Source organism: Manis pentadactyla, chromosome 2 (assembly GCF_030020395.1).
Source record: "Manis pentadactyla isolate mManPen7 chromosome 2, mManPen7.hap1, whole genome shotgun sequence".
Taxonomy (NCBI): domain Eukaryota; kingdom Metazoa; phylum Chordata; class Mammalia; order Pholidota; family Manidae; genus Manis; species Manis pentadactyla.
This window is the reverse complement of record NC_080020.1, coordinates 100,675,989-100,964,346: the sequence shown is the minus strand read 5'-3', so window position 1 is coordinate 100,964,346 and position 288,358 is coordinate 100,675,989. Positions and strand designations below refer to the sequence as shown.

At 41.4% G+C, this 288,358-nt stretch overlaps 1 protein-coding gene, 1 long non-coding RNA gene and 1 pseudogene across 11 annotated transcripts in view; 2 read left to right on the top strand and 1 right to left on the bottom strand.

The window, feature by feature from the left end:
- The window catches only part of SNX18 (sorting nexin 18), a 120,784-nt gene extending 2,911 nt beyond the window's left edge, over positions 1-117,873 (top strand). Inside the window, exons 2-6 of one of the 10 annotated variants that reach the window (XM_036900365.2) lie at positions 60,861-60,940; positions 61,430-61,532; positions 99,550-99,901; positions 104,395-104,669; positions 116,742-117,873. In XM_036900365.2, coding sequence (XP_036756260.2) covers positions 60,861-60,940; positions 61,430-61,532; positions 99,550-99,611 — 245 coding nt within the window. In that variant the 3' untranslated portion in view covers positions 99,612-99,901; positions 104,395-104,669; positions 116,742-117,873. Of the gene's footprint in view, positions 1-9,780; positions 9,933-17,622; positions 20,253-60,860; positions 61,211-61,429; positions 61,533-64,355; positions 66,730-67,874; positions 68,069-73,940; positions 74,035-99,549; positions 99,902-104,394; positions 104,675-116,741 lie in introns of those variants that run through there. The other 9 variants (XM_036900364.2, XR_005027721.2, XR_005027720.2 and 6 more) reach the window with 9 other exon arrangements.
- Positions 117,874-128,386: 10,513 nt separating this feature from the next.
- LOC130681731 (uncharacterized) lies at positions 128,387-218,234 on the top strand. The gene is made up of 3 exons (XR_008994997.1): positions 128,387-128,573; positions 216,641-216,799; positions 217,907-218,234. It is a non-coding gene; the product is annotated as an uncharacterized LOC130681731 (long non-coding RNA).
- Positions 218,235-219,171: 937 nt separating this feature from the next.
- On the bottom strand, positions 219,172-284,271 carry LOC118919952 (chondroitin sulfate proteoglycan 4-like; annotated as a pseudogene).
- Between the last annotated feature and the right edge of the window lie 4,087 nt (positions 284,272-288,358).

The following is a 288,358-nucleotide window of genomic DNA, read 5'->3' as shown; positions in this document are numbered from 1 at the left end:
CAGTAACGGACAACCCTGATCTTTGACATACTCTTCCTTGCGTGGAATTAAATATGTTTTTCTTGATTCTTTCTGTTCCTGGAAGCACAACGAAATAAGTCTATTCCTCATCAACGAGTCAGCCCTTGAGACCTTTGGAGACAGCAGTCTAGTTTCCTTCCCCTTGGCTGCTCTCCTTCCCCTTCCAAGTGTGTGACTAGTCTTCTGACTCAACAAGGAGAAAGGGGGTCCTTCGGACATCTTGAATGTGTTGTCGCCCTTCCAAAATGCAGTACTCTGACATAGCTGCAGTATTAATTTTAGTAAAGAATAGTAACTTCCTTGGCAATTTACATTTTATCAATACAGTCTAAGATTGAATTAGCTATTTGAGTAAGCATGTCGCTGTTGGCCTATAGTGAACCTGCACCTACTTTTCCTGTGCCTTTTTTTTTTGTTGCATAAATTAGTATGAATCCTGGACTGGTGCTGGTGGAAGTGAGTAATTCTTTGAGCTTCTAATTTAAATTTACATTTAAATTCCATTGTGTTACATCAGTTTGGACCCATGCTGGCTGCCTTTTTACATATTTCTGTCAGTTTATGCAAATTTTTGGTAAATAGTTGAAAGGGTAGAGCCAAGGGTAGACACCCACAGCCAAATACAGGTGACTGGCTGCTAGGAGCTGGCATCAGTTCATTCACTGGTTTTACTGTCCTTCATACCACCCACAGGGCCTTGTCAAGTGACCTGCTGTTGAAATTATTTATTAGAAAAGGTATGTTGTTTGTTCTAAGGGCTACTTTGAGTTTACAGCAGTCCTCTATGTAATCTATTAAACTAGGCAGTTTTTTAATTTTATTTTTAATCTTAGAACTAAAATTGTCCTCTATTGCTTGGGGTTTGAGAAACTTTCTTCATTAAAACTAGTACCATTTTATGCTGTTTAAACAGATTCAAGGACACTAAACACAGTCTGTAGGAACTTCGGAAAGAACACCAGTTGATGTCAATATAGTTTGTTTCTGCTGTAGCATTGGTGTGAAATGTGAAGGAGAGCCTGTGTCCCTAGATGACATGTCTTTAGAACGTAGTGCCATTTAAAGCTGTAGTGTGCAGTGCATTAGGATAAAAGTATTTGCTTGCAACCAGTGTTTATCGTGGGTGCTAATGTTGGCAATTTTTAGGAATACAGATGAGATGAATATCATAATCCAGACTACAGCTTTCTGAACACAATCTGGATGTTCAGAACTTGTGGTTGTAAAGAGCAGCTCAACCCCACCCTTCTACCCCTTAACTACACAGTTGTTATTGGAATGAATCTTTTTTAATATGAGCACTTGAGAATTTTGTTTACAGTTTTTTCCTCCAAGGTCTCAAAGCATAATGACATCAAAGGTCTTAACTGACTTTTGAAAGGGGAACCAAAAAAAAAGATAAAATAAAAATCTTGAAGCAATTTAAAGAATCTTTTAATGTAAGAGTGTGGTCTAAAGTTTATATTTAAATTTAGGGAGAAATTTGAAAATTCAAAATAATTTTTTCAACTCTTAGGTTCTCATTGTTTACAGTAAGAGAAAAGCAGTTTCAGTACTTCTACATTTTACATGTTCTAATCGGAGGTCTACATTCAGATGAGACAAAATGATTAGGAAGTGCATTTTAATTACTAAAGCAGTATAGAAGGGGAGTTAATTAGTTTTTTTCCCTTAATTCTGGAAACATTAGACTCCTCTGAGCTTTTTTTCTTATGCGGGCAGAAGACTGCTGTGGTCAGCTTTTCCGGTGTTCTAGACCTGTGCTTTTCTATGCTGGGTCTGTGAGCCACATGTTGCTATTTAAATTTAAGTGAATTACAGTTAAATACAATTTAAAATGAAGTTCCTCAGTCACACTATGTTTGAAATGCTTTATAGCTAGCAGCTACCCTACTGGACACAGAGATACAGACATTTCTCTCACTGCTAAAGGTTCAGTTGGATGGTGCTATGCTAGACAGTTGGCCTTACTTTAACTGTTAATCCTGTCATAAGTTTCTCCAACAAATGATGAGCTTTTCACATATTCTCCAGATAGTGTTCTTTTTACTTGGTTGTCTCATGGCATCTGCTCCTTTTCATAGAGCCTTAAGAAAGAAAAACTAGGAGGAGAAGCAGGCCCTGCTCAACCCCCTCTTTACAGATATTCATAGTTGCTCAACTAGTGAGCAATATTTCTGCCATGTGAGGACCTCCATCTGCTTTGCAGTCTGCCTATATGTCCCATTCAGAAAACACAACTGGTCTCAAAATGGTCATCTGACACTGGTGAGGAACCAGCCTATCAGACAGAGGGTGGAAAACTCAGATACTCTTAAATGTGGTGGACTGGCATTTTTCTGACTATACTTAGTACTGAAACCATTGCTTAAACTTAATAATGGTTTTAGTCTCAGTACTTGCTGCAAAAGTGAAGAGAACCATATGGTTCCTTTAGACAGGAGAGAATTCTAGAATTCTAATTTTTTTCATCAACTAATGGAGTCTTAGATAAACAGACCTATTTCAGTTAATGGAGTTCAGTGTAAGAAGAAGGCAGTTTGCTGTAGTCTGCAATACTTTCTGTGAGAACTCAGATTCTGTTTGAATTTTATTCATATTTTGCTTTGTCTTAATAAGATCACTTAAATTGGTCTGGATTTTCTTTTCTTGAAATGGTAATGTTTTATCTTCTCCCTTTATCATTCCTGCCTGCAGTATGCCTTTATAATGCTGATGTTGGTGAGTTTGAGGTAGGGAATAGAATATATTTCACAGTCAGTTTCTTAGCACATTGTTCTGTTTCCAAAGGTATGATTAATCTCTAATATTTAATAAAGCTTAATCTGGATGGCAGCAAGTCATGGTGGTTTAAAAGCTTCAGGCTTATCTTGGGAAATATTGCAGAAGGGAAAGACTAAATGTTAGCTGAATGGAAATGTTGGTTTCATCTTTGTTTATGAATATGGATTAGATAGCTGGAGGGAGTCACCTAAGGGGAAATTTCTTTATTCCAGAGAAAAGTTATAAAATCATGTAAAAGTGATTTGTTGGTAAAATACAGTCTGTGTGTGTGAAGCAAGGAGGCAGAACTAGGCAAACAGGCAGACAGTCCTGTTCTCTGGGTCTGCTTCATTGCCCTGTGTAAATGCTCCAGATGGAGCCTTCTTTTCAAGACAAAAAGCCCCTGGACCTCAGGAATGGTACACCGGTGGTGTGCCTATGCATCTTTCCGGGTAGAACTTCAACACTGTTACTCCTTTCACCACATGTAGGGTCAGTCTCAAGTCCCTCAGACATTAATTAAAGATAGGCGGAGTCCCGGCAGGGCACACAAAGTAAGGTTTAGCCACAGTGAGCCCTTCTTTCTCTGCTCCCCATTCTCCAGTGGCTAAAAACAGCCTGGAGAGGTGGTGCCAGGAACAGAGAAAAGGTCTAATAACCGGGCTGTTTACAAGCTCATCCTTATCTTGAAACCTCTGTGTTAGAAAAAGAGGTCATTTATCTCTTTTATTTTAGCCCCATCTTCATTGAACCCATTTCTGTTCTCCCCTACTTCCACCCCCATCATTTTGTTAGGGAAACTTCATTTCTAGCCTTAACTCTTGGCCCAATCTGCGTTTTCTTAGTGAAAAAAAAGTTGTCTTTGGGGCTTTTGAAATAGATGACTGGGTTCCTTGCTTAAAGTATCAATGTGACCCTGTCGTGGACAGTCTTGGTCATGAAGCTAGGTAGGGGTAGTGCTCATGGCACCCCATCATTGGCATCTCAGACTTCTGTTCTGAGCTATGAAGATCTCCTCAAAATCACACAGGGAAGCCCAGTCTGGTACGCTGATTGCACCGTCAGCAGGGAGGCAGGGATTTGCACTCCCACTCACATTATTCTGGAAACTTTGGACTCAGTTGGACTTTCCTCTTTATTCAGAAATGTCATCTGCACAGGTTCCTGTCTAGTCATCTTAGGATTTCCAGAAATAATGGTGGAACCCAAACAACTGAGAAGTTCTGTGAGGAGAAGGGGGTGTCAGTTCCTTTACAAACATGACACTTCTCTTAAACTACATTCCTTTTCTCCAGGCTGAATAAAAATCTGCTATATTGTCTCACAGTATTTTAAGATCAAAGTTTAACATCAAGTTAGATTTAATTTGCCATCTATGAAGCTCGGTGAACTAAATGATTGTCACAAATAAAATGGCACAGTAATGCTTAGCTTGGTCTGTACCATTTGTTATCCTACATTATAGAGCACAGACTACATTCGGGTCTGCAGGAGGGATGGACAGGACCCTGATCCTCACTGAGTTCTTTGACTAGTGGCAAAGAGGCCACATGCCGGGTTGCTGAGAGCCCTGGAAGGGGTATGCAGAGGAGATGGGGCTGGCCTGAGTCTCACAAGGGAGCTGAATCAGCTCTACCAAAAAGAGGGGATCAGGCCAAGTCGAGAGCCCCCTTTGCAGTCTCATGGTGGTAGGCCAGCACAGGAGCTGGGGGACCAGCTGGGGATGTGGGGGAGCCTTGGACAGGTTCTGTTAACCTCTATAAGCCTCAGTTTTCTTTTTTTAATTTTTTAATTTTGGTATCATTAATCTACAATTACATAAGGAACATTATGTTTACTAGACTCCCCCCATCACCAAGTCCCCCCCACATACCCCAATGCAGTCACTGTCCGTCAGCTTAGTGAGATGCTGTAGATTCACTACTTGTCTTCTCTGTGTTGTACAACTCTCCCTGTGCACCCCCTACATTATGTCGGTTAATAGTAATGCCCTCTTTTTTTTTTCCCCTATCCCTCCTTTCCCACCCATCCTCCCCAGTCCCTTTTCCTTTGGTAACTGTTAGTCCATTCTTGGGTTCTGTGAGTCTGCTGTAAGCCTCAGTTTTCTTGTTGGCAAAGTGGGAACACTTTCTCATAAGGTTGTCGTGAGGATTAAATGTTACAGTTCTTTGAAGCTACTTACTAAATGCTTAATTTTGAAAAGTAGAAACATACTTTCAAAATTCACAGGGCAATTTCAAAGACAATTTCAAAGACAATTCTGTAATGGTATCATCCCTCCCAGTAGCCTATCACAACCAGAATTGCAGGTATAAACAGTAAAGTATAGAAGTATCAAGTATAAAAACTCAAGGAGCTTTCGGTCTATTTTAATAAAACTGTCCTGTATTACACACCAAAAGAAATGGTAACAGAAGTGTTGGCGTGATTTGGAGTCGCCAGTTTATTGTTGTTCACATGAAAAAGTTCATACAGATCGTCTCCTATCAGCTACTCCCTTTTTCCAAATTACTTTTGTGTCCTTGCACAAATCACTCTGACTTTTCTGAGCCTCAGTTCCTTCATCTGTAAATATGAAGTTTGTGATTTCCTAGGTATTGTTTTATTGGTTGGCTTTTTTCTTAAAAGCATGATTCCTACATTGAAAATAAAATCTCCTAAGTGTGTAGTGAACATCTAGACACTGTTCCAGGTTAGTTTCAATGTGTTTTATCTACTTGTGTGACTTTGTAATTTGGGAGCATGAAAATCCTTTATCACTTGATGTGAAAGAAAATTCATGCACATTTAGTTCAGATCAGCAAACAGGCATGGAGGGCTTACCTCCTCCCTAACCACTGTCTTCCTACCTGTATTACGTAAATAATATATAAAATTTCTATATCATAAGAGGAGAGCTGAAATCATTAGATTTATTTATAGGATCCTCTGAAAGGTAAATGCTATTTTATTCAACAAGTACTTGAGTGCCCATAATAGATCAGGCACTATTAAAGATGCTAGGGTTGCACCTGTAGTATCATTGCCTTCGTTGAGCTTGCATTCTAGTAGGGTGGAGAGACAATGAAACCAAACACAGGAAGTAAACTGTATGTTGGAGTATAGTGTGTGTTAGAGAAAAAAATTAAAGTGGAGCAGGGCAAGTAGGCATGGGGAGGCAGAATGAAGTATTGAAAAGGATAACCAGAGGCTTCATTGGGAAGGTGGGGTTTAAGGGAGGCCTGGAGGAGGGGAGGGAGTTAGCCAAACAGGTGTGTTGGGGGAGAGCATTTGAGGCAGAGAATACAGCTAGAACAAGGGTGTTTGGTAAGCATGTGCCTGGCAGGCTGAGGAACAGTAAGGGGGCCAGGTGATTGGAGCTAAGAGGATCTAAGTAGGAGATGAGGCCACAGAAGGTCCAATTTGTTGGGCTTTGTAGGTCGTTGTTAGGACTTGGAGTAAAAGCCTGAGTGAGATGGGAGCCATTGCAGGATTCTGAGCCAAGGAAGGACGTGCAGCTGGGCCTTTTACCAGTCTGACTATGGTTGCTGTGCTGAGAATAGCATAGGGAGTGGGGAGGATGTCAAAGGTAGGAGCAGAGAGCCAGCAGGAGACTTACTGCAATAATCATCCAGGTAAGAGATGATGAAGGTCTGGATCAGGGTGAGGACAATGGAGACAGTGAGGAGTGGTCACACTCTAAATATATTGTAAAGGTAGAATCAACAGGTTTTTCTAAGAGATTAGTTGTGGCACATGAGAGGAAGAGGAGTCATCAAGAGTGACTGACTGTAGTTTTTGACCTGACCAAAGTAAGAATGGAGTTTCCATCAACTGAGATGAGGCAATTGAGTGGAACAGGGGTGGGGATGGGCAATCAGGACTTGAGTTAAATGCTTTTAGATTGATGGGCTCCTGCATTTGTTTCCACCTCTCCCTGACCCATGCATAGACAGTCAAGCCTCAGATTGAGTTCCTTTCCTGGCTATACCCCACCTGGAGCCCCATCCTTTTCCAGTTAATCATCATGGATAGAATGCTAGCTGACGTGCCAAAGATTATACCCTAGGCAGTTACTGTTTGGTGTGTAAGGGGTCATGTTTTGACATTCCTCTAATGTGTAGCTCCACTACTTCATACATGCATAGAAGTGCTTGATGAATGCTTGTTGAATTAATGAAGTTGGCTCTCAGTGCTTCTTGGTTGATTTTGAAATAGATGTCTTCAATGGTCTTTGGAATGTTTTTATTTTTGTACGATGATAGATAACAGTTTAAAAGTATACAGGAAATAAAGATAGGATCAGGATATATTTCCTGGGGTTTAAAAGTCTTAGACTCACATATCTATGAAATGACTTTCCAAAATTTACTGGGAAGGGGATAGGGAGTTCAAAAATACTTCATGTGCCAGGAAAATTAATATTATTATGTACCTGTGATTTCACTTTGTATTTATTCTTGGTGTTTAAACTTGTATGTATATACTTCTTTCCTCTTCAATTAATCTTTTTACTGGGGTCCCTTTTGTGTAATTCAAAGCATAAGCTCCAGAGAGAATGCATTCACCTTCTTGAATGACATGGCTACACGAAGCACTGAGTTTAGGTGTTGAGCAGTAGGTACCTGCCCTCATGGAGACACAGCTCCATAAGGGAGGTAGGATGTGGGTGTACAGAACTGAAATAGAAGGTAGGTTTAACTTAGTGCCTATCCTAAGAGTCCATGGAAATCCAGAGGTTGGAGAATCACTGTGTTAGAGGCTTAAGTGGGTAGTGTTTGGTTTTCCCCTTCGAAAGATGATTATATTTTGACTTTTGGAGAAACATAGATGGAAACTGCATCCTTGATCTTGGAAATGCTTTAGGATAGTTTGATAAGCAAATAGTAGCTGATGGACTGCATGCAGGTGATACATAGAGGCATGGGCATGAGCCACGGTCTGAAATAAGACAGAGAAGGGGGTAATCAACTATGGGGGAGGTGGATTAGGAGAGTTCAGGGGTGGCTTCTCCTAGTCTCAGTCCAAGAGTTTGGGAAAGCAGTTAGAAATTTGCCTACAGGTAGAGCAGGGGAAGGGCATTCAGGGCAGAGGGAATCATATGTAAAAACAGCAGGGACTAACTCCTAGCTGCCTGTCAGAATCGGCTTTGGGATGGTTATAGCTGTAAACTGGGCCTCAACTTGGATACTTTGAATCAGGATTTCAGAGACATGTGGCCAGCATGTCGGGAACATGTGGCCTAGAATTGAATCAGGATGTCAGGGACATGTGCCTAGATGTTAAATCAGGATGTTGGGAATGTGTGGCCCAGATGTTGGTGTCTTAAAAACATTCTTATGATTTTTATGTGCTTCTGGGGTTACAATTGCTGTTGGAGGTGGTGGAGGGGGCACATCGTGGAAGATCACACAGGATATTGACGTGCTCGGGCGCTCACTTCTGATGGACAGGTCCTGGTGACAGGTGTAAAGGGTGGCTGGGGGTGAGGTGAAATGGAGGTTCAAAGTGATTCCAGCAAGACATGATGAAATCCTAAACTGAGGCAGCGTCCATGGGGTGAGGAAGAGGATAAACAGAGGGGCTGTTTGCCTACAGGAGTTGGTAAGGGACAGGGAGGAGTAGAAAGTGACCTGCAGACTAGAGTCTGGAGAGTCCAGTGGAGATGCTTGGAGGTGGAGCAGGGGCCTGCAAACTACAGCCTTCAGGCCAGACTACCCAGTGCCTGTTTATAATACTTAAGCTAAAAATGGTTTTTACTTAAGTGACTCCATTTTTCATGGTCATATAAGCTTTGAATTTGCCTGGACCTGTGAAGTGTCAAATATTTGCTAACTGACCCTTAAAGAAGATGTTTGCTGACCCTTGACTAGAGGTCAAGCAGGTTAGGGAGTTGGAGAATGAGTAGTAATAGCAATTGCTACTGTTTTTGAGTATTTAATAGGTGAGCTAGTAGTCTGGCCAATTACATTTGACATGACACAGTTTGACAAATACACAATTTGACATTGCGTCAAATTCCATTCAGGGTGTGTGACAGCAGAGTGGCTGTGAGCGTGGGTGGACTCCACAACCAGACAGCCTTCAGGTCCCACCAGCTTCACTGTAACCTTGGGCCATGGACTTACCTTCTCTCAGCCTCAGGTTCCTCATGTGTAACATGGAGTAACCATTTTGTATGGCACTATTTTGAAGCATTAATTATTAGCTTTGGCATTAGTTTCTTAGGGCTGCTGTAACAGATTACCACAAACTGGGTAGCTTAAAAAACAGACATTTATTCTCACAGTTCTAGAGGTTAGAAGTTCAAAATGCAGGTGTTCGCAGGGCCACACTTCTTCTGAAAGCTCCTTCCAAACATCCCTCCAGGTCTCTCCAGCTTTGGTGGTTGCTGCAGTCTTTGCTGTGCCTTGGCCTTCAGATACGTTACCACAGTCTCTGCCTCCATCTTCACCTGGCGTGCTCCTCATGTGTCTCTGTCTTCTCCTAAGGATGCTGGGCCTATTGGAGTCTGGTATAACCTCATCTAATCTAAGTACGTGTGTAAAGCCCATTTCCATATAAGGTCACAGTCACAGGTTCCACTTGGATGCAAATTTTTGGGGGGATACTGTTCCATCCAGTACAGCCATTAACTCCCCCAAAGGGTTATCTACATTTGGTACACTTAAAAATGGAGGCTCAGAGACATTAACTGAATTCCACGATCACACAACTAAATAAGGAGAGCCAGGATTTGAGTTCATTTTTTGCCTTGACCTGAGAGCAGTGTTTATGCTACCATCAGTCAGTCATATGCCTGCTAGAAAACAGAATTTTATTCTGTAGAAGGTCAACAGCCCTTAAAGGTTTGAAACTGAAGAGTGACATCCGAATCGGATAAAAATAACATCTTGAGGGATTATCATGTACCTGGCATGATGCTTCACAGTTTATATTCATTATATCCATTTAAACCTCTTAGGAGATAGGGAGGTAAACCCTCTCATCATGCCCATTTTCCAGACAGGTGGTGAGCCACCGAAATTTACTTGAGAGCTCTTGGAGGAATCCCATGCCGGTGTGCAGCCTGACCTGGGGCAGGGCTTCAGGAAGCTCCCGCCGGCTCAGTGAGGGATGAGGAAGCCGTCAGAGGAGAACAGGCCCTGGCTGGCTTTGGAAAGGAGCAGGTGAAATCGAGACATCTGCTAGTGGAGGGCTTGGGGAGGGCTCGCTTTCTTGAGGTGTCTAGCGTTACGTTTTAGGTTTTAAGTTTGGGTGAGAGAAAGTAGTGATGCCAGGAATAGAAATACGCAGGTTAAGAAGAGGAGCAGAACTAGAGGGAAAGATAAAAAATGCAGCTGAAGGGAACCTTCAAATCCTATTTTCTAGGCCTTTATTGTATTTAGTTATATTGACATTTGTGATTTTCACAGAGGCTGCCTATTGTTTGCAGTGAGATACCTTTCATTAAATACTACTAGATATCAGCATGGGCAATCTAAGTTTTCATGTTTTATGACATGTTATTTCACGTCTGTTTTAAAATGATGTATGTCTAAGTGCTTTGTTTTGTCTTCAGTTGGTTATTTATGATCTAGTTTGAGGAAGTCCAGATGCGGCCAGAGTAAAGACTCTTAGCCACTGGAAGCCAGGTCCCTGCCAGCATGAGGCAACAGGAAAGGCAAAGGGCTGGCAACTTGAAAACATACCTAATGCTGCTCTGTTTGTACAGACCAGTAGTCGTGCACAAATATATCAGGTAACAAAAGAATTAAGACAAAAGGAATATGAACTGCAGACCTCTGGCATCAATTGTGTTCTCCAAATTTAAACCATTATATGGATTTTATTTTACAAAATCAGTTTTTTTAAAGTTTTATTGTATATTTGTGGTTATCAGGGATTTTTTTCTACCTCATTTTATTAAGATTCTGTGGGTATAAAATCTTTAAGAAATGATTCATGCTTTTTCTTTACTATTCTCAAATTGGGAGTCTTTATACTTTCTTGGCTATAGGCATATCAACATTTTCACCATTACAGCTTCTCTTGAATCTATCACCCGACTAACTTTATCACATATTTAACATTCATTATAAAGCTGAAACACAAGAACCTTTATACATATGTAAAATTTCCCAGCAATGAACAGCCTCTTTTACTAAATAAGCCACAAGAGAGACAATCATGTGATTTCCCTCTTCATTTTTGGAACAAGGTGAGCTGTATGCATGTAGGTATATAGTGAATAAAAGTAACCAAATGTTTTAAGATGCAGTATACTCAAGTGAATGCTTCCATTCATACTAAATGTCATCCTGCCCTTACACATTTGGTGGTGGCTGAATGAAGCTATAAGGGAATTAGGAAATAAGAAGGCTTTTACCTGGAACAAACTACTACTTTTTGTATGTTAGGACCAAACCAAGCTGAGAGAACTGAATTCTTTAAATGATTAATTTTTTCATTATCACACAACGAGGTTTTTCTTTTTTCTTTTTACAAGTTATTATCCTTGTCCCAACCCCCTTTCTTCCTCTTTAAAATGACTCAAAAGTTCTCTTTGCCATTTATATTTACAAATTGAAGTCAAATGTTAAATTAATTTTTATCTTTGAATTTTCGTAGTTCTTGGCTTTCTGGGACATTTAGGCCCTTCAGAAAATTGCTTTCTCTGACTTGAGTTCTGTATTATTCTTTGCACCGTTCAGAGTTTATTAATGTGGTCCAAACCTGGAGCCCCCTTAGTATTCCTTGACACAGGAGTAGAAGGCTGAGGGCCTGCAGGCAGTCCGTGGGTTGCTTCTCCCTGAGATGAAGCTCCTGAGAAGGCTTGATGCCATGCTGCTGGTGTGCACTGGGTATTGGCGCTGACCCATGGGACTTTGAGATCTCCATGGATAAAGTCCCCATCAGGCCAAGTTACATAGGAACTGCCTGAGTTGGGAAGCCAGGCAGACCCAGGTCCACATGCACGCAGACATCTTGAGTAGAGTTATTTACCTTCCCTAGCTTCCCTTTCCACTTCTAAAAATGTGAATGATAATTCCTTTTCTTTCAGGCTTAAAGAGAAGAAAATGAGGTGTGCAAAGAGCAGAGCACAGGGTGGATGGCCATCCTCCTTCTTTCTGTTAGGTAGATGTTGGCTTTTGTTTGTTGAGATGTTTTATTGAAAACAAAATCAAAAAGCTAATTATGGAGCAGGGAGGGGAAAAAGTAATCAACAAGTGGGAGGGTGGAGCCCAGAGGAGAGAGGAAGAAGTTAACAAGGAGTTCCCGGGATGGAGAGGGTGTGGGTACTGGTGATGGGGGGATAAGAGTGAAATAGGGCACGTTGACCAAATTAGCATTTTCTTTCAACATTTTACATGTGCAAGGGAAAAGAGAAAAACAGGCCTTGTCTAGTCTTAGGCACTTTCTGCTCAGCTGTCCCTTTGCCCTGTGTGGCCTGTCTCCTATTCTGTCCCTCGCATCATAGCTTCGGTTTTCTGGGGCAAGGCCCTGGGAAAACAGAAAATCTAGTTAATGTTTTTGGCACACTTGTGATTTCAAAATTAAATAAAGTGCTTGCTCTTTTCTTAAAGGGAGAAAATGTAGCCTTTGGATTCCTGTTGCTTAGTGACTGGGCCTTTTGTATAATTGGTCTTAGCAGGGACAAAACATACTGAGAATAAGAGATTTGGTCGAGAAAAGAAAAGCAAAGTTCAGGTGCAGAAAACTGGACGCTGTTGGGTTGGAGGTGTTTGGTGAGCCAGCTCGCTCTGTGGGGCCTGACGAGGTGGGAGAGGAGCACGCAGAGGGAAAGTTGAAAGGAGGCCAGGCAGCTTCTTCAGTTGAGTTTTGGGGTGTCCTTGCTTAAAATGCCTGAGACAGTTCAGAGTCTCATTTCACTGGGTCAGAAGTTGCCAGGAAAGTAATTTCTCAGAAACAATACAATTGAGTGCAGTATGGCTGCATTTGCTGGTGTGCTTCGTTCTGCTCACACCTGAGGTCTTGCTATGTGCTTATTGACTCAGTTAAGACCAGAGCTTCACTATTCTCATTTCCAGAAAAAACAAAATGACATTGAAATGCTTCTTAAACAGTTTTTACCAATGGAAATAATTTGGTGTAAATAATGTGATGTTTTGGAGAATGGTGCTGATTTCCTGGATCATAATTCACCTATAAAATACATTTTTGAGCCTTTTAAGTTTATATAATATTAATTTTGTGTTCCTTCCGGACGTGTGTCGTGTAACTCCTCTGCAATCGAGTACCCATGGATTATGACCCCGGATGTAGTTATTTCATGCTTTGCTCTTTCCAGCCTGAGCATCCGTTAAAGCTATGCAAGGTGGCTTATGTTGGTAAGAAGCAAAGAGTATGGTGGTGTTGGTGGGGGGTTGTGAAGTTAGGACATGAGTTCTGTGTAGCTGGGTTTGATTATGGTAAAGCAGGGCCAAGTACCTTTCTTTGAGCCTGGGCAATTGCGGTAAGTATACAGTGAACCTTGTTAAGAATTCTTCGTGTATAGAGTCAGCTAAGAATGCCAAAGTCCAGGAGGTTTTGTTAATAACAGGTCCTCAAGCAAAGGCAAAATACTATTTTCCTTTTACCGCTCCAATGGAAATGGAACGACTCTTTTCAACAGCGCAGCAGGGGCCGTGCACACATCACATGGAAAGTGGCGGGGCTGGCAGGCACATAGGCATGGTGGGTTCTTTGCCGTGAATTAGCTCTGGGACTTTGGACAGGTTACTTAGCCTCTTATTTGTCAGATTAAGAAAAGTGTACCAAAAACTCTTCTAAGGCCCTTTCTGCTATAAAAAAAAAATCTGGAAACCATCTTTGCCCTTCTCCCCTGGAAATCTGCCTTCGACTTCTGGAGTGGGTATCTTGTCAAGACTGGAGTGATGAGAAGGAAGTCCTCAGGATTCCAGCTTCTCCTTTTGGAATAAAGTCTTAGGCTTATTAGTCCTGAGTGAACTTTCTGTCCTGTGGAGAAATTCTAATATTTTTCCCAGATATTTTAATAATTAAACTGAGTGTGCAACTGAAAGTTCATTCTCAACCTATAAGCCTTTTTAGAAGGGGTTATTTCTGTGTTCCTTTCTGTCTCCTTTCACAGAGATCCCCTGAGGAAGACGGAGCTGGAATGTGTTGGCCTCAGCCTAGTTTCCTGGAGGGCAGCTGGGTTTATTTTGCCTATTTGGGAGTAATGTATGTGACTGGCACAGACTGCCTCCCCTCCAAGAATACCTTTTTCCTGTACTTCAAGTAATTGTCAGTATTTTCAGTAACGTAGCCTGGGGGAGTCTGCATTATTTCATGTGTTACCTTCTTTCAAGTTGTATTTTCTTCTGAACTAGAAATGTTACGACTCTGTTGGGTTATTTAATGAAGAAGAATATACTCATACAGCTCTGTTGTACAGCCTCTTCTTACTTCATCTCAGAATTTCATAGTTGCTTGCATTTTTTCATAATAAAAATCTACCTAAACCCATATATTATTCCACATGCAACTATTTAATGTCTGTTGATCCAAGAAACAATTTCATAGTTTATATACTTACATTCCCATTCTAAAATGTGTTTCCCCCTGACCACTCCTAATTCTTTTCTTTTAAAACTGTTGCCCTACCCACGAGTATTGTGGGGGTTTTTTCTTTAATCCAATAGTGAACACTTTTCACCTTGGACTTTATTGTATAATTTCTTTCCCTCATTTCCCTTTTCTGTTTTGAAAGCAATGTGGCAATAAGTTGTTTATGAAGGGACGAGGCTAGCAGGGGGCCGACTCCTCCTAAATTAGCCACTTAGAAAGTAGAGGTTTTGAAAACTTTTGCCTGTTTTTGTATTGGTTTCATGATTTTAAAAAAAGTGTATTCCCTTTGTTCTTTAGATTCTGAGCAACATTTTTAGGTTTTATTTACACTCCTCTTGGGTTTGGTAAAAAAAAAAATGCAGTACAGCTGAGAGAATGCTTAAAAGATGCTGTAATGGTTTGTTACACACAACAGCCCTGCAGCTGGTCACATTGTACCTCTGCAGTTGTTTCATAAGCAGCTACAACTCTGATCCCTAAAGTTGTCCTAGAAGTAGCAAGTCAGTAGTGATCTGTCTGCCCCAATAGTTTTTTTTTCCTTCAACCTCTCACTCCTGAGAGGTCAAACCTGATTGAAAATTTGGCTATCTCTGCCTTTCTTGTGATATTTAACATTTTAAATATGAAAGTATGTGAGGTGTAGAAATGGGTTCAGATCATTTCCTGTTTGAGAATTGTCAAATCAACTGTGGGATCACAGCTGTTTGTGACAAAAAAACGAATTCTGTTTCTGTTAATAATGTTATTTCACTTATGTATAGACAGTGTTTGTTACATCATTTCTTTGGAAAAATATGTTCTCACTTTCATCTTGCGAGAGCCCAGAGTTTAGAAGTGCAGTGGGTGGAGGGACTGTGGAGGGAAGCCTAAGCTTACGGGAACTCCGAAATTAGCCCTGTTGGTCAGTGTTCAAGCTCCCCTGTTTGAAAGATGTCACTTCTTTTCCGTTAACTCCCAGGCAGCAAGCCAGTCAATTAACTTCCATAGTTTGGTTATTGAATAATTTGACTTTATCGTTCTCATAACAAAGAAAACACACCAAACCCTGTTTGTTAAAATGTGTATGGAAAAACTAACGAGTATTGTGAGATGGATATTTGAAAACAAAATGGTTTTCTTCTTAAAGGAAATAATATTTTTTAAAACTTTGCAAAATGTTTTACAACAGACAACTTCCCCTTTTTTTAGCTTAGGATGTTGAAGGCCCCTGAGGTGGTCATCCTGAACTTTTCACAGCCAGCTGCTGTGCTCTTGTAGAAGCAACAGGGCTGCTGTCTCAGTGCAGGATATATTCAGGAACTCATAACCATTTTCTGAAAAGTATATTGCTATCAGTTTTTTTTGTTAATCTTTCTTCTGAATGAATGTGGGTCTGGGAGAAAAATCAATGTAGCTACATTTCAATTAGCAACCTCTTTTAACTGAAATGTAGCTACATTGATTTTCTCCCCAGAAACCCATCTCCTCCTATCTCCCTGCTTCTGCAATCCTGATGTATTATGGTAGTGATTTGAATTGCATGCAGTGAGTTAAACTGAAATTCCAAGTGGAAGTAGCTTTTGGATGTTTATTCTCCTCAGTGGTTTGTGCTGTCCTTCCTACTTTGTAAAATAAATTTTTACAAATGCATCGAAGCAAACAGAGATAAAGGTCATATATTCCTAAAGGGATTATATGTTACTATTTTTGGTGGTAGTTGTTGATTTATATCCTCTTCCAATAAGATCTAAGTAGACAGAGAGAGAGAGAGGGAAAATGAAGGAGAGAAGGACCCTCTTCCCCCTATGTAAGTTTGGGCTTAGATTTTCAAAATAGTGAAATGTATGCTGCTTTTTCAGTGTTTGTTTTGTAGCATCCAAATTGCATTGCTACGGAGATAAGAAATGCTTTTTAAAAAGGAACATGGTTCCCATTTTAGGGGGTTCAAATTATTTTTTGAGGTAAAAAGACTCACATGTCTACAACAGTTAAGGACCTAAACAAACAGTATGTGAAAGTATTAAACAGCATACTATAAATGTACGAACTCTGGTAGAATACTGAATGCTGTGTGTCATCAGGGAGAATTATGTCTGCACAAAATTGCACCCATGAATTTAGAGCAAATTTAACAGCCTCTCAGCTAGAGCCCTTCCCTGGGATTTATCCTCCATTGAGAGACTTACCTTACTGATAGCAATATACTTAAAAAAAAAGTCCTACAGGTTCCTGAATGTATCCTGCATTGAAGAGACAGCAGCCCAGTTCCTTCTATGAGAGTACCACAGCTGGCTGTGAACAGTTTAGTGGGATGATAACCCCAAGGGCCTTCAACATCCTAAGCAAAAGTGGCAGGGGCAAGGGCTTGCTGTGGCCAATTCTTAACTGCCTAGACTTTATCTCCCAGCACCCTGCTCACCTAGACCAACTTTGTTTTTTTACCCATTCAGGCTCCAGTTTCTTTTCTAAATATTTGTAGTGTTTGCTTTGAAATCAGTTTTTTACTCAGATCCCATCTCCACCTCTTAACTGGGGTTACCTGGTAACTCTGAGGCTCAAGGAGGTTGAGTAGCTTTCTCAATTTCCTTGTGAAAATAGGAGTGATTCTTACTTCACAGGACCAGTATGCTCAGGTATGGGTCTTCTGATAGAATATGGAGTCAGAACAGGCATGCAGGCAGTATTCACCCTTAACAGCCAACAAGACATTGGGCTTGGCCAGCCAGCCCCAGTGAGGGCAGCCTGCAGTTAGACTGCCAGCATTGCTAAACCCCTTTCACGATGTGACAAGATTTCTAAAACACAACCCGTGTTGATGCTAACATGCTGAGAGTCTAGTTTTGGCATCTTAGACATCAATTTTTGAAAAGACTTTCTGAAGAAGTGGGTTTGCATCCTCTGTGGGGTACTGTTTTTGTAGATAACTCATAATATGTGTATATGTAATGGTGTCACCTCTTTTAAGAATGTAAAACTAGAGTTTTTTGGTTTGTCTTTTTAGGGACAATTTCTTGCAGCTTATTATCTGTTATGTATTGTATCTCTACTTGGAACAGATGAAAATACTGTTACATATTTGGTCAATGGCAAACACTAGTCTTGATAAGTGAAATTGTAACAATGGAGGTGTTTTCAGAAACTTACTGGATTCCTTCCTTTTCAAGAAGAAATTGTAGTCATTCCTTTGAATTCCAAAGGACTTTAAGTAGCTTAGGCAAGCATTTATAACGAATGCTAGATGTTTACTGTGTAGCTCTGCCATTGGAATACATGCATTTTTTTAATCGAAAAATTTTTTTTTAACTACAGGAGCTCTTACCAAAGTAAAAGAGAGTAGGCGGCATGTGGAAGAAGGGAAGATGGAGGTCCAAAAGGCTGATGGCATTCAAGATCGCTGTAACACTATTTCTTTTGCCACTTTGGCTGAAATTCATCACTTCCATCAGATTCGAGTAAGAGACTTTAAATCACAGATGCAGCATTTCTTACAACAACAAATAATATTTTTTCAAAAAGTGACACAGAAATTGGAAGAAGCTCTTCACAAATATGATAGTGTTTAATGATTGGACATTGGGTCGTGCACTTTTCTCAGTTCAAGGATAATTTCTACAGCAGAATAAAAACTGCTATCAAAGAGCTATTGCCAACTATCAGTGGTGGTACAAGGATGGTTTTGTATTCAACTGAAGCTCAGCTGAATATATAATTATGTAGGAAAGAAACAGTTAATATGGTTATATAACAGAAACAGTACCACACATTGTAACTAAATTATACTATGTATGCCTACACTACCATTGTAACTTTTGGAATAATGATTATACTATTTGCCTTATTGCTTTTTGAAGTATGGGTATTTTAGTGCATACTTTGTAGACCTCAAAACCCATGAAGGGTCTCAAAGAAGCTGGCTGAATAAAAGCCTGCTGTGGATGCCTTTTTACTCTCATAGATTGGGATTACCTAAATTCAACCTGTTCTCTGTTTACAAACTCCAACTAGAGCAGCTATGCGACTTTGTGCCTTTAGACTCTTGGTTTCTCATTTCTCCCCCCCTCCCCCCTTTTTAAGTAACCACAACTTTTCTGACTGAAAGAGTGAAAGGCAAGTGCATATAACAAAAAACTGCTGGTAACCCTCATATTGGCGCAGGGGCAGGGAGTGGATGGAGGGGAGGATCAGCTGTCATCAGCTGCACAGCAAGTTTAGTCTCCTGGTCTGTACAGGTGCACACAGTGGAGGGAGACCTGATGCTCATCTTTGGGTAGGAAGTCCTTTAGGGAAGAAATGGTGCCACTCTGTTCCCTTATGCTATAGAAGCATAGCCTCTTCACTCAAGTGTCCTGGAAGCTTGGCGTGGAGTTTAAAGAACATGTCTTACAACACAGAGAAGGAGTCTGATCAGCTGGGGACACAAGCACAGAATCAGTGACACACACTCGTTTTTAGTTCTTAGGAGGGTTATACTTTTTGTTTTTTTTTTAGCTTGAAGATTTTCTTTTAATTGTGTGTTTTTTTTTAAATGGATCTACACTGTTAACTGAGACTCCACTGTGATTCACTCGTTTACTTAATCAAAAACTTTCAGGGATGTCTGTAAAATTCAGTGTTATATGTGATGAAAAGTAGTGTTGGTTGATCTACAGAGGGACCAGAAATAATTTCTATTAATCCAAATGCTGAAGGAAAAAAGTAATTGTTTTTTTTTAATAAGTATTGGTAAGCCCCCAGGACATTTAAACTTAAAAGTTATTTTAAATATATTCTTTTATTTTATAAAGGAAATACAAATGACTGATATATACCAAAAAGATTCAAAAGCAGCTAATTTTAAAAGCACAAAGAGATTCTGGCTCAAAATGTCAAAATCTCAATTTTTTTTATAGTTGCTGAGCTAATGTGATTTTTGAGTTTATAAGATTTAAAAATTGTCACTAAAAGGTTAAAGTATTTACTGTTCTTATGAAGTCAAACTTTTGCTGCCTCAGAAATCCCTGGGTATTGAAATGGTAACACAGAAGTAAAGAGATCACTGAAATATTGGTGAGTCACATTGATGAAAGAAAAGGGTCAATGTGCAGGTAGTCATGAAAAGAAAAGATTATTGAAATAATTACTCAATAGCACATTTACTCTAAAAAGTAATCTCATATGGGTTGAATTTTTAAGATCAGAGTATAATTTTGATCATAATTTTGTACTTTAGGTAACTTACAGTCAAATACAACATCATGTGGCTTTGTCTCTACTGCAGATATGCGAACTGTAACCAAATATATTGTTCTCCAAAAAGTAACTTTCTCTTGTTGGTTGCAAAATACAGTTCTATAAACAAAACTGATACATGTTCTATAAATGAAACCCATATATATAAATGTTAATGTTATTGCAGAAGTTTGGAGATTATAATTATAGCATATAAATTAAGTTTGAGTTTGCATTTGACAAACACTATGCTTTTCAAATGATTTGAAAATCAGTTTTATTTCTCTTTTGATTTCTTTTTTTTTTTTTTTTTAAGTAAAATCACTAAACTTGTGCAATGGCAGCATAGAAATTATCTGAGGTGTCTTGTGTGATTGTGCTTTAACTGGGGAGGACATAACTTAAATTATAAAAACTAAAGATTAAAGTATAAGGAAGTTTAAGTTAATGCCGCCTTCTTAGAACTTTTGTTCTTCAGAACTACATAATCTTCTAATGCCACTGATTCATAAGGGGTTTAAAATTAATTCTGGGCGGTAGGACACCAGAATTATTAGTGTTCATTTTCATCTAAGATCTTTATTTCTCTAACGTTCTTGGTCCTATTGAAACATTTCAGTATACAAAAATACTGTAATGTTAATACCCAAGAGAAAAGCCATCATAATGTGTATGCTGGTCATTATGATCAGTGTGGTACAGTTTTTAAAAATAAACTATCATGCCCTTCATGCCATTATTTGTCTTTATTTCATTATAATTTTGATATATAATGTGCTTGTAACATGAGGGTGTCCACTTAAGCCTAGTTTTCCTATTTTGATTACAGATGGCGTTGTTTATGTACTGTAATTATGATGCAGTGAGACTGGTTTAACAACTGTGCATTGTAACCCCATAACTCTTCTAGGCTGTTGTATTTGAAGGTAAAGTTTAAACCCAGAACAAGGCAACACATTTGAAAGTGAAACAAACATAAGTCAGTGTGCATTGGCTTGAAGAGAGTACTAATTGGGATTTTCTTGGGCCTCGCTGATACAGTTGTCTGACATTTGTTCATAAAAATACAGCAGATTCTTAAATGCCGATTTTTAATTGTCTTAAATTTTGCTGCTATTCTCATAATTAAGGACTTAAAAATGTTTTAGTCCAGTCAAGCATGTAAAATTTATATATGAAGCTTTAAATGTCATTTTCTACTAAGTTCATTGCCATACCAGTTTGTTCCACGTATGTCTTCATTTCATCAGAATTCAATACCATGCCTGCTATCTTTAAATCCATAAACATTACCCAATTTTCTCATTTCCAGCCTTATCTTTGGCTAACAGAATAACTAAAATAGGGTATTATTTATTTATAGACTAAAAATGTTGACTATTTTATTTCCTTCAAAATGTTATTAGTGCAGATCAGCCATGTTTATCTTTTATAAAATAAACAAAGCTTGTTTTATTTCTCAGTTTCAATGGAATATTATAATTATTTTTTCTCCACTAGTCAAGGAGGCATTTATTTAATGTGAAAGACTTAAACAGAAAAATAGAAGACTATTCCCTGTCCTAAGTTTCCATCTGCAGTTGCCATAAAAATTGTTCATAAAACTCTATAGCTAGTTTGATTGATTTAAAACCTTAAGCCATTCAGGTAATCTAAGTATCTGCTTACATTAGTAACTTCAGTGATATTAAGCTTATAGCAATAAATTGTGAGATGTTTGAAATAGTAGCTACTATGAGTCCCACGTGACACACAGTAGGTGCTTAAGTAAAGCACTTCACACACTTTCTCTGTTGGAAAGGAACATTCCTCATACAGATTTGCTTGCAATCTTTGTAAAATGATGTAAAGGGCTCCCTCTAATTTCAGGAAGTTTTAAAGAAATTAATTTCTTTAAGCTCCGTGATTGATTTTGAAATCTATTAATGCAGTGAAATTAAGAATATTATTTGGGAAAGTGACATAGGGAAATTGCATAGTGTGTATAGAATCTGAGTTTTGTGTCAGAGCAGTGTTTCCGGTATCCCAGTGAGTTAAGTGCTGAACTGTTAGAGCTTGTTTTATTAGTACTTGTTAGTGTCCCTAATTTTTGTTAAAACACTAAAATTCTGAGATTATTTTTTTTGAAGACAGAGCTGCAAAGCCAGTCCTAGCATTACTCACTAATTTGCATTCTGATAGAATGTCTGGAGGGAGGATAGGGAGGTGTTTGAGTTAGGTAGTCCTGTGAATGAATGTCTTCTGTTTAGAATGTCACTCTTGGTTGCCAGAAACAGGCCAGCTCAAGCCAGTCTACCCCAAAATATAAAAGTCACAGATGGGCACAGGGACCTGGTGAATCCCACACGGGGCCAAAGTCCCTTCTGGAACTACGCTTGTCTTCTATGTGGGGCTTTGTAATCTGTCGGCATCTTTTCATGATGGGTCTGTTTCATTCATCATTCTTTTTTCTTCTTTCTGTGGCTTGCCTTTCTCAGCATCTTCCAGTATACCTAAAATGGCCAAGCCATCTTTCATTCACAGGTTTCCTGACCCAAACTAGAGAAATCAGCTGTGGCCTGGAGGTGGGGAGGAAAGGGTATGAGAAGGAGAGGTTCTCTTAAATTGTGTGTGAGGGAAGAAAATGGTTATACCTCTTAATATGGACTTTCTGTGGTAGTCCTCACAATGAACCTGGAGATCCCATCTCCTGTCCATAGATGAGTTAATAGGATCAGAGAGGTCCAGTATCTGTTACTAAAAATTACCCACAAACTAAGTTACGGAGCTGAAATTCAATTGGGATCTGGCTAGACCCTATGCTTTTTAAACTGGGTTACACTGGATGCCTTTTCAGAAGCCCCTAACACCTTTCCTGGGTTCTAGATTTCCCACTGCTGGATTGACAGGGATTCTGTCATTCTTGGGCATGGAGCTTGGAGGCACAAAGGGAATCTGAGAATCTGTTCTTTGCATTCACTTCTATTGGGGAAGATGGGAGTCTGTGGTCCTGTCTCCACGTTCCCTGCTGTTTTATGTGCCACTGTGCTCTGTCTTAACGGGGAAGCAGGCAAGCTGTGACATTTTGATAGTGATACAAAGTGAGAGAAGGTAAAGAGTCAAAACTCAGTGGTTTCCCCTTCTTTCCAACTCCCTCCTCCAATAAAAGCAGGTGTCAGTTGCCTTAAGGATGGCCTTGGCACAGCAACGAACTAATATCAAGTCAGACGTTTAATTCCAGTCAGAGTCAGAGTTAGCCATAACAAATTCCCCTTGGTCACAGGTAGAAGCAATGGAATGTCCCATGCAGTAAGCTCTGGTAAGTCTGAGAAGAGGTGGCAGAGTACAGGTGGGTGCTGTGCTAGGGCTCTTGGGGCAGGAGCTTGGGGAAAACCTGGGCATCTGCCTCTATCCCTGGCCTCTGAGCTGGGGAGCAGTTAATCTGGGATCGGGTCATGGCTACCGCTTTTCTAGGCATCATGACTTCCTCTTACTTGGCCCTGATCCCTGGATGTCCCAATCCATCATACCTGTGGCAGAGATGGAGCTTTCAAAAGTGCCACAGTGGCCTGCTTGCTTTAAAGGACAGTCCAACTTACTTGGGTGAACTTGTACCCACAGTCTGCCAAGGGTAAGGCTAATTCTCCCTGTCCTGTGAAGCTATCTTCAAAGGGGCTCATAAACACGTGAGATGTGGTATTCCATTGCTATGCTCCAGCCAGCCTATCTGGAAATGATTTCTAAGTCTGAAGTGGCCAGATGCATCAGACCTTATTTTTCTAGGGGTTTAAATTTTCAGTCACTGCAGGAAATGACACTCAGGACTTAGTAACTGCTGAGTTGTTGGACTTCTCTGCAAGCACAGCAGGGAAGCTGACTCAGCAAATCAGGGAGAAAGGCAATGTCTTGGACAGGGGTCATCTTCTAGCTATTCAGGCAACTCACCAACTCCTCTGAGCCTGTTTCTGCAATTGTATGATAGGCCTACTTAGATTTTACTGAATTATCAAAAGTATTAGCTTAATCAGTATGTAAAGTCCTTAACCGTTTTGCAGTACTCCTCTAATGTGGGAAGTGATAAAAATTCCAGAAGTAGATACTTAATAAAGCAATGTTCCCAAGTATTGTGGGATCTTAAGCTAGTCACTTAATCTCTCTGATCCAGTTTTCTCTCTGTAATGGTATACAGTATCCCATTCACAGAAGTCCTGTGAAAATTCGATGATGAATGAAAAGTCCTGAGGTCAGTGCATGAGAGAGTAAGAACAGTAAAGATCCTCTGTGATTATGTGAGCAGGGATGACATGATGGATCTAAGTAATCAGAACTTTGTATCAACTGTGCTGCAGAACAGGAATCCACACTTGGGTCCCAGTCAGGCACAGTTCCTGCTTTCAGCATGGTTCTTTCAGCCTTCCGCCTGTTCTGGCCAGCTCTCTGCAGTCCAGCCCAGCCTCAGGTCCAACCCCTGTCCAGGTGCCTGCCTCCAGAACCCTAGCACAGCATCCTCGCATATTCTGCTTAGAAACCTAATCCTCCATCACTTTTCAGACTCACCAAATTCCTCCTGCTGGGGTGGGGAGGGGCTCAGCTCTCCAGAGGTAACCCCTTTTCAGTAAGGCTCCCTACTTGGGCCTGAAAAGCTAAGTACCAATATTTTTAGGAAGTTGTCCTGTAGCTCTTAGCAGAATTATCTTAATAGCTCAGAATTCAGTTTTTGCTCACTAAATGAATAATGATTTTATTGATGTCTGCTGTTTTCACACCTTAAAAGTATGCACTTGAGACCTAGGATGAAGAGGGGCAGCACACTCCGTGTTCCAGGTCTCAGCCCCTGACCACATGCCACTCGTGCCACACATTTCTAACTGATGGTCAATGCAGTCACTCTACACAGCTGAATTAAAGGCCTCTAAGTGGCTTTTGGTGTAACCATGCCCTGAATCAAATCAAATACTGGTGTGGACCAAGTTTGGTCAGACAACTTGATGATTCTGCTTTTGTTCAACCTAACAGTTTTGGAAAATGCAAAATGTTAGTTTTTGATTCAAAGTGGTTCCCTTGGGGAGAAAAATCTTTTTAAGAAATCAGAGTACAGTTTAGGATTTAGTATATTAGGTTAATCTTAAAAGAGACATTCCAGTATATCTGTTGGTGCTTAGAGTCTGTGGTTTTGAGCACTTTTTTTTTTTTTAATCACTTGACCCATTTATGAACTTCTTTGTGAGTCAATTGGAGTAGCTAGGTGCCAGCTATATATTCAGTACAAGGCTGCAACTGTGTGAGACCAAGTCCGTGAGCCAGTGTTCTTTATATGACTCAAAATACCTATGGGGAAAGCAAAACCTGTAATGCCAGAGAAAAGGGGCTTTCTTGACAAATGGTGCTTTTTGATGGCCCCTATTCTAGAATCCACGGAAAGACCTTTTAGGTCCTCATGCTGACAGGTAATCTCATGATAAACTGCACAATTGTCTAACAGATTAAAAACCATTCATTTTTTAAAAAGACAAGGACGTTCTTTACCAATATATCATTTTCCTAAGAAAAGTTAAATAAAAAAAAAGGGCAGAACAATATCTTATATGCTATCCTTTGAGTAAAAGAGGAAATAAATGCTTGTTTATATATGCATAAATTATTTCTGGAATAGATGCAAATAATTGGTAATAAGTAACTGTTTTGGGGTCTGGGAACTGGATGGCTGGGGTGGGAGGGAGATTTTGCATACGTTTTTATATCTTCTCAATTTTTATTTCTATTTTAAAAATAAAAATTAAATTAGAAATAATTATAGAAAAAATGAAGCTGATAGGGGAACTAGCAAAAACAAAAACAGAAACAAAAGACATGAAAAGGAGGATAGAGTATGTCCTGTGCCAGTCCTTCTGAGACCTGGAAACAAATTGTACAAGCATAGAAAAACAGTCTTGTATGGACAATGGACTCACAATAATGGATCATATCAATATTCATTGTGTTGTTCCTTGTTGAAATTCAAGGACATTAGCAAATGTACTGTTATGAGACCATGTAGACTGTAGAGAGAGATGTGACCAAACCATCATCTCTCTGTTGTTTGCTTGGTTCATGCTACTCTTTCGTCTTCCTCCCTGTCCTGTGAAGCCTTTGACGATGCTCCAGTCCCAGTGTCTCGTCCCTTCTCTACACTTCTATCACTTCTGCGATTGCATTTAGCAACTGAGTGGGACCTATAGATCCTCAGCTGAGATGATTCCTTTTTCCAACCACTTATATATTTATTGTGTTCTAGGTAGTAATATGTTAATAGGTACTATTACCTGTCATTGCGTTAGTTTATCCTCTGAACTTTAAAAGAACCATTTACAACGAAGGTAACAGGCTTATAGACATTCCTGTAAAGGTCACACAGCCGCAAGAAAGCAGAGCTGGGATTTGAACGTAGGCCTCCTGGCTCCAGCATCACCTGCCTCCACGGCCGGCGTTTTTAAGCACGTTGCAGTGTCCCGGCGAACGCCGGGCAAAGCGCGCGAGCTGAAGAAGCGTGGTGTGGTCCACCTTGAGGAGCAGGCTTCCTGCCTCTCGCCTCCGAGATCCCAGCAGAGAGCCCGCACAGGCGGGAAACGCAGGAGAGCTGTGGCTGGGAGACCGGAGACCCCTGCGACGCACCGTGACGCGACGCCGCGCCTGCAGAGAGCAGTGAAGCGCCGAAGCGTCCGTCCTCGTCCCCCTGTTTTCACGCCGGCGGTGGCGCCGAGCAGCTGCGGGCCCGCTTCCGGGCAGCAGCTGCGCCTCCGAACCCAAGCGTGCGTGGCGTGGCCCTGGGCTGCTCGGCGCACCCCACCGGCCGCGGGAAGACGGCCGTCGTTCTGCCCGGGGAAGCCCTCTGGGCCGGCTTGCTGCCGTTTGTTCTTCCTAAACGCAACTGGCAGCGTGTGAAAGGGAAACACAAGCTGAGCCCCAGGAGCCGTGAGGAAGGCTGGCCTCTGAGCGGTGGCCGAGGGCTCACAGGCCAAGACCAGGAACTGCACCATCGGAGCTGGCTGGAGTCTGAAGCCCTAAATGAGATGAAAAAGTACTTGCCAGGCTGGCTCTTTTACCCCTTCAATTACAAAAACTTCGAACGGACCAGACTACACATCTTCTGACCAGCGTATTCTCTCCTGCTTGAAAATCATTGTCATCATCATCACAAGGCTGCTGTGAAAAAGGTAGATACCCCAACATCAACTCACATTTGAGTCATTTAGCTTCAAAAACTTGATGAAGCCACCAGCATGGAACCTGGATGCTTGGATTGATTAATTCATTTGTCAATAAATATTTCTTGAATGCCTGTTTTCAGTGGAGTGGAGGCTGAGGACAGTCAGGTTTAGTTGCCTGATGGACACCATGTCCCCAGAATGGAGCTTGGTAAGCATAGGAACAGCGCTCTCCTTTGTTTTCTAGGCCTCTGTGGCTGATCCCTGCCCCTTTGATTGATAACTTCTTACTTTACAGTTTAACAATCTGTCTTGCTCTGATTTAAGAGCTATTCGTTATGCTTAGGATGTTTCTTCCAATCTGTTTGGTATTAATTTTATAATTCAGCTTTCAGAGAAACACTTAATTTAAGTTCGTGGGGGCCACTTCATCACTGTTCCCAGGTATAATGGCATGACTAGAGGTCTGTCACAGAGAATTGACTTCCAAGGTTCTGGATGCACACATCTGTATTTCAGCAGAAGATTGGCCATCCTGGTTATGGTTTGAGAATCTTGTCTCTCTCAGTACTATGTCTGCCTGGTCACTATAGTGCTTACCTCTGACCAGTGCTGGTATCTCAGGGTTGAGTGCCCTGCAGTTGCCTCTCCACCCATCCTGGGGACCTCAAAACCAGGTCAGGACGCTGCCACCTGACATTTGCAAACTGAATTGGCAAACTTTACCAGACTGTTCACAATTCTTTTGGATTCCTTCCTACTCTCTAATGTGCAAACAGTTGATCCATTGCTCCTCATGGTTGGGCCTTCACTGTGCTCTGTGGTCTACCTTCTGTCTAGGGTGCCTCTGCTGTACCACTCTCTGTCCTTGGTGAGCCTGTTTATTGAACCTCCCTTTTGCTCCCATTTGTTCATCTATTTTTTTTTAACCTTTGGCTTTTTAACAAGTACCTGCAAATTAGTTGATAAAACTAAAGGATTCCTTTCTCAGGCTCTCCTGCTTTCAGTTATGGAGTTTTTTGACCTTGTCTGGCCATTAGCATCACCCAGGGAACTTTAAAAAATATTAAGATGTGTGGGTCTCACTCTAGATCAATTGAATCAGAATCTACATAGTGGGGTGCAGGCTTCGGTATGCTTTAAAAGCTTCCCAGATGATTCAACGCATAACTTTGCTTTCTTTCTTAAAGTCCGTATAAACAGGGCCTAGCACTGGCAGCCTGCTTAGGCTTCTCATTCACTAAGGTGCCCAAAAGTTCTCTCTAAATAAGGTCATAGAGAGAGTCAGAATCAGTGAAGGGATTCAAAGAAGAAAGCATTCATTATATAAATTTAAATCTCTGTTTCATTACCAGAACACATAGCCTGTAATGAACTATGAATTAATATGGTTTTAGCCTGTAATCCATTCTGAATAGCACAATTTTATTTCATATGTGTTAAAAGCACAGATCTGTTAAATATAAATGATTAAAATATATCACAAATGTTTTTCATTCTTTAATGTATGGGGGCTTTAAAGAAAAGTGGCTCTAGCCCACCTGGAGTACAGCTGGGGGCTTCTCTGGGGAGAAGACCTGGCCTGAAGGAAAGGGGTCCCAGAGCCGGGTCTCCCTTTTCTGGCTCTGAGACTGGGCAGATCCCTTAATCCCCTCCTGCAAAGAAGGTTTTATGATTCTATTACCAAAGTGGGGAAACTAAGATTCAGAGAACATGAAGAAGCTAATTATTTAAAAGTACTGGTGTAGTGTATTAGAGTTTACTGGCCTTCTCATGTGCCACCCCACCCATGCACCATTACTGGACATCATGCCAGCTAGCCTTTTGTAAGCCGTTTCCTCCTCCAATATGACCTTCCCAGTCTTCATTGCCTGGTGGAATCCCACTCCTCCTTTGGAGACTAGGCTCAGGCGGTTCCTCCCAGCGGCTGTCCTCGTCCTGCCTTCCCATCCTGACATGGCTAGGTGGCCCTGCCTGTGCTCCAAAGGTACCCATGCTTCCCTTTGCCTTCATGTTTCCTGCACTTAGAATTCTCTTGCCTGCCTCTCCTCTTCCTTCTCTACTCTGTCAGCTTCTTTTTTCTGTATTTTCTAGTGTTTACACAGTGCTTGGCATATTTATTGGTTTATGGTAAGAATGAAATAAGACTGGGTGACTTAAAAGTACTCCATTCTCAGTGTTGTGTTATATTTGCTGTGCATTTAAAAACGATTTATTAACTGGAATTTCTTTGCTATTGTTTTCCCTTTCTTCCATTTTAAATTGATTGGTAATCTCACCAACAGCAGAAAGAGAGGTTACCTCCAGCAATTTTTTGGTGAAAGCCTAAAATCTTCAACATCCATGATAATGACATGATATTTTATCAGGCTTTTGTTTGTGGTTGCTTACAATTTTCTTGTCACAAATGATGCTGCAGTAAACATGTTTACTGCACAAACATCTTTTGTTGCTGTAACAAATTATTATGAATTTAGTGCCTTAAGGCAACACAAATTTATTACCTTACAGTTCTGGTGGAAAGAAATCCAAAATAGATTTCACTGAGCTAAAGCCAGGGTATCAGCAGGGCTGCATTCTTCTCTGGAATCCTTCTTCTTACCTTTTCCAGCTTCTAACAGCTGGTGCATGCCTTGGTTCCTGGCTCCCTTCCATTTTCAAAGCCAGCAAACGTTTGTTGAGTCTTTCCCACACCATTGAATCACTGCTACACTGACTCTTCTGCCTTCTTCGTTCACAAACGATCCCTGGGATTACATTGAAAACACCTGGAATAATACAGGAGCATCATATAGTAAGGTCAGCTGATTAGCAACCTTAATTCTATCTGCAAATTTTATTATCCCCTGTTGTGACATGACATATTCACAGGTTCTCAGGTTTTGAAGATTAGGGTGTAGGCATCTTTGGGAAATGCCATTATTCAGTTGACCACAGTCATATATCTTTGAACATTTGTATGATTATGTGGAATAAATTAAGTAGAATGAATTTGCACAGTTGGAGGGATAATGCATAAAAATGTTTAACTGCCATCTTAATGGTTTAGCTTTCCACCAGCACTGTATTTGAGCTCCTGTTACCCTCACTCTGACCAGTCCTGAATATTTTAATGTTTGAAATCTTTGGTAATCCGTCTGTTAAAAATCAATTGGTACTCCAGAATTTGAAGAATAAACAAATCTGACATGTGCATTGATATTAAGAAGCTAATGGATACAGAAATGTCTGTGATCTAAAAACTGATTGAGTTTGCCTTTCAAAAGACTCCTGCAGTGTTTTTCATTGGCTTTATCTTTGAAACTGTGTTTTGCTTAAGATGATATTTAAATAATTTTGCATTCTCTACCATCAGTTGATGAGTAAAAATGCACAGAATCAATGATAAGGAAAATACCATATGGTAACCATTCATAATAAATCTGAATCCATTTGATTTATTAATTTATTACTTACTCCATTAGTGTTTATTATACTCTTAAGGCATGCCAAGCACCAACCTGACCAGTAATTTACAAAGCAGTAAAAAGGAGAAGACACAAGTGCTAGTACATGGTGGATGATTGGAGAATTGACTATACTCGTGTAAAACCCATGCATCACAACTTATATGATCTAACTTATTATAATGGATCACTCTTATTTTGGAAAACCTTGTGTTTTTACGTAGATGTTGGATAATCCTTCAATACAGCCATATAACATACTGTTGCCAATATTTTTGTCTGAGTGTAAAAATTTGTCACATCTCAAAAAGTAAGCTAACACGTTGATTATCTGAAATGAGCCAGTCACAAGAAAGACAAAGTCCACTTATATGAGATACCTAGAGTAGTTATATTCACAGAGACAGAAAGTAGAATGGTGGTTGCCCAGGGCTGGAGAGAGGGTAAAACGGGAATCGTTTAATGGGTATAGAGTTTCAGTTTTACAAGATGAAAACAGTTCTGGAAGTCAGTTTCACAACAATGGGAATGTATTTAATACACTAAACTGTACACTTAAAAATGATTGCAATTGTACATTTTATGTTAGGTATCACAATTTTTAAAAAGAGTCTAAAAAATAATTGGTCATCTACTACAGCAGTCACTGGGAAAGGTTAACTGCAAACACTTACTGAGTGACAGCTGTGTCAAGCATGTCCATGCACCATCTCCTTTAATAGTCCCAACAACCCTATGTAGTAGGTGTTAACTGACCTAATTTGCAGGTGAAAAGACTAACTAATTTGCCTAGAGAAACACACTGGGATTTGATCCCAATTTATCTTTCTTCTGTGTCCTCATGCCTGATAATTTAGGGTGGATGATGAATAGATGACAGTGATTTACACTGTGAACACCACCTCAAATATTCTCTAAGGTAGAAATGTCCTTATTAAAAATGACACAAGGATACTATTACTTAACTAGAATAAACAATTCCTAGAAACATTCACTGGCTTCTCCAGCTAAGGTTTATCTTAATAATTAAGATTTTAACTTCCTTTTTTCCTTCCTTCTTCCTCCTTCCCTCCCTCCTTTCTCAGTCTTTTTCTCTTTCAGTATTGGAGAAATGTCTACATCACAGTCACACAGAGCACTACAACCCATAATGAAGTAACTTAAAATTAAATTTGCCCCTGACCATACCATTCTTCCATTCAGAGAAGGCTGAGAAGGATCTGTAGGGGACAGAGGACATGCCCAGCCCATTTCTCCTCTGACACGGCCCCTCGATGACATCACATAAAAAGTCATTTCCTGCTTGGTCCTTATCTCTAAAGCTGATTAAATTAATAGCCCTACTTCCTTTACTTGTGTTTGATGGAATTTGGGAATAAAAGTAAAATCACTTCCTATCAGAGTTTATACGTAAGTCCCTTAAAGTTCATGTACTTGGATGCTTTCTTCGCCAAAGGAGGTTTGTTTGATGTAGCAAAGGAACAAGCCATAAAATACGCCATGCTGAAATTCAGTGAGCTCCATGGCTTACCTACCACCCACGTTCTGGTGAAAATATTTCCAAAACTGCTGAGGATTTGAAAGGAGCAGAACCTGACTTACACTAGCATGGAGGTTTTAAAATTAATTTAGAAGGGTGGTTTTTGTTATAAACTAAATCACCTCATATGGCTCTTTGAAGATGTCCTTGGGAGTACGGGGCATTGAAAAGAGCACTGTATTCATATTCTCATTTTGGCAAGAGAATCTGGAACCACTTATCCCAAAGGAACGCCATGGCAGCAAGTGACAAAGCATGTATGTAAAAATGTAAACTGTCAAGCATGTTCCTTCAGGATCCTATCCCATAAGGAGAGATAGTTGCACCCAAATTTGTGCTCCTCGTGAAGGGCCTAGGGTGGAAGTTGAGTAGCCACTACCAAAGGGGTGATCTCTGAGCGGTTTACATTTAAGCAGCTATAGATGTCCATGTTTAGATGACTCAGTGATCAACAGTCAAAACAGTAAGTCAACCTTCCCCGAAAACCAATTGTCTCCTTTACTCCTTTTTATTATCATAAAATGTTCTTTGTCCCCCACAAGTTGATTTATCCACTGTCAGATGCTGAAATAGGGTGCTTTTTATGCAACAGGTGAGGGGTGACATTTGTTGTGTAGAATTAATGGCCTTGAGAATAAAAATACTTAGGGTCTTTTCACTCTTGACTTTTAAATAGAGCTTGTGTGTCCTTATTATTCCCCTTATCAACAGGAAGCAGAATTACAGCAGACAGAACCTGTTGCAAGGCAGCAAGTTTTAAAATTTAATTTTGTCATGAGACCGTGATTATTTTGGGAAGGTTAATATCCAGCCTGGATTTTTCTAAAATGAGGTTTTTTGTTTTTCTGGTGATAAAATTAATCCATGTTAAGTAATATCTGATAAGTATAGGAAAGTATTATAAAAACAATCGTTGCCATTTACTGAGTACTTTGACTTTACCGAACTTCCTGCTAAGTGCTTGGCCTCCGTGATCTCATTCAATCCTCAGAGTGCCCTGTGGGGTAGACACTAATATCTCCCTTTACTGACAAAGGTGCTCAGGCACCAACACTGGGGTAACTGGCCAGAGGGCCACAGTAGGATTTAAATCTAGCACATCTAACCCCAGAGCCTGCCTTCTGAATGACTATAGATTCTTTGGTGTTTGTTTCTGGTTTGTCTTCTAAAAACATTGTAAATGTACAGGCAGAAAAATGTAGTCTTACATTTAACTATTCTTTATACCATGTAAGGAGAATGCAGTGGTTATGAGGACCAGTAAGAAAAGGGACCATTGGCTCCCCACTGCCTTTTGGATGCGAGCTCCACCTGACACTCCAACTTTGTGATCCATGTAGAGGTAGCTGTTATCCTGGCAGGCTCGTTTGGCCTCTCAGGAGGCTCCTTAAGACCCCTAACTCTTTGAGACAGTTTCCCCCATGATTTTGTATGCATCTGATTCTTTATATTTCCCTTTCTGAATGGCATAGCTTGAGTAATTCCCCTCTTCTACAGCTGAACCTTGACTGATAGGACATACATATTATATGAGTATGTGATTTTTATAATTGGAATCAGATACAGATTTATAAACTGCTTTTTCCAACTTAATTTTCTCATAGTCATTTAACACATTTTAAAGTCTTGTTGACTAGTTGTATAACATTCCTTCATGTAAATGTAGCATCATTTATTTTCTATTCATTTATTAATGAACATTTAGATTCTTTCTAGGTTTTTACTTTTATAAATGAGCACTTCATTGAGGCAGTGTATTTGTTTTCTACTACTGCTACTATATCAGATTACTTTAGACAGGGTGGCTTAAAACAACAAAAACTCACTATCTTGCAGTTTTGGAGGCCAGAAGTCTGAAATGAGTCTCACTGGGCTAAAATCAAGGAGTGGCAGGGCTGCATTTATCCCAGAGGCTCTAGGAGGAGATCCATTTTCTTGCCTTTTCCAGCTTCTTGAAGCTGCCCAAATTCCTTGGCTCATGGCCCCTTCCATCTTCAAAGCTGGCAATGGCTGCCTAAATCCCTTTCACACCACAGTACTCTGACACTTATTTTACCATCTCCTTTTTCCATTTAAGGACCCTAGTGGTTACACTGGATCTACTTGGATAATCCAGGATAATCTTTCCATCCAAAATCATCTGATTAGCAGCCTCAGTCTCATCTGCAACTTGATTTCCTTCTGCCATGTGACATAACATATTCACAGGTTTTGGGATTAGGTGTAGGGGACTGTTTGTGGGGACCACTATTCTGCCTGCCATGCACAGTAATTCTGCTTCTAGGAGTCCATCCTGCAGAAAGAATCAGAGATGAGGACAACAGAACTTTTTAAGGCATCTGACATGTAGCAACTTATATCCAATTTGCAAATTTAGAAAGTTCCCATTTCATTCTCACCACACCATTGCAATCATGGAATATTATTGTTCCTCAATATCTTGTGACATAGAAGCTTATTAGTAAGTACAATACTTGCATGTGATAGAAAATTCAGAGCACAAAGGAGTACACAGTAGCAAGTGAGTCTCCTGCTTGCCTGTGTCCTCCAGTCTCCCACAAAGGCTACCACTGATGCCAGTTTTGTATGTATCATTGTAGGGATATTCTGCACATATATAATCACATGGATGAGTGTGTCCCTCCTTGTTACACAATTGGTAGTATAGTAGTCACACTCTTCTGATCTCTTCATAGATCTTTGAAATAGGATTGGTGTGGGTAAACAAAATATACTATCTCTGATCTAGAAGTTCTTTATGTTCTAAAATAGCCACAATTAATTATAATTTATTTAATTATTACTTTATTTTAGTGAATGATGGCCCATATAGAAACCTTGAGTGCATAAGGATTCTACTTTTTTGTAGATGCAAAGTTTCAAGATGTAAAGGCATATTGAAACAAATTCAATCCCAAAAAAGACATAGGTGACTCTGTCACTAGATCTTCATATTTTGTTTATGCTGCGAAGATGGATGATGTGCTCTGTAATAAGATACCAGTAGCTGTTTCTAGCTGAGAAACTCACAGTGTTATAGATCAAAATGCAAAGTAAAGCAGATTTCACTGCTATGAGTTCATATTTTCATAAAGAATTGTACTGTCACCACATCTAATAACCACTTTCTGAAACTCTCCATAGCATTCCCCCACTGTGTTCTGGAAGAGAATAGTTGTAATGGTGAAAAAAATGTATTATCAAAGAATTCAACCCACTTTCTTAAATTCAAATAATAATCAGTTATATATAAAACACAGAGAAAAAATATCATTCATAGTACTAAGAAAAATTGAATACATAAGGATAAATATTAAACACCTATATAAAATTAGCTATGAAATTTTATGAGAATATTAAAATGGGTGAATAAATGGACAGATAAAAATTTTTTAAGTGGAATTTATTAATAATTTATAACTTTCCCCTAGTCTCTATATTTAATATAGCACAATGAAAACTCCAGTAAATTTTTTTTTTTTTTAATAATTATTTTTTATTGAAGGGTAGTTGACACACAGTATTACATTACATGAGTTTCAAGTGTACAACACAGTGGTAGAACATTTATATACATAATTCTAGGTTCCAGCTATCACCCTACCAGGCTGTTACAATATCTTGACTATATTCCTTATGCTATACATTACATCCCGGTTACTAATTTATTTTACCATTGGAAGTCTGTCCTTTTTTTTTTTTTTTTTTTTTTTTTTTTTGTGAGGGCATCTCTCATATTTATTGATCAAATGGTTGTTAACGACAATAAAATTCTGTATAGGGGAGTCAATGCTCAATGCACAATCATTAATCCACCCCAAGCCTAATTTTCGTCAGTCTCCAATCTTCTGAGGCATAACAAACAAGTTTTTACATGGAGAACAAATTCTTACATAGTGAATAAGTTACATAGTGAACAGTACAAGGGCAGTCATCACAGAAACTTTCGGTTTTGCTCATGCATTATGAACTCTAAACAGTCAGTTCAAATATGAATACTCATTTGGTTTTTATACTTGATTTATATGTGGATACCACATTTCTCTCTTTATTATTATTATTTTTAATAAAATGCTGAAGTGGTAGGTAGATACAAGATAAAGGTAGAAAACATAGTTTAGTGTTGTAAGAGAGCACATGTAGATGATCAGGTGTGTGCCTGTAGACTATGTGTTAATCCAAGCTAGACCAGGGCAATAAAACATCCACGTATGCAGAACATTTCTCTCAGAACGGGGGGGTGAGGTTCTAAGCCTCACCTCTGTTGATCCCCAATTTCTCACCTGATGGCCCCCCTGCGACTGTGCCTGTCTTAGGTTGTTCCTCCCTTGAGGAATCTTACCCGTCTCTGGCTAACCAGTCATCTTCCGGGGCCATACAGGGAAATGTGAAGTTGGTAAGTGAGAGAGAAGCCTTATTGTTTGAAAAAGTTAGCTTTTTACTTCTTTGCATATTTATGCCCTGTGGCTTCTATGCCCAGCATTTGTCTTGAGGTATCTTTACCACTTGGAAGAATTATGATACTCGGTAAATTTGATATGAGGCACGAATTCTATTTAAGGGTTGTAATTAGGAAGGAAGAAGAAAAGCTATAGAAGTAGCAGGCGGAAGAAAACATGGGAAGATTGATTATTTCTTTGATATATCTTCTTGTAGAGTAACTTCAGCATGTACAGGTTTTAAGCTACTACTTAAATTGCACACACACATTAACATAATAGGAGTATAGTTACATAACCAAAGCATACCTGTAATTACCAGCCATCTCCAGTGAAACCAAGAAAACCAGTTAGGCACCTTAGGCATTTGTGAATGATTTGTGAAATCTATGATATGGTGGATATTGTCCAACTGAACTTGAACAGTCTGAGAGAAATCAGACAAATTAAAACAACCCATTCCTGGGGATTGTTCACATGCCATATGTTCTTTTAACAGTAAATAGTTTGTAGTTGTAAGACTTTGGAGCGCTACAATTTGCACTTCTCCAAATTCTTGGTTGAGTTCCAACAGTATAGATCCAGTCCAATTTTGTTGTTTTACTGTATGCACAGGCCAGCTTAGATATCTCCTTCCTCATTCCCATGGCAAGTCCAGGAACTGGTGGGATGAGTGCATCTACAGCTGTAGCAGTGCGTGGATCTTTGTTGGGATTTTTTGATGATCATCTTCTGGCATGAGTCTTCCAGAGAGTGCAGATGTTGGAAGTTCTTTTTCATATCATATCTTAGTTCATTTTCGGGGTAGCCCAATTAGGCTTTGATCCTCTGTATAAACACAAACAGACCCTTTGCCTACACTTTTATATGCCCTTTATACCCTTGTGTAGAACTCGTTGGAGGTTACCACACAGAAACTGCCCTTTTTTTTTTTTTTTCTATCACTAATCTACACTTACATGACGAATATTATGTTTACTAGGCTCTCCCCTATAAACCCCTTTACAGTCACTGTCCATCAGCATAGCAAAATGTTGTAGAATCACTACTTGCCTTCTCTGTGTTGTACAGCCCTCCCTTTTCTCCTACCCCCCCATGCATGTTAATCTTAATACTCCCCTACTTCTCCCCCCCTTATCCCTCCCTACCCACCCATCCTCCCCAGTCCCTTTCCCTTTGGTACCTGTTAGTCCATTCTTGAGTTCTGTGATTCTGCTGCTGTTTTGTTCCTTCAGTTTTTCCTTTGTTCTTATATTCCACAGATAAGTGAAATCATTTGGTATTTCTCTTTCTCCGCTTGGCTTGTTTCACTGAGCATAATACCCTCCAGCTCCATCCATGTTGCTGCAAATGATTGGGTTTGCCCTTTTCTTATGGCTGAGTAGTATTCCATTGTGTATATGTACCACATCTTCTTTATCCATTCATCTATTGATGGACATTTAGGTTGCTTCCAATTCTTGGCTATTGTAAATAGTGCTGCAATAAACATAGGGGTGCATCTGTCTTTCTCAAACTTGATTGCTGCGTTCTTAGGGTAAATTCCTAGGAGTGCAATTCCTGGGTCAAATGGTAAGTCTGTTTTGAGCATTTTGATGTACCTCCATACTGCTTTCCACAATGGTTGAACTAACTTACATTCCCACCAGCAGTGTAGGAGGGTTCCCCTTTCTCCACAGCCTCGCCAACATTTGTTGTTGTTTGTCTTTTGGATGGCAGCCATCCTTACTGGTGTGAGGTGATACCTCATTGTAGTTTTAATTTGCATTTCTCTGATAATTAGCGATGTGGAGCATCTTTTCATGTGTCTGTTGGCCATCTGTATTTCTTTTTTGGAGAACTGTCTGTTCAGTTCCTCTGCCCATTTTTTAATTGGGTTATTTGTTTTTTGTTTGTTAAGGCGTGAGAGCTCCTTATATATTCTGGACGTCAAGCCTTTATCGGATGTGTCATTTTCAAATATATTCTCCCATACTGTAGGGATCCTTCTTGTTCTATTGATGGTGTCTTTTGCTGTACAGAAGCTTTTCAGCTTAATATAGTCCCACTTACTCATTTTTGCTGTTGTTTTCCTTGCCCGGGGAGATATGTTCAAGAAGAGGTCACTCATGTTTATGTCTAAGAGGTTTGTGCCTATGTTTTCTTCCAAGAGTTTAATGGTTTCATGGCTTACATTCAGGTCTTTGATCCATTTTGAGTTTACTTTTGTATATGGGGTTAGACAATGGTCCAGTTTCATTCTCCTACATGTAGCTGTCCAGTTTTGCCAGCACCACCTGTTGAAGAGACTGTCATTTTGCCATTGTATGTCCATGGCTCCTTTATCAAATATTAATTGACCACATATGTCTGGGTTAATGTCTGGATTCTCTAGTCTGTTCCATTGGTCTGTGGCTCTTCTCTTGTGCCAGTACCAAATTGTCTTGATTACTATGGCTTTATAGTAGAGCTTGAAGTTGGGGAGTGAGATCCCCCCTACTTTATTCTTCTTTCTCAGGATTGCTTTGGCTATTCGGGGTCTTTGGTGTTTCCATATGAATTTTTGAATTATTTGTTCCAGTTCATTGAAGAATGTTGCTGGTTGTTTCATAGGGATTGCATCAAATCTGTATATTGCTTTGGGCAGGATGGCCATTTTAACGATATTAATTCTTCCTAGCCACGAGCATGGGATGAGTTTCCATCTGTTAGTGTCCCCTTTAATTTCTCTTAAGAGTGACTTGTAGTTTTCAGAGTATAAGTCTTTCACTTCTTTGGTTAGGTTTATTCCTAGGTATTTTATTTTTTTTGATGCAATTGTGAATGGAGTTGTTTTCCTGATTTCTCTTTCTGTTGGTTCATTGTTAGTATATAGGAAAGCCACAGATTTCTGTGTGTTGATTTTGTATCCTGCAACTTTGCTGTATTCCGTTATCAGTTCTAGTAGTTTTGGGGTGGAGTCTTTAGGGTTTTTTATGTACAGTATCATGTCATCTGCAAATAGTGACAGTTTAACTTCTTCTTTACCAATCTGGATTCCTTGTATTTCTTTATTTTGTCTGATTGCCATAGCTAGGACCTCCAGTACTATGTTAAATAACAGTGGAGAGAGTGGGCATCCCTGTCTAGTTCCCGATCTCAGAGGAAATGCTTTCAGCTTCTCGCTGTTCAATATAATGTTGGCTGTGGGTTTATCATAGATGGCCTTTATTATGTTGAGGTACTTGCCCTCTATTCCCATTTTGCTGAGAGTTTTTATCATGAATGGATGTTGAACTTTGTCAAATGCTTTTTCAGCATCTATGGAGATGATCATGTGGTTTTTGTCTTTCTTTTTGTTGATGTGGTGGATGATGTTGATGGACTTTCAAATGTTGTACCATCCTTGCATCCCTGGGATGAATCCCACTTGGTCATGGTGTATGATCCTTTTGATGTATTTTTGAATTCGGTTTGCTAATATTTTGTTGAGTATTTTTGCATCTACGTTCATCAGGGATATTGGTCTGTAGTTTTCTTTTTTGGTGGGGTCTTTGCCTGGTTTTGGTATTAGGGTGATGTTAGCTTCATAGAATGAGTTTGGGAGTATCCCCTCCTCCTCTATTTTTTGGAAAACTTTAAGGAGAATGGGTATTATGTCTTCCCTGTATGTCTGATAAAATTCCGAGGTAAATCCATCTGGCCCGGGGGTTTTGTTCTTTGGTAGTTTTTTGATTACCTCTTCAATTTCGTTGCTGGCAATTGGTCTGTTTAGATTTTCTGTTTCTTCCTGGGTCAATCTTGGAAGGTTATATTTTTCTAGGAAGTTGTCCATTTCTCCTAGGTTTCCCAGCTTGTTAGCATATAGGTTTTCATAGTATTCTCCAATAATTCTTTGCATTTCCGTGGGGTCCGTCGTGATTTTTCCTTTCTCGTTTCTGATACTGTTGATTTGTGTTGACTCTCTTTTCTTCTTAATAAGTCTGGCTAGAGGCTTATCTATTTTGTTTATTTTCTCGAAGAACCAGCTCTTGGTTTCATTGATTTTTGCTATTGTTTTATTCTTCTCAATTTTATTTATTTCTTCTCTGATCTTTATTATGTCCCTCCTTCTGCTGACCTTAGGCCTCATCTGTTCTTCTTTTTCCAATTTCGATAATTGTGACATTAGACCATTCATTTGGGATTGCTCTTCCTTTTTTAAATATGCTTGGATTGCTATATACTTTCCTCTTAAGACTGCTTTTGCTGTGTCCCACAGAAGTTGGGGCTTAGTGTTGTTGTTGTCATTTGTTTCCATATATTGCTGGATCTCCATTTTGATTTGGTCATTGATCCATTGATTATTTAGGAGCGTGTTGTTAAGCCTCCATGTGTTTGTGAGCCTCTTTGCTTTCTTTGTACAGTTTATTTCTAGTTTTATGTCTTTGTGGTCTGAAAAGTTGGTTGGTAGGATTTCAATCTTTTGGAATTTTCTGAGGCTCTTTTTGTGGCCTAGTATGTGGTCTATTCTGGAGAATGTTCCATGTGCACTTGAGAAGAATGTATATCCTGTTGCTTTTGGATGTAGAGTTCTATAGATGTCTATTAGGTCCATCTGCTCTACTGTGTTGTTCAGTGCTTCCGTGTCCTTACTTATTTTCTGCCCAGTGGATCTATCCTTTGGGGTGAGTGGTGTGTTGAAGTCTCCTAGAATAAATGCATTGCAGTCTATATCCCCCTTTAGTTCTGTTAGTATTTGTTTCACATATGCTGGTCCTCCTGTGTTGGGTGCATATATATTTAGAATGGTTATATCCTCTTGTTTGACTGAGCCCTTTATCATTATGTAGTGTCCTTCTTTATCTCTTGTTACTTTCTTTGTTTTGAAGTCTATTTTGTCTGATATTAGTACTGCAACCCCTGCTTTCTTCTCACTGTTGTTTGCTTGAAATATGTTTTTCCATCCCTTGACTTTTAGTCTGTACATGTCTTTGGGTTTGAGGTGAGTTTCTTGTAAGCAGCATATAGATGGGTCTTGCTTTTTTATCCATTCTGTTACTCTGTGTCTTTTGATTGGTGCATTCAACCCATTAACATTTAGGGTGACTATTGAAAGATATGTACTTATTGCCATTGCAGGCTTTAAATTCGTGGTTACCAAAGGTTCAAGGTTAGCGTCTTTAGTATCTTACTGCCTAACTTAACTCGCTTATTGAGCTGTTATATACACTGTCTGGAGATTCTTTTCTTCTCTCCCTTCTTGTTCCTCCTCCTCGATTCTTCATATGTTGGGTGTTTTGTGCTGTGCTCCTTCTAGGAGTGCTCCCATCTAGAGCAGTCCCTGTAAGATGTTCTGTAGAGGTGGTTTGTGGAAAGCAAATTCCCTCAGCTTTTGTTTGTCTGGGAATTGTTTAATCCCACCGTCATATTTGAATGATAGTCGTGCTGGATACAGTATCCTTGGTTCAAGGCCCTTCTGTTTCATTGTATTAAATATATCATGCCATTCTCTTCTGGCCTGTAGGGTTTCTGTTGAGAAATCTGACGTTAGCCTGATGGGTTTCCCTTTATAGGTGACCTTTTTCTCTCTAGCTGCCTTTAACACTCTTTCCTTGTCCTTGATCTTTGCCATTTTAATTATTATGTGTCTTGGTGTTGCCCTTCTTGGATCCTTTCTGTTGGGGGTTCTGTGTATTTCCGTGGTCTGTTCGATTACTTCCTCCCCCAGTGTGGGGAAGTTTTCAGCAATTATTTCTTCTAAGATACTTTCCATCTCTTTTCCTCTCTCTTCTTCTTCTGGGACCCCTATAATACAGATATTTTTCCTTTTGGATTGGTCACACAGTTCTCTTAATATTGTTTCATTCCTGGAGATCCTTTTGTCTCTCTCTATGTCAGCTTCTATGCGTTCCTGTTCTCTGATTTCAATTCCATCAATGGCCTCTTGCATTCTATCCATTCTGCTTATAAACCCTTCCAGAGTTTGTTTCATTTCTGCGATCTCCTTTCTGGCATCTGTGATCTCTTTCCGGACTTCATCCCATTTTTCTTGCGTATTTCTCTGCATCTCTGTCAGCATGTTTATGATTCTTATTTTGAATTCTTTGTCAGGAAGACTGGTTAGGTCTGTCTCCTTCTCTGGTGTTGTCTCTGTGATCTTTGTCTGCCTGTAGCTTTGCCTTTTCATGGTGATAGGAATAGTCTGCAGAACTGGGACGAGTGACGGCTGGAAGGACTTCCTTTCTTGTTGGTTTGTGGCCCTCCTCTCCTGGGAGAACAGCGGCCTCTAGTGGCTAGTGCTGCGCAGATGCGCGCAGACAGGGTTTCTGCTTCCTGCCCGGCTGCTATGGAGTTAATCTCCGCTGTTGCTGTGGGCGTGGCCTGGCTCGGGCAGCTACTCCAAAATGGTGGAGTCGCGTTGGAGCAGGAGCTGCTGGGAGGCTATTTATCTCCGTAAGGGGCCTCCCTGCTCCCTGCAGCCCAGGGGTTAGGGTGCCCAGAGATCCCGGATTCCCTACCTCTGGATTAAGTGACCCGCCCTGCCCCTTTAAGACTTCCAAAAAGCACCCGCCAAAACAAAACAACGACCACAAAAAAAAAAAACAGAAAAAAAATTTTTTTTAATTAAAAAAAAAAAAAATTTTTTTTAATTAAAAAAAAAAAGGTGGTCGTTCGTTTTTCTTTATTCTCCGGTGCCAGCCTCAGGCCTCTGCTCACCGGTCTTTCTGCCCTGTTTCCCTAGTATTGGGGTCCCTGTCCCTTTAAGACTTCCAAAAAGCACTCGCCAAAACAAAGCAGCAAAAAAGCAAAAAAGCAAAAAAAAATGGTCGCGCGCTTTTCTTATGTCCTCTGTCGCCCAGCCTCCAGTGCCTGCTCACTGTTCTTGCTGCCCTGTTTTCCTAGTATCGAGCGCCCTGCACTCTGGCCCGGATGGCTGGGGCTGGGTGTTCGGCAGTCCTGGGCTCCGTCTCCCTCCCGCTCTGCCTATTCTTCTCCCGCCGGGAGCTGGGGTGAGGGGCGCTCGGTTCCCGCCGGGCCGGGGCTTGTATCTTACCCCCTTCGCGAGGCGCTGGGTTCTCTCAGGTGTGGATGTGGTCTGGATATTGTCCTGTGTCCTCTGATCTTTATTCTAGGAAGGGTTGTCTTTGTTATATTTTCATAGATATATGTTGTTTTGGGAGGAGATTTCCGCTGCTCTACTCACGCCGCCATCTTCCGCCCCTCTCTCCAGTAAATTTTTTAAGGAAATTATTTAAATGGCATAAACTTTATCTAGTAATTTAAGTGTGGTATTCTGGAGGAGAGGAGTACAAAATGGATTTAACTTTTGCCTTCCAATATTAAGCCATATTATAAAGTTAAAATAATTAAAATAGTATGATTCAGAGGCAGAACTGAAGATATCAGTGGAAGAGGCTATGAAGCCTAGAAAGGATTTTAATTTATATGGGAACATAGTTGATGCAAAAGAAGGTCCTCAAACCTTTGCAGAAAAGATATAATTATTCATAAATAAATTGGGACCAATTTGCCTTCTGTTGAAAACAAATTATAATTCATACATTAGAAATCCTTATAGATCAGATTTATTTACAAAACATAAAACCATAAACATTGAAGAGGAAAATTTGCCAGAATGTTTTTATAATCTTGGGAAAAGAAAGAAAGCATGAAATGATAAAGGAACTTTCTAAGCATAAAATGATGGAAGAAGTCACAAAGGAAAAGTTTGAATGCCTTGTGTGTCCAAAAACTAAAAATTTATGTACATTAAAACCACTGTATACAAATATAACAAACTTGAAAAAAGTTTTTACAAAATATTATTTAAAAATATTTATTTTTTATTTGTGAATGACTTCCATATTTTTAAAAAATGGCAACTCAAAAAGATAATTGGGAAAGGATGTATATGACAACTCTACAGAAGAAGAAATACAAAAGATGAGTAAATGATAAAATATGCTAATTTTCAATAAAAAAATTAAAGAAATATCTACTAAAACAATGAATTTTTAACCTGTTAAAATTATAAATTTTGTCAGTAACAAATTTTGATGATGATGTCAAGATATAAACAAAATCATACATTGTCAATGGGAATGTAAATTGAAAGAATGTTTTTGGAGGGCAATTTCCAGAATATCAATGCACATTTAAATTTACATACCCACTTGCAAATTTGCATGTGTGTTTTTATAGGTGAACTTGCCAAAAATGGAGTTGTTGGAACAAAGCTATTTATAAATGATGTTAATTTTCACATGGTTTCTCATTTCAAAGCAGTTAGTGATTAGAATGATGGCACAAAATAACTGGAATTCTAGAAAACAGTTTTTTAAAAAGAGGCAGAATAGCTATTTTCATGTTTATAAACATATTATATGTTTATTTTTCCATGATATTATTCTGTAACCTACCTGAGCTCAGATACTGTCAGTGACTTTGCTACAGACTGCACAAGTAGTTGAACCTCTGTGAGTCTCCATTTTCTCACCAGTAAAGGTAGGATACAAAATGTATCTCAAGATATTGTTTGGAGTAAATGAGATCATGACCCTAAAGCAGTTAGTACAGGTCACCTTGATTGCTTCTGCTTTTGCTTAGACTGGTGTGGACAGTGTGGATCCAGCAGGCTGGGTGCAGTAAACATTGGGGCCTTATTCCAGAGTTTGTTTTTTCTACCCTATTAATAAAGAGATTTCATAATACGGTGACATAAAGAATACAGAAGTTTGTTCTTCATGTAGTGGTCCAGAGTAGGTTGGTGGAGGTTTTCTCTGCTCCGTGTGGTCATTCAGGAATCCAAGACTCCTTCTACCTCTGTTGTGAGGTGTTGTCTACAACTGGAGGTTGAAGTTGAGTCCCAGTGCATAGGAAGGGGAAACTGTGGAGGAGTATGTTTGCAATGTTTAGAGGTTCGGCTGGAATTGGTACACTTCCTCTCACCTTCCATTACTAACCCAGGCATCTGGTCACTCCTAGCTGCAGGGAGAACTGGAAACAGAGGTGTTATTCCTGGTCTCCCAGCTGGGGATTCATTATTGTGGGGAAAGGAAAGAATCAGTGTTGGTGGACAGCCAGAGAGCTCTATGACCCCTGGTCTTGCCAACAGGGATATAAATATTCTAAGTCCATTAGCTACTCCTGTCTCCACTTTAGGGAAGGTCTTACCATTGGCCGTAGGGCCAGAAACCACTGAAGCTCTTTGACTAAGCCTCATATTCCCTATCAGGACTTGCATGGACTTAGCCAAATTTTGCTTCTCTAGTTCTTCTCTTATCTAGGATTTGACAACATGCTCTGCCTCACCCCACACTTTTTAAAAAGTATTTATCAATTGGGCTATTACAATCAAATTTTACTGGCTGGGGAACAAAGGTGAGGTGGCCTTTAAGCAGAGGCATGGATTTTAGACTGAGTGGCTGGGGGTACCGTGGTCTTCAGGGGTTGTGTGTGAGGACAAAGAGTGATATTTTTCTCGCCCAGGAAAGGTTGGTTAGGGGTGGAGTGGCAAGGATCCTGCCAGAGCTGTATATGAAGGGAAGGCCAGTGAGAGGGTATCATACAAATTTTAAAGTAGCCAGGTTTGGGGCCTTCCCCAGTGCCAAACTGCCTTGCCCGGGAATTGAAGATGTTTCATTTTGTCCTTACAAAACCCTAGGGCATTGTGATGGGAAGAACAGAAGGAAGGAGCTGGAAGGATTTGCCTTGCTTTGCACTGCACTTGTTACTTTCTTTAGAAACCAGAGCCTCATAAGTAGTTAGCTCTAAACCACCAGAGTATCTGTTCATGGGCAAGTGGGTACAGATAAGATCCCAAATTTAACAGGAGTGGTTATTGGCTGTAAATGGCATGTTGAAGCTCTGGAGGTTATTCAGAAAGTATCTCAGAACATCTCAGCACCCACTTTCCGCCTGGTCTCTTGGAACTTCCTTCACCCCTATGGAGGCCACTGGGTGCCGACTGTGCATGAGATCCTGGGCATAGAATGTTCTGTGGAGGTATGAAGTTGCTGCTGGAGGGGAATGTGGGTCCCTGGGCTTGGGAACTTCTCCTCTGTGTAATGAGTGCCTTCTTCCTGATGCACTATTTGCTTTTTAAGTTTCCTTAGAAACCATGAATATAATACTTAACTCACCCTTGACTCCATTCTAACACTTCTTGTGGAAATCACAGGACTGTTCTTTTCAGCTGTGGCCATTTGCTTCTCCCTGCCTTCCTTTGGTTTCTAAAGTGCAGCCATTCAAGAGGGCCAAGGACTCTTTGGTTATGCCAAGATTTGCATTCGTGCTCTTGGCACAACATGCTGTTAACCTCTGAATACTGTGTCTCTGAAGGAAAAGGATGTATTCCCATGACAGACCTTATGTAGGAAACTTTGTTAGGGGTAGCAGAAATGACATCAGCAATACACGGGTGCAGTACAGTGGTGGTGTGGGCACCCTGTGCCAAGCTGTGAGGATACACAAACTGTCCCTTCCCCTGCCAGGGAAAGGAAGCCACAGCACCCAGCCTCCATGTCCTAGGCCTGCAGTGGACACTCCCTGCTTCTCCCCTCCCCAAGCTTCCCAATGACCACTGCCCTCCCACATTCTGAAGAAGGTCTGGTTGAGCTCTGGGTCCGGCCAACAGAAGGAGGACAGTGCCTGGCAAAGTGCTGAACCTCCTTTGGAGTTGCTGGTGTTTCCATATGACCCAGCCCTGAAGAGACTGGACTCAGCCCTGGGAGTCCCAGAGGAGTTAGGCAAAACAAGCTTTGTGATTATGGTTATAGAACAGAGGCCTCAATCATCATCAGGAGCCATTCATTACTTGTGGCTGGACACAGAATCACCATATTTCAGTAGTGCCTTTTTTTCTAAATGAAAACAGTTTTCTTTTTCCTGATTAAGTAATATGAATGCATTGTAAAGAATTCAGAAAATCCAGAAAGGTGTAGAGAAGAGGGTAACCTCACCCACCCCCAATAATCTCTGTTAACAGTTTGGGGGCAAACCTAGGCTCTTTCTGTGCATCATATACATTCATTCTTTTTTTAAAATGTGACTGTACTATTCATGAGGCTTGATAAGCCATATGATCTATTGCCACACAAAGCCAACCTAAAACTTAAGAGGTATAACCCAGCAACCATTTTATTATAGCTTATGAATTCTCTGGGTGAGGAGTTTGGACAGCAGACAGCAAGAGGGCTTATCTCTGTTCCACAGAGTCTGAGGCCTTGGCCGGGAAAACTCAAGTAGCTGGAGATAACTGGAATGTCTGGGGTCTGGAAATATCTGAAGGCTTTTTTCTTTACTCATAGAGCTAGCACTTGGGTTCGGTTCATTGCATTCTGGGAGCTGAGTTGGGATTGTTGACTGGAGTACCTGCATGTGGCCTTTCCATGTGGCTTGGGCTTCCTTACAGTTTGGTGGCCTCAGGGGAGTTGGACTTCTTATATGGTGGCTCAAGGCTCTAAGAGCAAACAAGGTAGGAGTTGTGTGGTCTTCTATGATCTAGCCTTGGAAGTCATATAAGGTCATTTCTGCCATACTCTGTTGGTCAAAACAGTCACAAGCCCACCAAGATGCAAGAGGAGGGGACAAAGGCCCCATTCTCTAAGGAGTGCCAAAGAACTTGCAGCTGTGTTTTAACACTCTGACAACCTTTTATTATTTTTTACAACACACAGACTCTGTACTGGTTTGAATTATATCCCCCAGAAAGGTATATTTAAGCCCTAGCCCTAAATACTTGGGAAGGTGGCCTTATTTGAAAATAGGGTCTTTGTAAATGTAATTGAGTAAAGATGAGGTCATACTGCATTAGGGTGGGCCCAAATCTAATGACTGGTGTCCTTATAAGAAGGGGAAAATTTGGACACAGGCCCAAAGACATACAGGGAGAATGCCATGTGAAGACCGAGGCATGTGTAAGTGCAGGACTAGCAGGGGTTGCTGGCAACCAACCAAAGCTAGGCAGAGCCAAGGTAGGACCCTCCTCTAGAGCCTTCAGAGAGAACATGGCTCTGCTAACACCTTGCTTTTGGACTTCTAGCCTGCATAACTATAAGAGAATAAATGGCTGTTGTTTTGAGCCACCAAAGTTTGTGACCAGTATGTTACAGCAGTCGGAGGAGGCAGTACGCATAACTGTATAGATCTGCATCATCATTTTACAGTTGGACATTAACCATAACATGCTTAATAGCCATTTATTTAATCAATCTTAAAGAGGTCTAAGAAATTTAGCCCAATAATTAGCATGAAATTATATGTATCCCTCCACAAGGCCTAGCACAGTGAGCATAAAGTTCGTATTCAATAAACATTGGTTGCTAACTTGTTATCCCCAGCAAGAGAGCATCAGGAGATACGGTCTGATCACCTACACGCATTATATTAAAAGAATCCAAATATTAAGAATATGAAGGACTTTAAAAATATCCTGTCACTTCTGGAAATCCGCTTGGTTAGGTGCCGTGAATAACAAGTAAGAACTTGACCCTAACAGAGCTCTCCTATGGAACATCAAATAGTTTAAAGTGAAAATGATTATTGTACAAAAAGGTTAAAACCCATTGTTGTTTGCAGTTATGTACAGTTCCCCAGCCAAAAAAGAAGTTTAAAACATCTAGACCCCTTTGCCAAGTATTAAGAAATGATTCAGAAATGCAATCCTGGCAGATGACCACAGAAACATACCCCATGCCTTACAGGCCTTTTCTGCTGTTCCTGTATGACTTCTGGGTTGGATGAGGCCTCTGAATTTGCTTTCTCAAGTTCAATTCTCTGTTTGTTTCTTGGCCCCATTTGTGACTTGCCCTACGCAGAAGGGTAGACATTGGGTAGAGCTGGAGAGGAACCACAGTGTCCTTCCCTGTCTCTGTGTGCCCGGCCAGAGCAGCAGACCAACTGGGTAGCTCTGTAAGTTATGAGGCTCTAGTTCCCTGGGCTTGTCATTTCTTCTATAGACCATGAATCTTCTAAAAAAACTTAGGCCTGTTTTAATTGTAAGACACTTGGCAGTGCTTTTACCTTTTTCCAGGGGCTCTTTGGCTGCTCTGAACACATGGTCTGGACAACCTCTTGGAGCCTAGCAAAAACTGTTCTGCATCCTTCATTTTGATTTCAACATGGAAATCTCCCCAAAAATGTGCTGCCCAAATAGGTGCTTACTGAGAACAACTGATCAGTGGGTTGAAATCTTTGTATTTTCTGAATGTTTGGGAGGTGGTGTCCTCTGCAGATGCCCTCACAGAGACATCCCCTTTGGGGGAATGGATGTGTATCCACTACCTTTTTGGGGTTGAGCTACACTGAAGCCTCCATGCTGGAGGCAGAAAGAGAGAGATGTTCAAGGAGCTGTTCTTGGAGTCTTCCTAGTGCTGCTACTGAACATCTGGGGGTGAGCCATCATATGCTGCCAGCCCCCACCCAGCCTTCAGGTCTGCCATTTGAGGCCTTAGACAAGGTGCAACAGAGACAGGCCACCTCTCCATGCCCTGTGTATACTGCTGACCATAGAATCCAGGAGCATAGTAAGTAGTTGTTCTAAGTTTTGGGGTGATGTGTTATACAGTCACAGTGACTGGAAAGTCAAGGAGCCTGAGGCAACTGTGGGTGGCAGGTATCCATGGGGCTTGGATCCTTGAGATGCCGTGGTTTGGACCCCCCTCAGGAGAGTGACCAGTGGGACCGAGGCCCCTCGGGAATCTTAAGACCTCTGAATCCCAGTCCGAACTGATGACGGTGGATGTCAGCTCCCTGGGATCAACAGCCCCTGCCCTAAGGGTACTGGTGGGGACCAAGGACACTGTGGTTTGGTTCTGCATCTTCGTGGTGATGATGCTTTACTTCTTTAGTACTGTTCTCCTTTCCTGGTCCTTCCACCCCATCCAGTTTGTTAGAACACAGTGTGGCTTCAAACTGTGGCCGCATGATGCAAGGATCATTCCCCTTCCCTCTAATGGGCCCGCAGTGGCTCTGGGAGCCTGGTCTTTAGCTGGTGTGGAGCAAGTACTAGCTGTGTTCTTCTAAAGGAGGGTTGGATTCTGCACTTACTTCAAACCCCAGTCCTCTAACTCCATCGATTCCCAGCCACGACACCTCATCAAATCATTATCCTCTCTGAAAGCATTTCTTAGCTATAAAATGAGAAAATGTCCTAAGATTAGTATAAGAATGTTTCTTGACTACATGTCCAAATATCCACCCCTCCCCCCACAACTGCTCCAGCAACTGGCAGGAGAAAACAGGGAGATGAACCCTGGGAAGTGCAAACTGAAGCCAGCTCAGGGGAGACAGAACATACTTGTAGGTCTAGAACTTTAGTTAGGGCTTGTTTTTATTAAGGAGAAAAGTGGAGCCCAGAGAGATTAAGCAACTTGCCCACATCACGTAGCCAGTTCACGGCGGAGTTAAGATTAGCATCTAAGTCTCTGTTGTTCTTTCAGCTTCTTCAAGTTGAACCAAGTAACTGAGGAGAAGAGGTGCAAGCACATGTAGAGATCGGGGTGAGGTCCAGTAAGGGCTGAGGGCCTGGTCTTCCTGAAGGCATGGGAAAGACAGAGAGACGGTGGCTGAAGCTCTGGAAAGGCCCAGAGGAAGGCGGGAGGAGTGCCCACGCTGTGTGCTCCCGTCCAGCTCTGGGCTGTGTGCGCAGGAACGGAGGAAGCGGCTACAGCTCCACATGTGGTTGCTGGGACTCCCACAAACTTTGAGAGCCCCCATGCAAAAATCAACTAGGTCAGACTCCAGCCTGACACAAAGCAAGTAGAATGAGACAGATTTGCAAGTTAGGTTGCTTATTATTACACAAAAATGTCCTGTTTACTCCTAGGCCGGCTGGGCCCGATCTCCTTCCCATCCCTAATCATAGCTCTTCAGGAGGGGCTTGGTCAGTAGCTGTGGAAGATTCTGGGAAAATCAATGCGCTATTCCTGGGTGCCAAGTGGGCTCCACAACTTGCAACTCTTCAACCTAAGACCATTAATCAAACCTGATGACTTAATTTATTGTTGAAGCAAATATGTCAATTGTGGTGTAGTGTATCACAAACAACTCTCCTTCCCAAATGCCAGAGTAGTTACTACCAGAGAAGAAAAGAGAAGTAAGCCTTTCTCTAAACAAAAACATTCTTCCTTTGCATAACCAGACACAGAAGATAGGATCTGAGTGTGTGTTCACTGGCTTCTCTGCTAGAGATGCCAATCGTTTCCTCCCTGCCTGAAAACCCCACAGCAGAAACTCCAGGACCTCAGTCACCGAGCCTCCAAACGCAGCAGCTGGTCAGGCCTTGCTGAGCCCATCCTGTTTTCCAGCTGTGTACTTGGACATTGGAAGCCACAGTCCGTTCACTGAAGCCCATGTAGACCTAGGAGATGAAGCTACTGTTGTGGGGAGCCAGTTTTGACTTGATCTCCAAAGAGCCCAGAATGAATCAGAGGTACTGCAGCATCCAGAGGCTCCCGTGCTCCAGGGAGGGAGTGATGGGAAGAATAGGTGGCCTGGTTCCAGAGGTCCTCCAGTTGTCTGCATGGGGTTTGCTGTATTTTTTTGCACTGGTCCTGCAAGATGTCCCTAAACCCTTAGAATAAAGTCTTCTTTCCTTTTATGAGTTTGAGAGGTTTCTATCTCTATCAATCAAACACTTTTCTTTAGTAAGATACCTACTGTGTGCAATATCATGTGATGTGGAAAGAGACAAGAATGATTAGTATAAGGTAGCTACTTGACCCTTTAAAAATATCCTCCCATGTCTTTTGTTTCTTCATAGCTGTATGTGTGCTTGTCTAATGCCGTTTCACTTACCATTTAAGCAGTTAATTATTTACTAATTATGCAAAGTTTGTTAATTTTTCCTTTATAACTAGACTGAAAAATGCCCTGACATCAAAAACCATGTCATATTTATTTTCTGCATCCCCAGCAGTGCCTGGGACAGTAAAAGACATACTTAAGCCAATAATGATATTAAATTTTGTTTAAATACCAAAGAAAGTGATAACAGAATAAAGAGCTAATCCAGTTATTTACTTTAATAAATGCAAACTTCATTTATTCCCCCCTTCATCCGTCCATTTATTCAGTCACTGGCTCACTTCATCAATCTGGTTTAAGTGGCTTGGACTTGGAGAGATTGGGAGATGCTAAAATAATTCTTGCAGCTACCCAAGAGTAAGGTGATATAAGGGTCTAGAAAAGCAGAGGAAAAGTACACCTGTGAGGCTAGTGTATTCCTCAGAGGACTTGGAAAGCAAGGTCCTGGAGAGGGTGTGGCTGGCCCAAGGAATATTGCAAAGTCCATTTTCTTCTCTCTCAAGGAATTTTTTTTTCCCTTGAAAAACAAACATTTAGTTTCTAAATATAGGTGTTGACCAAAAGAAATATATATTCCTTAGGAACAAAGTATGCTTTTGCATTTGCCAGATGGACCCAATAGCCATCTGTCAGTAAAGCATTTGTTTGTCCACATGTAGACATATTTAATCATTTAATAAGTTCATTCAGTCTGGTTCAGGTTACACTGGTTGGGACAAACACACCCATACCCCCACACACACAGTTCAAGGTAAGCATTTGTCTGATGGAGATTATAAAACTGGTCAGTAAAATAAAAAGCATGTTCAGAATGGCTTTGAAAAGTCCAGCCTTAGCAAATACTAGCCTCTGTCATTTTCCCTTCTTAAGCTTGGATTTTTGGCTGTATTTTATACATGCTTTTGAAGGATTGCCACATTTAACAGGTCTCGAAAGGTTTGTTTTGATGGTACTTTTAAAAAAAGTCTGGAATTATGGATTAAGAAAGAGATGGGCTAATTGGCTTTTTAGTGGGACTGTACTCATGCTCTTACTCTCTCATTTTTTGTTAGATGATTACTTTTACAGTTTGTGGTTCATGCTCATGATTTTAAAGCTCCTAAGAGCCAAGCAGCTCTAGCCCTTAATTATTTTCTTCATTTTTGATAGCTAGGTAAAACATACCTTTTATTTGTATAAAGACTGGGAATAGATTTTTTAAAGTATACTGTGATTTCAAGCTAGTTTATGTATTATTTCCAGGTGTCCTTGCAAGCATAGATTTGTCTACAGATTATGAGTGCAGAAAGAAAAAGAAGACCACAACTCCTGATTTTACACACATCCTAAGTGCCAGTCTGTCTAAGGCAATCGTCGAGAAGAATGAGGCACAGTCCTTGACCACAAGGAACGCATAATGGAGGTGTTCTGCCAAAGTAGGTGCGTGATATGTCATGTGGGGAAAGTCACACAGTAGAAGAAAGCTTAGCACTTTTGACCTTTGCTTTGGGGCAAACACCTTAAAAGTGAGCACCGACTGTCCTAAGAGGTGTGAATCTGGAGCAAGTGGTTCACTAGCAAAGGGCCATACAAGGGGCTTAATGGAGGAGGTGGCACTGAGAAAGGATGCTGAGGAACCACTGGAGCTAGAAGAGCAGAGGGAAGAGGTGGAGGCCAAAAACGCTGACTCCAGCACCAGGGAAGCAGGAGATCATTTACAGAGCACCCTGGGGGATGTGACTGGGGGTGGCCGGTTCATCCTGATTGTCATGTGCCTTTGCATTCCAAAAGGCCACCCCACTTCCCATCTACATCCTCTCTCTGTCAAGGGGTGACATGAACAAACCTGAATAAATAGAGTGGCATGTCAGATATCATTTGGGAAGACTAATCTGGCTCCACTGTTGGGAAAGAGCAGAATGAGGAAGACAGTGGAGGTGGAGGGAGGGGGGCAGGAGCCAATTAGGAGCGACTGTCTAGGAAAGACGTCAGTATTTTAGGAATTCATTTGGGATTGCTGTGTCACTCTGGAGTTATAGATTCTAGAACACAATGCTGAAAGGGAGTTTTAAAGAATATGACCATGCCCAGGTTCACTTGGGAGTGATGAGGACAGATGCCTCATCCAGCTTCTTTCTGCCCTGTGGGTTTATCTGCCCTGCTCTCATGGTCCCCTTCTCCTTCCCTGCACCAGGGGCTGGGTCCACCCCAGGAGGCTCCTGCTTACCAGCAGTTAACCCTCAACAAAAAAGATCCCAAATCTGGAAAAGGCTAGCAAGGCGTGTTGGCAGCTGACCATTTGGGGGAGCTCTCTTTACCAAATGGAGCCTCCCCACAAACCATCTTCCCCTTCAAAGCCCTCCATGTGGGTGGTGGTGGTTTTCTTTAACCTAATCTCTGTACAGTTACTGTTGCAAAGTAGCAAAACATCCCATTGTTGATGCCAGTTCAGATCTAAAGATGGGAGGCAGGCCGTGTTAGGAGACAAACCCAGGGACAACGCCGCATTCGCTGGCCCTCCCCAAGCTGACGTGCAGCAGACTGAGCTCAGGGCCCCGGCCATGGCGGCAGCACATCCGACCCTTTACAGATCATCATTCAGGGATCTCAGAGGCACAAAAGCCAACATGTCCAGGTTGCATCAGAGAATTTGTTTCTACCACTGGCACAGGCCTAGAAAAGGGCCTCCCTAGAGATGGGAGGTAGACACTTTTGGAGTAAAACTCAGTTCATGGGTAAAACTCTGCTTTCCTTTAAATGTTTCTGGACATCTTGTTTAAAAATTAGGAAAGGGAATAGTCCCCTGGAAGTAGGCATCTTGATCCTATATCCCTCATTATATTTCTAAAAATCTCTTAGGTAGCAGCAGATGCCTTACATCCTAAATTGATATTATCTGTGAGTTTGTGAGTGGGCCAAAACCATCACTCTTAGGAAATCACAAGATATCCTATGGGCGTTGGCTAGAAAAGCTCATGACACAAAGTTAGATACTTTCAATGGTAACATGTTTTTAAACATGTGCATTTATATCATTTTGTTCTAAATGAAGTATGTATCTGGAATATGAAAAAAAGAAAAGCAAAATACATAACTTACTGTCACTGGGTTTAAAACAAATAAACGAATCATGGTATTTGCTTGTTGGAGAGAGGGTTCATGAGAGTGTGTGAGTCTCTCTCCCATCTGAATCCCACCATCCTTGAGAGTCTGGTTCAGGTCCTTCTTTATAAAGCCTCCCCGAGTCAGCATGGCCCATATTTACTTTCCTTCTCTGAACTTCTGTAAACATTATAGTCAGGACCATACAATGTAGTCCTTAATTGTAAACTGCCTTGTATTGCATACCATTCTATGTGCTATGCCTGTTTTCCCAGCCAGGTGGCAAGGTGTTTTAAAAAGGATAAAACCTGTTAAGCTTCTTGTTATCTCCTAAAAGCCAAGCATACTCCTGAGAACATTGTATTTGATCAGCACTTACTGAATGAAAACATTGTGCATCTACATAGAGCTCATGTCAAGTGCCAGATCTGGCTTTGGGACTTCCCTGTACTGCAGGAGGAGCTCAGGTCTAGGGATGCACACATGGAGAATGTGTGTTATGATGATGTCAACCACTCATTTTTGACAACCATGAATCGCAGTGGGACATACTGATTAAGAACAGTCAGAAAACCTGAGCTCAGATCTAATCTTTCCCACTTATTGACTGTGTGGCATTGGACAAGTTATTTTACTAAACTGAGTTTCCTTATGTATGAAATGGGAATAAAAATAGTACCACCTCCTAGCATTTTTTTTAGGAATAAAATGTTATGTAGAACCATATGTCCCCATTTCACCCACTGGTTATGTATATTTGTGAGTGATGTCATTCTAGCCATGTTGTCAGAATATGCTGCTTGAAGACCTCCATGTCTAGATTAGGGAAGTTCATAATTCTATTGCTTCCCTGTGGACCCACCTCCAATGTCCAGCCTGGGGTCCCAGAGTGCCTTCTCAGTCTCAGGGGTCAGTACTGGATTATCTCACCTTGCTGATGCTCCGGGCTCCCAAAAGAAGTCAGCTGTAGGCATGCTGCTGCCCAAGCCCTGTGCTGCTTAACTGCAGCCTGGCTGACCCAGAGCATAGTCCCTTCACAGCCGTTGTCAGACCTGCCCTGGTTTCCTCCGCAGGAGAGAGGCTGTGACTGAGTTCCTGCTGTTACGGATTTTAGTAAGACTTCCCCTAACTGCTGGGGTTTACTCTGGGTCAAGGGGAATAAGAAATCCAAATATAACCCCTAGTGGGCTTATGGAGTTAAGAGGGGAAGATACCTCACCTAAAAATTTCATCTGGTTCGAAGTAAAAAAGCTGTGATTTCAGTTTCAATCAGGTCTTTGTGTAGCTGGAACAAGACCATTGGGGTTCATGTCCTGTTGTTTGAAAATATTAATAATGGGCCAGCTTTCTAGGCACTGAGGGCCTTTGAGGGGTGGTTCAGGACACAGAAATATGAACAACAACCAAAAGATGTCCTTTCATGCTGAATTGTGGGTAGGGAAATCAATATAGATTATTTGTCATTCAAGAAAAATGTTTTTCCTCTTTAGAATTGGGAGGTTTGTGTGTGTGTTCCAATAGTTAACCACCAGAAGAATGAGGGGCACAGCTTTGTCTTTCATGGGTGGGTGGTCTTGGAGGGTCTTGGAGGGTGACCAAAACTGGAGTAAAGGCCCGTCCTGGCTGTCCTGTGGAAATGCCTCAGTGGTATTCGAGATGGCATTTAATGACAGGCCAGACTGGAAGACAGGCTAGGCTGGAAGAGCAGCACATTGCTTTGACTGTGTACCTGAAGTCTTTGTCATTTATTTCATGGATAAAATGTAGGAAGAAAGTAAAAAGATAATATGGTGATCTGTCTGTCCTGACAAACTTCCTGCTTTTTGCCTGGAAAGTGGGGAATTGGCCTCCTGTCAGCAGGAGGACTCAAATCTTGTGCATCCTTTTGAGCTTTGTGGGGAAGGTGATGGGGTGGGAGCCACAGAGGTCTCATCCCACCCTCTTGTGTGATCTTGAATAAAGGGACATGGGATGTCCCCTAAGTTAGATGACCACTGTGAGTTATTTGCTGGACCTGGCTTGTGTGGGGTTGGTAGGAGAGAGTCCCTAGAGTGAGTGGTAAGGTAGTGAGTGACATTAATGGCAGCATAAACAAAGGTCCCACACCTAGGATGAGCCCTCTAACAGAGTAACTGGTGGGTTAGATGCTTCTTTCCCACTGGCACAGTAACACATAGTGGTATGTTCCCCAAATCCATGGAAGTCCAACCCATGTAGACAGAGGATGGCTTTCCTATAGGGAAACCTTTCTAAGCATCCCTCTTCAAGAGAAAAAGAGGAGATGGCCCTCATGGTAGAAAGCAGAATTAGGAACTGGGGTGTGAATTATGTATATTCTCTTTTCCTTTCACTTGGACTCTGCAAATGGCTACATTTAGTGTCAGGTTGTTTTTCTCCTACATTATAATGTCCTTTAGCCACCCCAAATCTTGCCTAGCAACTGTTTACATCTGTAGTCTGGTGAGATGATGCTGTGGGGAAGCAGGGGATAGAGCTGGTCATAGGGTAGAGTTTGCCCCATGTTACCCCTCTGTGAAGCCAGCAGAAAAACCAGGGATGCCGAGGTGGGAAGAAGCAGATGATGCAGAGAAGTCATGGTGTGACTCATGAACAGACATATATGTATGTGTTGCAAAGACAGCAGAGGAAAGGACCCGTGCTGGGAAAGAGGACAGTACCTGTTGAGGTTAATGGCAGTCTATTTCCATTCCCTCCACACATCCCCTCTGCTAGTGAGAAGGCCCACTATGCCCAGCTCCAGCTGGCAGAGTTGAAGCCTGACACATGCCTTTGAATATACAGATTCTGGTGGAACAGTTAACTCACTAATTTGGTCAGTATCTAAGCTCACAGTGAATCATTCCAGTCTGAGAACCCATCACCTTATCCTGTCATCAAGTCTTGGTCTGGGCTCCCCTCACCCATTCAGTATCTTTTAATAATTTCAAGCATCAAGAAAAGGGAATTAATAGTTCTTATATTAAAATTGACATGTAAACAAGTGGTTAGGGAAGTACAGCAATAGTATTTGAATAATAGGTTCTGGTCAAGCCAACGATACAATCAATTACTGTCTTCCCCTAGAACAGAGAGTAGTAGCTCTTCCCGGAAGAGAAGACTGTGCTCCACAGGTGAATTTTTACCTTAGAGACTGCATACTGTCAATAATGTCTAAAGGCTAAAAACAAAACTAAAACAATGAAACTCTTGCTGTCCTATTGCCATATGGCACCTATACACACACCGTGTGTCCTCGTGGTAGGTGCTGCTTGTGTTCCGGCCCCTTCTGTGCCGCCCATTGCTCCCAGAGCCTATCCCTCTCCTTCAGGTCACTTGGCCTAAATATCACTGTGGATAATAACACCACTGTTTACTGGGAGTGGAGGCACACAGCTCCATACTTTCTGTTCACTGGTCTGAGCCAGAGGCTGCAAGTTACCCCCCTCTATTCACTGGTTCTTGTGCACAACTGTACAACCCCCAACCTCTACTGGACACATGGCCACCTATGCGAGAGTTTGAATTTCCCTGCCTCCCTTGCAGTTAGGTGTGACCATGTGACTTCATTCTGGCCAGTGGATCGCAAACAACTGTGATAACTCCATCTATCAGTCTGTGCCCTTAAAAGGAAGGAGCATGCCCCTCTGTGTCCTCTCAATGGTGGAAGTCCCTCTTGGACCATGTGGAAGAAGGCAAACTGCTAGAGATGCAAAGTAGCAGAATCCGGGGAACCTGGGTTTCTGACACCAGTACCCCATGTCAGAAGTTCCCACAGTTACTTGTTTCACATAACACTATCTTGGTGATTTCTACACAGTGTCCCTAGGCCAAAGGAAATACCTAAAAATTGTATTTATTCAGTAGCTATATCCAAACAATTTAATATGCACTTATGTCCTAACAACTTAGAAATCATTTGAAAAACAAATACAAGTAATTTGAAAGAAAAAAAATGCTCATTTTATTTTTAAATAACCACCTGACTAATCAATGTGACGTGTGTGTCTGCTGGGCATCAGATTGGACACCAGTGTCATGATTGACTTGCATTTTATCAGAGCAACCAACCAATTACCACAATCTGGGTGGCTTAAGAGATTTATTCTCTTATATTTCTGGAGGCCAAAAGTTGGAAGTAAGATACAAGTAGGGTTTCACAACCTCCAGAAGCTCTAGGGGAGATTCTGTTCCTTGCCTTTTCCAGCTTCTGAGGGTTTCCTGGGCTTGTGGCTGTATCACTCCCATTGCTGCCTCCAGGGTCACATTTCCTCCTCCTCTTCTCTGTACTAGTCTCTCCTCTGTGTGTCCTTCACAACTACACTTGCCATTGGACTTGGGGCCCACTCTGATAATCCAGGATGATCTCTTCATTTGAGATCCCTAATTTAATTACAATGCAAAGGCCTTTATTCCAAAAGAGGTTTCATGCACAGGCTCTGGGGATTAGGAGGACATACCATTTGCAGGCTGCAAACACTGAACTTCACACATGTATTGCTGTACTCTTGCTGCTGGGAGAGAGCTATGCCCTGTGTGAACCCTCCTGGGAGGGAGAGAGCTTAAGAAAAGCTGCACACAAAAAGAAAGAGAGAAAGAAAGAGAAAGAGAGAAAGAGGTAGGGAGGGAGGGAGGAAGAAAGAAAAAGAAAGGCTACACCTGGATTCCTTCTTGCTGTGGCATGTAATAAGGTCTTAACCTAAGTAGCTTGGCTAAGAGTACAACTGCCTGCTGAGCTGTGTAGTTCCTCCTAGCTTATCTCTGGATGTGGGGTAGTCTTGCCCCCACCTTTAAAATGGGAGAATTTTGTTGCATGTAAATTATATTTCAAGAAAAAAAAAAGGGAGTGGGGAAAGGAGACCATGCGCTAACCCCTCATAATAATTTCTGTTTAACAAAATCGTGACTAAACTCTCAACACCTTGTCCATTACGTCTGAACCATAGTACTCCTAACCTCCACCCCACTGCCAACACCCCAACTACTGTACAACCACAAAACACATTTGAACGTTGTATTTTTTGCTTGGAATTACACATATTTAGCCTTTATTGCTTTAGGATGCATTTGCCCAGGACTTAAAAGGAGTGTGCCAGTGTTCTGCTCTGCCATCTTTGATACAAGACTGTTGGGGAGAAATCCTCAAAGTGGCCCATAGTTCCCAAGTGGGATTGCCATATTTCTTGGGCTTCCTTTGAAGGAAGGGACAGGGCACAGTTGGGTAGTCAGGGGTTCCTCCAAGAATTACAGCTTCTCAACTTCTGAAGATAGGTGGGTCTGTTCTTAACTGGGCAGATTAACTGACTTTGAGGCTTAAATTCTCTTAATAAAACCCCTAGTAGAAATTCAGTGACACAGATGAGCTGTTGGCCAACTTTATGCCAGTGAAGTATTTATTCTGTCTCATACTTGTTGGCAGCAGGTGGTACTAAAGTCATGGAAAGTTTAAAAGCAAATCTAATGAGCAGTCTGGAGCAAGAGCAAGGCTAACCGGCCTGTGGAGAGGCAGTAAGGGGTGGTCAGGCTTCCCACTGGCCCGAGGGGCTGGCACTAGGCTCTCCGGCCAGGGTGGGCAGTGGGCCGGGAGGGAACTGCTCCCTGGGTGGGCACCCACCCAGCAGAGGTTGCCCTCAGTGCCAGGGGAGGGCTTCTCTTGGCATCATGCATTCTGCCTGGTTTGCTCAGGAGCCAGGAACTGTGAGAAGTGACCACAGTCTCTGGATGTTGGGAGAGATGAGATGCAAGTAAACAGCCTCCAGAAAGCTTAAGGGGAAGTTGGGACTGGGCACGGATGTAGAAGAAATCAGTTACTCAAGGTCATGTTCCATTTTTTTTTAATTAGCTGAATGTTGTCAGTGTTGGTTTTGATTTCACAAAGCAAGATAGAACCTCTGAGTTCTCTTGATGCGTTTTTGTTCCTCTCCAGCTATCTACCTGTCCAGCCAGGACCCATGTCAGAGAAATGACGTCGAGAAGATGACAATTCCTAGTGTGGTGCTCCTGCAGGTGAAGACCTTCTACCCTTTCTCCTTCCCAACTGTCTTCTTGGTGACCCAACTGGCCTTATGGTCTTCCAACCACCAGCTGGAAAGGTCTCTGGCCTCCAGAGTCCCTCCTCTCCTGGTAATGCCAGCATCCCTGCTATTGGAGAAGACCATTCCAGAATCTTGGTCTTCTTGTAAAATGCAAACACCTGCGAAAAGGAGGAAGTATAAGACTTTACTTACGATGTGGTCCTACTTTAACAAGGAATTGTCTTAAACTGATTAAAAAGTGGAGAAGTGAAGTTCATGTTCACTGGTAGCTCTGGGCCTATGGCAGTGGGAGCCAGCTGCAGGAGAGTGCTCCAGCTTGAGGGTCAGATGACCTGGGCTCTGACACCTTCCAGAGCCACCAGTGGCCTGTTCTGTGACTTTAGCAAGTCACAATCTATTTCTTATATCTCAGTTTCCTTATCTGTCAATGGGATAGATATCATCTCTCTTTTCTGTACAGATTTTTGTGGGACTGCAACCACCACAGTTTGGAGGATGCAATAGGGATTGTTGCGTCTGTCTCCCCTCCTTCCTACCATGGCCGCCTGGACAGGTGTACCCAGGTATGAGTGAGTAGCTGGGACTGCTGACCAGAGTCTTAAATTAGATTCAGATGAGTAGATCAAAAAGGATGAACATGAGAACTTCATGTTATCCATCTGTTATCTATCTACTTATCTATGTATGCATTCATTGGACACATATAAATTGGGTATCCAGGATGTGCCAGGCACTCTTGAGGCCCTTTGCATCTTTCCTCTGGGCCTGCAGGTTTGTTAGATTCCAGCACTGAGATAGCATGAGGCCAAGCTTTTTTTTTTTTAACCCCTTTGAGACATCCTGGGAGGCATTACTATCCTAATCACTAGGTCAGAATCTACATGTGCCCTGGGGGCAGGGAGCAGCCTGGCCGGCTAGGAGAGGTCTGACCCCCTCTTTAGTTCTCTTCACATTAGCTCATCTTTGCTCCAGGACAGTTAGTAACTGGCAGCAGCACAACACAGGGGAGGGTCAACGGAAGGAGAGAAGACAGGTGAGTCTCACCTGGGGTTAGCCTCCCTTTGATTCAAGCTCGGCCTTCTGCTCCTCTTGACCCTGCCCTCACTCTGCCTGCTTCCTCCTGACTGATCTGTCAACGGAAATGCGGTTGACCTTCCTCTTCCCTTGTTTCTCATGTGTCTTCTCCAGTATAGGAGGTAAGAATGTTTGGGGAAAAAATTGCAAAGTATTTTTTAAAGAAATTAGAGCACAATAGAAACTAAGGATTTGAGACAGATTTGGGATGTAGTTTTAAGGCATGTCTGGACTTATACACAACTCCCTATTCTCTCTGTTGCACTATTTGCCAATTTTCTGAAACCAGAATTTGCTTTTGGTAGACAGTAACCTTACACACCCTCACCCTCCTCTTCACACCAAAGAGTGAGCAAAGCACCTCCAGGGATCAGGCTCTACTACCATGGCCATCACCGAGGCAGGGCCTTGGCAGTGATAGAACCTTAGGATGTTTTTAAATGTGGGGAGATGCAGAACTGGAGGGGTGATTGGGGTCCACAATTAGGTTGAAGGCCTGAGGCTGCCTGTGTGAGAATCATGCAGGCAGCAGACTATGGAGGCAGGACCTGGGTAAAGGCCGGTGCCTCCGATATAGAAGGTGGGGGTAGGGGGGGGGCAAAGAGGGGGATGCCCACAGGGTTGGTGGGGGCACTGGGAATATGGTCATGGTCTGCCAGGCTTCTGGAGCCTGCTAATGTTGAGATTCTGGGAGGTTTTTCTTTCTGCTTTGCCTCCAACACTGCTGGCTGAAATAAAGAGTAAATAATAGTAAAGAAGGCTAGCAAAATTCAGGGAGAAAATCCATGGGAATGGTTCCAGGTGTCAGCTGGGCATTTTTACTTCTGTTTCCCCATCCTCATTCAGCACCTCATTGTTACACATAAATGTAATATGTTGTGTGTGCAATTTATTATATATAATATAGTGGTAAAATATATCATTTACCTGTATATGGCATGTATAATCAGAATTACCAGTCTCAGAGCTATTCAAAAGTCATTTAAAATTTTAATTCAGAGAACGTTACTTGAAATTTTAAGAAGGTTCAGGATATCAGAAGTTGTTTTTTATCTGAACCCAAAACTCAAATCCTAGGGGTTTTTTGTAGTCAAAAGTAGCCAACATGCTTCAATTCCCAGAGACAGATGATGCAATTTAACAGATTTTTCATCTGTGCTTCCTTCAATCCTGGCTCTGGCAAATGCTAAAACCCAGGAACCAGAGGGAAAAGGATAAGAGAAAAAGAGACTCAGAATGCCTAGGAGGTAACTGGCATGGGGGCCTCACTGGGCATTTTTCTTGGCTCCCTGAGAAACCAGAGAAAAGTCCTCCATTTTTACCCATCTATAATTATCAGGTTGACTCTACAGAGCTCAAATGAGAAAACAAACTGTAAGCAAGGAATGGGGACTTACCTCAGTCCAACAAGGATTTACTGAGTGCCTTCAGTGTGCTAAGAGCTGGGGTTACTCAGGTGAATGGGACCTAGCCTGGCCCTGAGGGAGCTGGTGATCTATTTAAGCAGAATAGAGTGTAAAGGGGAAAGAACACTAACAATTACTGAGGACCTACTTCATTCATTCATCTAACAGGAACTTCTAGTGCCATTATATGCCAGATATTATTCTTGGTGGTGGGAGTGCAGGGATGGAAAACACAGACGTGGTGCCTGATCTTGTGAAGTTATCATTCCAGTGGAGCAGACAAACACATTTTAAAAATGCCATGCTGACAGTATGGTGGTTTCTCAAAAAGTTAAGCACAGAATTACCATGTGATCCAGCAGTTGTATGTCTAAGTATATACCCCCAAAGAACTGAAAGCAGAGATTCAGACATATTTGTGCACCCATGTTCAAGTAGTAGCATTATTTATATTAACTAAAAGGTGGAAACAACTATAATGTCTTTCAACACATGAATGGATAAACAAAATGTGGTATATATGTACAATGGAATATCATTTGGTCTTAAAAGAATGAAGTTCTCGCACGTGTTACAACATGGATGAAACTTGAAAGCATTATGCTCAGTGAAATAAGCCAGACACAAAAGGACAAATATTGTATGGTTCCACTTATGTGAGGTACATAGAATAGGCAAATTTGTAGAGTCAGAGTGTATAATAGAGGTTACCAGGGGCTGGGGAAGGGGTAATGGTCAGTCACTGCTTAATGCGTACAGAGTTTCAGTTTGGGGAGATGAAAAAGTTCTGGAAATGGATAGTGGTGATGGTTGTGCAACACTGGAGGTGCTTAATGCCACTGAATTGTCTGCTTAAAAATGGTTAAAATGGTTAATTTTATGATACGTATAATTTACCATCACAAGCAAATGAAAAAACAAAAAATTCCATGCTGACAACTGAAGGAGGGCAAGAGGATAACTGGGTATTGACTTCAGATGAGGTGGCCACGGATGGCCTTTCTGAGGAGATTCCGTCTAAGCTAAGATCTGAAAGTCAAGAATAAGAAGCAAGAATCAGAAGGAAAAGCACACCTGGAAGATGGAACTTGTGAGCAAAGACCAGAAGTGGAAACAGGCTTGGAATGTTTGAGGAACAGAAAGAAGACTAGAGAGATGGAGAAAGTGTAAAAGGAGGTGGTCAAGATGAAATATAAGATGTCAGCAAGGGACATTTTGGAGCAGGGTAAAGAGTTTGGGCTTTATTCTACTATGATGGGAATTCATTGGAGGGTTTTAATAAGGGGAGTAACATGACTTGATTCACAAGGTCACTGGCTCCTATGTAGATAACAGGTTGATAGGAGGTGAAATGGAAGATGGACACTAGTTTGGAAGCTATTACCATAGTGTGGGTGTGCAATGATGGTGGCTGGGTCCAGACTGAAGTTGAGATGTGTTAGGGGGAAGAATTGACAGGACTTGCTGATGAGTTGAATATGGGTCAGCACAAGGGGAATACATAGGGTGGCTTCTTGATGTTTCTGACTAAAGCATCTGGGTGGATTGTGGCATCTCTGGATGAAATGGGAAGTCTTGAGGAGGAGCAGGTGTCAGGTAGAGGGAGGAATTAAGAGTTCACTTTCGTTAAGTCTATTTGGCTAAGTAAGTAGATGTGTTGAGTAAGTGGTTGGATATGCAAGCCTGGAGTTTGAAGAGACAGCAGGGATAGAGATGTAACTTGAAGAGTCCCCCCATTTACCCTGTGTTTATTAAAGTAATGGGAGTGAAGAGATCACCTATGGGGAGAAGTGTGGGTAGAGCAAGTGCGGGTAGACCAACCAACTGCCATGTTTCTAAACTACTGGGCACATTTCACACATCCCATCTTAGAATTACTCATGCACCTAAATGAGAGGACAACAAATAAAACTGAGATAGTTTAAGAATACAGAAAAGAAGGAAATATGCCAACTCAGGAGGTTTGAGGTAGATTTGTGGAGGTAGCATGTTACCTGGGAGTTAAGCCACAGGTAGAGAGAGATTGATGGTGAGAAAGGCTATGGAAAGTGTTCCAGGTGGGAGGAGTAGTATGAGCAAAGACTCAAAGTTGGAGGTTAGACTTCTTTTTCTAAAGATTCAATTTAAAGATCTTAGAAAAATGTAGAGCTATGTTTCTCCCAGTAGGGTGCTGTGTACCAGTATGCATGCGTGTATGGGCTGTAGAGCAATGATTGTCCTGGAGGTCAATTTTACTCAAAATACTTACTTTTTCACATGGTTTTAACTAAAAATTTTTAGTAGAAAACAATCCTGTTATGTCACAATAAACAAAGATGCATTTTTTAATATAATGTAATGTATACATTTTACAGGTATTTCAGGTTTATCATGGCTGCCTCTGACTGCATATCAGACTCTTACTCACACATCTGTATCTACTTCCTTCTATGGCTAGGACTATTTCATCGAAAAATTTTGAGAGTGACTAAATATATCCCTACATAGACAGTTATCGGGTAATTCCTACGTGAACCTTTTTCTGCCTTTGATTCATATATTGTAAATATGATCAGTTTTTCAACTTAGGAAAAGGCCTCTTCACAACGTTTCTTGCCTTTCTTTTTAGTTCCTCTAAAAGTTTACTCAGCTTTTGATACTAATGATAATTATGATTCCTAATCCATGCTGGCCATTACATAGCTGGAGGTGACTTTATAAGGAACTGGTAGTGGCAATGCGTCAGTTGGCTGAATTCAGAAACATTCACTTCAGCCTTGCTTTCTCTCCCACCCCAGAGTGTGCTGTGATCTAATTTGACTCATCATCCCTAATTTAAGTACTTTCTAAACTGAAATTTTATTGAGATAATTAGAGATTCACATGTAGTAACAATTAATGCAGAGAGATCTTATGTACTCTTTATCCAGTTTCCCCTAATGGTAGCATTTTGCAATTGTCCTTCTGTCCCACTTCTGGGCAAGCTGAAAAGAAAGAATGAGTTCTCCTTCCTTTAATCCCGGTGGGGAGATTCAAACTCTGCCAGCCCCTGCCCTGTACAGGGAGCCTCATCCCAGCCCCACCCCCTACCCACAGTAAAAACCCCAGGCCAGTCTCCTTTCCCAGTTCTCTCAAGACATTTTGGGGCCTGATTGGGAAGCCTGCCTGGCTGTCCCCTAAAAACTATGTTATGTGAATAATAAACCTCTACATACTCTCTGGATGTGTATATAGGGTCATTAGTCTCATCATTTGAACCTGCTTTTTGGTGGGAGTCTGTCCAGTTTCTGTGGATGGCCATCACAGCGTCACTCCCAGGTGGTTATCCAGGTTGCTCCATGTACCAAGAGCTCATTCCTTTGTACAGCCGAGTAGCATCCATGGTGTGGATGTTCTACAGTTTGTTTAGCCATTTACCTATTGAGGGTCATTTTTTGGTTTTCACAGTTTTGAGCTATTACAAATAAATATGCTATGAACTTCATGTGCAGGTTTTTGTGTGAACATGTTTTTATTTCTCTGGGATAAATACCCAGAAGTACAATTGCCGGGTCATAGGATATTTACATGTTTGTTTGTTGTTTAAGAAACTTCCTATTTTTTTCCAGAGTGACTGTTGCTATTTTCCATTCCCACCCATAACGTATGAGTGATCCAGTTTCTCTGCATCCTCACCAGCATGTGGTGTGGTTGGTATTCTTTATTTTAGTCATCCTGAGAGGTGTTTGGTGATATCACGCAATCTCTATGATGGTATTAATTTTCATAGAAGATGGAAAGAGCCTCAAATCCGTTCTGACATGACCCTGCAAAAGCTTCAAACCCAGGAAGCCTGACTACGGAGTGTTACAATGGGCTCTGGAGCAGCCCATTGGGAAAGTGGAATCTAAGCTTTGATTATTTGAGATATTTATCACAAGGAGCCACTGTAAATAAGAAGTCTGTTTGTACTTACTTTGTTAGTAATTACTTAGCATTGTGGTTATTGTTATGACCATCAGTAATGAACCATTTCTAATAAGGACCATTTAGGTTACCATCTTGGTAGAACAGCAGCTGATGACATTCTTTTCCAATTTTTCCTCTTGGGAGCTGGGATTTTAAACTTGGGCCATATTGGTAAATGCACTGGACATTACATTTGTCATATGTAACAAAAAGTAAAACAATGCCCACTTAATTTCAAAGCTGCAAGAAATGGTGAAGCCTGTCTCTGTTTACCCAGAGTCCTGCAGCCATAGGTCCTTCTTCCTTCTCCAGTGTCCCTGGAGCCCTGTCCAAAGGCCATCTGTGTTACAGTTTCCACCAGGGTGAGCCCTGACTCTGAGGCAGAACCGGGAAGCAATCTGTAATCAGTGTGCTCAGTGACACTGCTCCCTCCACACCCCCAGGGCCCCACTGCCCTGGCATCCCTTCTCCAGGGCTTCTCATCCAGGCCTATGATCAGAGAACTGTGCTCTTCCCCCTCGTTATCTCAACCCACAACACTTGCCTCATGGGTTGAACATTCCCAGCCTTGCCAAATAACTAGCTGATGAGGTAAACTGCCTGTCCTGTGGCAGTAGTTATGAAGACTGGAGCCCAGCTGGGGGCTGCCCGACACCGATGCCCTTAAGGATGCGAGCAGGTGACAGGTGACGGTATGATGCTGGGCTTTGGGACAATGGCAAATCGGGAAGCAGCGACAGCGCCACCTACAGGGATTTAAATGGTTCAAAACGCTGGCGCTTGTGGCCTGCTGCCCTCGGTTACAGTGTTGATCTCTTTAAGGAAAGCAGGAAAGTGGCTGTTTGAAGTCCACATGCAGACTCAGATGTGTCAGAGAAGGACAGGACTCCTTTAAGAACCCAAGTTTGGTGTTTTGAGGGGAGGGGTGGGATGAGAAGAGAATATGGATAGGGAAACTCCTGGGAGGGGTCTTCACTGAAAATCCTGGTCAGGCTAATGAAGTTCCCTTAGAAAAAGAGCTGCTTCTCCTGCAAGAAAAGTTGTCAAGGATACTGAAATTAAACTTTGTTCTAAGATTGTGCAAGGCAGCCCTGCCAGCCCCCTGGCCATCATGATTCTGAAAGCTTAGGGCTGAAACGGAAGGGCAGGAAGGCAAAAGAGCTTTAGAACTGGAATCTGTGATTCTCTCGTTGAGTCTGCAACTGGACGTAGAAAACATGCCCTTCTGGAAGCAAAGAGAGCCTCATGCTGATAAGACTAGCAGGCAGATAACAGACACTTGAGGATTTTTAGTAGGGTCAGAAGCCTCAGGGCTAAATTTCTAGAAGTTAAAAGGAATGTAGAGTAAGATTTATGGCACCACTTCCATGACTAGTAATCTTAATCATAGTGAGATAAAATACTACTTATAAAATGTAGATTTTACTCTTTCTAGGAATTCATAAACAAGGAAAAATAAAAATTGGTTGAGTGTCTCCACTGTACTGGACACTGTCTTGATCTTCATAACAATCCTAAGAAGGAGGAATGATTATCCCCCTTTCATAGATGAGGACACTGAGGATCGGAGAGATGCAGAAACTTGACCAAGTCACCCACCGGTAAATGACCCCAGGGACCATGGTCTTTCTGCTTTGATTTTTATGGAAAAAACAGTATAGATGGAGTGTATGTCCAAGGCCCCAGAACTTTAGTCAGAAAGGTTCGGGAAGAAACGTGACCTTGTTGGATCTACATTGGTCTTCACAGTACAGTCCATGTTCTGAACCACAATCGCAATAGGTAAGGGATTGTTGTTGTCTCATTTCTGATGGCCATCAAGTAAAGAACAAACCCTTGGCAAGATGCAGAAGGTTCTTTGTTGTCTAGTGCCCGGCTACAATTCTAGCCGATCTACCCATCATATGCCCAGCAATCTACCACATCTAGCAATGGGTGAGGGTTCTCAGACTGTGTTCCTGCCCCTGCTGTTTCCCATTGCTGGACCTACCCTGAGTCGGCCTCTTTCATTCATTCTTAGGGTGGGTAATATTGCAATTATTTCCAGAATCTCTTTTCTGGCCGTAGTTCATCTTCATATCAGTAGGGGTTTGTGTGGAGAGAAGTAGTCCAACTCTATATCAATAGGTAATTACGAGGGGGGTGTGAGGGCATATCTGGACCGGAGAGGTTGGGTAGGGCCCCTTTTTCCTTCTGAAGCTGGGTAGGTTGTGAGAGACATGGGTGAGCAGAAGTGAACAACTGCTTGTAAGCAATAAATGTGTTTCTCCCACTGTATTTCTCCCTTTGATTTCGGTTCACAGGTATTTTGCCCTGGGCTGGGAAAATATTATCCCCCTGGAGTTAACTTACCCTTTAAAAAAAAAAAAAATTTCAGCTCAGGCCAAGTCCTCTGTAAGGATATTCTGGTCCTTGCCCTCTCACTTCCCAGTCTGCCAGCCAGAATTAGTCCCTCCCTTGTCCCTAGAATGATAATCTGCACCTTTAAAATGGTGCCTTAGTTAGCCTTTACCTGGTTTGGCTCCGGCTATGAACTCTGGAGGGTTCTGGTTGCCCCATGCTGGCCATTTGGCAACAGAACCCTGCCTCTGGAATCCTGGCAATTTTCTTGAGAGAACCTTGCATTTAAGGTTGTACGAACTGATTTTTTGCCTGTTCATTTAATTAATAAATGTCTGCAGATGCAGCAGAATTTGGTTGGTGGCTTGCTTTTATTAGATCAGTTAACACAGTTGTAGAGGAGAGTTGCTAACACTTCTGATTTAATGATTCTTCAGGGTCTCCCATTCTAGTAAGAGAAGTCTGGCTCAGGTTGAGTTTCAGGACCCATTCACTAGAGTGCAAGTTTCTAGAGGGCAGAAACTTAATCTAATGTAATTATCTTCTGAATGGTTGCAAGTGAAAGGCATCTGGGAGATGGAGTTCAGATGTCAAAATACCAGCATTTCAGGGAAAAATGGCACAGCATAATTGATCTCAGGTAATGCAGGACCCATGGTAGCTGCTGTGCTTAGAGGAGTGTGGCTCTCTCCCCAGTGTCTGGTTCTGGATTCCAGACCCAGGGACTGGGGACTCAAGCAACCTCCATGACACATGACTTACAGACTCACCTATTAAGATCCGTAAAGGCCATATTCTGTGGACCTGGGGAAGTACTGACTCAGGAACTCTAGAAGTAGGGCTACCTACTCAGAATCACCCAGGTGCTTGTTGCAGATGCAAATTCCTCATCACATTCCTGAAATGGTGCCTGTTGTTCAGGGGCCCAGGTATCTGGATTTTTGACATGTTTCCCAGGGGTCCTTTACCTATTTAACAACATTGACCTCAACAGTTGTTCTGGGGAGGGAAAGAAGCACTACTACATTGAAGAGCCACATTGAGTGCAAGAACTGCATCCTGGTTCAGAAACATTAAAATGTTAGTAAAATGTGCATTTTAGAATAAAGGCAAAATAGTCTCACACCTTTCTAGATAAAATATTTGTATTTTAACCAGGCCCTCACTGCCTAAGTGATGATCTGAGGTAAATGTGAGGTTTCTTCTTCTGTCCTGGAGTAAGCCACAGGGAGATATTTTGGGGGCCAGGGCCCCTCAAGTCACATTAAGCTGGTTCTATCTTTGAGCTGCAAGCTTGGCTCCCCTTCTCTCCCCATGACGTTCTTAGATGTGAAGGAGCTCTCTTCACTGAGACTGAAATGCTGAGGCATAGAGCGAAGCTAAACCGCCTAGCAATGCCCCCTTCTAAGAGAGTCAGTGGTAAGGCAAAACACACAGGCAGTGTCCTGGCTCTTGGTTACCGCCTAGAAGAAGCCACAGGGCTCTCCGTGTGGGCTCTAGTTTGGAGCCTTTCCACAGGTGAATTCCTGACCTCGAGCTCCTTTCCTTTAACATTCATAAAGGCACAGCAGAACAGAATAGAACAGAGCACTGAGGACAAAGAACTCTACCGGCTCGTACTTCTTCCATCTCCTTGGTTCTTCAGGGAAACAAGAAGTTATTCTTTAGGAAATATTTCTTTAAAAAGCAGGGTAGGAATGGTGTACTTCCCCTTCACAGGCAAAACTTTTCAAAATTTACAGTGCTGAAATTCTCCCGGTCAGTCAGCAGCATCTGTTGAGGACGCCTTGTGTGCAGAGAATAGAAATAGACATGGGGAAGGTCGGGGTAGGGCTGGCGGTGCCAAAGACATAGAAAATGTGCTTTCAATCCTCCTCAACCTCAAGAAACACAAGTTCTAGCTTAGGAGACAAAACTACCTCACAGGGCAGATGATCATATGCAGTGAAATTCTCAAGAGCATTTGTTCATATCTCTCTGTTCATTCATCTGTCAATGGGTGTGTCCCAGAGTTTGGTAAAGTGTGGGGGAAATGCTGCATGTGAGGTCTGAGTCACGGGCATGGAGGATCATGGTGGAAACGCACTCAGGCTGACAGGTCCATGCAGGTGAAGGTGCTCTAAGGGGGCATGAGCAGCAGCAATGGATTCCCAGGTAGGAGGGACCAGACTCAGATCACTTCAACCTGGTGCCTTCCCATCCTTCACCACTTACCATTTGTGTCCTGTTGGATAGACCACCTTTCTGTGCCTCTGTGGTTGTAAAAATGGATGATTAGATCTGCCACATAAGGTTGCTCTGAGAATTAAAATATTGTGCAGTGCCTGGTGAATAGTTGACATTCAATAACTGGGCAGTTTGCCCTTGGAGTTGAGGATGATTAAATGTGAAACTGAGATGAGAGAAGGGGTTGAGGTCACTGGAAAAAAGAAAGGGAACCCCAATTGTTTAAACTTGGTATTGTTTTCCCTGGAGATTAAATCCACACCACTGTATGGAAGCTCTTTTTACTTTTCTGATATCAAACACAAAAATACGCTGCATTGCTGACCATGGCACAGATGGAAATTTTGAACAGCCAAAATTATTGGACATAGACAGGTTTCAATTAATAAGTTGATCTTGATACTCTAGCCACAAAGAGTCTAAGATATAACTAGGAAGCAAAGATGGAAGAAGAACCCTCTGAAGAAATCAAAATGCCTACGTTGTTATTTAAGCAGGTGATTTCTGATGACAGATGGCCATTAAAGAAAAAAAATCTCTTATCTGATATGGACCTTATGTGTTAGGGCCCTGTGAACTTGTGACCCTCTTTCTGGGATCCTTTTTCCAGGTAGAAGGGAGAAAAAGGTTTTATCCATCAATTTTTCCAACTGTTTTATAGAGGGCTTTATCAGTTGGACAAGCAGATGTCACACTCAAATTAGCATGATTTTACAGAGTGACTGTTTGCACAAGTGTGGGCACAGAAGCAGGGAAAAAATATGCAGTGGCCCAGGGCTGGTGTCAGCAGAGCTGTTACCATCTCTAGGCCTGAGTCCTGGAGGGGAGGAGAGTCACCCACTGGAGGTGACCCCCTTGAGAGAAGATGTAATCTTTGATTGAAGGGGACACAGTCAGCTTGAGATGACCTTGCAGGAAAAGAGCCAAACAAATGTTGAAGGGCAGCAAAATATGCCTTTTCCTATAAGGATTATTTTGAGAAAGAGCAGACACAGGAGAAGTTCCAAAAACACAGAAGTCACCCTTTTGTAATGGAAATTTGCATTAACAAAGGAAATCTTCATGTGTAAGGGTGTCTCTCTCTCCATACCAGGAAGAGGATGACTTTAAATCATAATAACCTTATCCATGGAGAAAGCTCCGACTTAATTCTATATAACAAAATTTACCCTTGTTTACCTTGCTTTTCCATAACCTCGCCAGAACAGGCCTCCTCCCATGTCTTTCTTTTTTGTCTTTAGCTGAAGATGGAATTTAAACTAGAGTTCTAAGTCACCTTGTACATTTTTCACTGGATATCTCCCACCTATATATGACATATACATGTTAATACACTCTGTTTGTTTTTCTTATTGTGGGTAAAATTGAAACATTTCCAGAATATCTCGCCTGGCTTTGGTATATCTGCATATCAACAGGCGTTCAGAAGTGGAAACAAGTAGGCTTTACTGTATTTGCATCTTTCCTCGGTGGTGAAGAAGTTCATCTCCATATCAGTGGGTAATTACCTGGGCAACAGAGGGCTTATCTGTACCTGAGAGGTGAGGGGGAGTGCCGTGTTGTGCTGCTGCTTGAGCAGAGAAGAAAGATGGCCTGGGACTGCAGTTTGTGAGCAATAAACAGGTTTTAAACTTTATTTCTCCCTTAGGCTGATTTTGGTTTTTAGGAGTATTTTGCCCCGGGATTTCCTTTCCCCGGACTTAACACTTGTTAATGTCCCAGCCAAGAATCAGAAGGATAAAGGGAGTTAAAGCTTCAGAATATGAATTCAGAGGAGGATGGTGGGGGGCACACAATTCACACAATTCAATCCATATCAGTTGGTCAATAGGGTTTTTACCAGTAAATTCTTTAAGTGGTCACTCCAAACACGTAGGTAATTGGAGGAGCTCACAGAAATTCCAGAACCTCTCATTTTGATTTGACTACTTGTCACATTATTCTTTCAAACACCCTCTTCTGGTGTTTGATATCCACCCCCTATTCCTTTGACCATAGGGCCCTTGAGACGTGGAGACTGTGAACTGGGGCACTGATTTCCAGGTGTCAGACACAGTGAACTTCATTCTATGCTACAGCTTCATTCAATCCTGTGAGTAATTTTGCATTCTTACCAGAAGCATGAGCCAACATACTCTGTTTTTACTGAATCTAATTTGAGTTGAGTTTCTGCCACTTGTGTCCCTAACTCCTGGCTAGTCCTGACTAGAGGGATAGAGGATATTGATTTGTAAGAATTTTGTTCTAGGTTTACACAGGGGCAGGAATGTCACTCAATAGAAATTTGAAGCCAGTTTTCTGAAATGGCAACTGGCCTATCCATTTCCTAGAATATGGGTCTACCCCTTGAAGGCATCTACAGAGCCAGGGAGGGGGCACAACTACACTGTCTCGTGACCACTGACGGCAGCCAGTCATGGTGTTTCTCAACAGTGACCTTTAGAAAGTTGTCACCTACAGTGTCACTGTTCACATTCGGTGTTCACAGGGTCACTCAGGCTCCAGGGAAGGGTTAACCCTAGATTCCCTGGCTGCTCATTTCACCATAATCCTTGTTCTTAATGAGATGGGTGGGCTGCAGCCAGGATGCTCTGGAGACCACAGTGGTTTCATCAAAACTCTAATATAATGCCTTGAATACATTGCCTCAGAGGCTGCAGACAGCTACTGTGCTAAATTATTCACTCTGACTTTTACTGGGTGCCTTCCTCCCATTTCAATTACTTGGGATTTTTATAGAAAATTGGCTGTGGGAATTTGACCGCTCCAATTGCCTGGTATTAATCTGGTTTGAATAGTGAACTCAGCATGGGTTGATTCTGGAAAGAGCCAGAGCATTCTCAAAAGAATTTGCGAGGGGCTGCCCTCCTCTGCAGAGAAAGCTAGGAATCTGTTTATCTAAAATGTTCCTACTTATTTGTGAGACTTTTGTACTATTTACATAGTAGCAAGAAAAAACTAGAAATGTCACTCTTAATTGAGATTTGAGGCCAGTTTTCTAAAATAGCAACCAGTCTTTTCATAAATGTTGTGACAACAACCATCTAGTAGGGTTATTAAAATGCTTTTGAAAATCTGTATTATAATATGAAGAAATTTTGATGTAAACACACACACCCATACATACATATAATGGCTAAAAGCCTGGCTGGTTGCTTATTCTCTGCCAGGTAGAATGTTCCACTTACATTCATTAGCTCTGCCAAGGGTAACACCATCCCCTAGGACAATGGCTGTGTTATCCCCATTTTGCAAATGAGGACACTGAGGCTCTGAGAGATTACATGACAAGGTGAATTTAGTACAGCTTCCAAGTGGTGGTCTGATTTCAGTCTGGTTTTACATGACAAGATAAAATACTTTAAAGTTAGGCCATATTTGAAGCAGAGAAAAATATGTATTAAATTCTTTAATTGGGTTGTTTATACCCCATATTCAATGCTAACTGCTTCTTGGATTTTTTTCATTAAGATCAACAGTGTTCATAAATACAAGAAAATTGTGTTGGATCCCCACAAACGCGCTGCATTATTTCACGTGTGAGTTCAGTCTCACTTGATACACATCTACAATGATTATCTCCTGGTAGAGAACTGGGAGTGTTTGAGCCTACGGGACTAAACCATGTATCCTAGGTTTTCAGACATGTCTGGATGGCCAGTGCAGTGGCAAGACTCACCCTTTAGGGCAAAGACACTTCTTTACACAAATGTGACTCAAGGATGGGAGGCCAGCATCAGGAGAAGGCTCATTTGGAACTTCTGGGATTTTCTCTTTTTCCAAACCCCCAGAACATGTGCCAGAGTCCTGGGGAAATGAAATGGTAAAACTAAAGGATTGAGGAGACTTTTCACTGGTGTCTGTAGGAGCCTGAAGCAGGAGTGTAGCCCAGCACTGCTGCACTTCAGTAAGGGGCCTGGAGGCAGTAATCTCCAAAATACAAGTGAAGGAACTAGGAGGCCCCACACTGCAGCTGTAAGGACTTGCAGGAAGGAATGGTGCTCTCTCTTCTCAGCCAAGTCCCCTCTATTCCCACAGTCACATAATATACCGGGAGCTTCCTCACGTACTTGGGAGAAATTTGAGTGAGTAGATTCCCCAAGAGTGTGTGAGTGGCTTAGAGCTAGAGAAATATTGCCCTGTTGCTATAAGTGAGATTCTAATGGTCTTGGAAAATACAGATCAATGCAAATTAAGAAAATAAAACCTTTCTTTTTTTTTTTTTAAGCTTTTAAAGCTTTTTGTTTTTGGAGAAATATGCAAAGAAAGACAAATAAGGCTCTTTCCATCTTCGGCCCTGGCTGCAACCCTTGGCTCTTCAAAGATCTCATTTGATACACGATTCTTCTTCCCCAGGTCTTTGGAACTTTCACCAACTTTAGGTTTATAAAAACAGAATATGAATTTTTTTTTTACCTTGACTGTGAGTAAACAGATCTTTAAAAGCGTGCTCAGTTCATTATATAGTAATGTATAATGGCTCTCGGTGTTTATGCAAGGATCACAAAGACCCAGTAGTCCACTGAGCAGCTATTAAACTGAAGATACACATTGACTAAATCCACCAATGTCATATTTGCATTTTAGAAGATCAAACTAATTGAGAATTAATTAACCAATCAATTGCGTGCCAAAAAGTATCAATCAAGTACCACACTATGTGGAAGCTTCACAAAATGATATACTCCAAATAGTCCTAAGCAATAATAATCATGATGAATTTTCCTGGTATTCAAGTCACTTTCTAAGTTCTCTCCACTTTATGAGTTTTTCTCATGGACAATTTGAGAGACTTGGACTCTAGTGGATTATTGTTAACAAATCATAGTCTCCTTAGTACTTAATTTAACTTTTACTCTTTCTAGTGATCAAATGCTTGACAAGAGTTTTATTTTTCCCAGTGTATTTACTGTGAGCCAGGCATGGTAAATGAGGACATAGAAGTGAGAAAGCCAGGAGAATTCAGCCCTATAAATCACATGTTCTGGAACACCTGAAGTAATTCAGAGCCTACAAGTACCTTATTTTAGTGTTTGGGGACATATTGGAGGAAAAAATTTAATTAAGACCTCAATGCCAATATTTCAAAATTGAACTACAAATACATAATACTGTGGCAAAAGATTCATCAATATTTCAGCTTCTTCTTAGGTCGTTCAATTTCCCTTCTAATGGGAAGAGAAATGAACAGTCCCTGTCAATGAGGAGTATTTCAGGGCATATGTAATAATGGAAACTGAAAATTCAGAGCAGATAGGTCTAAAGTAATAGAAAAATTCCACTCAAACTTGGTGTCCTGCAGTTTCCATCTCAAGGGGTGAATGGAAGAAAAAATAGCTGTCAACTCTGTGCTCCCACTCCTCACCCCCAGGATATGTGGTTCTGCAAAGTCTCTTGTAAGCCAGGTCAGTACAAATCTATTCCTGAGGCACTCACGTGAAAGTGTTTCTTCTCTTGTAGTTAATTGTTAGCTAAGATGCCAGGAGGGTGAGTGAAAGGAAAGTAACCGAAATCAACCTGCTCTCTGGCTAGGGTGTCAGAGAATGCTTTCCTTTCGTATTTTGACACTTGTATGTTCAGTCAAAACAGCTTGAATTGGATGTTGTAATGAACGTGTGCTTTTGAGCACCAGAATCCCTTTGGAGCTATACCTCCCCTGATTTCAGGCCATGATATTTGATGAAATGATCCCATCTTGTATCCCTGGGGGTGTATATGTGTTGGTTGGAGGGGGTAGTGGTGCATGTGCATTGTATCAGTTATCTATTGCTATGTAACAAATAACCCCAAAACTTACGCTTAAAACAACAAATGCTATCTCACATTTTTTATGGATCAGGACTCTGAATGCAGCTTTTCTGTATGCCTTTGCCTCAATAAGTCTTAACAAGTCTTTCTTGTAAGACTGCCACACCACGGTGTCTGTGAGGGCTGTAATTATCTCACAGCTCAACTTGGGGGAGGTCTGCTCCTCAGCTCTCTCCATAGCTATTGGCAAGCCTTTAGTCCTTGCTGACTCTCAGAGCCATGCGTTCCTTGCCACATAGGCCTCTCCATAAGGCGGTTCACAATACATCAGGGTAAGCAAGATGGAAGTCACAGTCTTCTTGTGACATCATCTCAGATGTGACATCATCTCAGATGTGACATTCCATCACTTTTGCTGTATTCTCTTCATTAGAAGTGAAGAATACACAAGAGAATACACTCAAGACAAGAATACACAAAGGCATGAAAACCAAGAGACAGGAACCAATGGAGGCTGTAGGAGGTTGAGAGCTGTTTTCCAAGGTCCCAGGGCTGCCTCACACTGTGGCTGAAGTTGTATCAAGGTGGGGGGAATGTATGAGAGGACCAGTGAGGGGCTAGAAACCAGCCCAAGTTCCCCTCCCAAGCTGCATGCGACTCAGAGCTGTGTTCACCAAAGACAATAACACTGGCCAAGCCATGCTCCCTGAAGAGCTACACCCTCCAGAATGGATGCTCCTGCCTTTAGTAGAGGGCTGTGGGGGTACCATGAGGACCCACAGGCTGATTGACAGAGACTTTTCAACCTACACAAAGATGTCCCTGAGCTCCTGGAGCCCAGACCCTAGTGCAGATTTCCATTATCTACACCTACAGTCAGGCTTCATAGGCAGTATAACTATCATTCAGCAAGTTTTTATTAAGTACCAGTACCCAACCATAGAGATATAGCAGGTGCTTATTAGGCCCTGACACATACGCAAAGACAAATTACATGGGCACTGTGCTAAGAGCATGCACCTGTGTCTTCCACTTGAAGCCCACATTGTCGTTGTGCTTTACTGCTAGGTAATCATTTGAAAAACACAGCTGGGATGTTGTGTTTCCTCTCTTGTAGTTAATTGTTAGCTAACATGCCAGGAAGGTGAGTGAAAAGGAAGTGACCTAAATCAAAAGGTGAGGACTGAGAAGTCATCCATAACAACTCAGATCCCAGAAAGTCACCTGAGAGGACAACACTGAGCCAATGATATTATCATCTTCTTTCCTGGGTTTCTTTCCTAAGTGAATGACACCACCATACTCCCCAGTACTCAAGTTGGAAACATGGATGTCATCCTTCACCTCCATCTTTCCCTCCCCTCCAAGCTTGAAGAGTGTTGAAGAGTGACCAAATTCCGTCAACTCTACCTCTTTAACACCTCTTATGTCGTCTCTGCCTCTTTACCCTCAAGACTTCACTGCCTCTGTCCAGCGGTCACCATCTGTAGCCTGGCCTATTCCAGTGGTTTGTATCCCTGCTTCCAATCCTTCCTCCAGGCAGCTACCCCAAAGGATGTGAAAACACAAGTCTGATCAGGCTGTTCCCCAGCCTGTGCCACTCCTTTGCCCTGTCATTCTTTTCTCCTCCCTTGTCTTTCTGATGCACATCTACTTCTCAGCTTTTTGAGTCAATTTGTGTATCTGTTCCTTGAGAAAACCCTCTCCTTTTAACTTTCTTGAAGTGACCACTCCCTTGTTTGCACCCTGCTGTGTCCAGAACATGCTGCTTCAATACCCCTGTGTCCTGTACACTGCAAACTCCTTCAAGGGACATCTTCACCTACAGTGTTCAACATGGCCAATGTGGCAGCGTAGCCACCTGTTAAGTGCCTGTAGTTTGCATGAGTGTTGATTCATATTTTCTTCCCCACAAAGCACTTCCAAAACACTGTCTAACTTAAAATGTTTTTTTCTGAGACTTTCATCCCAGCTCTTGGGAAAGCCCCTTGATACCTTTGAACCTCAGTGTACCTATATATCAGGGTATTATCAGACCTATTTGTGGGTTAAGGTCTATGTTCTCCCTGTCTTGCAGCTGCTTGTCTAAGAGAAATGACATTTTTACATATGTAATAAGTGCAAGTGCTGTCTGGCAAACTGAAAACTTTATGTCACCATTAACCAAATTCAAATTTCAGTTTCTACTTTCCACTCATTCAGATTCAGGTGTTTTCTATGTAGAGTGTAATTCACTGTAAAAAAGTTTAACATGAATTTGAATATATCACACTCATATAGTTTAACAAATCTGAAGGATAAATGGATTCCTGTCACTGTTAGAGTCTTTCACATAAATCATACTAACTATGATGTAATTATTATAACCCTTGTATCCACAGTGCTGCATTTACCTTTTGGTAAATGTCCTTCTTGCTGAAGCTAGGGAATAATTTGATTAAAATATTGATTAAGTGCTTATTGTGTATTTTCCACAGCAACTAACACAGTGGTTTGTATAAAGTTGTTATCGGAATTATGTAAGCCCTGGCTCCCTGGGAGTGACTGTGAGCATCTAATCCCCCTTCTTCTATATTTGAATTAAAATATTAGTCCAAATTACTAAAAGAGAGGACTAGAAATTAGGAGCATAGAAAGGCAAGATCATGCTCAGCTGAGATGAATCCATCTTTGCATTACTGAGGAAGTAGACTTTCTTTTAAGACCAAGTAGGAAATGATATTAGTTGACATTTCTTAAGCTCTTACCACATTAAGCACTTTACAAGGAATATTTCATTTAATTCTTTAGAAAGTCCTATGAGGTTAGGGTTTGTAAGCACATTCTATAGAGGAAGAAACTGAAGCACAAGTAGACAGAGGAATGGCAGCAGCAGGATGGGAATCCAGTGATCTGGTTTCCAATTCCACTCAGTTAACCCATTCCTGATATAATGACCAGGCAGCATCTGATGATGGCATCAGGGGTCACCTTTGCTGATGAATGATTTGATAAAACCAGTCCGAGCTCTGCCATGCTTGGAGACCCACAGTCCCTGTTCTGTGAACATGGGTGGGAGAACTGATGGAAGAGTCTCCATTAACTCTCCCTCCAAAATTAGAAGTTCCCAGACTGCTTGCACAAGGTGACTTTGGGTTTTGGACAGAGATAGATTAGACCTGTGTGTGTGCTGGGCAATGGTAGGTGGGAAAGGAGACACCTTGGTAGATTCTGCACCCTCATTGCTCTTCGTGGAACTTCTTCTTACTTTGCAAGCTGACACACCATTTGTTTAGACCCAGAAAGCACTGAGTACTCTGGTCTGGATCCATAGATTCTACCAAAAGCTAGGTGCAAACTTTGATTCACCACCCTTGAATCTGGACCTCATAGCCTTTCAAAGGACATGCCAGTCAGCCTCTGGTGCAGGAAGCAGGGCTCAGATCTCGAATCTACTGCTCCATCGACTCCGCTGAGTGCTCTTTCCAGGCACCTAGAGGAGCACAGGTTTCCAAGTCTCTCTCCATGGAAGTTGGAGTCCATTGGGAAATTCCATACCTATAGAGGCAAAAATCAATTTTAGAAAGCTGTAGTAATTCAAAGCAAAGCAAAACAACCCATTTCCCTCAGGATACTTGACTTTTGCTTCTGATGAAAATAAGTCCATTTCAGTGACACCATATAGCCATGTTTATCTCATCCTGCCATCTTCCACTGGAGCCAGCTCAGTACTTGTCCCTGGCCAAAACTAACAGCCAGACCTCTTTTGCAATGTTAATAAGTCACTCTTTTATTTAGTGCTGAGAAATCTCTCTAAAGGGACATTTCACAGAACTGTGTTCAAAATCTTGCTTTTTTGTAGGGAAACAAATCCAGGATGGCTTTAAGGATAGTTATCACAAAGTCAAGTTCATACCATTAAACCAGGCTGTTGTTTCGGTGCATGTCTCACTTAGTTTGTGCTTAGAAGGAATCCAAGTAAAATGATCTGGCTAATTCCTTTTTCACTTCTCTCTCTCTGCCAATAAATAAATGTTGAATATTATAGTCCACATGACTGAGTTTATTCTCTTCTAACAAGGCTGTTATTAATGTAACTTTTATTGAGCACCTACTGTATGTAAAGTTTGATTCTGGTTGCCATGGTGAATGTAAAAATGAAACACTTTCTCCTCTCTAGAAGAGACTGCGAAGATGTCACCATATATAAAACATCTGAACAAGCCACATGATAATCACCATTAGCTAAAGGATCCCCTAGAAGTCAGAGGAGGGATCTGAGAGGAGAGGGATTTGAGCTGAACTTAAAATGATGTGCAGTACTTTGCTGAGTATATATGACAGCAGAGTTGCACATGATTGATAATGTTGAACGAGTATTTGGGGGAACAGCCACATTGTCCATAACCATTCACTGTCAATGAATGCTGTGGTCTGTTGAGTTTCATGTCCCTCTGCAAAACCCAAACAGGGCCAGTACAGATTGTACTGTATATTGACCCTCCTTAATAGAGACAAGGAGCCCTCTGCCCCTTTCTCTTCTCCAATTGCACAAAGAGGAGTTTCCAGGGATCCCCAGAAGGCTGGCATGTCCCTGCTCCAGCTGGCATTCTGAGCTCTGAAAAGACTGAGGGACTCATGGCTGTCTTGGGAAGATGCTGGTCATTGTTCAGTGATCACCTGGTCCCTGGAGCACATTTCCCTTGTACGGTCCTGCGTTCAGTCAGACAAAAACTCCAGCTCCCCTTCTCTATCATGGGCCATGTTTCTCTCTTTGTAGCTTCCCAGAGATGTGCAGAAGCCAGGGTAACAGATCCAGCCAAAACATATCCTTGGCAGCGATGCCAATATAGAGCCCTGAAGAACAAAGGAAGTCTGGCAGATAACTGGCTTCCTCTGAAGTAATCCAGAGGGTTATGACCACAGTGAACTGTTGGCACCAGTTGGAGATGGAATCTAGGCCTTGAAGACTGAGTCCCAGCTTGTCTGTGCATCTTGGTGGCCTGGACACAGTCAAACCACGCCCTCTCCCCGGCACACACACAGCCGAGTGAGGGCTGGGTGCAGGAAGCTCCAGGGCTCCCTCTCATCGGAGTGGTTTTTCTCAGGAGCCCAGCCAAACCATGGAGAAGGGGGCTGGGTCACCCAGAGGAGCTGTGTTCTCTGACCAGCAGTGGGGCCTGCTCCAGGCCCAAGGGATGAGGGGATTTGTGGTTTCTTTAAAAGAAAACGTGAAAGTTCTTTCTATTTAGCCAAGTCTCAGGCAGATAAGAAATATTCCTCCCAAACTCAAGGCAGTGTCTTTCTGATACTGAAATCACTTGGTTTCCCAGCTGAAAAGGCTAAAAACCTTGGGCCTGGTGAATCTGAATTTAAGGATAGAAACTAGGAAATGGCAAAGTTTTAACACACACCCCAAGCGAGTCCTCTTCACGAGATTAGTAAAATCCTGCCTCCAGTTGCAAATACAAGGATTGAGATGCTCGTGTTTTGTGTACTAAGCAGTGGTGCTGCTTCAAAGAAGACTCAACAGAATCTAAGACATTCACTCACTCCCCAAAATGTACTTAGATCCTGAGGCAGGGGAATGATAATTTAGATACTAAATAGTTCAATGGCACCACACCTACCTCAACCAGTTGCCTGACCTTGGGTAATTTATATATCTGAACTTCCATTTCTGCATTTTCAAAAGTGTAAGTTTGGCTCACAGAATAGAGTTGGAACCAAGAGTTCACCTGGCTTTGTCTGGGCTGAACACAGGACTCCCATAAGGGAAATGGGCCGAGGGACCAGTGGCCACCTTCTGTTTTTATTCTTCTGAGTTTCAGTGGTTGATATTTTTAATGCATCAGTTCATTTTAGCCCCATGATGATCATACAGGCTAGGTGTTTTCACTGCCCATCTTGATAGATAAAGAAAACAGAAGCATAGAGGGAGTCAGCAGCTTGCCTAAGGTCACCCAGGATGAGCGGTAGAGGCTGGGGTTTGAAGTCTGGGCACATCCGTCTAAGGCTCGATTTTGTAACCGTGCAAGTCCCTTGAAGGCCTGAGGTGGGGACCTCCCCATCTCCCAAAAACAACTACCTGAGCAGTGATTCTGTGCAGACACGTCTCTCTTTCAGATAGATTTAAACCTCTTATTTATTTTATGTATCTCATTTAGACAGTATTTATCTCAATAGAGGGGAATATAAATGCAGAAGAAAATCACATGCTTTGCAGAAGTCTATATTTTGGAAAACCTGATTGTAAAAGGAATTTTAAAAGTCCTGCCATGAATTTCCTAACAGTCTTCAAGGCTGGCAGTGAATATTTGCTCTCAGAGGTCATGGTGGTTTGGCCACTGAACAGGGAAATAAGTTTTAAATCCAGGAATCAGGGGAAATGAGCATTTGAAAACTCCAGGTTTTTTGCAGGCCTAATGGGTTTAAAAACCTTCAGAAAACATTAGCATCCATATATGTATTTATAATTTATGTAAAGTGGCTGTCCTTGATTTGTGGCTGATCACAATAAAGAGCATATCATATGTGCTCAACAAATACATCTTAAATGAGGAGATGGATGAATGAATTTGTCAAAGCCAATGTCAAGTCCAGCACTTGCCAAAATATTTATTGATGGCTTATTATGTATCAGGTATAGCCTAAATATGTAGTACACACTCATTTAACCTTCAAAGAACCCTAAGAAGTAGGACTATTTTAAATTTTTATTCCACAGATGAGAATATTGAGGACTAGAGATATTTAGTAGCTAATCCAAAGTAAGTTATACCCCCAAGATTCAAATTTAGGCCCAATAGCGCCCGGTCTCTTTCTATGAAACAAAGCTCATCTGAGCTGATTAAGCTCTGCTTTGTCACTCCCAGAAGAGAAGTGGTCTGTAGCTTTCCAGAGGAGCCTCTTGAAGTTGATTGATTGGGCTGACCTCGTGTTTACACAAGGGCAAATGGATTTAGGCAATGAGGGCAGGTGGCCTACAGGCCAGGCTGCACAGTGAAGACAAAGGGAACCATCACCTCCTGTGGCTAATGGGGGTGGGGGAGTGGGGCTCCCTTGGCAGAGTCTTGCAGGGGTTCCAATTGGAAATATGCTTTTAAAAGAGAATTAAACTGGGACTATGATGATTATGGGCCTCAGTTTTCAGCACCTAAACTCACCCTGGTGTTCAAATGTGGTACCTTGGCAGATGAGCAAAGGTCAGAGAAGCCCAGACTCAAAGACCACCATGGGACACAGGCTCATGTCTTAGGAGAAGGCTCACCACTGTCAGCAGAAATAGGTGCTGGCCCTCAGATGCCCAGAACAATCCTGATGAAGTAAGAATTTCCAGGGGACTGTCTGGACAGACTTAAAAAAGATGCATGAAGACTCCCAGCTTCTTGATGGTCATAATGACAGAAAGGAACTGGGGGTGGCAACCCCAAAAGACAGTTCTCCTACAGTCTTCCAGAATAGGGCAGGTGCGTGATGGGTAATTAAAACGTGGAAATCTGTCCATTAAAATCAGGTTGACTTAAAAAAAAATATCAGACAGGAATAAAAAGCAGTTCCAGGAGCCTGCTGTGGATCCACAACTCTGCTTCTTGTCATGAGACTTCATCCAGGGGTTCAACACCACCTAGCTCCTCACCAGCATCAGGCTGGGGCAATGCAGGTGTGTCCTTCCACAGCTGTGGCTCAGAATGACTGTTATATCCTGATATGTTATTATATATAATAACGTATTGTTATGTGTTATTATGTATCAAAATATTATATATGTTTATGTATGTATACATGTATGTGCTGTATGTATATTTGTAGGGAATATATGTGTATATATATATATATTCCTCAAATTCAATGGCTATAAAAGAGACCATAAGCTTTCTAAAATATTAAAAAGCAAACCTCTTTTTTTTTCCCTCATGAAATCATGTCTGGCACCACAGAAAATAAAGGGGAGGTCCCTGGTTGCTGGGGGTGGGGTGGGGAGTGGGACTGGAATCATCCAGCAGAATGGGGCACAGGAGGTTGCTAGGGTCTTTCCACAACCTGAGAGCACTTCATTCAGAGTATTTGAGGCTGCACTGCAGGGATTTCCAAAGACCTTTGCATGTCTTCCATTTTCCACCGTGCTACAAAGATTTTTGTCCCTTGAGAAGAGCTGTTCTGTAAGTGCCAGGAAAACTCTAGAACAACACTGAAGAACATGCTTTGCTTTACCTCCTTTCCCTGGGGGCTCCTTGTCCCCTTTGCCCTTTGTAGACTCATGGATGCTGAAAAAGGGGTATGGGATGTGTATGGAGGGTGCAGTGCAGGGAACATTGTCTAATGTCTCCCACCAAAAGCAGCCAAGTCCCAATTCGTTGCCATATCAAAATATTCTTTTACATGCTTACTTCCAAAATCATATGTAGCTACTTATCTTATATTTACTTAACCAGAGAGGACACCCAAGAACTCCTTACAAAATCAAAAAAGGTGAGTTGTGATAAAGGGCTGGCAATATCTGCAATGGACCTGACCTTGGGGCCTTGATCAGACGTGGAGGATGCTGAGAAGGCATGTGCAGCTGGTCTGCCACAGCAGAAACCCAGCTGCTCTCTCCCCACGTGTTAAGAACTGTGAAAGCTCTGAGATAACACTTCCTGCAAGCTACAAGTGAGCTGGCCATGCACGTGGGCAGACACAAGACTCCTGGGGCTTTCTTACTCCCAGCACAGCAGGCAGTGTGAGTTTCACATTCCTACTGGGTCCCTTGCCTCCCAAGTGCCCCAGGGTGACCTGAAGGCCCAAGTGGGGTGCCAGGAGTGTCATCCCAGAAAGGATAGCAGGGAGTGAAGCTAAGGAAGGCCCACCTTTGTTTTGGGGCTCCTGACCTGTATCCTCAGGCATAGCCCAGGGCCTGGCACATTCCAGTATTTGTTGAATAAAGACAGGAAGAAGGAAAGGCTCAAGAGCAGTCACATCTGTTTTCTTTGGCAATAGGGCAGGGGTTTCAGTGGGCAGGCAACAAAACCTATTTTCTATGACCATTTTGTTATTCTTCCTTCTGTTGCTGATGTCTGATACTGACATTTATTTAACAGTTTGGTCAAGTGTGCATTTATTTGTATCTGAGCGTCAAATGCTTCTTGGAACTCCTGCCAGGGACCTCAAGGAGTAGAATGTAGGATAGTTGCCCAGTTCACTGTATTCTCTGGATGACTTTGATCAACATCCTCACAAGACACTATGAGATATTTTTAAAATTAAATGTCTGAGGGAGTTTCTGAGAAATAAGAAATAAGGTAAACAGTTCCCCTCCTTAAATCAGTGTTCCCTCTGGAAATGAATATTTCATTTGATGGTATCTAAAGTCATCATTGAGGTCAGAGGGAATGAAATTTATGGTGATTCTTCAGGAAAACAATTCTATTCACAAATGCATCAAAAAGAATAAATTACCTGGGAATAAACCTTATCAAGGAAGTGAAAGACCTATACCCTGAAAACTACAACACACTCATGCGAGAAATTACAGAAGATATCAATAAATGGAAACACATCCTATGCTCATGGATAGTAAGAATTAATATTGTCAAAATAGTCATCCTGCCTAAAGCAATCTGCAGATTCAATGCAATTCCTATCAAAATACCAACAGCATTCTTCAATGAACTGGAACAAATAGTTCTAAAATTCATATGGAACCACAAAGACCCCAAATAGCCAAAGCAATCCTGAGAAGGAAGAACAAAGTAGGGGGAATTATGCTCCCTGACTTCAAGCTCTACTACAAAGCCACAATAATCAAGATAGTTTGGTACTGGCGTAAGAACAGACCCATAGATCAATGGAACAGAATCGAGAGCCCAGATATAAACCTAAGCATATATGGTCAATTAATATACAATAACCGAGCCATGGACATACAATGGGGAAATGACAGCCTCTTCAACAGTTGGTGTTGGCACTACTGGACAGCTACATGTAAGAGAATGAAACTGGATTATTGTCTAACCCCATACACAAAAATAAACTTTTTTGAGAAAACTCAAAAAAGACCTGAATGTAAGTCATGAAACCATCAAACTCTTAGAAGAAAACATAGGCAAAATTCTTGAATATAAACATGAGCAACTTTTTCCTGAATGCATCTCCTTGGGCAAGGGAAACAAAAGCAAAAATGAACAAATGGGTCTCCATCAAGCTAAAAAGCTTCTGTACAGCAAAGGACACCATCAGCAGAACAAAAAGGCATCCTACAGTATGGGAGAATATATCTGTAAATGACATATCTGACAAGGGGTTAACATCAAAAATATATAAAGAACTCACATATCTCAACACCCAAAAAGTAAATAACCTGATTAAAAAATGGGCTGAGGGTATGAACAGTTCTTCAAACAAGAAATTCAGATGACCAATAGGCACATGAAAATGTGCTCCACATTGTTAATTATCAGGGAAATGCAAATTAAAACTACATTGAGATATCACCTCACACCAGTTAGGATGGCCAACATCCAAAAGACTATGTACAACAAATGCTGGCAAGGATGCAGAGAAAGAGGAACCCTCCTACATTGCTGGTGGAAACATAAATTAGTTCAACCATTGAGGAAAGCAATATGGAGGTTCCTCAAAAAACTAAAAATAGAAATATCATTTGACCCGGGAATTCCACTCCTAGGAATTTACCCAAATAAAACAAGTTCTCAGATTCAAAAAGACATATGCACCCCTGTGTTTATTACAGCAGTACTTGCAATAGCCAAAATAGGGAAGCAACGTGTGTCCATCAGTAGATGAATGGATAAAGAAGAGGTGGTACATATACACAATGGAATATTATTCAGCCATAAGAAAGAAACAAATCCTACCATTTGCAACAACATGGATGGAGCTAGAGGGTATTATGCTCAGTGAAATAAGCCAGGCATAGAAGACAAGTACCAAATGATTTCCCTCATTTGTGGAGTGTAATGATGAAGCAAAACTGAAGGAACAAAACAGCAGCAGACTCACAGACTCCAAGAAGGGACTAGTGGTTACCAAAGGGGAGGTGTGAGGGAGGGCTGGTGGGGAGGGAGGGAGAAGGGGATTGAGGAGTATTATGATTAGTACACATGGTGTGTGTGAGGGTCATGGGGAAGACAGTGTAGCACAGAGAAGACAAGTAGTGACTCTGTGGCATCTTACTACACTGATGGATAGTGACTTCAATGGGGCATGGGGGGGACTTGATAATATGGGTGAATGTAGTAACCACATTGTTTTTCATGTGAAACCTTGATAAGAGTGTATATCAATGATACCTTAATAAAAAAAGTACATTTGATTCTAGGTGTTCAGAGTTAGTTTTACTATTTGCTGAGGGAGAAATGGGTAAGGTAACAGCAGGCTACAGCATGCTAAGATTTAGCAATGGGTTTATAGAACCCTTCAGTTATATGTAAAAATTTTCTGGTCCTAAAGTCTTCATCGTACTGCCAAAACTAGGGTGGTGATTTAGCTGGGAACATTATGGGGAAAGTTTGGTTAGCATTTTTTTCTCCCCTTCCAAGTCATAAAAAAAGATTGTAAGCTCTGGGAATATAGGCATTTTTGTCTTGTTTATTCACTGTTGTATTCGAGGCATCTAAAATAATTCCTAGGTAAATGGAACATTTGGTAAATAACTTTGTAAATAACTAGTTCATGAATGTATGAAGCATGCTTCTCTGCAACTCCTTTGTAAAACTCAGACCCATTGGGTTAAAGGAGTCAGGTATCAACTTCCTTTGAATTTCCAACTTTTAAACTTTTTGTTTCTCATCTACAGATACCTTTGCCACGGTCCACCCATTTACTCCACATTTTTTGAGATGAAAGGGATGGAAAGACTAACTTCTAGATCCAACTCAATAGAAAACAATCCCAATGGAAAATGGGTAGAAATATTAATGCCCTGATACTATAAAATAAACCATACTATACATGTGCAAGTATACGGACCTCTGTTTAATAGTCAAAGTTTTGTATAATCTCACATAATGCTCATTTTATTTTTAGTATCCAATGATTGCTTTTTGCCATAATATATTTTCTCAGTTAAAAATTCAAGCATAATTAAAAACAAATTTGTATTTTATTAATCAAAAAATCTAAAGGACTTGAAAAATAGTAACAAATATATAATGAAAAACATTGATTTGTAACAAGGCTTGCTATACATTTAGATTTGTGGATTACTCTTTTCCCTTCTTCCCACACCCCCCCAAAATCTTATGGTTAAACAAATATAGCTAGACCATATGACATTTATAAAGAGAAGTTGCTTTTCGTTAATTTGCATAAATTATTTTCAAGGAATTAAATGCTACTGTTAGATGAGTACACTATAGTTATTAACCATTCTGAAATTGTTTTTATTATTTCAAATAGAAATTTTGGAGGAGTAAACTCCTTGAATTAGAGGAAAGGAAGGAAAACAAATGACAGCCTTTCTCTTGCCTGTTTCTGATTTGAGCTTTTCTCTGTCTTCCACATCATGACTCAGCACACAGGGCAGGCACCTTAGAGAGCACCCCACCTATGTCCTCTGTTATTGCCTGTGGGCCACTGACAGATGCCATCATTTTAATCACTCAAGAAGCCTCCCTTTCAGGAGTGTATATTGCTTCTTGGCCCCTGACTTCTCCCTGGAAGTCCTGGGCCAAGGGCCAGGAAAAGAATGTGATTACTCAGGCAGGAATCAATAGGCTGGGACCTTGGTGACTCTACTGCTACTCAAGGAATGAGTTTGCACCAGGCAGGGAAAATAGCACATCCCCTTTGGACACACTCCCTTATTTGTAACCCATAACCTCATGGCCAGTAAGCTGGCTGGCCAGCCAGCATCCTTGAGCCCGGGTCTCTGTTGATGTCACAGAGATGTGACAGTGTTTCCTTGGCATCTGAGAACCCATGAATGAAAGTAAAGCCTCACCTAAACTTAGCACTGAATATTAAGGTTATTCCAAAGAGGAGGCAGCAAGGGTATGTATGATGAGCTGGTTTCCCTCAACTTTCTTCAAGTCTTAGAACCAAGTGTGATGATGGTGTCAGTCACAAAGGGCAGTCCGGGAGCATGTAAGATAGAACTTGCAACAGACAGATGACTTTTCAAGTGTACTTTGACAGGGTAACAGCATGATCTCTTCAAGAATGGGGCACATCTGAAGGTCAAAGTCTCAGGTAACTAATGGGGAGCCATGATAATCTCTTTTGATTCATAGTGAAGACTGCTGGTGTCTACCCAGCATTCAATTTTCTCTTCTTCCTTACTAAGAGAACCTCAATTCCATGTAATCAGCAATGTACCCAACTGAAAACACACATTATCAGGCCTTCCTTTAGATACATGACTTAGTTTTGGCCAATAAAGTGCAAGTGAATATGATACTGTGATTTCCATAATAAGAAATAGACATTTGATTTTCAGAGCTCCTCACATCCTTGAAATTTCCTAAGGTGTCTTGATATTCATAACAAACCCCTTTCAACCACACATGTGTCTGTGCGGTGAGGTAACTTCCGGATGGTACATACCCATAGGAGCTGGTTGGAGGGGAACTGCAACTTCGTGTGGGTTGGAACTTTCAGTCCCTCTCCCCAGCGAGAGTGGGGACAGGGGCTGAGAGGTTGAATCGATCACTGATGGTTGATTTAATCAACCATGATTTAATGATTTGATCATTAAATTCATTTGTTAATCCATTATTTAATCAATCATGCCTATGTAGTGAAGCCCTTGTATGAACTCAGAAGATTGGAGCCTGGAGACCCTCAGGGTTGGTAAGCACTTGGAGGTTCTAGGACAGTGGTAATCAGAGAGGGTATGGAAGCTCAGAACCCCTTTCCCCATATCTTGCCTTATGCATCTCTTCCTCCTGGCTGTTTCAGAGTAATATCCTTTGTAATAAACCAGTAATCTAGTAAGTAAACTTGTTTCCTGAGTTCTGTGAGCCACTCTAGAAAATTAATAGAACCTAAGGAGGGGGTCATGGGAAGCTCTGATTTAGAGCCAGTTGGTCAGAAGCACGGGTAACAACCTGGACTTGCAATTAGGGTCTGAAGTGGCAAGTCAGTCTTGTGGAACCAAGTCCTTGGCCTTTAGAATCTGATGCTGTCTCCGTGTAGACAGTATTAAATGAGTTAAATTGTAGGACACCCAGCTGGTGCTGAGAATTGCTTAGTTTCAATGTGTGGGGAAAAAATCTCACACATTTGGTGTGAGAAGTATGTTGAGTGTGGTAGCAGTGTAAGAGTAAAGGAGACCCACAAAGAAGAAGTGTTTTTGCCATGTAGTCAAAGTTACTGTGTGGGGTTCTTCCTGAAAGCTCCCATGGAGGGGCTGACCCTGCCACGCACCCATTTGTCCTTGGTGCTTCCTCCTCTTTCCTGATGATAGTATTGATGTGATGGTGAGAGCAGCAGCTGCCTTCTTAGAACAAGAGGAGACCTTGAGGTTGTAAAACATACCTAGGATAGAAAAGCAGAAACTTAGAAGAAATGGGGGCCTCTGATGGCATGGCAGAACCTCCAAAGCAGCCCTAAACTATTTGTCTCTGGGCTTAACTTTCAGGAGAGAAAATTAAATCCCATTGGCTCAAGTTCTGTTACTTTGTGGACCAGGCACCTGTAAGAAAGGTGTAATCTCAGGACTCTCCCAGGCCAAATGAATCAATCTGCATTTTAAGAAGATTCCCATGTGCTTTGCATTCACACTAAAGTTGGAGAAGCACTGGTCTAGATGTAAAGTACCTCAGTTTCTCTGTTTATAAAGTTGTTTATTGATATATCCTGAAACATAATGCATCCCATTTGCTTGTACTAAAATATGGTAAGAATTATATAATCATACGGTAGGACAACTAAAAGAACTTGAGTTCTTCCAATACAAAGAATAATGCTTTCATGTAAATTAGTTAATTCATGTTCCAGACACTATACTTGGCACCAGAAGTTGTAAAGATATTCCAGCTCTCAAGTTCATGGTCTAACAAGGGAGACAATAGGCACTGCATTACAATAACCTGTCCAGATGCAACAAGAGAGATATGCCAAGGTGTTGTGGGAAAACAGCTGAGGAGTCCAAGCCTTCTCACCTGGGCTGTGGAGCAGTTTAGAGAGAACTTTTTGGACAAGATGTCACCCAAGTAGTTACCAATTGTCTTGCTTCTTCCCCCAGCATCAGGGGTGCAGAGGCCTCCCTTTTTGGGGTTAAGTCAGCCTAGCAGCCTCCCCCGGAGAAGAATTGGTACTTGAACACAGGTTCTAGTGTTAATGTCTTCACCCTACATCCTGTTCAGTCTCTAGGCTGGTGTGGGCTCCTTGGCTCCATTTTACAGATGAGGAAAAGGCAGACTCTAAATGGGGACTGAATTTCAAGGGACCCAGAGTAGGTGACTAATTAAGCCCATGTGAGGGGTTAGGGCTCAGTGATTGCTAATGCCTTCTCAATTTTGTCAGCATTGCATTTTAAATTAGCTATTGATTAGCCACTTCTCTTCATCAGTCTTCTCCAGTCTGAAGTTGGAAGTCCTTTTGATAGATATTTAGAGTACATTTTTCTCCTCTTTATATTCCTGTTCTTCAGTTCATTATATTATTAAAAATGAAATCACATTTTTGGATATTTGTGGTTTGGCTGGAAGGCTGGGAAACTGTTTTCTGGCATTCATTAATGGCTTTGTCTTTCCGTTTAAAGAACATTTACTAGATTTGATACTTGAAGAAAGAATATGCCAAATTAAGAAATGGGAGAGAATAAATGCTCTGTGCATGCAAAAACCCCAGGGATATATTTTTCTGCTAATTTTTATGGATTTGACAGTATTGGGAATAGGAGCACTGTTTCTAACAAAACCCAAATATTTATTTCTTTCTCAAGTGATATGGTTTTAATCTTTTTTTTTTTTCCCCCAGCTGCTTTCTGACATGGTCTTCTAGGGTCTGATTTTCTTCTTCCTTAAAATAGACCAAAATAGCCCTGTTGGTGAAACCCATCATGGAAGTGAAACAGATAAGGACTCATCTTGTCTTAAACTCAGGGTCTGCCTACTTCTCTCGACAGCCCCTGGGTCCAGCTCACTGTTTCCCACTGCCCTAAACTCGCTGCAACGAGGGGAAGACAAGGACATGCTTGGAATCTTTTTATATTCTCCTTTCTTCTGAAGAATTCACAAGTTAGCAAGTATTTGACCAGGGCTAACTAGAGAGTATTGCCAAGCATAACAGACTATACACAAATCAACAGGCCTCCCTCATATTGCAGTCCCAACAGAAAACAGTGCAGCAAAAGCGATCCCCAATGCCTGGGGGCCTGCCACACAAGTGCTTGCTCATGCTGTGTGCTCAGCCAGCTCTAGGATGCTGCCACCTTCTCAAGTGTCCAATGCTAGGCTTAAAACCACAGTCCTCTCCACCCAGAATGTGTTACTTGGCTCTCACAAATGCACAAGGAAATGCCTTTCCCTGAACAGAAATCAAAACACAGGGTGAAACCACACTTGTTTTCAACAGGCCTCCTGTTGTAAGCCTTCTCAGCTGTCCTGTCTTTATGTAAGTGAGCAGGGGATGGGTGGTTCAAGGAAGTGATGTATGCCTCTTCCTGAGGTTGCTTCTAACAGGGATCTTGAGATCATTAGCATGAGCAGGAGATTTACCAGCATGGCTTGCTGAACCAGATCATGCTTTGTTGGATGTGAAATTCTGATGTTCTAACACATGGCTTGTTTGCAAACTGTGCCTTAAATAAATATACTCATAACATAATATGGTGCTCTGAGCTTGTGTATCATTTGTGGTTTCATTTACTCAACATTCATTTACTAAGTGGGTGCTTTGTGTCAGGTTCTGATCTAGTTGCAACAGTTACAAGACAGAAAAGAGGTGGCATTGCCCTGAGTGGGCTCTGGATTCAAATTTCTGTCTCATTTCCCTCCACTAAGCTACAAGTTCAGTGAGTGGCTGCCGGTGTGAATGGGGTATAGTGGGTGAGGACGCAAAAGAGAGAGTAATAGATTCTGCTAGGACAGGAGGGTTGCAGTTAGTACATACATTGTACTTTGTAAATCAGAGCCTCATCCTCTCAGCTCATGGAATTCCTATACCAGAGCACAGGATTCAGTGAGCGGAGTGTGGGCTGGATTTACCCCACACTTGCCTTTGTGGCAGGCCCTGATCAAGACAGTTTTCTTTAAGGGGTGATGCTTGAACTCAGTCCTGAATCATATGGAGATATTGACTGAGAGGACATGTGAGGACAGAGCATCCTATGAGGAGGCGACTGTGGAGCAAAGATACAGGGATATGACACCACCTGGCATACTCTGGGAGCTATAAGAGTTGAATTTGGAGGAGGAGCAGGACATGAAAGGAAGGAGGGGTAAACAGAGGCCTGATTATAGACAGCCTTGGGTTCCAAACTAAGGAGCAAATGCTTTGTCCTGCAGGTTGTGGGGCAATGTTGAGAGGGCTCTCAGACAACCAGCGAGATGATCATACCATTCATCTTAGTGGCAACATTGAAGTGGATTACAGGGGTTGGAAAAAGGGTAGGCTAGGTAGGAGACCATAGAAGTAGTCAGGTGATGGAGAATGAGAGTTTGAACTGTCAGTAGGCAATAGGGATAAAGAGGTGCGAATAGATTTGAGAGAAACGAAAGTGGTAGAATCTGTAGCACTTGGAGACTGATTGGATTCTAGAAGATTAAGGAGGTGGAGGTGTCAAGGGTGAATGGCTCCCAGGCTTCTCACTGGAGAGCCTGGGTAGATGGTACCTAAGAGAGATGCAGCAGGATCCCTATCAAATTACCAACAGCATTCTTCAATGAACTGGAACAAATAGTTCTAAAATTCATATGGAAACACCAAAGACCCCGAGTAGCTAAAGCAATCCTGAGAAGGAAGAATAAAGTGGGGGGGGGGGATCTCACTCCCCAACTTCAAGCTCTACTACAAAGCCACAGTAATCAAGACAATTTGGTACTGGTACAAGAACAGAGCCACAGACCAATGGAACAGAATAGAGACTCCAAACATTAACCCAAACATATATGGTCAATTAATATTCAATAAAGGAGCCATGGACATACAATGGGGAAATGACAGTCTCTTCAACAGATGGTGCTGGCAAAACTGGACAGCTACATGTAGGAGAATGAAACTGGATCACTGTCTAACCCCATACACAAAAGTAAATTCGAAATGGATCAAAGACTTGAACGTAAATCATGAAACCATAAAAGTCTTAGAAAAAAACGTAGGCGAAAATCTCTTAGACATAAAACATGAGTGACCTCTTCTTGAACATATCTCCCCAGGCAAGGGAAACAAAACAGAAATGAACAAGTGGGACTATATCAAGCTGAAAAGCTTCTGTACAGCAAAGGACACCATCAACAGAACAAAACGGTATCCTACAGTATGGGAGAATATATTCATAAATGACAGATCTGATAAAGGGTTGACATCCAAAATACATAAAGAGCTCACATATTCAACAAACAAAAAGCAAATAATCCAATTAAAAAATGGGCAGAGGAGCTGAATAGACAGTTCTCTAAAGAAGAAATTCAGATGGCCAACAGACACATGAAAAGATGCTCCACATTGCTTGTCATCAGAGAAATGCAAATTAAAACCACAATGAGATATCACCTCACACCAGTAAGGATGGCTACCGTACAAAAGACAAACAACAACAAATGTTGGCAAGGTTGTGGAGAAAGGGGAACCCTCCTACACTGCTGGTGGAAATGTAAATTAGTTCAACCATTGTGGAAAGCAGTATGGAGGTTCCTCAAAATGCTCAAAATAGAAATACCATTTGACCCAGGAATTCTACTTCTAGGAATTTATCCTAAGAATGCAGCACTCCAGTTTGAAAAAGACAAATCACCCCTATGTTTATCGCAGTACTATTTACAATAGCCAAGATATGGAAGCAACCTAAATGTCCATCAGTAGATGAATGGATAAAGAAGAAGTGGTACATATACACAATGGAATATTACTCAGCCATAAGAAAAAAACAGATCCTACCATTTGCAACAACATGGATGGAGCTAGAGGGTATTATGCTCAGTGAAATAAGCCAGACAGAGAAAGACAAGTACCAAATGATTTCACTCATATGTGGAGTATAAGAACAAAGAAAAACTGAAGGAACAAAACAGCAGCAAAATCACAGAATCCAAGAATGGACTAACAGTTACCAAAGGGAAAGGGACTGGGGAGGATGGGTGGGAAGGGAGGGATAAGGGCAGGGAAAAAGAAAGGGGGCATTATGATTAGCATGTATAGTGTTGGTGGGGGCACGGGGAGGGCTGTGCAACACAGAGAAGACAAGTAGTGATTTTACAGCATCTTACGCTGATGGACAGTGACTGTGAAGGGGTATGTGGGTGGGACTTGGTGAAGGGGGGAGCCTAGTAAACATAATGTCCTTCATGTAATTGTAGATTAATGATACCAAAATAAAAAAATAAAAAAAGAGATGCAGCAGGAAGAGGAGTTTAATGGGGTACTCTCAAAAGAGGAATGCTGGGCACTCTTTTCCTGATGGCTGCTCTCTCTCTGTGGCCCTCTTCTAGCAGCACTGAGAGGTGTGGGCAGGCAAAGTGCACAAGAGTTCACCAATCCTCATTTCATGTCACTGGTGAAGAAGGAGGTTTTACTCAGAGCAAACCCAGAACTTGAGCTTTCCAAAGCTGTGACTTCACTGGCTCTGACCCCATCTGGAGAAGCCAGTGTCGGTCATCTATCACAGAGGACAGCTGGGAGGAGGGAGTCAGCTAACGTATTGCAAACCACTGAAGGGAAAGCCACTGAAGCACATTCTTTGATGTGTCATTAACTTGCCCTACAAAATGGGAAGCCTACACTCTAGCAGCAGTAAAATATGCTACTCTTCAGCTACAAAGTGTTCATTGGACTAGAGTTCTTTTTCCTGATTGCTGATAAAGAGAAGTCTCTTGCAAAAGCCACTTTAATTATAGATAGATATTTTCTTCTTAGTTCTCAATTTAATGGAGGTATATATTTTTGAACATTGTATTATGGAGAATTTCAAAAATACGTGGAAGTAGAAGAGATAATATATCCATCCATGTAGCCATCATCCAGTTCCAACAATTATTAAGTCGCAGTTAGTCTTGTTTCCTCTATACCCCCACCAATAACCCACCGTTTTCTCCAGATTTGGAACAAATCTATTGTGTATATGTGTGTGTGTGTGTGTGTATATATATATGTATTACACATATACATGAATAATACATATATAGTGCAAACTAATATTATATATAATACAATAATATATAAATACCTCTTTTAAATAAAATTTCTATTTTGGAAGAGTTTGACATCTAAAGAATTATTGGGAAGATAGTATGGAGAGTTCCTGTATACTCTGCACCCAATTTCCCCTGTTATTAACATTTTACATTAGTAAGTTACATTTGTGAGAGTCATAAACCAATACTGATGCCTTATTGTTAAAGTCCATACTTTATTCAGATTTCCTTGATTTTCCCCTAATATTCTTTTCTGTTCCATGAGCCAATTGGAGGTATATTTTACTCTACACTTAAAAGACTTTATGGACTTAAGGATGTAATGTCCATTTTCCCAGCATCTGTAATTTTTTTAGGTCTCAGAAGCCTGCATCACATCAAGAGTTCATTTCATGCCCTTTCTCCCTCCTCCCCCCCTCACTTCCCCTCCTCACACTGTACCCTGGGAACTGGATGTCAGAGCACACACACGCATTGTGACTTAGGGGCACTGACCCTTTTGCTGTTCTTAGGAGCATGTAGGGCACTTCCCTGACTCCTTTTAAAGTGCCTCTGTGGAATTAATGGTAGGACAAACCACTGAATGTAATTTGGGACAATAGTGAAGCAGAGAATTGAGAAAAAGGCAATTTGTCTTTAAAATATATTATGAGTCCAGCACATTAACTAAATGAAATAGGACTAAAGGCTACCAGACAGTTTGGGTTAATTTTCACTTTGGCTGTTGACAGTGTTGGGGGTTCTATGACTGAGAAGCCAGGTGGAGGCCTGGGGAGGTGCCACTGGTTGGTATCTGGCCAGAACACCCTCCTCAGCAGGAGGCCATCTGGGCACCAGCCATTTGCTCTCTGCTGTCTTTTGGGAAGTCAGTTCTCCTTGGAGGTGCTTAACTTAAATGAGTGCCACGTGTGTGGTGCCACATTTCTGATGCAATGTCTGCCTCCTGGCAGCCTGTCTGATAAATCTAAGTGCTTTGGGGGGCTGGCTCAGGGCCAGAATGGCATCATTGCCCATTAAGAGAAGTTGATTGGGCTCAGAAAATACTTAGGTTCTGGCAAGAGTTCTAATTATCTTCACCACAAATGTCTTTGTTGTAGACATCTTTGCCACAAGCCTTTTTGCTACAAACATTTTCATGGCATAACTAATCGACCAAAGGCAATTTAGTGGTGTAAGATAAAATCATGAAAAGTAAAAAAGGACCATTCATTAAAAAGGACACAAAGTAACGTGAAAAACAAATAACAAAATTAAAAAGACTTTATACAAAATATTTGAATATATTCAAAACATAGAGTGTCAATTCATGGCAATACTGCACAAATAACTGAGTTTATTTTGTGGATTCTACCTGTGCACTTCTCTTCAAACTCTTGCGTTCAATATTTTATATTTTTTTGCTTGTTGATTCATCTCCTTGTTTGGCACCACACTTTTTCTTTTTTCACTGAAATTTCTTCATTAAGAGAGGTGTCAGTTTCCAAATACTAGTATTAATATTTGTAACTGAGTTTTGTCTCATGTTGTAAAAGCCTTCTATGCTATTGTTTGTTTTTACCATGTTGTCCCATGTCTGTTGATAGATATTCCAGCATGTTCTATGGGAAATGACTCAGATCTTCACCACTCTATTTCACCATTCTGAGGGCTAAGATTTATGTAATATAAAAATGGGAGCACTGCATCAATAGAGACATGGAGAAATGAGACGAAACCTTCAACCAGGTTGTTGAAACCATATTGCCAAACCAAACTGTCAACTAGCTATTTTTGTATCTTTTATGACAAAGCTGTCTTGCAGCCAGTTGGTCATGTGGTGAAAATGTTTGCTGCAGAAATGCTTGCAGCAAAGACGTCTGCAACAAGATTCTTCCAGCACAAGTCCCAGGCACGCGGGCAGCAACCCAAGTCCTCCTACACTTGGTCTGCGTCTAGGTAAATGTACAGAAAAACCAATTGAGGGATGCTTATTTTCACACTTTGTGCGAATTTAAGCATTGATTTTGCCTAGTTAATGTTGGGTTTTTTAAAATGTTTTGTGACACATCTTATTTTTTCCTAATTTATACCTTCCTTTATAGGCTCTACTTCTTTCCAGAAAGAAATTTGAAGTGATTTATTACAAAGGACAGCTATTATTAGCATATATGCTTCCTCTGCTTTTCCTTGGTAATGTTCTTTTATATAAATATAGCTGATGAATTAAGAGTTTATTTTGGCATCTATTCCACTTTATTCCTTAAAGGATAGAAAATATACAGAGACTCACATCACAGAGCAAGATAATAAGAGTTATAAATAAGTGAGAAAGAAAAAGGAAACACAAGTTAGAAACAAAAAAGATAGCTGGAAAACAGGACTACACAGAAATCATACCATGAAATCCTATACACTTGTTCCAAGTGGGTCACATATTAGCCAGTAAGCCTCAGAAAAGCCAGGGAAAAAGGGAAGATGTGACCATTTGAGTGAACAATGGTGGTAATAATCTAAAAAGAAGCCATACAACTTTTTCTGATATCCAGCTCAAAAAGAATTTTAAAAAAACAATGTGTAATAAACATCTTCAACAATATTCTTATTGGAGACTATTATGGGCTGGGTTGTATGCCTCTCAAATTCGTATGTTGAAGTCCTAACCCCCCCATACCTAAAAATGGGATTGTATTTGAAGATAAAGTCTTTAAAGAGGTAATGAAGTTAAATGAAATAATTAGTATGGGCCCTAACCCAGTATAACCAGTATCCTTAAAGCAAGAGGTTAGGACATAGACTCAGAAGGAAAAAATATGTGAAAGCAAGAAGCCAAGCAGAGAAGTCTCAGAAGAAACAAGCCCTGCAGACACCTTGATGTTGGACTTCAGCCTCCAGAACTATGAGGAAATCAGTTTCTCTTTATGCCTCCCAGCCTATAGCACTTGTTATGACAGTCTGAGCAAACTAGCAGAGACACAGCAATGTGTTTCCTAAGGGCTGTCTCTAATGGAATCCCTCTTCGCAGGCTGCTGACCTCACACCAAGGTATACAGATTCCTCTTTTCCCACTTCCCACCCCCTCACCAGAATTCACATGACTATTTGAGGAACCTCAATGTTCTACTGTGACCTTGCCATAGTGGCCACAGTTACTCATTCTGGAGACAGGCTCCTGGCCCCAGCTCGCCCAACCAGAGTCCTTTCTTGGAATTTTTCCACCTGGAACTGAAGGAGCTTGATATTAGTCTTCTCTAGTGGCAGAAGCTATAAGATGGTGAGCTTTGTTAGCTATCAGTGGCTATATTTTCTTCCATGTAGGAAAAACGTATCTGTGAGGACAAAGAAGCCAGATGTAGAGAGTCTTAGCATCATTCCAGTTTCTAGTTTATTCTTCCATTCAGTAAATAATTTCTGAATGTTGCTGTGTTTCAAACACTGGTCCAGTTGCTCCTGAGGCTCATTTACATCCTTGCTTTCCTAGCAACTTAGTTGTTGCTACCCAGTTATTGATTCTGTCAGTATTGATCCTTTTCACTGAAGTATATTGATTCTGTCAGTATATTGATCCTTTTCACTGAAGCTGGAGCAAGTGGATTTCTGTCACTTACAACCAAAGTCATACATCACAATCCCCCACAGTCTCTTTTCCCTTCAGCCACACTGAATTGCTGGAAGCTCTTTTAAACAAGTCCTGTTTCTTAGGATAAACAAGAGCCAGTCACAGGGTAATTATGCTTCTCAACATAAAAATAAGTGATGTTTGAATATTAACCATGCTGGTTTCCTTGTTCTGCTTGTAAAAGTCTATCTTTTTCCCTCAAATATCTGTGTTGACTCAGATACTCCCCTCCTCCCCTAGACCTGAGGGCGTGGTTACAGAGGCTTTGCTTTTACTCACAACCCCAGGGGACTGTTTCAAACAGTCGGAAGTACTAAAACTCTTATAACCTCTCTTAAGGTAGAAATGATTGATAGGAACAACATTGAATCATGAGCTCACTTTATATATATTAATGGAATTTCCTCCGTCTAGTATATCACTCTCATTTCTTTAATCTTACCATTAAACAGCAAGTGGATGCATTATCTATTTCATGTGAAATTTATCTTCTAGGAAAGATGCACACAAATTTTTGCATACCTCGCTTACATTCTCATTTTATTGATTTCATATTTTTCCCAAGACAGAGATAAAAAAATTATTAACTATGCGAAGAGGCCCTCAGCCCTAATAGAAAATGGGCTGTCAAAATCAAGGATTTTTAAAACATCTGCTCATAGTAGGCACCTATTAAATATTTATTGAACAAATGCTTCCTTATTCTGACAAATAACACCAAAACCAAAGGCCCAATACTTAGGAAAGAAAAAATGTTTTTTGTGTTCATTTAGAAATGTCTATATTATTTCTATTTCTGTTGTGGAAACACATGATACTGAACAACTCAAGTTTGGATATCAGCAATACAACTTGATAAGTGGGAGGTCACTGCCAAGAGAGTCATCAGGCTCCAGAGCCTCAGTTTTTATCATCTATAGAAAGGAAATTAGGATTCCTACTTTGCTGCAGAGTTGTGATGATTAAATCGGTGATATATATGAATGTCACAAGTGCCCAGCAAATTGTGTTATTCTAGGCTTTCTCTAATTTCCTCTAATTTTAATTGCCTTGATGCCTGCAATTTATCCTTCCTTTTATGATTTTCTTTTTATCATTTGATACAAATGATTGCTGTGCTTCTGCTGACACAAAGCTGTTCCTATGGCATTTTTTGGCTTTCATGAAGAAGCATAAGTGAGAAAAAGGCAGAAAAGGAACACTAATTCTACACTGAATAGCTCATTTACTCATAGAAAGTACCAGTATAAATAGTCCATACCACTAGAACAGCATGAGGTTTTCAAACAAAATTATGTACGTCAATGCCTCTCAGCTAAAGATCAGCGGATACATCTGTTGGGTTTACTGCTTGTTTCAGGAAAGCCAACCACACACTGGAAGAGGGAGGGAGAAAGGGCTTGCAGGATTTGAGCTTGTGTTAGATGACCGGTGCAGAGGCAAAGAAAAGGGGGCTGTGTCAGGAAGGGATGCTGTTGGGAAGAGGGGCACATCTGTGATTAGGTATCTTACTAGCAATTACTTAGCAGGAGGGAAGGTTAAGGTTGTAATTGGTAAAGAAGCAGCAGATGAATAAGACTAGGGACATGTGTGGTCATTTTTGTGATTTGGACAATGTCCATAGTTTGTCCATGTTCGCACGTGATATGGAGTCGTCTTGTTTACGTCTTGATCCATCACAGTCAACAAAGGGACCTTGTCTGAAGCTGACATTCTGAGAAATTGTTTATGTTCAACAGGAGCCCACCATGGCCTGTCCGTGAGTGTCAGGCACTTTCCGTATGTCAGGCCGCTTTCCTCATTCTCATGTGTTCATGTGCTCTGTATTAGAATCTAGGTACAGGTAACAGGCACCATTCTAACTATTTTATGAAAACAAGAATTAATATTTAAATCATGGCTCAGGCTTGGAATCCAGGAACAACTCCAAGAACCACCCCTAAGCATTTAATTCCCCACCGTTCTGACTGTGGCAGTCACCTCTGAAATTGTTTGATCTAGGAGTATATTAGCTTATTTGCTTCTTCGAGAACAGGAAGCCATTGCTGCAACTCAGTGTTGAAGTCTACGGCCTCCTCTGCACCCTGCCACTTAGCTTTCACTGTGCTGGTGACCAGGGCATGGGTACCTCAGCCACCTCTGCCACAGCAAGCAGCTCCTCTCAGGCCACCTGTGCCAACAGAAGCACATGGCCCAGCAGCCCATTTTGTCCATCACTCCTAATTTCCATATCTCACACCAGCGCTCTGGTTGCCTGAGCCTAAATCATGTCAGAACCCTAGCTGCGTGAGAGTTTGGGAATCACAATGTTTGGGTTTCTCAGCCTCTGCACAAGAAGGCACAATGTTAGGAGGTTGGAAAAGATGTTGATTTCCAAGCCAGGCTATCCAAAACTGGTTCTAACCAGGAGTGAAGGGACCTTATCCTATTCTTGATTCAGTCACTAATTTGCTCTGTGAAGTGGGAAAAGTATTATCACCTTTCAGGGTCTCAATCTCCATGGCCAAGTTAGACTGGATAATGTTCAAGTTTCTTCCTGATTCTAGAGTTCTATGACCCTATTAATAATTTTAAAAATATTTTAAAAAATATATTCATTTTAGAAAACATTTTCTGTACCTTTTTACATAAATTTTTCTCTCATGGATACTCAACGTGGGAAACCTCCAAGATACTTGGAGACCCCAAATTATTTTTGCCCCCTAGTATTCTCACCTTTGAACACTGATAGGGCTCACCTGTGTAATCAATAGGATAGTTTAGAAATGACAGAGTGTGGCACCCAAGGCTAGGTTACAAAGAAATTGTAGCATCTACCTTTGCTCTCTCTTAGATTACTGACTCTGGGTGAAGCAGTGTCATGTCATGAAGACATTTAAACAGCACTGTGAGGAGGTCTACATGGTGAGGACTGAGGCTTGCTGACCATGTCCAGCATCGGATTTGCCAGCCATGTGGGGAAGACTGCACAGAAGTGAATGTTTTAGCCCCAATCAAATCTTCAGATGGTGATAACCCTGGCTGACATCTTGGCTGCAGCCTCATGCAAGACTTTGAGACAGAGTTATCTGTCTAAGCCACTGCTGAGATCCTGACTTCAGAACTCATGTAAGGTAATAAATATGTAGTGCTGTTTTAAGCCACTAAGTCCCAGGATAAATGGTTAGCAGCAACATAATGCTAATATTAGCATGCAAAATAGCATAAGGTTTGCAGAATTTATTTCTTCATCTCCAACATCAAATTTCATTTGCTTGTTCTTTTCTGACAGAAAGCTTGTAGCCTCTGGGATTATATCTCTAGACATATTAGAAGCCATTAAGGAGTAGATAAATCAGAATGAAAACTAATTCTTTTCTGAGATTTTATAAAATGTGGTAATGGGCAGACAGGAAAAGACCTTATTGTTAATACTTTATCTAAATAGCAAATATTTTCTTAGGCAAAGTGCCACACATTTGAAACTTATCACAGGGTTAATATATTTGAAAATAAAGCTAATGAAAACATAATAAATAGTTGAAATGACTCTTTCACAGACATTCCAATCAACTCTGCAGATGATTAATTAATGAAGGAACTCTGTTACACCTATACGTTAACAAACCTTCCAATATTTTAATGAAAGATAAAAGTTGCCTGCTACTGAATTATTTTGGTTTTAATCTAAAAGATAAAGAAATTCATCTAATTTCTTGCTCTTCATGATGGCTTACAGTTTCGATGAAGAAAGAATGTTTCAATAAAACTTTTTATAAATTTTTTTCTATATGTGTTTTTAAGTTTAATTTTCATTAAGGCTCTTTTCTAGATCCTGCACCCATGTCAGATAAGAACATAGTCACTCTGAGCAGCAATCTTCCACTAACTGTTAAAATAAGAGTGTGTGAGTTTTGGAGAATATATTAACTAGAAATGCGAGTCAGTTGTTAAGTGCCACAAACCTTGTATAAAATAGCTTGTGCAAAAAGAGGAATTTGTCCACAGCCATTCCAGTCTCCTGGAACTCAAGTCACAGACGGGTCCCGATAGAGCTGGGGCTGTGGGCACCAATACAGCAGGGCTGGGAAGGCCGCCAACTCCCACTCCCAGCCCTGCCTCTGCCTCCTGGGAGCCTGCTTTGTCCTGTGGTAGACTGGCTTTCTTTCTGTTATGGAAAACACAGTTGCTGGCAATTGCCAAGTTTTATATTTTTTTAGCCTCAGTCACAGAGACTTGCTTTCTGGTCTCAAATGCAAGTTCTCAATGAACTCTAGTGAGGGGCGGTGTCATGTTGCTTAACAGGCTGCTCCTGTGTTGGGTGGGGAGGAAGGGAGCGAGTTTTCTCGGAGCAGTGGCAGGCTGGAGAGACAACACAATATGCCCTGTGTATTAGGTTCCTCGGGCTGCTGTAACAAAGGACCACACCAACGGGGAAGCTTACACATCAGAAACGTATTGTCTCATTTCTGGAAGCGAGAAGGCTGGGCTCATGGTGTCAGTAGAGTCGGTTCCTTCTGAGGGCTCTGAGAGAGAATCTGTTCCAGTTCCAGTTCTCTGCCCTAGCTTCTGACAGACTGGCAATCTTTGGTGTTCCCTGGCTTACAGAAGCATCATCCTAATCTTGTCTTTTATGTCCCTGTATATATTCTGTGTCAAAATTTCCCCTTTATATATGAACACCAGTCATCCTGAAATAGGGGCCCACCCAAATGGTATAACCCCATCTTAACTGATTACACCTGCAATGCCCCTATTCGCAAATAAGGTCACATTCTGAGGTACTAGGGGTAGGACTGCCACATGTAAATTTTGTGTTGGGGGCATTATTTAACCCACATATACCATGTAGGGCAGCACTTCATCTATAGGGTATCAGAGACCAAAGAATGAAAGCAAGAAGCAAGGACAAAGAGCTGTAAGCCCTTCAGATTCCACATTCCAAGAGAGAAAAATAAGTAAAAATCCTGCACCTAGTGAATGAAATAGAGAATCTCTTTCTTCCTTTTTTTTTTGGTGATGAAGTAAGATTAGACTTTAGGGATATAGATCGAGGTGGACTGTGCCTGGCTGCAGTGACTAGCCAGACACATCAACCTGCATGGACTGTTCCATTTTTCTTCTGCAAGGTCACCTACCATTCAGACCTCCGGTTGCCCAGGGCTGAGGGGACTATGGGGGTATTCATGGAAACAGTAGAAAAAAGAGTCTGGTTTCTTCTGCTGTCCAATCAATCTGAATATGACTTGGGAGTAGAGAGAGTTTGGAGAGAGGAGAAAAGCGGGGTGCAGTGCCCTGCTTCCCCCTCTACTGCCATGGGGTGCTGCAAGGGGCTAGCATCTGGAGTGGAGGGTAAGAGTGAGCCTTCCTTTGCCCCATTTCCTGTCTGGGCCCATTGACAGAGGGCCTGCAGAGGGCCTGGCTCCGCCAGTCACTGGAGGGCAGCAGAGCTGGCAGAAAGCAGCTCTGGGCCTGAGATGGCAGAGGAGCCATCCAGACTGCCGAAATCGCTCCTCTCCTTGCACTGCTCATCCCAAGAGAAGGGAGGTGAGTCTCCGAGCAGCAGCACCAGGGCATGCAAACTAGGCACAATGTGCACCTAGTTTTCTTTACTTGTTAAATTTTAATATCTCTAATATCTTTAGCATAAATTCTTCTTAATAATGTGTAAAAGACCATCACATCTGCAAAGTCCCTTATGCCATGTAAGGTAACATTTCACAGGTTCCAAGGATTAGGATGTAGGCATCATCGGGGGCCATTCAGCTTGTTAGAGACCCAAATGGCGAAACTAAGTCAACCACATGCAGATCGTACAGAAGAGAATTCCAAGCAGAAGAAAGACCAAGTGCAAAGGCCCTCAGGTGCAAATAAGCATAGCACTTTTAAGGGACAGAAATATGGAAACAAGGCCACATTACCAGCATCTAGTTTTCTCTGATGGAGTTCAGAAAGGAGGCTTGTCTGTGGATGTGTCACATCTAGGAATCAGAGCAGAGCAGAGCATCTTGGTCAGAAAACACAGCTGTCAAATGTTTGCATGTGGATATTCTTACTTTCCAGCCTATCCTTGACACTTTGCCAAATTTTTCAAAATCTCCGGTCTCTGCAGAACCCAGTGCTATCACACGGCACGGGATGGGCAGAATCTCCCATTGACTAAAGAGACAGATAAGGTACTGAATTGAGCTAAATTTTGTACCTGAAATTACCATAAATTGACAGGATTAGGATTTCCATAGTTTTACTTATCCTGCCATCAAATCAAATCATGTCAAATCATAATATATGGCAGGATTACCATAAATCAGCAGGACTAAAATTCAATGGCAAAGTTGAGTGTGTAAAAATGAAATCTTTTTATTCTGACAATTATGCTTTTATTATTCCATTTTTACTGGGTGCCATGGAATAGATGGAGCACATGCACTTAATCTGCACAACAAACCAGTGAGTCATACTATTATTATTCCCAAACTACAGATAAAAAGATTAAGGCCTAGGGAAGTTGAGAAACGAACTAAAAACCCAGTGTGCATGAACTGTATGGCATGTGAATTATATCTCAAAAAAGCTGTTAAAAAACAAAATACAACGAAACAATTCTCCTTGATGATAAAGCCCACATGTCATATATCATAGAAAATATCTTGCTTAGATGGAGCTGCTGCTGGTAGCAAGAAAAAAAGAGCTTGTTCTAGGTTTTTCATGTTTAGGAGAGTGTGATATATCCCAGGACAGAGATTTATTAATTTGTCATAAGAAAGTTCCGAGGCCAGGTCCTAACAAATTAAACTAATACAAATTCTGTCGTTCTGTGTATTCGGGGATGTGTCTCCAGGGATGTGTCTCCCATGGGGAATCAGGGTACCTCTTCAGAGCACAGAGGGCAGACCGGAGGTGGCTTTGCTTACAAGGGAAAAGGGAAAATTCATCATCTTTTTGGAGATTAACATAGATTCATCACTTTTCAAACCCATGTTTTGTGTGATTTTGATGAAATATTAATTCAATCCCTAATTAAAAGCACTGGTGTACCTCTTTGAAGAGGTAATCATCAAATACAACTAGGAGAGTTTGTTCTGTTTTTATAAGCCCTAAAAGCAAAGTAAATTATCACCTTACAAGATATACACAAAAATATTCATACTAATTTTTTCTAATTCTCTTGTAAATCACAAGCATGATGACACCTTTTTTTCATAATTTATGATAATGGATCCAAGTTGGATCTCATTTTATAACATATTCTCTTAGAGAAATTACTTGGCCTCAGCTGTCAAAATGGATATTTGTTGAAATGACAAATTTGAAAGCCATTTGTGAGTTCTGTTCATGAGTTGAGATGAGAATGAAGGTGACATTTCAAAGTCCTTTAATTATCTCAGATGCTACTATAAAGAAAATAATATACTAATGTTCAAAGCAAAGTCATACAAAACAGTCATTTGAGATGAAGTCAGTTACATACACAATGGATTCCTGTCTCTTGAAAACCATCATCTGAACACATTTCAGTAACATTCTTCTTCAAACACAAGCAATGAACCACAGAAAAACCCTGAGGTCTGCCATTCTTCATTAGCACTTGCTGATTTCCTACCATGGAAGGTCACCCAGGGTGCTGAACGAAATGAAAAATACAAATTGTCCAACTATGTGTACAGTGTAAACCACTCACAAGGAGAAAACAGATATGATGTATTAGGATCTGATACAATATTACACTTTATTCTAAACAAAGACAATGATGAGAAGACTCAAAATAAGCAGTTAATAGTTGTTCCTTTGAGAAGCATACATTGGGAATGGTGGTCTTTTACAAATTATTGTTAACAAGAATTTATGCTAAAGATATTAGGAGTATTAAAATTAACAAGTAAAGAACATAAAAAGAAAACAAAAACAGTGGGCTGCCACTTCATAATGAATAGCAGCCCAGGAGGGCTGAGTTTGTCTCTTGGGAGTGGACCCCAGGAGCCCATCACTTTCTGACGCAGCAGTAAGTTTGATTGCTCTGTTTCTGAATATCTTCATGTGCCACTGACTCCTATGGATCCTTTGTACCATCCACTGAGCCGCCAGGAGGTGACAGCATGCTGCAGGGTATGGCCGAGTCTCCTGGGGGTCCTCACAGCATTGGTCTACCTTTCTGATGTAGTAACAACATCAGATCCATGAACTATTATAATGGTGGTGGTGGCTATTGTTAGAATGTATACTGTAATGTTCCAGTAGGTAGTTAGGTTCACTAAAACTGGAGAAATTCACAGATAAAAAAGACTTTTTATTTGAGGGAAAGAATATTGCAGTTTACAGTGTTGGGATAATGTTCAACAAAAAAGCAAATTTTGGAGAACTTCAGTTTTGACCTCCTGAACCTACCATCCTGCTGAACTGGAATATTGAAACCATATATTCTGGGGGACTTGTAAAATACAGTTTGACTTCTTTTACTTCACTATTTAAACTGCAGGCTTTTATTTTTTTTAAACCACATATTCACATAAAAAAAAGAAACATCTGTTTTCTAGACACTTGAAACCTTCCCTTAAATGCCATTTCATTCTTAATATTCTACTTCCCTCCAGCTGTAGATTTTATCTGCTGGTAGAGAATAATAAATGGTGGGACATTTAAAAAAAATCAGTGCTGATGGGTTCCAACATCGAATCAAAAGATGAGTATTTCCAATAAAAGTTTTCAAAGGTATTAAAATGGCACTCGATTTGTTTTTTAAATAGAATGTAAGATTTTGAAAAATTTGGCAAAGTGTCAAGGACAGGCTGGAAAGTAAGAATATCTGCATGCAAATATGTGCCAGCTGTGTTTTCTGACCAAGATGCTTTGCTTTGCTCTGTCTGATTCCTAGATGTGAAACGTCCACAGATAAGCCTCCTTTCTAAACTCCATCAGAGAAAACTAGATGCTGACGATGTGGTCTTGTTTCCAAGTTTCTGTCTCTTAAAAATGCTATGTTTATTTGCACCTGAGGACCTTTGCACTTGCTCTTCCTTCTGCGTGGAACTCTCTTCCCTATGATCTGCATGTGGCTGACTTTGTTTCGCCATTTGGGTCTGTGACAAGCTGAACAGTCCTCAATGATGCCCACATCCTAATCCTTGGAACCTGTGAAATGTTACCTTACATGGCATAAGGGACTTTGCAGATGTGATTAAGGATCTTGTGATGGGAAGAATTGCCTGGATTATTTGGGTAGGTCCTATGTAATGGCAAGGGTCCTGGTAAGGGTAGGACAGACACAGGAGAGAGAGTGTCAGAATCAGAGAGAAATTTGAGGATGCTACTCTGCTAGCTTTGAAGTCAGGGAAAGAGGGCCACAGTTAAGGAATGCAGGCAGCCTCTAAAAGCTGGAAAAGGCAAGGGATAGGTTCTCACTAGAGCTTCCAGAAGAAATGAAGCCCACTAACAACTTGATTTTCACTTAGTGAAAGCTATGTTGGACTTCTGACCTCCAGAACTGTGAGATAATAAGTTTGTGATGTTGTTTTAAGTCATTAACTTTCTGGTAATATCTTACAGCAGCAACAGGAAACTAATACAAAGTCTTAACTTAAATGTCACTTCTCAGAGAGACTGTTATACCCTGACTGAACAGTCTTCAGTCGTTCTTCACCATATTATCTTCTCTCCACTTCATAGCAGTTCAGTACTATAAAATGTAATATGAAAATATTTTAGGTAATAAGCACATTAAATTCTTTTCCCTGCTTTTAGCATACAAACTCCTTAGAGACACCAGGGACACTCTTGTTTGCTACTAGAGCCCTAGCAGTAGAAAAATGTCTAGCACATAGTAGATGCTCATAAAAATGTGTAATGCTCCCTCCTTTATAGTCATTCTTCCTCTTCCTCTGCTTTCCCAGAATATATTTGAGGGAAAGAGGAAAAAACTATTTTCATTTTAAATGTGTTTTTATTGCAAAACAAACTATGTGGAACCATTTTAAATGTTGGATGGGATTAGAGTGCTCCTGACCCCCTCTTCTTTCCTGCTTGCCTTTCTTCCCAAGGTTGGGAATAAGCCCACCCAAGCAAGTTATTCCAGAATTCCATCAGATTGTTCAAGCCAAGAAGGAGGCTGAAATTCTAAGATTCAGATCTCTGGTAAATTTCTTGCAGGATGTAACCTGAGCCTTAGTTTGATGTACTTCCTGATATGACATTATCATTCATTTGTGACTTATTGGAAGCCCCTATAGGCACATACAGAAGAAGAGATTGGAAAGTGGGGTAAGGGAGGCATTCATCAAATTCCCGTGCTTGGCACACAGGGTCTGTCCTGCCTTCCTCTGCCACGGTGGACTTGTCTAGCCTCATTTTTACCCACTCTCCTCATGTGGCTTATGTTCTTAGGCTCCCAGGAATCCTTGCTGCTCCCTTGAAACTCTGTAGTTTTATGCCCTGTGTCTTACTCATGCTGATTCTGAGCTAGGAAGGTCAGTCCCTGTCCACATGGGAAACTTTGTGTCTTCCTTCAGAGAAGAGTTCCCCTCTTCTATTCCCCACCACATCTTCCTTGGGTAACTTACAAAGAGGAACAGCAGAGGTATGCTTTCATGGTCATCTGTCTGAAGGCAGGAGCACTGTCTTATGCACTCTTGAATCTTTAATGCCTAGAGTTTTTAATCCAACATAGTTAGTTGTTGGACAAAGAGATCAGTGTCCTGAATTATATGGGACTGGGCCATGCATTATTCATCTCCATATCTCAGAATAGTGAGTGGCCCAGAGTGGCCCTGAAAACAAGTTTAATAACCACATGTTTAATACATATTAAACGGCATGGGTGGCACACTGCTTGCCATCCCTAGTAATATTCTTAGCTTATAAGATTTCTAGCTTGGCACTTAGGTATCTAGAATGTTTCTTTACAGCTAGGTGTGGCCAAGCAACCAAGTTCTGGCCAATGAAATCTGAGCAGAGGTGTCACATGTTATCTTCTAGGAACCTTCATCAAGAGATGGATGGCATGTGCTCTTTGACCCTTCTTTGGGTCCTGTCTCCAATTCTCCTGTCTGGCACATGGATGCCTCTAGTCATAGTATCAGAATTGTGATGTGGTATCCTGGGGGTAATAATAGTGGGATACTGTCAACACCTCAGGCCTGGGACAAAAGAAATGATTGGTCATTGGTATCTGCAAGAAAAGGGCTGTATGGAAAAAGCTGCCTATCAGGAGTCATAACTGTTCATGGAGAGAATCAGTCAACCTACAGGGAGGTAGGTAAAGGTAAAGAAATAATATCTGACCTCACTTCCCTCCATCTTCCAATCAATATCCCCCTTAAGCAGAACCAGAAGTCAGAAAGTGAGAAAGCCCATTGATAGTGGAGACCTCCAGGAGTGGAGAAGGATGGACAGTGGATTTGGCTAGGTAAATAGAAGATAACCAGCACTCTTGGGTAGGTCATTTAAAAAAAAGAGAGAGAGAATTTGGTGAAATAATCTCTACTCCTCATTCTAATTGTAATAGACTGGATTTTCTGTATTAATTGGTTTCACTTTCTCAGACCTTCAGGCCAAGGCTACAGGGCAACTTGCAGTCAGGCATTCCAGAGTGTCAGGTATTAGAGACCAATGTTCCAAATCAAAATAACATTAGTTTGTGAAAGGAGGACACATAGATCATATTAAAAAGTCCAGAAACAGATCCACACACATATGAACAACTGATATTAATGACAAAAGTAACACTGCAGCACAGTGGCAAAACGATGGTCTTTGTGATAAGCAAGCTGTGCCACTTGTAGACCTATATGGAAAAAAATCTTAACCTGGACCCCATATACAATTCTATATGAACTGCTGGCCTAAATGTAAAAAACAAATAAATCTAAAGAAAACAAAGGAAAATATTTTCATGATGTAGTTGAAGGGTAAAAGAATGGATGAAAGACTTGAACAAGCATTTCATAAAGAAGCCTATTCAAATAGCCACAAACATAAGAGGTCACCTTCCTTCACAATCGCCAGAATGACTAACATTACAAAGACTGACAATAACAAGTGCTAACAAGGAAGTGTAGCAAATGGAACTCTCATATACTGCTAATGAGTATGGTAATTGGCACATTTTCCAGTGCCTAGTAAAATAGGTTTTATAGTATCTACTAAAGTTGACCATATATGAAACCTATGATCCAGAACAACTAGGTATGTCCATGAAAGAAATGCCTACATACATTCACTAAAAGACACATATAAGAATATTCACAGCAGTATATACTATAAGAGCCAAAAACTCTAAAAACCCAAGTGGAAATCAGCAGGAGAATGGGTACATGACTTGTGCTATTTTGTATAATGAAATACTAGTACAGAGCAATAAAAATGAATTGCTGCCTATAGCAACAAGGTGAATCTCATGGAAAGGACACAGAAAGGACACAGTGAATGATGACATTTATACAGACTTTTAGAACAGGCAATGCAATAATCAGTGATGTCAGAAAGCATGGTTATGCTTACATTTTGGGGAGATGTGACTGGGGAAGGCAAGAGGGCAGTGCCTGGGGTGCTGGTAAATTTTGTTTCTTGATCTTTGTTGTGTGTTCACTTAGGGAAAGCTTTTGAATTGTACACTGATCTGTGTCTGTCTCCAAATAGAAATGTACTGACTCCAAGAAGTACATTTTATAATTTAATACTGCTTTATCTTTTTAAAAAAATTACAACATGGAAAGGAAACTGAACACCAGCCTTTTCTGTTCAACATTAACATAAAGATCAGGACAAAAGCCTGTCTGTCTTGCCACTAGAAAATTAACCACAGTGGACTCTTTCAAACAAGGTTTCTTTGAACAGGTGTTCAAAAACAAAAAGGTTTCTTAAGTCATTTGTAAGACCAAATTTTACGCAGTCCTGGGTATTGTGTCAGGAATCATGCAATGAGATCACTTTCTTTTGCCCACATTTCTCTCTGATAAAGAAAATAAATCTATTTGACAGAACAAAGAATTGCCTCAGATGAAAATATGTTGAAAAAAGAAAAGGCAGCATTATTCTCAACTTTGAGTGCCTAAGAGAAAAATGATATGTTTAAAAGAAAGAGTTCTCTGTTGTCGGAAAGATTACATTTTTATGTACTCTGTCAGCAGTTATGCATTTATTAAATTTCAACTAATACCAACAAGTATTTTAGGTGACTTACCAGAAAGACACATTAAGATAGAATAATACTAAAAATAACAGTGATAACCAAAACACCCAGAATAAGAGCTGTGTTGAAGCAGAGAGGCGTGGGAGGTAGTTTTACCATAAAACCTATATACAGCAAATTTCTTCCAATTATACACACCTTTCACTCTTACTGTCCTAGTGGTCAAAGAGGAAGAGAAATTTAATAAATGATTCAGCTCTCATTTAAAAGAAATAAGAAGGAATAAAAGGAAGAAAGGAAGGGAGGAAGAAAGTGTGTCAGTTCAACACAAGATAAACATTCCTAGCATATTCAGAGAAAGTAATTAAGAGAGCTGTTTACATACAGTTTTAAAACATAATAAAAATTGTCATTATAGGAAGTTTTAAGGTATATTAGCAAACATTTTCATTATCTCTGGCAAAAGGCAAAACTATGACATTAAGTCATGGTTTCTTGAAGCTTCAGTGCAATGTATGTGCTTCTGGTGATTTAACTTTGAAATGAATTGAAATGACTGTGTAGTGTCCAGGAACTGTTAACCCAAGGTTCCTTGGCACACCACTCTAGGGCGAAATTAGAGTAACCCAGACAGTTTGTCTCACCCTTTCCCCAGTCAACCCTGCAGAAGCCCCCCAGCTGTTCATGGGCGTCTGAGGGGATGGCCACATGTGTTCTCCGGTGTGGCCCTCAGCTACCAGGAGACCCCTGCACTCAGCTTCCCTCCTCTAAGGCTTTGGTGGTGATATTTGTGTCGGGCCTGATGTAACAGCTCCCACTGAGGACAGATGCCACCGAGCTATTACAGCTATGCTTCAAAGCCACAAAATGTGTCCCTGCTGCTGCAGCTGTTGGCACTGATCTCTCTCTCTCTCATGCCCACTGCATGTAATGCTTCCTTCCTCAGGGTTGAGGTGGCCCTGGCACAAACTGTCATCCCAGCCCCAGCCAAAGGCAGCCCGTCTTCCTCCAGGGTGCGCTGAACTGTCCAAAGCTGCAGCCGGAGCTCTCGACATAGTGGTGTTTTCACTTTCTTGTTGTCTCCTCTGCTGCTAATTTACTCTAATTTTGAGTAAAGTGTGGGTAATTTTGAGTAAAAAGTTTGTTCCTCTCTAAAGTGAGTCTATTACCTTGAACCAGACATTACTCCTCTGAAATAAAGCCTTTCCCAGGAGAGGGGGATCTGCTGTCTAGAACGCCCAGGTTCAGGGGACTCTGGGAACAACCATGAATGAGCAGACTCCAGTGACGTCAGCATGTGCCTGACACCATCCTTCCCTGATGTTTATGTCTGCTGCTTAGATCTTGCCTAATGCCAGGCACTTCCAGCACGTGCACATTCCTCTTCTGACCTCGCAACATCCCTAAGAGGCAGCCCCATTTAAATGACAATAGTCACAGTTGCTCAATGCCTACTGTGTGCTGGGCACTTTGTGGTATTATTTCAGATTTTCACAATCACTTTCTGGGAAGAAATTGCTATTAGACAAATTTTAAAGATGAAAGGTTAATTGGTGAGGTTAAGTGACTTGCCCGAGGGCACAGTGAATGAATGCTAGAGCTAAGACTCAAAGAGAAAGAGAAAGTCCAGATTCGTGGGAATCCAGCCTGAACTTTGTCTGGATGAAGTTGTCTGGTAGTACACAGCCTTTGGAACCAGACCTTCTTATGAGCAGCTCTCAACACACATTCAGTATTTTCACCTTTTGCTTTGAAAATATAGGAGACAGATAGACACTTCCAACATACAGCCTCAAGGGTCCTGGCATAGGTCTGCTCCTAGACTTCTATTTGTAGATGTTAATTTCATTCCTTCATCACTTTCTGAGGGCAGCATCCAGCTCTAGTACCCAGAAATGTGTTCCAGAGGTGATCAATTCAAAGCCCTTCCCTTTGCCTGGTTTGCGCCCATAGCAAACCCTGGGCCTACTCAGGCTGAGGAGGACTGCTCCCCTGTGTCATGTTAGTACCACTGTCAAAGCCCTCACCCTGTAATTGACATTTCTTAATACCTCTTTCTTCCCTTTCCTCACTCTCAGTTCCATTTAGGAACCGCAGCCCACACCTGCCTCTGCAGTGGACCATGTGACTATCTTCTGATCATGTGATTGATTAGCTCAACTTAGGCCATCTGTGCCACCCCTGAACCAGACTGAGTTCCAGACACTTCCCAGGATTGCTGGGCAAAGACACTGTCTCTTCTGGCTGGATCTGAACCAGGACACATGTAGCACTGGGAGCTGCTTACGGCGGTGTCTGGACTCTGAGGGGAGCCTGCCTTAGAACATAGCCATAGAGAAATGGAAGAGAAACCCAGTGACCAAGCTACTGAGAGGGAGTTTATCTGAGGTAAACCCTCATTGTGAGTTTTCAATCTTATGAGCCAATAGATTTCCTTCCTTATTTGGGCCTGATTGAGCCAGATATTCTGTTGCTTGCATTGCAAGCATCTTAAATATATATATTATGTAATAATGACTCAAGCTTTAATGTCTCTCCCACTAGATTGTGGGTTTCTCGATCCATTGGGAGAAAATTTGTTGAATGAATAAATGAATGGGCAAAAGAAGAAAGAGAGATGAGTTGCTCCTGTATGTTGAGGGCTCATTTAAGGCCATTGCCAGTTCACTAGCTATTCATTTCTCTTCCTGATTCATGGACATTCACCAGTTAAATAGCTAAGCCCCTGGAGGAATCTTTAAGTCCCAATATCCATGGTCAAGAACAGTTGTTCATCTTGGTGGTAAGGAGGCCAGCTCCACTAGAACTTATGGAATCTTTGCAAACCCAGGGATAACTCAAAGAGAATCCTAAGGATGAAACTTATTGCATCTCTTACCATGGAATAAGCAGAAGAAACTGATGCATCCATTTTTGAATCAGTATTGGCAGCAGAGCACCTCAGAAATGAACACCTGCAGCATGTTGCCATTTAACTCTGAGCTCAGAGATGTTGGCATTTGGAGGCCTCAACATGATTCTGCTCTGCAAATTAAATCATGGGGATCAGGTGGAAAAGGTGGTTTAAGTGTGTGTGGGCTTTTCATTCTCTACTGTATGACTCCGATAAATCCTTGCTGTTTCTGTGCATGTGTGCACCCACACATGTACCCCACTGTCTGCCGAGTCTCAAAATAAAAACATGAAGCTGTCATGGAAGCCCAAAGAGAAAAAGAACATGTGTGGGGACATATTTCTTGCTGCTTCCTCTGGTTTTGCTTGCCCTGGCTGTTGTGGCCTCCTTTGCTTGACACCACCGCTCACCCCACCCCGGATATGTTGGTCAGAAAGAAATGCCCTGGCCTTGGCCTCTTGATTTCACAGCATCAAATGTCATAGGCAGTGAGCACTGTGGAGGAGGCATTGTACATGCAACTGTGAGTTAGCAAATAGGAACTAAAAGCTTTCAGGCAGCAGTGGGCAGGAAATAATGGGTGACAGAAAGTGTTGCTCCAAGAATCAGGTTCTAGGCTGGCTCTGCCACCAGTCTTGAGCCTCTTGACAAACCCTTATGCTTTCCTAGACCTTGATTTCTTTAATAGCAAAAGAGGGAGGTTCTGGGTAATAAGGCAAAACGGCTGCTACATCCCAGTGGCAATAAGGTGGATAAAAGCCGTTTTCCAGTTCCTCCAGAGTTTGTCCCAGCACTACCAGCAGCTTCCAGGGAGATTATCCTGAATCCCTCTCTCATCCTCACAGGTATCCAACAGCTTGCTCCTCACTCAGAGGGTCTCATTTGCAAAAGGCTCATGCCTCCTGTCACGCTGTCTCATCTAGAAACAGATAAAAGGAATATTCACCTGGTATATGCTATGGTCTGAAAGTTGCATCCCCCCAAAATTTATCTGTTAACCCCTAAAGATGATGATGTTAGGAGGTGATTAGGTCATGAGGGTGGAACTTCTATGAATGGGATTAATGCCCTTGTAGAAGAGTCTCCAGAAAGATCCCTAAACCCTTGAACCACGGAAAGACACAGTGAGAAGTCTGAGATTCAGAAGAGGGCCCTCAGATGACCACGCTGGTGTCCTGATTTCAGACTGCCAGCCTCCCAGGCTGTGGGAAATACATTTCTGTTGTTAATAAACTACCTAGTCTGTGGTATTTTGTTATAGAAGCCCAAACTGACTAACACAGACCCTAAAATTAAAGGGGTCGCAACTAAAAGACCACCTGAAGGGGTACCACAAAGGACCGTTTAGCTGTAGAAGAGTACTTATCCATCACTCATTCCATCATCAACCGTCTGCTCATTCTTTCATTTGCTCATTCAACAAATATCTATGTTGAATTAATTCCTGCACTCAACAAATGTAATACCACCAGGATTTAGGGGTACAAAAGTAAGTAAGGTGTGGACATTATTTTCTTGTTGTTTTATTTAGTGGGAGATTAATAAGTAGCCCTAAAATCATTATAGTTGAATTGCTTTTGAGAGAGAAGTCATGGAGTGCTATGGAAGTGCACAGGAGGGGCACATGTGTCCCTAGACTTTGCAAAGGAAATGATGTATAAGGGTGAGCAGCAGAAGTTAGCTGAGGAAGAATGGATCGGGGGAGTCTACAGCGTGTTCCAGGCAGGAGCAGCTTGTGTGAAGGCCTGAATAGGACACAGTGGGTTGAAGCAGAGATTGCAGGATGTTGATGGGAGACACTTGAATCAGGTGGTAGGCATATGGTACCTCTGTAGATTCTTGATCAAGAGAATGGCATAATAAAAAATACTTTAGGAAAATAATTAGTGTGCTTCCTATATTCATCAGGCATCAGAGATGACAGAGACGAGAGTAAGGGAGAGGAGTAAGCAGGTATTGGCAATAATGAAGACAAAGACTAGAGAGACCTGCCCCACAAAAAGATACAATACGGAAACTATAGCCACAGACTGTCTTTCAGATTAGCCCATGCTGAACTAGGAGAGCCTTGAAGAGATAATAAATAAGTAATAAATGAACTAAGTACGAAGTGAACTGAGAACTTGCCATCCACTGGGTGGAATTGTCTTAGATTCACTTGGACTTATTTATCCAAAGATCCCTAGGGTTTCCCAGAGGAGTTTTGGAGACTCCATTTCACCAGAATAGAGAAAAGTTTTATGTTGATCTATTTTGGACAAATGGAGGCTTAAAAACCACTAGTTTACATTTTCACAATATGCATGTTCTATCCAAAGCCCAGTATTCTTGGAAATTATTAAATTTGAATTTGTATGTGTGTCTAGACCACCATTCTCTCAGAAGTTTCCATCCAAGCCCCTGCCAAACACATGACTACTCCTTTTCTGTTGTTGTGCTGTTGTTTTCTGTTGCCCCACCCTCCCTACCTAATTCCAGACTCAACTCAACAAAGAAAAACCTTCCTTAGCATCAACCCTCTTCATTTTAATTCTTCTGCAGCTTTTCTCTAGAGGGTGAAAAAATGAATCTGTTATTGTTAGCACCAGCAATCATAATAAAGCGTAAAAACTGTCTGATGAGTTTTTAGTTCAGCCAAACCCCTCAAAGAGAAACAGAAAACAGAGCAGTATTTTTCCCTTGGGTGGAATGATCATTTCTCAAGGGAAATAACAGAAGTTCTGTGTTTTGTGAGAGAAAGGGGATAGTGAAGAGGGAGATCAAGGATGTTCAGGCACAGTGCCTGGCTCAAAGGTGTTGTTCAGTAAATGTTGAGTTCTAGACTCTTTCGTTCATTCTACAAACACACACTCTGATCCCTAGGAGGTTTATTATATTTGCCTACTGAGCTGTCTCTTGGCAATGTCAACAAAGTTACCACACAAATGACACCTAGTGTCTATCAACTGGCTTGCATATTTCCCAAGTTACCCAGTTCAACACAGTGAGGGAGAATCAGAGGCTCTCAGACCTGGAAGGGGCCTTTAAAAATGACCCACGGTCAGTTGCCAGTAAGATCCCTGCCAAGTTCTGCAAGTCGGTCTTTGGACAACTCTGGTGGGGAGCGCTTCTTGATACTCAGCTGAAATTAATGACCTCTTAGCTTTGCTCTATTGCTCTAAGAAATCCAGCGCTGGGGACATGGGGGGCAGGGGTGGGGGTGGGAGCAGAACAGAATTATTCTAGCTCCTCCCCCTCCTCGACAATCCTTGGACTACTGGAGGACAGATACCAAGTTGTCTGAGTCTTCTCTCCTCCAGGGTCCCTGTCTCCTAGTCTTTGAAACCTTTCTATGGGACAGGCATCCAAAATTATGTTGGTCCATGCCCAAAGAGGCTCTCACTTTTCTGCTCTTAAAAATATGCTGTTAGGACACAAATATTTCTGTGTTGCCTAAGTAGTGCAGAAGAGAAGGGACTCTGTCTTATTCCAGTCTACCATTTACGACCAGTGTGGCTTTGACAAGTTACTTAACCTCAAGGAACCATGGTTTAATAAGGAGCCTCATGTAAAGTGCCAACTACAGTGCCTGGCATAAAGGAGGCATCTGAAAGCTGGTATCTACCCCTTATCCATTGTTGTTCTATTAATGCAGCTTCAGATGGCACTCAGTTTTTAACTGATAACATCATACTGTTGACTCAGAGGGGTTTTTTTACCCAAAAGTAAATTCAGAATAATAAGTGGTCCTGATCCATGGCTTCCTCATTCTTCAGTCACATTTGTTTTATTATATTCAGAACTATCAACTATAGACAAAATGTTATACATTAGACCATCAGAACTTATTTATAACTGAAAGTATGTATCCTTTTATCAACCTCTCCTTATTTCCTCTATTGGGGAGGAAGAAATTTCCTCTAAGCCTGGAGGTTTTTCCAACTGGTTTAAGTATCAAATTGACATGAGACAGATTATCAAGAGAAAAAAACAAAGTTTAATTACATATGTCCAGGGAAGACATGGAGAGATTCCAAAGACAGTCAGGGAGAATAAGGGATATAAGCTCCTATGTGCTTATAATGTACTTTAATGACCCCCTTGGGAAACTCGTTGAGGAATAGAATTTTTCTATTTTCTAGAAGAATTTTACTCAGTTAATTAAGGTAAGGCTAGTACTTGAAGCTAGTCATTGAAGCATCCTGAACCAAGGAGAAGGGGTAGGGGTCTGAGACTTGGAAGGAAAAGGGAAGCAATTCACAGGAATATGGAAGAGTAAATGTTTGATAAACAAATGTTTGACAGAAATAATGGGGCACAGAGAGGAATTTTAACAATCGGGATTTGTCACATTCCTCCCTGTCTACCCTGCTAGCTTATATGATAATGTAGTTATTTAAGCTCTCCTCCTGGAGCAGGTCCTTTATCTACGTTCTTTGTAGGCAGTTAGGGGGTAGGTCAAAGTTTCTTCCTAAGTCTTTTGGGCCTTGGTAGTTTTCAGCTCTGAGATTGTCTGTGTGTCACAATGGCACATCTTGTGGCCGCCACCCTTGGCCTCTACATCTCCCCACAACCCCTGCCAGCCACTATTTTATTACTCTCTATTTCTATGAGTTTGAGTTATCATTATTATTACTCAGATTTGACACATAAGTAATACCATGCTATATTTGTCTTTTTTCTGTCTGGCTTACTTCACTTAGCAGGCCATTGCTTAACATGAGCAAATTTAATAAACAAGCCTAAACCCTCTATAGCTTTATCTAAATAACTAAAAGTGTTTGCACGGTTATGATAAAGAAGCAAGCCCTACTACCACTAGAAAACTTCCTCTGGGTTGATTCCAATCTATTATTAACCACCCTTTCAGTAAATTTCCCCAACCTGTAAATAATTCACTTAATTTCAATTTCATCTTGTGAATAGTTTTCCCTCTTGAAAAAGAGAATGCCATGAAAATGCTGTCAGTGACTTGGGCCCAGGAGCACCAAGACTGCCCTGTGTTCTTTCTCTGCCAGTCCAAGAGACTTCCACAGTAAGAAATGCATTCTCTGCCATCTCCTGCAGGCACCTGGTGATCACAGCTTTTCTACCTATGTGCTTATAATGTACTTTAATAACCCACTTGGGAAATTCATCGAGGAATAGAATTTTTCTATTTTCAGAAGAATTTTACTCGGTTAATTAAGGTAATGCTAGTAACTGAAGCAGATAAATCCTCCCATCTTAATGGTTTAACCCAGTAAGTTATTTTTCACTCATATAAAGCCTATAAGGGGCATTCCTGATCAGTAAGTGTTCCAATCTCCAAACAGTAATTCAAGGCTCTTGGCTGCTGCCATATTGTAATTCTGCAATAGTGATACAGTATCAGATACAAAGGATATACCTGATACAAAGGGTAATGCAGGATAAAACGGAAAATATTTCAGTAGAGATAATGAGGAGAATGTGAGACTGACAGGGGAAGAAAAGAAAATGAAATGCCTTCAATTGAGGCTGACTTATGTCCATGACATAAGGATGCCAGGAGATATATACCCTGACCTCACTCACCTCCAGGGCTCTGCATTTTTGAAAGTGAACCACTAGCCAAAGGGCAGGGGAGCTCACTGATGATCTTCATGCTGACTGGCTCTTAGGACACAAAGCAGGGAGAAAGGGGTAGAGAGTGGTCTGCAGAGGCAAACCAAAGACAGCAGCCAAGATTCACTGAACATATTTGAGGTGAAAGAAGTACAATCTGACTTGTGCTTTACAGAGATTTATTTGGTGGCAGTGGAAACAGGGATTGGAGAGGGGAGATATTTGAGGCAGGAACATGTTAGGGAGGCAAAGGCCAGGGTGGAGCAATGGTAGGATGAGAGGCAAGGGCTGAATACTGGAATCAGTAAATTGGAGGGTACAAGATGCAAGAAAATAGTCGAAGGGAATGCTATGGCCATGGTTTTAGGAGATGATGAGTTCATTTGGGGACATGTTGAGTATAAATTGCCTTGGGACGTCCATATGGAGATGTTCTGAGTCAGCCCAGACCCCAGGAGGACTGATTTTGTCATTTGGCTCTGCTGCTTTTTGGAAAACTTCTCAGCGATGCACAGATAGGCCTGGCCCAGAGCAAAATCATAGATGCCTATCTAGATCAACTCTGTTTTAGCAAAAAAAAAAAATCTCTGGGGAGCAAAAGATACTTTATATGAATTCCATATCTCTAAGAATTATTTATTTTGTACGATATTGCATTGGTTTCCTGAAGATGCAGGCCATAGAAGAGTACAAGGCAACATTTGCTACTTGAAATTAAAATAGAACTTAAAAGTACATGTTGGATTATTTCCCAGATGGATGGAACTAAATCGGTTTGTAAATGCTAGCAATAGACTTCAAACGCATGTTTTAAAACACAGATCATCTCTCCAAATTTGTTGCTTAAAAATATAAAGTCAATACAACAGTTCAGCAGGCTTGGCGTCTTGCTTGCCAAATATTTGTCCAAAATTAAGGTCACTTTGATATAACAAATCAAATATTCAAACTTATTCTTGACTGAATGTTGGAAGCAATTTTTAAGAATCATGAAATATAATTCTAAATTGAACCTAAGTAAACAAACCTGGAATTTTATGTGGGTGACATTAATCTATGTGCAGTCTTACTATTCCATTCTTCTTTTTAATATCTTTACATTCAACTATTTACAATAATTATTATTCTAAAGGGATTTGTTTAATTGTAGGTTGAGCCATTTCAAATAAAATTAGCCATTTTTATATTTCATATTTACACACTGAAGTACAAGTAGTTATTCTTATATTAAGGCAGCTATAATATCAGTGACAACAGACCAGAAAAACACTTAAAAAATAAAATGACTTAAAATTGCAGATAAGATTCAGGATAAATTAGGCATGTGATATTTAATCACACATGTGATATCTCACAATTTTAGCTGGTATCATAAATGCTTACTCTGAGAGCATTTGTAGTAAGTAAATCACATTTCAAGGATGGTTGACTTTTCAAGGTTCTTGGTACATTTAGAAACGTCTATTTCTTCTAAAAATAAGTTTCTCTGAAAATAAAGAAGCATGAAATATTTTGGAGTGGAGCCTCAGTTATTGCTGCCTTAATTATCAGCCATACCAAGCATTGTAGGCTTAGTTATGCTGCAGTAACAAACCTAAATTCTCAGGACCTTAAAATAAGGTTCATTTCTCACTCAGGTGTTATGTCCTTTGCCCTTCGAAAGGGGCCTCTGCTCCACATGTGCACTCAGGGAGCAAGGCTGGTGGGGCTTCCACTCACTGGAACACAGCTTATGACAGATGAGGAAAAATCATTGGTAAATACTTAAAACATTCACCTGGAAGACATACACAACCATAGGACCATGTCTAACATCAGGAAGGTAAGAATCAGAACTATTGATGAAAAGCACCACACCTTTGTCTACCACACCAACCTTTGTTTGAATTTTTTTAGTTTCAAAAGTGAGTTGTCAGATCAAGTGCAATGGGAGAGAACTGAATTTGGTATCTGGGAGTTCCTGGATTTTAAGGACAAAAACAGTACTGGCATCTACATGACTTGGTCATCTTGCCATAGATTGGCTTGTCCTGAAATCTGCCTGACAAGTTGCAGAGATGGTAGGGACATAACCCTGGTGAGCAAAGGGTGTACATATTGGACAAGTCAGAATGAGGGAACATTCCTTTTTGGAAGAGTGATCTGCCTTCTGATTCTCTCTCCCTCAAAAAGCTGCTCATTCTTGAACAACTCTAGCATTTTTACTTTTGGAACGCCTCATATATTTGTTGCTTAGGGAAATATTTCCTGCCAAATGGTTTTAATTTTCTTTTTAACTCCTCTTCTTGGTATCATCTGTATTTAGTTGAGAAGAATAGTCTAAGAAGACATTAATCTGAACTACTCTAGTTTCTTATTTTCCAATTCATTACTTTTTATTTTGGGTCAACTGACTTTTACCCCTCCATTCTTACATTTTTGTTCCCCTTAAGTGGTTCACAATGTCAATACTTAGAATTTTTGAAGAATGTAATAATTTGGCATTAATCACATTGTCCCAAATTGGATGCAAGCACACAGATTTCCCTGCCACTCTATCTTCTTATTTGTTTAAATATTTTCTGAAACCAGGTGGGGTGCAACTAAAGTTGTTTATTTTTCTTTAAAAGAGGCAGTCTCCTTTTTGAAAAAGCTTCTTTCAAATTTGAACAATCAAGAAATTCCTTTAAATCATTCTATGATCAGGAAGCATCCAAACATAGAATGAATTTAAACCTTAGTTTGCTTTGAGGTCAGACAGGATAAAAGCTCAACGTGTCAAAGAGAAGGGACTGGCTTTAGGACAGAATCTAAGCCAAGACTTCATGGAGGGTTCCATCTACAAATGGGCTATGGAATTGCTGTGGTTGCTGGCTGTTAGAGATTTCTGGAAGACAGAGGAAGGAAAAGAAGGGACTAGCCAAGTCCTATTCTCATAGAATTTTTTATTCCCCATACCTAAGGACAAATTATTTAAGACGTTAGAATTCCTTTCACCTAAAATAAGTATGAACAAATACCCACAGGCCAATGACCCATAGTTTGAATTTTATGAAGGAAACTAAAGTCTCATTAGCTTTTTAGAAATTAATACATTCTTTAGAGCAGTTTTAGGTCCTCAGCAAATGAGCAGAATACAGCATTCCCATATATCTCCTAGCCCTCCAAAACAAATACAACCTTCACAACTGCCCTGTACCAGAGTGATATATTTGGCTATTCCTCTCTGATGCTCTTCTTTTTTTTTTTTTATGTAGATATGACCTTCTGACCTATATCATTTCCCTCTCTCTAAAGACTTTCTTTCAATATTTCTTGTGAGTCAGCTCTACTGGCAAAATTTTCCCTCCATTTTTATTTCTCTGGGAAAGTCTTTATTTCTTCTTCACTTTTGAAGAGCAATTATGTAGGGTACGGAATTCTAGATTGGTGGGGTTTTTTCTTGCAACACTTTAAATATTTCTCTCTACTGTCTTGCTTGTATGGTTTCTGATAAGTCAGATGTAATTCTTATTTTTGCTTTTTTATAAGTAAGTTGTTATTTTTCTCTGGCTTCTTTCAAGATTTTTTTCTTTATCTTGGATCTTCTGTCCTCTGATGTTTGAACATGATATGCCTAGGCAAAGTTTTTTACTATTTATCCTGAGTGGTGTCCTCTGAGCTTCCTGGGTCTATGGTTTGGCATCTATCATTAATTTGTGGGTAATTTCTCAGTCATTATTTCTTCAAATATTTCTTCTCTTCCTTTTTCTCTTTCTTCTCCTTCTGGTATTCTGGTATGCCTATGTTACACCTTCTGTAGTTGTCCCACAGTTCTTGGATATTCTGCTCTGGGTTTTTGTTTTTTTCCCCATTTTTTTTTCTCTTTGCTTTTCAGTCTTGCATGTTGCTATTGTTACATCCTCAAACTCAAAAATTCTTTCCTCAGCCATGTGCAGTCTCTGATTTCCACAAAGGCATTCTTCATTTCTATGATAGTGTTTTTGATCTCTATCATTTCTTTTTGATTCTTTCTTAAAATTTCTATATCTCTTTTTATATTATCCTTCTGTTCTTGCATGTTGTCTACTTTTTCCATTAAAGCCCTTAACACATTAACATAGTTTTAAAAAATCCCTGGTCTGATAATTCCAACAGTCTCACCATATCTGACTCTGGTGCTATTGCTTGTTCAATCTCTTCAAATTGTGTTTTTTTGCCTTTTAATAGTATGTCCTGTAATTTTTTATTGCAAAGTAGACCTGATGTACTGGATAAAAGGAACTATGGTACATAGGCCTTTAGTAATGTAGTGATGAGGTGTGGGGGAGGGGAAGCATTCTGTAGTCCTGTGATTAGTTCTCAATCTGTTAGTGAGTCTGTGCCCCAGACTGTGAACTTCACCAGTGTTTCTCAGGTTTTTCCCTTTCACTTCAGGTGGAACAGGATGGCTAGAGTGGACTGGGGTTGAGTGTTTCCCTTCCGCCAGGTAGGTTAGGCCCTGATAAAAACCCCAATAGGGTGGGCTCTGGCTAGTTAGAAGTCTTGTCAGAAGAGCAGAATGTTCTGGAGTATTTTGAATGGTTCCTCTTCTCTGACTCCTGCAGGACACATGAAGGGATTTTTCTCTTCACTGCAAGAACCTGGTACAGCTCCTAGAGGTAAAACTCACAAAAAAAGTGTGGGGTCCTCAAATGACTAGGTCCCCCTGGAGTTTTTAACTCCCATTGTTGTCCACACTGCATCTCCAGCAATTTATCAATTGCAGTCCAGGTTTTCCTACCCTGACACTGGTTCCCTCTTGCAGAGATTTCTGTTCTGGTAGTCGCAATTCTCTGTATCTGCCTCTCTCTAATTTTAGGGATAGTGATTTGCCTGTGACCTCACTTTTTTAACAAATTTAGGAAGAGTTGTTGATTTTTCAGTTTGTTAGACTTTTTGTTAGGATAGAACAATGACTTCTAAGCTTCTTATGTGACAGACCACAATGGGAAGTACTCTTATTTGTTTTTATGCTTTAAAAGTATTGAATGAATACTCATACTATGAAATGAGTCAGAATTCAACTACAGTGATGTCTTTCTTTCTCTCTCTCACACACACAAACATACATACACATACACAATTTATCTCTAAATCTAGTTTTCCCCAGGCTGGTGTAGGTGTTTCCTCTCTCCCTTTTTGTGGTGTCTCTGTTATGGGTCTTTGCATGGGAAAGGCAGCAATTAGAGCCCTGGGATGACTATGGGAGCTGGTAAGGATCCTCCCTCCCCTCAACCTTCCCACTTCCCAGAGTCTGAAATCACTCGACTGGGATTGGGTTTTGGCTCCTCATTTAGGAGCTTGTGACCAGGCTTCTGGAACTAGGGACTGTCATGTGAGCCACGGCACTCAGGGCGGGAGGACTTCACCATTCCAGCTGTCATCTGGGCCGCTGGGGCTCCCTGCAGAGAAAAGGGTAGGAGTTCGGAGCTGGTGTTGCTGTGACATGAAGGTGGGCATTTTCTCTGGGGGCATCAGGACTGACTCCTGGTTCCCAAACCTTTTCCTCACTTCGGAGATACTGCCTATTCCCTGCCTGTTGTGATTGTGGGAGGTGGTGAATTTTAAAGAATGCTTTTTACAAGATGAAACCGTTCACTTCCCATTATGTTTTGGAGTTATTTTTCAAAGCTCTGCCTCCCAGACCTCACATTTTAGAATTGTGTGTCTCCAGGGGGCACTATGGTAAGAATAACTGGGCCATTGCCTGGGGGACTGCAGGCTTTCTCTCTGGGCACACAAGCTCCCCTCTGCTGCCTCTAAGTGTGGAATGTGGCCTGGGAAGCCAGAGTTTTTAATGTATGGGCTCCACCTTCATGTGAATCTAAGCTCTGTTAGTCAGTACTTCCATGAACTTGGGCTTGGGCTGGTTCCTCAACTTCTTCTGCTTCATTTTCCTCATCTGTAAAATGGGCATGATGATGTAATGCCTGCTGCTTGTAATGTATATAGCAAAAGGATGCCATTCCTTTATTCCCTGTTAATAATGGCCACATTTATTGAGGCCTGCTACGTGTCAGGTACTGTTCTGAGTGAGGTTTGGTAGGTAGAATAAGGAGACAGGGTGAGGAGTGCTGAGGGCACAACAGAGAAAGAGAACGAGCCTCCAAAAGAGTTAAGGGTGGCAGAATAGCAAAAGCTGAGGTTTAGTTCAAAACAAATGTCATTCCTCTCTATTTCCAATTTTCCTAGACCAAGTCCTGACCGATTACTCCAGAACCTTTAAAGACTGGAATCGCATTTCTCTCTGACCCTCCCTCTGAGGGATCCGGGGCTTCACTGTGAACCCACTATAGCTCCCCACTCCTAACCCTGTCTTCCCTGGCAGGGGTTCTGTAAATTCTATTTACTTGAACAAATGAGGCAGGCTCGGTTCCAAAGTTCTGGGCGGTTTTTGCCTTGTTCCGGCTGTCAGCCAGGTCAGTGCAAGGTTGTCCTAGTCCAGGGTGTGGAGGGTGGCATTTTGACCACAGTTGGAGATTTCACAAATCCATAAAATGCCAGGGCAACCAAATGCCAGAGCATGTCATGTGAATAGAAGGCTTCCTTGATATTTGTTCAGGCGTCCCAACCAGCCAGGAACAAACCGAGGGGGAGGTTAAGTGACCTTCTCAGGGTCACACAGCTTGAAGGAAAATGGTGGGGCTTCCTGATGTGCATTTTGTTTTGTTTTGTTTTGTTTTTAATGACCTGTTGACTACTTCCTGTTATTTGAACTATTATGCTTAGTTTTCCAGGCTTGATCAGATTACTATTGTGTAAGGAAAAAAAAAGAATACTTTTATGATCTCAAGGTAGATAATGATTTCTTTAATAAGCCAAGAAAGAGTCAAGTACAAAGGAAAATATTGTTTATAGTGGAGTTTTTTGTAGATAAGTTTAAAATTTTTAAAGTATTAAAATTTATCAAAGTGAAAATACCAGCCACTGACTAGAGAAGATAACTGACCCTCATATAATCACCGAAGGAAAAATATCCAGCATATATGAAGAATTCCTACAAATCAAAAGAGATAGAAGCTGAAAAAACTAATAGAAAAATAGACTAACAATGTAAACCAGCAACACACATGAGAGGAACCCAGAATGCAAAATAAATATAAGCAATGCTCCATCTTAGTAGTAATCAAGGACATGCAAATTAAAACAACTATGAGATCCCATTTCTTCACAGTATCTCCAATATTAGTGTTAGACTTCTCTATTTTTCTCGATCTGATGAGTGTGAAATGGTAATTCTTAGGTAGTGCTGGCAGGGATATAAATTAGTATAACCAATTTAGGGAAGAATTTGACCACCTAGAGATAAAGATGTGCCTACCTTTAGAACCATCAGTTTCATTTTGTGTGTCTACCTCTCAGAGACTCTCATGCATATGCAAGGATACATAGATGAGAGAGTTGATTTGTAGCATGCCTATCATTGTGAAAAATTGGAAATAACTAAATACCCATCAACAGAAGAATGTATAAATAAATAACATTATGTTCACACAATGGAAGCTTCTGTAGCAATTAAAGTTAATTAACTAGAGCTACATATATCTATAGGCATAAACCTCAAAAACACATTATTGAATGACAAAAGCAGGCTGCATATGGACAGCATACAGTTGCTATCACTTATATAAAGACTTTAAATATGCAAAACCATATGAAATGTTTTTCATGGATGCATATATATGTGGTAAACACATTTCTTGGGAAAAATTCATACAAAATTCAAGATAATATTGACTTCTGTTGGGAGAACAGGAGGGGAATGGGATTGGGGACAGACACATAGGAGGCATCAACTGTATCTGAGAGGCTATTTTTTCTCTTAACGTTTTGCCTTATTTTATTAAACTTCAGGGAAAGGCTCTGGAGCAATCTATATGGTAGGTATGTAGGTGTGACATTATTCTCTATACTTCCCTGTAGTCTGCAATATTTCATAGTAACAAAAGAGAAATAAGTATCTCCATGACAATGTGTACATTATTTTGGAGGAGGAAGTCTGGGGACAAGCAGTCCAATTAACCTGAAAAGCAGTGGCCACAGGATGAGTAAGTGGTGTGCAAGGCCCAGATAATGGCAAGGGAGCCAGGTGGGAGGGGAAGGCATTTCAAAGGTGGAATCATCAGAGCTTGGGAATTCACTGTACATGAGAAATTAGAGAAAAAGAAGAAATCAAAGGTGACTTAGGAAATTTCCTGTTTGAAAGGTGAGGTGGGGATGTTACGAGTACAGGAGGAAGGCAGACGGGGGCTGGCAGAACTGGCAGATGGGTTTGAGGTGTCCGTGTGTCATTCAGGCCCTGTGTTTGGTAAAGATGTAGTCCTATTTGGAAAGGATGTTAGCTAGGTTTCGCCCCCTTATCTTGCATGTGCCCAGGCACCCACCTACCCATCCACCTATAGAGGCAGGGGGTGAAGGAAGGCAAGGAGGAAAGACCAAAGTCATAGCTCTGGGAGGTGAGCAAATCTACTGAGGGACCACTGGGAGGAAAGGAAGGAAGGGCAACAGGACAACGATGAGGTGATAATAGCGCAGGCAGCCGGACAAGGTCAGCTCAGGGCATCCCGACCCTGAATCAGCTTTGAGAGGAATACGATCTAGACTATGTTCCATGATTATGGTCATTTAAAAATAGAAATGGATTCTCACATATCCTTTTTTCAGTTACATTTTTATGTGGACCCATGAGATTCTGGAAACTCCGATAGCTTTCTCCATCTTCAGATGATGCCCGTCAGATGGTCTTTCAGGGGGAAGAATGCACCAAGAAGGACTGCCACCCAGGGGTAGAGTGAGGCACAGGAGACGGGTGGAGACAGAGTGCAGCCTCGGCCATGACGCCTGGGCTCCAGTCCTGGTTCTGCCATGAACACATTGCTAAACACTGTGCCCCTCACCCATGTCAGCAGCCTCATCTGGGGCTGGACTAGGTGCTCCCTCACACCCCTTTGAGCTCTGTCTGTGGGTCTGAGCCTTGAAGGCAGGGAGGAAATCCCGGTAACAGCAGGACCCTTGGACCAGCCAGGGCACCCCCTGACGAGACGCCTAGCAAAGGCCCCTGAAGGTCCCATTCCCAGTGCCCACAGGTGTGCTGCCCAGCTGGGGTCTCTGGGAGTGCCCTCCCCAAAGCGCACAACACAACCCAAGGCCCTTCACCCTTTCCACAAGCCAACCTGCTGGGCAGGAGGGTGCCCAGAGCAGGCAAAGAGCTGGCACTGTGCTTAGAACATGAGCTCAGAAAAAGGGCAGGGTGTGGGCCTGCGCTGGGTGGAAAGTCTGAGGCTGGGTGGTTGTGCTGGGAGCCAGAGCTCTTTGGAAGAAGCTACCCAAATCATGCAGACAGGCCCTTGGGTGAATTTCAGTCGTCCAGAGAGCACCTTTTAATTTGAAAACAATCAGGAAGCAGGTCAGAGGGTTTTCCCTCATTTGGCAGGAGAGGCGATGCCTGGTCCTGGAAAGCCTGGACTGTGTTGTTAGAGGCTCCAATTAGGTGTGAGAAGCGGGCGCTGGTGCCTGCCAGATGGGGAGGAGCCAGGAGGCTCATCAGCCCTGTCTCAGAAAAACAGAGGCTCCAGCAGCAAACCCAGGAGGGCCAATGACACCATTCATCATGCAAAACTTTCCAGACACTGGTGGAAGCTCACAGGTTCTGCAGTAAATCTATTCACCCACGGGCCTGAGAGGACACCACTCAGAGATTTCTGGAACTGGATGTCCTGGTGTCACAGCAAATGTCAGTGGGAGTATATGGCACTGAGCAATGTCCATTGGTCTTTCCAGGCAGGAGGGCACCAGCTCAAGGCCAGGAAAGAAGAAGTAAGGAAGCTTTAGACTGAGGTTAGGGGCAGACCCGTGTGGCCACTTCCCTGAGTAGGCTCCAAGGTAGGGCTCCAGGTCAGGTTGTCTGGGTCCTTAGCTGGGTGATCACAGGAACTGTGTAACCTCAGGCCTCAGTGTTTCTGGCTGTAAAATGGGGTGATGGTAGTGCCAAATTCATAGGCTGGTGGTGCAGTTAAGGGAAACAACAGATTTGCACATTGGATTCAGTGCATGGAAGGTAGAAGAGTTTGAAAAGTTATTCAGAGAGAACTGTGTAAGTAAGTAGCTACGAACTCTCTCCCAAGGTCCTAAGAGGCTTGATTTAAAGATTGCTGACTGCATGGCACTGCAGGTGGAGCCTGAGAAAGGCATTCTAAAATTTCAGACGTTATCAGCCCATTTTATAGATGAAGAGATTGAGGCTTCACGAAGCGGTGGTTTGCTTGAGTTTGTACAACTAGTTTGTAAAAATGACAGAATTCAAATCTGGGACTCTTGACTCTAAATCCTCTGTTGTCACCAGACCACACAATAAGCCATTCAAAAAAGAAAACCATGTCAAACATCTAAAGAAAACGTATGCAAGGTATATATGTTAGAGAAATAGGACAAAAATCTAAATGCCTATGTTCCTTAATTCAGATATCCTTTAATGGTGAGATGCTCTAGGCCTGACCAGCACTGGGGACCCTCCTGACCAGGAAGAAATCTCCTTTGATTCCCCTGGAAGTCCTGCACCTGTAGCAAAGGGGCCACTTGAAGAAGGCACCACTGTCTTTGCAACCATTTCCTATATAGCATTTTCTTTGTTTCCCCCTTGATGGGACAACCCAAGAGTCATACAATAGCTTTCCTTATTATTATTTTTCTCAAGAATTCACTTCCACAGAAATACAGAAGTTTTCTTCCAAAGCATAGAGTCCTTGACGGAAGCAGTCAGAAGGCATCAGTACCCTAGAAAGTAGACTTCCCAACCCAAGCTCTTAACAAAATCTGTGCTAAAAAGAGCTGACACCTCCAGGAAGTGGTCTGTAGGCAAAGGACGCGGCAGTGGTTTCTTACACCTGATGGAGAGAGCCGTGCCCCACAGTCCTCAGAGCTCCTCTTCCACACATGCTAACACTGCCTCGTCCTCATGGCTCTAGCAGAGCAATCACCTTCTGGTATGGTGTGCGTTTCTTTACGTGCCTGCCGCACTCGAGAAGGGGGTCGGTATCTTTCCACGTTTGTGCCATGCAGAGCTCAGCACCCATGGTACTGCCAAGTGAAATGTCCTGAAGGAGAAAGACCTCATGCTTTTGCATTCTGGACCCTACTGCTGATTTTTCCAAATGATATTCTTTCTACCTTCTTTCATCTGTATGTCCCAGAAGTTACCTACTGGGTCCCTGCCTCTTAGGGATCTAGATCAAACTATCTCAACCCACAGTCCCAGATCTGTAACTGGCAGAAGCCTGGAGCCCTCCCCAGGAATCCCATGAAATCCTGGGAACCCTGAGCCTCAGGAGGTCCCCCACCCCTGCCTGTTAGCTCTGTGCTATATTGTACCATGAAAAAAACTGCCCCTCTTTTGAGTTCCACTAAAAAGGAATAGGAACAGAGAAGTCTTCACTGATGATTTGGGGGCAAAAACGGAGTCTTCTGTCACAGCAAGGCAAGGAGCCTCAGGAAGGGCGGAGCCCAGGGCCCTCTTCAGTGGCCTGTGGGCCCCATGGCCGGCTGTTTGGCCCTCATCCTCCCCATTTTGCTCTGTACTCCCGTTCTCTCCGCTTCTCTTCTTCCTTTGCCATCTTATCTTTCCCCTTCATCTCCAAAGCAAAAACCCAAATCTTAGCGCAGGCCAGTTTTACTTCAGTCTTTGAAGTTTTATGGCCAGAAACAACCAAGGCCCCAGGGTACCAAAAACATTTCCAAACTGTAGCTTTCAAGATAACAAAACTTTCTTTCATCTCATAATATAAGGATCTGAAGCAGTTTATAAGTATTGCCTGGTAAGAAAGCTTCTCAACCATGTCTTATGTTAAGACAGTGAATGCTTTGATATTCTGAGGCAAAGTCAAAAGAGGAACTAATTTTCAGCTCTCAGCTCAGTTCTCTTACACACAATGCGACTATCAGGGAAAGCCCTGCGCAGCTACCAACACCCAGATAGGAATGTCCCCTCAGACAAATGCTCGCAGGGCCCAGGATGTTCCCTGCCACCTCTAACTGTGTCCTGCCCCTCTCATGGCAGAGAAACCCAACCACCAGGTGAGGCAGGCCAAGGGCTAAGTGGCGCATCTCTCGAGCTCTGGGCGGGTGCTCACCCCAAGCTGCCTTCCTCTAGCTGCGCAGAGCAGCGGGAACAGGAAGGCTGATCTTAGTAGGCCAGAGCGCAGAAGGGCACCCCTCCCAGCTCTGGAGCTGGCAGTAAGGACAGAGCCCCACTGAGTGCACTGTGTGTGGTGAGGACTGGAAAGATCCTGTAGGACCCACTAATACTGCACAAACAGCCTCTGTACCTCAACTTAAGTAGTGTTGCTCTTTGTGGGTCTGTCAAGAAAGTGCATTAAGCACTTGGATCATTTAAAACCCTAAATGCCTTTTTCCCTCCTATCAATGGCGGGAAGTGATATGCCTTCCTGGGGGTTACTTCTTCCCTTGACTGGCAGCCTGGGGCAAGTCTCTTTCCCCAGGACTCTGTGCTCTGAGTAGCCAATCTGCAGAGGAGCTGTCAGAGTCCTGTTAAATTTTAGCTTGGGACTGCCTGCATCTCACTGTTGGCTGTCCTCACTAAAAGCCTTTACTTTCCTAATTCTCCTTTTAACCCCATCCTGCCACAGACCAGTACTAGCGTCTAATAGTCAAGGCAGCTCATAACCTTACGCCTACATTTTACTGAAGCTGGTAAAACAGGCCAAAGTCAGTGAAACTTTCCCAGTGCTCTTCTACCTCCACCCACTAAGCCAAAAAATAACCCAGCTCTGTTTGTTTTTAATGTGTCTGTTTTTCTAGTTAAAAATAAATGTTTCTGGATCAAGTATGTATTACAAAAATAAAACTCATTTGCAAAACCAAAGAACCAAGTACCAAGAAATTGCATTTAGATTGATTGGGAGGGATTGAGTGCAAATGGGTTAAGTATTAAAATCGCTGTCACAGCTGAGGTGTCTGCTTGATGACATTAACTTCAAAATGCTCTAGTTGTGACAAAAGAATACAAACTTTCAATTATAAGATGCACAAGTTCTGAGGATCAAATGTATAACATGGTGACTATAGTTGACAACACTATATAGGATTGAGATTTGCTGAGAGTAGAACTTAAATGTTCTCACAAAAAAAGTAAAAAAGAGGTTAAATGTGTGAGGTGATGTATGTGCACCTAGCTCAATGGGGGAATCCTTTGACAATGCATATGTGTATCAAATCGTCATGTGCTCTTTAAATATTACAATTTCATTTGTGAATTATACTTCAATAAAGCTAGAAAAATTGCTATGGATGTGTATTTGTCCTCAAATATAGAGTGATATAATCAGATTCTATTTTCAGTGGTTTGGGGGTAGAGGGAGGAATGAAACTGCCTCTACCAACCTCCGTAGTAAGACCTTAGTCACTTTAATTAAAGCAACTTCAGACAGCGGTTTTCCCTAGGGGTCACTAGAGCCAAACCTCTCCACAAGATGACTGATTCCTTGTCTGCTATGTCCCTATTTTAGAGCTATTCCTACAATTCCCACCCAGTTATAGATACTACTGGCATTAACATGGCTCAAAAAAGCATGGATTCTAAAGAAAACAAAAAAAAAATGCAACTATTTTAAATAAATTGAGTGTTCTTAGCTGTGACTAAGGATGAGCACTAACACCTACTGCAAAGAATCGGGACTTTGCTGTTTCCCTGAAGTCACTGTCAAATATAAGAACTAGAGAATGAGTTTGGTAGGACATGTACTAAATCTTGATGCTTTTTGGAGAGTGATTTCCAAGAAATTTCCTGAAAGGTTGTTCAGATTGGTAGAAAGAACAAAGGAGATTTCCTGTCATTTAGGTAATATTTTTACAATCAGAGCATCTCTGAAGAAGAAATGTTTGTACCCCAATAGGTACAGAGGTTCAAATCAATGGAGATTCGAGTGCCACAGGCTTGGTGCCCTGGAAAGCAAACTGGGACACAGAAATGAGTATTTAGGATGTTTCTAAAGGAGTGCTCTTAGGATTGACACCTGTAGAAGAAAAGAGAATAAAGTGGGATTGGGCCCAGGGAGAAGCTGACTGGTGATGCTGGATATCTCTGGGGAAGACTGTCTTGCCTGAGGGTTTCAGCCCCAGGCAAGTTCAGTATGGATTCAGTGAGACCAAGAAATGACAATGGAATGTTCTTGGGGCTAAAGAGTTTATGCCTGGCTTTATTCTCATGACGGTACTTTGAGCACTAGAATCACGTCTGCATCCAGCAGTCTGCAAGGCTATAATCCACCTCCGTCTCTACCTGCCCAGAGCACTGGGTGAAGCTCTTTATATAGTGACTTAGTCAATAATAGCTTATTGCTTATAGGTGGGGAAGCAGTCGCCCAGCAATAGGACAATTACATCACCAAGTAGTTTAGGGTCAGGTAAGGATCCTGGCCATGAGGAAAATTTCCATTTTCCCCACAAAGATGCACTCAACCATTTAAAAACACTTTATAGCCTTTGCTAATGAGTGCTTGTATTTGGGCTGCCCAGGAAGGAGTGAGGCTTCTGGTGGGAGCTCTGTTTGGCTGAGGCAAGCCCCATGCGGGCGGACAGCCAAAGGCAGTTTGAATGCAGCAATCCCTGCAGGACTGAGTCCTTAATTCTGGAAGGAGAATCTGGGTGGTGAGTCACAGGGTGATCACACTGAGTGAAATGGAGGTGGAGGGCTTATGGTAAAAGGGTTGTTGCTGTGAAGACTAGTAGGAACTCTTTGTTTCTCACTTTTGAGATAAATATAGGAAGACTACATTTAGAGTCAAGTAAGTTTTTTCCCTCATATTTGGCAAAATATTTCTTTACAAAGAACACTCTATTTCTTATTTACTACTCTATTTATTATTTAACACTATTAGTGGATATTCTTGGTTTACCTTAACTGTGATTTTAAAAAAGGGGGGGCTATGAATATTCTTATCTAAATCCACATTTCTAAAAAAAAGATGGGGGGGCATAGATAACCTATTCCTAGGACCCAAGGTGGGGGTGGGGAGACACTCATTTTTTATAGGTAGCATTGGGTCACTTTTTACTTGGGCTCTACAGGTTCAAAAGTGGATCAATTTGCACAGATTTCTTAATCTGTGAGCTACAACCCTTCTAGAATATGTTTGGAGGCATTTGAAGGCATTTCATTTGTACATTTATTTTTACAAAAATTGGGCCTTTTTGTAGTTTCTTATTTGTTGGAGATCTATGTTTATTTTTTTCTAAACATAAGCAATGTAAGTATTTTATAGCTTGTATTTTATAAGTCTAATATTTGAAGTCTTTGTGGTCTGGTTCTATTGTCTCTTATCGCTGCTTATTCTCATCCACATTGTCTTATTTATGTGACTGATGATATATAACTGTGTGCTGGTCATTGTATTGGAAAATAATTTAGGAATTATTGATGTCTGAGATGATGAAACTTTTCTTTGGATAATATTTTTATCTGTTCCTGGGGCATTACTTGTGTGGGACCTGCATAATATAAGTTCAAGGCTTGTGGTTCCTTGGACCATCCAGGTGAGGTAAACCTGGGCTATAAAACCACTTAAAGGCTGGTGTATTTTTGGCTTTCTATTTGCCTGAGAATATAAGCCTTTGGATCCCAGCTTAATATACAGTTGACTCTTAAACAATGTAGGAGTTAGGCTGCACAATCAAAAATCCACATATAACTTTTGATTACCCCCAACTACTAATAACCTACTAGTAAGTTTTACCAGTAACATAAGATTTACCAGTAAAAAAAAAAGTCAATTAACATCTATTTTGTATGTTATGTGTATTATATATGATATTATTATAATAAAGTAAGTGAGAGAAAAGAAAATGTTCTTTCAAATTGCCTCAAATCTCCAAAAAATTCTGCAACATATTTATTGAGAAAAATCCACATATGAACTGGGCAGTTTAAACCCATTGTTAGTCCAGGATTACCTGTATATGGAGAGGAAATGGGACTCTCCACCGTGGCTGGGTGCCAGGCTTTGTCTTCTTCCTGTTACTTTGTGAGGCCACCAAAGCAGCACATCAGATTTGCATGTTTCATCAGATTTGACAGTTTCTACTGGGGTCAAAGTAGCTTTGTGTGTTCAGTTTACCTCTGTGGGATTTTGCCTTCTAGATTTAACTTCACCCATTTTCTCTCTTTTTTTTTTTTTTTTTAAGAAATCATTGATACACAGTCTTATGAAGGTTTCACATGAGCACCATTGTGGTTACAACATTCACCCATATTATCAAGTCCCCCCAACACCCCATTGCAGTCACTGTCCATCAGTGTAGTAAGATGCCATAGAGTTACTACTTGTCTTCTCTGTGCTATACTGCCTTTCTCACGAGCCACCTACATTATGTGTGCTAATCATAATGCCCCTTAATCCTCTTCTCCCTTCCTCCCCACTCACCCTCCCCAGTGGTACTGCTAGCCCCTTCTTAGAGTCTGTGAGTCTGCTGCTGTTTTTTTCCTTCAGTTTTGCTTTGTTGTTATATGCCACAAATGAGTGAAATCATTTGGTACTTGTCTTTCTCTGCCTGGCTTACTTCACCGAGCATAAAACCATCTAGCTCCATCCATGTTGTTGCAAATGGTAGGATTTATTTTCTTTTTATGGCTGAATAATAAATGTACCACCTCTACTTTATCCATTCATCTACTCATGGGCACTTGGATTGCTTCTGTATCTTGGCTATTGTAAATAGTGCTGTGATAAACAGGAGTGCATATGTCTTTTTGAATCAGGTATCTTGTTTTCTTTGAGTAAATTCCTAAGAGTGGAATTCCTGGGTCAAATGGTATTTCTGTTTTTAGTTTTTTGAGGAACTTTCTTATTGCTTTCCACAATGGCTGAACTAATTTAATTTACATCCCCATCAACAGTGTAAGAGGGTTCCCATTTCTCCGCATCCTCACCAGCATTTGTTGTTCTTTTTCTTTTGGATGCTGGCCATCCTAACTGGTATGAGGTGATATCTCATTATAGTTTTAATTAGCATTTTCCTGATGATTAGGGATGTGGAGCATCTTTTCATGTGCCTGTTGGTCATCTGAATTTCTTCTTTGGAGAAATGTCTGTTCAGATCCTCTACCCATTTTTTAATTGGATTATTTGCTTTTTGGGTGTTAAGGCGTGTAAGCTCTTTATATATTTTGGATGTTAACCCTTTATTGGATATGTCATTTATGACTATATTCTCCCATTTCACCAGTTTTCTTTTAATTGTCCTTATTGGAAGTGGAGAAAGCTCTGGTACTTTTTTATCTATGGCAAAATCCTGTTGTTTTTCTCTCTGAGAATTCAAGGGAGATCAGGAGGCATATTATCCAGTTTCTCAAACTTGCAAGCTTATTTTGTTGAAGTTGAGTCAAGTAGTGTCTTATATAAGCTCTGCATAGTTGTAAGATCTTAAATAAAATTTAAACTCTCACTAAGCATAGATCTGATTTTCCATCTAGAATGTAACTTCATAAATGTAATATTTTGTATTAAGTTATCATTATTTCTCTATAACTGGTAGGACATGATACCCAAACTTTAAAAATAAAGCTGTATAAACACCTGCATCACCAATGACTTTTTCATTTTTAAGTTCTTCATAATTTACTGGAGGGGGGATTATATTTTGATAGCTTACTTGAGGATAAGAAAATGTAAAAGAATTCAAGCATTTTTTTTTTCAACACAGGACAGGCAGTTATTTGCAGTGGTGGGGAGAAAATTCAGATCCTTCTTATAATTATAGAACTAAAGCATATTTATTACACGAGAAAATCACTCATAGATAACAATGTAATCTAAGCCATCTAGTTTGGGGTGATTTTTCTTATTTAAGAACTGCCAGACACAATTAATGTTGAATAACTTTCAAAAGATTAATAAAGTTTCATTTCTCCCATTCAAAATGATTCCAACCTAGAGAGACAAGTTCCTTATTTCAAGAGCTAGTTACCCACAAGTGAACCATTATAACATAAATAAAACCTGAAACTCTTTAAGTGCCAGATTTATTTCCATGAGGTCAATTTAAACCAAAAAGATTTTACCCTCTCAAAATCATTATTCCATCTCTCCTGCAATGCTGTGGTTTATAATTGTTCTTATTGGCTGTGACCACAGTTATGCCACTGTGACAGCTTCCCCACTTGCCCAGACCAAGAGTGATCTCCCTGTCTCTGCAATGCCAGTCACACTGACACTCCATAGCACTCAAATGGCACATAGCATTAGCAAATTGATAGCTTTCTGTGTGCATGGCCATCCCCTCAAGGAAACTAAGCTCCTGAAGGACAAGGACCCTGCCATGACATGCCTTGTTACAGGCCCCTGAAGTGCCCAGTTCCAGCACCTCCTACACAAGGCATTTAATACATGTGTATTGATGGTAGTAATGATTCCTACTTGATTTGGGCAAGAAAATATCTTATTCATTATGTTTCCTCAGCTCCCAGCACATTGCCTGGCCTAGAATATGTAAAACATTTACTGAATGAATGAACAAATGAATGAAGGGATGAATCATTAGATGAAAACCTGGTTAGAAGTATACACACAGAAAATCATGATTAGATTATTTTAAGGCTTCTTTCTTGAAAATGTAAAAGTAATAGCACATTCTTCTTTTCCTTTTAGCTGACCATTAAAGGATAAACAGACTATGACTTAATCACTTTAGCCAAGTACCATTAAACCTCACATCCCTTCTACTAGCCTTAGAGATACAGGATATAAATGTCACATGCCCTCACCCTCTCCCTCTCCTAGTTTTGTAAACAAACTGAGAAGTCCAGTGTGTGTGACATTCAGTCTCTGATCTTCTGCTCTACGTTAGAAGGAGAAATGTAACCCATTCCTTGGGGTTTGGACAAAACAGGACATTGGAAAGCTCTGTTTGACTATACCAAGAGACTAGTGTCAAATGATATAAGGAAACAGCTTTAAACATCACTCTTAGTTGCAAGTTAAGTGTATCTGCACTGGTTTAGCATTGAATCACTCCTTATGAGAATATTACTTTCCTAATTAGGTGTATTATTCTCTAAGATTCTTTTTAGCTCAAAGATTCAATGCATTGTTAGGACATATAGGTTTTAGAGTTTGATGATCTACATGTCAAATTCTAGCTTCATTTTTCAAAAGTGGTATTGACTTTGAGCAAGTCCTATAATATGTCTGTCCCCGCACCCCCAATTACTCCTGTGTAAACTGGTATTGATCATTCCTTCTGTTTCTCACAGTGTAACAATAAGACTCATTGAGGACATGCATATGAAAATACTTAGTACTATTCAGGTATTAGACATTAATTGATAGTTAAGGAAGATAAATATCTTCCAAAGAGACCCTAGAGATCAACTGGCTGAGCATTTCCTGAATGCTGTTTCACAGAACGCTAATTTCACACATGGTAATAGTCATGACATGACAGAATCATTTCAAGCAAGTATGGGAAATTCTATTCTAAATAAAAGTAAGCAAATTTCACCATGGGATTTATCAGAGTCATTAACATGATCGTATGCTTTGTTAATCTCTGAGAATTTCCCAATCTTAATGGACATGATGTCTTATAGAAATAGGATTTTATGGAGCACAATTTGGGAAGCACTGACCTAGTCTATTGCCTGAACCCCACTTCACTCTAATTCAGTGCTGCTCCGGGTACCCAAATACCATTCCAAGAAATGTTTGTTCCCTGTCTGTGATGAGTAAAAATGCTGATGTGAGGATATAAACCAACACACTGCTTCCTTCATCAGGAAAGTCTTGCTACTGAAAAAAAAAAAATGTCAGCTGAACACAGGTGATTGATTTTAGAGCAGGCTTCTTACAGTTTGCACACCAGCAGTGGGCCCAGACTACACCTCGAGTAATGTTGCTCTACTTAACTGGAATAGGAATGTGGCTTTAGTGAAAAGGCAAAGTCTAAAGAAGAAAGCTTTTTCCATACTCTGTACTTGATAGCACATGTGAAATCTGGGAACTGTCTAAGTCAGGAAGCCCCAGGCTCTCAGAGATTAGTGAGAGATCATACTATTACTCCTTTGATTCCCAGGTAAATTGGCAGGCTGAGCAGTGTGCACTCAGACCTTCTCATCTAAAGCTGATATCACACTGACTGGATCCCACCCTTAGTGATCACACTGGGGACATGACCTTCCCAAACAGACACAGAGCAAAGCCTTGCAAGGATCCTTTCAGACAGAAACTGGCCTAACAGAGGTGCTTCAAGAACAGTTGCATTAGTTTCTCATTGACCCTGTTCAAATACTGAGAAAACTTCCTCTGCACAACAGCCTTCCAGGTAGAGTCACCATGGGAAAAAGGGGACACAGTCAATGGGGGAAAGTTGAGGATACTTTCATGAAGGGATGATTTAAAAAGAAGTACTGGGTTAAAGGAAACCAACAAAGAACAGTGAAACACCCCAAAGTTAGCAAGAATGGGGAGCACTCCCCACCCTTAGGTCAGGACCAGGGGCCAGGAAGAGAGCGTTGCAGCGAAGGAGGGCTGTCAGGATCTGGGACCCATAGCCCTCCAGAGAGGGAGCTGGGAGAACAAATGCTCCACCTCACTTTCCTCTCTTCCCCAGTCTCTCCCACAACATCTCATTGGCTCTCTAAGCAGAAGCCAGAGAACAAAAGGAGCTTAGTGATTTGTTCCCTAGATGTCCATCAACAGAGCAGGATGGACAGCACATCTGGGGGCAAATCACCCATCCCTGCTCACCCCGAATAGTCAAAGCTCTCGGTTTCTGTTGGCCTCTGTTTGCAAAACTTTTGCCAATCAAGTCATTTTTCTCCTTTCCATTGCTGTCATAGTATCAGAGTGCTAACTGGCCTTTGGACTGGTCTTCCCATTTTTTCCAGAATTCAATTTTCCAGACAAAAATAGAGTCGGAATATTGGCCACTCTCAACCTCATAAATCTCCACACTAAAAATTATGTTAATTAGTACTGGTATTTTTAAGTATATAGGCCTCCCTTATTTTATTTTTGTCTTATTTTTAGAGGTAAGATTGCTTTAATATTATTTTCATGTACTCCCCATTAAACACATTTCTCTGATATAAACCTACTGGTCTCAATTTGCCAATTCCCTAAAGTCCCTTTGACCTTGGGTGTCTGATGATATTTATTACTACTGAGGACACATGGATATGAAGAGTTCACATAAATGTCAGTTTATAGGAGTGAGGCTGTGGATTCAGGTCATATGGGCAGTGAAACTCTTGGGCACTATGTGGAGGGTAAGCTGAGTGATTGCCCTTTCTGCAAACCCCATTAGAGAACTTACTGTAGTGGATGTAATGCTTGGCTGGGGTGTCTGACTGGGAAACCCTTGAACACAGATACTGTATTCACTCTAGCTCTGTTTTACATCTGTTGCCTCCTGTGGTTACCAAATGAGCGTATACTGACTTCGCAACAAAGTGGCCAGAAATCCAATATCCCAATGAGCGTTTTTCTTTCAACAGGATCACCCTGGGAGGCAATGTAATAGTTCCCACAATGCTGTCATCACTGAACGATCTTTTTGCCTGCAGCTTACCTTTACTGAGCAGTCTTGATGGTAGGAAATATTTGTCTTTCGAGGGCAGGTTTTTACGTTTATTTTATTTTAGCGTTTTATTTAATGTCTGCCAAGTGTAGTGAAGGAAACGTGCAGCTAATATCAGTTTGAGTTGGAAAAGGGCTGCATTTACAGCATGCTTGGATTGGTTTTGCTCTGTGGCTGGCTATCATTTCAGGCTCAGTGGCAGAGAACAGAAGTCACTCTAGTGAGTTCAAGCAAGAAGAAATTCAGTAGAGGGTGTGAAATGGAAGTTGGAGAACATTCAGCTGCTGTTCTTCATGAGCAATGAGGTATATTAAGCATGTTCTGCAACAATATCAGTCTTTTGCTTTTTGCCCCATCCTTACTAGAAATGAGGCACTTTTTTACTTAGATTGATAAGCATTTTCTGAAAAGAAGACTGCCAGATTTATCTTCCTTAAATTCTGCTTTGATTTTGTCATTTTCCTGCTTTAAAACTTTCAAAAGCTTTCCGTTGCATACAGGAAAGAGCTTTTCAAGACCTTTGTCTTCTGTGTTTTCCCTTCTGGCCTCTTTCCTATTCTCCTGGAGAGGGGCAATGTTGCAGCCCTGTTCCGTTTCTCCTCTCTTTCCATCCCTGTCTCCCTGTCTCCCCTCCTCTACAAACATTTATTAAGCATCTCTTCTGTGCCAGGCAGTAGATATACAGTGGTAAATAGAACAGGCATTGTCCCTGCCTTCATGGAGCTTTCTTGTAATCTGTACTTCTGTAGCAGCCACCATTGGGCACCCACCTCCTCTTCCCCTCACCCTTACCGCTTTAGCACACACCTGTCCAACTTGACAGCACCTTCACTTCTTTGCCCTGGGGTTTTCTCTAAAGAGCTTGCTTTTCATCTGTACAGAATGCCTCCCTCCTCAGCATCCTTCAATCAATGGCTGAATTGATTACTGAATTAGTAATACATGATTACCCCAGTTTCCTGACCCCCTTTGAGGAGAGAGAACTCCAAGGTGAAGATTATACACTGGATCCCAGAATTTCCCAGTAGGATTAAGTTCTAGTTACCTAAAGGGCAAGTTGTTTAACAATGAACACTTTATTTGTTCTCTTTCCTTCCTTGTCCCATTTCCCCAGGCCCTCACCAAAATTTCCTGAAATTAACTTCCAAATAAACTACTTGCACTTGAGTTCTATCTTGTCTGCCTTGAGGGTAACCCAAATTATTTCCTGCATAGCCTTGCACTTCTTATGTCTGCGTAAGAGGTAGCACAGAATGGTGGGGAAAGCTCAGATTTTGCATCAGACAGACCTGAGTTTGAATCTTGACTCTGCCATAGACTAACTTGTGTCCCTGAAAGTATTTACTGAAGGGAGAAACTGGTCTTCAGTATCATATGAGGGCGATATTGGCAATGGCACACAGTTGGCACTCGAGTTGAATTTTATCTTTCCAAATTCCCTTATCTTTACTGAAGCTGTCTTTCTGATTGGAATGTTCTTTTCCACCACTTTTGCCTATGGAAACCTTTCATGTGCCCCTAAGTCCACCTCAGCCATGAGATCTTCTCTGCATAAGGCAGCAAGGAATGAAGTATTTTGTTTCTCAGCCCCTATAGTGTGTGTGAATAGAAGCACTTGTGTAGCACCGAGCATAAGTGAGCCTGTTTTGGAATGATTTCTCTCCATCTGCCCTGCCTACTCTTCATAAACTGACATGAGCAAGAGCCACATCTGGAGGCATTCCATTTGCTGAGCCTCTGGTACAACTTCCCCTGGCCCTGTGTGGAGAGGAACTGTGGTGACCTGCCTACATGCTGGGGACAAGCCAAGATCCCACAGCACCAGTTATTATTCCCAAATAATTTTGTTTCTATTGCTGATTATAAACACCTTGTGTCCTAGTCCATTCAGGCTTCTACAATGAAAATACCATGAACTGGGAGGTTTGTAATCAACAGATATTCACTTTTGCAGTTTTGGGAGCTGAGAAATCCAAGATCAAGGTGCCTACAGAGTCCATGTCTGGAGAGAGGCTGCTTCCTAAATGGCTGGTTTGGGTTTCTTTTTGTTTGGTTTGGTCTGATTTTTGCCTTTAACCGCACATGGCAGAATGGGCAAGGAAGCTCTCTGGGGCTTCTCTTACAAGGGCACTAATCCCATTTATGAGGGCTCTGCCCTCCCGACTATTCACCTCCCTGTGGCTCCACCTTCTAACAGCATTACCGTCAGGGGATACATGTCAACATATAAAGTCAGCAGGGGTGAATTCAGATCGCAGCACCCCGGCTTTCAAAGGCCGAGAAAAAAAATAGATTGACCTTTTCTTTCCCAGGACCTTGGAGCCTAGGGCCATGGGGAATCAATCTCAGGGCGATTCCTGCCGAGGTGCAGCTCCTTCTTCAGACAAAGCCCTTCTTTGTGTTCCCCCACAACCCTTCCCTGTGGGACCCTCCTGGAAAGTGACTGTCCTGAATGCTTTATTCATGGCCTCAGGGCCTCTTCCGGAGGCTTCTCAGAGGAACAGGGGGTAGACTGGACTTCTGCTCCTGCCCTGAGGCTGCTGGACGCGTTTCCATAGCACCTGCCAGGCTCCTGCAGGGGATCATCCTTTTTATGCCATTGCACCTTCATTGGTTTTGTTGTTTAATACTTATTTCATGGAAGGTGTACATGCACATAATATTAGTTAAATAGTCCACAAGATTAATGACCAAAACCAAGAGTCATTCTCCATGCTCAGCCCATTCTAGCCTCCCAGAGACAGCGATATGCCACAATTTTAACTCTTTTCTTTTGATACTGGATATCTCTGAGTAACATGCTTGTATTATTACTTCTTTGTTCTTCATAATGGCTAAAAGTAAATAATCAAGATTTAACTTTCTTTTTCACGGTATCATTCTGCCTCCCCAAGTTCCCTTCTTATCTCCTTATTCTCTCAAAATAGTTATTAATTCTGTAAACTTGTTGTTCATCACTGAGCCAGGTATACACTCACTTTTTCTGTCTTGCACATTTGTTTTTTGTTTTCCTAGAAGATAGTGATTGTTTTATTTTATCACTTACTTGCTAAGTTTTCTATGTATTTATCATTAATTCAGCACCAAATACTCCTCCATAGCTTAAATATTCTCTTAATATTTTCAAATATACCAGATATTCTATCAATTCCAGCTTCTTGAAGACATCTTTTCCAGGTGGAACATTGGGATGCATTTCATGCTGGCCTGACTGCTCTCTACGTCTAGCCCATAATTGTCCCTTTGAGAGTCTGTCTTTACTATAATCCCATGAATTCCTTTTACTACCGTCTTTATGAGACCTTCCAGATTTGAAAATATTTTTATCCTACTAAACTGATAGTTTGGCTAATAAAAGATCTCTCACAATTTTAAAGGCAATTTTCTATTGTCCTTTAACTTCCACTGGGGAGGTTTACAGAGCTAAGGCAATGTAATAGTTGAATTTTTATATGAGAACTGTTTTGTCCCTCTGGAAATTGGTAAGATTTATTTTTCTTTTTTTCTCAGTGTTTTAAAATTTAATGATGATGAGCTGTGGTGTGTGAATCTATTTTTATCCATTGACCTTTACATTTGGGGGCTTTTAATTTGGAAAACTCGTACCCAGATTTATTTAAATTATTCTCTTTGTTTATTTCTTTCCCTCAATTTTCTCCTCTCCTTTTCAGAATTCCTATTACTGAGATGTTGGAGTTTCTGGATGTATTTCTGATTTTTTTATCTTTCTTTCCTGTGTTCCTCAGTTTTATTGTCCAACATTTCTAATGAGTTTTCTATTTCTACCATGACAGTTTTAATTCCAAAAAATTTTTTCTTATTCTATGATAACTCCACTTTTACAGCATCCCATTCTTGTTTCATGGATATAATAATCTTTTTAAATCTCTCAGAGGATATTAAAGTCAATTTAAAAAAATAATCTTCATATTTCTTCATAGCTACCATTTTTCCCAAATTGCCTTTGTCTTTTCCTTTTTCTTTTTTTTCAAGAACTATGAAGAGTGTAAGAGTGTAAGATTTTGTTCCCCTTGCAGGTGAACAAATTAGCTTGCCACAGCTGTAAGGATGCAGGGAGAAGATATGAGATTCCTGGGTCAGAGACAGAGGACTTTATTACAGAAATAGCTACATCCAGAGTATCAACATTTGCATCAGTTTCATGATCATAATGTCCAACAGGGCAACCCAAAGAAAGCTGGGTGATGCCTGCACACATAGTAGGTCATGTTATTGGAGAGGAACCCCAAGTTTAGGGAACCCTAATTTTTTATAATGCAGAATAAGTCTTTCTGACTTTTGTTCCAGAGTAAGATAGTAAACTGGACAGCAAACACACCTGCCTTTTGTCTCAGAGGGAGACACTGTCTCTATCTTTCAAGGCTATTTGCTATACAAACATCTTTGAAAAGATAGCTGAAGAGTCCTGACTAAAGAGTCTTGACATAAGATACTCCATTTTATAAGTGACTTCATTTTGTAAAAGACAGGGCTGGCCAGATGCTCCCGGCCAGTGGAAGGTGAACAACTCACCCACCCAGTGGTCAGGAGTGTCACTCCACCTAGAAGGAACTGGTCCAAATGGTTGGTGAACAAGTTGAGACCAATTGCAGTGAAGGTCAGGTCATATCTAGGCCCAGTCTGCGCACGGCCTGCTCTTCACACGACCCCATTCCTGTGTATAAAAGGAAAATGAATTTGTACTTTGGGGTCTCCACCTGCAAGTGTGAGACCCCAGCATGCTGGCTACCCAATAAACGCTCTTGCTTTTGCATTCACGTGTCTCCCGGTTATTTGGAGGTCAATTGCACGGACCCAACAATAGCCTGGAACAAAACCACTGTGTCTCTGCTTGAAAAACATGCAGAAATGTGAGGGAGTTATAGAGAATCACTCCCAATATTGTTTGTTCTCTATCTTTCACTTTCTTCAAATGTCTGGTGATCCTTGGCTATCTGCTCATATTTAAGAACTGCCCTAATGATGAGACCTCAGCTGCCTGAGTTTTGAATGGCAAGTGGAAGAAAGAAAGCTGTGGAGAATATGCAATAAGGAAGCAAGTTTCAACATTTAGGATTTAAGCTTCTACTTAACCCCCATTTTTCAGTATAGTTCCTTTGTTTCAACTATGTCTGCTGAGCCTCAGAGCCTCAGTCCAGAGGCCCTTTGTTTCATGCTCTTTAAGCTGCATTGTTTAATACAGTAGCCACTAGTCACATGTGGCTATTGAGCATATGAAATGTGGGTAGGCTAAATTGAGATGAGCTGTAAGTGTAAAATAGTTATCAATTTCAAAGACTTTACTACAAAAAAAATAAAATATCTCTTTTATAATTTTTATACTGATCAAGCATTTTGAATACATTGGGTGAAATATAATATATCATGAAAATTATGTTTATTGTTTTAACTTTTTAAAAATGTGGTCACTAGAAAGTTCTGAGGTTTATGAAGTTCTTCAGCACTTTTTGTTGATATTTAGTCACAAATCTCTCCTAATCAGAGGAAGCCAATTTTCAGAGATATTTAGTTACCCAGCAAGTGTCCTTCTTCTGTTGTGGCATCTTTCTCTTTGACCACCCTTGGGAAAGGTTCTTTGATTTTAGGCACTCAAGTGACGAGATAGGGCCCACCCAGGTAATCTAGGGTGATCTTCTACCAAAAGATCTGTAACTTTAACCACACGAAGTCCATTTTCCAGGTAAGGCAGCATGGTGTGGATGTCTTTGGGGTCCATAATTCTGCCTGCCATACTATCATTGTGTCCATTTTAAAAATGATGAAACTGAGGCACTGAGGAGTTAGATTTCATGTTCAAGTTTGCACAGCTAGTAAGTGTTAGAGCTGAATTTTGAATGCATGCTGTTTAGAACCAGAGCTTATGCTATATCAGGACTCAGTTGACTGTGGGAGTAAAAATATATATCAGGAAAAAAAAAAGAGGTTAATAGTAGCAGAGACAAAAGTCTCTTTTGGCAGGAGATTTAAGTATAAACTGCATTCATGAAGGCTTATCTCTATTATTTTTAAAGGCTTAGGTAATGGGAATTGAAGAAACGTCCTTTAATTGTTGTTGTTAAGTGGTTTAAATCACATAGGACCCATTCGTGATGACAAGTATATAGACTCCAGGAAGAATGATCAGCTGTGGGTCTGTTTGAAATTGATAAAAAATTCCTGACACCCATTGTATTGGGGACAGAGAGACATGTCCTTTGAAACTTTCCTGACTCATCAGTTTGATGAAGCTTTTGTTTCAGAGCTGGGAGAATGTAAGGAAGGAGATTCCAGATGTGACAGAGAAAACTGGGAGTCCAGACACTAGGTCCTTAACCTGCCCCTGACTAGCTGCGTTGTCATGAGCAAGCAGCTCCTTTCACATTCCTGAAGCCCAGTTTTCTACTTAAAAATGAATATATATTTAAAGATTTAAAACCTTTTTTATTATGAACATTTTTAAGCAAACATTAACAATGAGAAGGATAGTATGATAAGCACTCACACTCACCACGTATATTTAATAGTGGTTAATATTGTTTTCTGTATTTGTTTATGTGTACATACATATGTATGTGTGTATATATAGTTAATTTAAAGAATTGTTTATGCTGAACCACTTAAAAGTAAGTTATAAATATCATGACACATCACCTCTAAACACTTTGACATTTGTCTCCTACGATCAAGGCAGCACTCCAGCATACCATAGCGTCATTAACCACATCTATGGAAGTTAGTAATTCCCTTAAGATTATTTAGTATCCAATCCACACTCACACTTCCCCCATTGTTCCTGAAATGTCCTTCTCGATCATTTTTTCATCTTTCACTTTCTTCAAATGTCTGGTGATCCTTGGCTATCTGCTCATATTTGAGAACAGCCCTAATTGTGAGACCTCAGCTGCCTGAGTTTTGAATGGCAGGTGGAAGAAAGAAAGCTGTGGAGAACACGCAATAAGTTCAGGGTTCAAACAAAGTTCATGTTTAGTAGGTCTCCTTTAATCCATATCACACTTTATTATTATTATTATTTTCCCGACATTCACATTCTGATGACAGTGCTTCACTCTAATATTGATTCTGAATGAAGAAGGGCAGGGACACCTTTAAATTGCTCATGGGGGCTCTCTTTGGGGTTAGGGGAGAACTGAGATGAGGGCTATGTGGAACCCCGTCTGGGCCTGGGGCAACCCACCCAAGGCATTACTGGCCTCAGCCAGCCACACGCACCAGAAGCAGACAGACGTATCTGAGGAAGACACACCAAGACAAGGTGCCCCGTGAGGTGCGGACAGGGGCCCTGCTTGCCCAGGTCACAGGCAGTGCTGGAGGTGTGGGTGGACTACCAAGAGACATGCCGCTATGGTGGAGCAGCGTAAATAGTGTATGTCTGTTAACATACCCAGGGCTGTTTGCTGAGATACCACCCTAACTCCAGGTGTGCTCATCCCATTTCCTCTTTCTCTCCCTTCATTCATTCAACAAGTATTTACTGAGCACCAAATATGTACCAAACACTGTTCTAGACATCATTCTAGCCAAAAATATCTGCCCTCAAAACTCACCTTCTAATGGATGAGACAGACACCAGTATATATATGTAAGTATATGTAAGTATAACACAGGTTTCCTAGTGAAAAGTGGTAGGGAGGAAACTGGTGGGGGTGAAAGATACGAAGTGGGACTGATGTGGTACAGTTTTTGACAGTGTATTAGTCAACAAATCACGTCAGACATCAATGGCGTAAAACAACAAACATTTATCTCCCACTTTCCGTGGCTCAGCAATCGAGGCAGAGCCTGGTTGCTTCCTCTGGCTCTGGGTCTCAAGGCTGGAAGCGAGGTGTTGGCAGTCAGGGCAGGAAGAGGAAGGATCTATTTCCAAGATCGCTCATGCGCTTGCTGGCAAAGATTCCGTGTCTTCCAGATAGTGGAACTAAAGACCTTAGCTCCTTATTGATCAGAACTTTAAACTCCAAAATTTTCTGGAAATAAAGATGCTTTCAATCTGTCAGGGGTTGTTAACCTGAAGTCTGTGCATAGAATTCAGGGCCCAGGCACTTAGATGAGAAAAGTTTGTATTTCCATTTTTACTAAGCTTTAATGAAATTTAGCATGTCCTTCCACTATGAGTGTCCGTGCGTTAGTCAGCCTCCCCGACAGCCCCAGTGACCCACTCCTGATGGCACGCCCCATGCAGGCCCCTCTCGCCCTGCACCCGGGTGGGTCCGGGTGGCCAGCAGGACACAGGAGAAGTGATGGCACGTCACTTCTGAGATCAGGTTCTAAAAGACCGTGGCATCTGCCTCGGGCTCTTGCTCTCTTTCTCCATCACTCTCACTGAGGGCAGCCAGCTGCCTGTCTTGAGGACATGCAACAAAGACCTGAGGAGACCATCCAGGGGCCAGCAAGGAGCAGCCACGTGAGTGAGCTTGGAAGTGGATTCTCCAGCCTTCAGGCGATGCAACCCCAGCCCGCAGCCCTACTGCAACCTTGTGGGGCTCCGAGCAGAAACACTCAGAATCCACCCCTGGATTTCCATCCCTGAGAAACGGAGGGAAATGATGTTTGTTATTTTTAAGTTGGCTAAGTCATGTTCTGCAGCAATGTGTAACTAATACAGGAGACAGCAAGCACAGTAGTATCAATAGTACCTGGGATTTTGTCATCAGAAGAAATCACAGTTACTTTAATATCATTGTAGTTAGTACAGAGAAAGTCAATATACCATCACTATTCGGAAATTGCCATAAAGCTCATTTTTCATATTAATAAAGAAGCATGTATATTACTTTATCATAATTTAAATTATTTTAATAATTGATTTTCAATAAAATTGGTATCCTTTATAATCCTTTGTACATAATTTAATTCTTTGCATTTAAAAACATTCTTTTGAGAAGGCCTCCACAGGTTTCACCAGATGAACAAAAGACACAAAAAAAGTTAAGGATCCTGGATTTGGGAGTCATGGCTTCTGCCTGCTGATGGGCAGGGAGACTAAAAACACTTCCTTTGGGCACAAGTTCTACCCCACCAGATGACAAGATGCCCCAGGTGCTGGGCCGGCTGTGTGTAAAGGGACATGGGATGAGCCTGGTTGGCTGGGAGATGGCTGGCTGGGAGCCTACTCAGCAGGAGGCAGGAGCCATCTCAGCAGCAAGCCTGGATTCCTCCAGCACCTAGGACTCCTCCTGCCCACAATGGGCATCAGACTCTGCCCTTCCTTTTTTATCCAGTCTCAGAATTGCTCTTTTAATTGACTGCCAATCCCCAAGTATGTGGAGCACAGCGGAATGGGGTCACTGTGCTGCCAGCCACGTGTGAGTCAGCACAAGGCACCTGTGGGCAGAGCAACGGGCCAGGCTTGTCTGGTGGCTTAGAGGAGAGAGCTGAATGCCGAGCTCCTTATGCAAGACCGCTGCCTCTCCCCTTGGTGCTCTGGAGAACGTTGGCCACTTCCAGCCTCAGTCCCATTTTAGAGAAGTGAACATCAAGAACAAGAAAGGTGAAATGCCTTCCCAGAACCACAAGGTTCACTGCCAAGAGGCAGGTCAAAGTTTTGGTGTCCTAACAGGCTGTCTGACTGTTGTGTTTCTAAGGCCTGGCAGGGGCCAGGCACATAAAAAAAAAAATTTGTTGAAGGAATGAGTGAGCAAACCCAATTTGGATATTCTTTCTATTTCATTAGCCTTTATATAATTTTACTCAAGGAAAAGGAAAAAACAACAGGCCTGAGTGAACCTCTTCATTTTAGTTTTCTCCTTTTCAAAACAAATGGTAAACCATCTCTTCCTCTTTCCTTCCTCCTTTCTTCACTCTGGAACCTAAAATACACTCACACTGCCTAGCTCCTAGGTCACAAGAGTGCATTTTGCTGTAAATTTGATAATCCTAGGGTTATTATTAGTTTAACTTTAAAAGAAAACTACACTCTAGGCTGCTACAACACCACCTGGCCTGTGTGAGCAGCAGGGAAGAGGAAGTGAAAATGCTAGAAACACCCTGTGACCTGGAATGAGGGAGGAAAGAGGGAGACCCCTGTTTGGAGACCAGGGTTAAGCCTAAGGGTGCCTGAGGACACCTGGGCTTTGAGCTCACTCCTTATTTCCACTGCCTGCAGTCGCATCATATATGCACAACATACAGTGTGTGTGCTCAATAAAGGTTAGTTGGCTTGCTGATTGACAGATGAATGAAACCACCCTATAAGCTGACTTCTGGTGGCCTCCACAGCTTCCTCTGTCTTCTCCCTGCATATGAGATGGGCCCTGAGAGCTAAGGCCCTTAGTGATGCAAGCCAGAGCTAGATATCAAATGTGCCTTCTAGGGCTCCAGTAAAAAGGATACAAGGAGCCTGGGTAGAGTTCTGGATTGCACAAGTATGTGTCTATGGCCAATGCACCTTGCCAAATGCACCTCTCTAGTTAGCTAATGGAAGCAGATGGACATCCACTGAAAGCAGACAGCCAGACCCAGAGCTGTGACGGCAAAGCTGAAGGGGTTTGTGTTCTCCATTTCTATTACAGGCAGCAGGAACTAGGTCTTAGTCTTAAGGAGCCACACTGTGTCTCTTTAAGCTCTCTCTGGCTTAAGGCTTTTCAATGAGTTTTACCTCATTAACAACCACAAATTTTTTAAAACATATAGTATACATATAATAATGCATAATGTATGTATGTGTGAAAGGTATATCTTTTTCTGCAGAAATATTCCCACTTTAGCTTGTTTCCTTTTCCCAGTCTTCTCCAAAATCTTGGAGGCATGCTTAATTGATGAGTTCATAAACTGAATTTCATAAATCCTTAGAAGATTATATTAGATAAAGGAATTTTTTTCCTTCCTGTGACATATTTTGGGGGGAAGGAAAAAGAAGAGGTGAATGTCTCTAAATAGTCAAGGGTAATGTGATTTTAGCAATTCAGAGCAACAAATATTTATTGACTATATATATATATATATATACTATGTACATACTATATACAAAACACAGGACAGTGCCTTGGAGAGTCAGAAATGAATGCAGTAAAAATCCCCATAGATAAGGATCTGTGCCATGTGATATCTGTAATCTATTATATACACAGTAGATGAAGTATATGCCCAAATAATGGTAATGCATGCGGAGAGTGAAAGATGCAATAAAAGACTCCAAGCAAAATATTTTGGTGTGACAAAGAACATCTCCAGTGGAACAAGAGGGTTCAAGAGTGAACAAAAAGTGAGATGGAGGAGACAGTGAAGAGAGAGATAGAGAATCAAGAAGGCAAGGACAATAAAGAAATGCTTTGCAGGGCCAGAGAAAGAATTCTTTTCTCCAAATGGAAAGATGGAACTTGATCTACCATTCAACTGTTCAATCTCTCCCTCACTCCCTCTCTCTCTCAATAGGCTCTAGATACTACAGTTTGTAGAATCAAGTGCATACAGCTGAGTAACGAGGAAGTGAGGCGGGATTAACACTGTCAAAGGCTAGCTTTACTGCGAGACCCAAAAAGGAAGGCTGGTGGGTCCCGTGGCCTCCTTCCTTTCCACCTTAGAACCTCTGTCTTAGCTTCCCCTAAGTGGTTTTCCATATTCATGCCTCCTTAACAATAATGATGGGTGTCGAGGTGAAATAAGGGAAGAAAATATATCAGTACTATGCATTTGTCTTTCATCCAGGCACATAAGTGCATCCACAAATCAAACTTAATTCACAAGAATGGCATGGAAAAGGTATTGTCATCATCCTTGATCCTTAACCTCCTTCTTTAAAATGACTTTCTGACCTTCTGCAGTTGGCATTTTTTCTTCAACATTATCCTTCCTGTTTTCTCTCTAGCTATTATGATATCTGTTTTACTACTGAATATTATTTCCTCCCTATCCACCCATTAGCTTATTTTAGCTACTTATTCTTTCCTGACTATTGCCTTTTTACAAACTTCTCACATATGTCCCCTTTGGCCCTTCCCTAGCCATTTCCTTCTTACCTTCTATTTCATGCAGAGTTCATAAAAATATAAATGTATTATATATATAAAACCCATCCTCAAGGGCACACCTCACAGGAAGCACCTCACAGGCTCCATTCATTGAATTCCACACTAGCTCCAGCAGCTTGTCCAAGCACTGTTCTTCTGATAGCATATTCTATCTACAGCTGGTGGAGCAGCATCCTGAGAATGGACCGTACCTCCCTCTGTCTCTGCCCTGCTTGCTTGTCAAGTGAGGTAATGTGTGTGAAAAAGGCTTTGAAAACCTTAAAGCATGTGTTGTGGTGGTTGTCATGCTGTTATTAGACTTTGTTCTCTCATCCTGTCATTGAACAGTCATTTATTGAGCACTTGCTACATTGGAGAGGAAATGTGAACAGAATAGCATGGGCCAGGATGCAACTGGTGAAAAAAATAAAGAAAAAGAAGGAAGAAAAGGGGGGGAGGGAGGAAGAAAATTATAGGTCCTAGACTCATAGATCTTACCATCTAGAACAGAATCAAATAGTTATGAGCCCAAGAACTCTGCCTCCTGGGTCAATTTTCATTCCACTATATGCGCCATCAGTCCTCCTGTCTAAATGTTATGCCTTCTGATTTCCAACATCTGGTGGGTTGTGTTTTTCTTTAAGACCATTTTGGCATGTTAATTGACTGGAACCCAAACAAATGGATCATCATGATGCTCTGCAGACTTCCGTGATGTAGGAATTGGCTTATTGGTAATTTAAATCATGCTATAAAATAATCCCACCCCTACTCTATTGCTTTAAGCTACCTGTGTTGTGGTGATTGGAGTTTCAACCTATGAAAGAAAACATTCAATTAGAGATCTTTTTGTGTTGTTTTTGATGATCACTTAAAACTGAGGGCATTGCTGGGAGGCATTTGCCACGAACTTCCATTGGGTCCCCTGCCTTATTTGTTTGCAGAGCAGACATCTGCCAATGCTTGTCTTTCCAAGATCTTTGTCTACAAGAGAACAAGGGAATCGGAACTGGGAGAGCTTTTGTTCCCACTGAGCTCCATAGGTCTGCCAAGCCTGGGACAATAAGGAGCAGACAAATATGGCAGGAATTTCATACATAACCGATCTATTTCTTTTTTCTACATAACAGTTTGTAAAAGTTCTTACAAATGTTAAGCTGTCCAAAACCACAGATCAATTTTAAAAAGAAAAAGAAGAGAAGAAAGAGGAAGGAAGAGGAAGAGATGTATTTCTGTCTTTAAACACTCTGAAACCCTTTATAGAATGAAAGACTCTGCAGACACTGGACCTGGCCTCTCCTGATTATTTGTTTTGCTGAACCAGAACAGACCATGCACCTACTCCCACTCTTTCACTTTTCCTTTTACACTACTTTACCAAAACAAAACTGTCATTAGTCCCTCCTGGTATGTGTAATCTAAGCAATAATTCATTGCTGTATTAATTTGAAATGTAACAAATAGTTTGTGTCTCCATTCTATGAAACTTGATTAAGTTCTAAAATAGATCAAATAAAACCACCTAAATTCAGCTGGCCATATGTGAATGTGCACTGATAAACTTAAATATTATTTACCCAAAGCTATTTCTTCCACACTCTTGCATCAGGTCTAAGAGTCTCCCTCTCACTGAAACTTAGCATTACTCCATGGACACTTTCAAATTAGCATTACCTCTCAGGAACCTTTAGCTAAAGGTTGAAACATTTCACTGAAACTTATTTACACAGCAGCAGTGATTAGCTTCACCAATCATAATTTCCATTTGCTACAGAAACCTGGCAGTTAATGCCCAAAGCAGGCAGAGTATAGGACAATAGATGCAAAGACATTTTAAAAGAAAATACAAATAAGTTTAGTCATAATACATTTGTCAAACCAAACATGTCAGTTGGTCTCAAACATCTTGACTTCCATTTTCAAGTCCCTGGTTTATGTGTTTACTATGAGGATAACCAGATAATTATGGAAACAGAGATAAACTTTCTAAAGGGATTGGACCCAAAAGAAATTGATTTTAAGAGGGAAGGTGGTCAGGACCATGGGTCATTGGTGCCCAGGCACTATATGGGTGTCGGGGTCCTGGTGAGTGAGCCGGGGGAGCGGACATGGGTACAGCAGAGGTAGGGGGTTGCTGTTTCACAGTTCTTTCTAGGCTCAGCCTATTTCCTGTCTCCAGTGTTTGTTCCCATTATTAGTTTTCTCTGTTTACAACTAAAATGTAAAATGTCCACAAGCCCTGTATATGACACATGACATATGGCTTCTACATGACTGATAAAAATATTGCCATATTGATGGAGAAGTTCTACTGGTCTTCTGGAAAATGTTTAATGAAAAAGCCACAGGACCTATTTCTTACAGAGTAAAAGATCAAGAATCTTTTTTCTCCATCAACACCGCACCTTTTTACTTGAAAAGGATTTAAAATTCAGATGAACACAACAGATATTCCCACCACAACCAGAGGCAGCACCTTTTGGCTAGAGCAGCTTATCCTGGGGCAGGTCCTTCATCGCCGTCATGAACTCCAGCCTGCAGACTACAGCAATCTGAAAATCCAAGTAAATCTAGAGAACACGCACCCACAAGCGGGAATTCATAAGGCACTCTGGTATTATTCTTGTTTTGAAAGAAGGGCATAGGATCCAAGAATAAGGAAATGGTTTTCCTATTTCCTGGCCTAGTAGAACCTTGATAATTAACTCCCACATTAGGAATCAGATGTAGAGAAGTAAAGTTATTAGCTCTCAGAATGGAATCTTTGAGAAGAACAATATGCATGGTCATTTGGGGGAAAGAATTTATATGTTGTTTACAGTGCTTAGGCCCAATATGGTGGATTCAATTTCTATAGATGCTATTGTAGTTCTCTAATCATTACATTTGACAGTAGCAGAGTAGAATCATCCATACAGGATTTTGAAAATCTGTTACTTAGAGTGTTTTGGTCAGCTTGGGCTGCTATAACAAAGTAGCACAAACTAGAGGGTTAAACAATAGACACTTAGTTTCTCGCAGTTTGGTGGCTGAAATTCTGAGATCAAGGTGCCAGCATGGTCAGGTTCTTTCTGTCTCTAGAACAATTGCCTTCTCACTGTCACCTTACATGATGGAAAGAAGAAGGAAAGAGCAAGTTCTTTAGTGTCTCCTCTTATAAGGGCACTATTTCCAGCAGACCAAAGCCCTGTCATGACCTCATCTAATCCTAATTACATCCCAAAGGGTCCATCTCTAAATACTATCATACTGGGTATTAGGGCTTCAGTGTATGAATTTTAGGGGGACTCAAACATTCAGTCCATAACATAGAGCTACATGAGACGCAAAAGCTTGGTCACATAATGTAGTGAAAAAAATTTAAATATCTATAGTCTTTAAAATCAAGACTTTATAGCAATGTGTGCTCCCTTATTTTGTGACTCTAAAATCTACACTTTCATAAATTTACCTAGAGATGTGTTTAGACTTCACACACCTAAAAATGGAAGAAGGAAGTTATACATAGCAAGCACCAACTGCTTTATGAAGTGACTTAATGTTTGGAAATTGAATCATTTCCAAGTTATGATTAAAACGGAGTACAGAAAATGGAATGACTAACTCAACAGCACAATATTTAAATAAAATGTGGGCAATTTCTTATTCTATTTCAGCTTCCTCTTCTGTGAAATGAGGATAATACATACCCTATCCATAGCAGAGAATTGGGATGAGCCTTAGATGAACCTTAGATGTTATAGTTGCAAAGGCTTGCCTGAATAAGTGGATATTATTATCGTCCTAATGTTGCAAATATTTATTTAGCTCCATATGTCTGACATGGGTCCCTACCCTAAGGAGATAACCATCTGGTGACAAAGATAAATCCATAAACGACTCTGAACAACTAATTAGAATATAATGTAATAAATGTTGTAATGAAGCTGTGCATAGATACTATGAAGTACCACATACTGGGAATTTAAATGGGATTCAGAAACTAGTCATTTGGCATGAAAATTTGGCTTATCGTTTGTTCAGGACTTTCAGCTGGCTCCTAAATTTCATGCCTAGATCCTCTGTTTGTAGGCCTGATTAGCTGCGTGAATTTTGAAACTCTACTACTTGATGCAATTAACATTTAGGATTGATGTCATCTTACTATGATGATCCCTTTGTCACTGGTCCTGTTTGTCCCTGATAATGTTCTTTGCTACTTTGATATAGTCACTCTTTGTAGCCTTTCTTTGGATTTGCATTAGAGGGTATATCTTTTTCAATTCTCTTACTTTTGACCAATTTATATCTTTACATTTAAAGTGGGCTTCTTATGAGCAGCATATAATTGGATCTTGTTTTTTTAAAAAACAATCTGGCAATCTCTACATTTGAAGACCGTTTGTAATTAATAGTGTCTAGACCATTTGTAGTTAATGTGATTATTGGTAAAGTTGAGTTTAAATCTATCATCGTGCCATTTTTTTTCTCTTTGTCCCATCTATTCTTTGTTCCTTTTTTCCTCTTTTCCTACCTTTTTTTGGATTTAATATTTTTAATAATTTGATTTTCTCTCATTTGTTGGTTTATTGTATGTAATTCTCTGATATGGTTACTTTAGGGCATTTAGTATGCACTTGTAACTTACTACAGTCTACCTTCAATTACTTTTATACCCATGTGCATATAATACGCATATAAGAAGAATCAGACAAAACTACTTTTGTTTCTCCCTTGTTAGCCTTTGTGCTGTGGTCGTCTTTTATCTTATTTCTGTATATGTTACACATCCCACAATGTATTGTTACTATTTAAAGCAAAAAATAAAACTTTACATACCTTGTGATTTTTGCTTTAAAAAGTGGGTTATCTTTTAAGGAAATTTAAATAATAAAATAGTTCTTATATTTACTCATGTAATGATTACTTCTGGTGCTCCTCTTTCCTTTATGTAGATCTAGATGTCTATCTGGTATCAGAAGATCTTCATTTCAAATTTTTTTAGTGTAGGTCTGCTGCTGATGAGTTCTTTCAGCTCTTATATTTCTGAAAAAGTCTTTATTTTGCCTTCATTTTTGAAAGATATTCCCACTGAATAATAAAAACTTCAGGTTGATGATTTTCTTTTTGCCAGTGCTTTAAAGATGTTGCTCCACTATCTTCTAGCTTGAATTGTTTCCAGAGAGAAATCTGATGGGAAATGTGTCTTTGTTTCTCTATAACATGTCTTTTTCTCTGGCTGCTCTGGGATTTTCTCTCTCATAGTGGATTTAAGTAATTTGATTATGTTGTGCCTAGGTACAGATTTCTACCTGTTTCGTGAGCTTGAGGTTTGTTGATTTTTCTGGATATGTGGCTTTCATCAATTTAGGGAAGTGTTGACATTATTTCTTCAAATAGTTTTTCAGCCTCACCACCATTCATTTACATACTTTAATTACCTCATGTATTTGATTGCTTGGATTGTCCCACAGTTCAATGATTCTGTTTATTTTGTTCAGTCCTGTTCAGGAGTGTTTCCTGTCTCTCTTTTTTCTTTTTGCCCTGTGTTCAAGTCCATTAATCTTCTGCAATGTCTTCAGAAATGTCAATTCTGCTAGTAATCCCATCTGGTGTATTTTTTATCTAAAGCATTGTAATTTTCATCTCTAGATTTTCAGTTTGGGCCTTTAAAAATATAGCTTCTATGTGTGTACTTAACAAGTTTAATCTTCCTTACAGCTTCTTGAACATGTGGAATGTAATCATAATAGCTGTTTTAATGTCTTTGTTGATTGATTCTGTCACCTGTGCCATTTCGGGGTCAGCTTTGATTGAATCTTCTCCTCATCAGGGGTCTTATTTTCCTGTTTCTTTGCCTGTCTAGTGATTTTTTACTGAATGCCAGATGTTGTGAATTTTACCTCTTTGACTGCTGGATGTTTTTGATTTCCTGTAAATATTATTGAGCTTTGTTCTGGGTGCAGTTAAGTTAGTTGGAAACAATTTGATCCGTCTGCCCTTGCTTTAAGTTGTGTTGGGCTCAACTGGAGCTGCCTTTAGCATAGGGCTAAATTTATCCCCACTACTGAGGCAATATTCTTCATAGTTCTCTAATTCTATCTGAATCACGAGGTTTCCCACTAGGGCTTTTGGGAACAGGCACTTATTTCAGGCCTGTGTTAAGTCTGAGGACTGTTTCCTCTAATCCATTCTGGTGGCTTGGGTAGCTTCCTCACATGTATGCACTGACTGATACTCAACTGAATACTCAAGGAGGACCCTCTTTAACGGTCTGGAGTTATGTCTCTGTGCGGCTCTCTTCTTTTTGGTAGTCTGACTTGTAAACCCTAGGTGCCTCAGTTTCACTGGGTTCTGGACTCTGTCTTCTCAACTCTGCTGAGGAGCTGGACTCTGCCTGGGTTCTCTACCTCAGTGCTGCAGCCTAGAAACTTTTCCCATGCAATAGAAAAAGCTTCTGGGCAATCGTCATGTTCATCTCATTTGTTTCTCATCTCTTGATGATCATTGTCCTTTGTTGCCTGATGTCTAATACCTTGAGCATTATTGTTTCAATATTTTGCACAGATTTTTTTCAGCTGTCTCAGGTAGGAATATAAATCTAGTTGCTGTTACTCTGTATTGATCAGGAATGTAAGTCCTTGTAGAATAGATCATCATCATTTCAGCACAAAGATCATTGTCATGGAATTATAAGACAGAAAATTTGACCGTTGTACTAACCAAAGAACAGAGAATAACAAAGGCCAAGGATGTTAACCCTCCTTCTCATTCTCTAAGCTTGTCCTACTGTGCAGCTGAGGGCCATCAACAAGTCTAAATAACAGCTGGTATTATAATTTCCTAAACACTCTAAATCAAAGTGCTGGGGAGTGTTAAGGATCATCATTCTAGTCCTGGGGGGATACCCAGGGACAACTGGTGTCCTTTTGTGCCCTGAGAAGGACAGGTAGGAAAATCAGATAGGAATATGTTTCAGAGATACTATCTCCAGCACTACATGGATAGGGATGAAGCCCCATTGGCCAGCTTAATTAGACTAAGCAGCTTCTAAAACTCTACTCCATTTCAATTTTCCTATCTTTATGCAGGGGTAATGTCTATGAACTTTCTTAACCACAAAGGCTTTTCAGTTTCTAGTTCTTGTTTAACACTTTGCAAATTAGAACTTCAGTATGGAAAGTATTTTAGACATATTATGTGCAACAGAATATAGTTTCAGAATGTTTTTAATTTTATACAAGTGGACTGTGTAGAATATTAAGCAATTAGCAATGTGCTTTTATCATATTCCTCAGTCATAGTTACTATTCCAGGAACCTGATATCTTCCTTCTGTTATATGTGTTGACACTTGAGATAATCTCTAAAACCTCTTCAAACAACAACATTTCTATTTTCCACAGACATTTGCTAGTCTAATTAACTTATGAGGAACTGAAATACAAAGAGGCAAAATTCAAGAGAATCTGAGTAGTAGAAAGAACACTGGATTTAAGAACCAGAAAACCTTTTTGAGTCAAGAATCTATATGTCTGACTGTGTACTCTTGGAGGAAAAGTTGCTTTATGTCTCTAGTTTTCATTACTACCTCTATTTTTTGGGGTGAATAAATTATCAGTCCAGACTCACCTACGACGTGAGAGTATATTAAATAAACATGAGAGCACTTTCGATGCATAAATTGTCATTGCTCAAGGCTGCAAAAGAAATTACTGGAAGAACTCAAAAGAAATATTATGTATCAAGGATTCTCAACACCAAAACATCCAAATAGCAAAAACATTCCAACTCAATTGTTTTATGATTGCCATGTAAAGAATCACATAAAAGTAATAACTGAGGAATGATTTGCCATATTGTGTGGCCTGTGGCATGATGTTTGGTAATGTCACTATGGCCAAATCGGTAGCAAAGAACATATAATCGCAGTGGCACTATGGCAGTGATGTCATGACATGATTATGTTCAGGATGTGACAATTCCTCATCATTTATATATTCGGCTGGTTGTAAAGTATTGATCAACTCTGTGCAACTCTGTTACATGATGAAACTTTTTTTGTGGAATCATTTTTCAGTTTCTGAGCATTCTAGGCGAATGGTTGTCATGGATCCCTGTCTTCTGACTGGACTTGTCTATCCTTTGTCAAGTCACCCTCTGCCCTCAATTTCCCATCAGTTTATTTTGATGAGTAGGGAGTTCAAAACAGGAATCTCTTAAGTTTCAACTGGAAATGATCATGAAACACATTTAACATGCCCCTTTTTTCCATTCCCACCCTGCTGAACAGAAAATTGGTTAGCATACAGGACATGAGAAACATCTCACAGAGTTGTTAATGAGGTCTAAAGAGAAAAAAGTGAAAACCACAGACATTTTGACTGCCTCCTCTTCACCTTGTTAGTGAGGGAGGGACTCTGCCCTAGGGTTGTGGGGGTGGCCAAGCACATAACACCCAACACTGGAAACATGAGATTGGTGGCAGTTTATTGTTCAGGGAAAGAAGAAGATACTGACCCACCAGAGCTGGGCAGGAGTTGTACCTGGGAACAGAGTGAACAGTGTGTGAGCAGGAGCTGGGGGACAGGTTTTGTAGTAACAAGAGGTTGGAGTGCCTCCTGGATTCTACAGGATATGATTGGATTGTCCGAATAATTCTGTGGACTAGCAGGGAACTGAAGCTTGCTACTTAAGGGATAAGCAGGCACTGTGTCTTGTCCCGGTGATAAGGAGGGTTATTTGGATAGGGAACCTTGACTGGGAGAGCAGAGTGGGTGGCGGGATGCAGTTAGGCCATTCGAAGTCCTCCCAGTTTTAGGTGGCAAGGCAGCACATAGTATTAATTTTAGGTCTTACACCACAATAGGCATTACATAAGCACACTTATCAATGTGGACTAGGAAGGTCATCTCCTGTAACCTGCAAGCCAATCCTATCATCCATCACTTCTTCCCCTGCTCTTAAACAATAAATCCTTTCAAAACTGGAGATAGAATTGGGAAGGCAGGCAGCATTGCTGGGGGTGTCCCCAGCCTTGCTCCCTTGTTCAGAGACCCGCAGAAAGACCAGGGGCCCCCCTGACAACCTGCAGCCTGTGGTTACACTGCCTCTAGACAGGGCTCCTTGTGACTGTTCAGACATGTGACTGTGACTCCCCAGGAGCTCACCATGGGCTGAGCAGGTTCATTTATTGACACAAGGAAGCAGGCAATCAGCCTTGTCTGATGCTGTGAATGTAACTTAAAAAATAAGTCCAGAGATCACACTTAATGAAAATGCAAAGTCTGTAGTTAAATAAGGTATTTGCAGCTGTTTACAGAAAATAATTTTAGGGGAATGTAATGTATTGAGAATAGTTATAATTAGAGATATGCATATAAAGAGATATATATATTATAATAAAATTGGTATTATAATATTTGTGGTATTTGCACACTGAATAAATTGAAAACAATGTAATTAATTGGAAATCTTTTTCCTGTGCACAAAGCAGTGATAATTTCCTTATTTTTTAAAAAAATTTTGTATTAAATGATGACATTTCAAACATACAGTCAAGTATAGAAAATATTAACAGATACTCATGTACTGACCTCCCACATTAACAGATGTTAATGTTATGCTTTATTCACAAAAGAATCAATTTTCCTTCTTTTTCAAAAAAAAAACACTAAGTACAGATAAAACACCCCTTTCCAGCCTTTCTCTCTCTCTCCAGAGGTAACCAGTTCCCTGAAGTTAATATGTTTCTTTTCATGTACATATGATTAAGCTTTTATTACGTTATATAGATAAATCCATAAATAATACATACTATCGCTTTGTATGCTTTAAGCATTTATGTAACTACTAGAAATCATTGGTATATTTTCTCTTATATGTTCCTATTCTCATTAAAATATTTTGAGGTTTGTTCATGTTGATATGTGTCAACTAGTTTGTCCATTTTAACTTTCTGTAGTATTCCATTGTATGAATAAACCACAGTTTATTTGTTCATTGGCCTACTGTGATACTGTGATTTATAATATAAATATAAACATATATTTATCTTTACATATTTATGTTATACATATAATACATATACATATATGTATATTATATACATATAATATATATACACATAATACATATGTGTAATACATATACATAATGCACAAAATGTATTTATATTATAAATATATAATATTTTTGATCTAATAAATGTATTTGGCCTAATAAATATTTCCTAAGTGGTGACAGCATAAAAGTCTTTTGCTTTGTTAATGAGGTGACTTTGGAACCTCACCTAAGGATGGGGGCTGGTTGTCAGGAGACCGTGTGATTGGAGGGTTGGAACTTTCACTCCCAACCCCCAGACCTCTAGGGAGGAGAGAGGGTCTGCAAGTTGAATCCATCCCCTAGTAAGCCAATGATTTAATCAATCATTCTATGTAATGGAACCTCCATAACAACCCAAAGGACAGGGTTCAGAGAGCTTCTGGGTTGGTGAACATGTGTAGGTGTGGGTAGAGTGACATGCCTGGAGAAAGATGCAAGCTTCCGCAGTACCTTACCCTATGCCTGTCTTCCATCTTACTGATCCTGTTATATATCCATTCATAATAATAAATGTTTATAATAAACCAGTTATCTAGTAAGTTATATGTTTCTCTTGAGTTCTGTGAGCCATTCTAGCCCCATTCAAGGAGGGGTGACAATGACAATCTGGACTTGTGAATGGTGTCTCAAGAGGGGAGGTCTCCATGACCCAACTCAGTGTCATACAGACCCATTATCTGTGCAAATAAACTCATGCAGATACACTTTGGGGACAGCCAGCCCCACACCACCTGACAGATTTCTTTTCAGGCTCAGCCCCGATCCCTGCCCACTGAGGCAGAACACATCCACACACCCCACAGCATACCATACCACACACGCTGTATCTTCAGTCTTCAACTTCTCCCTTTCTACTGGCTCCTCCCTGCTGTATCTCTAGATGTTCAAGTCTCTTCCATCCTGAGATAAATAGACTTTCAATAGGCCCACTTCCCCTCCAGCTACTGCCCCATCTCTCCCATCCTTCATAGCCACTTCTTTCTTTTAACCTAGTATTGAAATCTTACTATTGTTACTCTAGAGACATCAGTATTATTTTAATTTTTACAGTGAACATATATGACCTTATAACTAAAAAAAATCATAGTCTCTAATATGGGTTGAATTGTGTCCCCCAAGAAATGATATGTTTGAGTCCTAACCCCTAATACTTCAGAATGTGACCTTATTTGGAGGTAAAGTCTTTACAGAGGCACTCAAGTTAGTGAAGTCATTAGGGTAGGCCCTGTCCTAGCATGCCTGTTGCCTTTATGAAAGGGTGACATTGAGATACAGACATGCACACAAAGAGAATGCCATGTGAATGTGAAGGCAGAGATGCAGCAGAAGCCAAGGAACACCAAAGATTGCCAGCAAACCTCCAGAAGCATGGAACAAATTCCTCCCTCACGGCCCTCAGTAGGAACCAACACTGCTGACACATTGATCTCAGACCTCCAGCCTCCAGAACTGTGAGGCAAAAAGTTTCTGAGGTTTAATGCCGGAGTCCGGCTCCAGCGGGGGGTGGGGGGCGGGGGGGTGTGAAGCCCAAAAGGATGAGACGAAGTCGGTGCACGGAGAGACAGGACACAGAGTCAGATGGAGGTGGTCTCTTGACAAAGTGCCGATGACAGCTTTATTTATACCATTTTGCACAAGGATATGATTATTTTTTATTTGTTCTGTTGATTAATTGGTATAGGCAGTTGATTAATAGGTATAGGCAAGCTTTTTTCTTTCTGTTTACTTCTAATCTATTCATGGTTGGTCAAGTGTTAGACAGGTGATCGTTTTCTGTTCCTTGACCAAAACTTTTCTGAGCAACATGTACTCTTTTATGTTTTATGTTTCTATGCAATGCAGTTTCTAAGTAGTGCATGTGACCGTAGAAGCGTGCAATATGTAGCAGTGACTATGGAGTCTATCAGCTCAGGGTGAGATACAGGTCACCTACTGTCATAGTTAGCTATAATTCTTTCCCACAAAAATATTCTTAGAGGCTTTAATAAATTTATAATCGATCTAAAATCATAAACTCATATCTTCTTTATACACCCCTTTATAGAGCACAGTAAGCAGCAAACTAAATTTCCCCTTCTTATCTACATTTCTCTTTCTTCTGTGTGGATACCAAAATTTCCCTGACATATAATACACAGGTCTCCATGACTCCACTACTGCAGGGACTAAACAAGTTTTTACATGGTGAACAATGCAAGGGCATTCATATCATAGAAACTGTTTCTGTTTTAACTACAAATCTTAAACTATAAACAATCAAGTCAAATATGATGTATGATTATTCAATTGATTTTTATACTTAATATGTGAATCTCACATTTTCTCCTTTACATTTCTAATAAAATGTTGTGTAGTAGGTAGATGCAAGATATAGATAGAAAGCATGATTTAGTGCTGTAAGAGGGCAAGTGTAGATGATCAGGTCTGTGCCTTTAGACTAGGTATTAATCCAAGTTAGAATAGGGCAACAAAACATCCATGGGTCTAGACAATTTCTCTCAAAACTGGGGGGGTGAGGTTCCAAGCCTCACCTCTGTTGGCCCCCATTTTCTCACCTGATGGCCCTCCTGCGACTGTGCCTGTCTTAGGTTGTTCCTCCCTTGAGGAATCTTACTTGTCTCTGGCTAACCAGCCATCTTCCAGGACCATACAGGGAGATGTAAAGCTGGTGAGTGAGAGAGAAGTAATGTTCTTTGAAAATGTTAGCTTTTTACTTTGCAGATTTATGCCCTGTGGCTTCCAGGCTTAGCACTTGTCTTAAGGTATCTTTACCTCTTGGAAAAATTATGGTACTCGGTAATTCCAAATATGAGGAACAGGTTCTAGTAAAAGGCTGTAATTAGGAAGGAAGAAGAAAAGCTATAGAAGTAGCAGATGGAAGGAAACATGAGAAGATGGATTAAGTGTCAAACAGGGTTATTCTATTCAATATTCCCTCATAACTCTATTTCTCTAATCTTATAAAACTCTTCATCACTAATTTCACTAGCATTATAAGGAAAAGGGAGCATTCCCATTTAGGTGGAGATGGGGTGGTCAGTGTTTGACTAGCTACCTGCAGGTTTCGTATTCTACGCCAAGATTGCCATCTGGCCCCTGTGTGTTCTATACTTCAGGAGCACTGGCCTGAAAAGCTTCTGGGAAGTTTATGTTCTCCTCCTTTCCATGCTGCTTAGCAAAGTTTAGCTTAGTCTTTGGCAAAAATGCAAGCAAAAGCAAAGCCAATAGTACAATGGAGAAAAACAAAATCAAGATGGATAATAGAGGGAGCCAGCTGCGAAGACCCCTGCTTTGTGGGGGTCTTCCTCTAGACTGAGCTTTGCTACACAGCTTGAGGAGCATGGCTTCTGGCAGTTTAAACCACTCTATGTGAGGGGTTTTGTTATAGCAGCTTTAAGACACTAATACAGTCTCCATATCTCCATTACCAAATTTGCACGGAGTCTTCCACTAGTCTCTCCACTGCCTTCTCCCCTCACTCATCAGCTCACTGGTAACTGACTTCTATGCCTATATTTCTTTTTTTTTTTTTTTTGAGAGGGCATCTCTCATATTTACTGATCATATGGCTGTTAACAACAATAAAATTCTATATAGGGGACTCAGTGTACAATCATTAATCAACCCCAAGCCTAATTCTCAACAGTCTCCAATCTTCTGAAGTATAATGAACAAGTTCTTACATGGTGAACAAATTCTTACATAGTGAATAAGTTCTTACATGGTGAACAGTGCAAGGGCAGTCATCACAGAAACTTTCGGTTTTGATCACACATCATGAACTATAAACAATCAGGTCAAATATGATTATTCGTTTGATTTTTATACTTGATTTATATGTGAATCCCACATTTCTTCCTTATTATTATTATTATTTTTTTTTATTTTTAATAAAATTTCTATGCCTATATTTCTGCTGTAACTTTATCATCAAAGCCACCAGTAACCTTCTTGTTGCAAATTACCACTGGACATTGTTCAGCTCTTATCTTTCCCAACCTCTGCAACATATTACATTGTTTATCTTTTCCTTCTTCCTAAAACCCTATCTTTTCTTGGCTTCCACAGCACTGTGATCATGAATTTCTCACCTACTTCTTTGTTTTTTCCTTAGTACCCTTCAGATTTCCACTTCTTTTACCTATTCTTTCAGTGGAAATATTCCTCAGGGTTCTACCTAGAGTCTTTTTATCTTGTCACATCATAGCTTCTCTCTGAAGCTTATTAGTAGTTAAATCCAGAGACTTAACCAGATTTAGGTTTAAATTTTGGCAATAATACTTCATGTAAATGTGGCGTACTTCTGCCAGGAAACACATAATGTCTGGTTCTCTCTCTCTTTATGGTGACAGCAGTGTCTGAGGAACACTGCCTCAACTTATTATTTAATTAGAAGTTTGCAAATGGTAATATTCTATTACTCTTTATTAGCTGAAATAATTCTGTAAAGTCAAACTTTATTAATTATTTGGTTACATTGAGGGACAATTAATACAGGAAAGGCAGGTTACACACTTGATTCTTTTAGTTTTTAGATTAATGAGCAGGTTCCCTTGTACCTGTGAAGTTGACAAATGTGGGTTTTTTCATTATGGATACAGAAATTTAAATATATTTGATGTGTTTTAATCCATTTCAGATATTCTTATTGATGTTCAAATCCCCCTCTTTTTAGCGGGGACCCTAGAAGGTGGCTCCTGGATACTATTGGCATGGCCCTGGAGACTTTGATGACTTCCTTCCCCTCTAATATGAAAAGATGTTACAGGCTTATCTTGTAGATTTCCTGTCCTAGACTTGAACTCAGTCATTTCTCCAAAGAACCCTCATATTTACTTTCCTGGGGATATATTACTTCTACAATCAATAAAAGAACATTTCTGAGAAGGACACACTCTCTTTGACAGGAATAAAGAGCTGGCTAGAAGAAAGGAAAATAGGGTACTTAACTAATTTGCTGTGCATATTAAGAACCAAGGGAAATGAATATTGGAAAAGAAAGAGGAAATATTATTTCAGTGTAAAATGTTAAGATCAATTTGGCTTTCCTTGTGTCATGTATAATTATACACTACTCTTTTAAATTCCTTTGTTTCAAAACTGTCTTAAGGTGAGATAGAACTGCCAATTGTTCCCTGACATACATTTTCCTCTTTTTTTTCCTTATAATGGAATCCTACATTTTTTGCTGGGCTCGTAACCTTTAGGAATAAAGTTTTACAGCTAAGTATGATGAGGAGACTAACTTCTAGCCAGATAAAACAAAAATGAAGAGTGTGAATCTGTTTTCTTAAAGGAAAGAAGTGAGCTCTTCTTTGTTCTCTTTTGCATTGGCTGGAATGCAGACACAGTGGCTGGAGTTTAAGTAGCCATCTCCGGCCATGAGGTGGTAGCATATGTTGAGGATGGCAGAGCAACAAAACAGGAATCCTTTTCCCTGACGCTGTAGAACAGGGGTCGGCAAACTTTCTGTCAAGGATCAAGATGGTAAATATTTCTAGTTTGGCAGACTAATTCACAATTCGTCAACAATGTCATGTTAAAGTGAAAATAGCCATAGATAATATGTAATGAATGAGTTACATTTATGAGTGCCAATAAAACTTTATGACACTGACATTGAATCTCATAATTTTCATGTGTCACAAAATACGATACTTCTTTTTATATGTTTTCAACTACTTAAAAATATAACGACAGTTCTTGGTTCAAGGTTGTACAAAAACAGGCAGCCAGCCATCTCTGGTGCATAGCATGGCTTGACAACGCCGCTTCGGCCACGCCACATAATGTCACACCGCTTTCTCTATAGGCTTTGTTTCCAGGAGACAGACACTTGTACATTGTTTCTCAGAGATGGGATTTGCTATGACTTGGCAGAACTAAACCCCAATGTAAAGGGGATGCCGCAGCCCCTGCGGTGCTCCACTGCACACAGCCCCCAGCTCCTGCAGAGGACGTGACTGACGCCGCACCTTTGCTTGGCTGGAGCCTCCGTCCTATCCCCTTCATTTCACTGGACGCCCGTGGGAGCACCTCCTTTAGAATCACTGTACGGGGATCTGAGTCAGGGTCTGCTTCCGGCAACGCCCAACCTTCGTTCGTAATAATTGCTGGTGCTCAAGGAGTCCAGTAGCAAGCTTCGGGCCTTAATGAAACTGGCGGAGGAGCAGGATGCTCCTTATCCAGATAAACCCGCATGCTCCAGTACAGCTTTGTCACAGCAGCACAGTGCTTGAGAGCAGGGACTTTGGACTTATTTGCACTGAAATCCAATTTAGCTTTTCTGAGCCTCAAGATCCCTCACCCCTAATAATACACCCTGTTCAGCACACAATAAATACTCTGTGAAAGGTTAGTTACTTTCATGTCAATAGGAGTATGTTGTCCAAGGCCCTTGGACATAACTGAATCTACTTTTTAATTCCAACACTTTCTTTGTAAATAACAGAGGAAAAAATGCTACCTGCTGCTCTGTGGGAAGCTGAAGGACTGCAGCACATGAGGGTTTTTTTGTAGGTAATATTTGAAGATCAGGACTTCTAATTACAGCGCAGATACAAAGGGACACGTCCAGCTTGAAAACCTCAGCAACAAGCCAAGCCAACAGTTGTGCTCAGAAACCAGGCACACCTGGGCCTTAATCCTGAACTGGCCACACATGGAATCACTAGAGGTGTTATCACTGATTTACCCAATAGGGTTGCCAGTACTGATCTCCTGAGATTATTGTGCAGATTAAACAATACTACGCACATAAAGCACTTAGCTCCTCCCTATTCAGAACTTCCTATGTACCAGGCACGCGGCTATTATTATCCACAACCAGATCTCACAGAGAGGGGTGGAGAGATTCCAAGCATTGCTTGCGTACCTTTGCCCTGACAACAAATGCGGCCAAGGTGCCAATTCCCAGAAGACCTTTTAGGGATAATAATCCGGTTATTTTCCTGGCTAGTGAATTCAACCTCCGTGGGTCCATTTGCTTGAAACCAGCCCCAACCTAAGGAAACACGAGGGAAAATGGGCAGCTGCCTTGCTGCTGAAAGTGGGGAAAGTGCGGGTCCTTTGACATGCTCTTGGCTGTGATGGGTCCTAGCAATTTTCCCTTTTAACTTCGGCACCAGCCCCTCAATGCTCTGTATGTTATCGCTGGGTGGCCGGGTCGGCCGGCTGCCAATGTGGGGGCACCTCTCCTGGTGGAAGTGCATTTGCAATAACACAGAGGCCCCGTGGGGGCAGGCAAGCAGGCTGTGAGAGCTCCGAGGGAGAACAAATCCCTTCTCTATGGCAATGAAATCCTCACCAAGGAGCCTTCTGGCTGTACTTGGGGAGGAAGGAGAAGTAAAACAAGGAAAACCACATGCTCTGAGGGTGCTATTCAATATTTGCAGATTGCCTGACTCACCAACTTGGTCTGACCGAATCAGAATTCTCCTTATTTAAGTTTCAAATAGATGATCAATAGTAGGATTGTGTTTCCATGAGCGAGAGAGTTCTAATTTAATGGCACAGATTTTTTTATTCTTTTTTTTTTTTTTTTGCCACATTCAGCAATACCTCTCAGATGCTGAATGTCTGCGGTCACACACTCAGCTTCCTGTTTATAAATGCTCCCTGTTTTTCAGTGAGTCAGCAGCTTCTTGTTCTGCACAGAGGTCTAACTGGCAGGCTAAGCAGGTCGAAAGAGCTTTGTGAATGGCCCTCGCGCCCTACGCGGCCGTACACAGGCTGAAATAATTCTGCCCAGTGCGTTTGGAGGTTTCTCATCTGGGTTCAGCTGAACTGTTGTCAAAGACAAACAAAGCGGGAAGCTAGCTAAAGTAGTAAGGGCAGAATGGAATCAGTAATAACCACTGCAGTAGGGAAGAATTTAGTGTGAACTGAACTCAACTTAAACTCGACCTGACTGGGAGACCGAAGCCCTGTATGTCGTGTAATCCTGATGATTGCATTTCAACGAATGGCTTCCAGGACCTTGAGAAGACACTCCTGAGTGGCCAGAGATAGACAGCTGTCTGCCCCCCGGGGCACAGAGGAAGGATTCCGGGCGGCAAGCCGGGTTTAGTAACTGCTGATCAAGGCGGTCGGGGGCTGCTCTCGGCTGTCAGCTGCAACACTCGACTCTTTTGGCAGCCTTGATTTTTCTCAGGTAGGCACTTTAAGGAGGCTGAGCTTATCCTAGGGATGTGGCCTTGAGCTCTTAGCAAGGATGTTAGTATCTGTTCAAGTGTTTAGAAGCCAAGGCTGAGGCCTGGTTGACAAGAGGGCCAAGAGGAGCCTGGCTGGAGCTCAGTCAAGGACAGCCTCTGTCCCTGTGGCGCAGATCAGCGTCTGTCTTAAGCGCTTCACTTACATCTTCTGGTGCCACTGTCCCACCTGGTAACCAGGCTTCAAGGGCCTCCTACCTGCTAGCTGGGTGGAACTTCAAATGCTTGGTCTCCTGAAAGAGCACCCCGGAGTCCTGGGCTTTTCCCTGCCCCCGGCCCTTTGGCCCCAGCCTGGATGTGGCTTATATTCCTCTCCCTTTACACACCCCTGCCTTGTATGCCAGCTGCACACCTCCTTCAGAATTCAGCTCACTCCCCCTGTCTTCCTTGGAAAAGCCTTCCTTGATCTCTGAGAGCTGTGTTTGGCATGCCCACAACACCGTGCTCTTCCCTCTGTAACATTTATCCCACTGTATATGGGTGTCTATTAAAGCCTCAGTTTTCCCCACCAAACTGTAAGCCACAGGGGCACAGGGACTAGGTTCAAATTTTCCTTGTCTTCCCGGCCCCCAGCGATAGTAGGTACTCAAGTGCTTGTCGAGCGAGTGAATGTGGATGGATGGTACCTGTCCTCTAGCGCTCCCTCACAGCACCCTGTTCTCAATGGGGTTTCAATCCCAGCATGACAACTTCCTTAGTGGGGGACCTTGGGCAAGTTGCTTAACCTCTCTCCCCCTAAGCTTGTCATCTGTAAAATGGGTTAATGATGACCTCACCTCCAGGGTTGTTGTGAAAAATAGATGAATTATATTTGTACAACACTCAGAACACAGCCTGGCACATGGAAATGATCAATAATCAGTACTGTTACTATTGAATAAAACATATTAAGCTCTTAATGAATATTTGATAAAATGTGTGGATGGAATTTGGATTTCTAGCTAGACCTCTCCTCTGAGCTCCAGAGCAATATAATCAACTTCTGACTTGACAGCAACTCCTGGGTGTCTTTAAGGCATCAAACTTAATCTTTCTAGACCAATGCTGTCTGCTAGAACTTTTTATGATGATGGAAAAATTCTGTATCTGTGCTGTCCAGTATGGTAGCCACCAGTCATATGTGACTATCAAGCACTTGAGATATGGCCATTATGATGGAGGAGCTGAATTCTTCATTATATTTCCTTTAAATTAAGTGATATTTAGGTAGCCACATGTGGCTAGGAGCTACCGTGGCAGGCAGTGTAGTTCTAGACTGAACCGATGTTCTTCCTTCCCAAACCTGATGCAGTGGCCTCTATCTTGTCAAATGACACCACCATCAGCCCTGATAAGAAAGCAGAAATGCAGGAGTCATTCTTGACTAGCTCCCTTTCCTGCACCAACCATAGCGATTCATCACCAAGTCCTATTGATTTCACCTCCTAGATATCTTATCCAGTTGCAAATACTGGGAGACCAGCACACCTACCCAAGGACTTTGCATGTGACTTGGCTCAGGGTGGTCAGAATTCTCAATGACAGCTCAAGACTTCAAGTACTAAGGTTCCTAGAATCAAAGGAGGAGAATTAGACTGTACCTCCTGATGGGGGCATGGGAAGAGCCCATGAGAGACCAGCATGTGACATGAGACAGATCACTGTGATCATTTTGGAAAATACAATCTGTAACTATCCAGAACCTGAAGAAAAGAGCATAACGCATCAAACAATAGATTGAGAGAGACAATAGAGCTAGATGCCTGCTTTTCTGGGGGAGAATCTTACCAAGGAGGGGAGGAGAGGTAGAGTGAGCTGCATGTGGCTCCCTGAGGAAGGTGTGAGAACCTTCCTCTCCCCTGAGTTAAAACCCTGGCAGAGAGGGTGCGGGAAAAAAGCCCAGGACAGGAGGGTGTCAGGGCAGAGGGCACCTGAGCCGTGCTGCCCTCAGGTATGCAGGAGATGCTGGTCCCAGAGAGCAGCTCCTGAGCACCATGGAGCCCGGGTGGTAGAGCAAGAAAGGCTGAGTAAGATGTCTAGGGACATGGGCGGAGGGCAGCCGTAGGCATCCTTCCCACCCCGCATGGAGAGCACTCAGAGCTCTCTTGGGAGTCTCCTGGGGTCAGGGCATGTGCCTGTATCCCTGAGAAAACTAAGGACTTTAGCAGTAGAGGCCAGCTCATTGGTAATTCTGAGTTTTTAGTGCCCCTAACAGTAGTTTTATAGTGACAACACTATTCTGAGTTGGTTTTCTTATTTTTAAATTAACATGTGATTATTAAGGTTATACATTTAAAAACTTTGGTCTGCCTTTAGTTTTAAAGTGCAGCTTGTGATTATAAAGTTTACTATTCTTACAAATATTATTCAGGCAATTGCTTTTTAGGAGATACTTGTTTACTATCTGGTTCCATTTACAAAGTTAAACACAAATATTCCCAATGACATTTATATTTTAATATGTTTATTTCCACTTAAGAGCTTTCCATTTTATTTCCATTTCAGTTTTCTAACTTCCCAAGAGAAATATGTTACATATGTAAGAATTACTTAATTGTATTGTGAATCTAAGTTGTCTTAATTGTTCTAGTACTGTACAGACTGTAAGATTTTTACTTAAAAATAAGAAATTAAAATCAATTATACATTTCAAATTGGAGTTATCAAGCTGACCATTTATTTTAATAGGCCCAGTTCTCTTAAATATGATAGTGTACATGACACATAGTGTGTGGGGATCACGGGGAAGACAGTGACTCTGTGGCATCTTACTACACGGATGGACAGTGACTTCAGTGGGGCTTGTGTGTGGGGGGGGACTTGATAATATGGGTGAATGTAGTAACCACAATGTTTTTCATGTAAAACCTTCATAGAGTGTATATCAATGATACCTTAATAAAAAAACATGATAGGGCACATGAAATATAAAATAACTTCAAATACCTTAAAATAAAATACCAATATTATTGCTTAAAGTCCTTAAACATTTTTATATATAAAATGCTAAGTCTCTCCAGTTCCACTAAGGAAACTCCTGTATCACCAATATCACTCCCCACACGATTTAGGGCTAATCTTCTCAGCTTGCTCATGGTTACAACAGACCACATCGGGGCTGGATGATATGGCCTGGAGCATGAGACAGAGTGGGATGTATTTAACCTTACCTGTAGTTGCTACATAGTGGACATCATAATTTTAAGAAGATGACCTCTACCCTGTAAGGCCAAGTTATAAAGTTCCTAATTCTTCTGTGTACTCAAAGAGATTGAGATTTGCACTCATTATCATTGGATTATGGTCCCTTGAAAAAGACATTTATATATCTTAAGAAGCAATGAAATGCAAAATCCAAAGAGGAATTTGCAGTCCTGCATATCTATAATTTTTCAGCCCTAAGATTATAAAAGTACCCTCAGCTGAATTTTGCACAGCCCTCCAGGCTTCCATGATTAGTCAATTAGTCTTTGCAGGGCTATTCAACTGATGTGCCAGTGAGGCAAGGTTCCTCTCTTTTCATGCTGGTGTCTGGTTAGGACTACCATGGACCCAACAGCCCTGCCCCAAGGCCTCTCTAGGCCATCCTGGTTGTGTGAACAGTAAAGATGCCTCTTCTTCCATGCTGCAGCTGGCCCACGAGGTGAACAGAAGGAAGGAATTTCAGCCTCCTTTGCCCTGGATCCAAGCAACTTTGTGACCAGCAGCTGGTGTATTTGTCCGTGGCAGCCCTGCCCTGCCCCTCTGATTCCAGAACCAAAGACAACAGCCCACGTCCCTGGCCACCTCTGCATAGAAGTGCAGGATAAAAGAGTGAGGAACAATCCTGAGTTAACTGTTTACCCAACCCAACTGAGAAAATCCAGAACTATCAAGTTACCCTGACTGAGCAAGAATAAGACTTCTTCTGCAGAGAAGTCTGGACTCAAAAGCCAGACTTAATTACAGGAAAATAAAGTTATCTGCATACCTACCACAATGGAAGACATTGAAGTCACATTCCTTGCCCTGTCTGAGCCTCAATTTCTACATCTGTGAAGTGGGATGTTCTTTAGAACAGGGTTTCTCGCATGTTGTTGCTGGAATCCTATTAAAATGTCGATTCTTTTCAGTGAGGATGGGTTGGTTCTGGGATTCGACAGTTCTAACAAGCTCCCAGTTACTGCTAAGTCTGCATTTTGAGTAGCAAGGAAAGGAGACAGTTCTAAGGCCTGTTATTTTAGGTTTATGAGTTATCTGGTAAGAATAATCACCTGCTTTTCTTGTGCTGAGGACCAGCCCTACCAAGCTAGAGAAGAGTTTTTAGTTAAGCTCCCCACTGAGAGTCATGAAGCAGAAATTATATGAATGTAATGACTCTCCATTGTTTTTGAAAACTGACACACCTCTCCCTTCCTCTTTGGCCTCCCATCCTCCCCAGCCCTAATCTCCCTTTTCCCCTTCTCACTGCGTGGTTTCTGTGGTGAAGAGAAAAAAATGACTGTGCTGTCAGAACCAAAACTCGCCGTGAAAGAACTGCAAGGAATGTGCTTTGAAGATGGCAAACATATGTTTTCTGATAACCTCCAAAGGAGTGATTATGGAGGTTGTGGGGGAGGAACTGATGAGTATTTTAGAGAAAACTGGGTAGACGGTGAAACATCTTAATGACACTTGACATTAAACACTGAGACCACATATCCTGTGACCAGTTCAGAAAATATGTTTTGACCCAACATTCTTGAAATAGAGATTATCCCAGAAAATCCATGGCAAAAGGTCCTTGCAATGTTAGTGTTATAGAAGTTGTGGCTCCACTTCCCTTGGTGGGGAGGAGGGGAGAGGAATATAGGTAACTGCACTGTAAACACACATGTGCATATGTATTCATGCACATATGTACAAACACACACTACGCTATACACCTATATACGCTCACACTATACACCACACACACACTCTCTACACATATATATATTCACACTGTACACCATGCACATGCACATTTTTTTAAACTGGCAAGGAATGAAAAGGAATGACCAAGAAATGTCCTTTGAAAGAAGTGTCACTTTCTTCCACACAAACTTATTGTTTCTGTTTAGTTCCCGCCTCCTGACCTCCTGACCTGCTATGGATGTGGCCCAGGCCTCTGTCAGTAAGCTTCACTTTGGATGATGTTCCCCATCACACCCAGAGCCTGAGACCCTGTGCCAGCTTGAACGCACCAGTCCTGCCGGCTTCCCTGGGCCGTAGTGCAGGCAAAAAGGAAAGCAGCTTGGCGGCACCTTGCCTCCCTCAGAGCTTCTTGTGTTTGGCATTAGAGCTCCAAGGCTAAGAGGACCTTTTGGGGACAAACCTGTCCCCCAAATCTGGCCAGTGCCAAGACAGATCAGAGTGTAAGTCACCTGCTCTTTGGCAGTGTGAACCTTTATGTAGAGATTACAAACACATCCACCTAGTTTTATCAGCTCCTCAATAATAAAAACAGGTCCAACCTACCAACCTATAAGTTAAATGGCCCTGGACCCACACTCTAGAATGCAGCAGTCCTTAGTTACTTGATGTGTCCTTTTATCTTTTTCTTTAATTCCTCCTACAGTAAAAGGGGTAGTTCTTGTGATATTGTGATATATAATAAGAAATGTATCTTCGGCCTTCATCCCCATTACCACCACAGAGCTCCTACAAACCTTGGAACTTCCTGTGATAAGAGCCCCGAAGGTGTCTTTTGTTATGGTAAGAAGGCAACTGTGGAGGGGGGCTGGTCACCAGGAGAGCTACCCGCAGGACTGGACGGTTGGAACGTTCAGTCCCACCACCCCGCCGTCCTGTGACCTCTAGGGAGGGGAGAGGGCCTGGAAATTGATTTCAATCACCAATGTCCAATGATTTAACCAATCAAGCCAATAAAATGAAGCTGCCATAAAGCCCCAAAGGAGAGACTGCAGAGAGCTTCTAGGCTGGGAAACATGTAAAGATTTTGGGAGAGCGACACTGTTGGGGAGGGCCCGGAAGCCGCGTGCCTTTTGCCCATACCTTGCCCTATACGTGTCTTCTGTCTGGCTGCTCCTGAGTTACACCCTTTTATAATAATATGGTAATTTAGTAAGTAAAGTGTTTCTCTGAGTTCTGTGAGCCACTCTCACAAATTACTTGAATCCAAAAGGGGTTGTGGGAACCTGTGCTTTCTAGCTGGTCAGTGAGAAGTGCAGGTATCACCTGGGACTTGCCATTGGTATCTGAAGGGGCAGGGGCAGGGGGATGGGGCAGTATTCTAGGACTGAGCCCTCATCCTGGGGGATGCTATGTACCTGCAGCTAGACAGTGTCAGAATTGTCAGAATTGCACTGAATTCTAGGACACACAGCTGGTGTGTGGAGAATCACTTCCTCGGTGGTGGTGTGGGAGCCCTGTTGAATTGGGTGCTGAACACTTTTTCGTTCCCCGCTGTTTCTGATTTTCCTCTTCACAGTTTTGTGAACTGGTCTAACCTCAGGAATTTCTCTGTGGGACCAGTGAGGGGAAACAGTATCCGTCTTGGATTCCTAAATACCTATCTCCAAATCAAAGAAGCCTGTTTTAGAATTTGTGTGTAGAAAACTAGCCCACCCTTTCCCTTCTGCCTCCTCACACCCTCCGTCCTTCCCTCTTTCCCTCATTTATACACATCTAGTGATAAGGGAAGTATTCAACATGGCTGATACGGCCAGCAGGAGAATCTCAGCACCCCCCACCTTGGGACCCTTCTGGGTTCTTCTTCCACCCTCTTGCCATGTGTGCCAAAATGCCACATATACGGAAGTAGGAAAGTATAAATTGCTCCCCTTGCCTGTACTCAGGGCTCAGACCTTTGGAGGTCACTCTCCTCTGAGCCCGCTGGTGTGAAATAAAGCTCTACCTCCAAGACCTCTGAGTGCTGCTTGGTTTTTCTGTTGGGAGATCCAGTCCAGGTTCCATAACACTACCACAGGCAGAAAGATCTACATTAGGTTTTATGAGACACACAGACGTAGTTCCTTTACTGAACTGTGAATTACTGGGAGGCATAAGAGATTTCAGAGAAGGGAGAGATTCCAGCTAGTTGGGGAAAATCCAGATTAGGGAGAATCTGGGAAAGCTCAAGGCCAAGAAGGGGCCTTAGATGCTTGACACGATGTCAACAGACCATCATTTGGCATTGCTAGAAGAAGAAGGGCCTAATAAGGGAGATAGCCCAAAAATCAGGAGATGCTTTTGCCTGGAGATCAACTGGTTCACTTTGACTGGAGTGTGGTATGTGTTAAGGCAGTATGTAGTGGCCAGAGGACTGGATGGCAGCCTAGGGCATGTGATGTGATGGCTCTTCATTACAGTGATGTGGCCTGCCCGGCTTTGGGGACTAGTTTGACATTGTTTTGTAGGGTGTACCGGGCAGGAACTGGTGGCAGGAATACTGGTCAGGAAGCTGAATGGGAATAACAAGGGCCGGATTGAGATGGAAATGGACAAGAGGTAATGGGTGGGCAAGGAAGAGAGACCTGGGGCTCACTGGATGGGGTGTGGGTGAGACAGGGACCCTGGGCTTAGACAGAATAGGGTGAGGACCTCTAGAAAAAGCAAGGCAGGTTGTTTGTAGTCAGCAATGTAACTACATGCAAGGAAACCCCCTACCAACACTCTGTGTTAAACATTCAGCTCTAGAGTCATTCTTCAGTGAGATCAGTTATCCCCAGATAAAGAAGAGTAGCACATGTTTTTATTATGCTAATCATTTGTGATCATGTGTAAGATTCACCTTAGCATGCTAAAGGCCCAGGCCTATGTGCTGTCTTTCTTCCTTCAGATCTGATGAAGTGATTTGCAAACTGGGCAACGAATTTAGCAGGTTAGCCCAGGCATAAACGACAGAGTAAAAGGCAGGAAGGATTCCACCTTAAAGATAAGATTGCATTTTAACACCAGGAAGTTTAAGTAAGATTCTTAACTTACTCTTTAGCAAATAGACAGGGGGGCTGGGCAGTCGACCTTTTGATATGCTCCTAATCCAAGGCACCAGTATCCCAGGGAGAAATCAAAGCAGTAAATTTCTTGTGTTAAGTTAATTCTAAATATTCAGGAACCACTTGACAAATCCACACCCCTAAGCCTTTTATCCGGTTACCAAAAATCCTCAACCACCTATAAAACCCCTAGACAACGCACCACTACAGGCTCTCTTGTCCCCTCCTGGCGTGAGCTGGGAGCTCTGTCTGTCCTCTCACTGTATCTCTCAATAAAAGTCTCCCTGGCTCTCCTACCTTGACTGTTTGCTAAGTTCATTCTTTGAGTCTGCAAACAAGAACGCCGGCATCATGGGGGAGGGGGAAACAGTAAATACTGACTGCAGGGAAGCAAGCCTGGGCAGGGTTTGTTGTACCACCATGCAGGCTGGGCAGTGCTCTTCTCTGGCTGCTGTTCACACAGCTACCATACAAACGGCACCCACCCCAGCCATGGGACAGCACAGAGGCCCTGAACCTGGGAGAGTGGGAGGGTGGCAGCACCAGAAATGAAGGACAGAGCAGACAGGAAGAAGAGCAAGCCCAGGGGAAGGCATGCATGGGAGACAGAAAAAGATAATGCGTCTATTTTGACCAACTGAAGAATGTTTCCACACTGGTGGCTGTGAGAAGAAAAGAGTCTGCGTTGAAAGGTGAAAGGGACTGCCTGACACAAAGGCTGCCCCACATTGGGCTCAGGCCCCCAGCCCCCTCTCTCACCTTCCCTGCCCTCCCATACCTGTGGGCACAATATTGAATTAGGAGCACGGCTGACAAGAGTACAAAGCTCAGAAACCTAGGGCTATAGTGGGGAAGAGAAATGGAGGTCCACAGGTGTGCTCAGGGCCTGAAGAGGGGAGGCAGCTCTGACAGCAGCGTGCAAAGTAAAGCAACAGGTCTGCCCACAGGCTGGGGAGAAAGATGCTCCTGGGGTGCAGAGACCCAATTCCCCATTACCCTGGGCATGATCTGCACATTGGTTACTTCAGGGTATGGGTGGGGAGTCGGGGAATAGGCTTCAACTGGGCACTGTGTATTTCCAGGGATTCAGACATGCCCAGACATATCCAGAGGACTTGGACAGGATTGCTGAGAATATCTAGTATATTTTCTTCCCTCTTCCCTTTGCCTGAGGGACAAGCACACTTGGGAGTGACTCACCGTCTTTGACTTAACTACAATATATCAGGGTCAAGGGTCAGGAAGGAACTATTTTGAGCCCAGAAGAGTTGTTGTCACTCAGGTTGTCCCATGAGATTGAAGTCCTGTGCACTCAGACCTGTACCCTGTGGGGAAGGGTCCTGGTGCCCAGGGGCCCGCAGAGCCGTGTGGGCAGCACTGCCTTCACCCCTACACGTAGTGCAGAGTGGGCAGGATCTTGGGAGCACTGTGTTAGCCTTTACTGAATGTCTGACACAGAGTATGTGTACACAGCTCCTGGTACATGGAAAGTGCCTGACTAAATAATGTCTCATTATCATTACTTTTTTTTTCAGTCCTCACAATGATCCTGTGGGTAGAATTGTAATATTTCCAGAATCTCTCACCTGGCCTTAGTACATCTCTATACCAATAGGCGTTCCTAAGGGGTGGAGAGAGGTAGTTCAACTCCATATACCTGGGCAACCAAGGACTTATCTGAACCTGAGAGGCTGGGAGGAGGCTTTGCCTTCTTCTGCTGAAGCGGGAGAGAGATGGCCCCTACACCACAGTTTGTAAGCAATAAATGGATTTTAAATTTTATTTCTCCATTTGACAGATTTCGGTTTTAGAGGTATTTTGCCCTGGGATTTCCTCTCCCCTGAGTTGCATCTGGCAGTAGTCAGCAGGACCTCTGAACCCAAAATCTGTCTAAAATGGGTGCGACCTTTGGCCAGGCTGCCCTAGAGATGATGGAGAGATGCCCAGAACCTCCCCTGTGGGTAGTGGGGAGGCCCCAGTGGATGCAGCGACAGAGGTGCAAAGGGTGGAGACACCAGAAGCTGCAGAATCAGCCCTCCATGAGATAGAAGACTGCTTAGAGGCCCTGAGTGGCCGTATAGCAGCTGGCCTTATAGGCTCTCTTTTCCTTGAGATAGTGGAAAAATGTTATTGAGGAGAGAGAAAGATTTTGGCAGAAGAGAGACACACTTCAGCATTGCTTGGAGGAGCTGAGCAATGACCTATGGCATGCCCTTAAGGAAGAGAGGCAGTCATTGAAAAGACAGGTCACACTCCTGGAAGATTCCTTAGCAGCAGCGAGGGGAGAGGTGGCAGGAAAAGCTGTGTTGCAAGAGGCTGTTGTGGGGTGGTGGGGGAGCGTGAAGAGTGGTGCCTTCAGCCCCAGAGATGGTGGAGCAGCCAGGGGGAGAAGAGGAACAGGCAGGGCCATGGGCCGATCTGCAGTGGAGTCACTGCCCAAGGTACCAGCCACTCCTGTATTAAAGGCCCACCTGGCTGTAATTAAGAAAATAAAAATGAAACAACTGCAAGCTCCTCAGGGGGAGGAGCCACCCTCTCCCCAGGTTGTGGAGCACTCCATGCTCCACCCCTATACCCAGGATGAGCTGGTGGACATGAGCGTCAGGTATAAACAGAAGCTATTGAAATCTCTGCCCACATGGCTTTTACATCTCTGGGATATGGGGGTGGAAAACATTGTTATGTCGGGTACTAAGACCAGTAGACTGGCTTCCCTGATGACTCACCCTTCCCTCCAGCAGCGGTTACAAAGTGCCCATAATGCCTCAGGGAATCAGACACTTCTGGAATGGGTGACAGCTGCCATCAGGGCAGTTTGGCCTAATCAAGGTGATTTACCATATTTTCCCACTAGTTGGAAAACATACGTAGAGTTTCAAAAGGTATTGCAGGAATTGGGTATGAAAAATATCATCTATAATATGGGCCCCAGGGCCCCGATGAGGAGTTATTCACTCTAGGAATGAGAAACCTGGTGCTACACACAGCTCACCCATCTCTCCTTGGGTCCCTAGTGACTATTCTTGCCCCCCACATAGGGCAACCCATAAGTGAGGCTACTCGTACTTTAGCAGATCTGGGGGAGGTTGAAACAATAAGGGCACGGGGGGGAAGTACGGGCCATGACTGAAAGGAGAGGTGCAAAGGGCCCTGTGAAGGTCTCAGGGGTCCAGATGTGGGTTGGTTTGATAAAGGCCAGGGTAGTGAAAGAAAAACCTGATGGGCAGCCCAATAGAATCCCATTAGAACTGTGGCACCAATTAAAGGCAGAGCAGCAGTTCCAGCTGCTGAGGTCCAGGACATGGAAACTGGAGTCAAGGCCTCATGCCTGGCCTGTGTCCCTGCAAAACTTCCTGGGGTACAGTACTCAGGATTTGCCTGGCCCTCACTCCCACAGGAGGACAATTGGGCACCATGATTCAACTGGGGGGTGTCAAGGTTCCCACCTTGGGTTATGTGGTGGGGACTGGAGGCCACATGTAGAATTAGCAATTCATTGGTCCCCTGTGAATGTACAACATGTCTTGGCGCTGGTGGACACAGGAGCTGAGTTTTCTCTGATCTATGGCAACCCTGAGAGTTCTCCTAGGACCCCCACTGTGATAGATGACTATGCAGATAAGGCAATTAGAGTGAAGAAAGCCAAAATCTAATAGGGGATAGGGTGTTTACCCCCCACGGAGTATATTGTGTACATTTCTCCCATCCCTGAATATATTTTGGGGGTATATGTCCTGCAGGGCCTGTGGTTACAGACCACTGCTGGTGAGTTCAGACTGAGGGGACATGTGGTAAAGGCAGTTCTGAGGGGACATGCTAAACACCCACCTGTAACTCTGCCTGTACCTTGGCAAGTGACAAATACTAAACAGTATACATTGCCTGGGGAGCACAAGGAAATTGGAGAAACTCTACAGGAGTTGGAGAAGGTGGGCATCATAAAGCCCACTCATTGTCTTTTTAATTCCCCAGTGTGGCCAGTGAAAAAGCCAGACAACTCCTGGTGTATGACCGTGGGCTACAGGGAATTGAATAAAGACACACCCCCTTTGCATGCTGCTGTCCCTTCTATAGCAGCCCTTATGGACACCCTCAGGCATGAACTAAGTATGTAACATTATGCTGTGGACCTTGCTAATGCTTTCTTCTCTATTGACATAGCACAGGAAAGTCAGAAACAGTTTGCCTTCACATGGGAAGGCCAGCAATGGACATTCACTGTCCTTCCACAGGGATACCTCCACAGTCCCACCATCTGTCATGGACTTGTAGCCCAGGACTTGGCCACATGGAAGAAACTGCAAACGGTGTGGTTGTATCACTACATTGATGATGTTATGCTCACTCCTGATTCCCTTTCAGATTCAGAAGGGGCAGTGCCTAGACTGCTGCAACATCTACAGGAGAAAGGATAGGCTGTGAACAGCACCAAGGTTCAGGGACCTGGTTTGTCTGTAAAATTCTTACGCATTGTCTGGTCGGGTAAAACTAAAGTTATTCCTGAAGCAGTCATAGACAAGGTCTAGGCTTTCCCCATCCCTTCCACTGTGGCAGTATTACGAGTTTTTGGGTCTTTTGGGCTACTGGAGAGTGTTTATCCCGCACTTGGCACAAATTCTGAAGCCCTTATACCCGTTGGCACAAAAGGGCATCAAGTGGGACTGGGATGAGATATATGCAGCTGCTTTTACTGCTGCTAAGTGGGCATCAATGCCATACAAGCCTTGAATGTAATGGACTCATCAAGGCCCTGTGAGCTAGATGTTCATGTAAGGGAACATGGTTATGGATGGGGTCTTTGGTAGCAGCTTGAACAGACATGCCAACTTATTAGATTCTGGTCACAACTATGGAAAGGAGCAGAGATCTGGTACACCTTGATAGAGAAGCAACTGGCTGCTGTGTACCATGCCTTTCTAGCTATGGAGCCCATCACCAGAACTGCTCTGACCAAGGTAATAACCACCTATCCCATTGCAGGGTGTGTGCGAGACTGAACCCAAAGGCCACAGAGTGGTGTGGCACAAGCGCCTACACTGGATAAATGGGGTGCATATTTATAGCAGCATAGCACCCTGTCTACTAGTCCCTTAATTGGAGAACTTCAGCACTTATTGGGGCCAGTGACCTATACCAGTGGAAATCAGGAATAACTTGCTTTTGAGCCATTGGTAGCCAAGAGTCCTTATCAGGAGGGAAAAGCTCCTATACCTGAAGATGCTTGCTATGCAGACGGCTCCAGTTGTGGGCAGCCCCTGAAATGGAGGGCTGTGGATTTCCATCCTAAGACTGAGACAATATGGATGGAGGATGGAGAGGGGAAGAACAGTCAATGGGCTGAGCTGCGGGCAATATGGCCTTCCCCCATAGTTGTCTGCACTGACAGCTGGGCCATCTATTGGGGCTTGACCCTGTGGGTACCGACATGGTATCATGCCAACTGGATGGTTGGTCACCGGCCCCTTTGGGGACAAAAGTTGTGGCAAGACCTATGGGTCTCTGTAAGACTGTTACTGTAAATCATGTGACTGGCCATTTGCCTTTGGCATCCCCAGGGAATGATGAAGCAGACATATTGGCCCAGGTGCCCTGGCTAGAAGGAAAGCCTGCCTCTGATGTAGCCCAGTGGCTACATCAACATTTGCTGCATGTGGGGCAAAAGACAATGTGGGCTGTAGCCCATTGATGGGGCTTGCCATTGACCTTTGAAGAAGTCAGCAGAGCCCAGAAAGAGTGCCTTGTGTGCTCTAAGAGGGACTTACACTGAGTCCCCAACAACATGGGACAGTAGTAAGGGGGTCAATACCCCTTGTGAAGTGGCAGACAGACTATATTGGGCCTCTGCCCATATCAGAAAGATATCAATATGCCATGACTTGTGTGGTCATGGCTACTGGACTATTGCTTGCTTTTTCTGCATGTCGTGCAGATCAGCAAACCATCAAGAGGAGCCTAGAGCATCTCTTCGCAGCCTATGGCCTGCCACAGGTGATTGAGAGCGGTCAAGGCACCCTCATTACTAGACATGCATTACAAGGATGGGTGCAGCAATTAGGAATAAAGTGGAAGTTTCATGTAGCATATAACCCTACCAGGGCAGACATGATAGAGAAGTACAACGGTTTGTTGAAATCTGGCCTGAAGTTGGACACCAATAGTCTATGGGGCTGGTCAGTTCGCTTATGGACAGTCCTATGTCATTTGAATGAAAAGCCCCGAAAAGGAGCCTTGAGCCCTGTGGATATGCCCACACACCTTGCTGCCTCTCCTATACACCTGCATGTGCAAAACAAAGAAGAGTTATTGAAGCCAAGATATGGCCAGCAGAGCAACATCCTGCTGCCAGCCCCAACTGCATTAAACCCTGGAGACACTGTTGAATGGACATAGCCCTGGACATTTCGACACATGGACCAGGGATGGCTGGCCCTTCTGGCACCTTGGGGAAAAGGCCTGGAAGCTGGCCTCCTGTGTATTCCTGGAGTGACAGCAGAGTGGCCCCCAAAGATATGGTAGTGTACCCAAAACATCTGGGAGGTAAGAGAATCTTACAGGGAAGTTTTGTTTTATCTTATGGCCAGTGCATGTACCTCCTCTAGCCCTATATATTGACCCTTCTGTAACTCCCACAGGGAGGGGGTGAAAGTCTGGTATACTAGAGCAGGTCAGGATCCCATTCCTGCCACTTTTCTATCACAGGACCACTCTCTTGCATGTATCCCACCTGATGGACAATATTTTCCTATGCTGGTGTTATTAAAGCGTGCATCTTCTCACCCTTAAGGTTATTTTCTTCTACAGTCCTTGTGGCCTGGATGCACCCCCTGGCTGCAGCTGCCGCGTGATAATTGCCCTGAACCCTGTACCTCTTCAGCTACTACCTGCCTGCAGGAATGGGCAAGCTATGGACTTAATATGCATAGGACTTTGAACCTGGCTGAGTCCTCCAGCTTGAGGATTATCATGATTTTATTGTTGTTATTGTTATGTCATTAGTCTGGTCACAGTGCTCCAGTTTTATCACCCAGAGACCATTGCGGAAGAAGAGGAACAAGTACATTGTAAGGCGAGATTTCTGGAGGGGTGGCCCGTGGGTAAAATTGTAGTATTTCCAGAATCTCTCACCTGACTTTACTACATCTCCATATCAACAAGCATCCCTAAGGGGTGGAGAGCTGTAGTTCATCTCCATATCACTGGGTAATTACCTGGGTGACCAAGGGCTTATGTGAACCTGAGAGGTTGTGGGGAGGCTTCACCTGCTTCTGCCAGAGCAGGAGAGAAATGGCCCCAGACCACAGTTTGTAAGCAATAGATGGGTTTTAAACTTTATTTCTCCATTTGACTGATTTCGGTTTTGGAGGTATTTTGCCCCAGGATTTCCTCTCCCCAGAGTTACAGATCCCATGAGGTGGCTACTATTATTTTCATTTTACACATGGTAGCAAGAGACTGGGTTGTGCTCCCAAGTGATACAGCTGGTATGTGACAAGAGAAAGATGCTAATCTCTGTGCTTATACCCATTAAGCAGAACTTCATGGAACTGATTGCAATCTGAACACTGAACTTTACTCAACAAAAGCATCAGATACTGGTGATACTATCATAAGAGAGTAACTTGGTAGAGATAGAAGTACTAAACAGGGGAATCAGTGCTTAGAGCAGGAACAGAACAAAAATGCCATGAGGGAGATGAAAGACGAGCTCCAAGCACAATATAATGTCCTTCCTGGGGGCTTCCAGAACTAGTTAAAGAGGGAACCAATGGAACTTGGGCATCATATCTTATATTAGTTAGGATTAGATTTAGCTGAGAGTATAAAACTCCAAGACAGAAATGGCTTAAACAAGTCCTAAAGGTAAGTGGTCCAGAGCTGATAGGGCAGCTTCATGATCTTCCTTCTATCTTGTTTCTCTACCATCCTTAGAATAGCTTCTATTTCATGGCACAAGATGGATGCTTGAGCTTCAGTTGTGCATCTGCATCCCAGCTGGTAAGGAGACAACAAGAAAAAGAAAAGGGCATGTTCCCTTCCTTTAATGACACTTCCCAGAATTTGCACACACCACTTGTGCTTACATCACATGGGTTACATGGGTTGAAATTTAGCTATATGGTCAAACATAGCTTCAAGCAAAGCTTTGAAATGTTGTGATTACTCTGGGTGGTCAGGGCCTCAGTTTCAAACCCAGGGGAAATGGAAAATAAAATAAAATGGGCAATGGGTAAATAGCCATCCAACGATCCAACCTGAACCAGGATCTTGCCCTCCCTAGGTGCAAGGCTGATTCTTCTGTCCTGTGAAATGTTCTAAGAAAGTGACTTACAGCTTCTCTGTCAAAAGTTAAAGAATTCAGCAGCTGGAGACCAACAATGCAATGAGTCTTGAAAAAGTTACCATGAAGAGTGATGTTGGCCTCAAGAAATTTATTTGTATTTTGCTTAAATATTCCTCTTATTTTCAGTTTTTATTTTGTAAAAAAAGTTTAAAATTCATTTTAGAGTTCAAATGCAAAGTGAAATGGCAGATTACATTTTACAATAAATTAAGCGGAAACCAATCTCACATCCTTGATGATCTGACCTCACTTTTGCTTTGTATCTTTTTATTTTTCAAGGAAACTATGAGAAACAGGTTGTGTAATTTTGCAGGACTTATTTATTTGTTAAAGAACTGAATCATTGTTAAACCAGGAAATTCTTGCAAAACTACAGTATTTAAAGGAAGGATAACATATTACACAATACTCGAAAAATGGGTATGAAAACATTTCTATCGGGAAGGTAAAACTGAAGGAGAAAAATTTTGAAGATTTTAAGGAATTTGGGTCAGCATCCAAATGAACATTTGTTGGCCATGATCTCTTTTTCCTTCCCACATGGTGCTCCTTCATCTCTAACTCCACGTTCCCATTGTCCTGAAATATTTTTCCCAAAATGAGTGTACCATCTATTTTCTGCTATGAGTCAATGATACAGGAAGTTGTTTATTTTCCCATAAAGTTTCCTTAGGGCTTAAAGATAGTTGGTGTTTGTAAATGGGAATAATTGTCCTTGAGTTACTCCTCCTTTGAGATGTGTGCCATGCAAACTAGCCCTCCTCTTGCTGTCACCTACTACCATCCTGATTTACTCCTTAGTTTCACTGACATCTTCAGCACTCAGCTCATTGTCCTTTCAGCACCAACTTTTGCCTTCATCCTTGGTGAGGTCAGTGAGCATTCGAGCGACTCATTTTTCACCCTGCCTTCCAGTAACTCAACCTCCTGACGTTCAGTGACCATCGTCTCTGCTCCACTTGACCCCGGTGATCCTACCCACACACTCCGGCTCTGGCCATCTCCTGACACTGCTCCACCTCTAAAACCTTAACTACTATCACAGCCCGGGGTTGAATTTCTTGTATCTTCAGCTGCCTCCTCTCTTTGCTCCCCCAGCACCTGCTCTCAGCTTCATACAGATCCCTAATCCTTTGATTGCTCCAATTTTCTTCCAGTCTATTAGCACCTTCCTGGCCTCATTTCTAAACTGTCTATCCTAAATTTGTCCAACACAGTCGTACTCAACTCTAGAGCCTCAAGCCCTTGTCCTCCACTGCCCTTGTCTAGAAACATCTGAACAAGGTTTCAGTCCTGCAGCTACTCTCTCGTCCCCCAGGGTGAGATGGGAAGGGAGTGGAAGGGGAATAGATGGATGAAAGAAATGAAATCAGGATGCCCAACTGGGGAACCATAGAATTTGGTCCTCTGAAGCAGCTGGCTCCCTCTGTTGGGTGTTAGCACAGGAATGGAATGAATGCGCGGGAAGGTATTGGTCGGGCAACGCAAAGGGAGTGCAAAAAAGGCACAATTATCCAGAGTACTGCAGAGTATTGATGCAGTGCCCTGGGGTTTAGTTACAGAGAGCAGCTCTTACCATCCTCAGGTCTGAAGGGGCTGGGGAAGAGAGCGCTGTGTGAAAGAGAAAGAGAAAGCCGTGTGAGGAAGGTCATGGCAAGGACTGGAGCCAGGTGGCCCACAGGACCTGCCCAGGGGAGAAGCTGGGGAATAAATGCCTGACCTCACTCTCCTCCCTGCACCCCTCTTTGCTCAGGCTCTGTATCGGCCAGCACAGTGGAAACCAGGATGGGAGGGAGCCTCTTGACGTAGCCCATGGAGGCCGGCTTCCCTGGGCACAGAGCAGGGAGAAGGGAGGCCTGGGGCGAGCACATAGGAGGGACTGACACATCTCTAGTTTCTGTGTCACTTTCCATAGCCACCATGATGTCCTCTTCTTCTCCCTCCTTTTTCAGATAATACTCATGGGAACTCAATATTATATTGTAAATTATAATATAGTGGTATAATATAGTGGACCCTTGTAGCTAATACTCATTAAGGACTTAACATGGATCATATACTTGAATAAGCATGTTCATAAATTAATTTATTTAACTTCACAACAACTCTGAGGTAGGCAAAATTATTATTTTTCAGTTTGCAGAGAACTAGTCTCCATAAAGAATAAAGAAAGGCTGAAAGGACAAAGCATAAATAATTTACCCAAAGTTGCTTCTGAGATAGGTTAGATTATCAGGACAGTGCCTTACCACATAGTAAGTGCTAGAAAAATTGAAGGCATTATTTTTCATATACATCTGTACCATTAACAAACCTGGTAACAGTACTTCTGTGAGGGAAGGACTGTCACCATCATTTTCATATGAGGAAAACAAAGCCTTGAGCAGGCCTGTCACCTGCCCCACCAAGGCTTCTGACAGCAGCTGGCTCTTGTGCTACATCACTGCTTGTGTTCATTGTTCATGCTGCCCAACTGTGAGGTGGAACTCACAGTCGGTTTTCCAGGCTAGTCATTTTCCCAGTCAGATACTGACTGGCCAAAGTCCCAGTTACATCCCATTTATTCTTCTTGGAGCTGTTTCCAAACCCCGAATGATTTTTCAGAGAATGACAGACTTGAGCTTTTAGTCACAGAAGGCTGCCGACATTTCCTTAATCTTGATTCTCATAGGAACTTTCAAAATCTGCAACAGCTGCATATTTTTTTATTGTTCTTAATTTTAATCTATTTTATTGGGAGAAAACAAATATGCCCACCCAGCTTCAGTCTTAGCAGAGCTGAAATAACTCTCTCTTCAGAGCTTTTAACCATGGCCACCCCTCCGCTACCTAACTTTTACTTTCTAGGGTGAAATAAGATTATGCACAACACACACAGGTGCAGCCCTTCCGGCCATATGAAACTTTTTCTTTGACTGGGATCTAGGACCTCTTGATTTAAAATGCAAAGAATTTCTGCTTGCAGAGCACGTTAAACCCAGCTGCCATATTTTAAGGCTTAACCCCCAGCTAGCCAGGAGAAAACCAGTCCTGAATCTGAATTCACATGAGGAGCATTCTAGGAACTTCACCCTGGGACAGACAGCAAGCCTGCAGGACTGTATGGAAATGAGTCTGTTATATTCTGAACTCTGTCATCTTGGACAAGAGATTTACCTTCTCTGAGTCTCAATTTCACTCATGACACCAACTCCAGTGATAATGGTGCAAAGCAAAGTTAGACCCAAACATTGCCCTTGAGCACAGCTGTAGAATATGAATGTTGACTAGGTGACGACAGAGGCTGCTTCCAGGTCTGCTGACAAGTGGAAGATTTCATGAGTGGGAGAGATTGGTAGGATCTTTTCTCTTTTCTCATGCAGGCTCCCCTGGGCCATAGTCTCACTCCATTATAGAACTGGGAGTAGTAGGTGGAACCAGCAGCGATTATTTTGGGGACATTCTCATGGGGCCCCAGTAGTCTCTTGGGGCTTTGAACCTTGCCCCTACTTCCACTTTCTATCCTCTTGTTTTCTTGCTTGCTAAACATCTCCGCAGCAAAATCCCCTCTCCTGGGCAAAGCGAAGGTCAGAATGCAGCTGACTCAAAGCAGTTTGAAGAAACAGGCAAGAGCCCCAGCTCCTTGTTCTTTGGACGGCTCATCCTTCTAGATGGACATACTTCATATCAGATCAGTTTCATTAGAGTGTGAACATACTTCTCAAGGGATGCAGTGTGCCGGCAGGACATCTGAAGCCAGGGGAAGAATTAGAGAGTGCGGCATGCAACTGCATGTGCTTCAGATTCTGCTCTGCAAAGATGAAAATACAGTCCTACGAGTCTAAAAATACTTCTTAGTTGTTAGCCAAGAGTACATTTATTCTGGGATTCATAAAAATGCAGGCCATGTGAAATATGTGGGGGGCATGTACTCTCATTAAAAAAAATTGACCAAGGAAAGAGAACAAAAAGCTAAAATAAACTTTGAAATCCTTTATTGAGAAGAGAGGGAGAGGTAGAAGTGATAAGGCTTTGGGGTCTGACTGAGAAGCAGAGCTGGGAAAGCTTTGCCGTCAGGGAAAAGATTCTGAGGACCGGCCTGTCCCCTACTCCCCACCCTTCCCCAGGAAGGCCCTGAGCCCTGGGCCAGCATCCTCATTCTCACTGCTTTGGGGGTGACTAGTAAGCCAGAGGCAAGCACCCATCACAACTCCAAGTCTCAGCATTGTGGTCCCTGTAGTGCTTCTCAAAGCACCTGGGATTTGCAACCAAATTTTTTTTTTCACCAATCTAGGGCAAATCAACATTTTTATAAAATTTATAAGTATAAATTACTAAAAATGAAATTAAAAAGACAAAGAAAATGAGCCCCCATTTTTTTATTATTAGGTTCAACAGACATAAATTACATTTCAAAACTTTTTTTTTTAAAGAACTACTATAAAAAGTTTCTAAACACACAGTCTCCATCTGTACCGATTTTCACATGGATCACTAACTGTGTCCATGCTTCACACTATGTATAGCACTGGTACATCAAAGAGGTTTGGATGAAAGAGCACTGGATCTGAGAGGTTTGCTGCCCAGCTCCACCAGGTGCTCATGGCATACCCTTGGGCTTTCCTTGACTGTTCTGGGCCTCTGACGTCTTATCAGTAAAGTGGGATAATACCTTTTTACAAGGACAAGGAAAGACAGAGGCAAAGTGCCTGGAAGGTAGGTATTCAATAAATGCTACCAAGACCTAACATTTCTATTGCCAGCTATGTTAATTTCCTACTTCTGGGAATTACCACCAATTTAGTGGCTTAATGCAAATGTATTCTCTTGCAGTTCTGGAGGTCAGAAGTCGGAAATGGGTTTCTCTGGGTGAAACCCAAGATGTCTGTAGGGCTGTGTACCTCCTGGAGGCTCTGGGGCAAATCCATGTCTTGCCTTTTCTACCTTCTAGAGGCTGCCTGCATTCTTCAGTTCATGGCCCTTCCCTCCATCTTCAAAGCCAGAAGTGTGGCATCTTCAAATCTCTCTTTGACTCTGAACTTTCTGCCTCCTCTTGCACTTTAAAAGGCCTTTGTGGACATTAGGTCCACCTGCATAATCCAGGATAATCCATTGTGTTACGGTCAGCGGATTTGCCAGTTTAATTTTCTCTGCAACCTTAATTCTCCCTTGTCAGGTAAAAATATATTCATATTCATATTGGACATACTCAAATTCTTGGGGAAGGTGACATTATTCTGCTTACCCTACTATCTAATATAATTTATGCAATAGGTATTTACTAAGCGCTTAGACTGGGTGAGGCAGGGTGCTCACTTGAGGAATATAACCAGATAGAAGGCAGTGGTGGGCTCTGAGTTCATAGAGTTTGTGTTTTAGAGAAGAAGACTAACATTAGACAAATTATTAAAAAGTATTAGGAAGGAGGGGTATATTATGAGTGTATTTACTGGGAATCCTGATATCTACTAAAAGAAAAGCTCATTTAACATTTATCTAAAGATACTACTCTGTATGCATATGTGTTAAACAATTTAATGGAAACTATTACAGCAATTGCTTGAAACAATCTATATTGGGAAACTTGGGAAGCTTATAAAACCAACAAAATTTCATAGTGTAAGGTCCCAGAATTTATATTTTATATATATATATATGTATGTATGTATTTTATACATGCATCCCCCATACACATTATACACACAATGGTTCCTTTCTACATTATACTCTGAGAATCAGCATTTCCATTTTCCAATTATGCTTGTTCAAAAGAGTCACTGATACCCACAGCCCAGGTTCCCTGCTGCAGGCTTTCTGATTCAGATTCTTCAGGGGCCTGGGAATCTTCATTTAAAACCAATTGCCTTGTCCGCATCCCCAAAGCCATAGTGATTCTTATGATCAGACAAGTTTGGGAAACAAAAGTGTAGTGAAAAGAAATAACCAGTTGTCTGGAAATCAGGAAGTTTAGCTTCTAATCCCACCTCTTCTTTGTTAGCAAACTCTCAAGAACTTGATCCGCATTTGTAAAATTCAACAAGTGGTTCTTGAATGGGGCAATTTTGCTTTCCAGGAGTTACTTAGCATTGTCTGAAGATATTTTTATGGTCATGACTGTGGAGGGAGGATAGGAGAAGAGCCCAGAGAAGCTGCTAACATCCTGCAATGCACAGGATCCCCCACTGCAAAGAATTATGATCCAGCTCAGAATGTCAGGAGGACCAGGATTGGGAAACCTTACATTGAAGTGATTTATTAGGAAGTGTTCCCAGTGAAATATGGGAGAGGAGAAGGAAACAGTGGAGAGAGCAGTGTAGGAAGCTAGGCAAGGAAGAGATGTCAGGCCAAGGCCGGCAGGGAGGCTCTAGAGGCAGTGCCCGCCCCACCTCAGAGCTGTCCTTCTCAGGGACAAGGGAGCTGGCGGATTCATACCCCCGCAGGACAGTCACAGTTCATGGACTGCCGCTGGTCCAGCTCTCTGTGTGGAAGCAAAGCGAGCTCTGGATCCAGCTTGAAGGCTACGCTCGGCCAAAGCCCGAGGTGCAGGTTTTGGGGAGTGAAAGTGCCCAGGGAGCCTGGAAGAGGAAAAGAGGGAAAGATCCCTGGGGTGGAGTGTTGACAGGGTCTGTTACACTAGAGTGGTAGTTGCCAAACTTCTTTTTTGCTACGAGTCTTTATTAGAAATAAAACTTTTCTTAGAAGTTCCATATATAATATTAATAAACACAGAATTGCATGGGGTGAGGAAAAGGAGAGTGGGTGGTTCCTTCCCCTGTCTCCACTCTCTCCTTCCCAGTGCTAGGCTCCACAGACCTGAAGCTTCTTAGAAGATTATTGGGACAGTGTGTGAGTCTGCTAGGAGTGCCATAACAAAATACAACAAACTGGTGACTCAAACAGCAGAAGTGTAATGTCGCCCAGTTCTGGAGGCTAGGAGCCCAGGCTCTTTCTGAAAGCTCTAAGGGAAATATCTTTCCTTCACTCTTCCTGGCCTCTGGTGTCGCTGGCAATCCTTGGAGTTCTTTGGCTTGTGGGTGGCCATCTTCTCCCTGTGTCTTCACACTGACTTTCCTCTGTATGTGTCTGTGCCCAAATTTCCTCTTTTTATAAGGACACCAGTCATGTTGGGTTGGAGCCCACCCTAATGACCTCATTCTGAAGTATTGGAGGTAAACACATTAACATATGAATTGGGGGATGGGCCCTTTTCAGCCCATCACAGACACAATCCCTAAAATCCTTTGCATCATAAGCTTCGGTGTCCAGTGTTTCTACATTAAGTGGTTAAGTCATCCTTCAGTGGTATTTTCTGCAGGATTTTGTGTGCTAAGAGTAAGTGACTTGAACACTGACCTCAAGAGTTTCACCCTTTGCCATTCCTGAAGGCTCCAAATAGCTATCCCATTCACATCCAATCCAGCAGTTAAGGAAGAAGCCTGAGAGTCACCTTTATAGACTGAGAAGAGCCAACTATTATTCATGAATGCTAATACCATCCTTAAGGAAAGGAGGGTCTCCTCGCAGCCATTATCTCATTTGATGTTCAAACCACCCAGGGAATTGCTCAGGGAGAAATGTTATTCTCGTTTGTCAAATAAGAAAACCAAAGCTCAGAGCAAGACCTGCCCAAGGCCACATGGGGTCCAGCTTTCTGCCACTCACTAGCTGGGCCTGTTGCTTTTTCTCATAAAGCCAGCTTACTGTGTCTCTTCCAGTTAATAAGGAAAAGATCTTATGAAGAATGAAATCTGTGACCAATGAGTAGGAAAAGGTGATGCAAGGCTTTTGACTAAATCAAATCTTCCTTTGGAGAAAAACTAATTTGAATCTTTATGATTTGGTTGGAGAACTTTAAACTGAAAGCACATGAATTTGAATAAATGGGCTTACCAGACATCAAGCACTATTCTGAGGGATTCATATGTGTTAATTGATTTAATCTTCCCAACAGCCATTGGAATATATATGTCATTATTATTCATAGTTTATGGATGAGGAATTAGACATTCAGAGAGGGACCTGTTTAGTAGAATAGAACTCATTTCTGCAGGCACTTCTGGGAATTCCAGCTAATAATAGCAGCAATAGTAAAAATATCAGCCATTTATTGCATACTTTACATAGTTTTCCCTCTACATCCTTACAGTGTCCCTAAGAGATAAACATTTCTATTTCCATTTCACAGACGAATAAACTAAGACTGAGAGTTCAACTAATATGGCCATGATCCCATGGTTAATAGGTGATTGATCTCAGACAGGTCCATACAGATTCTTGGTTCTACTTTCAGACTTTCCCATACAGCTGGCTGGACAAAAAATGACATTTGCTTTTAAGTTAGGTCCACTGAGAGATGGATGTTAGCTCCAAGTCCCAAATACCTGTAGGGCAGTAAGTAAAGAATTCCTTTCACAGAATTAGAAAATACCAAGGGATGGGCATTATAGTTAGGCATTCATACACTTTCTAAATACATGTGAGTCATCATCAATTTTCTAAGACTTCTTAAATTACAGTGTAGTGTCATTCTATTCAGGCAGCAATAATCTGAATTATCAAACTAGCACCTAAGTAAATAAAATCACTATGTTATAATTAACTAAATTTTAAACATAACACATTACTTGGTATACTTATACTTATGATGGAAATGATAATAATGCCAGTTGCCATCATTTCAATATATAAAATAATAATAAATGGAACAGTTTCTAGTACACAGTAGGCATTTAATAAATGCTGTTTAAGTGTGTTTACATGTATCAACTCATTTTATTTGAAGGCAATTCCAAATAAAGAGCAGGTATGCTCATTTTTTTCTTCATTTTCTTTTTAAGATCCTCCAGTTGTGATAACTATTAGGCTAGAATTTAGATTTCCTGTAAGTGTTTTATTTTTACCAGTTGGCAAGAATGTTCTGAGTAATAGTACTGGATGGGAGCTGGATGAGGGTGGGAGTGGGGACAGAGAGATCTTTGTCTTATGCAATGTTTTTATTGATGACTTGGATAATATTTTGTCTATGTTTTCATATAATTAGACAATGGAAAAGCCAAAGGGAAATGGGTCCAAAATTATTTAGGGGAAACTTATCCAGCTGAAAACAATGGGTCAAAAATCATTTATTCAAAAGTAGGTAGGTTAACTCAACAATACCATCAAATGACAATTTGATAGAGAATGAATACTCCTGACTCCAGAACTCTTCCCCAACTGACAAAGATCTAGTTGGTGGAAAGCTATAACAACCTAAGGACAGAAAGGCACTCCCAAGCCTCCTCTGCAGGGTCTCCATCTACTGGAGTGGTGATGGTACCAGCAGGCACCTCTGGAAGACACTGTCTACTTTCCTGTCCCAGGCCATCAGGCAGACCACTGTGTCTCAGGGTGCAGGGTGATGTGGCAATGGGAAACATCAGAGAACAAAAAAATTAAAGGAGAGAAGGAAGTTACTAGACTCAACATCTGGCTGCTTGAAAGTCCCTAGGAAGCAGTCCTATCACACACCCACTCCCTACTTTTCCAAGAAGCTGAAGGGATCAAGATTGACATTGTCCCAGATGTTCTCCAGGGTCCATGGCTGGTTGTTGTCTACTTGATCCATGTCTTTCATCCACTCAAGTGTACCTACCAATATGAACCCCAGACTATTTGAAAATTTTGCCAAGGCTAAGCAGTGTCCTCTATGAACTGGAAAATATTCTTTAATCTTTAATAACAGTAGTATTACTATATCAAAACTCAACCTAAATATTGGCAACAGTGATGAAAAATCACATTGTTTCTTTGAAGACACATTTAGAAACTAAGCTGAAGGGGGTAAATCAGGGGCTGTAGAAGGCAGCTTCTCTACCATGTGGAGAAAGTCTAAATGAAAAGGCCAAGTAAAATTAAGGCAAGAAGAGAAATGATCAGAGAAAAAGAGTTCTGGTGGCATTATCACTGTTTCTCCAGAATGTACTATAGAGTGACTGTCCCAGAGCAGGTAGTCAATAATATTTAGTGAAGGAATAAGTGAAAGTCTTAACAGCTGGAACATATTCAAGGTGTATAATACCATTAAAAATGAGAACTCAAAATATCGGTGCTTATTTACCCATGTTCCTTCCCTGAGGCAGGTTTTGTTTGTCCACACATATCCCTATTCCTCGAGTATAGGTGTGGGTCTAATATCACCCATCTACCTGACCTTCAGAGATGAGACTTATGCTCCCCACCCCCCAGCTGGGTATAATCTCTGCAGCTAGAGCACAATTAATTTTATTTATTGACTATCGCTGCTGGCTTATGTAGTTTTTCTGGAAATAACAGCTGTACTCCTTTGTCTATAAATGAAGCATTTATTCCTGTATACTGTAACTCCTCCTAGTTTTATACTCTCAGTCTTCTAAAATTGGCTATCTCCTTAACTTTGTACTGCAGATTTCTACTTCAAAGAAATTTTTACCCAGTGATTTTAAAATTCCACTCTTAAGGGTGGTTTTGATATACATCTTCAGCCAAAAAAACTGACAAATACATGATAACACCTGCAGAGTAATCACTGTAGAATTTTTCAAACTACACCTATGCTAAGACCCCACAGTGCCCCTTCCTACTGATTTAGGATATCCCGACTTGAAGCATGGCAATTATATTTCTAGAAAGCTCACAGATGACTCTTGTACACATCCAAGAACCACTGGGATTTACAGGGTACTTGGGTTTTAGAACCACATTCCTTCTGCCTCTATGCCTCTAACAACACTCTTGATGTGAAACACTTAGCAGCACAGTTTAGAGAGACTTGGAGAGGTGTTTTCTCTCTTCCCACCTGAGCTTCCAATGAAAGGTGCAGATTCCACCATGCATTCTCACAGAGGAAAATGGCCTCTTTCTCTCCTGGGTTGGAGTGCCCGGAGATGAAGAAAGAGCCCTGAGAAGTCCGTGTATTGCCTGACGGGTGGGCACAACAAGCTCTCATAAGACCTGGGGCAAATCTGATAACTCCCTCCTCTCCTCTTCCCTCTCAGGGCCAGCCTTCAGAGTAGATTCCTAATGTCCCACATTCTACTAGGAAGAATAAAGAGGCATGTCTGAAGCCTGAAGCAGATGCATATTAGACCTGAAATGCAGCCCTATAGCCAACTTTCCAGGATTTTCCTTAGGAAACACTGAGAAAAAAGCCTTAGTTAGCTAGCACTGCCTAACTATGCGGAGGTGCAAGGAGCATGGAAACTCCAGAGCATTTCATTTAAACTTTAAGCTTCATTTTAATTTTGTCTGACTGAAAAAGAGCCAACTGGGAAATAGGTTCCTTATTTCCCTCTGAATATGAAACTGTGGATTTGGAAACGCTATGGGGAGCAGTGGGCATGTTGCAGTTCGCTGAGAACAGTTTGCACAGCTGCAAAAGGGAGTTTTCTGTGTGCTTGCTCCAGTGAGCTGGAGAGCGTGAGGGTTTGACGTCAGCAGTGCCCTGAGCATAGACACCAGGTCCACACCCTCTCCCAGTACTCACAGAGCCCCTACCCCACCCTGGCTTCTCCCTGCCAAATGCAGAGCTTCTGAAAGGTGCCAGAGCTCTGCTAATGAAAGAGAAACCCCTGACTGGGTGGGGTGGAGCACAGCACTGGGACGAGTTGAGAGACACACTGTCACACTGCTGAGTCGACTTTGAGGGAACTGAGCAGACTTTGTGGTGGCTGGAGTTTTGGCATAAGACCTTTTTTCCATCTTGTGCTGCTTTGAGTTGATTTAGGAAGTTTCTCTTACTTAAACAGGAATGTATTTTAGATGTGCAAGATCTGGTTTTCATATTTTCTTGGCCTATTTGCCTCCAACTAATTTTGAAAACCTACTTTCCTAACTGTGCCAACACCTAAGTCACCCAAAGTGTCCAGTTTCCCTCAAACCCACATCTTGAGAAGCACAGATCACTACTTCGAAAACATTTCCTTTCAAGTGAAGATTTTCATGAGTAGACTGTGAGTTCGTGGAGATAATGTAGTTCCAGCTTAGCGGGGGGCACAGTGTCAGGGAGGGGCTGTTCTGCACGATATTAGCAGTTTGAGCACACAGTTGTCACACTTGTCTCTTAGCCCCCAGTTCATTGTTTTTCCTTTATGGTTCTGCCACTAATATTAGTTATCATATCATTAGTGATTTAGCCTGCTGGGCACTCAATTTCCTTATTTGTATAATTAAGATAATTTATCTCATCACTAAGTTATTATAAATATAAAATGATATTGAAGATATGGAAGTGCTTTTTAGAAGGTAGAAATGCTACGTGACTGTTCAAACATGTTCAGGGATAGACTGGAGATTGTGAGGAAAATTCCAAGGGAAGACAAGACTCAAAGTGCCATCTGTCAAGTAAGTGCTTAACCAAGGTGATTTCAGGTCCCCCAGTCCTGCAGAGAAATGGAAAATGCACTTAGACATGTCAAAGACAGGCAAGGAAAGATGCTTTTCTTATGGCTTTTACTCTATGGAGCTACAAGACTAGGGAATAGAACACTCTTTCCTGCCTCTGGTCCTGCCTACACCAGTTCACTCCATTCCAGGCTGTCAGGCCAGAAACAGCTCTGATCATAGAATCAGGAATGCTAGACTGGAAAGGAACTGCAAGATCATTTCATATACAAGCTGGTCAATATCTGGTATGGTGCTAGTTCTCTCACAGCGGACTTAAGTGGCCACCCAGGCAATTATTATAGTCTATGATCTGGACCGAATTTTCTTACCATTTTCCTTCCGAAGTCCCATGCTGCAGTCAGACTGGAATATAGCCTATTATTTGGAAGTTCTACACATTTTCAGGACCAAGAAAAGTGGAAAAGGGAACTTGGAGTAGAGAAAACAGTGAGGGCAAGAGCACAGAGGAGCAAGATACAAATGTGCTTATGTGAGGTCAGGGATGTGGACTGGAGAAATGGGCTTCAAATGATAGGTATGATTTAGGCAGGCAGGGAAGAGACGTAAGGGCAGGTACAGACACACAGAATTTCTGAGCAGGGAGAGAGCTCAGAGTCTATCTAGTCCAGTGACTTTTAAACTATATTCTACAGATTGTTGGGAGTTGCAAGGAAAGCCCTCTCCCAATCCCATAAGTCACAGTGAAAGGGAGTGGAGAATCGGGGTAAGGAGAGCCCCGGTGTATTAGAATCTGGACTCTGTTATCAAATTGGTTATCAAATAAAATGACTCATTTTTCTTAATTTGCTCTAAGTAGTACTACAAGATTTTACTACAAGATTTCATGTGAAGAAATGGTTTTGAACCAAAGATAGACAAGCAAACAAAGATTATAGGCAGGAAAGTATCTGATCTGGAAAGGGCCTTTGTAAATGACTGGAGATATTTTAGTAAAATATGAAAATTTCACCTGCGTTTTTCTTACCATTACCTCTTCTTTGAAGCTCCCCTTCACAGATTTTCTCTTTTCTTCCATTCCTGTTTAGTATTCAAATATAGTGTTAAAAGGGTTGAAAAGGCGGGTGTGGGAAACAAAAATTGGTAAGGTAGGGGAATGGGACAAGAAAGACGAAGTTTCCAGATGAGATTTAGAAAGATAAAATAGGGCTTTTATCACAACAGGAAGAATAATCCAGAGATTTTCAGAATGTAGACAGGGGAAAAAGCCCTGAGTTCTTGGAATAATAATTGGATAGGGTGGAGGTATAATAAATGTAGCTGATGAAAGGATTTGAAGATCAACTTTACACCATTAAAAATACATGAATAAAAACTGGTTGACTTACTTTAAAAAAATAATTTTAAAGATCAATAAGATAATATAGGGACCTATATAAACAGTCTTAGAGAGGTTGTTTTCAGGTAGAATAGATAAAAGGAAAACAAAATGGGAAGAAAGAGGAACTAACTCAACTTTTATTGTCTCACTAACTTTTAAAAAAATACTGTGGTATTCTCAGGGAAGAGGGGAAAAAATGGTACTAAATGCAAAGTTCAAGTAAAATAACATGATATTTCCTCCTCATCCTGAAATTCCCTTCACCCCCACTGCCTCTCTGTCTCTCTCTCTCTCAATTTCTCTCTCTGTCTCTGTGTCTCTGTCTCTGTCTGTCTGTCTGTCTCTCTCTCTCTCTCTCTCTCACACACACACACACACACACAAACACAGCGTAAATGCTTCTCTTCTTGCTACTTGTGTTCTGAGTGAGGATGTCCAAAGGCAATTTTTCCAGAATGGGTAAACATTATATGTACTTAACTGTAGGTAATACCATCCCTGAAAAGTTCCCAGTTTCATATTTAATTCCATGTTCCTTTTAAAGAGAGAATGTGGTAGTTGAAAATAATAAAGGGGAACATCCTTACTCACCAGAGGCATCACCCTTTCTATCAATACTTCCAAATAATATCTGGACAGAAAGTGGAGCCTTTGAAAAGTAACAGGGTTACAATATTCATGAACAGCAATCCATACTCATCAAGTAGAAAGTTGATTCACCAGAATTGAATACATGCATGTATATACACATAATTACTCCAGCTATTTAAGAAGAAGGCTGTTCATTGTCTTATTTGTAATGTTTTAGCTGCCACAGTATTCATAGATCATGCTGTTCTGAGTTGGAAGTGCAATGTTTCAGAGAAGGTGTCCAAAATGTAGAGAAGAGACATGGAGTATGGTAGCCAGCTCTAAAATAGCACCCAATACTCCCCATCTTTTCATATTCACATCCTTGTGGAGTCAACTCCCCCTTTGTATCAGGATTTGTTTGTGTGATCAATAGGGTATGTGAGAAGTTGTAGTATATGGCTTCTGAAGCTAGGTCATAAAAGACGTTGTGGTTTCACTCTCCTGGGTCACTCACCCAAGCAGTAAATGGTTACTTATCCTAGGAGCCAATTCCAATATCATGAAGACACTTAAGCAGCGCTGTGGAGCAGCTCATGTGGTGAGGAACAGAGGCCTCCAGCCAACAGCCATACTCTCCAGCCCAAGTCAAGTCTTAGATGGCTGCAATCCTGACCAATATATTGATTATAATGTCATGAGGGACCATGAGCCAGAACCATCTTCCTAAGCCACTCCTGAATTCCTGACTCTGCAATTGGGATGTAATAACATTTTAACCCACAAAATTTAGGGTAATTTTGTTACAGAGCAACAGATACTAATACAGAGGAGCTGCATGCTCAGAAAAGATGGACTCACTTCGTTTCAGGGGTGCAACCCACAATGATATTTAAAATATTTTTTAAAAGAAAACTGATTTGGGGAGCTATCTATGAAGCCAGCCTAACATTTATGTAAAGTCTGACAAAAATAGCACCCAATAAAGAGAAGTACAGACATATCTCACTTGAGAATATATATAAGCAAATATCCTAGATATAATGTGAGAAAATAATTATATTTATATTATTATATAGTAACATATATATATAAAGGCATCATAATCAGTTTGTTAAATATACAGAGATTTTATGTATCTGAAAACACAAACAAATGAAAAATGGACAAAAATTAAACAGTCCATTAACAGTTAAGATACAATGACCATTATCACATGAGAAGACACTGCTCAAACTCAATAACAAATGAAGAAATGCAAATTTTAAAAAGCAAGACTTATCTAAACCTCTCAAAGTAACAGGAGTGAAAATACTCAGTACTGATAAAGATGTGGCAAAATAGGCACTTGCATTAGTTGCTAGGAATATAAATTATTGCAATGTTTCTGGAAGATAATCTATTCACAATTTGAAATTCTTATTGTATGTGCCTTTTGAAGTAGTATTTCTAATTCTAGCAATTTAGCCTAAAGAAATTATAAGACAGATGTGCAAAGATATACCATATGAAGATGCTTATTATACTATTGGTCATAATAATAATGAATGGAAATACCTTAATGTCTATCAGTGAAGAATTAAGTAAATAAGCCATGGTCAATCCACATAGTAACACTCTCTGTAGATTTTTAAAAGATGAGGCAGATTCCATTGACATGGAAAAATGTCTTAATACTTTAAGTGAAATAAGAATGAAAGTTACATAGCAATATATATATAGTATGATCTCTTTATGTTTTAAAAATAATGTGGGTACATGAAAGCATAAAAAAATGAAGAGTATATGTCAAACTATTCATTTACCTGTTAGAGAGTTGAGGACTAGAAAATGACTTTCTCTTTCTATTGTATTGTTTTCATTTTTACAATTAAAATGTATTCGATTTTTAAAAAAGAAAACTGTCAGGAAAATTAAAGATTTGTGACAATGTCTCCTTGGTATTATATATAAAAAGCAGAGCATTTCATGGATTTGCCAATTATGTTAACTATGACATCTACTGGAACCCACTGGAGACTGTGTTGCTACTAATGAAGATGAAGAGATCAGACCATTTATAAAAATTTCTCACATTATCTAAATCAACAGCCACAGAAACACCTGTTAGCTTTATCACATCCTGTCCTTAAGAAGAGTCCATCCAGTAGAGTCTGCATACAATGAAACCACTACCGTGACCTGAAACAGTCATAATTATCTAAGGCTACATGAAGTGAGGGTATGAAGCCTGGCCTTGGGCTTGCTGACACTGGGAGGTGTCTGTGATTACCCACTGGAGAGCCACTCTGAAATAAGATGCCAGCTACCTAGGGATAAAGGCATAGGCAACCGAGCCCTCCATCAGGGGACCTCATTGCTATGGGCGTGCCAGGCTCAGTGGTGGAAAATGCAAAGACTCTAAGGCCAGGTGGTCAGAATGCACACTGGGGCCAGAAACCCACATTTTGATTTAAGGTCCCCAAGTCAAAAGTCACCCAGTAATAGCTACAAAGCCAAGAGCCCAGCAGAGAGGATGCCCTGCCTTCTCTCTGTCTTACTTTGTCCAGGATCCCAGGATTACTGTGTCTATCAGGGAGAAGTGGTGGGTTCTCTGTTCAGAGCCCGGACCTGAGGAACCCACTGCATATGGGGACATGACATGGGTCTGGAGCAGAGGTTTCATGGGCTCAGCTCCTCTTACCAGCTCCTGGGCCATCTGCAAGGAGGGATGCAGCTGAGCACAGGCTGCAAGGTTGGTGTGGTCCCAACCTATCCCTGGGCATAGACTGAGAACCAAAGGAGAACACACCAGAGCTGCCTAACCATCTTCTCTACGTCTACGGAGAGCTGATTTCCTGATGAGTGGGATGGCACACTTGACAGCAATCACCTTTCTTTTCTCAGCCTTGGAACTTCTGCCTTCTCACACACCTTCTGCTTCCGAGTTGAGCAACAAGTGTTGAAGTAGTGAGTGTCCCATTCCTGCTGATATTTTCCAAGCAGCTCCTGCTGTTGCCAAACCTTGCTCACTGTGTCCTGTTCAGGTAAGCTCACCCAGGAAAAGCAGCCCATGGACTTGGGGTAGTAGATACCGGCTGACTCAAAGGTCAAAACCCTGAAGTCTCAGCAGCTTTAGAGAGCAGTGGCTATTCTCATGCTCACATAAAGTCTCATATGAGTTGGGAGGCCTTCCTCCACCTTCAGCTTTGCATATGTTCCACCTGATATCCAAGATTTTCCTCGGGAGAGCACATAAAGGAAGACTGATCCATTCACAGTCCAATGCCAGATGGTCATGTGATTCTGATCTAAATGCAAAGGAAGCTGGGAAATGTTAGAGGAACACATCTAGGAATAATAACTGTGTACCAATCAACTCAGGCACACTCATAATATTGGAAATGTTTCATGAAATTTCAAGATGGAAGTGCCCTTGAGTGGCAGTCCAGGCACAGGTGCCAGATCCCTTTCTGCCTCTGGTTAGCTGGGAAAACCCTCTGCCCTCCATACTTCTGGGTTCTTATCTGTAGAAGGTGAAGTGGGGTTACATGACCAATGCTCTTTCCAGGTAAAAAAGACACAATTTTAAGGGAAGCTCATGGATGATCTTTCAGCATTTCACCGAAGATTCCACACTCATAAAGTGCCAATGGAGAAAGCACTGGTGGCTTCTGCCATTCTAGAGACTTCCCCTCTCAGAGCCATTTAGGAGGCTATCACTTCTTAGGCACCTGACCTTCTCTGAACTCATCCTCATTGGAAAACTATAGAGGACCTCAATTCTACTAAGTAAAATTAGCAACAAAATATGCAGGCACACAGGGATCCTCTAATTTCCTATTCTATAAACCACACATACATCCCATCTTAATGAACAGAATCTACTGGGGGCAGGACATTGTATTTTCAGATGGTATTTTGAATTCTAGGTGCTAACATGGCATCGTACTACCTGACTATAATATCCCTTCCTGCTTTAACAATTTTACCTCCCTTGAGAGTAGCAGAATGCACTGGTTACAAGCATGGCCTGTGGAGCCAGGTGGCCCAAGTTCAAATTGCACCAAAGCACTGTCATGGCTTCAGGTTCCTGGGAACCAGACTGTGAATCAGGGTTTGGAGTAGAGGAGATTTATTAGGCAGTGCTCCTAATATCCTGGTATCAACTACAACAGAAGGAAAAGGAAATAAGCAGGTCTGGGCAGAGGGAGACGTTCAGCGGCAGTGTAATCTCAACGAAGGCCTAAGCCAGCCCCTCAGGATTCCAAAGCTGAGAAGGACCTTCAGAATTATCCTGAGGGGAAATGAGGAGATCAGACTTTGTATTCCTGTGTTGATCAATCACTGATTTGGGCTGGCCCAGAAAGAGGGCATGGCCCTGGGTTTGATGGCTCTCTTCAGCCAAGGCCATTCCCAGAAAAGTCTGACAGTCACGGGCTGTGTGCAGGCACACGCTCAGCAGCTGGGAGTGCAAGTCTCTCATTCCTGGAGAGGGTCTGAGCAGCACAGCACAACATCCCCATGAGCACTTACTAGTGACGTGACCTTGAGAAAGTCACATCGCATCTTTATCTAAAGTTTACAAATGAGAAAAATGAGGTACTACAGTAGAATTCACTTCATAGCGTGTGATAATTAAGTGAGTTAATACATGTAAAACACTTATTGAGTGCTTACTGTATGCCTGGCCCTGTTCTAAGTGTTAGTCATGTGCCTCACAAGATGCACGAAACAGGAATATTCACTTTGGGGGACCAACTGGGATTGTGCAGTCTTACGGGAGACCAGAAAGGGGGAGATGTCCCCTCAGAAAACTGTGAGCCAGCTTGTTGTTGATTCCTCAGAGGCCAAAATCCCTAACATGAAGGACTTCAAATCAGTTCACATTCATTCTTAAGGTAACAACCATAAAAAACCTCTGGAAAGAATTTGTTCTAATTTTACCTAAAATGTCCTTTTTAATGCTTCTGAATGCAATCAACTCATCTCTTGCCAATATAACAGGAAAAATGTTCTCTTATGAGGCAAGGCATTTAAGAGCCCTGTTTTCTGAACTTGGCCCCCAAATTCTCTGTATTCTTCAAGGCACTGGAAGAATGTGTGTCAGACTTCCTGGAGGAGTGCCCAGCGCCTTTTCCTGCAGAGCTGGAAGGCACATTGCTCAGAGAGGGATTTATTCCAGGGGTGGACCTAGCTGGCAGACACTTCGCTGGCATCTGCACTTGGTGTGGGCCATTAGCTTAGGGATAAAATTATGGTTCATGAAGAAAGTGTAAGGTCTAGGCATTTGGGGCCCACAGGAAACAAAAGGCAAAGGGTATGTTGGGGTAAGTTTTCTATTCTTTTTGAAGTGAGACTGGTAACTGGGAGTGAATGTGAAAACTCAGCAATGATGAACTATCCCTGAAGCTCTGTAAACTGGCCTCCCCTTCTCCTCTTTCAAATAGGGGTGGCATTGCCTTTCTCCATTAACTTGCTCTAAGGAGACTAGGGTGCCAGTCTTGTTCTGGACTAGCCTTCTACCTGCCTGGATGTGAGACTATGTTGTCACTCTAAAAAAACTCACCCACCTTTTCTTGTTCACAATCTATTTTGCTATCAACAGGTGAGATGGAAATTTATTCTAAATGGGAACCTCAAATTATTTTCCTTTCTTTTAACCTTGTTTTTCCCCTGCCTGGGTCCAATCACTGCCTTCCCCTCCCCTCCAAACCACTCTGTCCCTACCCCCTCCTTGATTAGCTGCCAGTCTGGGTTCCAACTCCCTGTGTTTCAGTAGAAGCAGACCAGTTGTTTTCAATTACATTCCAAAGCAGAGGCAAGCATTTCTTAAAGCAACTTCCTAGTTTTCAATTGACTGTGGCGATAGCAGCCTCAGAGAAGAAAACTCTTTCCAGGAAGACTGCAAACCTCATTTACTCAGAAAGCAATCTGAGGCTTCTTTTTCCATTACACAAAAAATTACTGGGGGGCTTTCCTGTGCGCATAAGGAGGGGTTGCTCAGCAAAGCACTCTGTCTAGAAGCAAGTCCATCAGAGGTCAGGACAAGGAACCATAGACTAGACTTCTGGCCTCCAGAGCTGGGAGGAAACCCAAGAAAAGCCGGAACGAAGGCCCAGGTCTTTCATTGCTATAAATGTATGAAATGTGGGCTAAAATGGGGCCCTCACTATGCAAAACTAAGCTGCTCCATTATCTGTCACATGAAAGGAACCTTGCAATGGCCTGCCTAGAGTGATGATAGGAAAAAATGAGAAAAAGGCAGAATGATGAGATGGACAGAGCATGATGATACAAGTCAGGGAAGGGGGTTTGTAGGCAGGTTTCTGCAAAGCATCTACTTGTCTTGTGCTCCATACCTTCCTTGTGTTTCTTCAGATCCATTTCCACCCTCTCCACCCTGGTCTCTGTGCTGGGAAGCTGCTCTCTAGAGACCAAATCAAAAGCAACCTGGCCCTCCAGATGCTGGCTGGGTGCAGTTGATAGCAGCCACTGGCAGATCAGAGGGAGGTTGGGAAGAAGGAGTATTTGTTCCCCCAGCTCTTTCCCTCCCGCTTTCTAGGGATGGTTGCTTCTCTCTCCTGAGACCATAGCCACAGGGCCACTCTCCCCATCTTCAGAAAACACTCCTTCTGTTTTTCCCTTTCTGTCTGAGGTGTAGTGATGGCTTCCTGACACTGCGAGTTCTAGGGGTACAGAGCCATGCTTGCTATTTTTCCTGAACCCTGCCCACATCTCTGTAGAATTCATTATTAAATGCTTGCAATGACCCAGTTTGAGTGTGCCTTCTGGGACCCTGATGGATATATTACTAAATTTATCTTGATGATGTTCTTAGGAATAGGGACTCTGAATCTCCCAGGGCCCCTCTGTACAGTCCCAGAGAGAAGAATGATGTATGAAAGCAGTGGCTTTTCATTCTTCAACTTGAAAACTGAGGCCCAGGGAAGTAAATCATTTATCTGGCCCACCTCCCTTAAACTACTTTCTGAAAAGGAGCTTGGCAGGCACTGGGGAGAGAAGGGGGAGGCCCAGAGAGTGACACGATAAGCCCCCACCAATGCTTCAATCACAGCAGCCCTATTTTATCTGCTTGACAAAATTTTTGGCAGAAATTTCAAAATATTAGAGCATGGAGATGATCACTGAAGAACACTGTGTTAACAGAGGGCCCGGAATGTAACAGAGGACTCGGAAATGAATGTGGTCTCTGCTATAATTTTAGTAGTAGAACCCTTATTGCAGGAGGAACTGAAGGGAAGTGCCGGAGAAGCATTTTGCCGTGTCAGCCTACCACATGCTCTCTTCTTAGAGCTCTTATAAAGAGATGATAAGACAATTGCATTTTTTTACCATTTAATTGCACCCCATTGCTGGCCATAGCTAACTGGACTCAAGCAGACACCTGGCCCAGAAAGAATGACTCCATAGGCTAGGCTGAGAAAATGAGTTTTTTTCTTTTGAGAATTTGAGACAAGGCCCCCAACTATAGTGAGATGACATAATGCCCTGGGGCAACAGCCGTGTAGCATGGGGACAAAGGAGAGGCTCCAGCTATCTAGAGGTTTTGGCTAATAGAAACTACAAAGAAAGTGAAACTAAGAACCTTGTGGCAAAAGCCAGCCCACTGCCAATGGAACACAGGCCTCAGAGAGCGCCTTCCTTGTTTACTCAGTGTGGTCTCTTACTTTGGTTTCTAACCTCTCTGCAGACCCTATCACACTGACTATTTTTCCCACCATTGGGTTCTAAGGGATTTTCCTGAATTTTTATTAATAAACACACTTTTCTTGTGCTAGATTGAAAAATGAATGAATAAGTAAATAGAAAAGAAAGGACAAATCTTCCTTTACAGAGGAATTGCAAATAATATATGAAGATACGTGCCCTCCAACAGATGGAAATTAACTCTACTCCCATTAAGTGTGGGCTGGACGCAGCCACTCCCTTCTAACCAACAGCCTATGGAGAGGGAAAGAGTAGCTTTATGATGGAGACACCTGGCAGACGCCGCTGTAACCAGCTGATCAAGGTCACCCTCACCAGTGATAAGTCATGTGGCCATCACGTACCCCTGATATTTACCTCTTGAAGGAAAGAGGCACTTCACCTCTGTGGTATTTACTCCCCCAACTCCATAACTCCAGCTGAATAATGAGAAAACATCAGATAAGTATTTGAGAGACAGTCTATAAAATAACTAACCCGTATCCTTAGAAAACAAGGAAAGACTTAAGAAACTGTCATAGATGAGAGGAGACTAAGGCGGCACGGCAACCAAGAGGAAAGTGGTGTCCTGAGTTGGCTCCTGGAAAAGAAAAGGGACATGAGTGGAAAAGTTGGTGAAATCCAAATGAGTAGGTAGCTTAGTTAACAGTGTCACTCCAGAGGCAGTTCTTAGTTTCGACCAAGGTACCGGGGCTTTATAAAAGGCTAACGTTAGGGGAAGCTGGATGAAGAGTACATAAAGACTTACTGTATTACCCCTGTAATGTTTCTGTAAATCTAAAACTATTTCAGAAAAAAAAAAGGCAATTGAGAAGCTTACTGAATCACCAGGAGCACTGGGGAACCAGAGGCACAGAGCCAGGGTCTGTTACCAAACTCCCACTGCAGAACCAGGCCATCAAAGACTCTGTGACTCCGCAGCCCCCACAGGGCACAGACACTGCAGGCTTCACCACCAGCACTGCAGAACCGGGCCCTCTTCTCTGCCACTGCTGCCTGTGGAAACCAGATGTTGCTTCGGCCACCACCATCTGTCACCAGAATAGAGTCTGGACAGCCCTGCTTCTTGCCATTGCTGGCTATGTTTGCACATCAGCCACAGGAAGGCTGAGACTTGAGTACCCGGCATTTCAGCTTCCTGGATGGGATCTCTACTTCGTGCAATAGGAGAGTCCCAGATATAGGAAAGTGGTTCCAATGCTCAGCGGCCAAAAAGAAGGACAAGTGTTCATTACAGTGACTGAGATCATCTCAGTGGAGTGGTAAGACAAGGCCTCATGGAAGAAGTAGACTATAGATGGAGCATTACTGTAGTGAAACTAAATTCAGAATAAAACTCTATAGCATCTGGTAGTCTGCCCTGCAGCGGAGGTGAGATTCTGACAAACAGAAATGCATCATTCTCTTGAAAACATTATGTTGAACAAGCAGTACATAAAGCATAAGCAGAAAACAGCTTCATTTTTGTCTTCCACTGTCCCTTTCAGCTCAGTAGAGCCATGTCTGCTGCGTTTTCAGTCAGGGCTGGGGTAAGTCCTCAAGAATTTTCTGGTCAGTCTTGTTTAATACACACAGTTCTAGGGTCACTTCAACTCATAAATCACAGTTTCATATTAGCATTAAAATGTCCAGCTTTATGAAACAGTCAAAATTTAAATTTTGCTTTTAAGTTGTGCTTCTCCCTCTCTTATTTTTGCACCTGATGTCAAGGGAGAAAGAGTCTCTCTTCCTCATATCTGTCTTTCCTCTGGTTAATCATGGTTTCAACCCATCCAGAGCTGCTGTGGGCAAACAGGCCAGTGAGCTTGCTTCTTGCACACAGCTAGATGGGCCGCGCTCACTGAGGAGCCCTCTGAGGGAACACAAAGACTTTGCTGACCTCTGTTTCTCTTTGCCCTTCCTTTTCTGTACCGTCCTCCTTCCTGGCACTCCTGGAGTGATTCCAGAAGAGCTTACTAGAAGAAACAGACCAAAAAGCTCCTTTCAGGACAACATCTCACAGCTAGGAGCAGTATGTAATATTTAGGGTTTCACATAATGGAGGTAGGTGCCTAATAAAGGTTTGTGGCTCACTGTGAGAAGGCAGCATCTCCCAGGTCTCTGTAAAGCAGACAGTGGTGTTCTTGAGCATCCAAATCAAAGGCTCCATCATTCAGCATGCCCCACAGTGGGCTCCATGCCCACTTTCATCCCCACATCTCTCCCTATGCACAGCCAACCCAAACCTCATTCTCAATTACAATACCCCTGAAAGACACAGGATATATACAGTGCAGCTGCATCCCTAGGGATGTCATCTGATATGTACTGTCACCTCACATTGCCTATCTGCACCATTCAAAGTGTCTACTACAGCCCCAGAAATCTGAAGAACCAGAGTGTAAGGCTGCTTCTGTGCCGCTCCCACTCCTCCTAATCAATGCAAGACTCTGAGGCAGTGCACCCAGGGGTCTGAATAGGCCCCATGAAAGGTTAGGATCTGCCAACATGTCCAGATATGGAAAAATGTTAGACCCTCCACTCCCAGCCCACCTCAAATTGTGCTTTCTTTTAAGCAAAAATCAGTCACTCTTTTGATATTAACCTTTGGTATCTACTTATTAATTCACCAGTTACTTAAGAGGCAGTGAATTTATTATGGCACAGAGTCGACACTATGAGGTTGTAGCTCTGCATATGTGAGACACCATTTCAGACTGATTTTCAATTTCTAAAACTTCTATTTTCAATACTAAACAAGGTTTTGCCAAAACTTTTATCTCATGTTTCATTTGCGCCAACACCAAATGGTAGGCCTTGTTTCCATTTAATTGAACCCATCTGCAAATTAGTCAAATATTCCAGATCCTCTGGAAGAAAACTGTCCAAGCTCTATATTAATTACTTGACTGGTCACTGAGTCTTGACATCTGGATCTCATGCTGAGGTTCTTGCTCTAGCAGGCACACTCACCAACAGTGTGAATTATCACTCTAAAGTATCAGTGTGTATCTCATTCCAACATTAACACTTGTTTTATTTGTCTGGAGTTGCAGAGTTAACAGGAAAAAAAGGAGAGGAAATCAGGCCTTTTTGTTTAGCAGGCTGGTAATCATAGCCCAGAGACCCCCTGGCTGAAGCAAGAGGCCAGTCTGGTCAGGGAGCCAAGCATGTCTGACTCTCCCACAAACAACAGGCATTCTCAGGCATTCTCCTTGCCTAGACAAGGGAGAGCAAAACCCACTTACCAGATGCAAAGGCCTCCCTCAGCCTCCTCCTCCTGCGGGCAGGCCGAAGCACACACTGCTATTCTGTTCCTCCTGAGAGCCTGGCTGCTTAGAACAGGCCTAAGAATAACTCTGAGACACAGAGTGATCAAGCCAGCCTTGGGTTAAGACTCTCATTCCTTCTCCTTTCTAAAGGGATCAAGTGCAGAAATACCTGAAAGGAGGTACCTGAAAGAAGCTATAACTCAGGAGTCCAGAAACACAGGAGAGACGTTTTCTTCAGCAACAGCCATGCACGGCCAGGGATAGTGGCAACAGGGGTCAACAGCCTTAGACCCGGGGATCTCAGACATGGTTAGTTGTTTCTAGGTCCAAATATGCTATGCTTCCACTTACTCTGTAGATTGTGAAACCTGTTTCCAAAAAGGACAGTTAAAATTGGGTTGGAAGGGAAAAGCAGCCTAGAGGAGCAGAAAAGGGAGAGGATGAGAATAAAGCCCTTTCCATATGGAAGGCATCAGAGGAATCAGACTCCTCGGGACACTTTGACCTCATGTTTACTTTTGTAAATATCCTACCTCATTTTTTTTTCTCCTGATGTGTTCCACCTGTTAATACAAGGCAAAATCTCTTCCTTAAACAAAGAATATGAAGGAATGAGTCTACCTCAAGTTTTGTTTGGTTTTTAATACACCCTCTTTAAAAATCTTCATGTTTACTATTTGCCAGTCAAAGTTTCAACCATACTGTGGAAATTTCATTCTTTCATTCTGTTTTTAGAATACAGCTTTTACCTAGACTTGGTAATGAGTTTATTAATTCTTTGCTGGGTATACAAGAAAACTCTTCATTATGACTTTAACCAGGGTTTCTCAACCTTGGCATTTTTGAAATTTTTGGCCAGCATCCTTGCCTTGTACTTACTAGATGCCAGCAGCCCCAGGTGTGAAAAACAAAAATGTCTGCAGATATTGCCAAATGCCCCCTAAGGGGTAATTCATCCCCCTATCCTAGCAATACTGGCTATTGGCTTTAAGAAAATCATTAAAATATGAAAAAGAGATACTAAAGTAGACACCAGTTTGAAAGATCAAAACCTGTTTCCCAAGTATTTTAATACTTGAAGAATATTTTAGTAGGTCCTTTGCCTGTCTAATTGCCACCCCTGACCCTTCCCTAATACATGGTGGGCTGACCCATTGACCTCTAACATGGCAGAATCCTCTTCCAGCCCCAGAAGAGATTGGCAGTCATGAGAATTCCATTTCTCTTCGCCAATGGTTGGTCAAGGGATGCAAATTCTGTTGCTCAGTTTAGACAATGAGACTTAAAATCTGGGGCATAAGGGAGAATGTTTGAGAAGGCCTCCCCTTACAAGATTAAAAGAATAATAATAAGAATAATAAATAAGATCCTCTCTAAGAAAAAGACTTTTTGCTGTATCTCTCTTTCCCCCACCAGGATTTCTGCATTGGAATATGCCCGTATTGCTTGGAGCTTCAGCAGCTATCTCACAATCACAAGCAACTCAAGATATGAAATGCCAACAGCTTGAGGAAGGTAAAGCAGAAAGAACAGAAGAGCTTCATTCCTGAAGACAATTTTGAGCTATTGAACCAGTTTTAGAATATCCACCTCAGGCTGCTTATTAGTTGAAATAATTTAACATTTTTACTGCTTAGCTCAGCCAGAGATTGGCAAACTACAGTCTGTGGGTCAAATCCAGGAACTCAAAAATTGTATTTACACTTTTAAAAGGCTGTTAAACAAATAAAAATTTTAAAAACCATATGTGTTCCCAAAGCCTAACATATTTACTATATGGCCCTATACAGAAAGTTTGCTCAAGCCCCCACAGTAGATGTCTTGTGATGCAACCCAAAGCATTCCTAATACAGTGCTGATATATTTGTCTTATGATGACAAACACTGAAACTTGAGTCTGCCGGTGGTAGGCGAAACTAGACACGTCAAACACAAATTTGCCATTATTTCAATTAATTGTAAAATTAAGCCAAATTGAGGCATCACAAAAGTATCTAACAAACTTTTCTATTCCTTAGGGCTTCAAATAATATTTGTACTATAAGTTGACTTTACAAATCAGAATAGACAAAGCCTCTTGATGAAGCCCTGTGCTCAGTGAACACCATCGCAGAGGCCAGGCTGTCCCACTGTCTGGAGCGCGGAGGCCTTTCCTGCATTAGGAAGTTGAACAGGAGACTTCACACAGGAATAGACATTCCAGAAAAACACCAAAAACAAACTCATTGAATTGATAAACTACCTCTTCTATTTGCTGAAACAGTTCCTGCACTTCCTTACTGACTCACTCAGAGAAAGTGACTCCTCAGTGAAAAATATTCAAAGACTTCCTGCATTAACTCTACCTCCCAGGTTAACAGTGTTGCTGTCATTTGGGCCAGCATGTTCTGTAGCACCTCGGTAAAGGTTTAATATTGACAAAACCTTATGCACACTCAGAGAGTCGGGTCCAGGCAAAGGCACACAAAACTCAGTGTGGAGAGCCCATAAGATGAGAGCTGTATGAAAGTCAGGACAGACAACCACCAACATCCAACCGCAGGCCACAGCACAGCGCTAAGGGTCTGGCAGGGCCAGGCTTTCTTGGCTGATTCCCCCAGCACCTCTTTGCCTTGTAGCCCAGTGCCTATCCTGGCACCTGGCACAGAGTGGGTGGTCAAGAAGGAACAAGAACCCTCAGTCTACACCCAGTATTGGTTGTGCTTCAGCACCGGGTTGGTTTGTCAGCAGAGCTTAAGCACGTTGGATCCAGACTCACCCACATCTCCTAAGGGGCACATTTCTGCACTGGCTTAGGGACTGGAGAGGCCATTCATTCACACTGCAGGGTCCCAAGGAGACTACCCGGGGGGCTGCTGGTGCTCTTTAGAAGGGCTGTCACCATGACGGTGGAAACAGTTATGCCCCTCTGGGGCCTAGGACTTGGGTTGTGGGTTCCAAGTTGATCTAGGGCTTCATAAGAGGCTTTGCCTTTTCTACTTTCCTGCCCAACAGCCAGATGCACAAGGCCACTGCAGTTACCATCAGGAGGAAGACCACCACAGCCAAGGGTATGATGATCATCAGAGGGTGACTGTTCTCTCTGGGCTGAGCAGGTGCCCCAGGACTGGCTTTGGTGGTAGCTGGCAGCCAAAGGACCCTGTTAGGAGAGGCCTTGCCATCCATAGTAGGCTGTTCACCACTGTGTGGTTCCCAGGCATCTGCTTCCTGCCATCTGGTCTGGGTCAGCTTCCCCAGAGTTTCTGTCTGTGCTGTGGGCCCTGAGGAAATCACAGGCTTTTCCTGAGAGAACGCTGAAGTCACAAGGTTATCTGCAGTGACTAACAAGGAAATCCTAGGAGTAAAGTTTTGCAAAAGCAAGGGGTCAGGTGACACTATGGTGAAAGGGGATAACCTACAGCTGGCTGTACATGGTCTGCCTGAGCAAGAAAGTGATGGAGTCATTCAGCATATCAGTGTCTGTTAAACTGGCATGTGGATGAAGCATCAACAACCCTTGGTCAATGTCCCTCTGAGTGAAGAGAGTAGCATCTTCCATTGCAGTGCCTTGGCCCACTCTTCGTACAAGTCTTCCACAGACAGGGAGTACTGTCACTTCAAATTTGGGATCACTGTTAGTCTTGTTAGCAAGTTCAGTAGCATCTAGGTCCCCTCTTCTCAGCTGATGAATCACTCTGTTGGCAATTGTCAGATCTGGTGCAACCCGCAGTAAAGGCTGCACTCTGACATTCAGGGTTGCCCTGTCAGATTGCCCTCTGATGTAAACAATGAGACTTGTAGGTGGTCCTCTGAGGCTGTGAGGTTTGTCATGTGCTAAGAGAGTCTTCCTGAGTGCAGATCCTTCTGTCCAAAGCTGATGACCACCTGGTTTTCAATAGGAAGATGCCCATGTTGGAGGGGCCATGTTATCTTGTACATGATTTGGGGACTCCTCCCACTGGTCATTGCTGACAGGTGAACACTGGTGATGGGGATGGTCATCTGGCCTTGTGGGGGAAGTAGGTCAGTGAGGTTCACAAGGGCGGTGGAGATGGGGATGACACCCAGGTGGAAGAGCTTGTAGAGGGGGCGATGTTGGCCATCGGTCACACTAAAGTAAAACACTGCAGAGGATGGGCTTCCATCTTGTATGAACCACACTTGAGAGTTATCAGTGTCAGCTTGTGTGAAACGGTGAACAGGTGTGTCTGGATGGTGAGCCATTGCCAAAAAGCCGTTATTAGGATTACAGATGATTATGTATCTGATCTCCTCTGGAGGACTGTCCAGATCTTCCACCTTCAGGTTTTCAGGTCCCAACACTAACCTATTGCCCTGCAGAACTTTCAACCGAAGCCCTTTTGTCTTTAATTCTGGAGCCTGATCATTGACTGGAAAGACGGTGATGTTAAACACCTCTTCAAGAAAGTCAGCCGCTGGCTGTGGCGGATTTGCTTTTTTGGCAGTGGCAAAGCTCTTTCTCCCTCAAATTTGCCTGCCCCAGCAGATCATTCAAAGCCCCTTGGTTGCTGAGGACCTGAATTAGCCTTGCTACACACATACCCACACTATTAAGTCAACATTTCAGGCAAGGGAGTTCTAAAACATTGAGAGTCACTCATAAAATTTAATTTCCTAACTTATCTACTACTGGACTTTCTCTTGCCATGGAAGTGCAGCTTTCAATATCCCTTTTCTTTCAAGAACATACCCTTTTGCCATTTTCATTTTCTGTCAACAGTTTTCAATCCCAGGCACAATGAAGTCCCCATGTGGAGGAACAGATAAAATTCTTTAAAGCTAATTTGCCATCTTTCCCCCACTATGACTATTAAAGCTTATAAGAGGAAAGAGAAGAAGGCCAGAGAAAGAGCACACAAAAAGAAAGATATTTTTATAACTGTTTGTTTTATCAAAGGTGGATATCATGGCATTGACAAAAATGGAAAGATGTATTTCCATAGTATCCATATTTTAATAATTATAGATAAGGCACAGACCATATCTTGGTGGCTTTACCTGTATTTGCAAGCAGACAACTTTGCCGACCAGGTTCATTAATTTCATATGAAATGTTAATGTGAAATTCCTCAGGGCCTAGAGCTGCTGGTGGAGAGAATGTTGTGAATGAGTCTTCTGCAGTCCAGCCAGTGTTCTCAAGGTCTGCATGCTGATATAATATCAGCTGTTCACTGACCTGGCCAGACAGTAAGAAAAATCAGCCCCTGGCTTCAGGGATAATATGTGATTTAACTCACATCCTAACTGGAAGAGTTACTGTCTTGTCAGGGTTTACTCTACTCATGCTCAAATAATTCCACATATCTATACAAACAGAGGAACATTAACAACATGGTAACTTATTTGTCAAACCTAGGTGTTCTACTACAAAAATGATGTATCAGAGAGAGAAAAGCACACTGATTTTGAAATAACTAATGCTAATTTATATTATAGAAAGTATGTAATGAACCTTTGCTTCCCTGTCATACAGCTTCAACAACTATCAACTCAAAACCAATCTTGTTAAGTATATACTCCTACCAACTTTTCTGCCCAATAGTTGTTTTGAAGCAAATCACAGACATAATTTTATCTGTAAATGCCTTACTATTTAGCATTGATAAAAGATGACTCTTTTAAAAACATAATCATAATGTCACTACCACACCTAAATATTACAATAATTACTTAATATCATCAATATCCAATTAGTGCTCAAGCATCTCTCATGATCTGTGCATGTCTTTTTTTTTAATATATAATTATTTCATTTGAGCCAGGACCTTAAGAAGTCCACATATCACATTTATTTGATGCTTCTTATAAGTGTCCTTTAATCTACAGGTTCCCTTCTCTAATTTTTCCCTATAATTTATTTGTTGAATAAATTGGATTATTTGTCTTGTAGAGTTTCCTACATTCTCAGTTTTGCTGATTGCATCCCTATGGTGTTGCTTAATGTATTCCTCTGTCCCCTCTATTTCCAGTATACTAGTAAATCAAGATGCTTAACAAGAATCAGGTTCAAGTTTTGTTAAGAATGTTCTGCAGCTTCTCTTGTGTATGTCCTTTTGCATCTCATTGCAAGGCAAAACAATATTAGATTGCAGTTCTTCTGGACATGTTAAGACTGATAGGTAGATTCAAGTGTTGTCAGGTCGATCCATCTATTTTAAAGTTCCCCATTAGCCTGTCACTAATAGTTTTACAGAGTCGTTGATATGATTGCCTAAATCCCTTATTTTTACAGTGGCAAAACATTGCTATCATTTATCTTATCATTCCTTCTTTATTCTTATCTGAAATTCTCCTATGAAGAACTTTCCCTCATTAGCTATTTTGTTACACTGAAGTACAGTACATGCAGGAAAGACAACTGCTTGATTCTATCTCTTTCGATCAATTAGAAAATGAGTCCTCAGGCTCCAGTCTCCTAACAGGACCACTTATTTTGTTTTGTTTGTTTTGGAGTCATTGTAAACTCATGAATTTTAATATATGATGTATTTCATTGCATTGCAATTATTATTTTCATTGGTATTCAAATTTTCTCACCTTGCTTAAGTTATCTTTCAATAGTTAACTAAGTACCTAATGCCTGTTGCCTATCAATGTCCTTTCTGACTCAATGGATGGAGATGAATTCTACCCAGTGTTTCATTATATGAACACCATGTGGGTAGTCCTTCCTTCAACAACAGTTATCAAAAGTTCTAAAACTGTAATCACAGATTTAAGGCTAGAGATAAAACAGTCAACCCTTAATTTATATAGGTCACATCTTTTTCTGACCTGCTATCTATTACAATATATGTTACAGGTAGGTTTTGCCAAGAAATTTGTGTCCATGTCAAAAGTGCCTGGGATAAATTATATAATTTACAGAGCAGTTGAATCTATACCTTCAACCAATATTTAGAAATACTGTATTAATAACAGATCAGTATTAAATGAATGATTTAGTGATTAATACTGTATTAATACTAATTACGTGTTGCTCTGGCTCAGTGCTGCTATAGTGGATGCATCTAGAACCAGAGCCCTAGACAGGCTTTTGGTCTAGTGAGTCCCCATGGAATGTGTGCTCCCAGCTCCCAGACTGGCCAAAAACTGTTAGTGAGGAGTTTTTTGTTCCTTATCCCATTCAAGGATAAAGCAAGGAAATGCTGTTATTTGGGGATTTTAAATGGAGAAAAGAAAATATCATCCCTCAACGTTTCCTCATAAAGAAACAAGGTTACTCATGAAAAACTGGAGTTTCTCCAAAGACAGTAATTTCTGGTACTAACTAGGGACTTAATTCTTCAGAAGTTCCTGTGGAGTCAGTCAGTTTTATTTAGTAGTTCTACCATTTCTATTCCCAGCTGAAGGTTTATGACAAAAGTTTAGTCATAAATGTATTCCTTTTCCTAGAAATGGGTGATTATGCCATGGATTTTGGACTGGAGGATGGTTCTTAGAAGGTTCCCATTGTGCTTGAGAGAAGTATACTATTATAAGGCAGAATATATCCAGTTTCCTAATATTAAAATGAACATAGTCTATTAACTGGGAGGGAAGGTTTTCTTGGAAACTGGATCAATCTTGTCTATAGCCTCCTCAGTTTAGGTGAAAAATTAGCTTCCCTTAAAAAGATCTAACAACTTATTTTAATAATCTAAGGATCTTGTGATGTCTACAGTATGGAGAGTGATTGTCCCAGGGAAAGAATGGTTCTAATAGATGAGAATCGTTGAGATGAAAGTCAGAAATTTGAGTATGGTAATTGGGAAGGAATCCTAAACCTAGCTTTGTACTTCAGGAGCCTAGTGAAGAAGACATCTGTTCTAGGTTCTATTTTTGAAAAGGCATTTCAAGAGTGAGAAATTGTGAATAATCCGTTGGCTCATTTTACAGGGGGGGAGAGAGAGAGAGAGAGAGTTAAATCAGGTTCATCTTGAGTGAGCTTTAAAGCTGGATAGCAGGTAATTGAGAGAGCTGAGCTAGTGGAAAAGGGAGTAAGCATGCCTGCGGAACATCAGCTTGGCAGTCACGCCCTGAAAGAGGTTTGAAGTGATTGAGTCTTTAATGTTTAGAAGACAGCTTTAGCCTCATCAGCTTTAAGAATCAGATTCTAAGGGGTGTGTGAGCACGTTTTGGGAGAGGGCTGGGAACAGAGAATGAGACTAAGACTTTATGAGAAAAAGTGTAGGGCAAGCCTGAGGAGATTTTGTTATCACAAATAGAAAGTGGCCTTAGGAACAACTTTCAACTGCTCTGCACATTTCTGCATATTAAATATAGATAGATAAGCCACTTAGCTGCATACCTGGGCTCTGGGATTAAGGGGAGGAGAGAAGGGAGGCTTTCATTTCCTATGGCTTTAGATTATCCCAGATATTTTCTATTTCACAGGTGGAGTCTTTTGGGAATGTCATTAGAAATTCAGTGGTGTACAATGCCAAATAATAAATGTAGAAGGAAAAACAAAATGAGAAAAATCACCGTTTGGCAATCGCCATAGTAACAAATGCTTCTGGCAAGAACCCCAAAATGGTTGCTACAACTAGTAAGCTAAATTGTGATGAGAAACAGGATATTTAAATTGTTCCAAAGTTACCCTCACAAGATACTTCTTGATTGCAAAGGGGAAAGTCATACAGTGGAGAAACCTGAAAGGCAGTACTTGCCAGGTCATGAAAGAAAACAGCATCAGGGCCTCCTTACACAAGGCCCAGAGAAGGGCCTGGAACCTCATGTGGCATCGTGGCCCAAAACGCACAACCTGAAGCCAGTCGTGAGGAGACATCAGACAAAACCAAACTGATGGACGTATAACTCAATAACTGGCCCATTTCCTCAGAAAAATGGCCAGGTCACAGAAGTCGGTGTGGCTGTGCAACAGCTCCATACAAAAGGAGCCCAAAGACACGAGACATTTAAAAACTGTGTTTCATGCTGGGGATTTTCTTCTGCTGCTTCAGAAGAAAACAACTTGTGAGATTTGAATGAGGTCTGCGATTATAAAATTGAATGAGGTCTATGGATTATAAAATAGGATTATATTAATGTTAATTTCACGATTTTGAAAATTACACCGTAGTTCTATGAGAAAGGCCTTGCTTTTAAGAAATACACAGCTAGGTGTTTAAAGGCACATCATGTCTGCAACTGGCTCTCAAAATTTCAGAAGTGTGTGTGTGTGTGTGTGTGAAGAGTGAATGGTAAGCCAGGTAAATGCTAACATTTGGGGAATATGGATGAATAGTATATGGAAATCTTTTGTACTCTTTGTACTCTTTCACAATTGTCCTTAAGTTGGAAATCATTTAAAAATAGAAAGTTAAAAAAAAATAATTTTAAGAAGTAAATCCTATGGTGTTTTACTATATCCAATTCAAGAAGGGACCAATAGTCCTTTTTCTCTGATTACCCTGTATATGAAGAATGGGGGATGGGGGGAGGTTAACCCACAAATGCCTTGGGCACTAACTTATCAAGAAGTGGTCATTTCCTGTCCTGGCATGATTCTTGCCCCCCTCCAGCTTGGTCCATTTCTCTAGGACTTTAATAAGGCTGTATTTCTACCTAAACTATGAATGGGAACATATGGCCTCCAAATCCTAGACCTTCTCAGAGTAGTGCTTTTATATGAAGCAGCAGCATAGCATTCCTTGGATCTCTGAGATCTAAACCTTCTGGATTTCATAGTCTTGATTCCTAGAGAACCACAAAGAAAATTTTTCACAGGCTAAAGAAACAGATTTGGCTCTAAGAAAAACAGGGGCCCTATTGACTTTTCTGTGATGGGTTAAAGTTTATGGCTGAGTGGCTGCTGAGAGACTCAGAGAAGTTGGGGATTCAGGGAATTCCACTCCATCCCTCAATCACAGGGCTATTGTGAGAAGAGATGAGACCAGAAGCCAGATCTCCAGGCTTGCAGGTAAGAGCTCTTTCTCCTAGAGAACCTTACAGAGGCCTCTTTGGCTTCAGCTGTGTGAATTACTACTGTTCCTCCTCCAAGAAGGAAAAGGACATTTATTTATATGAAAATGGAAGGAGCAGAGCATAGTAGAATTTGAATCTTATATTGATCCCACCTAAATTCAATATAAATGCTACCAACTTTCAGTTCTGTGACTTTTATGCAAGCCATTTAGTCTATGTGTCTCCATTTCTGCATTGAAATACAGCATAATGTCTCACCTGTAGATATGCATTTGGACCAGATGGTCTATTGCCATATCACTGTTGAAAATGGCAGGCTCTGGGCATTTCTAGGGATCTTAGGAAAGCATCTAAGTCCTCATTAGCCAATTCTTACTGGGACATCAGGGATTCTGGTTAAGATGGAAGGCTGTATTCATTTTTTATAGTGAACCATGGCATGAGACTATTAAGGAATCAGAAAGTTATAAAACAAGCCTAATAGAATAAATATTTCCTCATAAAACAAAGAACTTTTTAGACTGGACTCTTGGCATATATTCCATAAGCTTACTTCTACTTGCTTTGTGAATAAGTATTAGTTCACCCTTCTATACTTGCCATTTCAATAAATATTTGTTCAATGAACAAACCACTTAAAAAGTGCTTTACAAAATTTAATATAAAAAGCTTAGTATAAAAGTAGAAAATTTATGTCATGAAGCATTAGAAATAAGGCAATCCAAGACACACCCACGTATTTAACAAAAACACATAGGCAGTACCTAACATTTATTGAGTCCTAAATATGTGCCAAGCACTCTGAAAGGCACACTATGTGACTCGTTTTATTTAATTTTACTTTAGTGGGGCTTTTGGTGCCCATATAATGGATTCTTTTAAAACCCTGAGGATCAGAAAATTTAAATAATTCACCCATAGCCAACACGTGGGAGAGCCCAGGTTTAATTAGTCCCATGTGACTCCAGGATTCATGCTTTTTCCACTGTACTGAACCTACTGTGTGGAAAGTTCAGTAAGACACTAGGCAACCAAGAAATTCATAAGCGATGTGCTCCAACCCCAAGGAATCTACTCATGTGGAAAGTTGGTCAGTAGGTATGACAAGGGCAGATAAATGTCATTTTGTGGTTTGGCCTGGCTAGGACATAGTCACTATTGGCCAGAGTTTGTAAAGAGCCAAAGAAATAGCTCATTCTATTTAGTGTATTTATTACAAAAGGCAAGTTAAAGAAAGGCTCTATTCCTTCTTCTATTCTACCACTATTGTAGATCTGGTGAAGACTTTCCCTGGGGACCCTGGGGGAAAGAGAATGGGACTGAGGGGCTAGGAATTTCCACCTGGCTCCAAGCTGAGGGCCATTCAATCCCAGCCCCAAGATAACTAGCAGATATCTATATCCTCAACGCTAGGCTTTTTAAACCTGAAGGCAGAGAGCTAAGGGTCCTTATGAGCACCCTTTGATGAACCCAAGAATGAAGCCGAGCTCTGATAAACCATGTTTGGTGGAGTCAGTGGTGGCATGGAATCTGATGATCTTTTTCCCTAAAACCATGTGGACATTCCATAGATTCACAAAATAATAATAAGAATGTGTTCTGAGAATAAACTTGGCCAAAGGCAGGGCTAGAATGTTCTGAAGCATATAGTCATTCTGAGGGTCTTGCTAAAGACAGCTCCCTATGATCCTTACAAAACCAGAGCATGAGCCCTTCATACCGACCTTTCCCAAAAAGCCAATCACAGTCTTGAAATTCCCACTGGAGAAGAAAGTACCCAAATCATCTCAGGGTCAGCTGGGAAGAGGGGAAGGGGGAAAGGGAGACCTGCAGTTCACTCACTTGATTGTCCACAGCATGATGGCTTTGCCAAAGGTCCAAGTCTCTGGAGAGGACACTGCTTGGCCAGAAGGAACACAGTAAAGAGAGCTGGCCAAGAAATCTCTGCCCTGGGCCTGGGGAAAGGAGACTACAGAAAGCCAAACAATTTTAGAAGGTAAAGTCTCTAAGGTTCCATGTGGGTTAACTAAAAAGTCCTAAAAGCTAAAATCCGGAGGACAAGATCCTGCATTCCTGAAGGTTGAGCTCAGAGAAGTAACTCCTCTTTACATGCCCTTTTTTATTTCCACAAGGACTGGCACCATCATGTTTACAGAGAGTGGCCTGGCATAGAGGGTTGAAGACATCCAGACACCACAGCTTAGAGGGTGCCCAGGTATCAGGCTAAATAAAGTGGGCCTGGGTTAAGTCCCAGGACTGATTCCTCTCAGTGGCAATGGATCAAAGAGGCATTTCAGAAAACCTAAGCTCCTAAATGGTGATATCTAGAAATCCCCAGCTAGCAAAGGGCAACTGAAAACCACATCCTAATAGTTATCTATGCCCCATGACTGGGTCAGTCTCTGCATAAAAATACTAGAACAGAAAGCTTTTCTAGAACTAGCTCTACTTGTCAGAAACATCCAAATCCATGTTTATATAGAAGCAAACATAGATTTTCATGGGCCTTACACCATTATAAGCATGAAGGCCTTTAATGAAACCACCAAATGAGATCATAAAAAATTGTTCATTAGGAAACAGCAGAAGATAATATAGGATATCTTACTTTTGTTACATATACGTATAGTAGCACCTACCACCACCACCACCCAAAAAAAAGATATGAGGTCCAAATTCCTTGAACCTGGGAATGTTACCTTATATGGTTTGCTGATATGATTAAGTTAAGGATCCTGAAATTGGAAGGATTATCCAGGTGGGACTTAACTGCTGTCACATACATCCTTAGGAGAGGGAGGCAGAGGGAGATTAGAACACAGACACAAGAGGAGAAGGCAACATGGCCATGGAGGCAGAGACTGGAATGATGTGGCCACATGTCAAGATATGCTGGCAGCTGCCAGAAACTGGAAGAGGCAAGGCAGACATTCCCCTCCAGATCCTCCAGGGGAAACACAACCCTGCTGACACCCTGATTTCAGTCCAGTGACATGGAATTCCAACTTCTGGCCTCCAGAATTACGAGATAATAAATTTCTGCTATTTTAAGCCCCTAGGTTTGTGACAATTCATTAACAGCAGCCACAGGAAATTAAGAGAAGGAGAAAGGGTAAACCACTCTCACTGAAATGGAAATTAGTTTCACCTGCTTTTTCAAAGGAAGAGCCAATAGTTCTGAAAGAAATAAACATTTTTGGTTATTCAAAGCTATCAGTCCAGGACCCATCAGCCAATTTCCAGTTTGCATAATAAGTGACTAAATGAAAATGCAATACAATACTTTCTACACATGGAAAAATATGCTAATACATCATTCAGTGAACTGTAATGGCAAACCTGAAATTGCCAAAACAGAAAACTGTGGAAAATGGCCTAAAATGAATACTGAGTGTAACTGCCATTGAGCTCACTACTGAAGAGACCCCAAGAAAGCAGGGGTGGGGATGGGAGAGGAGCAATCACACTCACACAAAGACACTGGTCCTCCCTGCTTAGAAAATTAAAGGGCCAAAGCTCCACAATCCCAATGTACTCTCCATTAAGTTGTAATGAATTAATATCTATACTATGGGAAATGTGTTCACAATTTCTTAAAATATAATGTTGTTTTGAGCCACAAATGCAGACTCTGGGAGAAGAGGTAATTAGACAAAATTCATAACCTGGAGTCAACTGTATTATTTGCTAAATGTGGTTTTGGAAACCTGTATCTAGGTTGCAGCAGCAGGGACTAGACGGATGATCTTCCATGTATAACAGCTTCCATGTACAATGGCTAAAATGCAACTACTGACTTTATGGGAAATAAAAAAAGGCAGGCATCACAAACCTCAAAACCAGAGCACTTTGCTTTTAATGAGTCTAAATTATCTCAACAAGAACTGGAATGAAAACTCAACGAGCCTCGTGCTATACATGGAAGGGATTCATACTTTATGGAATTCAAGTCTTGCTTTGTTCATACATTCTTTAAATGAACAAAAATTTCTCTATATTTATAGAAGGCTTTCATTTCATTCTAAAATTTGATGATTCTCCTTCTCTGGGTATTTGTATGTTAATCTTCACGACAAAACATTTTCAGCACAAGTTTTTGTGGTTTAGCTTTTCCCATTAAGGCAGATGCAATATTATGGTGAGAAACAAAAATGTTAATTGTTTATCGTGGTAAGCTGACACGGTATGGTTTGAAAAAACAGTGAGTTTGTTCCAGGATAAGAAAATATTTTGAGCTACAACATAATGAATGTTTCCCTCACAATTATTTTGCTAAAGCACGATATTATGCTTAAGGGAGTGTGTCTAGATTTCCTTCACAAGCTATACCTTTCCAGAGCCACTGATTAAAATGGTCATTTTTGTTCCTCCAAGGAAGGGTGTGGGTTTCACATGCAAGTGATACAGTGGTTTTGCCTCCCCCAGCTGACAGTGGTAGAAGACTGGAAACAATTCAGTAAAGGTGTGAAAGAAGACTCAAGTATCAGCTGCCTAACAACACTCTCCCAATTGGAACTGGCTCTTGAAATAAGAAAACCTGATCTAGAAAGCCAAAAAGCAATGGAAACCATTTGATTGCATGAACGTGGCTGAAGAGTTCTGAACTCCTTTTACAATTGGGATTGATTCCTAAGTAATATTTCTTTTCACCAACCAGAATAGAGAGCACTAACTGAAGCTCATCATGTGTGTCCAATAAATGTCTTCATTCAGTAATTTAAGAGAGGTTTTGATCTTCTTCACCTCCAAAGCCTGTCTCCACCATCTCTTTAACTTCCGAAAATGTCCTAGAGCTGTTAGGTAGTAAATCTGAGCCTTCATAGAATGGCTGAGAATTGACCAGGGTCCTATGTGACAGAGGCCTTAAAATTGCAGATTTTAGGAAAAGATTCACATTCTATTTGCATATGAAAAAGGAGACAGGATCTAGAAAGCAGAAAATGGCAAATATGATAATAAGTTTCTTTATCTTCCCGTCACAATTAAAAATGTGCATTTTTGAACACACAAGCTAAAGAGAATTGGAAGACCTTCAGGTTAATACCAGTTGTACTGAAGTTATTATTGATGATGCCTGGCTTTTTTTCAATACAAATTTGAATGTTTTCTAGTTTATTTTTACAATAAGCATGTGTTATTTTCATAGTCAGAAAAACACACACACTGAAAGAGGCAGAGCTAGCACTGTGGTTTATATGCTTGCACAGGATTCTCTGTGCACTCTGTCCTCTCCCCACATTGCTGATGTTCATATGACCACTTAAGTGGAAGGGAGACAGGGTATTCCAATGAAATTTATTCTAGAAATTTAACCGAACACATCCTGCAAAGACACCTCAGCTTTGGTCTATCTGCTCCGGTAAGGAGTTCTCCTACCAGGTCCTCCTTGCTCTGACCCCTGGGACGGGATCTTGGTGCTCCCTCGGCCCTGAACCTCATTCTGCCTCCAGTTGAGGCTCTGCCCAGGGATGAAGGGCTTGATCCAGGCATAGGCCCCATGATGTTTTTTCAGCCCCGGCCCCTTAACATCACTCAGGGAAATGTGTTCCAGAATGCCAGGGGCTCTTCCACAAAGGGAAACAGTAAGTGGGTTACAGGGTGAAGCTAATGTCATTTTCCCCTAATGACCTCATTCCTATTCATTAAATTACTATAGCGCATTAGGCTAAGCACTGCAGCCAATTCCAGTGGCCTAGAAAATCACCCTCTCCTGTGAAACAGTCTTTTGGCTACGATGAGAGGAAAGAAACCTTACACATTTCCAATAACAAAAGATAATAACAACAGCCTTCACCACCGCTTATTTCCTGCTACATGGGTAGCAGTGTGCTAAGCATTTTGAATTCATTATCCATTCTAATCTATACACAAACTCCAAGAGGGCAGGACAGCCTAGTGGATAGGAGCTGACCTAGAGTCAGAAGCCCTGGCTTGCACCCTGGCTCTGCTATTTCGGATCTGTGTAACTGTTGGCAAGCTGCTTACCCTCCCTGTGCTTTGGGACCCGAGACTGTACAGTGAGATGATGAGCAGTATAGAAGAAAGCTTAGAACAGCACCTGGGACATGGTGAGTATTCAAAATGGCTTGGTTTCCATCATCACCACTACTATTTTCCCACTTACAGATGATGAAACTGAGGTTTCAAAGATAGGTAATTTACCCTAACTTGCAGAGCTAATCCAGATCTTCCAACTTTAGAGGCCAAAAGACCTGTCCTCAGTCTTGAGTAGTCAAGGAGCAGGAGATCAAGGAGCAGCAACACGGCCCCCGGTTCCCTCAGGACACCCTCCGCACACTCACTACCAGAGACACAGTGTGGGGGCTACTGAGCTGAACTTCTAGGCTCCAAACGTATCCTACCTGCTGCTTTAGGGACACAGCAATCATCAGATCCAGGAATACACTGCCTGAGAGGCCTGACCTACAGCCTGATGCCTTGTGTACAGCGAAAGGAGCTCTCCTTTGTCTGTTGCATCAAAGCACTGGGCCAGGCCACTGGCGCTCTTGGTAAAAGAGACAGTGAGAAAAAAAAAGCTCAAAACACTTGGATTTTAATCAAATAAGACTTTATCTTCCCTTGGGCCTTATAACAGGTTGTGGTTATAATTCCTGTTTACAAATGCATTGTATTATAAAGGTTTCATAGAAAAATGTACTCTAAGTGTATTATAACCAGTTTTCAGATTACCAGGATGGCCCACTGTGGTAGACAGGTCTATTATTCCAATTATGCAGGGCCTCACCTTCATGAGAAAATTGTCCTGCCCGCCCCATTGCTATCAGGCTTGCTCACATGACTTTCTTTGGCCAATCAGATGTGAACACAAGTGATACATGGCACTTTCGAGCACAAACTTTAAGAGTCACTATGTGGTTCCACTATCATTTCTTTTCCCTGTGTTGCAAATAGAGCAATGCCCAAGAGAGGGGCTACTCTTTCCACCTGGATCCTGGAATAAAGGAAAAATGTAGAGAAGACCCACAGCCCATATACATGTATGTGAGAAATAAAACTTCCATTATTGTAAGCCATCAAGATTTGGGTGTTATTTGTTACTGCAGCACAACCTAGTTAATCCTGGCTACCGTACCCACTAAAACCTACTCAGGCCATATGAATCTAAAATATTACATACTTGCAATGAAAAGTAATGGGAAGAAATACTTGAAATGGTCATCATTAAAAAAATATTTGTAAGAACCAGGCCTAGAGCCAAGGCATCTTTATATAATTGATATCATTTTGTCACTATTTAAAAGGTTAAACTTAAACTGACCCTGGGCAGGTTTTGATGGCTGTGGGCACATTAAGCTCCTCGCAGAATGTAATTTTCATCCTAATCCTTTTTTCCTTCATTTAAGTGCTAGAGAATTTATACTTTCTCTTTTCAGGGTCACATTCAGAGCTTTTGCTAGCCTGCTGATCTGCTTCCTTCAGTGCATGGCAAAGGCGATTGCAAAGCAAAAGCAAAAATTCAATTCTGCCACATCACACTGGACAGAAACAGCTCAAAGGTTAAAGAAAGCCACACATACTATTTCCTCTAAACTTGACTTTGGATTTTTTTATTCCTTAGTCATGTAAAATATAGCCAGATCAGCTATCAGATCCATGCACACACTGTTCATGAATGCAAAAAGAAGTCTGAATGGCAAGCAAGAAATAGTTATATTCAAGAGGACCATTTGGAAATGTAGACTTTTAGAAAATGAAATCACATAAAGCAAACATGCCCAGTCAGAGCTCTAGGACGCAAAAAGAAAAGAAAAATCAAAAGGTTTGAAGGCTTGTCCATTTGAATAAAAAGGTATATGGATGGTGGTAGTAGTAAGGTACCAGTGAAATTTAAAATAGATGGCTCCAAATACAGATCTCTCACACACACACACACACACACACACACACACACACACACTTATATACACACATATAACCACAATCTATTAAATATAAATGCATACAGATATCCTGAAGGATTTACTCCTGCAACTCTGCTTTGGATTTCCTTTTACATCCATCTTCAGTGATAAAAAGGACCCCTTTTTTTTTTTTTTTTTTTTATTGAAGGGTAGTTGACAACAGCATTGCATTACATTAGTTTCAGGTGTACAACACAGTGATTCAACATTTATATACATTATAATTCTAGGTACCAGGTATCACCATACCAAGTTGTTACAATATTTTGACTATATTCCTTATGCTATACATTACATCCTGGTTACTTATTTATTTTACAATTGGAAATATATATTTTTTTTGTGAGGGCATCTCTCGTATTTATTGATCAAATAGTTGTTAACCACAATAAATTTCTGTATAGGGGGGTCAATACTCAATGCACAATCATTAATCCATCCCAAGCCTAATTTTCATCAGTCTCCAATCTTCTGATGCATAATGAACAAATTCTTACATGGAGTACAAATTCTTACATAGTGAATAAGTTACATGGTGAACAGTGCAAGGGCAGTCATCACAAAAGCTTTCGGTTTTGTTCATGCATTATGAACTATACACAGTCAGTTCAAATATGAATATTCATTTGATTTTTAAACTTGATTTATATATGGATACCACATTTCTCTATTATTATTATTTTTAATAAAATGCTGAAGTGATAGGTAGATACAAGATAAAGGTAGAAAACAGAGTTTAGTGTTGTAAGAGAGCAAATGTAGATGATCAGGTGTGTGCCTGTAGACTATGTTAATTCGAGCTAGATGAGGGCAATAAACATCCATGTATGCCAAAGATTTCTCTCAGAATATGAGGGGGGAGGTTCTAAGCCTCACCTCTGCTGCTCCCCATTTTCTCACCAGATGGCCCCCTGCGACTGTGCCTGTCTTAGGTTGTTCCTCCCTTGAGGAATCTTACCCGTCTCTGGCTAACAAGTCATCTTCCAGGGCCTTACAGGGAAATGTTAAGTTGGTAAGTGAGAGAGAAGCCTTATTGTTTGAAAAGGTTAGCTTTTTACTTCTTTGCATATTTATGCCCTGTGGCTTCTATGCCCAGCATTTGTCTTGAGGTATCTTTACCACTTGGAAGAATTATGATACTCGGTAAATTCGACATGTGGCATGAGTTCTATTTAAAGGTTGTGATTAGGTAGGAAGAAGAAAAGCTATAGAAGTAGCAGGCAGAAGAAAACCTGGGAAGATTGATTATTTCTTTGACATATCTTCTTGTAGAGTAACTTCAGCATGGATAGGTTTTAAACGACTAATTAAATTGTGCACACACATTAACATAATAGGAATATAGTTACCTAACCAAAGCATACCTGTAATTACCAGCCATCTCCAGTGAAACCAAGAAAACCTGTTAGGCACCTTAGGCATTTGTGAAAACTTATCTATGATATGGTGGATATTGTCCGACTGAACTTAAACAGTCTGAGAGAATTCAGATAAACTAGAACACCCCATTCCTGGGGACTGTTCATATCCCATATGTTCTTTTAACGATAAATAGTCTGTGGTTGTAAGATTTTGGAGTGCTACAATTTGCACTTCTCCTAATTCTTGGTTGAGTTCCAACAGTATAGATCCAGTCCAATTTTTGTTTTACTGTATGCACAGGCCAGCTTAGATATCTCCTTCATCTTTCCCATGGCAGGTCCAGGAACTGGTGGGATGAGTGCATCTACACCTGTGACAGTGCGTGGATCTTTGTTGAAGTTTTTTTTTTTTTTCTGATCATCTTCTGTCATGAGTCTTCCAGAGAGTGCTGATGTTGGAAGTTCTTTTTCATATCGTATCTTAGTTCATTTTCGGGGTAGCCAAATTAGGCTTTGATCCTCTGTATACACACAAACAGACCCTTTGCCTACACTTTTATATGTCCTTTATATCATTGTGTAGAACTCATTAGGGGTCACCACATAGGAACTGCATTTTTTTTTTTAATCATTAATCTACACTTACATGACGAATACTTTGTTTACTAGGCTCTCCCCTATACCAGGAAAAAGGACCCCTTTTTATTTATTAGACACAGAGTTTGAATTTGCTTAGTGTTTTCTGACAATTCTGTCTGATCCTGTGCTCACTACAAAGCGTCTGGTTTTAAAGCCAGCCCAGCTGAATATGTAATTGCCTGGGCAGAGGGGCACGTCTGCTTAGTTGAACGGGATGAAGACACGTGAGGGGCCCCGCCCTGCAGAGATGCCTAGCGGCGCAGACATCGGCACTCACCAGGGTCTGTGTAAACACAGAAACATCCTCTGTGCTCTTGTCCATTTGTGGACACCTAAGGACGGAGGCTGGCTCCTGAGAGCTGTGGGGAAAAATCAGTGTCCGCATTTACTCGCACCAACCTCCCGACTCTCGGGGAACTCACAACTGTGAACGTGATAGTTCTGTTTCCTGCACTGTCCACGTCATTGGTCACAGCTCTCAGGTCATGAGATGAAAGGGGCTTCATGGAACCTAACTGAAAATTAGATATGCAGGTTAAGTAAAGCATACGAAGGCTGCTGGTTAATGAAATGATCTTTATAGGCCCCTGAAAATTCTGGAAAACACATGGTTACATTCTGAGGGGGTGAGCTAGTTCTAACTTGAACTTGGTTTGTGAGGGGGGCTAGTGATCCCTGAGGCACCTGTGTGTTGACATGGTTGGCTACAGGCACTGGAGATAGAGGAGGAAAATCTGATGAGATGGGTTCCTGATCCCCAACCAGGTCCTCTGTGTCTAACTGATCCTGAGAAAGGAGGCAGTGCCCACGTGGCCCCCAGCTGGGCACCGAGCTGGAAGGGGAAGGCTGCTGGTGCCCTGAGAGACTAGGAGACAGCTCCCTCCCCTGAGGACAGATGCATCCTGGCCTGATGGTGGCTGCAGGGACTCAAGGGAGTGTCCATCTGTGGACCCCTAGGGACAGAGGCTGGCTCCTGACAAAAGTGAGACATCTCCAGTGGACCCCCAGGAATGCAGGTGGAGCAGACACTTTGGGGAGGGAAGGGTTGGTGTGAAGGCCAAGAGGAGAAGAACCAGCACACAGGAGTTCTGTGGGCTAAGGTGACCTCATCAGCAGCCACAGGCCAGGGAGGCTTAGGGACCTTCAGGCTATTTCAGTGTTTCTCAAATGCTCTGTGGGGAAAGATCAGTGTTTCCCCTTAATCCATTGTGGACCAATAATTTTATAAAACATAATAAAATGTTGCAGCAATGTCAAATTGCTATGAAAATTTCTCAACAACACTTCTTTTCACTTTCTACTTTTAGTTCACAGACCAGAAGGTCTGTGGGCCACAATCCAAGAAGCTCAGGGTCAGAGTACCTATGCACTTACTCCGCATTGACTTAGGATATTCCCTTTTGGATGGCAGGTCTGGAGGAGATTCACATGGTCACCCCAGCCCAGCTTCTTCTCTTATCTTGTCTGTTTTAGCCCTTGCTGAAGGGCTTTAGCTTTAGGCCTTGCACAGGTAGCCCTTAGAGTAGGCACTTGATCAATTCTTTATGAAGTTGAATCAAGCATCCAGAAATAACTAAGCCTCCTGAATGACATCCACTTTGCTTTCCTCACTCATCCACTGTAGCCTTAGAGAGTGAAAGCCACTGACTATAGTGTTTAAGCCACATTTGGCACTTCAAATCAGGACTTGACTACAGCTAATACAAGATGAAGTCAGCTCCAGGTAAGATTTTCAACTTATGCAAGGATTGTTCTGAGCCTTCGATTTGGAAGCTCCATTTAAAATACTTGACAAAAAAAAAAAACAGTGGGACTACATCAGACTAAAAAGCATCTGTTCAGCAGAGGAAACTCAACAAACGAAAGGTACCTGTGGAAGGGGAGAAAAAATTTGCAAGCCACATGTCCGATAAGGAGTTAAAATCCAAAATATACAAGATGTCATACAACTCAATAGCAAAAAACCTCACAAAAACAAACGACACCAAGTAACCCAATTAAAAAATGGGCAAAGCAACTGAATAGATATTTTTCCAAAGGAGACATGCAAATACTAGATGAAAAGGTGCTCATCCTCACTCATCATCAGGGAAATGCAAATCAAAACCACAATGAGATACCATCTCACATCCATTAGGATGGCCATTATCAAAAAGACAAGAGATAACAAATACTAGTGAGAGGGATATGGAGAAAAGGGAACCCTTATGTACTGTTGGTAGGAATGTAAATTGGTACAGCACTATGGAAAATAGTAAGGAAGTTCTTAAGAAATTAAAAACTACCATCTGATGTGACAGCCTCACTTCTGTGTATTTATCCAAAGGAAACAAAATCATTAGGTCAAAGAGAACCCTGTACTCCCATGTTTACTGCAGCATCATTCACTAAAGCCAAAGTACAGAAATAATGTAAGTGTCTGTCATGGATTAATGGATCAAGAAAATGTGATGTTTATATATAGATGTGTGTACACACACACACACACACACACACACATATATCTGCAATGAAATGTAACTCAGGCCTAAAAAAGAAGGAAATCCTTCTTGCTTTGTAACAAGGATAAAGCCAGAGGAGCTTTAGACTAAGTGAAACAAGCCAGACAGAGAAAGACAAATACACACTGCATGGTATCACTTACATGTGGAATCTAAAAAAAAAAAAGTCAAACTAATAGAAACAGAGAGTAGAAAAGTGGGGCCTAGGGAATGGAAGAAGTGGGGGGAGGTTGATAAAGGGTACAAACTTTCCATTATAAGATGAATGAAGTCTGAGGATTGAATGTTTAACATGGTGACTTTAGTTGACAGCACTGTATTGTATAATTGAAATTTGCTAAGAAAGAAAAATGTTATCACACACACAAAAAAGATAAATATGTGAGCTGATGGATGTGTCAGTTAACACAATGGAGGGAATCCTTTCACAATGCTTACATATCAAATTATCACATTGTATAATTTAAATATCTTACTATTGTATTTCTCAGTTATACCTCAATAAAGCTGGGAAACAAAACAAAAATTAAATTAAATTAAAAGTAAATGCCTGAGCCCATGGGATGGGCACTAGTCCTGGGGCTCCTATGGGTAAGGTAGGAGTCCCTGGGAAGGTCAGCCTCAGGAATGCAGTTCTGCCCCAGGTTCAGGGCTGCTTTGGCACAACTTTACTTGTTACACAAAAGTACTCATGTGATGCTTGTAACTGCCTCCACGTTTCTCTTATTTATTGCTGCTAAAATGTTGTAGTCACTGCCACCTTCCAGCTTCTGGGGCTTGGGGCCCAAGATCTGAGGTCATCCTGGGGAGACCAAGAGGAATTATTCTGTACCCTTAGTCAGTGTTACATAAAGTCATAACTAACGCCCATTCTCTGTCACCTGCCAAGGTAGGATTCCCCCATCCTGTCAGGTGGATTATGCCTTTCATGTGTGTGTGGGTCCCATGAGACAGGAACCGTGGGTGTAGTCAGAGTAGAGTGAGGGCCACTGGAAAGAGCAAGGCAGGGTATTTGCAGTCACAGCAATGTAACTACATGCAAGGAAACCCCCTACCAAAATTCTGTGTTAAACATTAAGCTCTAGAGTCATTCTTCAGTGAGATCAGTTAATATCCCCCAGATAAAAAAGACTAGCACATGTTTTTGTTACACTAATTATTTGTAATCATGTGTAAGACTCACTTTAGCATGCTAGAAGGCCCAGGCCTATGTGCTGTCTTTCCTCCTTCAGACATGATGAGGTGATTTACAAACTGGGCAACTAATTTAGCATGCAGGCCCAGCTGTAAACAACATAGTAAAAGGCAGGAAGGATTCCACCTTGAAGATAAGATTGCATTTACACCCAGGAAGTTTAAGAAGTAATCTTAACTTACTCTTTAGCAAACAGACAATACCTCAGCGCACCTTGGGGATTGGGCAGGTGGCCTTTTGATATGCTCCCAGACCAAGACACAGGTATCCCAGGGAGAAATCAAACCAGGAAATTCCTTATGTTAAGTTAATTGTAAATATTTAGGGACCACTTAACAAATCCACACCCCAAAGCCTTTTTTCACATTCCCCAAAATCCTCAACTGCCTATAAAACCCCTAGCACCACCACGGGCTCTCTTGTCACCAGGAGCTCTGTCCTCTCACTGTATCTCTCAATAAAAGCCTCTTCCTGGCTCTCCTACCCTGGGTGCTTGCTAAGTTCATTCTTTGACTCTGCAAACAAGAGACACTGCATCACCTGGAATACCCCAACATCCAACTTCTCCATCTTCAGGTTTTTTAGAACTTTTCCCAATATGCCTTCTTAATTATTTCATTTTATAAAGGACTCCAACTTTTAATTTATTCCTTCACCTCCGGGGTGGGGGTGGGAGGGACCATTTTAGAAAAATGTCATTTCATTTACCCTAGTCTTTTTGGTAGAGGACCCACCAGAGATGTCTCAGCCAAGAGTGCTTTTCCCTCAGCTAGGGTGCATCAAGCTAGCTAACCCAAGGGGCACCTAGGGTTTAATTCCTATTCAGCAGTCATACTAGGCATGCTCAGTCAGCAGGAATAGCTGGTTCCACGTTGCAGCTGTCTGACAAGCATCTTTCGTGGTCCAGCCCAGTTCACCAGGAGTCAAATCTCATTTCCTCCTACCCCACCCCATTTCATCCAAGCATTGATATTTTCATCAAAAAGCTCCAGGCACTAATTTGGGAAGGATTTTTCCTATTTCTGTAAGGTCCCACCTAACTCTACATTCCATAGAATAACTGTCCTACCAGGAGTGCTGTAATGAAAAGCTCTACATTTTCTATATGGCTCTATAACCACATTTGCCTGGCAAGCCTTCACTCCATATGCACCTCCTGGAGATTTAAAAAGCAAATCAGCATGTTAAAGACTCTGTCTTGCAGTAAATAAGTCTGTTTTATCTCCTTTTAAATACATAATAATACCCTGTTTCTTGTTTCATGAAAAACAACCACCACCATAAAAGCTAGACCTTCATGGTCACCAGGCTAGGAGGCCTTCTGCCTTATTTCTTCAACAGATACTATCAAGTGCCTTGTATGTGACAAACGTACAAGGAGCGGCGACACACCAGGAAACAGCACAGCCACAGTCCTGCCCTATCTTCTAGATCATGATCACTCTAAGAAGTACCTGTTTCCTCATCTCTAAGAAGGGATGATAAGGCTCGGAGAGGTTAAGCAACTTGCCCAATGGGCAAATGTGCATCTTGCTGACTCCCAATGAGTCTTTTTAAGGTTGGCACTATATCACCTACACCATAACTACTTTGAGCTCAGTGCTGAAATGATATCTGAGTTAGAAATTGTGATAAATTATTCAACAAATCTGACAGATACTCCTCTCTACCTTCCAAACCCCCTGCCTCTTCTCTGGTCCTCGTGGCAGTCATGTTGTCCTCTCTGTTGCCACCCACTAAGATGGTACTCATTCTGCAGAGTAGCTCAAGACCTGTCTGGCCAGCAGTCACTGCCTGACCATTCTTGTCTGTGGGAAACTTTCCCCCACTGAATTCATGTAGTTCACCCAGACTGGACGACTCACTGATGCTTAGCATACGTAATATGTTTTGCCTATTAGCATGCTCTTGAGTAGAAGTCTCTTATTTCTCTAACTATTAAGCCTTTAATTTCTTCCTAGAGAATCGCAATTTTTTTCTTACGGCTCTTGGTTTTCACCTACTAAGTCTTACAATATTCGATCCTGTGTTTCAAGAGCAGCCAACTAAAAGGTTTTACAAATCTGCTCTAAATCCTTTAACAACATGCTGTGATTTCCTTCTGCTCTCTTCTCTCCCTCAATTCCCACCACGGAGGACAGATGGCCCATTGGTGAGACGTGACTCCCTCTACATCATGAGTAAACCCCAAGGGGATGAAGTCACACAGTTCGCTATGAACACCCTTCACTGATTGGCTACTTAACTCTGGGTCTGTGTAAGCTTATGTTCCAGACCAGTTTGAAAAACTGCTCAAGGTCAAGCCATCCTCAACTCTTTGTAAAAGAGCCAAGTATAATTTGGATATGCAGAAAAGCTAGTTCCTAAGGTCACAGTGTGTTCTAACATGCCACTACAAAGATAAACAAAAAATGCATTCAATGGTAGCATTCAAGGTGAAAAACTGGTTACAAAACTCCTGAGTAATAAATTTTCAGAAAGAAATAGAACATGGACATGTGCATATACATACATATATGTGTATATGTGTATTTATGTATATATTACAAAATAACAAAATGAAAATAAACACTGTTCATATACCAAAAAAAGTTCATTTAGAACTGTAGTCCTTCTTTCTTTAATAACTGAGTTAGAGAATGATTTTCAAAGTTGCCAAGGAATAGAGGTAGTGGTTAACCTTAAGAGATTCACCCACTAAGTATTCTAATGATCATTTTGGCTTACCCTACATATTTTTGCAAGTCTCAAACCAGGGCCACTTTTTAAGACTGAATACGCAACAGAGGCAAAACAGCATGGCCACAGCCGGCCAGGCAGGGGGAGGAAGTCCAACTGGTATGGGATCAATGTTTGTAAAAAAAAATTGTTGACTGATGCTGGGTTGCAGTATTTCCCTGACCCAAGAGAGTAAAACACAGGAAAATTTTACATAATTGTTGCTCTTTATTAAACTGCTGTGCATATTTTCCCTAGTGCATATATCAATCCATCAATGACATCAAGAAGGAAACAAAATAAACAACCACCACGATGGCCCCATTCTCAGGGAACTGATACTGCTACACAGACAGCCCAGAGCACATGCACGCAGAGAGGAGAAAGGCTGCTGGGATATAAGCATAGGATTTGGGGTTGGAGTTGGCAGTCTTGGGGTTTATGACTCCTCTTAGTTACATAATGTTGAACCTGTCTGAGCTTCAGTGTTTTTTATCTGCCAAATAGGAATAAATCATAACTTGCTTTTATTTACAGTTTCACTTAAACCCTTATAACAACCCAATGCACTAGATTAAAAATATAAAACATGATAAAAATACAGGTATCAATAACATTTGAAGATCCATTCTATAACAGGAATAGATTTTTCTCCTTCTGGTTCTATAAAATCTGTAGTTCTAGAAAAAGGAATAGATTTTCCTGTTATTTCAGAACATATAGGTCAACTCCAGTCTGACAGGAGTAGCAGCAGCTGACAGCTGACACCTGGAGTCACAGGGAGGTAGGGCTCAGAGTGCCTCCCTTCCTCCTCAGCCAAGGGATGGCTAATAGATGGGGGAGGCAGAGGCCACTCAGGGCCTGCTCCGAGCAGACCTTGACATGGCGTGTGTGGGAGGGTGGGGGGAGTAGCTCCGAAGGGAAGAGGAAGAGTGGGGTATCCGTCATTGTCACCCCTGCCGCTTTACACAGCAGCAGAGAACAGCCTCTTCAGCTGGCTGTTGCAGAAGCCAGGCTGAGCAAGGCTCAGTGGTCTGGGGAGAGGATGAGGAGATGCGGTTCTCAGAGCCACGCCCACACCAGGGAATTCTGAGGCAGAACAGAGGGGCTCACGCTACTTGGAGATGTTACGGTGGGAAAAACACCAAGAACAACTGGACCAAGCAACCCGCAAGGTCCAAGCCGGCTCTTAAACCTGTGACCCCACAGGTCTCATTTTCACCCACTCCCAAGTTGAGATTTTATCAAATATAAGAGGTGAGTAGTGGAAATGTACATGAAAAGCCATTGTCCTGCCTACTGGCCAGGAGATGGAGCTGTAAACAAGTTACAGTCTGTGGACAGAGGGTGACACAGAAACCAAGAACGACAGACCTAATGCACTACAGGGAGTTTGGGAAAAGGAGCAGCTCACTTTGAGATTTGGGAATAACATGGAGTTTGGATGGCAGATGCGTCCTCTCCCCAGACCACTGAGTCTTGCTCAGCCTGGCTTCTGCAACAGCCACCTGAAGAGGCTGTTCTCTGCTGCTGTGTAAAGCAGCAGGGGTGACAATGACGGATACCCCACTCTTCCTTTTCAAGTAAGAAGGACTACAGTTCTAAATAAACTTTTTTTGGTATATGAACAAAAAAAATCTACTCAGTGTTTATTTTCATTTTGTTATTTTGTAATATATACATAAATACTCATATACACATATGTGTATGCACATGTTCATGTTCTATTTCTTTCTGAAAATTTATTACTCAGAGAGGAGTTTTGTAACCAGTTTTTCACCTTGAATGCTACCTTCTCAGATATAAGGAGGACAGATCAGAACAGGTGCAGGGCAGGTCACAAAGGGAAAGAAGACAGTTACTTGGGGCTGTGTCCAGATATTAAACACAGGGCTATGGAAACTACACATTTTGCATAGTTCCACAAAGGTGACATGAGAATTTGGGCCACTTTAGTATTTTTTTCTGGCTAAAATAATATTCAGTAAAACAGGCACCAGAAACTCAAAAAGCTTTCTAAGCTGTAAAGGCTATGACTTCCCTTTAATCTAATACAACTGTCTTTAATTACTAAACCAAAGTTTATCCAGAAGAGATGAAAGGTGTTTAATCATATGCAACCACCAGATTTACTCTGATTTTAGAACATTCTTCAATAGATTACTTCATTTTTCACATTACTTAAGTGTTGTACTTTATTGCCTATTTTTTTAAACACTAAATGGCACTCGAATTACCTTGAAAAAATCAATGAAAACATCACGTTTATTCTCAGGGAAAAATTATAGAACACAAAAAGGTTTTAGAATAGATGAATCTGGGTTAACATTTATTTAATTGGATTTTGATAAGATTCCTTTTTGTGACCTCAAATGCTAAGGCAACTAAAAATCTCAAAATTTCTTCCCAATATTGCTAGGTTTTTTCCTAAAATCACAAATAGTACTTTTTGGCTAGGTCTACTTGCAAGTATAGGCTTTATCCACCATTTACTGGTTGCACAGCCAAGTTATATTATCTAAGCCACAAATCCTGCCAGCTGCCTGTGAATATATCGCCTACTTCACATAGATGTACGGATTAAAAGACTAGAGCAGGGCCTAACCCGATGGATTTCAGTGCTGGCTCTCCTCCAGAACCACCTGGGACTTAAAACACATACTGAAGGCCAGGCCCCATCCCAGAGGCTCCCCCTCAACTGATGTAAAGTGAGGCCCAGGCACTGGTTGAGAACAATTGGCTGGAGTGGCCACAGAGTAACCATAATTAATAAAATGATTAGTGTTTTTCTCTATGTTTTACCGGCAGTGCATTTCAATTAAACAACTCATGATGCACAAGTGTCTTTTTTTAACTGTAACATAAATTTTACTGTTGCCTGTGCTGTCTACCTCGGTGCTTTTTTTTTGAAATGATAAGTTTAAAATTTTGTTTTCCTCCTTTTTTATTACCCCTGCCATTGAGCTAATATTTCCTATCCCTGCAATGAGGTATTGAGCCAGAAACACTCATTTAGATCTTTCCCTCTCAGGCAGGCTGCTTTTCTTGACAAACAGCAGTCCAGAGGCTTTAAGCTCTAAAGCAAGCTAATCAATGAAACCCCTATGGTCCCCTGATGCACCAGCCTTTATATTCAGAAGAAAACCCCAGGATCTAAATGGGCACTGCAGAGCCTGACTCTCCTTGCTTCTTTAAGGAACCTAAGGAGAGAGTAGGGAAGAAGTTCACATGGATCGTAAAAATGTCTGCTTCTGTGATTCCTCCCCTAGGCCTTCACAACACACCCTTCTGAGCAACAGGACAAAGAGAAAGCGACCCAACCTTGCTTTTGCCAAATTCCTGCAAAGAGAGAACTCTTTCTGGGACTTTATAACTGTTATTAGTGTCACTCTATGGTAAAAGATGATCCTGTATAGTATACCATTCGGGTAGAAATTTTTTAATAAATTGAAAAACACTCAAAACCATTGCTGAAATTACTATCTTACCTGGAAAGATGCTCAGTCCTCTGTTTACTTCTAAGCTGATGATCAGAGCTCCAGCTGTGATGCTTAAAATTTGTCGTGGTGCAAAGTTCAAACCATCAGTAACCTGAAAATTAAAGCCTCCTGACATGCTCCTTCAAAAGAAGAAATTACACTCTGGTTAATGAAGTTGTGCTACAAAAACCACCCACTTTCACCCTCTCTCCCCACTAATCCCCTGCAAAGCAACCCCTACTAATTAGAGTTTGTTAATATAGTCTCTGAGCTCACGGAATCAAACTGCCAAAACAAGAACTTAAAACATCTATAAAGGTCTGAAATGCACATTCCCATCCCCACCCCCCGCTATGACATAATAAAGAAAGCAACGATGTTACCTCTAAGAATATTAAAAAATTTTTTAAACATATTCATCAGCTGCATTTTATTATTATTTTGGCATCAGTTTGTACTAGTAAAAGTAATGCATGAATTCAACACACACACATATACACACACACTGTGGCAGTTTCTGAAATATTGATAATACTGGATAATACTGAAAACCAAAGCTAAGGGGAAGTAAATAACAGCCCCTCCCCTCAAATAACTTCTAATTATTCATCTGTCTCAAACTAGCTATTATCTACAAAGAGGAGAAAGAGAAGGATGGGGGAAGATCTGGCCCTGCTTTTGTTAAATTCCTGCAAGAGGAGAACTGTACTCCCACACTCTGTCAAGGGATGAGCGATACCAGTAAAGTTATAAATTAACTTATATGCATAACAGAAATTGAGACAGGCTCCCTATCGATCCAGTTCCCAGGAGTGCATTACCAACCTGACTCACAAAGCACCAGGCACGATCACAGTGTAGGGAGCTGATGTTCACTTTCCCATCACCCTTTGAAAATGTTCACCCAGCAGTAAATCTGGAGGCCCACAGGTCTTTGCATCGTGTAATGGGTAGAAATGTCCTCTTGTTGCCCTCAGGGACATGTGGCAAGGAACAAAGGAGGCATGGCCAGATGCTGCAATTATGTACAAGTACTCCCCTAATAACCTGATTTAATAAAGGGCTGGTCGATGGCTTGACAGTCTCTCAAGTCTGTTATCCACACAAATCCAGAGAGCTCTGATTTCTCGTGAAAAAAGATTACAGACCTTAAAAAATGCCCCAATACACTCAAGAGTCATCATTTTAAAAAAAGGAGAGAGAATCTTGAATCTGTCTGACATAGAACAGGGACCCACAATCAAATTTTGTTTGTTTGCTTGTGTTTACTAGAAATAGCACTTGGAAAGTTGTGTTTGATGAAACACGAAATTAGGGAGAGAATGCTTCTTGCCATTAGGCACTTTGAATATTTCATGAATCTTGAAACAAAATGGAAATGGAATCTAAAGGAACGACCTCAAAACAAATACCAGAATAGAACACTGAGTATGGCCTCACTGCCAGGGTGATTATGACCAGAGAAGAAAGGACGGAAGCATGAAAGTAGGGGTGACCTGTGCATTTTCCACTGTACAGCCTCACATCTCCTAACAGTACTTTCAGAAGGGCAACCTTAAATCACTTGGCCTCCCACATCTTGGTTTTATCAACCTACTTAGGTTGTTACGTGTAATAACGAATTAGATTAATGGCAGACAGAGCACTTTGCAAATATAAATGCTATGGGAGACTAATTAAGCCTAAGCCTTTGTTTGGGGCTGATGACGGACAGATGAGGCAGGGAGAACCAGCTGGTTTCAGCATCAGACTCCTCTGCAGCTGGGCCCCAGCCACTTCAAGGCATTACTGCCTCCACTTCCATTTAGAAAATGTAATGGATTGGCTCTCCAAGAGCTTGTCTTTAACATTCCTTCCTGCTTTTTAGAAGAAATTCTCTACTCACCAAAAGTGAGTATTGACCTGGTTGATTAATCAGTCCAGAGAACTGATTTTCACTTCAGTTCTTCACTGCGAATAGTAGCTTCAGTTCTTCAACCCGCTCTGCCCTTTGATGGGTGGCAGCCAGGAGAGAAAGCCCAACTTTAAGGTCAGACCCACTGCCTTTTCCTGAGGCTCAGTTTCTTCATCTCTAAAATGGGGTCATTACTCCCCATTACTCAGAGGGCTTCTACAGATTTAATGAGGTAGATCATGTGATTTGATTTCCTGCAGTGCCAAGCATGTACCAGAGTCAGTAATTCCTTTCCACTGCAAACTGCACACTTTTAGAAATTCGAAATTTCCTTTGTACAAATCTCTAGAGCGTTATCTCCAGCTTGAAGATATGACAATCCTTTCATAAAAATAAAACTTTCTAGGCCCTCACCTAATAATAATTGGATTTTTGCTATTTACTAATCAAAACCACCCATAACTGGCAGAACCTTCCTAACAATTCAGTGCCTCTTTAAATGTATTTTATTAATCAGCCCATCTGCACACATTTAAAATATAGAAACACACATATGTGGAAAAGATCATTCAGTCTACAAACAGTGCATCAGTACATATGTGGGCAGATTTACAACCTTGTTGCAATAAAATTAACCCTACAGGTCCCCAGGCTACAGGTCTGGAACCACTAGATGAGAGTATTCACATAATAAATTAGTTTCAGATTGTCTGGGGCTTCTTTGCACTAACTGCAAAGATAATCAGGAAATTACAATAGTTGAGTCTAGAAGATGTTTCACCTTTTTTCTTTCCTATATTTTCAAAGATAGTCTGGAATGGCTGAAAGGACATGAATGTTACTTTCCCACCAGGCCCCCTGGCTCATGTCCTTTCCCAGTTCCTCCTGCAGGCTGGGAAGGGGCTGCTTCCACTCTGTCCAGTGACAACGGCAGCGTGGAAGCAAAGCCGGGCTGCATCATCCCTTCTGCAGACTGACAGTGGCTGTTTATCCATTAATAGAAGGAAGCCTCTTGGTACCAAGGTCTCTTAGAATTACAGTTACAGTTATTTGTTCATTCATCTGTTCATCCATTTAACAAGTATGTTTGTTCTGTTCACTAACGCACCCCTGGCACATAACAGGTATTCAATATTATTTCATTCTTTCAGTGAATTTTTGTTAGGCTACTCTTCTGTTCTGGCCACTGTTCTAGGTGCTAAGGATAAGGATAGTAAGAATAAGGATCTATTAAGGATCCTAGAGAAACAAAATAAAGATCCTGCTCTTGTAGTGCTCATACTCTAGTGGGGAAAACAGACACCAGCAAAGTAATTAATCTATAATACAATATCAGGTAGTCAGGGTAAAGGACAGGAGCACAACAGAGAAAAGATGCTATTTTAGTGGGTGGTCAGAAGGACCTCTGGGAAGCTTATATTTGAGATCAGACCTTACATGACAATGTGAGTAAGCTCTGTATGAGTTACAGGTACTCTCTGTTTGCTATTATTAGCCTTACTAAAATGTGCCACTTTTTAAACAAATTATAGAGTCTGGAAAGTTTTAGATGGCTTGTGGTTTTCAGTTAACAACTATTAAGTTTGACTATCATGTGAACCGCTGATCGAAACGCACGTTAGTTTCACATTGTTTTTCTCTATGACATACCAGAGTAGACAAACACTAGCTGGCCCTCTTGACTTGAACCTGAGTGAAGTTCTGGATGTTTCTGCCAGGAAAGGACTTGAGAGCCAATACCCATTGTTGGGTAGAGTGACCTGGTAGACAAGGTACTGCAAGGAAGAGTCCCCATCTTCCGCACAGAGGTCACCACTGGTGATCTCAGTGGCAGAATTCACCCATACCTTAAAAAGGAGAGAACCACAGATCTTACAAGGACCAATTCCAATCACATCATATTAGTCAACTGCATAGCTATGATACTCTGGCCCCTTGCACAAAGATCTAAAAATTGAAACAATTCACCAGCGTTTTTAAAGCATGAAGTTTTTAAATTCAAAACAGACACATAATTAAATGCCAGATGAAATGCAGGGCATGTTGTAGAGTTTGTTTAATTTATGAGGTTTATGAGGTTTCAGTAAAAAGTGCCATTCATAATCACTTATTCAAAATGAATTATTTAAGGTATACATGCATTTACATAAAGTATAAGATCAATAAAATCCAATGGTACTAAGCACCTTCTGTGTGCCTGGCATTTGGGGAAGTATGGAAGCATATGCTAAGATTCTACATGGAATCTCAGATAATCACAGAATCTACCTCATAAGGCTGATTTAAGGAGCTGTATTCATCATTTTAAGAAGTAAATGATTTCATCAGCTTTAAAATATTTGAGGTAAAAGCAGCACATTGCACATTTTAAAATTCTGCTTTATCCTACCTGTCTCGCAGGAAAACAAGTATCTGGTTCCTATGGCCTTTCAGCGTTTGTTGTGCTGATAGCTCTTCTATTGTTTCTTAGTAGTTTCTATTTTCTAATTATATGTAAAAATCTATTGATGTTGCCGAAATACCTTATTTTAATAATTCATCATTTACTGAGCATCTATGTTCCAGGCAATGTGCCAGGAGCTTACAATCCACCAGTAAACCAAAGAATCCTGTTCTTATTCAACATACATCCCAGCAGGAAGAAGTACAAAGGATAATAGGCATAATGAAGAAATGAATTACATGGTCTGTTAGAAGGTCACAGGCACTATGAGACAAATTTTGAATAAAGCTAAATGGGGGTTTGGGAGTGGGAGAAGGTTAACTAGGAGGCTCATTTGAGGAAAACTGGAAGGCAGTGAAGGAGCAGCCATGTGGCTATGTAGGGAAAGAACATCCAGACAGAGGGCAGAGCCAGCCCTTCAGTTTGAGGAGCAGCAAGGAGGTGAGCGTGGCAGGAGCAGAACACGCAGGATGGAGAGTAAAAGGAGACGAGTCAAAGTGGTAATGGAAGGCCCCATCCTGCAGGGTCCCTTGGGCCTCTTGCACTTGAGTGCAGTGGGGAAACATCGAGGGCTTTAGGGGAGGAGTAACCCGGTCTGACTTAGGTCCTGACAGAATCCTTGTGGCTTCTGTGTCAAGAAGAGACTGTGGGAGGGCATGGGTAGAAGCAGGGAGACAGTACAGCGACTGCAGTCGTCCTGGAGGAGAAGAGAGTGGCCAGAAGTTGTAGGAGTGGTCCGGTTCTGGCTGTATGTTGAAGGGAAAGCCAACAGAGTTTCTGATGAAGTAGATGTGGTGAGATCAGGGGGAGTGGAGCTCAGCCATTTTGGAGTAAGATCAGTGCAGTTTGGAGTATGTTGAGTTTAAAATGCTAATTTAGACATCAAGGCACATCTGAAGGAATTAGGCTGTTTTGAGTTTCTGCAGTCATGCAGTCACATGGTATTTCACTAACACTAAAAATGGGTGGCTTTATCACTAACTAAATTTTCACATTTCCATCTATATTTACAAAGGTCTTCCCTGCAGACACACTATGCACATTCCCAAGCTTCTGTGTCATTCTTTGCTCTCTGACTAGAAATTTATCATCTTTTATGCTTGTTACAACTTACAGTCCTAAGAGATTTTTACAGATAATCTCTCTGGCAGAACAGGCAGTTTATGAACTAAGCTCATGCCCACTCATCATCTAGTAATTATTTAAACAGAATTTAATTTCAGAAAGAAAAAACAGGTAGGGTTCCTGTATTTTCATAGCAGGCATGATACACCACTTTAGCTATATAATCTTGGGCACATCTCTTAATTTCTCTGTGCCTTAATTTCATCATCAGTAAATGAGAAATGATAGAATTATTATATATAATGAGTGATTTAAATTATGTAAAGTACTTAGATCGAGCTTCACCTGGAACATAGAAAACATTTAGCTCTATGTTACCTATCTTCTTCATCAGATTTGACTTTAAGGATGATGTGATTTTTAAAAATATTACTTAAAAAGGCATTTGAAGTGTGATGCTTGCTGCTATGGTGGCTGTCCTAGAATATGCACTGCAGATTTTGTTTAGGCCTACAGCATTCCTTCTTAATTTGGGGTGACTATCTGTTTAATGATTGTATTGTCAATGGATGCTCCTACATCTTGGCATTTGGAATAGTCCCACTGAGGATTTTTCAGCTCCAAACTCTAAGGCCATCAATTTTTTAATAGCTACCAGAAAGGCTAATCAACCTAATGTTCAATAGAGATTTTAGCCTTCAGTTAATCCAGGGAAAGGCTACAGTTTCTACAAAACAAACAAGTTGGACTGTTGGACAAATTTCCAAGCCCATTCATTCCAGGTTTTCACTTTTTACAGTTAAAATCCATCCACATATCTCATTCTCATTTGTTCAAACTGAAACTGATTTGAAAATGTACTGCCGTTCTCTTCCTGTGACTTGTAGATACTCATATTTTCCAACACTGTGCACACAAAAGCTGGATGAAGCATGTTTTCCATGGTAGTTATTCTTCTGTGAAACAGTTTTTGTCCCCTCTTGCCTCTGGATTATACCATCTTCCAAAACAGATGGAAAACCTGCCACTCCAAACAAGAGCTAGCAAAATCAGTTCTTCATTTTCACTCAAACCAAATTTAATTCTCTTACCAGCCCCTCTAATTTGAGTGAGGCATGATGTAGTACCCAACCATTGGTAATAGAAACCTCAGAAAAGAAAAACAAAGACCCCAAATTTGAATTCAGAATTAAAAGTGATCCAAAGATCAGGAGGTAATCATTTAAGGAATAAATATCTGAAAAAATTAACGCATTAATTGTAATAATAAATTTTTTGATTCACTTCATTTAACTTAAACAGGTGGTTAGTGGGATTTAGAAACCTAATTACAATCCAATATAATCCTCATTATGGTCCCAGTATTTAAAAGCCCAGACCTTTGCTTTGAGTTTTATATGAGGGATGTAGGATCTTTCATTAAGTCACTATCCTGGTGTTTGACACTTCCAGGCCTTCAGTCATCATTTCAGGCTTTGCTGCCCTAATTTGTCCACTCTCTCTTCTCTCAAGCCTCTTTTTAGTGATGACAAGTGCTTATCAGAAACAAGTAAATGATTCTATTTTGGGCGTAACAAACAAAACAAAGCAAAATATATAGTATTGAAAGCAAAAGTTGAAAAATAGGAAAATGAAGCCCTCTTGTGGACACAAATGCATTTTATCAGGTATGCACAACATCACTGGTCACGCTTGACTACAAAAGCACTCAGTAGAATGTATTTCAGGGTAAAATGCAAAGGATTCACCTGAGGTGATTTAACTCTAATTTTTGTCAGGACAGATACGATTTCCTGTCTGAATGGCTTCAGAGATCAGCCAGCCAGAAGTCCTATGACTTAAGAAAAGTTGTTTAAAGTTCTTAAGGAGAAAAAAAGGTATTTGCAATTCTGGGACAGAATGGTTAATATTCAGATTTCTGCCTCTGAATTCCCATCCAGAGCCTGAGACACTATCAGCAGCTCTATCTCTTATACTCCCACTTCCTTCTCCCAAGGAAACTAGATGACCTTCCCTGCCACCTCCTCCAAGCTCCGGTGACTGAGCGGTCATGCCGGATAATCTGAAGGTCTTGAGAAATGCTGTTTGAAAAGGCAATGACAGCATAGAATCTGGAGACTATCATTAATAGTCACATTAATTTTATTTGTCAACTTGACTGGGCCACAGGGTACCCAGATATTTGGCCAAACATTATTGTGGGTGTTTCTATGAGAATGAGGGTAACATTTAAATTGGTGTCTGAGTTAAGCAGACTGCCCTCTCACATCTGGGTGGGTCTCATCCAATCAGCTGAAGGCCTGAGTAGAACAAAAAGGCTGATCCTCCACTGAGTAAAGAGAATTCACTCCAGTTCAACTGCTTTGGGACTGGGAGGCAGGCTCTTCCTGTTGGCCTTACTACGGGAGCTATGCCACTGGCTCTCCTGCCTCTCAGGTCTCCGGACTCAGACCGCAGCTAAACCCGTGGCTCTCCTGAGACTCTAGCCTGCCACCTCCACAATCATATATATAATATATATATTTTATACACACACACACTTTTTTGGCTCTGTTTCTCCAGAGAACCCTAATAATACAAAGGCCTTATGAGTTTATATTTAGAACTGCCTTTGCCCTAGACTCTGCCATGGTCTAACTTGGTTATTTTGGGCAAGTCACTTCACCTCTGGAACATTCTCTCGTCTTTAAAATGGAAATAAAAGCAGCACTCACTGTATCTACTTCACCAAGTCCCTGGGCCTCTTAATTATAACTGTGAAAAAAGAGGCAGTAGAGTATCATGGTCACAAGAAAAACTTGCGTCCTAGCTCTGCCACTCGCTGCCTATGAGCAGCTCTTGCACTTTTGACCATGGGCAAGTGTCTCAGCCTTTCTAGGCCTCAGATTCCTCATCCTTAAAATAAAAATCATATCCCATAGAGCTGTTGAAGATTAAATGAGAAAATAAATGTAAGACAACTAGAAAAAAGCCAGGCACAGAGTAAGTACAAGGTAAGCATTAGCTCTCATTATGATTACATAAATGGTAGTTATTATTACTGTTTGATATGCTTGGAAATCTAGAAAAAGAAAACTCGCTGTCTGAAATCATCCCCCAAATTTTACTCTTTTGCCTGGAAATAAGTAGTGTAACCATGGTTTGGAAAAGTATCTATTATTGGAAAATGCATTCCCAGAGCTCTGCTATTTTGATGAAATGCATGTTAACAAGCCTGATGTATGACAATTCTTTAACTGTATTAAAAATTATCCATTTGTGAGAACACTTTGCAATATGTCTAAAACACACTCTTTCCCGGGAGTTTTCTATGCTTATTTTCCATTATTATTAAATATTCTCAAGGATGTGATAGAGATATCATACTCCAATTTAAAAAATTAGGGGAAGAAAGTTAAGGATATCTTAGATGTCATAAACTGTGTATACAGGCTCTCAAAATTAGCAAAACCAATTTCTGGATACCTCCTGGCTTTTTTATCATCTAAATATGCTGAGATTGATAATAGGCATTGCAATTATGTTTAAAATTTCAGTGCACAAAATTTCATCATTCCAAAATCCTTAAAGCAATTTCATTCACATTATAGTATAGATAACAGGAAAGCAATACTTACATGACCAGGTCTACATCCCTTTATCTTCAATATTTAAATTTTATAACTTATTATGTTCTTCCTTTTCTGTATTTCCCCTCCTCACCATGACTTGGGGCCACAATGGCAGTACCTAAAGTGAATCAGCAAGATTTGTAGACAATGTACCTGGTCCCTCCACCCCCACCTCCATTCCTGCTGGAAAAAAAAACAACAGAAATGGAAAGCTGATGGGCAGGCAGGGTTCACCTGGAAGGCGGGGCAGTCACAGGGAGACCTCAGAGCTGACAAAAACAATCAGACACTCCTCCTTCCTGAACACACAGACCTCTTACATGTGGTAACGTACCCTGATGAAGAGGTATTGGGGGGAGGTTGTTATACACTGCATCAACTCTGTTATAACTGTGTAGTACCTGTTTTGAGGTGGCCTGATATATAGGTTTCCATAAATGAACTCCTAGGGATTTACTCAACCTGTAAAAGATCAGTTGTTCCCAGAAACAAGAAGACTAATGAAAAAAAATGATTTGCCCATATAAAAACATTCGGCTTTCCTAGATCAGTGGCTTACAGTGTTTTTGAAAAACACCCAAAGTAAGGAATACATTATACACAGTAATCTAGTATGCATATGTGTATATGTATGTGTGTATACACATACATACATCTTTACAGTCCAAAGTTTCTGCACAACAGTAGTTTCATTTAACAATATCTGAAGTGGAAGTTTCATATAACAATGCTTGTTCACTATACATGGTGCAGTCTGATCCTATCTGTTCTGTTGTTTTACTCTGTTTATTTGTTTTTGAAATACTGGTTGTGATCCACTCAATTAATTTCACAATGCACTAAGAGGTTGCAACCTGCAGTTTTAAAACACTGTTCCAGATCACTCCCATTGTGGATAGCAGAGTCTAGTCTCTCTGCTCAGACTACCTCTACTCGAAACTCACTCTGTCTTACTAACTCCATGACCTTGGCTAAGTGACTTAACCATTGTGGGCCCCAAGTCTACTGCAATCCTCACTATGTCAAGGTTTATTCATAGAATTAAATAAGACATCACATGTGAAGCTTTGAGAACTGAGCCTGGCTCATAGCAGGGGCTCCATAAACTCTGGCCCACTTCCTCATTATTGTGTCTGGAATGCCAAAGGTACGAAACAGCTTGGAAGGGTGGGCCATATGCCCGGAAATCAACCCTCACCATGGAATCTAGTATCTTACCTCTGTCCTTCCTCTTTCTGCTCTGATCACTAAGATTTTCAGGTCCTCAAACATGCCAGGCCTACTACACTCACTTCCCTTGCTCTGGATTATTCCTCTCCTGGGAATGCTCTTCCATCTAGTATTCCTATGGCACCTGACTCCCTCACCTTATCATCTCCACTCCCACCTTTACCAGAAAAAGAGGTAACACAGCAGACGTAGACTGCCTTTCCTTGGGAAGGCCTGCTTACAATGCTGACCCTTGGCTGGCTTCTGGGAACTCAGCTGTTAAGGAGTTTCCTGTACTGATACAACTTTCCCTAAAGAATAAGAGTGACTCACTGCAACTAAACTGTTTGCACAGATAATGTGGTTTGTACTGGACACCTGCCTTCCTGCTGAGAACCTGGGGCTTTGGCACATACTAGCCAGAGAGTACCTGCTTGAGAAGCCCCCAGTAAATATCTTGGCAGCCAGCATCTCATGGGCTTCCCTCGTAGATAGCACCTTCTGTGTTGTCACAACTTGTTGCTTCAGGAATTCAGTACATCCTGTGTGACCTCACCAGGAGAGGACTAAACAGTTTGACCTAGTTTCCTTTGGATTTCACCCCATGTGCTGATGCTACTTCAGATTTCTTACTGTAATAAATCTTAATCGTGCATCAAACTATATGTTGAGTTCTATGAGTCCTTGTTAATCAATGAACCTGGGAAGTTCCTGGGAACTCCCGAGACACAGGCCTCCACTCAGATATCTCTTTCTTGGAGAGGCCTTCCCTCACCCCTCCTTGCAAAGTCAGCATTCCAGAATCCCATCACTCTCTGTACCTTTAAATGCTTTGCAGAAAAATCTACCAGATCACCACTTTGCCACCTAATTTTATTGTCTTCCCCACTGAACAGATCCATGAGTGCACTTAGACATTCAATACTCATCAAGCCCCTATTACATGCCAAATAAAAAGGCAAAGCCTGGAGGAGGAGCCAAGATGGTGGTGTGAGTAGGGCAGCGGAAATCTCCTCCCAAAACCATATACATTTTTGAAAATACAACAAATACAACTATGCCTAACAGAGAGACCAGAAAATACAATACAACAGCCAGGCTACATCTACATCTGCAAGAACTCAGCATCTCATGAAGGGGGTAAGATACAAAGCCACGACAAGGCGGGACCCGAGCACTCCCCCAATGCCAGCTCACCAGTGGGAGGAGAGGAGTCGGAGCGGGGAGGGAGTGGAAGCACAGGACTGCTAAATAACCAGCCCTAGTAATATGCACCGGGAGCACAGACACACATTGCATGGTGTGCTGGATATTAGAGAAAGGAAAAGTAAAATCTGTGAGTGGGTCCCCGCAGCCGGCTCCCCGGGACAAATGAAAAGCAAGTGCTTTTTGAAAGTCTTAAAGGGAAGGGCTTCACAGCTGGATGGAATCATCCCAGCACACTCAGCCCAGCAGGCTGGGAATCCTGAGGAACTTCGGGCTCCCTAACCCCCTGGGTGGCAATGCAGCTCTGAAGCCCCTCACAGCGATAAGCAGCCTGCCATTCGTTCCCCACGGCCGGTGCAGCCCCAGCCCTGCCAAAGTGGCAAAGCAGCTGGAGAGTGGCCCCACCCACAGTAACTGCCCAGAGTCTCGTCCCAGAACACAGCTACACAGGCCAGATCCAGAGGCCACGGCTGGCAGGCAGTGCCTGGTACAGAAAGAGGAGGCTGGAGCAAGGCGCAAAGGGATGCCGTTCTTGCAGGAGAGCACACCCAGCATGCCTGCCTCTCTCTGCAGGGATCTGGGCTACCCCGAGGGCTGCCCCACCCATGGCAGCTAAGGGGACTAACTCCCAGAGACTGCTCCCAGGGTGTGGGTAACCAAAACAGGCAGTGGAGAAGGGCAAGGCGACCAGAAAGCAGGAAGGGACTTTGTTCTCCCAGCTGACACATGCGCCACCTGCCTACGACCACCTCTATTGCCATGAAAAGGCAGAGGAATTTGGTCCAGTCAAGAATCATGCATACAACCCCCGAGAGAGGGCCTGGGGAGATAGATATAACCAATCTTCCTGAAAAAGAATTTAAAATAAACGTCATAACCATGCTGATGGACCTGTGAGAAATATGCAAGAGCTAAGGGATGAACTCAGGAGGAAGATTACAGAAATGAAACAATCTCTGGAAGGACTTAAGAGCAGACTGGATGAGGTGGAAGAGACTGTTAATGGAATAGATATCAGAGAAGAGGAACACAGAAAAGCTGAGGTAGAGAGAGACAAAAGGACCTCCATGAGTGAAAGAATATTAACAGAACTGTGTGACCAATCCAAATGGAAAAATATTCACATTATAGGGGTACCAGAAGAAGAAGAAGAGAGAAAAAGGGATAGAAAGTGTCTTTGAAGAAATAATTGCTGAAAACTTTCCCAAAATGGGGGAGGAAATAATCTCTCAGACCATGGAAGCCCACAGATCTCCCAACACAAGGGACCCAAGGAGGACAACACCAAGACATATAATAATTAAAATGGCAAAGATCAAAGACAAGGACAGAGTATTAAAGGCAGCCAGAGAGACAAAAAAGATCACCTACAAAGGAAAACCCATCAGGCTATCATCAGACTTCTCAACAGAAACCCTGCAGGCCAGGAGAGAATGGCATGATATACTGTATGCAATGAAACAGAAGGGCCTCGAACCAAGAATACTATATCCCCCCCAGCATGATTATCATTTAAATATGAAGGAGGTATTAAATAATTCCCAGACAAGCAAAAGTTGAGGGAATTTGCCTCCCATAAACCACCTCTACAGGATATTTTAAAGGGACTGCTCTAGATGGAAGCACTCCTAAGGCTAAATAGATGTCATCAGAGAAAATAAAATCACACCAAAGAAAGCAGACCAACCAAATACTAACTAAAGGCAAAAAATAAAATCAAGTATTCACAAAAGCAGTGAAAGGAAACACAAAAGAGTACAGAATAAAACACCTAACATATAAAGAATTAAGGAGGAATAAGAAGGGAGAGAAATAAAGAATCATCAGACTGTGTTTATAATAGCTTAATAAGTAAATTAAGTTAGATGGTTAGATAGTAAAGAAGCTACCATTGAAGCTTTGGTAACCACGAATCTAAAGCCTGCAATGGCAATAAGCACATCTCTTCCAATAATCACCCTAAATGTAAATGGACTGAATGCACCAATCAAAAGACACAGAGTAATTGAATGGATAAAAAAGCAAGACCCATCTATATGTTGCTAACAAGAGACTCACCTCAAACCCAAAGACATGCGCAGACTAAAAGTGAAGGAATGGAAAAAGATATTTCATGCAAACAATAGGGAGAAAAAAGCAGGTGTTGCAGTACTTGTATCAGACAAAATAGACTTCAAAACAAAGAAAGCAACAAGAGATAAAGAAGGATATTACATAATGATAAAGGGGTCAGTCCAACAAGAGGATATAACCATTATAAATTTATATGCACCCAATACAGGAGCACCAGCATATGTGAAAGAAATACTAACAGAATTAAAGGAGGAAATAGAATGCAATGCATTCATTCTAGGAGACTTCAACACACCACTCACTCCAAAGGACAGATCCACCAGACAGAAAATAAGTAAAGACATAGAGGCACTGAACAACACACTAGAATAGATGGACCTAACAGACGTCTATAGAATTCTATACCCAAAAGCAGCAGAATACAAATTCTTCTCAAGTGCACATGGAACATTTTCCAGAATAGACCACATACTAGGCCACAAAAAGAGCCTCAGTAAGTTCAAAAAGATTGAAATTCTACCAACCAACTTCTCAAACCACAGAGGTATAAAACTAGAAATAAACTGTACAAAAAAAACAAAAAGGCTCACAAACACTTGGAGGCTTAACAACATGCTCCTAAATAATCAATGGGTCAATGATCAAATTAAGCAGAGATCAAGCAATATATGGAGACAAATGACAACAACAGCACAAAGCCCCAACTTCTGTGGGATGCAGTGAATGCAGTTCTAAGAGGAAAGTATACAGCAATCCAGGCCTATTTAAAGAAGGAAGAACAATCACAAATGAATGGTCTAATGTCATAATTATCAAAATTGGAAAAAGAAGAACAAATGAGACCCACTCAGCAGAAGGAGGGACATAATAAAGATCAGAAAAGGAACAAATAAAATTGAGAAGAATAAAACAATAGAAAAAATCAATGAAACCAAGAGCCGGTTCTTTGAGAAAATAAACAAAATAGATAAGCCCCTAGCCAGACTTATTAAGAGAAAGAGAAAATCTACACAAATCAACAGAATCAGAAATGAGAAAGGAAAAATCATGATGGACCCCACAGAAATACAAAGAATGATAAGAGGATACTATGAAAATACATATGCTAACAAAGCTGGAAAACCTAGAAGAAATGGACAACTTCCTAGAAAAATACAACCTTCCAAAACTGACCAAGGAAGAAACAGAAAATCTAAACAGACCAATACCAGCAACAAAATTGAAGTGGTAATAAAAAAACAACCCAAGAACAAAACCCCCGGGCCAGATAGATACATCACTGAATTTTATGAGAAATATAAAGAAGACATAATACCCATTCTCCTTAAAGTTTTTCAAAAAATAGAAGAGGACAGAATACTTCCAAACTCATTCTATGAACCCAGCATCACTCTAATACCAAAACCAGGCAAAGACACCACCAAAAAAGAAAATTACAGACCAATATCCCTGATAAATATAGATACAAAAACACTCAACAAAGTATCAGCAAACCGAATTCAAAAATACATCAAGAGGATCATACACCATGATCAAGTGGGATTCATCTCAGGGATGCAAGGATGGTACAACATTCAAAAATCCATTAACATCATCCACCACATAAACAAAAAGAAGGACAAAAATCACATGATTATCTCCATAGACACTGAAAAAGCATTTGACAAAATTCAATATCCATTCATGATAAAAACTCACAACAAAATGGGTATACAGGGCAAGTACCTCAACATAATAAAGGCCATATATGACAAACCCACAGCCAACATCATACTTAACAGTGAGAAGCTGAAAGCTTTTCCTCTAAGATCAGGAACAAGACAGGGATGCCCACTCTCCCCACTGTTATTCAGCGTAGTACTGGAGGTCCTAGCCATGGCAATCAGACAAAACAAAGAAATACAAGGCATCCAGATTGGTAAAGAAGAAGTCAAACTGTCACTATTTGCAGATGACATGATATTGTACATAAAAAACCCTAAAGACTCCACTCCAAAACTACTAGAACTAATATCTGAATTCAGCAAAGTTATACAGGATACAAAATTAATACATAGAAATCTGTTGCCTTCCTATACATTAATGATGAATTAGCAGAAGAGAAATCAGGAAAACAATTCCATTCACAATTACATCAAAAAGAATAAAATATCTAGGAATAAACCTAACCAAGGAAGTGAAAGACCTATACTCTGAAAACCACAAGACACTCTTAAGAGAAATTAAAGAAGACATTAACAAATGGAAACTCATCCCATGCTCTTGGCTAGGAAGAATCAATAATTGTCAAAATGGCCATTCTGCCTAAAGCAATCTACAGTTTCAATGCAATCCCTATCAAAATACCAACAGAATTCTTCAATGAACTGGAACAAATAGTTTTAAAATTCATATGGAACCACAAAAGACCACAAACAGCCAAAGCAATCCTGAGAAGGAAGAATAAAGCAGGGGGGATCTCTCTTCCCAACTTCAAGCTCTACTACAAAGCCACAGTAATCAATACAATTTTGTACTGGCACAAGAACAGAGCCACAGACCAGTGGAACAGAATAGATAGTCCAGTTATTAACCCAAACATATATTGTCAATTAATATATGATAAAGGAGCCATGGACATACAATGGCGAAATGACAGTCTCTTCAACAGATGGTGCTGGCAAAACTGGACAGCTACATGCAAGAGAATGAAACTGGATCATTGTCTAACCCCATACACAAAAGCAAATTTGATTCACTTCTCAGTGAAATAACAATGGTCTAAAAATATCTTACAATTAGATTCTTAGAAACAACTTTTAAGAAGTGCTTTTAGACACTTCGGCAGAGTTGGATATCATGCAATTAATTTCAACCCAGTGTCATGACAGGGCTGAAAGCAATTTCCTAGTAGCTTGTTAGAAACATCATATAAGAAGTATTCTTGCACACTTCACTATAGCATGACCTACCAGGACTCACTTCTACTCAGTGAAATAATACCATTCTGAATGTGTGTGATAAGGGGCTTGTTGGAGTTGTCTTGTAAGATTTTTTCATAAAACTTCACTATGGGTGTGTTCTAATTGGATTCAGGCCTACTCAGTAGCATAACACGTCTTCATGTAGCTTGTTAGAAACACCTTTCAAGAATTTTTCTTTAACAATTTATGTCAATGGTCACCTAATGGTTTTTAATTCTATTGAGTAAAGGAACACTGTTCTGAAAAAGAAAGTATATTCGAAATGGATCAAAGACCTGAATGTAAGTCACGAAACCATAAAACGCTTAGAAAAAAACATAGGCAAAAATCTCTTGGACAAAAACATGAGCAACTTCTTCATGAACATATCTTCCCAGGCAAGGGAAACAAAAGCAAAAATGAACAAATGGGACTATATCAAGCTGAAAAGCTTCTGTACAGCAAAGGACACCACCAACAGAACAAAAAGACATCCTGCAGTATGGGAGAATATATTCATAAATGGCAGATCCAATAAAGAGTTGACATCCAAAATATATAAAGAGCTCACACACCTCAACAAATAAAAAGCAAAAATGGGCACAGGATCTGAACAGACACTTTTCCAAAGAAGAAATTCAGATGGCCAACAGACACATGAAAAGATGCTCTACATCGCTATTCATCAGAGAAATGCAAATTAAAACCACAATGAGATATCACCACACACCAGAAAGGATGGCCACCATCCAAAAGACAAACAACAACAAATGTTGGCAAGGTTGTGGAGAAAGGGGAACCCTCCTACACTGCTGGTGGGAATGTAAATTAGTTCAACCATTGTGGAAAGCAGTATGGAGGTTCCTCAAAAAACACAAAATAGAAATACCATTTGACCCAGGAATTCCACTTCTAGGAATTTACCCTAAGAATGCAGCAGCCTGGTTTGAAAAAGACAGATGCACCCCTATGTTTATCGCAGCACTATTTACAATAGCCAAGAAATGGAAGCAACCTAAATGTCCATCAGTAGATGAATGGATAAAGAAGATGTGGTAAATATACACAATGGAATATTATTCAGCCATAAGAAAAAAACAAATCTTACCATTTGCAACAACATGGATGGAGCTAGAGGGTATTATGCTCAGTGAAATAAGCTGGGCAGAAAAAGACAAGTATCGAATGATTTCACTTATCTGTGGAGTATAAGAACAAAGAAAAAACTGAAGGAACAAAACAGCAGCAGACCCACAGAACCCAAGAATGGACTAACAGTTACCAAAGGGAAAGGGACTGGGGAGCATGGGTGGGAAGGGAGGGATAAGGGGAAAAAGGGGGGCGGCATTACTATTATCAGACATAATGTAGGGGGACACAGGGAGGGATCTACAACACAGAGAAGACAAGTAGTGATTTTATAGCATCTTACTACGCAGATGGACAGTGACTGTAATGTGGTATGTGGGGTGGACTTAGTGATGGAGGGAGTCTAGTAAACATAATGTTCCTCGTGTAATTGTAGATTAATGATACCATAAATGAATGAATAAATAAATAAATAAATAAATAAAAGGCAAAGCCCTTCCAAATGGAGCTTGCATTGATTGGGGGAGACAAACAATAGGTTGTCTCTTTAGTATCAGAGAGCAAGGGACACTAAAAAGGAGAATAAAGCAGGATCAAGGGACAAGAACAGCATGGTGCTCTTTCTGCTGGTGTGGTCAGGGAATCATCAATGAGATCACTGCATCTGGAAGCCTGTGGAACCAGAGGAGACTTCCCAGAGGCAGTAACACACCCACAAGTAGACCTATAACTATATTCTGCACCATATGACTGGAAATTAGTGAAATCTCAAAAGGCTGTATTCACAACAGTCATAATTTAAACAAAGAAAAAAAATCACTTTTGGCAAATAAGCTTCAACACCTTGGAATGAAAAGATTTTCATTGATAAAGTACCATGGCCATTAACTACAACTGAAGAAACAAACTCTTGAGACTTTCTATTTTATTTTATTTTATTTTTATTGGAGTAAAGTTGATATACAATATTATATTTGTTTCAGAGGTACAACATAATGACTCAATAATTATATACACTAATAGATGCTTGCCACAATAAGTGTGGTTACCCCATTACCGTACCAAGATATTACAATGTTATTGGTTATATTCTCTATGTTGTACTTCCTTCCATTCCTATGACTAACTTACATTACAGTTTGCAGTTTGCACCTCTTTATTCCCTTCACCCTAACCCCCGTCTCTATGGTAACAAACAGTCTGTCGCCTATATTTGTGGTTCCATCTATTTTTGTTTGTTTTGTTTTTTAGATTCCGTGTATAAGTGAAGTCTTTTGGTATTTGTCTTTCTCTGCCTGGCTTATTTCACTTAACATGATCCCTCTAGGTCAAACCATGTTGTCACAAATCACAGGATTTCCTTCTTTTTATGGCTAATATTCCATTGTGTATATATACCACATCTTCTTTATCCATTCATCTATTGATGGACACTTGGATTGCTTGTATATCTTTGTTATTGTAAATAATGCTGCAATGAACATAGGGATACATATATCTTTTCAAATTAGTGATTTGTTTTCTTTGGGTATATTTCCAGAAGTGGAATTGCTGGGTCTTACGGTATTTCTATTTTTAGTTTTTTGAAGACCCTACATATTGTTTTTCACAGTGGTTGGACAATTTATATTCTTACCAACAGTGTAGGAGGATTCCCTTCTCTCAACATCCTCACCAACACTTGTTATTTTTTACTTTTGTATAGTAGCCATTCTGACTGATGTGAAGTGATATCTCAGTGTGGTTTTGATTTACATTTCCCTGATGACTAATGATGTTGAGCATTTTTTCATGTGTCTGTTGGCCATCTGTATGTCTTCTTTGGAAAAATGTCTGTTCAGGTACTCTGCCCATTTTTTAACTGAATTATTTGTTTTTTGTATGTGTTGAGTTGTATGAGTTCTTTATATATTTTGGATATTAGCCTCTTATTGGATATATTAGTTGCAAATATATTTTCCCATACAGTAGGTTAGCTTTTGGTTTTGTTGAGGGATTCTTTTGTTCTGTAGAAGCTTTTTAGTTTTATGTAGTCCCACTTGTTTATTTTTGCTTTTGTTTCCCTTGCCTGGGGAAAAGTATCCAGAAAGAAATTCTCATGCTGATGTTCATGAGATGCTTGCATATGCTTTTTTTAAGAGTTTTATGGATTCCTATCTTACATTTAGGTTTTTAATCCATGTAAAGTTTACTTTTGTGTATGTTATAAGACAGTAATCCAGTTTCATTCTCTTACATGTAGTTGTCCAGTTTTCCCAACACCATTTATTGAAGGGATTGTCTTTTCCCCACTGTATATTCATCGCTCATCCGTCATATAGTAATTTACCATTTATACATGTGTTTATTTCTGGGCCCTCTATTCTGTTCCATTGATTTATGGGTCTGTTCTTAAGCCAGTACCATCCTGTTTTAATCACTGTAGCTTTGTAGTATATCTTGAAGTCAGGGAACATGATGCTCCCAGCTTTGCTGTTTTCTACCAAGATTGCTTTGGCTATTCAGTCTTTCATAGTTCCACATAAATTTTAGGATTCTTTGCTCTATTCATTGAAAAATGCTATTGGTATTTTGATAGGGATTTAATCAAACCTGTAAATTGGTTTGGGCAAGATGGCCCTTTTAGCAATATTAATTCTTTCTATCCTGAGCATGGGGGATAGATTTCCATTTATTCGTGTCTTCTTCAATCTCTTTCATCATTGTCTTACAATTTTAGAACACAGGTCTTTCACTTCTGTGGTTAGGCTTATTCCTAGGTATTTTATTCTTTTTGATACAATTGTAAATGGAATTGTTTTCCTGGTTTCTCTTTCTGTTAGTTCATTATTTGTATATCGGAATGCAACAGATTTCTGTGTATTAATTTTGTATCCTGTAACTTTGCTGAATCCATTTATTAGTTCTAATAGTTTTCTGATGGAGCCTTTAGGGTTTTCTATATACAGTATCATGTCATCTGGAAATAGTGACAGTTTTACTTCTTCGTTACCAATTTGAATGTCTTGTATTTCTTTTTCTTGTCTGAATCCTGTGGCTAAGACTTCCAGTACTATATTGAATAAAAGTGTTCCGAGGGGACATCCTTGTCTTGTTCCTGTTCTTAGATGAAAAACTTTCAGCTTTTCGCCATTGAATATGATGTTGGCTGTAGGTTTGTCATATATGGGCTTTATTGTGTTGAGGTGTGTTCCCTCTATACCCACTTAATTGAGAGTTTTTATCATGAATAGATGTTGAATATTGTCAAATGATTTTTCAGCATCTATTGAGAGGATCATGTAGTTTTTATTCATCATTGTGTAACATTGATTGATTTGCGGATATTGTACCATCTTTGTATCTCTGGAATAAATCCTACTTGGTTGTGATGAATGGTCCTCTTGATATATTTTTTAATTCAGTTTGATAATATTTTGTTGAGGATTTTTGCATCTATGTTCATCAGGGTATTGGTCTGTAATTTTCTTTTTTTGTGGTATCTTTGTCTGGTTTTGGTATTAGATGCTGGCTTCATAGAATGAGCTTGGGAATATTCTCTCCTCTTCTACTTTTTGGAATACTTTAAGAAGGATAGATATTAGCTCCTCTTTAAATGTTTGGTAGAATTCACCCATGAAACCTTCTGGTTCTAGACCTTTGTTTGTTGGGAGTTTTTTGATTACCAGTTTAATTTTGTTAGAAGTAATTGGTCTGTTCAGATTTTCTGCTTCTTCCTGGATCAGTCTTGGAAAGTTGTACTTTTCTAGAAATTTATCCATTTCTTCTAGGTTGTCCAATTTATTGACATGTAATTTTTCACAGAATTCTCTTATAATACTTTGAATTTCTGTGATGTATGTTTAAACTTCTTTATCATTTCTGATTTTGTTATTTGATAAGTGTCTTTTTTTCTTGATAAGTCTAGCTAAGGGTTTGCCTGTTTTGTTTACCTTCTCAAAGAACCAGCTCTTGGTTTCACTGATTTTTTTTTCCTGTTTTTTTTTTTAGTGTCAGTTTTATTTATTTCTGCTCTGATCTTTATTATGTCCTTCCTTCTACTAATTTTGGGCTTTGTTCTTTTCTAATTCCTTCAGTTATAGGGTTAGATTTTTTATTTGAGATTGTTCTTGTTTCCTGAGGCAGGCCTATATTGCTATAAACTTCCCTCTTAGAAATGCTTTTGCTGCATGCCACATATTTTGAACCATTGTGTTTCTGTTTGCATTTGTTTCCATGTATTGTCTGATTCCCTCTTTGGTCTGTTCCTTGACCCATTGATTATTTAGAAGCATGTTGTTTAGCCTCCATGTGTTTGCTCTTTTTCCATTTTTTTTCTTTTAATTGATTTCTAGTTTCAGACTATTGTGGTCTGATAAGATGCTTGATACAATTTTAACCTTCTTAAATTTGTTGAGATTTGATTTGTATCCTAATATGTGACCTATTTTGAAGAACATCCCATGTGCACTTGAGAAAAACGTGTATTCTGTTGCTTTTTGAGAGGTTTCTTCCCCTTTAAAACAGTCAAGCAAATCCTACTAAAACTTCTTCTACATCTTTATACAACTAGATACTATGCCCTATAGTAGTACATAATCACCTCCAGATTTTAGACACAATGACTTTAGTTCCATAACTATGTTTTTCAGTCAGAGAGAAGAGAAAAGGTTTCCCCCAGTCTAGACTGGAGTAAAGCCATGCAATAGAAATGGTGGATCTCTATCTGTCCAAGTGCAGACTCACCCAGAGAATATCAAGCAAGGTTTACAGTTATACAAACCACAGGACAGTAGAACTGGAAGGATGAAGAGATGACCAAGAAACACACACACACACACACACACACACACACACACGACCCTGCAACCCATGCATGGTTTTGCTGTCAAGGAAAGTGAGGCCTAGAGAAATTTTGCTCAAATGGGGCATTTCACAAACTTTTAAACTCTGGTTTCCTAACATTAATCCAGAGCTTTCAAGTCAGAGAATGAGTTTCTCACCAGATAAATAAGAAAACTCAGAAAGGGCGAGTGTCAAAACAAATGACCACATCCATTAAAACTAGGAAGTTGAATCATTCCTGGCCTAGATCCAGGGAGGACGGTAGGAATAAAGGAAATGGCCACAGCCCCCAGTTACTCTTCCTTTTTTTTTCTTGAGAGGAACATTCTGGTACCAAGAATGGGCAAGGGGGTCGGGCAAACTACCTAAGCAAGCTCAAGGTTCCTGGCAGACACAGTATTTCCCAAATTTTAAGGGAAGGCAGAGATAAAATCTAGGGTACACTTTTTTCCCTCACAACTTAATATACTAAACATGGCAGGTACACTTATTTATAGTAAAGCTATTATTAAGTTGATTTTACATCTTATAGTTGATGATGCCACAGAACTGAAAGCCAAGCCTGGAACGGAGCTCCAGCTCCTTTTCATAAAGAAGGCTGAGTTCACTGTCTTATCCCTTGGTCCTCCTCTCCCTCAGCCAACTCCAGCTCTTCTCCCATGTCTTTCCAGATGGTAGGCCCCTCTCACCCTGCAGCTCTGCATCATGCAGTAAAATGCTCGATTCCTCGGCTGCAGTTCCCAGGCAAACACATATGCCCTTCCAACAGCTGCAGACCTACTCCCATAGGTCCACTTTACTAGGAGCAAGGGGCACATCAGCTTTGGAGATTTTTCTTACTGAGAAAGATAGCCCATGATCCCGTGGATGCACTGAGAGAGCTTGAGTTGGTCATGGCTAATGAGGGAAAGCAGCAGAGCATGGTGGTAAGATGGTCAGACTTGGAAAGACTTGGCTTCAAGTCCACACCTTCCCTTGTGACCTCTCTGGGCCTCAGGGCTCCCATTTTATAATGAGGATATTAATCACAGCAGTTCTTTCATAGGGCTGTGAAAATGACACCAATTATAGATGTCCAGTAAGAACACAATAAATGTAAACTTCCATGACTGTGTTTAACAATAATTGACACCTACATTTCCTCACTCTAGCCAATAACCTACTTCTCAGATCACTTTGCTGATAATGAGTTATTAGGTATTGATACAACAAGAATGTGTGAGGGGAGAGGGAGTAAAGCAGCTGAAAACAGATGGGGAGGCCTACAGGTCTGATTAGCTACAATATATTATTCCCAGCCTACCTGGAATTACTGTGAAGTAAACTACAAAGATAAAGTTCTAAATGCATAAACACCATTAATTTTTCACTTAAAATGTAGAGGCTGCCTAATGAACCAAGCTATAAGATAGCTACAAGCACGAAAAAGTCCATTCTTAGATCCAATTATTTTGAAAACATAAAAACAGATTTAAAACACCCAGCAATTCTTAATGACATAAAATTTTCTAGTTAGATTAGTCCCTGATGAGTTCCTGGGTATGACTGCCCTATCATTTAATTGATGCTGGGGTGTTTTATAAATTGAAGTCAAAGGCTTACCACTCCATATTTCTTTGCTGTTCTCCTTGCTTTCTTGTCACTCTCTGTCACCTGCCTGGCCATCACTCTCACCAAAGACCTTTTTTTCTCTTTGTGTCAACCACTACCCAGACATGGTGGATCTGCTGCATCATTCTGCAGCTTGGAGGTCTAGATCCTTTGCCACTTAGAAAATAACACTTGAGATCTACTGGGGCAGAATAACATCTGCCCTAGCCATCATTTTTTTAGTTAAAATAGTTTATTTTACTACCACCACCATCCCTCCAAAAAAGTAAAGTTGAAGAAAGCAGGGACAGAAGATTCTCAGAGTAGAAGTCAGGAGACCCTTCAACCAACCAGTGGTGGTACCCTAGGCTCCCCACTGCCCCCTGGGGCTTAGTTTCCTCACCAGAAAAACGAGGTTAGGGGTTCAACTTGATCCTCTGCTTTTTAATGGAGGAATTATAGGCAAAAATATGCAATATACATACAGGCGTACATACATACATACATATTATATATATTCCATAAAAACATGTAAAATATCAATATGTTTTTTATGCTCAATTAATTACACAACAGTTAAAACTCAAGAAAAACTTCAAGACCCATAACTAAATTCAGCCACAATGCCATTCAGAGACTGCCACATAGATTTCCTATTCTTTAGCCATGATTATAAATAACTTTGGAAAGGGAGGGAAGTAGGACAAAATAGATAAACTTTCAAAGGCAATTCTGGATCTAGACCATGAAAAGAGTGAATGAGAAGTTGTCTGAAGGAAGAGGGAAAATCCCTCAAACAATGAAAATGGTATTATGTTTCCCTTTTTTAAACATTATGAAGATAAAATGGTTTTGCAAGTTATACATTCCCACAACCACTCTAGACAGAATATATCTGCATATTCTCCCCATGGCCACATAATATAGTGCAAGTCCCTTCCTAGAATTCAAGGTCCTCATATCTAAACTTATGCTGTAAAGCATGGACCTTTGACTCCAGCTGAGTTGGTTTACTGGTCTATAGCAGGGATTGGCAAACATATTCATGAAGAACCAGAAAGTTAATATTTTACAGTTTCTGAGTCATGAGGCAAAACTGAGGATAGTGTATAGATATTATGTAACAAGAAAGAGAGCAAATTTCCACAATTTTTTGCTGATAAAATTCAAGCTGTATTAATAATTGAGTATAACTTTTTGCAATACAGGTCCACTAATGAGAAGAATGAAATTTTTTTTGAGGGAAAATATTTTTTTGATATGGGATTCAAAGTAAGTGTTCCCTGTTGTCAAATCAATTACTGAATCAAATGATTTCATCTATAAAAACCATGCTTTGCTTGCAGTCTGTACAAATAAATAGGCATAAGGCCTGATTGGGCTCATGGGCTGTATTTGCAACTTCCTGGTGGGGAATGTTTCTCAACAGGATACTACTAGCACTCTGGGCAGGACATTACTTCAATTTTTAAGACTGCCCCATACTTTGCAATATTAACCATCCCTGGCATTCAGGCATTAAATAGAGCAGCATCTTCCAGTCAGTGTAAGAAGAAAAAATGCTCCTCCACATTTCCAAGCTCTCCCGCACCCAAGGGAAGTACCATCACCAGGTGGAAACACTGGACTTCTACTCCTGCCCACCTCTTCTGCATTTCCTCTGACCACCCAACTTCCAAAGAATCTGTTATTAACTGTCTACTCTCATGGGTGGTGTAATGAGGCTGAAGTTGCCAAATACATATATTGAAAGATTTGTCTCAGCCTAATTTCAAGGTGAATGCATTCAGATTCCCATGTCTGGACGCACCTGCAGAATGAGCCCATGAGGGGCTTAATTGTGTGACAGGCTAAGGATTCTCCCAGAAATGCAGCCATGATAATGGAAGAAACACCCAAGACAAAAGGCTTGCATTTGAAACACGGGTCAATGTTGAGGGAACTGGCACTTCATATTTTCATTTACTTATTCCTTTAACAAATACTTATTTACTAAGTGTCAGACGTTGCTGGAGACCGTGAAGACAGGCAGAGCAAGGCATGAGTCCCTTACACTGACACTCTGTCTGAGTCTGTAATTCAGCTGCCACACAGTTCCCTCATCTATCCAGTGAGGAAAATGGTAGCACACAGCTCAGTGAGCTATAAGCCCTTCAAGCAGTCCCTGGCACACAATGATAGCTAACACTTATTTTTTGCTCCCTTACTATTAGAAGGCTACAATTATTCTCCAAGCTGGAATAGCGAATTTATGCCCAAGTCTTTATTAGTAGGAACAGCAAGAAAGAATGAGTTAAAATCAAGAAAATGTATTAAATGAAAGCTTGGGGATACCTGAGTGTAAACCAGCACCTCTGGGTTCACGAGCATTGACTCAGCAGTACTGGTGTGCCAGGAAATGGTGCCATGAGAGCCAGATGGCTTCCTGCGCCTCAGCCCACATGTGTGGACAACAGAAGCCACAACAGCAGATGTTACTTCAGGCTCAGGTTAGGAGAGGAGCAGAACATGTGGCACCATGTTTATCCATGAATGGTAAGAACAACCCCCAGGGACCCTCAGAAAGGTGACAGAAATGCCCAGAACCAGCAAAATATTATCACATGACTGTACGATTGCCTTTTTATTCTAAAACTGGTGTGGCCTCAGACTAATAATAGTTACCATTTATTGAGCTCTAACCACATGACAGGCACTGTGGGAGAGTATTACATCATTTTATTGTTTGACACAATTCTGCCTCCATTTTCCACCACTTAGATGAGAGCAAATTAAAAGGCTAAATAACTTGCCCAAGGTCACACAGTCAATAGTGGGGAGCTAATACTTCTGAGACCTGTCTATTGAAGAGCCCACTAACTCTACTAGTGTGCTGTCAGTCTCCAAGGAGTTTCTCAAGCACATACACTTTCCTGACCGAACTAGAAAAGGCCATGCCTCAGGGAATACAGTGTGAGTGGTGCCCACTCAGGAAATACAGTATGACAGTAACTCTCTGTGATTCATCATCTCCCAACACCCAACACAATGTTCTGATAACTGACATTTATTCGAAGCCAGGAGGAATGAGTCAACTATGCATACGTGGTCATATGTCTCACTATTTAACATTAGAATTACCACAAAAGAAAATCAGATTGGTGGTCCTAATGTTGTTATGATAAATCAAAAAGCATGCAGCACTTACCTGGAGGATTTTATTGGCTGTTATTATTGGAGCCTCATCATTTACTGATTCAACAGTCACAAAAAGAGTTTGGGGAAAACTCTGTTTTCCAAGCTCTGAGCTGTTTTGCAAAGATGGTGAAATTGTCAAGAAGCTCTCACTATCATCATGAACATAGCAGATCAATTTATTTTCCACCTACAACCAATGGCAAAAAAATTACCAACTTACTGAAATGTGATTTAAACACATGAATACTATAAAAGAAATCCTATTTTTTCTATCTCCCTATGACACAGAAGCATGTGTTCATCCCATGAAGTTTGATTCTGACAATCAGTGTGCAAATTAAGACAGATGGAATAGTTTTTATGAAATGAGTGTAAGGAGGAGCACAGTGATGGAGCAATGTGGGTGGCAAAGAGAATGCTACAGTGGCAATCAGAAGACCTGAGTTCGAAGGGTATTTCTAACACTAAAATGTATTGTAGGTAAGAAATATAAATATGGCTTTTTTTCCAATGAAAACAACACCCTTTAAAATCCAGACTCTAGTTGTTTATGTACAGTGGCTAATTCTTGAAGTTGGGATTGCTTTGTTGGGCAATTCAGAATATTAGATTTAGGCTCTGAAGTTGCCATCCACTGGCCAGCTTTCTGCTTTTTGCAGACATATGGACTAGGGCAATTTAAGTTTCCCCAAATTTCTCTTTTGTGAGGTAAGCACGCATTATTCCCTTAACTGTTCTTTGTATGAGAAGTGACACCTGCTACCTCCTATCCTGCTCCTCCTTCTTCAGAATACAATCATTATTTGGTGCATCTTGTAACAGTGCAACCCTAATTTGCTACCATGTATCTCTGGTGGACAGAATATAATGAAATACATTGGAATCAAATTATTCTATAAAGGCATATTTTCCTCAAAGTAATAATCCAAATTCAAACATTTACTTTTATCACGGCTAGATTTCATCTTTCTAATTTTCATTCTGAAATAGTCACCCAATAAATGAATTATTCCTCTTGGATTTATAATAACTACAAATTTGATCAGAACCTTTCATGTGTTTAACGGTCTGATGGAAATACTGAAGAGCACAGGATCAAAATCAGAAACCAGGGCAATTTTAAAGCTAGAAGGGAACTTAGCTTCAGTGAGTCTGTGACCCAAACATAAAATGGCAGAGAACTTCCGAAGCCAACAGGAGTAGTTGAACTTCTGAAAATGTCTCTGGGGCTCTGCTTGTTTTGGTAAAATACCAAAATTTTTAACAGTTCAACTTAGCCCATTCCTATGGTGCATTTCCTTTGAGCAACCACTTTTGATCTCTCAGAGGTGTTTCTAACAACAGTTGAAAAGTTAATTAGGAATTTCAAGGGGAAAATGTGGTCACTTGTGCACAGGTGCTATGAGAATTTCTTTGGTTCCATGGGCAGAGAAATTCCAGACCACAGGCCTGACCACATGCTCCTGGAACATGTTGTTTTAACCTATTTGAAAACAAACATGGATGATGGTGCTGATCAGGTCATGGTGCTTAAGGAATATAGCACTTAAATAGAAGTCACCTTTTCAATATCTTTCATGGAGAAATAAACCAGTTTCAATGGAGTGACACTCCCCAAAATTACATGACATTTAATTGGTATTAATCTAAAGGCAAAAGGAGGGTCTAGTGGGAATTTGTCTATTCCTAGACTTCTAACAATAGAAAAACATCTGCTGACCTGAAATTATAGGATATAACAAACTTGTGCAAAATCTTAGGAAATAAAAAATTATTCAGTCCTTGTCACCAATCATTTTCAGGGCATATTGTGTCAGTCCTCTGCTCAAATTCCAAGGGAGTTGGATAACTTTTTCATCTCAGTGTAAAGAACTTTCTCACAATTGAAGTGTTTTAAATTGGAAGGGCTCATCTCAGGAAGCAGTGAGTTCTCTCATCTTTGAAGATGTTTGAGAGAGGGCTGGATGGCCTCTTTATAGGGTTACCATGGAAAGGCTTCTAGGCTCTGTTAGGAGGTTGAACTTGTAGGTCCCATCACTCCTGAAAGTCCATGAATCTAAATGATAAATAGCCAATTTTTTTCTTTAATCCAACATACCTAAATGTATTAACTGAGAGTTATTACCTATTTCCTGGTAAATTTCATTAGCTTCAGTCTTGGAAAATGAGAATTTTCAACATAACCATGTTTGGGTGGCTTGAGTAGAATAAATTCAGTCAAGTCCCTCAAAATATTTACTTGGAATTTTGAGATAGTCTTCTCCAAGAGCTTTGGAACCACCTTCTTGGACTGTGAAATTTTTTACTTCCAGAGGAATCCTTTTGGGGACAATATCCACCAAGATTTCAACTCCATTCACAGCTTGGAAACCATTCATCACATCCAGGAAAAAACAGCCCTGTTGTTGGTCAGGAGCTGTCTGCACATAATGGATGTGACCATCATCAAGATCCTGTTGTGTAAAAATCAAAGGGGACTTTTCAACTGCACCCAAGCTGCTGTCTCCTGGCAAAAATTTTTGGAGGTATCCATGCATTGGTGGAATTCTGACAGTAAACACTGCCGCTGAAGGAACATTAGCTGCATGCCCAGCCTTGAGCTCATATACACCACACACAAACACAAAAAGAAAAACACATTAATATTTGGAAGAGTCAAGAGCCTGATGAACCAAATTGTTTTCTATTACTGTCCACAAATGGCTTAAGTTATAAGCAGCAAGTAGGCTTGATTCACAGTGCAAGCCTGGGTCTGTTCTAGTGACCATGCCACGATTTTGAATTTCAGCCATGGTCACAAAGAAAAGTAATAGCCGACAACAGTGAAGAACCCTAGGACTCAGAAAGGTGATGTGGAAAGAAAGAAAATGGTATAAGGAGAAGGAATAAAAGATGGTGGAAGAAACAAGTTGAAATACTAAAATTGCAAGACTTTAGAGGAAAGTTTCTTTTTTGCTCCCATTTTAACTAGCTCAGCATTTCAGTGTGTATTTAATTTATTGACTCAGCAAAATCCATCTAAAAACTGTCGTTGTGATGTATCATCATTGAACTACACATGCCCTCTTGTGGTGAAACTCAAACATAAACTCTCTAAGATCCTGACAAAGAGCTGAGAAAAGCTGGCGGGGCCCCATGTTCCCCCGGTCTAAACTCATTGTTTAGTAAACTGCTTCTGATTTGAACTAATTTCTTCTTGATGTTACTGGTTGCATTTAGCAAGCAAGTAAACGTATTTACCATCCTGAAGGCAGAATCAGAATAGCCTGCATTTGTGGTCAATTGCCATAATAACAGTTTACACACCCTCCAGAGTCACCCTTAACAGAAAACTTTCCTAACTCTGATGAGCAGGACAGTTCCTGCTGGGAGTTTCCACGTAGAAGCACAGGAAACCATGTAGCTTCTGGTGTGAGTCTCACCCCTTGGCATTTCAATGGTCTAGGCCAATTTTATCTATCAATTTCAGGAAATTAAATAATGCCACATTGAGAGTTAAGGAAATAAACTTTGTAATACAGCATCCTCTGAAGTTTTAGCAGGGTTGTTACTCTAAGTTCTTATACTCTGCTTCATCACATTATGGATGTAACTCAGATCAAATGCAATATTGGCAGGGTTGCTCTTGTAAGCAAACTAAAAGCAAAAAGCAAAGATCTCTTAATGAACTATAATATATACACCCCCTCCTCATTTCCAGTTCCTCCTACACTAAACATAGACACATACTCACGCACCTGTGTACACAAAGCTTTAAAATAAGGCTTATTTTGACTTACATTCCATTTTCAACTATTGGAAATTAGAAGTATTAGAATCATGAAAACTCCCAGCTTTTCTTCTCCATGGCATCTGCACTTAAAAAAAAATCATGGTGGAGAAATTGGGGATCAACAGAGGTGAGGCTTAGAACCTCACCCCCCTGTTTTGAGAGAAATCTGCATCCGTGGATGTTTTGTTGCCCTTGTCTAGCTTGGATTAATAATTAGTCTATAGGCACAGACCTGATCATCTACATTTGCCCTCTTACAGCACTAAATTATGTTTTCTACCTTTATCTTGCATCTACCTACCACTTCAGCATTTTATTAAAAAAAAAAATAAGGGGAAAATGTGGGATTCACATATAAATCAAGTATAAAAATCAAATGAATAATCATATCTGACTTGACTGTTTATAGTTCATGATGCATGATCAAAAACCAAAAGTTTCTGTGATATGACTGCCCTTGCACTGTTCACCATGTAAGAACTTATTCACTATGTAAGAACTTGTTCGTTATGCTTCAGAAGATTGGAGACTGTTGAGAATTAGGCTTGGGGTTGATTAATGATTGTGCATTGAGTCCCCTATACAGAATTTTATTGTTGTTAACAACCATTTGATCAATAAATATGAGAGATGCCCTCTCAAAAAAAAATTTTTTTTAATCATTATGAATATGAGGAGAGAAATCAACAGAAAAATAGCTTTCAGAAGCACACAGATTACTACCCCGAGGTTGTTGGAGAACAGGGATGCTCTAATGTAGGATATCCACCTACCTGGAGCCTTTCTCTACTCAGCTTTACTGGCTTTCCTTCTTCAACTACAAGGGTCTTGCTGTGCAGAATTTGGGTGTGATGGTGGCTTTCTGAGTATACTGGCACACAGACACCCACTTCTGAAAGTGTATCTTAAAGTTTCACTGTCAGGTTAAATACATCAAAGTTGCTGCTGCCATCATGCCTATAAACAACATGTTCTTGCTTCAGGTCATGCTGGGAAAATGAGCAGGAGCTTAAGCTGCTGACACTCACTCCGCCATGTTTTGGGGGCCACGTGACGTGGAATTTGATCTCGCGGTCCATCCTGACATCTTGGTTTGTGGTGACACTGCGGTTGGTTGTTGGCTGCTGTGAGGCTGTTACCTTCCCTCTCTGTACAAGCAGCCCCGTGTTGTTGGCTGTCCGGATGTAGGGGTCTGACGCACTGACCTCAAGTAGGGATGATGTGTGGTGGACGCCATCTGTCACCAACAGCACAAAGCGCGCCGAGTCTGCACCCCGATGCCTGAAGAGCACGCACCCTTCCCGCAGGTCATCTTGCCTAAACTGGTAGTTTCTGAGTGAGATCACCGACTCGCACCAACTCCCCATTTGGGATGCCCTGCCAGGTGTAGAGCAACTGCCCATCATCAAAATCTGAGTGTGGGTCATGGTAACAGAGATCTGCCAGGGCCAATAAGTGCTGGCCATTCCATACAACATGAAAGACCTTACCTACCATATGCACAGGTTTCTCATCATTTTTTAACCCGATGGAAATGGTGACTTTGATTTCTGTAGACCAGTCCTCCATGTCAAGATCCCTGACCACACTCTCTTGGCCTGGTCTTGTGGTGGAGGCCGCAAGGACGAATTCATCACACTGTGTCTCAGAGTCATCGTGGGCATACATCAGCCGCTCCTTCACTATGTCTTGATCAGTGAAGGTGGTGATACTGCCATGACTTCCCAGAGAATCTGTAAAGTTAATCAGTTTCAGCGTCCCGTGTTGAGGACTTTTATATTTTTATATTGGAAGGTCGGATTGTATAAGGTTTGAGCAAATTCTGATTTTGTAATTAATGTCCCTTCTCCTTCTTTTACAAATAATCCTTTGTTAGTTAATATAATGCGTGTCTTATCTGCCTTAAAGTTTATGCTAAAAATATAATCTTTGGATTCTATGTGTTTTGCAACAATCAAGAACCTAAAAGTATCCTGTGCATCTTCCCAGGGCCTCATCTGTAGTTCATAACTTATCTTAGAGTCTATAACATTTTGTTGGCTGAACACCAAGTCTGCTTTTAGAATGTTATTGCCAAGCAGCAATTTTCCTTTCTTAGGTGGAGTCAGTAACTTGAACTGTAGTTCCCTCTCAGCTGCTGCCACACCCTCTGTCACCGCCTGCAAGTGATCAGAATTCAATACTTGTCTGTTTATTTTACTAATCTTGAGAGAAACATTTTTCAGAAGTGTAAACTTTAGCCATTGTACAGTAACAGGGAAAGTCAGCTCTTCACTGACTTTTCCTTCTATGTTAACTCTAAATTTTAAATGATCTGTAACATTTTCTAGCTGCAATTCTTTGAATGTACTACAGTACCAAACCCAACCTCGATCAATAGATCGCTGAGAGAAGGTGCTAATTTGTTTCTAGTTACCACCTGAGCGCTGCCGCTGAACCTGGCCAAACTGAGGTGGATGAGTGACAGCATAGCAAGTCTCCATCTCATGGTGTTCACCATTAACTTTCACCTGTAAGTTCCTCTGTGTAATCAGAACTCTGCCACCTTGTGGTCACACCGGTTCTACTGGCCACTTCAAATTCCCAGGGAACAGCCATGACTCGTAACACCACTGTGTTGCTAACCAGCTCTCCATCACTTGCTTTCAGTAGGATCAGGGAGCTCAAATGACCCCTGTGCATGTAGAAAATGTTGCCACCTCTTAAATCCCCATGTGTAAAACCATTAATGGTTCTCCCAGGATCATTGGTGTTTTCTAAAAAACCAGCATCTGAATTGAAGTTGCCAAGAACTGAAAAACTAAGATTCAGGGAATCCATGTCAGGGTCTAACACAGGTATTATATTTGCAGTCAGCTGTTTCTTAGAGATCTCAAACAGGTGAAGCAAGTTTCCTTCAGGGAGCTTGAGGTATGGGGGATCATTAACTGGAATGATAATGTTCAACACGTATGGAACATGTCCTTGCTGATATAATGGCATTTCCTTCTTGCTGTTGAAAGAGATGGAAAATGTGAAATAAACTCTAGGTTCTTCAGAACCATCATGGACATACCAAACTTTCCCTTGCCCCAAATCTAACAATAAAAGCCTTCTCCATTTCTTGCTCAGGGAGAACATCGAATCAAAGGAACCCATGAATAGGCAATTCCTTTACTTCAAATAGTATTTGATAGTGCTAGATGCCCAAATCCTTCAGTTCCACATCTACCTTCACATGCTTTTGTCCCAGTAAGGCTTGCCTACCCTTGTGAACCTCCAGGTTATTCAGAACCAAGGAAGGGCCACTTGCATTGGGAAGGAAAGCCTTGTCTGCCTCAGGAACGGCAGTGGAAAGGGTAACTTCTGACTGAAACAGGTTCCCTGTTGTTACAGAGGATTTGCATTATCACTACCCTTCATTCTACACCCAGCAGATACATCTTTGGAAACAAAGGCATCCTTTAATGCTCTCTTTTCTGAGTTGGCTTCCAAGCCTCTTAAGCACCCTTTAAAAGAGATTCCTAGAGATTTTCTAGGCACAGAGGCAAGTGCTAACTTCTTAACTCGCTCTCCCTTACTGTTATCAAGCTTCCCATGTAAAGGGGGCCTTCAGATACAAACGGTTTGCTTTGCAAAGGCAGCAGCATCCTTATCTCTTGCTCTTCCACCATTAGGTCCAGATACCTGCCAGTGAGTTTGAGTTGAATAAGGTGCCATTTGTTGTCACTAACGAAGCTAAAAGAAGAGAGCTGAGTATTATTTTTATTCCCTCTTACATGAGCCTTCAATAGACCTTTAACTATTTCCAAAGCAACAAAATTTCCTTCTTTACCTGACTGAAATAAAAGTAAGGCTTGTTGACTTTCAGTCTGCAAAGCAAATCCTAAGAGCCCTTCACCCTGCACCCTCCATTCTGGGAAAGTGACAAAGGATCTGGAGCTAAAGAAATTGATGACTTCGTTCTCCTCTGCAAAAAATTCATCACTGCATCTCAGTGACACCTCAAAAACCTTCTTAAAACCAGGGTAAGATTGAAGGAATGTAAGGATCTCTCTGACTGAATACAACATCCTCCACACATCCACAGAAACTGGGGAACTGTCCATCTACGTAAAGATGTCAAGTTCCCCGTGGCCTGCTAGGTAGATTCCGTGTTGAAAGTGCAGATTGTGCATCCCACCAGGGATATGGTCAGTTGTCTCATGATGTCTGTCAATGACCAGAGAGATGTTACCCCTAACACAGGACAGTTCCACTGAGTGCCAAACCAAGTCATCCATACGAGGCCTTCTCTCAGAAAGGAGCACTTGCTCACCGGCACCCAAGTTCTCTCTTGCCTGAAAGAAAAAGAATCACAATTACTCCCATCTCATAAGTGTTCTACTGAGAAAACAAGGCCAGTCACAAAGAGAGAGGAACTTGAACATGAAAACTTTTCCCACATTTGTGGACTACATATGGAGGTTAAAAAATTCAGAGTCAGAATATTTAAGACATGCTAGTAAAGTTGGAGAAGATTCCAAACAAATCGCACATGATTTTACTCTAGTGAAATAACAGTAATCAAATGGGTAGCTCTTTTGCTCTCTCTTTCTCTCTTTCTCTATAGTAATTGGATGCTTATGTTTTTAAAGATATTTAAAAATCTTACCCGTAAGTTTCCTGACAGAAGTTCTATTACACAGTAGTCATTTTTTCCAGCTGCGAGAAAGAGTAATCCCTGTGGTTTGCTGGTTTGAAATTTGAATTGAAGAGATAACTCAGGGGAAACATCTATGACATTAAGCTCCACATAGCTTTCACCATAAAAAGATGCTAGGGAAAAAACTTTTTAAGTGTAAGTTAGTAAATTCATTGTTCAGTGACTATTCCACTCTACATTGTCATCTACCTTCAGGGCCTGACCCTGCTGAAGAAAGCCGCCTTACCCAAGGCCACGCCTGCTTCCTGGGGAGCCCACGGGCCCAGCACAGGGTGTAAAGGCTCAGCGCTCTCTCGCCCCAACTCAGGACAGCTCTGGTGGGTCAGACCCTCTTCAAAACCCTAAAGAGGGGTAGCTGAGGCTTCCACTGAAACTAAATTGCAACTCTACTTCTCATCTACTCAATACTGCTTCCTTCCCTACCACAGGGGCCCATCCCAAACCACTGGTGGTGAACTGGCATAGCAGGAGAAAGGAACACTTTAGCCAGCTATGAAAAATAGAAGGCAAATAGTAACTAGAGGACAATGGAGCTGAGTGTCTGTTGCTAAGTCTGGAAGAAACTTCAGGAAAAGCTAGGAAAGATTCAGTGATTACAAGCTAAGTGCAAAAGCCAGAGGACTTTTAGCACATAAAGTCTTTCTTCTCTCCTCCAGCAGGAGGGCAGAGGAAGTTGAGACTTGCACCTAGGAATTAATTGTCACAGTAGTAAGCTCCAAATAAAGTTAAACTCCCAACCATGACACTCTTGCTCTGACAAGGCTAAGGCCCTGGTTGGGAAAGAATGGAACCCTGACACAGGAAATGGGGACCTCTGGGTTGGTGCATTCACATATCTTGGGTCCCTGAGGCTCTCTGAACCCACTTAGCCTGCAGAATTGGCCTATTCCTTATTAAAGCCAGCACTCCCCATGCTTAAAGAGGATGCAAAGGCCTTGCCGCATAAGCAACATGATGTCTGAAGATACACCCCTATCTCTTCTCCTGGCCATTAGACCAAAAATAAACACTAAGTCACAAGATAACCTGTGGGAGATATGTTGAGCTTGATATGGAAGGGGAAGGACTAGACTCTACAGTAGCTGCAGGACCTACCCAGGATGTGCTGTCAGTAGCAGGGAAAGTACACGGGGGACTGAAGTTCTTTGATCAAGGGGGTGGGACATAAAGCTGAATAAGGGAGAGTTTTCATGTTTGGGAGCACTCTCTGGAGATACAGGATATAGCATGCTGGCAAAGACTGCTGGAAATGGTGTGAAATCACTGCTAACTGACTCCTAGGAGCATAGAAACTGCAATGACCCACTGTACTGCCACAACAGATAGGTGGAAGAAGAGATGAAGGGCATGGAAGTGGTTCATCCAGGCCTGAGACAGAGAGGACCAAAAGGCACCAGAAGCTACACAAGATGGGAGCCCAGAGCTCCATGGCATCACCATTCTGGGGCTAGCACCTTTTCCTTAGCTCGCATGTATGGCTGCATGGGAATCCCTTATCACCAGCTGACAGAGGAGCAAAACAGCTGAGCCTGGTTCATGGATAAGTCAGCATCATTGTGCGGATGCAAGCCAAAATTGGACTCCAACTGAACCATAGCTCCTGCTGTAAAAAATACTAGTGAGAAAAAATCTTCCAAATGGATAGAACCCCTAATCATCCACTTTAAATGAAGAAAGAAGTGGTCTGAGGTTAGGATAAAGACTGATAGGTAGTGACAAATGGAACATCCAGATGGTCAAGAGCCTAGAATGAGAAGGATTGAAAGATCAGGGACAGGAGGCTGGCACAGATGCATGAGTGTCAGTGTGCAGGGAGAAGATTTTTAGATTGCATGTTAATGCCCACCAGAAAACATGCACCACAGAATAAGCACTAAACAACCAGGCAGACAAAATGACTTGGCCAGTTGGCATCAGCCAGCCTCTGCCATCTGCCACCCCTGTGTTGGCACAATGGGTGCATGAAGAAATAGCCATGGTGGCAGGAGTGGAATCTGTGCATGCACCTGGGCTCCGTCTTACCAAGGCTTTCCTATCTGCTGCCACTGCTGAATGACCAACATGCCTCTAACAGAGTCCAACACCAAATCCCCAACATGTTACCATCCTTTGAAAAGACTAAGTGTCCACTTGGTGGTAAGTTGACTTCAATGAAACCCTTCCTCCCTAGAATGGCCAGTGATTCATTTCAATAAAAATAGACACACATTCTGGATATGTATTGCCTTTTTAACCGCAGGGACTCAGGTCGCACCACTGTCTGAGAGCTCGTGGAGTGTTCAGTTTACTAACACTGGATGTCAAATGACACCTCATCGATCCAAGACATGCCCTTTACTCTAAAGAAGGTGTGGTAATGGACATAAGACAATGGGACTCACCAGTCCCATCACATTCTACGGCGCTGAAGCTGCAGGCCAGATGGAGGCTTGGACGAGCCTGATGAAGGGTCAATTGAATCACCAGCTCAGAAGCCATTCTCTATCAGGATGGGGTTTCATTCTCCAGGACATACTATACAATTTAAGTGAAAGATCTTTATATGGTCTTTAAATTAAAGATCTTTACACATCTTCTGCTGTGTCCCCCAGAGGTATAATATACAGGTCTGAGAACAGGGGTATATTAAGAATAGCCTTGCTATTGAGGGATTTGTATTCACATCCTATAAACCATAAATCTGTGGTTTCAAAGCCCCTGGTTTCCAAAGGGGAATGCTTCCACCAGGGGACATAGCAGGCTTCTCTCTGTACAAGAAGCTGTAGCTGCTTGCTGGACAGTGAAGACTCCTTGTATCAAGGAACTAGCAGGCAAGAAGAGCCATCCCTAATTTGGCAGGTAATTGGGCCTGAGTCACCAAGAAGAGGTGGGCCTATCATTACACAATGGGTCCACAGAGGGAAATGCTGGATGCCCATATGGTTCCTTCGGGAGCCTCTTGGTATTTCCTTAGTAGGAAACAATAAATGTAGTGACCCTGTCCTGAGAAGAGCATGTTGAGAAGAGCTCAGACCTCTCAGGGATGACATTCTGAGTCACAACATCAAGTAGCCATTGAGACCAGAAGAATTTTCAGTTGAGGGTAGAGGGATCAATGCATAAGGAGAAACATGAAGATTATTGCCCAGGCACTGTTCCCAGGTTTAACATGAAGAAATTAATCAAAGTGTGCAAGGGGTGGACAGTGGTGGATCACCATGACACACTGCCCTTCCAGCATAACGGACTTTCTACCCAGGCTGCTATGAATGCTGCTGGAAGACAGCCCCCGGCACCTTCAGAAGTCCCCTCAAGTTCAGCTGTTCCTTTGAGACCACACTGCAGGTTGACTTGCCTCTCTTCCCAATCCACTTCCCTTCCCCTTGATTCCCTTCTTTTCTTCAAATGTTCATCTCAAGAACATTCCTGAATAAAGTTCCTGCACATTGATCTCCCATCTTAGATTCTGCTTCCCAAGGAATCCAAACTGCAAAGTCTGCTTCTCATCTTTGTTCCTACAACACTCTGCATAATCCTTTATCGTATCACTCACCATGTTATATGGAAAATACTTATTTTTTCATCTACCTCCTGCATTATTCCCTGAGCTTCCTAAGATCAGGGACCATGTCTTTTTCATCTTTCTCTCATACCTAACACAACACCTGGCACATGGGTGGTATAATAAATTCTGCTGGTGCCTCATTTAGATCCCCTTTAACAGGCTGGTGCACCCTACCTCCAGCTGGTTAACTATGCTATCCAGAAATTTCAGGGAAATTATACCCCCTACCCTGGAGGGCAACTGATAGCCAAATAACTGATTGAAACAGATGTGTAGAGTAGGTAGAACTCTGTTGCCATTCGTACTCCAGAGCTCTCTGGGACCAGGCAATCAGATCACCTGAAACCACATCAGTTTCCTCTCCTGCCCTAACCTGCTTCCCCCACTTCCTTACAGTGCTCTCCTAGTAGAACTCACTCAGTAATTCACCTGCACAGGAATCCCTGCCCATACCTCTCTCTCTAGGGAACTCATTCTAAGATAGGTAGGTAGCAAGGCAGCATTTATTAAACCAAACTAAAGTAATCTCATAGACCTTCAATCCTAGTTCAGTGAACTCAGGCCTAGAGAAGCTTAGGGACTTATGCAAAGTCAACAGTTAGTTCAAAACAGAGCAAAGATAAAAACCAGGCATTCCCAACTACCAATGCAGTGTTTTTACCAAGATACAAAGTTGATAATGGAGATGAATATGACCTCCACAGACTTTCTCAGATAGGCGTAAGTACCCTTTTCTCTAGTTAAAAACAGCCAGTAATAATTAAGGTCATTAAAACTAGAATGCAGGGATAAGGTCAGACAGTTGAAACAAGCAGTTATAAACCCACTGAACAAATTATAAACAAGGGATCCTAGTTTATCTTCCTGGCCTTCCCATTACTGAATCCCCTGACTCCAATTTTTGAGAGACTTAGAGGCTGTATTGTTAAGTTTTCAAAACCAGGAAATGTTTTCTAAATCATAAAATCTACTGCTGAGAATGACTAAGTAATGTTAATAAACAACATCCCTATATTTTCCCACGATTCACCTCTCTGGCACTGAATCAATTCCAGCCTCAGCTGGCGACTAGAAATTCCCATTGCCTCAGGGGAAAAACACGGAAGCAGGTTTAAAACTTCTGGCTTCAGAACCTGAAGCCCATTTGCGTCCTTCCATACCTCCAAGTTGACCCTAACTTTTGTGGTCCCCAGTAAGTGCCTCAAAATGACAATAAAAAGCAAAGAGAAACCCAAGAAAATTGACTCCTGGAAAAAGAAAGGTGATCTCTACCTGCAGGGAAGAAAAGGTGTGATTTCAGTATTATGTGGGTGTAGCAAATCAAGTTGAATAAAAATCAGAGCAACTTCCTGGTTTTGTATGCTTAAATAAAAGGTGGGTAAAATACTTTTCATGGAAGATAAACATTTATATTTTCCCTGTAATTTCTCCCAAGAGGGTGACAATTTTATTCATTTACCTTAGATACCATTCAAGATACCTTAGAAATGATTCCCATTCTTTCTTCCAAACTACATCCTTCTGGTTTTTATTTTTATTTTTTGGTTTTATGTTTGCTTTGGGGTTTTTTTGTATTGACTATTTACTAAGCACCAATTATGTGCCAAGTACTATCAGGCGTGGGAGGTAGGGAATTAATAAAACAAAGGGTTTGCAGACTATTAGAGGAGAAGGCTGCTCAGAAAGAAGAGTGTATCCCTGTGGTCTTAGAAAGAGGGCACAAGAGAAGCTTGTTTGGGACCCAGCTGGGATATGAGGAAAGGGGCGATCCAACTATAAAGTGGTTCTTTATGGCAGATTTAGGTGTCCCATCCTATGCACATTTATTCTGTCCACAAACATACTAAGTGCTGGTTTGGTCCTGGGGATTCAACAGTGATTGAAACCAACTGTTGCTTGGTTATTAATTGGGAAATGTAGACCACAACAGATGCACTCAGACTACTCAAGGGGAGTAGAGTAAGGGCATTTGAGGCAAGGCAATGGCTTCTGGAAAGAGCTGGTGAGGGATGGGATAGAGGAAGGGAGAGAAAAATAGAGGGGTGAGATAAGAGAGAAGGACAGAGGTGACTGCAAGGACCCAAAGGTCCAGTCTGGCTGAGCACAGCATGTGGAGGGGCAGCCAGGGTAGAAGTGGCAGAGATATGAGGGGTCAGGGAGCAACGGTCAGAGGGAATATGCCACTGCATCCACCTGAAAGGTCTTCCCTGAACTCACTGTTTACAGTGTGTGAGCACACACTTGCAAATGCGCCTACACAGTGGCTGGCTACTCCTTTCAGGACCCTTCTCACAATCTCTAATTACCATCTTTACTTCTTGTCTTGGTTGTTTTGGGGGCCCAATACCACACCACCCCAAACAGAATGTAAGATGTCAAGGTCAGGAGCCTATGTTAGTCTTGATCACTGCTCAGTTTTCGTTGCCTACAATAGTGCCCAGCAGGGCATAAGCATTTGATAAATGATGGCTTCGGAAGCCAAGTTAAAGAGTTCAGACTATCCAAAGAGCCATAAAGGGATCAAACAGGGAAATGACATGATCGCAAAGCAGTTTAGAAGATGGCTCTGGCAGAAATGCAGAGGATGGACTCAAAGGGATGGTGGATGCAGGAAAGCAGATGGGGAGAAGCGGTAAGTTCAAGAGATGTTTAGAAAATGGGACTGTCAGGGGAGGGAAAGGGAATGAAGGCGGCAGTCCAGATGGATTTCTAAATATCTGGCTGGGGATCCACTTACTGAGAGGTGGACCCTGGAAGGTAAGCTTTGGTTTCATTTTGCTTTGTTCTCTTGGTGTACATATAACAAGAAATTCTCATTGAACATTTGGAGAGCAAATGGCTGACTGACCAACAGGATCCCCGTGGGCAGAGCTCTCTCACTGTGGGGGGCCTTACAAATCACATTAAGAAGGCTGGACCTTATTCTAAAGACAATGAGGAAGCATTAGCGGTTTTCAGTTGAGAAGAGACATACCAATTTCATGTTTAAGAAAGATCAATCTGGTGACAACATGAGGACAA